The 288,358-nt window shown below is 38.5% G+C and overlaps 3 protein-coding genes, 1 long non-coding RNA gene, 1 other non-coding gene and 2 pseudogenes across 9 annotated transcripts; 3 read left to right on the forward strand and 4 right to left on the reverse strand.

Moving 5' to 3' along the window:
• The first annotated feature begins 73,656 nt into the window (after positions 1 to 73,656).
• LOC100911252 (peptidyl-prolyl cis-trans isomerase A-like) lies at positions 73,657 to 74,409 on the forward strand (annotated as a pseudogene). The gene has a single exon (XR_015686381.1). The product of XR_015686381.1 is annotated as a peptidyl-prolyl cis-trans isomerase A-like (transcript).
• A 1,001-nt stretch (positions 74,410 to 75,410) lies between these two features.
• Tmem168 (transmembrane protein 168) lies at positions 75,411 to 102,502 on the reverse strand. Its single transcript, NM_001014054.1, is given in 5 exon segments — positions 75,411 to 77,443; positions 85,276 to 85,550; positions 89,935 to 90,077; positions 96,845 to 98,097; positions 102,303 to 102,502. Coding segments are annotated over 4 exon segments (2,094 nt in total). The 5' UTR covers positions 97,973 to 98,097; positions 102,303 to 102,502; the 3' UTR covers positions 75,411 to 76,895.
• Positions 102,503 to 113,266: 10,764 nt separating this feature from the next.
• LOC120102634 (small nucleolar RNA SNORA44) lies at positions 113,267 to 113,393 on the reverse strand. The gene has a single exon (XR_015687332.1). It is a non-coding gene; the product is annotated as a small nucleolar RNA SNORA44 (small nucleolar RNA).
• A 789-nt stretch (positions 113,394 to 114,182) lies between these two features.
• Positions 114,183 to 114,619, reverse strand: LOC147994751 (LYR motif-containing protein 4 pseudogene; annotated as a pseudogene).
• Positions 114,620 to 125,449: 10,830 nt separating this feature from the next.
• Samtor (S-adenosylmethionine sensor upstream of mTORC1) lies at positions 125,450 to 189,289 on the reverse strand. 2 transcript variants are annotated; one of them, NM_001109221.3, is given in 5 exon segments: positions 125,450 to 126,079; positions 127,662 to 127,776; positions 143,958 to 144,128; positions 175,011 to 175,152; positions 189,013 to 189,289. In NM_001109221.3, coding segments are annotated over 5 exon segments (1,212 nt in total). In that variant the 5' UTR covers positions 189,167 to 189,289.
• A 21,584-nt stretch (positions 189,290 to 210,873) lies between these two features.
• Positions 210,874 to 243,603, forward strand: LOC120102155 (uncharacterized). Of its 3 annotated transcripts, XR_015685950.1 has the most exons (6): positions 210,948 to 211,234; positions 224,087 to 224,191; positions 233,560 to 233,750; positions 236,804 to 237,045; positions 237,841 to 237,905; positions 238,287 to 243,603. It is a non-coding gene; the product is annotated as an uncharacterized LOC120102155 (long non-coding RNA). The 3 variants fall into 3 exon arrangements; XR_015685949.1 differs by having other exon boundaries at positions 210,874 to 211,234; positions 236,804 to 237,905; XR_015685951.1 differs by lacking the exon at positions 224,087 to 224,191 and having other exon boundaries at positions 210,874 to 211,234; positions 236,804 to 237,905.
• Positions 213,854 to 222,161, forward strand: LOC147994752 (uncharacterized). Its single transcript, XM_087659572.1, has 5 exons — positions 213,854 to 214,017; positions 218,376 to 218,393; positions 219,653 to 219,781; positions 220,343 to 220,678; positions 222,100 to 222,161. Exons 1-5 carry the CDS (start codon positions 213,891 to 213,893, stop codon positions 222,159 to 222,161), a joined length of 672 nt encoding a protein of 223 aa, XP_087515698.1. The 5' UTR covers positions 213,854 to 213,890.
• Positions 243,604 to 288,358: the final 44,755 nt, after the last annotated feature.

Here is a 288,358-nt window from a genome sequence, read left to right on the forward strand (position 1 = left end):
TAGTAGCACTGAGGAAATGATTGAAAAGTATAAATAAAAGATTAGCCATTACTGCTGATGCCACAGTGATGACTAATGTACGTATTATGAGCAAGAAAGTATAGAAACCTAAATCTTAAGAGTTTACAACTGCCAGGCGTGAGTCATTTAAAAAATCAAACATATATAGGGAATAAATTAAAAAACAAGAATACATTCATAACTCAATCTCCTAAGAAAAGTCTAAGACTTGGTGGCATCACTGTGGAATCTCCTGTCCACTTAAAAAAAAATAAATACCAATTCTTCTCAAGTTCCAAAAAATTGAACAGAATATTTTTGAAACATATTTTTATAAAGCAGTATTTGTCCTTGAATTTAGGACACACATAGATACAAAAGAAAAGAAAATTACAGGTCAGTGTCTCTGATCAACAGAAACAGTCTGCAAACTCCCAGCATCTTATCTACATCAGTGCCACAAAACTCCACAGCCTAGGAGGTGTATAAATATTTCAATATATACAAATCAAAACAACTCATGTATCATTACATATCAAGATATGTAATCATCTCAAACAAAAGACGCAACTGAGAAAAGTATCCTTTTGTGATAAAAATAAAACTTCTACTGCATTAGATAGTGGAGGAATATACCAGAGAACACCATCGTCAATGGGGGCAAGCTATCAGGAAGGAGATTGTCTCCACTCTCAGCACTTCTAAACATAGCTATGAAGTTCCATTGTAATAGGCAAGAATGAAAGTAAAATACCTGCACATGTTAATAAAAAAAATAAAATGAGAAACGTTTTGATTACAAGTGGAACGGTCTTTTAAATAAAAAAAATCTAAATGTGCCATTTTTAAAGTATCAGAATGCTTAGTCAGCATTCCAGATTACATTTCCATTCACTGATGGTGATGTTGGTTGAAATCTCTATACTACCCAGAGCTGTCTATAGTTAATAAGTTTTCTGGTAATATTTTCACATAAATCGAAAAATTAATCCTCAGACTCCTACAAAGCTAGAAAAGGCCCTGAACAGATATAACAGATTTGAACATGAAGCAAAGCATCCTATTTCCTAATTTTAAATTATATTATAAAACTATTGTAGTGAAAGTAGTATGCTCCTGCCTTAAAGCCAGACCATAGACTAACAGAACAGAATGGAGAGCACTTTATCCAGGGAAGCAGGTAGACTAACTGCAGATCTGCACCTCTTCCTCCTCTCCTCCAAATACATTGCCCCATTATAGTCCCCATTATTGTAACAGCCCACCTATTCCAGCCTTCCCTCCCCTTTTGCTCCATCTCCAGTGGATCACGTAGATCCTCTCCTCCAACCTTCCTTGACACTCATCCTGTTTTGCCAGCCCCCAACTTCAGCAGCCATTCCCTGTGAACCCTCCAGTGAAGCTTGCCAGAAAAGCAAGTAGGCCAGTGAAGTAGGTGGGCAAGATTCAGATTTTCAGTATCTCTCCTCTCATCCACATCCCAGCCCCCAATCTCAGCCCCATCTCTGCAGCAAAACTTCTGCTGTGACCTCACCTTCTTCTCTGCCCCTTTTCTCAGGGGAAAAGCAGATCCTGGTAGATCACACTGTTTTCCTCCCTCCTGTGAACACCCTCAATCTCTGAAGCCCATGTGCAAGGAAGCCATATTATTGTCGAGATTAAAGGCTTTCTGCAAACTGACAGCACAGCCCCATTGCTGAAATCAACACATATATAAGTCATTAATCAATAAGTTGAACTGTTGCCTACATAGAGCCTTCACCCTTACATGCTACCATCTTTGGTACATGAAGGTGCTCTGAAAGCTAAAAAAAAAAAAAAAACAGAGGGAGGGAAGGAGGAAGAAAGGAAGAAAGGAAGAAAGGGAAAGGAAAGGAAAAGAAAAAATGTAAACACCAATCCAACCAGAAATGTGATCGATAAAGATGTCCTGCCTTCAAGATATGCTATGCTAGTGCAATGCTGGCACAACGCTCATGGGAGTAACCAATAACATCCGACATATCCTAAGGCCAAGTCCACAAGATGGAACCCATAACCTCCACTGCTTGAGTGGCCAAATCCCTGAGACTAGATATCCAGGGACTTAGGGCAAAACCAAATACTACTAAAATAAAATAAAATAAAATACATAACAACAAAATGAGTCCTAATGACATTTTGCTGTACTCATAGACAAGATGCTGTACCTTGGTCAGCCATCATCAAAGAAGCTTCTTCCTGCAGAAGACAGGAACAAATTCAGAGACCCGAAGCAATACATTGTCCAGCAAATAGGAGACTTAGAAACACTCAGCCCTAATTATACCTCCATCAAATCCCTCTGGGAACCCTGCAGAATAGGAAATAGTAAGAGTGCAAGGGGATGTAGGGCACCAAGAAGACAAGGACCTCTCTGTCAAGAGGATCATGCACACATAATTCCACAGAGACTGAGGTAGCATGCACGGGGCCTATAGGTCTATGCCAGAGAGATAGATATATTTTCCCATCCCTAACCCAGAAACAATCTCCAATTGATAACTGTTTTCAAACAAAAGTTTAATTTTTTCCCAAGGGATTCTAACTGTGAGAACAAGCTACTCTTAAGGGTAGACTGCATCCCAGGTGTATATGTCTAAGGAAAACCAAACTCAACTAAATCATTATAAGTTCCTTATGTCCTAATGTCTGTAAGAACTCTTTATTAAACTTAATACTGACTTCATATTTTTCTCTCTTTAATCCTCCAGGTTATATATATAATGGCTTTCAGCTTACCATTTTTATAGAAGTACTGGTTATGCAAAAGAGTGGATTTCTTCATCTACATTTGTTTCTTGTGCCTTTTGGGGGATCTTTTCTTTCTTTTGTTGCTTTTTCTTATTTCAATATATTAATTTTTGTTTTATCATATTATATAACATTTTAGTTAATCACTAGCCCTTAGAACCCTAATTATTTTTGAATGAGAGACAGGAAAGGGGTAGAGATGGAGAGAAAGGGAGATGGGGAGAAACTGGAGGGATGAAAAGAAGGGAAACTGTAGTCAGAAAAAACTGAATATAAACCAATAAAAGAAAAATTTAATTTAAAATCAGAAACAGAATAGAGGATAATGACCAAACAACTGGTGTTTTTATGAAGGAGACAATAGTATATAATGGAAGAAGAACATACTTCAATAAGTGGTGTTGGAGAAGCTATACTTTCATGCAAATAAATGTGATTTGAAACTACAAAAACTAAATTGAAATTATTAAATACTTTTAAATTAAAGTCTTGTAAGTCTAAAAACATTCTAGGAGCATATATCTTGGGAAACTCCGTAACATTTTTCTTGGTAGTGACTATCTTGCATTTGACCATCAAATCTAAGACAACAAATGCATAAATAAGCAAGGTGGGTTGCAAAGAAATATCAGAAACATGAAAAGAAAACTTACTGGGAGGGAGAAAATATTTGTAAACCACACATCTAATAAATGACCAACATCCAGCCACAGAAAAATACTCACTTAAAAGCTATAATATACTCCATTGTGTAGATTACCACATTTGAGGATGGGGAGGGAAACACATATAGAAGGGGAGAGGGAGGGGCTAGGAGGCTGATGGTCAGGAAACCTGGAAAGGGAATAACATTTGAAATGTAAATAAGAAATACCCAATTTAATAAAATGGAATAAGAAAAGGGGGAAAGCTATAAAATAGATGCTAAAGACATGGTGCAGACCTTCATAGGCCCCCTGAGCTTGCCCCTTCAGTCCCTGTGAGATCATATGAGCTTGGGTCGGTTAGAGGGCCTTGTTCTCCTGGTCCTCCATCCCCTCTGCCTCTTACACTCTTTCTGCCTCTTCCCAAGAGTTTCCCAAGCAAACTCATGGCTGGTAATAGACTACCTGTAGCTAATGAAGAACCACAGACTAACAAAGTCCCCAGCAAGAAGCATGAGAAATCTTGTCTTAAATGCTTAGCCAGGGTAGTGAGTCCCAAAATAATATAGATTATTGATGTACCTTTGGATGCCTCTCAGGAGGTGATGGTGATCCCTATTGCCGAAGATACCACAGACAGAGGACTCAGATGACTCTAACTAGATCTGACCTAAAGGCCTCTTTCCTGTGGTCTGACTTCCAACGTACCAGAAACTATTCAAGCTGCCAAGGAATGGGAGCAATTAATTACCAGTCCTGCCAATTGCTACATCTATGAAGCATTCCTTTCCATTTCTTTCTCAATATTTGATTCTTCAAGTTATCAATTCTCTCAAACTCCACCCTTCTACTTTCGCAGACCACATGTTTTAAACTTATCATTGCATTAGACAAGGAAATGAAATGAAAGAGGGAATATATTCAGAGAACTGCTCTTCACACAGATTGATGGTGTGGGAAAAAATATATTTGAATGTGTCTCTTTGGTGGTTATCTTTAAAGGGTCCCTTGAATGAGACAAAGAAAAATAAGAAGAAAAAAACCAAACTTCAGGTCAAGACTAACATAAAACAAACCAGACTCATGAGTCTTGGCCTTCTTAATTGGTCTTTTATCTTAAATAGAATTTGAACTGTGGGAACATTACAGTTGAGACTGATAAAGTTGCAGAAGGATCCATAGAGTTCAGGTCATATTCACAAATGTTTACTGTGCTTGATTCATGCACTCTGGTAGCAGCTGGTCTTCCTAGAAGGGAACAAAGTACAGTCAAATGAAGATCTGAGAGAGTCCTACAAGGGATTTAAGTATCATGGCTGCAGAGCCCCAAATCTAGTGAAATGTCCTAGGCTCCTGAGTTTCTGGTAGATAGAAGGAGTGCATTGTCCTCAAGATCATACAAAGAGTTAAGGGATATACAGAGCTCAAATGTCCTTTTAGCTGAGGTCTAGATCATGCAGTTTGAGAGACTGGGATCAATCTAGATTGATCAAACTTTGAGAGAACTCCTTTAAAAGGAAACAAAACCAATTATTGCTTTCCTTCATCATTCTCAGCATCTCTACAAAGCATTTGAAGTGTCTGACTTCAGAGACACTGATATTTATTAACAGACAAAAGTTCCTGATTCTTGGACAGATGAACTCCAATGGACTAAGCTGTGGAAATGTGCATAGGCAGCTTAGCATTAGGAGAAACTAGGTGTTAGTCCAACTGAAGTAATGGCATGTAGAATCATAAGGACCTTGCATGTGCACTGCTACCTTGTATTTTTCAACCTGGCAAACTGGTTATTTTATTTCTCCTGCCTCTGGAAATTGTGGACAAAAGGCAAGGCATAATTATATTGACAAGAGCAAGCCATTATTTGACTGATGGGTGTGGGACTCATTTCCTGGAGCGATGGTAGGCAGTAAAAACTAATAGTAAAACTTACTGAGAGACTTGCTAATATGGCAAGGACAACTGTACTTTACATTTTACACATCTACCCTTGCTGAAGGGAGAAAAGCAGAGTTCCAGAGGAGCCCAAACAGGGAGGAGGGCTAGTGCTCCACATGAAGTTGCCTGCTGAGCCTCCCCAAATCTGTCTATGCCTCCCTTTCATTCCTACTCTTTCCTGAACTATCCCCAGATCCATAACCATCTTTGCATGCAGTTCTGTGTGTGTAGGTCAGAAGACAACTAATGGGAATTATTTTTTCTCTACCATGTCAGGGAATGGGATCAGATTTACATCATCAAATAAGCAGTAAGTATCTTTACCTGCTGTTGGTCCAACGTTTCGTTTTTAAAAGAAAATCAATAAATGAGAAGAAAATCCAACTACATCTTCTGTGGAATGAACTATCCTCTTATTAGTAAAGGGCTATTTAATAGAATAATAAGATATTTCAATAACAGCATGGGTATCTTGAAAAACTGTGTTTTTAAAAGATCATGTGTACCGGTCACTAAATCAAAACCATTAGATCTCATTTAAAACAGCAGTATTCTTAAGAGGCTGCTTAATTTACATAGAGCTAATCTTTCAAGTTAAAGACACAATACTTAGTTATAAAACAGAATGCTTATTAAACAGATGCTCAAATAAATATCCTCATATGCTCTATCTATTCTCTCTCTAGATGCTCTATCCTCCCCTTTCACCCTAGAATAAAGATTTGAGTTTGGTATTCTCTTTAATACAAGTGGGACTGTGGCATTTACTGCTAAACATTCAAGTACACTTATCTACTAGATTTTGAGGGGTTTTTTTCTACTTGAAAATTTAAAATGAAAACAGTTTTGTCCTGTGAGTATGTCCAAAAACATGGTTAAGACCCAAAATGGGGACATATTATAAAGTGTTCCTTCTTATGGTTGGGAAAAAAGACACCTGAAGAGTAGAACAGACTCCCAGGCAAAGACTACAGAAGATTCTTGAAAGACCTTGACCCCAGAGAATTAAAGACAGACCCTATTGTTCACCCCAGCATACGTACACCATTTCTTACTCTGAAGAAGGCAGACAAGAAGTGCTGCCTCGTTCCTGTTACTATAAGGAAGACAGAGGAAGTCCAAGTTGCAGAAGCAAATGTCTTAGGTATTTGTCTCTGCCCCAAAGGCATCACCCTCAGCTGTTCATACTTTGACTGTCCCCTTGTAGAATTGCTGGCCCTGAGGAAGTCCAAAACCAGATCTGAGCTAGAGCTAATCAATTAAGGAACATAATAACAGGTCACTGTCATGAATGAGGATACAGAATTATCGCTTTTCCTACCCAGTAACAGAAATCACTGAGAGAAAGGATCATCATGTCACCATCATGTGGCCTTACTGCACCTGAGTTCAAGTAGACAAGAGAATTATCATCTTACAAGAGGGGAGGGAATGGTGACACTTGTGCTCTGAAGATCACCATAGCTCTCATGCCCAAATGTCATTTGTCTTAGATCTATGTGAAATATTCTTGTTCCATTTTCCCATCTCCAAGTCTAACATAATGTAAATGAGATAGGATTTATATGGACTGCTAATCTTAGAAAATCCTCAGCCATTAATCCTGATCTTGCTTTGAGCCTCTGTAAGCCTCTAGGTCTGATAGCGCAGGGCTGCAGAAATTCAAATCTGAACAGGTTTCTTAGCATCAGAACATAAAGTTCAAAAAGAAAGAGCAGTAAGCCTTCTACACCTGTGTGAGTGACATCATTAAGGTGTGAGTACAGCTGTGTGAATAGGTGTGCACATGTATACCTATAATTCACAATTAAAAATTTGCATTGTGCATTGGAAAAATTCTCACTGGTCTGCTTATAAGGCATTCTATAATATGGCTTTTTAATTTAATAAGAGCTAATTGTATTTAGTGATTGTTAGTTACTTTTGTTACATGGACTCTATGTCTCATTGAATTAAGAGGCAGGGATAGCGTAAAATGTAACAGAAATACCAATAATAAATATTTGGATATTTACATTCACTCTTGCTATTCGTTTAGTTAAAAGTTTATTCCTAAAGTGGGAGGTAAATTTACACAAGTCAAAAATTATTAGTTTGTGAGAAAAGTATTCTTTTTTTTTTTTTTTCTGAGCTGGGGACCGAACCCAGGGCCTTGCGCTTGCTAGGCAAGCGCTCTACCACTGAGCCAAATCCCCAACCCCAGAGAAAAGTGTTCTTAATTAGTTGCTTAGCACAACAAAAAGGCAAATATTGAATAATTATTTCAGTAATTAAAGCAAAATCATTCTGTTTGAAATTGCTCATCTCAATGTTTGCTCATCTCAAACAATGATACACACACACACACACACACACACACACACACACACACACACATTGCTTTCCCAGAAATCAAGTCTTCAACAACAAACAATAGCTCAGAGAGTGGACTCGATGTAAAAAAAGAGTTATGACTCAGCAGCCACAAAGTATCTGCTACCATTTTCAGATGTTAATAACATTAATAAATAAAATGCTTCTTTGATTGACACAAAACAAACATAGATGCCGTTGTCATCAATGCAATTATATATCTACATCACTCTACAGCAGTAAGAGCTGAAAAACTCAAAGCATTTTTCAACTTAACTTTGTTCCTTCTCTTTCCACTCGGTATTAGGGTAGAACTGATCGTCCACACTCCTGCAAGTTCGGATCTTATGGAAAGCTTGCAATCTTAAGGGTGTCTGTCCACTGTCTAGTCTTCATTCCTTTCAGTCCAAGTAAGAATTTCTCTAAACATGACAGCTTGCTGCTTACTACCTTTTTCTTTTGCTCCTTTTTTTTTAACATTTTATAACTTTTAATGTTTTGTGAGCTTGTTTATAAGCACCCCCCTGCAGGACATTAATGTTATCTCCCTTGTTCCCTCCTCTAGACTCTATATTCAGTCTTTAGCTTTCTCTGATTACTACTCCGTTTCTTTATAATGCTCAGATTATAATGAAGGTTTCAGCATAGAAGTGTGTTTAGGGTCCTCCAAGTAATTATTTAACTGATACCAAGTTGTATAAGGTAAATGATAATCAAATTTTCAAAAGATAAGGGAACCATAATTTTAAAACTTACCTAACTGAAATGAAATAGATATTTTCATCAATCAGACATTTGTTATTTTGCTTATGATTATAAGGTAAATACCTGATCATCTTTAAAACATGAAAAGTGTAGAGTAAAGACTATATAACTCACTGTAACTTTTCTACTACAATATAATAGAGTGAAATTCTTATTATTCTTTGGTTCATAATACATTATCTTCTGAAATTTTTGAACAAGGCCATAAAAATAAATTAATCTCATTTTTCTATTTTTAGAAGATTCCAAAAAGTAATTCCAGTAAAGATACTAAGGAGTAGATGGAGAAAAGGAAGGGCTGTTGTGGAGGTGGCAGGGAAAATCTCATTTTTTACTAATTTATGTATTTATTCACTTTACATCCCAGTCTTTCCCTCACATAGCCCCTCACTTCGACTCCTTCTCCTCTCCTCTGAGAAGAGGAAAGCCCCCTCTGGGCACCACCTCACCTAAGTCACTGCACTACTGGGTGCATCCCCTCCCACTGAGGCCTAACAAGGCAGCCCAGTGAGGGGAATGGGCTCCATAGACAGGCAACAGCTTAATTGACAGCACACACTCCAACTGTTGTGAAACCCACTTGAAGATCACGTTGCACAGCTGCTATGTATGTGCGGGGGACCTAGGTCCAGCTCATGCTTGCTCTTTGATTAGTGGTTGAGTCTCTGGGATCCCCCATGGGTTGAGATTAGTATATGTTGACAAGGATGTGGAGCATGGGGGCCACTTCTGCATTGCTGGTGGGAGTGAAAACTTGTACATCCACTTTGGAAATCAATTTGGTGATTTCTCAGAAAATTGAAAATAGTTCTACCTCAAAACCCAGCTATGCCACTCTTGGGCATATACCCAGAAGATGTTCCACCCTCCCAAAAGGACACTTGCTCAAATTTATTTATTTGAAGCTTTATTCATAATAATCAGAAACTGGAAACAACCCAGATGTCTTTCAACTGAAAAATAGATTAAAAATATTTATGGTACATTTACACAATGGAATGCTACTCAGCTATTAAAAATAAGGACATCATGAAATTTGCAGGCCAAAGGATGGAACTAGTCAATATCATCCCTGAGTGAGGTAATTTAGACCCAAAAAGACATTGATGATATGTTTCACTTATAAGTGGGTACAGCCATAAAGAACAAAGAATGATCTTAGCCATTCTGATGGGTATAAGTGGAATTTCAGAGTTGTTTTGAAATTTGTTCTTATAATTTGCATTTATAGTATCAATATTACAATGCTTTCTTGGCAAATAGTTGAGCTCAGGTGCTCTTACCATTTGGCAACCCTGTTATAATGATGGTATCAATATTTGTTCTATTTGTTTGACATTATTGGTATAAGAAGTGAAGCTAGGGTGGTCTGCATATTCCTGACACATGAACTGTTTGCTCATACCACACTTTTCTGTTCTATCTCAACCTACCCAAGATTCCAGGTCCTTTAGATAAGCCCATTCTCACTATGCATCCAAAATATGTCAAGCAAGACTGTAACAATTAACATAGTAAGTTATAGCTATGGGGCTGTAAACACATCAGGTCTCTGAGCTGAGCTTCTCTGGGGGCTATTATCTAACACATTTGCATATTTGAAAGATGGTTAAATATTCAACTCTCTCATTTCCAGCTTATCATCACCCTTCATAGAGCCTTATTTAAAATAATACAGCTTTAATAAATAAATAATTTTGGTTGTCTCTTTCAAGACCAGCCTCTACTGCACTCTCTGTCTTGCCTTTTTAAATATTTAACTGAAAACAAAAATATATCCATAGAGGAAACGTGTTTTCCCTTTAAGTCCATCACTACATGGTCCCTAAAACATTATGGTAATGTAATCAGAGACTGCTATAGTGATATCATGTGTTGGCTCTTCTGCCTTGGTTTCTTCTCTAGTTTTCTATTTAAAATTGTTTTCTTAGTGTTATGTCTTCCCTTATATATGCTTTCTTCATTATACATATTTTGTCACCCTATGTATTAATATAGACTATTGAATACAACTGAACTTCTGAATACTTGTTTTACACTCTTTATAGTATCACATTTCATCCTTTAGTGACATATACATATATATACATATATATATGTGTATATATATATATTCACTTTAAGAAAACCTGACTAGATAAGTAACATTTTCAATGTAAAAGACAAGGTAGATTTTATTCATTGAGGAAGAAAATCAGATGCTTAAGGAATGGTGCAGATATTTGACATTAACTGTATTGAAAATAAATATAGCATTGGAAATCCCACAACTACTACTTCCTATTATGCAAATAATTATCTATATGATAAATGTTTTCATAAAAAATCCAATATGTAAGTCTCAGCTAAGTATGCATTAAAATATAAATAAATGCATAGATGTAAAGATGTAAGAACAAGATTGGTGGAAGGATTCTTCTTAAAAGTCACTTTTTACAATATCATTAATCAATTTGTTATATGGTAACAATAAATCTATACTAATAAAATAAGTGATCCCATGATTGATTATAGTGCCTAACAATGCATCTCTGAGGTACAGAGAAAATATTATAACCAATTTAAATATTGAAGAACAAGTTATTAAAAGGTGTGAAGTACTGTGAAAATAGTGGTAAGAAGGAATTTTTTTGCACTGAATACACGTTGTAGACAAATGGGCAAACCCATAATCAATAATCTAAAATTCAGCCAGGAAACTAGGGAAAGAAAAGCAATAAAAGCCTAAAACAAATTGGAAAACAAGAAAGGCAAGAAAAAAAATCAATTCATCAACCTCAGGATATCAATTCATCAACTGCAGAAAATCAACAAAATCAAAAACGGGTTATTTGAATCAATAAAATTGGTAAGCCTCTATCAAGAAAAAAACAAAGAAAATGAAATTACTAATAACAGATGAAAATGAGACTATCACTTCTGGTCACATGAACACTAAAGGATTCTGGTTCTTTGCTAAACTGCGCAAAACATAGATATATGTATATCAGTGCATACAGTAGAGTGAAGCATGAATCAGAAGAGTAATCATGAAAATCAGTACAATGGTGGCCTTTTGAGGAAGTCTGTGATAGAATTTGAACTCCAAAGAAGAGTTTACATATACAAACTTCTTTTGTAACCCAGAGAAAATTTTATATGTTTAATACAATTAAAACATTTTTGGTAGCCAAGCATGATGGTACACACCTGTGTTGACAGAACTTGTGAGGTAGAGATAGCAAGATCGGTTAAGTCACAGCAACACAGCTAGTTTGAGGGTAGCCTGGGCTCTATGGGATCCTGACCCACTTAGGAAGGAAGGAAGGAAGGAAGGAAGGAAGGAAGGAAGGAAGGAAGAAAGAAAGAAAGAAAGAAAGAAAGAAAGAAAGAAAGAAAGAAAGAAAGAAAGAAAGAAAGAGAAACAAAGAAACAAAGAGAAACAAAGAAAGAAGCAAAGAAAGGAGTAGTAAGGGAAGGAGGGAGAGAAGAGAGAAAGAAACAAAGAACAAAAGAAAGAAACGACCGAAAAGACAAAGAAAAAAAACAAAGACAGAGACAGAGAGGGATGGAGGGAGGGGGAGAGAGGAAGGGAGGGAGGAAGGAAGCAAAGAAGCAAGAACAGTTAAAGGCCTAGATAATTATCCAAGAAGCATTGTCCAGGGCCAAGGTACGTATAGTTATTCCCATAGTGCATACAACAAAGAGAGTTGCCTGGCACTTATCACTGCTACAGTTAATACTATATTAATGAAATTTCATTTGCCACAACCTTACCACCGACTCATAACCAGGGAAATAATCCTAGAACCTGAAGACAGTACAATGTCCTTTCTCATTACACAAAATATCTGGTAGCAAATAAGAAACAAAAACCCACACTGACCTCCTGTTGATGAAAGCATCAGTACCCATGGATAACCAAGAACCTGCTCTTCTCCTCGGCAGTCAAGATTCATTAAGAAGTAGCTGTCCCAAAGCTATTCTTTGTGTTTTATAGCATCACTTCTATACTTTGTCATCCTAGCAGCTGCATGCATGTGCACAGTTCCTACTACTCCTGTTCTGAAGACAAAGGGCCTTGTCTGTGATGTGCTTATGTGTTGCTCAGCTGAAAGGCGAGGTCCAAACTCACCATGCTTGCTGTCAGTATTGCTTTTATTCCCTCATTTCACTCCAAAACTTGATGGGGCCACATAGATGATGTAACACTGGCTCCTCTTCATAAGGCTGTGGAAGTAAATAAGGATGCAGACATAATTTTAAGCTGTAGTGTATAGTCAGTTTGATACAAGCTTCATTATTGATGCTGAATACCCATTTTACAGACAGCTGCACATAATTAATGGCCCCAACTGGGTGAGGTAGTCACATACATAACACTTACATGATAACCATAAGTCAGTTAAGATGCTTCTGTCACTTTCTAAGCTTTCTGTTTCTTTCTTGCTTGCTCTTTCTTTCTTTCTTTCTTTCTTTCTTTCTTTCTTATCTTTTTCTTTCTATTTAGTTTTAGTTCTATTTTGTCATCCATTTTCTCATTGAAAATGAATTTCTTTTCATATAATACATTGTGATCACCATTTCTCCTCCCAGATTTGCCCCACCTCCCTACCCATCCAACTCCATGCTCTGTCTCTAAGAAAAAAAAAACAGTGGCTTGTTATCATTCTACAGCAAAAATGTTTGACAAAGATTGATTCTCTTAACAAAAATCCCAAGTACATATTACCTTGTTGTTAACTCTAAACACAACATTGTATAGCTTATTAATTACTTAGAACTAGTGAAAGGATCAGAGATCACTCTTGAGCTTACTTACTTTCCTTCCAACTCTTTATTTTTCTAGCTTTTCTTATTTATTTTTATGGATTTCCTCTTTCTCTATGCCTTTCTAAATTGTACCTTTTCTAAATATTAATATAAACTTCTAAAAAACAAATTTGGAAAGGTTAGGGAGATGATTTGATGGAAAATGCTGGCTGGGTTCAAAACCATAGCACTCTGTAAAACACCAAGCATAGTTAGACATATCTGTAATTCCAGTAGAAAGACAGAGTTTGGTCAATTGATTTGTGGACAAACAATCCAGCTGAAATGGCAATCTCTAGGTTCAGTAGGACACTGTCCCAAAAAGCAAGATGAGTTAGCAAGTAAAGGTGCTTGCCACTGAGCCTGTTGACCTAATTCCTGTTGCTAGGGCTCATATAGTAGAGGAGAACCAACAATTCTTCACATTGTTGACAGTCATGCAATATGGCACATGTGTGCACACACATATACAATGTTCAAAATTCAGTAAATGTCAATAAAACTAAGGTAGAACATAATCGAGGAAGACATTTCTAGCCTCCACGTGCACCCACAGGTATATATTAGTTCTCTCTCTCTCTCTCTTTCTCTCTCTCTCTCTCTCTCATCACACACACATACACACACACACACACACACACACACACACACACACACACATTTTGCCACAGTCCTCATCTTAAAGGGAAGGCAGAAGCGGAAGCACTGGTTCCCTTGACTAAACCCGGGATATGCACTGTTGATACTTATTTTCTCAAAGTTCATCTAGTTTCCTTATTCGTGTTCAAAATTACCGTGTTTGCAGCACCGTTTTTGCGTGTGTGCATACATGTATTTCTCTTTAAGATATGTACAAATGTTGATGGAGTGTTGCCTTTATCTGTAAAGCCTTGCCAGCTGGTGCCTGGGTGCTTAGAATGCCTATTACTCCTGAATAGAGTGCTGAAAACTTCGTAATGAAACCCGAAAATCACAGAAGCATAAACACAGCTGCTTATGCCCATAAAGTAAGTGGTTTACAAGGGGAAGCATAATCAGTCGAATCGAGTGTTTAGTCAATTACATTAACAGCAGACAAATAGAAATCATATGAACTTGACAGGAGGCCATTTTCAGGAACTTTCCATTTGCATGCCGCAAGTGAAAGGAGACGTGAAAAGAAGAGTCATCCATTATTCATGATGAATAAAATACAAAAGAATCTTTTTAAAATATCAAAAAAATTATCTTTAAAACATAAGGGCTGGGATTTTAGTAACTCATTTTATTTTTTAAATTGGTTCAGGGTTGCTTTTTCTAGAAGTGTCTTGTATGTTATTATAACCAAAGAAATTGTAGGTATTTTAAACATGTAAGAAATTGTTTCAGAAAGCCATGGCTATGTGTGGATTTACAAAGCTTCAGGAAATATGGTCAGACTACACAGAATGTGACAGTTGATGATGAAACTCACTTGTTGGATCACCTTCAGGTCAAGCAGTGAACCTTACGGGAATCACATAAAACACCAGAAGTCCAGAAGTCAGACCAAGACACTCAAAAGACCTTATGCTGAATCACTAATAGATTGATAGAGTCCCAGAGAACCTGGAAAGACTGCCTGTTCTGAGACTAGCAGATCCTGTTCCTGAGACTATGGCCCAAGCACTCAAGCATTCCCAGGCCCTCCACCCAAGCAGCTCAGTGCAAAGCCGTTGTCCCCTTCACTTTTACTGACGGACATCTGCTTTATGAGTTTCAATTGGACTGTCTTCAGGTTCTAGGAATATTGCCCTGGTTCTGAGTCTGTGGTAAGGGAAGAAAAGGTTGTTGCAAATGAAATTTCACTAATATAGTACTAACTGTAGCAGTGATAAGTCAATAAAATGATATAAATATGAACTGAAAAGTTTCAAAATCATTTTTGGTACCATTTCTCAATCCCAGCAGTTATGGTTTGGAAGTCCTTAGTGGGTCTGATTTAATAAATATAAGTGGGTCATGGGTTATGCGATAAGCCATAATCTTGTAACAACTAGGTAATCTGCCCCTATTGTATGTGACACCCACTGTTATCATTCCTACTAAACCAAAGTCAACCTTGTGTGGCAGAAATGGGAACAGCACAATTGATGGGAACAGCATCAATCCCCAAGTGGAGAAGGCCTCTGTCTTGGTAGATACTGCCTAGAATGCACTCAAAGACATAGGTTGTGAAGGAGATCATATCTTACTATGTCTTCTGCCACCAAAGTCCTGGGGAGGTCTCTCCTAGCTTGGTACTAAGGGTGGGTTCTGAGTGTGATTATAAATTCTATCAGTTGCTATATATTCTCCTCATAATAGGAGAGGAATGAGAAGAATTTTCATTTCACATCAAAGATTAGCCAGTTTGAATCCTGGAGCAAGTGACCTCACATTCTTGGGTTTTGTTTTCTTCAGTAATGATAAGACCAAGAGTTTGAATCTTTTCTTCCTACAGTTGATGTAATTTAGGGGGAATTATGTCTAATGTTTTCATCTCATTTCTAAAGAAGTGAAAAAGATAATCATCTCAGAGAGTTGTTGGATAACATGTTAATATAACATCTGAGATACTTAATACAGTGTCTTGATCAAAGTTACCTTTTGCTATTTAATAAATTTTTAGAGAAGTTCTCAAGATACAGTCTAGGCTATCCTTAAACATTTAATCCTCCTGCCTCAGACTGCCAAGTTCTGACATTATAGGCTAATATGAGTTTTCTATCTATATTAGATACTATTATATATAGGTAGAAGTGGAATTGTAGATGTGCAAAATACACTGAAATGATGAAAAAGATGTACCTATGAAATGAGAAAACTATTATCTACTTAATGCCATGTAACAAATCATCCCAATTGAGCAGCTGAAATACACAATGTTTACTGTCTGACACAGTGTCTGGAAATAAGTGATTTAGACTTGTGTTTCACAAGAATATCAGGCATTTGCCAAAGCTTAAGAGTGGGAGCATTCAGAGTATCTAATTAAAGCAACATGCCAAACAGAAGCCACAGATCCTCTCTCTCTACTGGGATAGTGTAAGCATGGGGCTTGGGTGAGAGGAAGTTTCCAGTACCTACTGCACCCTTCCTGCCGTGTCACAGGTGCCAGTCAGGATCCAATATATCTCTGTTGAGGGATGACAGAACAAAAGTCTCTTTAACCTTAAGGAGCTAAATAAATATAGGAGGGAATAGAAAACTCCAGTCAAGTTTTAGTGTTTAGTAAAGTTTCTCCAATTTCCACAAAGAGATCTTGGCCCACCATGCTTAAGAGCAACCTTAACTAAAGAGTGCTATAAATATAGGTATGCATAAAATCAAGGCTGGCTGGGGCCTAAGTCCTTCACTGAGTCACCTCTAAGAGAAGGCCATGTACTGGCAGCAGTATACTTCATCTGTTGCAGGAAGAACAGTATTCCCTTGTGTGGTTTGTGTGGGAAAGTCTCAGAAATCACATCCGACCTAGAAAATGATATCTAGACTTTTGTATGGGAACATAACTCTTCAATACCATAAATGTGGTCTTCTGCATGGTGGCTTGAGGTAGAAGAGAGTAGCTAAAGCTGTGTTCTCTGTCTGGATAGCAAAAGCCTAGAAGGTGAATGAAATGTAGGACCACAAAGACCAACTTGAACAGACACACACACATAGGATCTGGTAAACAAAGGGAGCAAAAAGAGGGGGCCAAGGACCAGTGGGATGTCAAAGCTAGCCAGAATCTGGGGGCTAGACATCTTTCTCAAACTGATCGGTTTCTAGGTGAGGAATTTGCTACTCCCCAGGCTTTCTTGTTTGTTTTTAATTGGCATCAAGACATTAAAAACTATTAATAGTATTAGAAATAAGACAGGATACATGATGTGGGTGAGTCCATATGCCGCAACGCTTGTGTGAGGATCAGAGTGGTGGAGTAAGTTCACTCTTTCCATCTTTGCATATATTCTAGGGAACAAACATGGGCCTCTCGCTTGGAAGGAAAGCCTGGCTCACTGGATCAGTCAGTAAAATGCTTGCAATACAAACATGACAATCCAGGGTCAGACTTCAGCATCCATGTAAACACTCGGCCACAACAGCACATGCCTCTGATTTCAGCACTAGGGAGGCAGAGACACTAGATACCTGAAACTCATCAGCAATCTCTCCAAACTAGGGAACTCCAGGTTCAGAGAGAGACCTTATCTCCAAAAGTAAAGGTTATAGTAATCGAGGAAAGAGCCTTAACATTGACTTCATGCCTGTGTTGCAGTGAGGCTGAGACTGCTAAACCCAATGTGCACTTTTAGGTGTTCACTTGATGGATGTGTTGCAAGATTTCACTATACAAGTTATACTTCTTCTCTTTAATACACGAGAAACATTAAATCTGAGGTGTGTGTGTGTGTGTGCATATGCATGCATCTGTGTGAAAAAGAACATAATTTGAAATGACTTACAGTTACTTATAGCAAACTGCTCAGTATCATGCCCAGAATTCCTTGGATTACTTATAAAATGTTCTGTTAGGGACTGGTTAATTGTATTGGTGATTAAGAGTGCTTGTTGCTCCTGGGAAAGACATGATTGATTCACAACATCCACTTGATGGCTCAAAACAGTCTGTAACTGCGGTCTTGGGAAATCCAGTATCCTCTTCTGAATGCTGCATTATCAGGCATGCACATGGCACACATACATACACAAAGGCAAAATATTCATACATGTAAAGTAATGAGAACATCTCACTGATAAAAAAAATACCCAGGCACAAGAAGATAAAGAGATGGGAGGCAAGAGAAGAATTCTGGACTCATAATCCTCATAGATGAGGAAACCCCTATGTGCACAGCTGTTTACTTAACTATCGGTTATTGTAGAGTGTAGCTAGCAACAGACAAGTTTGACAGAAGGACAAGAAGCCAAGACTTCAGCTTGACTAAAAAGAAGAATTAAGAAGAGTGACAGGAGGACAAGAGAGGTCATACAAACATATCACTCCAGCAATCAGAAGCTGAGGTAGGAACATAAGAAGTTCAAGGGCTACAAAGGAGACATCCAAGCAAGGAGAGATTACAACAGTGGAGATGGAGTCCAGTGGTCAGTCCTATCTGGTAGTCCAGGACATATTAGGAAGAACCAAGAGGAGTGGACTGGTCTGGGAACCTTGCAAGAGTGGAAGAGGAGACAGAGAGCTGGCTGTAACCATTTAAAAAGGTAAGAATGAGTGTTAATGGATCACGTAAGTTATTTTCAGACTTGGGAGTGCTGGAATCAAAAGTCATTTGCCATCTCACCCCTTGCAAATATTCCCTTCCAACTCAAACCATTGCAATGGATTCCAAAGCCTGCTGTCACACAGGCGATCTGGACAGCTGCCTGGAGAATGTGGTAACTTATGGAAGGGAAATTTGCTTTTCTTATGAGCCTCTTTGATGTTCCTGAAAAAGCAATTGTGTGCTTAAAACACTTTTGACAGGGGACTATTCTGGTATCCAAGAAACTGATTTCTACCCAGAGCTCTTGCTTAGTAGGCAATGCAACATATTTTTTAATTGCATTTTTATTTGCATTTTAAATGTTATCCCATTTCCCAGTTTCCCCTCTGGAAACCTACTATCTCATCCCACCCAGAATCTATGAGGGTGCTCCCTCACCAGCCCACCCACTCCCTTTTACCTCCTCAACCTGACATTCCCCTACACTCGGGCATTGAGCCTTGGCAGGACCAAGGGCCTCTCCTCCCATTGATGTCCTCTGGTACATATGTGGATAGAGCCATATGTCCATCACTGTGTTCTCTTGAGATGGTGGTTTAGTCCCTGGGAACTCTGGCAGTCTGGTTGGCTGATACTGTGTTCTTCTTATGCGGTTGCAAACCTCTTCAACTACTTCAGTCCTCCCTCCATTGGAGGTCCTGTTCTCAGTCCAATGGTTGGCTGTGAGCATCCACCTCTATATTTGTAAGGCTCTGGCAGAGCCTCTCAGCAGACAGCTTTATCAAGCTCCTGTCAGCATGCACTTCTTGGCATCCACAATATTGTCTGGGTTTGGTAGCTGTATATGAGATGCATCCCCACTGTGGGGCAATCTCTGGATGGCATTTCCTTCAGTCTCTGCTCCACATGATGTCCCCATATTTCCTTCTGTGACTATTTTTGTTCCCCCTTGTAAGAAGGACTGAGGCATCCACACTTTGGTCTTCCTTCTTCTTGAGCTTCATGTGGTTATGAATTGTATAATGGGTAATCCGAGCTTTTGAGCTAATATTCAATTATCAGTGAGTGCATACCATGTGTTCTTTTGTGATTGGGTTACCTCACACAGGATGGTATGTTCAAATTCCATCCACCTGCCTAAGAATTTCATGAAGTGATTGTTTTTGATAGCTGAATAGTACACCATTGTGTAAATGTACCACATTTTCTGTATCCATTCCTATGTTGAAGGACTTCTGAGTTCTTTCCAGCTTCTGGCTATTATAAATAAGACTGTTGTGAACATAGTGGAGCGTGTGTCCTTCTTATATGTTGGGGCATCTTTTGGATACATGCCCAGAAGTGGCATAGCTGGGTCCTCAGGTAGTTCAATGTCCAATTTTCTGAGGAACCTCCAGACTGATTTCCAGAATGGTTGTACCAGTCTGCAATCCCACCAACAATGGAGGAGTGTTCCTCTTTCTCCACATCCTCTCCAGCATCTGCTGTCACCTGAGTTTTTGATCATAGCCATTCTAACTAGTATGAGTGGGAATCTCATAGTTATTTTGTAAAAATCTTAAGCATTTCGTTACCTGCTTCTCAGCCATTCAATATTCCTCAGTTAAGAAGTCTCTGTTTAGCTCTGTAGCCCATTTTTTAAAATGGTTATTTGATTCTCTGGAGTCTAACTTCTTGAGTTATTTGTGTGTGTGTGTGTGTGTGTGTGTGTGTGTGTGTGTGTGTGTGTGTGGATATTAACTCTCTATCAGATGGAGAATTGGTAAAGATCTTTTCCCAATCTGTTGGTTGCCACTTTGTCCTAATGACAGTGCCCTTTGCCTTACAAAAGTTTTGCAATTTTATGAGCTTCTATTTGTCGATTCTGGATCTTAGAGCATAAGCCACTGGTGTTTTGTTCAGGAAACTTCCCCATGCCCATGTGTTCAAGGCTTTTGCCCACTTCCTCTTCTATTAGTTTCCATGTGTCTGGTTTTATGTGGAGGTCTTTGATCCACTTGGATTTGAGCTTTTACAAGCCAATAAGAATGGATCGATTTGCATTCTTCTACATGCTGACCTCCAGTTGAACCAGCACCAATTGTTGAAAATGCTATCTTTTTTTCCACTGGATGGTTTTAGCTCCTTGTCAAAGATCAAGTGGCCATGGGTATGTGAATTCATTTCTGGGTTTTCAGTTCTATTCCATTATTCTACCTGCCTGTCTCTGTACCAATACCATATAGTTTTTATCACTATTGCTCTATAATACAGCTGGAGGTTAGGGATGGGGATTCCCCCAGAAGTTCTTTTATTGTTGAGGACAATTTTGGCTATTCCAAATGAATTTGCAAATTGCTCTTTCTAACTCTGTGAAGAATTGGGATTTTGGTGGGGATTGTATTGAATCTGTAGGTTGCTTTTGGCAAGGTGGCCATTTTTAGTCTATTAATCCTGACAATCCATGAGCATGGGAGGTCTTTCCATTCTCTGAGATCTTCTTCAATTTCTTTCTTCAGAGACTTGAAGTTCTTGTCATACAGATATTTCACTTGCTTCATTAGAGTCACACCAAGTTATTTTATGTTATTTGTGACTACTATGAAGGGTGTCATTTCCCTAATTTTTTTTCTCAGCCTGTTTATCCTTTGAGTAGAGGAAAGCTACTGATTTGTTTGAGTTAATTTTATATCCAGCCACTTTGCTAAAGTTGTTTATTAGCTGTAAGAGTTCTTTGGTGGAATTTTTGGGGTCACTTAAGTATACTACCATATCATCTGCAAATAGTGATATTTTGTCTTCTTCTTTTCTAATTTGTATCTCTTTGACATCTTTTTGTTGTCTGATTGATCTGGCTAGGACTTCAAGTACTATAATGAATAAGTAGGGAGAGAGCAGACAGCCTTGTTGAGTCCCTGATTTTGGTGATATTGCTTCAAATTTATCTCCATTTTGTTTGATGTTGGCTACTAGTTTACTGTATATTGCTTTTACTATGTTTATTAAGATTCTTTTTTTAATTTATTTATTCATTTTGTATATGATTACACTTCAGACACACCAGAGGAGGGCATCAGATCCCATTACAGATGGTTGTGAGCCACCATGTGGTTGCTGGGATTTGAACTCAGGACCTCTGGAAGAGCAGTTGGTGCTCTTAACCACTGAGCCATCTCTCCAGCCCTTTTACTATGTTTAGATATGGGCCTTGAATTCCTGATCTTTCCCAGACTTTTGTCATTAAGGGGTGCTGAATTTTGTCGAATGCTTTCTCAGCATCTAATGAGATGATCATGTTGTTTTTTCTTTAAGTGTGTTTAAATAGTGGATTACGTTTAGTGTTTAAATTGTGGTTATAATTTCAACATAGCTGTGATGCCTGAGCTGGTGATAATCTCTGATGCAGATTAAACAGAATCTGAAGTGTGAGTAGCAGTTACTCCAATAACAGCTAAAGTAAATTTGCTTTGCCATGTGTTAGAACCCACTCTTAATCCTTTCAAATATTGTTTCTATTAGTTCTCACAACAATCTTCCACAACAGTCATCAGGGTTCTCATTCACTGTCCTGTTTCATTTCACTGCCCCTGACTGGTGTGACCAGTTCAACCACAACAACCCACATTACAGCATCATGTTGCATTTTATCCTGTAGATAGATGAACAGGTTTTATGTAAGTCCTGCAGTGAATATATTAGTAGTTCTTATGGAAAAAGTAAATCCAACTCATCAACATATGTTATTTCAGTAATGGCAACATGTCCATATATTCAATGAGCTTTATTAGTTAGAATTGGGGAAGGTCATGTGCTGACAAGAGGATCTTAGAATGTTTCTGTAAGGTCTTTTAGTGATTGGAAAATAAACCATGTGATTTTGGAATGATAATCCTTAATTACTTTAGACATACAAAGCATAGTTCTGTTATATTTATTTTAAAATTATTTTTAATATGTTTAAAAATGAAATGGGATGATTTATGGTGTCTTCATCCAGATTACAATTTGCCTTGGTCGCCTAGCAAGTTTAGACTCTTGTTTGCTCTTTTTCATCTTCTCCTAGAAAATAAAATTGAATCCTGGGTAAATAACTACATTTGGAATTAATTCTGACTCAAGGATGGCAATTTGGTTTCATGACCATGCTTCCCAACTTTAGCAGCCCTCATGCTATGAAAAGATCTCTTTATTCAATTCTCTTTATTACAGACATATTATGTATAAAATGGGTACATTTAAAACTTAGAAATATAGGGGCTGGAGAGATGGCTCAGTGGTTAAGAGCTCCGACTGTTCTTCCAGAGGTCCTGAGTTCAATTCCCAGCAACCACATGGTGGCTCACAACCATCTGTAATGGGATCCAAAACCTTCTTCTGGTGTGTCTGAAGACAGCTACAGTGTACTCACATACGTAAAATAAATAAAAATCTTTTTTAAAAAAAGAAAAAACTTAGATATATAATTATTAAGGATGCTTGTGACATCCATATCCATGGAAAAATAATAAGATAAAGTGTATCACATCAGTGATATCTCTTTTCACAATAAATTAATTTGGTAACAGGCAGATTTTGCACAAGAGGTAAATTTCCTCCTGCCCGGGTCCACTAACAATTATGAGAAGCAGGTGTGGGAGGAAGGAAGCTTTGCTGGAGAAGTGGCTGTGCTGTACACAACACAGACATTTCTGATAAAATGCCTATTCCCATCTGACCTGGCCTTGACTGGTGCGACCTGTTGAAAAACAAAACTGTGTCTTTAACCCACATTTCAGCATCATGTTGCATTTTGTACTGTACTTCTGTCTCCCACTTGCCTGACATCCATTTAGCTTCCAAAAAGGAGCAAGATAAAAAGAGTTGTAACATAATGATGAAGGAATTAATATTATTGTGGCCAAGTCCAGTTGAATGCTATAATGCAGACAGTAGGACTAGAGCATGATCAAGGCCCACAGAGGTAGACCACAGAGGTAGATTCTGTCCTGCAGAATCTGATGGGGAAATGTCATCAAATGCTTTGGCCAACAAACTGGGTATTATGGAGAGTTGCAACCACCAGGCCTAGAACTTGTCTGCTCCCGCCCAGCTTTTTTTCTGCTCACCTGAGGAACTCACCACTCTCATAATTTCTGACAGAATCTGAAGAGAGCAGACTTGCCCAGTTTTTAGCCCAAATCCTCTCCCAGTCTACAGATTGGCTCACTTGATGTCACTACTGAGTTGTCTCCCAAAGCACTGGAATGTAGCCATGAACAAAACAGCAAAACATGTCCTTTGAAAAATCCACATTCTTATCCATACTCAGGCTATTCCAACTTGAATGTGTACACCCTGTCTGCTCTAACCACTTGGTTGCTATGTATACAAACCACATCTTCTTAGCTTTATCCCTGAGGCTCATTTCTCATTCTTTCACCCCAACGTGATAATCTACAAAATCAATCAGCACTCTTCTGAACTGCCCCACAAAGCTTCTGCTTGGCTTCCATTCAGGTTCTCCTATAAGCTAAGCCAGGAGAATGACTTCATTTTTCAGAAGTGATTCTTTTAATATACAGATATGAAAATGGCAATGCCCTGCTTAAAAAAATCATTCCAGTGCAATGTGAATCAAATGCTGTGGTGCTTTACTGGTCACACTTTCCTCTTTCCCAGCCCTCATCTCTTTCCCTGAGCTCTGAGGGCTAGACCCAGCACCATTCACTAGGCTCTTACCTAAGAAATATTCTTCACTCTGACAGACTTCTTCAACATGGCTATGCTTAGTGCAAATCACTTTTAGAGCTATTGAAATATGACCTTTTCACCCTACAATCCTTGACACATTATATTGATAACTTCGTGTGTGTGTGTGTATGTGTGTGTGTGTGTAACTTCTAGTGTGATTGTTAATTGTGTAATGATCATTTCCATGCCTGTCTCTACCACTACAGCAGAAACTATATTTATCTTTTCACCACAGGGATATCCAGACTAGTAGGCATTCAGTGACTATATACCACATTTGTTGAATATTTTAGAAGGCTATAAACCAGTAATACGAAATTAAAATTCATCTAGTAAACAATTACAATAAAAGGGGAAATACTCATGAGATAATTAGATGAAATCATTTAAGTAAAACTTTTATTGTCCAGATGACAATAATGAGTTAATGAAACTATGGCAAGTGGAGCTGGATATTGAAAATAAATAAGAATAATAAAAATATATTGCAGCAGCTCTAATCTGCAAAGAGTGGTGATGAAAATGTCATTAAGGATGAGAAATGGCCGTTGTCTGTGCAACAGGAACCAGGAAACTACACAAGAATTTCAAGTATGACTTCTAGGGACCTGTCTAGCACAAGTCTTTGGATTTACCGTTCCATTGCATTCAGAAAAATCAGGGATAAGTGGAGTTGTATATAAAGCAACATGAAATGTCAATGGGCAATATTGCAGTCTGCTTTTGTTTCTCTAATGAAACACCTAGCATACAATGCCCTTATATAAATCTATTTGGTCCTTACATTTAAAGACTGGAAATCCAAACAGCATGGTTTAGGCTTTAATAACAACCTCCATGGTAAATAACAAAATTACTAGCCAATTTGTAAAGCTCCAAGCAAGAAGCTAGAAAAGACTGGGGTCCACAATACCCTCTGTTGATGCACCTTCCCAATAGACCCCTATCTACGTCACCTCATATAGTGCCTACCACCACATCTAGGACTGAATTGCCATCGCGGGAGCCTTTGGAAGACAAGCAATCATCAAACCACAGTAGCAGCAAGGAAGTAAAAGAAAATCCTAATCTTCAGGCTGGAGACTTGCAGCAGCCTCAACTTCTGGCTTAAGGTGCACACATCTTTGGTAAACTGAGCTGATTTGTGACTGAGAGAGGCCCATTAGTGAACAGATTGTGAATGTCTGCTCCATATACTTCCTCTTGATATCCTATTTCAAGAGAATGCTAGTCCCAAAATGCCTTGATGGTGTAAGAATAATTTCATGATGGGAATATAATGCCTCAAGGCTTAAAATATTCTCAATTATTTTTAAAAATTCACCTGCAACTTATATTTTTCAATCTTTTGCCTCCTGTGCCATACATCGATTTCCATTCTCTCTCCCAGCCCTCTCTTACCATCAACATCTGGTTTCTTATTACTGTAAGAGAAAATGAGTTGTAAACATTTTCTTTCTTTAGTCAGTATTAGGAATAAATAGTTTCATGTTTTGAAAGTTAACTCTCAGAGACTCTAGAAAACAGTATTGTGATTTCTTAAGCTAAACTTGGACACAGCATCTCACTCTTGGACATAAATCCAAGAGGACTGAACCTTGTCCTCACACATCCAACCCTAGTGTCTATCATGTCTTTATTCACAATAGGAAAACCCTGAAAAGCACCCTAAAGCTTTCCAGTGAGTGTAGAGTTTTCCCACAATAAAATGAAGTGAATTACTAGGACATGTAAAATTTGGAAGAATATCTGGAGGATCCTGTTCAGGATTATAATGTTTTGCAATTAGAAATCACAGGAACAACAATTGCTGGATTGGGGGAGTGGCAGGTGGTAAAGAGAGAAGCAGAGTACAAAAGAGAAACTCAGACATCTCATGGTAAAGATATTCTGTACTATTTGTTGTCTATCCATTTACCAAATGATAGAAATTTGAATTCTCCCAGAGGGGTGTATGTGTGTGCGTGTGTGTGTGTGTGTGTGTGTGTGTGTGTGTGTGTGTGTGTATGTGTGTGTGTGTTGTCTTGCTATTATGAATAATGCTACTATGAAAATTAAGTTCAAGTCTTTACATGGACATTTGTTTTAATTTTATTTGGGAGATGCCTGGGAGAAAAAATGCTGATCTACGGTAAATTTATATAATTTATTTATGGTATGCTAATGATTAACTTTATAATAATTACCAAAGTGGATTCCAAGGTTCCAAAGCATTTTAGATCCCCATCAGAGAATAAGCTTGAGATTGTCATTTTTATTACAATTATTTTATTTATTTTTACTTTGTTCTGAACATAATTTTTTTTCATACAATACATTCTAACTGAGGTTTCCCTCCCTCAACTCCTGCTCACAGATCCTCCACACCTGACCTGCCATCCAAACCCACACTATTTTCTTCTTTTTCTCCTTAGAGAAAAACAAGCATCTAAAAAGATATAATGAAATAAGATAATAAGTAAACGTATTATTTATTTCATTAATTCAGGTTATCAGGCTTCGACGTAAGTAGCCCGACCTGCTGAGCTAATCACTGTCCTTACCATTATTTTTGCAGTCATTTTAATACTAGAATGGGTGTATCGCTAATGGCTTTTTCCCCCTTATTTAGTTTTCCAAATTGTTTATTTAGTTGCCTTCACGAAGGCTCAGCAAGAACTCTATTCCTGACATGCTTCCCTGGCCTTCAATTGCCTTAGCTTATTTTTCATTAATAATACTGAACATCTTTTTATCAGCCAATTAGCCATTCATATTTTGTTTCTTCTCAAACTGTAGCCTACACATAAATGGAAAATTGTTTTCACTAATAGGGCACTGTCTTTGTTACTTTTCTATTGCTGTATAAAGACACCATGTAGTAAAGAGGACATTGAGCCTACAGATCAGTTTAGGCAGAATTGCCACGTTAGGAACACTTAGTCTTCCAGTATACAAAGATGTTCTGTCTCCTCACTTGCCACAGGCTCACTGGTTTCTTCTTGCAATGTTCTGGGGAAGAGGTCTTTTGTTAGAAATTGATTCTCTCAGAAATTTATTCCTGTAAAGTTTATGATTCACAATGCTTAAGAGGCATCTAATTTCCTAAGAGAAAGGATTTAATATTGTAGTCTTTTTTCAGATTGCTCATTGCTAGAATATAGAAATAAGATTAGTTTTGTGTGTGAATATTGCTTTTAAATATTGTGAATATTTAAGGATTATTAGTTTTAGTAACTTTATATAGAGTTACTAGGATTTTTCCAACTACTACCAAATTATCTGCAGATAAAACAGTTTTGATTCTTCTCCTCTACTCTGCACATTAATTTCTTCTCTTGCCTTGATGTGCTGGCTAAAGCCCGGTACAATGTAGAATAGAAGTAGTGTGGGTGGCAATCCAGGAAGCACTCACTCTTTCAGCAATATCACAGCGGCTATGGACTACATTTGTTTGTTTGGGTGACTGGTATAAGACCTACACTCAAGGCAGAACTATCATTGATGACTGCCAAAACTCAAGAGCCTTCAAATGCCATAACCACAATTTCCCCCTCTCTATTCTTGGTCCATGAGTAAGTAAATCCCCGCGGCCAATTAATGTTCATCAAACAGCAGGTGCTATTCCTAATTGCCTTCAAAGCATTGCGTTCCAGCTCTTCAACCCAGTAGAATTAATCAATAAATAAAATGCCATCATCCTAACAGTACTGGGGACTCCCTGTCATCTGGATATTTCAAAGCCTGCCTCTGCTGTGAAAGTTCAGCAGTGACCCAACCATTAAGCTAGTTATGGCATATTAATAAATAATAAAGAAAGAAAGAAAGAAAGAAAGAAAGAAAGAAAGAAAGAAAGAAAGGAAGGAAGGAAGGAAGGAAGAAAGAAAGAAAGAAAGAAAGAAAGAAAGAAAGAAAGGAAGGAAGGAAGAAAGAAAGAAAGCTGCTCTACTTTCATTCAGGGACTCTGGAGTATTGGAACAAGTGGAATTGCACCTCCCTAGTCAGAAAGTAAAGTGTGGATTAACTGTTTACTGACGAAGGTGGCATTCCAACCTAGGACAAGAACTCACTTTTAGAAATTAATTTGGAGATTTCGGAATGGAATACACACACACTGTGATATAAGATTAGGAGTTGGAGAGAACTGACTTCTTAGCAGGCCTCAGACTTTGCAGCAGTTCAGAAATAGTACAACGTGTGAGCTCAGAGGCACTGGAAACCCCTGTTATGCAAAGAAACAGGCTATTTGAAAGACGGAGGCAGATGGTGGAAGCTGCCTGACTCTCGCAACCAGATAAAGAATAGAGATGAATGAAATTTGATTTAATTATTTTTAAGAATAGGAACGAGTATAATGATAATTGTTTAAGTGTTTTAAGTATACATGGAATAAAAAAATCAAATGTAGAAATCAAAGGCACAGAGATAGAATAGAATGAATGAGAAAAATGCATCAAATGAAAATTGAAACAGTCTTGCTAGGCCAATACTTGGGATCTTTGAACATGGCCTACACAGAATTTCTAGGATTGCTAAGCTTGGTATGACAAATTTAGAGCCTGGAAATAGGCTTATATCGTAATTAGAAGAAAATTTAATTGAAGTTAAATACATAGATGAATAAATAGATAGGCTTTTGATCGAATGGTAGGTCAGGAGCAGGAGGTAAGGACAAGGACCATATTTCAGACAGATAAAAGAAACTTAGGCCTTGCTCTCATATAGGCCTGGGAAGGAGGTGATAAAGAAGCATTGTCTTGATGGATAGAAATAATTGCTTAGATTGCTTTAATTTGTTTTAATTATCAAAATGCAGATAATTGTAAGTTTGGGGGCATTTATGATATTAAAAAATCTCTGGGAGAGCGGTCAAGCTACTAAATTAAATCAATCTTACCTTTAATGATTTGGAGTTGCTGGACCAAGTACATGCTATTTGGGGAGAGAGGCTCTGTATTTGTGTTAACAGGAAAGGAGAAGAGGCTTTGGACCCCTTCCAGAGTGATATGGATCAGATATGCCAGGTAAAGACCCCCTGAAGATCTGGGCTGCAGAAAAGAAAAATTTGAGAAAATCAAACAGGACAGGTAACTTGATCTGCTGATTCCTTGACATGGGAACCGCCCTATAACAGGCTGGGACATGAAAAACTATTCTAGCTAAAACTTCAGCTAAAATTAGACAACAATTCTTGTTGGCTGTGGAATCCTGAAGATTCCTTGTGCCATCTTTCATATGGCAAGAATGAAAACTTGTTACAGTTGGTTGTTGATAAAATTAACTCATAAAAGAATAGTTGTTTGCCATCTGCTCAAATGAGGAGCACACATTCATCCTTAACTGATCTGCCACCTTGCACAATCCACACAAATATCTTTATAGTGCTAAAATTTTGGTTGTGAGATTCATATATTGCAAAATGTTCCTCTGGCCAGATTCATCCTCCAGGACCCTGATATGACATTTGGATCCAGGGCCTACCTCCTGAAGCTGTTTTCAGAGAATTGCTTCCAAAACAGCTTTAGGAATAGCTGGTGATTCCAGATGACTTCGCTTCATCCAGCCATTCAGATGGATCCAGTCAAACCTTCAATCAAGCCCTGAGTCTTCTAAGCATACAGAGCCTGGAAAACAGATCCTAAAGCTAGCTTTGTTAAGTCTAACCAGTTTTTCTAATTTTCCTACCCCTCCCCACACCTTTAAGAATTTTTTTTGTTGCCCCTGTTCAGCAGGAAGAAGTTGTAGGGAGTTGTCATCCTGATCCCTTGGGTTTGGGTGTCTGGTTGCTTAAGGTTATTTTATAAACTATAGATAGTTACCATTCTGAGGGATAATTTAGAAATGGTCATAATTGTGAACAAGGATGAAATAGATGGGATGGATTAGTAAATTTACTTCTGAATAAAACATTGTATAACTATAATCTTACATTGGTAGAAATCTTTATAAATGATGCAAAATTAATGTTATAATTCCTTTCATTGGTGCAGAATTTATATAATGATACAGATTGAGTTTTTCCTTGGTATAAACTTTGAATATTGATATAAAATTTGAAATTAATTTTGTTACTCTTAGGTAGGCATTGTGCCTATGAAGCTTATTTAAGAATACAGGCTGTGGGTTTGGGGATTTAGCTCAGTGGTAGAGCGCTTGCTTAGCAAGCGCAAGGCCCTGGGTTCGGTCCCCAGCTCCGGAAAAAAAAAAAAAGAATACAAGGCTGTGACCCAATCCTTCTATAGTCGCTATTACAAACTGTTTAGGACAACTAAGTAACACAGGTTAAGGACCAGATAGTAAACTCTTGGTTATATTAGATTAATATAAAAATCCTACCCTGAGAGCAGACTAATACTGCAATTAGGCTCCCAAGTCCTTTTTGTGGTCCTAGACATCCAGTATTATGATATGAGTTCAATAAACTATTCTTCCTTAACTGAGATTGGTACACATATATGCAGTTAGTGTGGAAATTTCCAGACTCCCAACAGTGACCGTGAGGCAGACTGAGAAAGTACACCTCTATTTCTATCTTGAAAGATTTAGTTGTGAATCGACATTAGATTATTTTTAATTATTTGTCTGGATTTATTGAGATAATCCGTTGGATTTTTTTCTGCATGCATCCTGTAAATACAGTAGAATAAACTAATTGGTTTTCATTGATTAACCAACTTTGTACTGCGTGACTAAATCGCGTGACCAGTGTCATTATAATTCCTTTTATTTGTTGCTGAATTATATTTCTAGTATATTATTCAGTATGCTTTGTAAATATGCTGTTAAAATCATACCATCATCCTTTCGGTAGGACTGATGAATTTTTCCTGCTCAGTGCTTATTTCTTCTTCTTCTTCTTTTTTTTTTTTATTAACTTGAGTATTTCTTATATACATTTCGAGTGTTATTCCCTTTCCCGGTTTCCGGGCAAACATCCCCCTCCCCCCTTCGCTTCCTTATGGGTGTTCCCCTCCCAACCCTCCCCCCATTGCCGCCCTCCCCCCAACAGTCTAGTTCACTGGGGGTTCAGTCTTAGCAGGACCCAGGGCTTCCCCTTCCACTCGTGCTCTTACTAGGATATTCATTGCTACCTATGAGGTCAGAGTCCAGGGTCAGTCCATGTATAGTCTTTAGGTAGTGGCTTAGTCCCTGGAAGCTCTGGTTGCTTGGCATTGTTGTACTTTTGGGGTCTCGAGCCCCTTCAAGCTCTTCCAGTTGTTTCTCTGATTCCTTCAACGGGGGACCTATTCTCAGTTCAGTGGTTTGCTGCTGGCATTCGCCTCTGTATTTGCTGTATTCTGGCTGTGTCTCTCAGGAGCGATCTACATCCGGCTCCTGTCCGTCTGCACTTCTTTGCTTCATCCATCTTGTCTAATGGGTGGCTGTATATGTATGGGCCACATGTGGGGCAGGCTCTGAATGGGTGTTCCTTCTGTCTCTGTTTTAATCTTTGCCTCTCTCTTCCCTGCCAAGGGTATTCTTGTTCCCCTTTTAAAGAAGGAGTGAAGCATTCACATTTTGATCATCCGTCTTGAGTTTCATTTGTTCTAGGCATCTAGGGTAATTCAAGCATTTGGGCTGATAGCCACTTATCAATGAGTGCATACCATGTATGTCTTTCTGTGATTGGGTTAGCTCACTCAGGATGATATTTTCCAGTTCCAACCATTTGCCTACGAATTTCATAAAGTCATTGTTTTTGATAGCTGAGTAATATTCCATTGTGTAGATGTACCACATTTTCTGTATCCATTCCTCTGTTGAAGGGCATCTGGGTTCTTTCCAGCTTCTGGCTATTATAAATAAGGCTGCAATGAACATAGTGGAGCACGTGTCTTTTTTATATGTTGGGGCATCTTTTGGGTATATGCCCAAGAGAGGTATAGCTGGATCCTCAGGCAGTTCAATGTCCAATTTTCTGAGGAACCTCCAGACTGATTTCCAGAATGGTTTTACCAGTCTGCAACCCCACCAACAATGGAGGAGTGTTCCTCTTTCTCCGCATCCTCGCCAGCATTTGCTGTCACCTGAATTTTTGATCTTAGCCATTCTCACTGGTGTGAGGTGAAATCTCAGGGTTGTTTTGATTTGCATTTCCCTTATGACTAAAGATGTTGAACATTTCTTTAGGTGTTTCTCAGCCATTCGGCATTCCTCAGCTGTGAATTCTTTGTTTAGCTCTGAACCCCGTTTTTAATAGGGTTATTTGTCTCCCTGTGGTCTAACTTCTTGAGTTCGTTGTATATTTTGGATATAAGGCCTCTATCTGTTGTAGGATTGGTAAAGATCTTTTCCCAATCTGTTGGTTGCCGTTTTGTCCTAACCACAGTGTCCTTTGCCTTACAGAAGCTTTGCAGTTTTATGAGATCCCATTTGTCGATTCTTGATCTTAGAGCATAAGCCATTGGTATTTTGTTCAGGAAATTTTTTCCAGTGCCCATGTGTTCCAGATGCTTCCCTAGTTTTTCTTCTATTAGTTTGAGTGTGTCTGGTTTGATGTGGAGGTCCTTGATCCACTTGGACTTAAGCTTTGTACAGGGTGATAAGCATGGATCGATCTGCATTATTTCTTCTTTTTAAGTTTTATTTTTATTTTATTTTTTGAGTACAGGTGTTTTGCTGCAGATCTACCCGGTTGCCATGTGTGTACCTGGCACTGGTGGGCGTGAGAGAAAGTGTGAGCTCTCTGGAGTTACAGATGATTCCTGGAGTTATAAATGGCTGTAGACTTCTGTGTGGGTGCTGAGAATCAAATCTATTTTTAGATTACTATATTTTTATTACTTATATATAATTTTTCACCTTCCACATCAGGTTAATGCCCAGAAGGTTATTTCAGCAAGATAGAAATGGTTTTCCTATGTAGGACCTTTTCTTTCTCCTTTTTTGTTATCATTGCCACACATATACCTTACAATTGACAGAAGTCTCCAAGCAGAACTCCATCATAGCAACTGCATCAGACAACTGTGTGCATATCACTTAAAACTGTTCAAACAACAAATACCTTTTATTTATACATTTTCAAACAATTACATATTTACTACATCACTGCATTTTATGGATTCAAGTTATCATCCTGCATTATTTTCTATTAATCCAAGGGATTCCATTAGTATTTCTTGTAAGGCAGATCTAAATTATTTCAGTTTTTCTAGACTTTTTTTTTCCTTCCAGTACTTTGAATATTGTAGTTTACACTCTGTCCTTAAGGTAATCCTTGAACAGGTCTGATTTATGCCTTCTTAAGATCAAAATTCAGGTATTATCTGCCTCGTAATCCCAGTCTTTGTATTTCGCTGTGGTTGGTTCTCCTGGCCTGGCATTTCTGACTAACCTTAGACACCCCTGGGTCTTGGTGATTGCAGGTTCCCTTTATTATAGGACTGATATGTGGAAGAAAAGGTCAACTTTATTTTACTTGTTCACAAAAGCACTGATTACTGCTTTGCTCCAGAGAGCCAACAGCTAAGTCTAATTTGAAAATAGAATCATTGGCTCCCAAAGTAACCATTGTTCTCTTTATAGAACTAGCCATCTTCTCACCATCCTTCTGAACCCCTTTTAACCTTTCTAACAGCAAATTATCAGAAACAAATCCTTCCTGTTTAGGTTTTTTTAAAAGCTGTGAGCATGACCATCTTCATCTAATTTATCAAGATAACAAATAAAGAAAGTAGGCCTGAAGTCTGGGGATTTTCTAACTGACACATGATTCATGCAGTAATGAGTCTGACTAACTGTTCATCTTTACCATTAAAGAAAGCAAATTACAAGCTTTATAACAAATATATTTATCCCCCCTCCAAAAAAGTATAAAATTTTATTCCCCATTCTTGTTGTTAAAAGAAACTTCAGGTCTAACAAAAAAAATTGTGATGGGAAAATGTTGAGTAGGTCAGAAAAAGTTTGACTGACGGTCTTAGGAGGCATAGGGAACATAATAAGAGACTTGGTCTGTATCCATTGTCTCCAGTAAGGACCTGTCAGGATACAGCTGTTATAAACTAGGTATTTAACAGTGAAAATATAATGGAAGGAATTGTTAACTAGGTGACTGAAAAGGCAAAAATGGAACATGGAATAGCAGCCACAAGAACCAGCTGCCTCCCTTGGGCGGGGGAACAATGCAAAGAGGCTGGCCATAGTAAAACTTAGAAGCTTGGAGAAGAAACCCCACAGAGCTGAAACTCCCATCTCTGCAGAGAGGTCTCCAGACAGCTGGTCCTGGCTTCTCTGAAAAGGCACAAACAAACAGGTCATGCCCATGATGGGATGGGAGGACACTGCTGTCAGAGAGCAGCAGAAGGCAAGACTTGTGCTCCCAGGAATAGGAAGCAGACAGGAAGCTTCATGTAGTTCCTTCCTACTCCCCACGATTTGTCCTTACCTCTAATCACCATGCTGCCCTGCTACCATTACCCCCACCACAATTGATAGAGCTTCATAGTAAATCAGCTGGTAACCCATAAACGTGCTTTGTGAAGCACCAGTTCCTGGATCGTGTAGCTGATGAAAGGAGACACTGGGTGCTGGGATACAAAACTTAGTAACTGGCAAATTCATTTAATTCTAAATAAAAGTCTTCCCTCATGAACCCAGTCTCTTTGTTTCCCATGCACACATGAGTACTCCAAAATGATGGTAGAATGAAATAATCAAATATCACAGTGACGGTTGGGGATTTAGCTCAGTGGTAGAGTGCTTGCCTAGCAAGCGCAAAGCCCTGGGTTCGGTCCTCAGCTCCAAAAAAAAGAAAAAAAAATGTCACAGTGACTTGTAGTTTCCTACCATTGCAATCAATCCATTGTTCAGCTGAGGGACATCTAGGACATTTCCAGTTTCTGGCTATTACAAACAAAGCTGCTATGAACATGGTTGAGCAAGTGTCTTTGTGGGATGGTAGAGAATCTTTTGGGTATTTGCTCAGGAATTGTATAGATGAGTCTTGAGGTAGAACTATTCCAAATTTTCTGAGATCCTGCCAAATTGATTTCCAAAGTGATTGTACAAGTTTGCACTCTCACCAGCAATGGAGGAGTGTTCACTTTGCTCCCATTCTTGTCAGCATGTGCTCTGTCTTGAGTTTTTGATCCTAGCCATTCTGATGGGTGCGAGATGGAATCTCAGAGTTATTTTGACTGCATTGCCTTGATGACTAAGAACTTTGATCATTTCTGTAAGTGCTTCTCAACCATTCAATATTCCTGTGTTGAGAATTCTCTGTTTAGATATATATTCCATTTTTAAACTGAGTTATTTGCGTTACTGGTGTCTTGCTTCCTGAGTTCTTTATAAATTTTGGATATAAGCTCTCTGTCAGATGTAGGGTGAGTGACAGTCTGACCCTACAGTCTGTAGGCTGCTGTTTTGTCCTATTGACAGTGTCCATTCCCTTACAGAAGTTTTCAGTTTCATGAGGTACCATTTATCAATTATTGATCTTAGAGCCTGAGCCATTAGTGTTCTGTTCGGGAAATTGTCTCCTGTGCCAATGCTTTCAAGGCTATTTCCCATTTTCTCTTCTATGAGATTTAGTGTGTCCAGTTTTATGTTGAGGTTATTGATCTAGTTGTACTTGCAGGGTAATAAACGTGTATCTATTTGCATCCTTCTACAAGCAGACATCCAGTTAGACTGCACCATTGTACAGGATGTGCTTCCTTTTCTATTGTATAGTTTTAGCTTCTTTGTTAAAACTCAAGTATTCATAGTAGGTGTGTGGATTTATTTCTGAGTCTTTGATGTGGTTCCAGTGATCCACCTGTCTGTTTCTACACCAATTCTATGCAGTTTTTTTTATTACTATTGCTCTGTAATACAGTTTAAAGTCAAGGATAGTGATACCTGTAGAAGTTCTTTTATTGTTCAGGATCATTTTGTCTATCATGGGTTTTTGTTTTTCTATATGAAGTTGAGAATTGTGCTTTCAGGGTCTATAAAAATTTGTGTTGGAATTTTAATAGCGATTGCAATGAATCTGTAGATTGCTTATGGTAAGATGGCCATTTGCCTATGGTAATCATACCTATCCACAACATTAACCTACCTTTCCATCTTCTGATATCTTTTTTAATTTATTTCTTTAGGAATTCGAAGTTTGTGTCATACAGATCTTTTACTTGTTTGGTTCCAGCTACACCAAGATATTTTATATTGTATGTGGCTATTGGAAAGGCTGTTTTTTTTTTATCTAATTCTTTCTCAGTCAGTTCATCATTTACATAAGAGAGGGCTACTGACTTCTTTGAATTAAAATTTGTGTCCAGCCACTTTGCTGAAGGGTGTTTATCAGCTGTAGGAGTTCTCTTGGAGAAATTTTGGAGTCACTTATGTATACTATGATATCATCTACAAATTGTGGTACTTTGCCTTCCTCCTTTCCAATTTGTATCCCCTTTATCTCCTTTAGTTGTCTTATTGCTCTGGCTTCAACTATTATATTGAATAGACAGAGAGTTGGAAGCCTTGTCTAATTCCTGATTTTGGTGGATTTTAAGTTTTTCTCCATTTGGTTTGATCTTGGCTATTGGCTTGCTATATGTTAGTTTATGTTTAGGTATGTGCTTTGTATCACTGGTCTAACACTTTTAGAATGAAGGGGTGTTGAATTTTATCAAAGGCTTTTTCTGGGCCTAATGAGAAGACTGTGTAATTTCTTTCCTTTCAGTTTGTTTATATGGTGAATTATGTTGATGGATTTCTGTATATTGAACCATCACTGACATAAAGCCTACATGATCATGGTGGATGCTGTTTATGATGTTTTTCTGGATTCAGATTGTTAATATTTTATTGAGTACTTTTGTGTCAATATTCATAAGAAAAAATAGTATGAGATTCTTTCTCTTTTTTGAGTCTTTTTGTGATTTAGATATCAAGGGGACTAGGGCTTCATAGAATGAGTTATACGATGTCTGTTCTCTTCCTGTTTTGTGAAGTAGTTTGAGGAGCATTGGTATTAGCTCTTCTTTGAAATTCTGGTAGAATTCTGCACTAAAACCATTTGGCCTGGGCTTGTTTTGTTTTATTTTATTTTATTTGTTGGAAGACTTTTCATTACTGTTTCTATTTCTTTAGGGATTATAGGGCTATTAAAATAGTTTACCAGATCTTGATTTAACTTTGGTAAGTGGTACCTGTCTAGAAAATCAACCATTTCATAAGAATTTTTCCAATTTGGTGGAGTACAGGCTTCAGAAGTAAGGCCTAATGATTCTTTGTATTTCCTCAGTGTCTACTGTTATGTCTCCCTTTTCATTTATGATTTTGTTTATTTGGATATTGTCTGTCTTTTTGTTACTTTGTCTAAGTATTTCTATATCTTGTTGATTTTCTCAAAGAATCAGTACTTGGGTTCATTGATTTTTTTTTTTGTTTTGATCGATGTCTGCCCTGATTTTGATTATTTCCTAATTTCAACACCTCTTTGGTGTGCTTGCTTCTTTTTTTAAATAAAGTTTTCAGGTGTCTTTTGAAATTGCTGGTATGAGACCTTTCCAATTTATTTATGGCAGTACTTAGTGCTACTAACTTTCTTTCCTGTTAACACTACTTTCCTTAGGTCTCATAAGTTTGGGTATGTTGTGCCTTCATTTTCACTGAATTCTAGATAGTCTTTAATTTTCTTTCTTTCTTTTTTCCATGATCCAGAGATTATTGAGGAAAGAGCTGTTCAATTCCCATGAGTGTGTGGGTTTTCTTGTGTTTCTGCTGTTGTTGAAGTCCAACTTTAATCCATGGTGGTCTGATAAGGTACAAGGCATTATTTCAATTTTGTGTATCTATTGAGGCTTGCTTTGTGACTGACTATATGGTTAATTTTGGAAAAGGCTTTATGAAGTGCTAAGAAAAAGGGTTTTTGTGGGTGTCTTTAGGTGAAATATTCTGTAGATGTCTGTTATGTACATTTGGTTCACAATGTCTGTTAGTTTCCTTTTTTTCTATGTTTGGTTTTTGTCTGGATGACCTGTTAATTGGTGTCATGTGAGCTTTGATGTGCAATTTAAGCTTTAGCAATATTTTTTACAAATATGTGTGCCCTTGTGTTTGGGTCATAGATGTTCACAATATCTTGCTGAATTTTTACTTTGATGAGTATGAAGTATCTTTCCCTATCTCTTTTGATTAATTTTGGTTGAAAGTCTATTTTATTAGATATTAAAATGGCTACTCCAGATTGCCTTTTGTGTTTATTCACTTGCAAAACTTTGTTTGCACCCTTTACTCTGAGGTAATGTCTACCTTTACTGCTGAGGTGTGTTGTTTTGTATGTAGCAGATGATTCATCGTGTTTTCACATTCATTCTGTTAGCCTGGGTCTTTTTAGTGAGTAATAGAGCCCATAGTGAGTAATAGAGCCCATTGATGTTGAGAAATATTAATGAACAGTGCTTGTTAATTCCTGTTATTTTGATATTGGTGGTGGTGGTGGTGGTGGTGGTGGTGGTGGTGGTGGTGGTGGTGGTGGTGGTGGTGGTGGTGGTGGTAGTGGTGGTGGTGGTGGTTGTGTGTGTGTATGTGTGCTTTTCTTTTTTTACTGGTATGGAATTACTTATTTCCTGTGTTTTCTTAGGCATAGGTATCCTTCCTGGGTTGAAGTTGTAGCATTTTCTATAGGGTTAGAGTTCTGGATATATATTGCTCGAATTTGTATTTGTCTTGCAATATATTGTGTTCTCCTTCTACGGTAAGTAAGAGTTTTGCTAGGTATAATAGTACTAACTAGTTTTGTGTGTCAACTTGACACAAGCTGGAGTTATCACAGAGAAAGGTGTTTCAATTAAGAAAATGCCTCCATGAGACCCAGATGTTAGGCATTTTCTCAACTAGTGTTCAAGGGGGGAGGATCCTGCCAATTGTGGGTGGAATCTTTCCTGTGCTGATAGTCTTGGGTTCTATAAGAAAGCAAGCTGAGCAAGCCATGGGAAGCAAGCCAGTAAGAAACATCCCTCCATGGCCTCTGCATCAGCTCCTGCTTGCTGACCTGCTTGAGTTCCAGTCCTGACTTCTTTTGATGATGAACAGCAACATGAAAGTGTAAGCTGAATAAATCCTTTCCTCCCCAACTTGCTTCTTAATCATTATGTTTGTGTAGGAATAGAAACCCTGACTAAGACAGTAGTCTAGGTTGGTATGGTGGTTTTAATATGGTTGGCCCAGGAAGTGGCACTATTAGGAGGTGTGACCTTGTTAGAGTAGCGTAACCTTGTTCTAGGAAGTATGTCACTGTGCGTGTGGGTCTTAAGACCCTGGTCCTAGCTGCCTAGAAACCATCTTCTCCTAGCTGCCTTCAGAACAAGAGGTGAAACTCTCAGCTCCTCCAGCCCCACATCTGCCTGGACACTGCCATGCTCTCACGTTGATAATATTGGGCTGGACCTCTAAACACTTATAAGTGTTGTCCTTATAAGAGTTACCTTGGTTATCATGTTTGTTCACAGAAGTGAAAGTCTAAGACAGCATCTGTGGTTGTTTAGAGGTTGAAATATATCTGTCACTCACTTTTAGAATCTTTCTTGAAAAATGAGGTATAATTCTGATAGGTCAGCCTTTGTGTGTTGCCTTGCCTTTTTTCCTTCACCACTTTTAACACTCCTTTCTTTTGCATATTTTCTGTTTTAATTATTATGTGGTGGGGGGATTTTCTTTTGTGGTCGAATCTAATTGGTGTTTATAGGCATCTCCTTCTTTAAGTCAGAGGAGTTTTCTTCTATGAAAATACTTTCTGGGCCTTGGAGCTGGGAATCTTCACCTTCTTCTATTCCTAGTATTCTTTTTTAATACTATTTTATTAGATATATTTCTTTACTTATATTTCAAAGGTTATTCCCCTTCCTAGTGTCCTGTCAATAAGCCCCAATCCCCTCCCCTCCCTCTCCCCCATATAGGTATTCCCCCTACATCCCCCTTATTGCCCCACTATATTCGCCTGCACTGGGGGTCTAAACTTGGCAGGACGGGCTTCCCCTTTCCCTGATGCCCCAACAAGTCTATTCTCTGCTACATATGCAGTTGGAGCACTGGGTAAGTCCATGTATAGTCTTTCAGTAGTGTTTTAGTCCTTGGGAGTTTTGGTTGGTTGGCATTGTTGTTTTTATGGGGTTGCAAGCTCCTTCAACTCTTTCAATCCTACCTATAATTTCCCCCATGGGGAACCTATTCTCAGTTCAGTGGTTTGCTGCTAGCATTGACCTGCTAGGAATGCTCTGGATGTGTCTCTCAGGAGAGATCTATATCCACTCCCTTTCAGCATACATTTTATAGGTTCATCAATCTTATCTAGTTTTGGTGGCTGTATACATATGGGCCACGTGTAGGTAAGGCTCTGAATGGCCATTCCTTGAGTCACTGCTCTAAACTTTGCTTCCATATCCCTTCCTAAGGATATTTTTCCCCTTTTAAGAAGGATGACCAAAATGCAGATATTCCCAAGGAATGGGAGTTGAGTTTTCTGTGGTCTGTGGGATTGCATCTTGGGTAATTTGACCTTTTGGCTAATATCCACCTATCAATGAGTGCATACCAAGTATGTTTTCCTGTGATTGAGTAACCTCACTCAGAATGATATTTTCTAGTTCATTCCATTTACCTCTGAAGTTTATGAAATCACTGTTTTTGATAGCTGAGTAGTATGCCATTGTGTAGATGTACCACATTTTTCGAATCCATTCCTCTGTTGAAGGGCATTTGGGTTCTTTCCAGCTTCTGACTATTATAAAGAAGGCTGCTATGAACATAGTGGAGCATATGTCTTTGGTGTATGTTGGAACATCTTTTGAGTATATGCCCAAGAGAGGTATAGCTGGGTTCTCAGGCAGTGGAATGTCCAATTTTCTGAGGACCCTCCAGACTGATTTCCAGAGTGGTTGTACCAGCTTGCAATCCCACCAACAATGGAGGAGTGTTTCTCTTTCTCCACATCCTCGCCAGCATCTGCTGTCACCTGAGTTTTTATCTTATCCATTCTGACTGGTGTGAGGTGGAATCTCAGGGTTGTTTTGATTTGCATTCCCCTGATGAATAAGGAAATTGAACATTTCTTTAGGTGCCTTTTGGACATTCGATAATCCTCTGCTGAGAATGTTTTGTTTAGCTCTGTACCCCACTTTTAATAGGGTTATTTGGCCCTCTGGAGTTTAACTTCTTGAATTCTTTGCATATTTTGGATATTAACCCTCTATCAGATATAGGATTGGTAAAGATCTTCTCCCAATCTGTTGGTTGCTATTTTGTCCTAATGACAGTGTCTTTTGCTTTATAAAAGCTTTGCAATTTTATGAGGTCCCATTTGTTGACTCTTAATCTTAAAGCATAAGTCATTGGTGTTTTGTTCAGAAAATTTTCCCCAGTGCCCATGTGTTTGAGACTCTCCCCACTATTTCTTCTACTAGTTTGAGTGTATCTGGTTTGATGTAGAGGTCCTTGATCTACTTGGACTTAAGGTTTGTACAGGGTGATAAGAATGGATCGATTTGCATTCTTCTACATGCTGACCTCTAGTTGAACCAGCACCATTTGTTGAAAATGCTGTTTTTCTTCCATTGGATGGTTTTAACTCCCCTGTCAAAGATGAAGTGACCATAGGTGTGTGGGTTCATTTCTGGGTCTTCAATTCTGTTCCACTGATGTATCTGCCTGTCTCTGTACCAATACCATACAGATTTTATGACTATTGCTCTATAATACTGCTTGAAGTCAAGGATGGTGATTACCCCAGAAGTCCTTTTATTGTTGAGGATAGTTTTATCTATCCTGGGTTTTTTTGTTATTCCAAATGAATTTGCAAATTGCTCTTTCTATCACTATAAAGAATTAAGTAGGAATTTGATGGGGATTGCATTGAATTTGTAGATTGCTTTTGGCAAAATGGTTATCTTTACTATATTAATCCTGCCAATCCATGAGCATGGAAGATCTTTCCATCTTCAGAGATCTTCCTCAATTTCTTTCTTCAGAGATTTGAAGTTCTTGTCATACAGATCTTTCACTTGCTTGGTTAAAGTCACACGAAGATATTTTATATTATTTGGGACTAGTGTGAAGGGTGTCATTTCCTTAATTTCTTTTTCAACCTATTTATCCTTTGAGTAGAGGAAGGCAACTGATTTGTTTGATTTAATTTTTTTTTTTTGTTCTTTTTTTTCAGAGCTGGGGACCGAACCCAGGGCCTTGTGCTTCCTAGGCAAATGCTCTACCACTGAGCTAAATCCCCAACCCCTTGAGTTAATTTTATACCCCAACACTTTGCTGAAGTTGTTTATCAGGTGAAGTAGTTCTCTGGTGGAACTTTTGGGGTCGCTTAAGTACACTATCATATCATAGGCAAATAGTGATATTTTGATTTCTTCCCTTCCAATTTGTATCCCTTTGACCTCCTTTTGCTGTCTGATTGCTCTGGCTAGGACTTCGAGTACTATATTGAATAAGTAGGGAGAGAGTGGGCAGCCTTGTCTAGTCCATGATTTTAGTGGGATTACTTCAAGTTTCTTTCCATTTAGTTTGATGTTAGATACTGGTTTGCTATATATTGCTTTTACTCTGTTTAGATATGGGCCTTGAATTCCTGATCTTTCCAGGGCTTTTATTATAACGGGGTGTTGAATTTTGTCAAATGATTTCTCAGCATCTAATGAAATGACCATATGGTTCTTATCTTTGAGTTTGTTTATATAATGGATTACATTGATAGATTTTCCTATATTAAACCATCCCTGCATCCCTGGGATGAAGCCTACTTGATCATGATGGATGATTGGTTTGATGTGTTCTTGGATTTAGTTTGCAAGAATTTTATTGAATATTTTTGCATCAATATTCGTAAGGGAAATTGATCTAAAGTTCTCTTTCTTTGTTGGGTCTTTGTATGGTTTAGGTATAAGAGTAATTGTGGCTTCATAGAAGGAATGCTCCATCTGTTTCAATTTTGTGGAATAGTTTGGATAATATTGGTATGAGGTCTTCTATGAAGGTCTGATAGAATTCTGCACTGAACCCATCTGGACATGGGCTCTTTTTGGATGGGAGACTTTTAATAACTGCTTCTATTTCTTTAAGAGGTATGGGGTTGTTTAGATGATTTATTTGTTCTTATTTAACTTTGGTACCTGGTATCTCTCTAAAAAATTGTTCATTTCCTCCAGATTTTCCAGTTTTGTTGAATGTAGGCTTTTGTAGCAGGATCTGATGATTATTTTAATTTCTTCAAATTTTGTTGTTATCTATCCCTTTTCATTTCTGATTTTGTTAATTTGGATACACTCTCTGGATCTCTGATTAGTCTGGCTAAGGTTTTATCCATCTTGTTGATTTTCTCAAGGAACCAGCTCCTGGTTTAATTGATTCTTTGTATAGTCCTTTTTGTTTCTACTTGATTGATTTCAGCTCTGAGTTTGAATATTTCCTGCCTTCTACTCCTCTTGGGTTTACTTATTTATTTCTTTTTGTTATAGAGCTTTTAGGTGTGCTGTCAAGTTGCTGACATATGCTCTCTCCTGTTTCTTTTTGCAGGCACTCAAAGCTATGAGATTTCCTCTTAGTACCACTTTCATTGTGTCCCATAAGTTTGGCAATGTTGTATCTGCATTTTCATTAAATTCTAAGAAGTCTTTAATTTCTTTCTTTATTTCTCCTTGACCAAGTTGGCATTGAGTAGAGCACTGCTCAACTTCCATGTATATGTGGGCTTTCTGTCATTATTGTTGTTACTAAAGACCAGTTTTAGTGTGTGGTGATCTGATAGAATGCATGGGATTATTTCTGTCTTCCTGTATCTGTTGAGGCCTGTTTTGTGACTGATTATATGGTCAATTTTGGAGAAGGTTCCATAAGGTGCTGAGAAGAAAGTATATCCTTTTGTTCTAGGATGGAATGTTCTTTAAATGTCTGTTAAATCCATTTGGTTTATAACTTCTGTAGTTTCTCTACTTCTCTGTTTAATTTCTATTTCCATGATCTGTCCAGTGATGAGAGTTGGATATTGAAATCTCCTACTATTATCATGTGAGCTACAATATGTGCTTTGAACTTTAGTAAGGTTTCTTTTATAAATGTAGGTGTCCTTGCATTTGGAGCATAGATATTTAGGATTGAGAGTTTATCTTGGTGGATTTTTCCTTTGATGAATATGAAGTGTCCTTCTTTATCCTTTTTTAATGATTTTTGGTTGAAAGTCAATTTTATTTGATATTAGAATGGCAACTCCAGCTTGTTTCTTCAGGCCATTTACTTGGAAAGTTGTTTTCCAGCCATTCACTCTGAGGTACTTTCTGTCATTATCTCTGAGGTGTGTTTCCCGCATGCAGCAAAATGCCGGGTCCTCTTTATGTATCCAGTCTGTTAGTCTATGTCTTTTTATTGGGGAATTGAGTCTGTTGATGTTAAGAGATATTAAGGAATAGTGATTGTCGCTTTCTGTTATTTTTGTTCTTAGAGGTGGAATTATATTTGTCTCTCTTTTGGTTCCATTGCAAGGAAATTATATTCTTGCTTTCTTCATGGTGTAGTTTCTCTCCTTGTGTTGGAGTTTTCTATCTATTATCCTTTGTAGGGCTAGATTTGTAGAAAGATATTGTGTAAATTTGGTTTTGTCATGGAATATCTTGGTTTCTCCATCTGTGTTAATTGAAACTTTTGCTGGATACAGTAACTTGGGCTGTCATTTGTGTTTTCTTAGGGCCTGTATAACATCTGTTCAGGATCTTTTGACTTTCATACTCTCTGTTAAGAAGTCTAGTGTAATTCTTATAGGTCTGCCTTTATTTGTCACTTGACCTTTTTCCCTTACTGCTTTTAATATTCTTTCTTTGTTTTGTGCATTTGGTGTTTTAACTGTTATGTGATGGGAGGAATTTCTCTTCTGGTCCAATCTATTTGTAGTTCTGTAGGCTTTTTGTATGTTTATGGGCATCTCTTTCTTTAGGTTAGGGAAGTTTTCTTCTATAATTTTGTTGAATATATTTACTGGCCCTTTAAATTGGGAGTCTTCAATTTCTTCTATACCTATTATCCTTAGGTTTCTCATTGTGTCCTGGATTTCCTTTGTTTTGGGCTAGGAGCTTTTTGCCTTTTACATTATCTTTGATGGTTGTGTCAGTGTTTTCTATAGTATCTTCTGCCCCTGAGATTCTCTCTTCTATCTCTTGTATTCTGTTGGTGATGTTTGTGTCTATGACTCCTTATCTCTTCCTTTGGTTTTCTATATCCTGGGTTGTCTCCCTTTGTGCTTTTTTAATGTTTCTTTTTCCATTTTCACTTCATTCACCTGTTTGGTTGTGTTTTCCTGTAATTCTTTCAGGGATTTTTGTGTTTCGTCTCTAAGGGGCACTTGTTTTCTTGTGTTTTCCTGCTTTTCTCTAAGGGAGTTCTTTATGTCCTTCTTAAAGTCCTCCACCATTATCAAAAAATGTGATTTTAAATCTAAATCTTGCCTTTCTGGTGTGTTTGGATATCCATTGTTTTCTTTGGTGGGAGTACTGGGCTCTGATGATACCAAGTAGTCTTGGTTTCTGTTGCTTAGGTTCCTGCTCTTGCCTCTAGTCATTGTGTTGTCTCTGGTGTTCACTTGCTCTTTCTGAGAGTGACTTGACCCTGCTGTAGGCCTCTGTGTCAGCACTCCTGTAGAACTGTTTTCCTGTTTTCTTTCAGCTTTTCCTGAGAACAGGTGCTCTGATTTCAGGTGTGTCAGTGCTCCTGGAGACTGTCTTCCAGCTCTAGTTACTGGCAGTAATCAAAGGGTCCTGCCCCTGATTGTTCGTGTAAGTCCTTGCCCCCCGCAGGCACAGTTGGCACTATGCAATTCTCTCTTGGGTCTGGACTGTGGGCAAAGGGTATTCTCCTCTGACTTCTCAGGAGTATTCACACTTCTGAGGGTCCAGCTCTCTCCCCCATGGGATTTGGGTGCAGAGAGCTGTTTGGCCAGATCAGTTTGGTCCTGGGCACAGACCAGAACCATAGGTACTGGTACCTGTCTGTTCCTATATCCCTGTGTCCAGAGGCACTGTGCAGTTTCCCCTTGGACCAGGGATGTGGGTCAAGTTGTGCAGAGGTGGCAATCTGTCCTGCGGCCTTATGATATCTCTATTCCTAGTATTCTTAGGTTAGGTCTTTTTATAGTATCCCATATTTCCTGGATGTCTTATGCCAAAAATTTTTTAGATTAGCATTTTCTCTGACTGGTATCAATTTCTTCTATTGTATCTTCTCTGCCTATGGCTATCTCTTCTGTCTCCTGTATTCTGTTGGTGATGCTTACATCTCTTGTTCTTGCACCTTTATCTTCTACCCCGAGGTGCTCTTTTCTATCTCCTCTACTCTGTCATTGATGTTTGCATCTGTCCTTGTTTTCTTCCCTAGGTTTCCCATCTCTAGGGTTCCCTCAGTTTGTGTTTTCTTTATTGCATCTATTTCCACTTTCAGGTCTTGCACAGATTTATTTATTTCCTTTACCTGTTTAATTGCATTCTCCTGTATATCATTGAGGGATTTATTTGTTTCCTCTTTAAAGACCTCTATGTGTTTGATTGTATTTTCCTGTATTTCTTTAAGGGATGTATTCATTTCCTCTTAGAAGGCCTCTATCACATTTATAAGATTGGGTTTAAGGTCATTTTCTTATGCTTTGGTTATGTCAGGATATCCAGGGCTTGCTATAGTAGGGTAGTTATCCTCTGAGGATCTCATATTGCCCTAGCTTTTGTTGATTGTGTGCTTTCAAGGGCCTTTAGACATCTGGAAGTCTTTGGTCCCTGGATATACACGTTCTAATAGGTATTGGGAAGGAGGTTAACACTGGTGGCCCTGATGTAGCAGGCCTCTAATGGGTATTCTTGGGCTGTATGGTTCTGGATCAACATGTCTTTATGGTTGGAATCTACATGTCTGTATGATTCAGGATTCCTAGGTGTGATGAAGATGGGTATAGAGGTGGTGGGAGAATGGAGGTCTACCAGAGATAGCAGGCTGCTCAAGGCATCTCAGAATTTCTGAGAGTACTCAGCAAACAGGGAAGATGGGTGGTGGATATAAGCTAACCTGTATGGTTGTTGCTTCACAGGTCAGATAAAGATGGACAGAGAGGTTGCAGGGGGGAATGGGAGTCCAATAGGGATAGCAGAAAGTTCAGAGCAGCTTGGGGTGCCTGAGAGGACTGGACTCCTTATTTTTATTTTGGTTACTTCAAATAAGCTACAGATACACAGAATTCCGATCATAAATAAACAAAATTCATCTATGCCAATGAGTAAAACAGCCCCTCAACTGTCTAACTTGAGAGAGCACTAAGTTTAAATGGTGGACACTTTAAGGTAGAAGCAGGAGACAGTAAAAGAGAGACAAAGCAGACAGGAATATAAATTTTCCAGTCTCAAGTGTGTTGCTTATTCAACACACTAGCCACATGGCAGTACGTTTCTGGATGAAAACCTCCTTGGGAAGCAGAGGAACAGAAAAAGTAGTATATGTTTAAGGTAAAACCAGTAACTAAAAGTGTGTGTGTGCGTGTGTGTGTGTGTGTGTGTGCGTGTTTCTATGAGTGTGTGTATGTTGCCTTTTCTATGTATGTTTGTGATCTTTTCTATGACTAGAGAAGGCATAGTTCAGAGTGGGAAAGCTGCTGACACTATTCTAAAAGAACATGATATATTGTCAAATTGCCTGAGAAACAGTTGTATTTATGCTCATAGAATACATCTATCTATCTATCTATCTATCTATCTATCTATCTATCTATCTATCAGATGTGGTCAGGGAAGTTTTACTTTACAGTGGTTAGTGGAGACTGCAGAGACTCACAGCTTACCAAACTGGTGAGAATAAATGACTGCAGGACAATAGGCCATAAGGAACATCTGTATCACCCACCTACAAGGCTCAGGGAACATCTGGCAAGAAGCTGAATAATTGAACTTCTGAAGCCAGGGCATGGCAGGGCTGTTATACCATTGAGTTTAAAGCAGATGTAATTATGTGCACAAGATGGGAGCGATGATATGGAACTGGGGAGGGGCCAGTGGGGCTTCAGTCTTCCCCGAAGGTTTGTGTGCAGTTAACAGTTGTTTGGGGAGAGACATTTTTGTCAGTGGTGTAGCCACTGGTGAGGCCTTCATAATCCTGTGTTTAACTCTCACCTGTGCTTCTGTACATAGCCTTAATGAAACTCATTAGGCCACAAGGTCAAAAGAAAAGATATTTGGAAATAGAAAGAGAGCTGGTTGGGAAGAAGGGCATTAACAGGAGCACAAAGGGGATAGGAGAGGTTAATAGATATGAATATAATTAAAATACACCTATAATGGAACGTGATAACAAGGAACAGTTAAAAAAACACAATGATCTTCTATACTTAAATATAGTTAAGATTGTTTCCTTTGTGATGATGTTACTAAATGATGATAAGTACCAGTAATAACAACAAGAAAAAGAACTATTTGTATCTGAGTATTCCAATGACACATGAAGGCAAATTGCTTGCTGTGAGTGAGATCTTTCAGCAGGAGCAGAACTTACACACACTGATGGACTAGGCACACTGACTTGGTCGGGGCTGAGACAAGGCCAGTAGATATGCACCAGAGGGCATAAGACTTCAAGATAGGCAAGGCAGAGAATGACTCTGATAGGAATAAACGGCTGGGACACTTTCTTTTGGGGGAAAAAAAAACCTGGCACTGGATCTTATTTCTGATTTTCCTAAAATGCAGCTAAAAGGTTAATGCTACCAGGTCATCCACCCAGGCATTTTCTCCTTTCTGCTACAAAATGTAATCCTATTTCTATCAGATGCTGTTGATAAGGAGAAGCAGTTTATAACCCAAGCCATTATCCACATTATCTGGATATCATCCCTATAAATCTTTTATATTAACTTATCTGTGCTAGAAAATGCTAGAGAACAGACTATCAACATAACTTTGACTTAGAACTTGTGTTCTTAACTTCTTAAGACAAAGCTTTCACTTTAAAAAAAGCCCATGAAAGGGATATAAAAATGATATTAAGCTCTTAGCTTTATTAAAATTAACATTTGTGGTGACCCTGTCTTCATCTGATAGAATTCTGTGTGTTTGTCAGCTTCCTAGAACAGTAAAAAATAAAAATATAAATTAAATAAATAAGTAAATAAATAAATAAATAAATAAATAAATAAATAAATAAATAAGAGAGATGATCACCCTAAGAAGAGGAAAGGTTTATTTTGGACCTACAGATTTGGAGATTCCAAACTGTCTTATTTACAAGCAAATCTTCTTAGAAGAGGTAGGTAGCCTCGGGTGAGAAAATGTTTCCATGAGATCTAGCTGTAGGCAAGCCTATATGTGTGGCAGTCATTTTCTTAATCTGTGATAGATGGGGACATCCCAGCCATTGTGGGTGGTACCACTTTAGGCTGGTGGTTCTGGGTTCTATTTAAAAAAAAAAAAAGAAGGCTAAATGAGCCATGATGAGTCAGCCAGTAAGCAGCACTTCTCCAAGGCCTCTCTGTCAGCTCCTCCCTTCAGGTTCCTGCTCTGTTTCAGTTCCTGAGCTGGCTTCCTTGGGTAATAAAAGTGACGTAATGGTATAAGCCAAATCAATCTTTTCCTCCCCAAGTTGCTTTGATCATGGGGTTTTAACATGGCTATAGTAACTCTAACTAAGACACAGCCCATGATTACAAGGATACCAGAACCCATTGCTTTCAACTCTAGTGGGAAAGGGAAATTGTATGTCTTGTTGGAAACATTTACCAGAGCAGAGCCATTCACCTCATAACTGGAGAGGGAAAGGCAGAAAGAAGACACAAGGGCTCCATAATTCCTTGGAAACCATACTTTCTGTGATTAAAGACTATAGGCTCCTCTTCCTCGAGGTTCTACCACCTCCCATGACAAAAAAAAGGGGGAAGGGGAGACCAAGTGTTTAACACTTGCACTTTTGTGGATTATTTAAAATTCAAACCACAGCATCATTTCATGTGTTGACTTAAATGGGTATGATGAAATTCACTGTAACCTACAAACCTCCTATCAGGATTATATGAGATAGAACAGAAAGAGCAAAAATTTAAATGTTGGGGGGCAGGAAGTCGGCAGGTGCAGGGACTTTTTAGAGAATTGAGTGAAAGTTCAATAACCTAATGGTTTCAGCTAGAGCTTCTACTGCTTTAAAACACTATGGCAAAAGCAATTTAAGAAGGAAGGGGTTTTATTTGGCTTGCCCATTCATATAATAATCAGGACAAGAACTCAAGGCAGGAATTTGGAGGCAAGAACTGAAGCAAAAACACCGGAAGCGTACTACTTTCTGTCTTGTTCTACATACTTTGTTCACTCTTTTTATACAGCTTAGGACTGCCTGTGAGAGATAGCCCAGTTACACCAATCATCGATCAAGAAGATAAACTACAGACTTACCTGAGTGCTATCTAGTGGAGGAGACATTTTCTCAACTGAGGTTCCCCTTGCAAGATATCTCTAGCCTTTGGTCAAGTTGGCCAAAACTCTGTACAGGACACCAACTAGTGATTAACTGTATAATAAAGCTGCTAAGTCTTCCTGCACTCACTAGGATTCCACCAGATATTCTTGAATGAATGAAATGAAAAGCATATTGAATGAAAGAAACCACATTACTCAATGAAAGCACAGAGACTTGATGAAAATTTGATTAAGAGAGATATCTTAGCACAGAGTTAGGTTAGGATCTTGACTCATTGCCCAAACACACAGGTTGAGTCCTTCCTGTCCCTATACCTTCCCTTCCAAATAGTCTTAATCTGATATATTGCTTCACTTTACCTCTCTGCCTCATTTCTCACCCATAAAGTAGATGTGATAATAATAATAATAACTTTTATTATATATTATATTAATAAGTTATATACCTTAACTCAATAAAAATATTGAGCTAAACTATATGCTGGGTGTGTAGTAGCAGCATAAGTATGGCTTGCAGGTGCACGCTTGTCATCCCAGCACTAAGGATTGTGGGCTGGGAGGATCATTATAATAATCACAAAAATAAAGTGAAAAAAGTGGAATATTTTTAAAAAGGCAACCTGTTCTATGTACTGAGTTCCAAGCCAACCTGAGTCCCATAGGAAGACTGTATCTCAAAAACTAAATAACATGAAAGCCTTCCAGATCAACTTATGTTATTTTTAACATAGTTCTGGAAAAACAGTAGCTTTAATCTTTTACTCCACTGATGCTGAGCAGATTTAGAAACTGTCGTTGAAAACCCTTACTTTTGCACTGGTGAGATAGATGGTGCAGCAGTTAAAGAACCTGCTGCCAAGCCTGAAGACCCAAGTTCAACTCCATGACCTCCATGATGGAAGGTGAGCACCCGCTCCTGCAAATTGTCCTCTGACCATCAAATGTGTGTCACAGTACATGCGCACCTAGAAACATGCACATACATTCCAAATACACAAAATGTATTAAATACATTAAATTATTTGCTTTACATGGTATTTTTAAAAATTGTTTCCTCCATGTTGTCTGTGGCTGAGACCACGGGCATGTCTGCAGTTTGTGCTGCCACCTGATGCCCACACCACCTGTGTCAGTCAAGGTGATATAGTCACAGAACTTATGGAATGTCTGTCTATATTAGGGCATGTATTTTGATGACTTACAGTCTGTAGTTTAACTAATCCAACAATGTCCGCTTGCGAATGGGAAGTCCAAGAATCTAGTAGTTTCTCAGTCCCACAGGGCTAGCTGTTTCAGCTGGTCTTCTGTAGAAGTGGGTTCCAACAGATGTGCTAGCAAGTGAATGCAAACAGGCAAAGAAGAGTGAATCTTCTTTCTTCCAATGTCCTTATATAGGTATCTAGCAAAAGGTGTGGCCCAGAATAGAGGTGTGTACCATCACGTCTGGATCTGGGATTTGCTTTGTCCCAGGCTGACCTTGAACGCTGAGATCTCCTTGCCTCAGCCTCCTGAGCTGAAAGGAATGTACTACTTTGCCAGGGCCTAAGCTTTTCTTGGCCACTGTGCCTCAAGATATCCATGCCAAGATATCCAGGTTGGAAACTTGTGTCTTCCTTACAGCTTCAAGATCTGGATCACAGATTAGTCCTCCAATTCTGGATTGTAGTTCATTCCAGATATAGCCAAGTTGACAAGCAGAAATAGTCATTATACCACCCCTACCTCTTCCTCCAAAAAGAGTCACACCCTAGACGGAAAGCCATTGAGGAGAACTCTTAAAAATTGCGATAAGGATACTAAAGTGTGGATCTCTACAACTGATGACTTCAGGCCAGGATTCAGGTAGGGAAGGACTCAGTTTTCTTTAAGGGAATGGCCATTGGGAGTTTAACTATGCTCCAGTGATTATATGGGCCACACAAGTTGAACTTTTTTTCTTTTTCTCTTGGGGGAGAGTCACAGGGTGAGAGAGTGGCCAGGGAGGACAGTGGAGTAAGTGTGCTTGGGGTGCATAATGAGAAATTTCCAAATAATAAATGAAATATTAAGTTGGAAATAAAATTGCTTCCTACCAAAAAGAATTAATTATTCTCAACTATTCTATAAAACCCAATGGGTTGTTTAATGTGCTACTGAATTGCTGTTTCTAGAACCACCTTTGAAAACTAATGTATTTTGCCCATTTCAATCTGCTTTGCTTTGACATGCAGAAACATCTAAATGGGTGTCATACTATTAGTAATAAATAGGCTGTGATTCACATAATATATCTATATATTGGTAGGAGCCCAAGCAGAAAGATATTACGGAACAACAATAAAAGAAAACCATGTTAACTTGCTGCTCCAAAAAGTATACTTCACAGTATGTTGGCAGTTTTTAGGTCACTTCAAATGAAGTGGCAATTACAGCTGCCACATTTGATATTTAATAATTAGTAATTTGCATCACAAAACAACATGGGCCCATCAGCTTTCTCTTTCTCCTCTGTGGATTGTTCTTTGAGATGCTTTAAATAGATGACACAGTAAGCAATATGATGTAACAAGTTTATGTTATTAAGCTTAACTTAAAATGGATATGAAGAGTTCTGGGGACCATAAATAACAAGTAAAAGCATTAAAAATCAATTGCTGATGGAATGGATGCATAAAGTTAATGACTTGATTCATGTTGTCTAGCAACTCTTCATCTTTTATATGGGATTTTCCACTAGAAGCAGGATTTCAGAACCACTCCTCTATCCATTTATCTTTTCTTGTGATCATTTTTCTTTGTTCAACACCTTCTCTTTGAATGGTCCTCAGAGAAGCTCCGGTCACATCAGCTTTAAGTTGTATATTAAAATACAGTTAAGCTAGAAACTATGTTTACTAGAAACTCTCAGAACCTGAGTATTAATTCATTCATTAAAGAGAATTTAAATGAACACACCTGAATATACACGGCCAAAGGAAAACAACAAACATTTTCCCTTTCGGTAGGTCAGGCTCCAAAGACCTCATTTTGTGGTAAATAGATAATACAATTTTCCCTCCCAAAAGAGCATAAAAATAGATTGAATACTTTTAAAAAGCAATATGGCTGGAAGATTCTGTAAGGAATCATAGCCAACACTAGTTTCTTCCCAGGAATTCATTAAAAGAGAATTGATTAGCAGGTTTGATATTCTTTAAAATAAATTGGATTTTATTTTGCATAAATTTTAGCTGGAAATGAAATTGTAAATTAAAATGTCTCCTAATGTAATTACATTGTCGTCTATTATAAATCATTTTAGAAATAAAAGCTCTACTTCTTAATCAAGAAATGAATGCCTGTTTTAAGCAGAATTAAATGGAGACCTAGACAGAACCTGAAATTCATGAGCATTGTGGACCACACAGGAGAAAATAGGATATGCAACCCGGCCATGAATACCTAATATGAAAATGAGTGGCTATATATGGGATATAGGTTAAGTTTAGTATAATCATTTTGAAGATGTATTTTTATAACTTGAAAAATCTCAAACATTTTGCATTTAAAATAAGGTAGGTTTGTGGGCAAAAGGTTTGTCCATCTGTTTCTTCTGGATAATTAAGAACGTGGGATATATTTGGGAATGACTAAACCAAATGGTAATAAATGCATAATTGTTTCAACAGTGGGATGTGTTATGTTTTTGGGTGCCTTAGATTTGGTTTGAATACTGTTCTTTCTCTTCTGTTTTTCTTGTATTCTTTTTCATTTACTGCCAGAACAATGTCAGGCAAACCCTCACCCCTAAAGGAGGCCTCAAAATCTATCAGCATAGTTCACTAACGGACAGGATGGATGCAGAATGCCTTTCTGGGCACTTAGTAACTAAAGTACCTACAAAGCAGACAACTTTGAAATGCTAGTTAGGAAAACTTAGTGCAAAGGACTCCATAATGCAAAGCAAAATGGACTGCACCTTTCCCACCGCCTCCCTGTATTAGTCTCACTGAGTTCGAGTTTGTATCTGCTTTGCTGCTAAGCTCTCTGCATACCCCACCTCTTCTGCTGCCCCTCTCTTCTCCTGCTTTCTTACACCAGATAACTTCATTTCACTCATTTCCTCTCTGTTCTTGGTCTGAAAGGTTTACATGTATCCTAGAAATGACATAGTATTACTTCAATGTCATCACACGAAGACATAACTAATATTCAATTGTTTAATGTGCTAACTTTCTACATATTTGCAATGAAGCTTTTTATACTATTTTTGAAAACTGATGTTCATTTAGGTGTGCCCTCTTATGACTGTAAGTTATAAATAATGACTTGCTTTGTTGTTATTCTTTCCTGACTGCATAGATAACCTTTAATCTAATCTTATTTTTCCAATATTACTTGTCCAAAGAGCATGCTTATTCCCTTCCAGCAAGTCTGTTAGCAGAAAAATTATGAATGAGGTAATTCATACCCAAAAAAATATGCATGGTGTGTATTCACTAATAAGTGGATATTAGCCAAAAAGTACAAAATTCCCAGGATACAATCTACAAAATTCAAAAAGGGTAACAAGCGAAGGGCCCAAGTGAGGATGCCTCAATCCCAGGTGGGAAGGAGACTTAAGCAATGGGGGGTGGGGGGCTGTGAGGGAGGGACCTAATGGAAAAAGCAACAAGGAGGGGAAGAGGGGAACATGATAAGGTATTGGGGAGGAGCAGGACTGAAGCACTGAGGGCCAGCAGAAAGAATAGAAACAGGCAACCTCAGGAAGTAGAAAGTGGGAGGACCCTCTAGAATGTACCAGAGAACTGGGAGGTGAGCGACTCTCAGGACTCAAAGGGAGAGACCTTAGATAAAATGTCCAACAGTGGGGAGAGGGAACGTGAAGAACCCACCCCCAGTAGAAAGACAGGGAATCCAGTGAAGGGATAGGGTTACCATCCTATAGTCAAAAACTCTGACCCAGAACTCTTCCTGTCTGAAAGAACTGCAGAAACAAAAATGTAACAGAGCTTGAGGAAAAGGAGGTCCAGTGACAGGCCCATATTGAGATCCAGCTCAGGGGGAGGCCCCATGGTCTGTCACTATTACTGATGCTATAGTGTGCTTACAGACAGGGGCCTATCAATTGTGCTGTTCTCTTGAGAGTTGGGTGTATCCTATCTCTGACTCATCTTGTCAAATACTTCTCTGATACATCACTTTGTCTACCCCTTAATTAGACTTCATTGCTTGGGATTAAAGGTATATACTAAAAGCATGTCTCTATTTCAGCCAGATCACAAAGACCTAGGTCTTTTGACCCTTGCCAGAGTAACTGGATCCTGAGTTGCTGGATTAAAATACCTCTACATTATCTCCTAAATAATAAATGTTATTTACTTTAATTTTCCATTCCTTCAAATATAAAGAAAAATGAAAACTCCCCAAACATTCTAAAATATCAGCTAGATGATTTAACAAACCTCTTCTTTTTGACTACCCAAAACATGCTAGAGCTGAGAAAAGATTTGTTTGGGTCCTCTATGGCATATTTGACCAAGAAAATAGTAAGAAATTATGATCCTAGGGTTAGATAATTGAAAATGCCTGCTTAAGAATCTGAACACTAGTTTGTATGGACCAGATAAAAATAACTGAAATAAGTCTATAAGAACTTCATGGCACTCATAGGCTATCATGAATTTTGGTGAAGTTTTATAATGAAGGCATTTGGCCTACCCAAGGCAAAGATGCAATTCATATCTAAGGTTGAAATATCAGAGGACGCTATGCTACAACTCTGTGGCCAACAGTCCTGTTAGGACAAGGGACATTAGTAACTGTTATCAGCTGTAAGCAGCATCTTGGAATCATTTCAAACACTTTTCTGAAACATTACCCTTCTTCTATACTAGTCAGAATGCTTCTATGTGAATAGGGTCTGTGTTCTTTCACAAAATAGAGATTTTATATTTCAAAATTCTACAGTTCTCCACAAGGGGGACCCCAGAGCCTCTGGATTTGAAAAATAATTTGGTTATTATTAAAAACATGGCTTTTTTTTAATTAACTTGAGTATTTCTTATATACATTTCAAGTGTTATTCCCTTTCCCGGTTTCCGGGCAAACATCCCCCTCCCCCCTCCCCTTCCTTATGGGTGTTCTCCTCCCAACCCTCCCCCCATTGCCGCCCTCCCCCCATAGTCTAGTTCACTGGGGGTTCAGTCTTAGCAGGACCCAGGGCTTCCCCTTCCACTGGTGCTCTTACTAGGATATTCATTGCTACCTATGAGGTCAGAGTCCAGGGTCAGTCCATGTATAGTCTTTAGGTAGTGGCTTAGTCCCTGGAAGCTCTGGTTGCTTGGCATTGTTGTACTTTTGGGGTCTCGAGCCCCTTCAAGCTCTTCCAGTTCTTTCTCTGATTCCTTCAACGGGGGACCTATTCTCAGTTCAGTGGTTTGCTGCTGGCATTCGCCTCTGTATTTGCTGTATTCTGGCTGTGTCTCTCAGGAGCGATCTACATCCGGCTCCTGTCGGTCTGCACTTCTTTGCTTCATCCATCTTGTCTAATTGGGTGGCTGTATATGTATGGGCCACATGTGGGGCAGTCTCTGAGTGGGTGTTCCTTCAGTCTCTGTTTTAATCTTTGCCTCTCCCTTCCCTGCCAAGGGTATTCTTTTTCCTCATTTAAAGAAGGAGTGAAGCATTCACATTTTGATCATCCGTCTTGAGTTTCGTTTGTTCTAGGGATCTAGGGTAATTCAAGCATTTGGGCTAATAGCCACTTATCAATGAGTGCATACCATGTATGTCTTTCTGTGATTGGGTTAGCTCACTCAGGATGATATTTTCCAGTTCCAACCATTTGCCTACGAATTTCATAAAGCCGTTGTTTTTGATAGCTGAGTAATATTCCATTGTGTAGATGTACCACATTTTCTGTATCCATTCCTCTGTTGAAGGGCATCTGGGTTCTTTCTAGCTTCTAGCTATTATAAATAAGGCTGCGATGAACATAGTGGAGCACGTGTCCCTTTTATATGTTGAGGCATCTTTTGGGTATATGCCCAAGAGAGGTATAGCTGGATCCTCAGGCAGTTCAATGTCCAATTTTCTGAGGAACCTCCAGACTGATTTCCAGAATGGTTTTACCAGTCTGCAATCCCACCAACAATGGAGGAGTGTTCCTCTTTCTCCACATCCTCGCCAGCATCTGCTGTCACCTGAGTTTTTGATCTTAGCCATTCTCACTGGTGTGAGGTGAAATCTCAGGGTTGTTTTGATTTGCATTTCCCTTATGACTAAAGATGTTGAACATTTCTTTAGGTGTTTCTCAGCCATTCGGCATTCCTCAGCTGTGAATTCTTTGTTTAGCTCTGAACCCCATTTTTTAATAGGGTTATTTGTTTCCCTGCGGTCTAACTTCTTGAGTTCTTTGTATATTTTGGATATAAGGCCTCTATCTGTTGTAGGATTGGTAAAGATCTTTTCCCAATCTGTTGGTTGCCGTTTTGTCCTAACCACAGTGTCCTTTGAAAACATGGCTTTTTTTAATTACCAAATACTTCCATAATTATTGCTGCTATTATTATATGCATAATGGGCAGAACTTATTTTTTGAAGGTCTAGAGCTAAAATTTATTTCAATAAAATTTAGAAAAACTATAAACATCTTTTTTTTCCTCCATCTTTATTAACTTGGGTATTTCTTACTTACATTTCAATTGTTATTCCCCTTCCCAGTTTCCAGGCAAACATCCCCCTAACCCCTCCTCCTCCTCCCCTTCTCTATGGGTGTTCCCCTCCCCATCCTACCCAGATTACCGCCCTCCACCCAACAATCACGTTCACTGGGGGTTCAGTCTTGGCAAGACCAAGGGCTTCCCCTTCCACTGGTGCCCTTACTAGGCTATTCATTGCTACCTATGAGGTCAGAGTCCAGGGTCAGTCCATGTATAGTCTTTGGGTAGTGGCTTAGTCCCTGGAAGCTCTGGTTGGTTGGCATTTTTGTTCATATGGGGTCTCAAGCCCCTTCAAGCTCTTGCAGTCCTTACTCTGAATCCTTCAACGGGGGCCCCGTTCTCAGTTCAGGGGTTTGCTGCTGGCATTCGCCTATGTATTTTCCATATTCTGGTTCTATCTCTCAAGAGAGATCTACATCCGGTTCCTGTCAGCCAGCACTTCTTTGCTTCATCCATCTTATCTAGTTTGGTGACTATATTGGGTCACATGTGGGACAGTCTCTGAATGGGCGTTCCTTTAGTCTCTGTTCTAAACTTTGCCTCCCTATACCCTCCCAAGGATATTCTTCTTCCCCTTTTAAAGAAGGAGTGAAGCATTTGCATTTTGGTCATCCTTCTTGAGTTTCATGTGTTCTGTGCCTCTAGGGTAATTCAAGCATTTGGGCTAATATCCACTTATCAATGAGTGCATACCATGTGTGTTTTTCTGTGATAGGGTTACCTCACTCAGGATGATATTTTCCAGTTCCATCCATTTGCCTATGAATTTCATAAAGGCATTGTTTTTGATAGCTGAGTAATATTCCATTGTGTAGATGTACACATTTTCTGTATCCATTCCTCTGTTGAAGGGCATCTGGGTTCTTTCCAGCTTCTGGCTATTATAAATAAGGCTGCTATGAACATAGTGGAGCATGTGTCTTTGTTATTTGTTGGAGCATCTTTGGGTATATGCCCAAGAGAGGTATAGCTGGGGTCCTCAGATAGTTCAATGTCCAGTTTTCTAAGGATCCTCCAGACTGATTTCCAGAATGGTTGTACCAGTCTGCAATCCCACCAACAATGGAGGAGTGTTCCTCTTTCTCCACAGCATCTGCTGTCGCCAGAGTTTTTGATTTTAGCCTTTCTCACTGGTGTGAGGTGAAATCTCAGGGTTGTTTTGATTTGCATTTCCCTTATGACTAAAGATGTTGAACATTTCTTTAGGTGCTTCTCAGCCATTCAGCATTCCTCAGCTGTGAATTCTTTGTTTAGCTCTGAACCCCAGTTTTTAATAGGGTTATTTGTCTTCCTGCAATCTAACTTCGTGAGTTCTTTGGATATTTTGGATATAAACTCTCTATCAGTTTTAGGATTGGTAAAGAGCTTTTCCCAATCTGTTGGTTGCCGTTTTGTCCTAACCATAGTGTCCTTTGCCTTACAGAAGCTTTGCAGTTTTATGAGATCCCATTTGTCGATTCTTGATCTTAGAGCAGAAGCCATTGGTGTTTTGTTCAAGAAATTTTGTCCAGTTAGGCAGAACTTATAAGCAGCCTAGATACCTATCAACTGATAAATGGATAATGAAAATGTACTGTATTATCACGTTGGGAGGAAGAGGGAAGATTTGGTTGGGGGGAAGGAATGTGGGAAGAGACGGCTAGAATTGAAAGCATTTAGGGAGTGGTATGGAAAACTAATGCAGTGGAAACGTCCTAAAATGGGAAGGCAATCCTAATAAAGTGTCCAGATAATGAGGGTGACAGATTCCTCACTAGCTATTTCTTGTTACCAGAACCAGGACTAGTTACATTCAATTGCGTTGTGGGCCAAAGGGGCCCCATGGAAATCTCCAAACAACCCAATCTGTTACCAAGGCAACAGGTTGCTCTCTACAGACTGACAATAAGGCCCCAAGGTGAAGCCAATATTCACAGAACTGGTTATACATGGAGAAGTCAAGCTGGTGCCTACACAGGACCTTCACCCTTACTTTGTAGTATCTTTGACATTGGAATGCACTCTAAGCACTAAGAAAAGAGAAACATAAACACTACCCCATCCACAAAACCTTTAATCTACAATGCTTTCCTTCCTGCAAAATATGTTATGACATTGGTGACACAAAGTTTGTGGAAGTAACCGACCAATGCCTGATTTAAGGTCTATCCCAAAAGATGGATCCCATACCTGATACTGCTTCAGTCACCAAGAACTAACAAGACACTAAATATCCCAGCAACCTTAGGTAAAACTAAACATTACTGTTTTTTTAAGATATCAATAAAATGACTCCTACTGTTATTCTGCTATACTCATAGATCACTCATCATCAGAGAACCTTCCCACTGCAACAGATAGGAACAAATACAGAGATCCACAGCCAGATGTTATGCAGAGAGACTTGAAACATAGAGCACCAAAGCCCTCCCCTACAGCTCAGGGAACCCCAAAGAAGAGGAAGCAGAAAGAGTGGAAGAGTCAGAGGTGATAGGAGACACCAGGAGAACAAAGATACCTAAATCATCTGAGCAAAACTTATACGAACTCACGAAGAGTGAGCGACAACCATTATGTCTGCATGGATCTGCACCAGGTACTCTCTGTATATGCTGTAGCTTTTGATTGAGGATTTTTATGGGATTCCTAGTCTGATTCTTGTGCCTTCTCTTGAGGCTCTTTTCCTTCTGCTGGTTTGCTTTGTCCAGTTTCTATGTAAGGTTTTTTTATTTTATCTTACTACGTTTTATTTTGTTATGTTTTGTTGTTATCTCTTAGAAGCCTGTACCTTTCTAATAAGAGACAGAGAAGATCCAGATGGGAAGGGAGGTGGGAGGAACTGGGAGGAGTACAGGAGAAGAAGCTGTAGTCAGTATATATTGTATGAGAAAATAATCCATCTTTAACAAAACAGAAATAAAGAAAATGTAGTACATTTATACCATGGAATATTGCTCAGCTGTTCAGAGCAATTACATTCTTATCCAGGTATAGTGCACATACCTTAACTCCCAGGCCTCAGGAGGCAGAGGTAGGCAGATCTCTGTGAGTACGAAGCCAGCCTGATCTACAAATTTAGTCCAGGACAGCCAGGGCTGGTTACACTGATAATCCCTTTCTGAAAAAACAAACAATAAAAGAAAAGAATAAAATTAAATATTTTATGAAATTTAATATTTAATGGATGGAGTTAGAAAAAAAATCCTAAGTGAGACTGGCCAGAACCCAAAAGGTAAATATTGTATGTTTTATATGTGATTGTTAGCTTTTAAGCTTTAGGCATGTATGTTTCAGTCAGAATAACTACAGAAGTTAGGCAGCTAGTAAAGAGAAGGGAATCTTCCAGGGAAGGGGAAACAGCATACAATATGGTAAAAGGATAAAGGGGGAAAATGGATAGAAATGTTAAAAGGAGGAGGATGAAAAGGCAGGGCAAAGGAGGGGTTATGGTGAGGGACACTAAAAGTCTTTTGAAAAGCCATATGGAAATCCACTAGGAGAACTTCCTAAAGTATACAGAGATAGATAGACAGACAGACACAGAGAGAGAGAGAGAGAGAGAGAGAGAGAGAGAGAGACAGAGACAGAGACAGAGACAGAGACAGAGACAGAGAGACAGAGAGAGAGGCAGAGAGAGAGAGAGAGAGAGAGAGAGAGAGAGAGAGAGAGAGAGAGAGAGAAGCAATGCCTTAACTAAACTTCTTTTTCTACCAAGTAAAAACACACAAGGAATGGGTTACATATTGTTGCATCATTGGTTCAACAGGTCCCACAGAGCCCTTCCCCACACAAAACACAGGCCATCTCTAAGGCTATTGGTTACTTAATATTTAACAGTAAGGTCCTATTTCTGAAGATACCACTTGACTTGGGTCAACAAATATGGAGAAGGCAAGTTGGTGATCAACTAAAAGCCTCACCCCTACTGACTAGTATCATGGTGCCAGAGGCTCCATGCTACACATGTACTACACATGGTACCTGCTAGAGGAGAAAGGTAACCATTAACATTAACCAGCTACAAACCCTGAGACCTATAACATGATCTGCCTGCAAGATACACTGGTTCAATAGTAGCACAAATCTTCAGGGAATAGTCAACAACTTTTTGATTGGTATTAAGGACCACTCCATGGGATGAAACACAAAGCTGACAGTTAATAAAGCCAAGAACCCAAGACTCACCAGGTCATGAGTCCTAGGAGAAAAACCTACTACTACTATTCTGTTAAATGAACTTAGCAATAAAATGACTCCTAATGACACATTGCTAAACCCATAAATTAACACATAACAAGCCTGATCCAAGCTTTTCTTTTTGCAGTAAACGATAATGAATAGAGACCTACAACTGGACGATATAGAGAGAGAGCGAGGTACTTCAGAGTCCTCAGCCCTAAAATGGGATACCTTCATGAAATTTCCCACCCCTCAAACTTCTCTCTGATCTAGTCTAACAGCCTCTGATATTTTAAATGAAAATTATTAATCTGTAAATGAAAGTTGATTTTAAATCTATCACCCTGCTATTTGGTATTTGCTATAGCAGGGGTGTGTGTGTGTGTGTGTGTGTGTGTGTGTGTGTGTGTGTATTCCACATATATCCCTGAGGTAGATAGAGGGTAGGTCTAGGTAGGTAACAGAGTTAGAAAGATTCTAAGAGCCAAAGGTGGAAGATGACTCTAAGGAACTACATGTTCCAAACACAATTGGACTGCTACACATATGAACTCACAAAGTGTGCAACAGTGAAAAGTTCAAACTAACAAAAGCCAAGCACTGAGAAGGGGAGTGGACTCAAAGTCCTCCCCAACAAAGAAGCCATCTACAATTGATAGATGATGGGAAAGGAAAAGTGAGACTCTCCAATGGAGTCTCGCTTTGTACATCAATGGCATTTCAGGGCAGTCCCTGTGTCCAAGACTAGGCCGGCACAAAATGGACTCCATATGTTTTGTGACCTTTTTGATTTGGTTTGATATTTTCTGTCTTATTGGTTTTTGTCTTTTTGTTTTTGTTTGTTTTTTAACTTTAGCAATAAGGAGGAAGTACATGAATTTGTGTAGGTAGAAAGGTTGAGAGGATCTGGGAGGAACTGAAGGAGAAAAGAACATATATAATCGGAATATCAAAACATTTAAAATTTTTTAAGAGTAAAAATGCTCTCTGATCTAATTTAACAATCCCTTATGTTATAAATCAAAAGCATCAATCCATAAATTAATAAAGTTGATTTAAATCTATCATCTTGCTATTTGTTATTTGCTGTGCCTATTAAAACTACTTATTCATTCTTGATTTCTGCTAAATCAACCCAATAATTTTGAAGTTTCCTATTTCTCCTATTGATTTTTAATGCCTTTGTTTTAATATGAATATTGTTTTCAATAATGTTCATATTTATTTATAGCAATATGATCAAAGAGTTTTTGGCTTTCTGATACATTTCTATCATTTTTTGTCCCAATTCTCCCACCTCTGACTTTTGTAGTTGTTGCAAACTGGTCTCCATATCATTTTGACTCCTTCATATCATTCCTTGAGGAAGATTTTGCCTTCTGGAATTAAAATATCCCAAATTCATTTTGTACTTCTGACATTCACCAAAAGTATGCAGAAATAATTATATCTCCAAAGAGCCCTGTCACTAAAAGATAATATTAAAGAGCCAGGATCTGAGATCCAATTATAGTCCTTACAAATGTATTGTGATCTTCTCTATTCCAGGTTCAGCATTAAATATTCAAACAGCTGTAGGTTGAAAAATTTGCTAAAAAACCAAACAGTACCACCAACAACAAATAGGAGTCTGCCCAAACATGGCATTATTCCCTAGACAATGTAACACAATAACTTTTATCACAGGTAATACAAAATGACTTAAAAGGATAAACAAGTATTCATAAAGCAGAGACAAATACTACATTTATATCAGAAGCTTGAGACAGATTGGAGTATCCAAAGGTCTAGACCAGGGGACAAATACATTTGCATTTCTCTCAGCACTCCAGGGATCTTATAGCTCTATCCCTATATTCTCTTATCATTTTCAATAGAATTTACTCTTATTATCTTCATTGTAATCTGAGCTAGACTCCCTGTCATGTAGATCTCCCATCATTCCACTCTGCTGTTTGGTATTCATATCCTCCTCACCCTATGCCAAATCACTCCTCTTTGTGGAATACTGTTTCATCCCTTAAAACCCCATACTAGATACATTCACTCTGTTTACTCTTAAACTATTTAAAAATATATAAATACAAGTATAACTATAAAATTTTGAACTAATTATTAGTTTTACATTTTCATTTGGTTCTGACATTTTATATATCTTTTCTTTCCTATAAATTTCTGAAATAATTTTTAATTCATTTTTACCTCCTGATTACAAGTTTATTATCTCCTTAATCCTTTTCCCTCAAAATTTAATTTACATATACTTTAATGAACTTTCACAAATTAAAAGTACAATTAAAAAGATATGAGACAGTTGACACTGAAAATTAAAATAAAAAATCTAAAATGCTAATGACCAGAAGAGAAATACACATATGCCACATGACAAATGGTATAGTTCTAATAAAGAGCTCTTAATATTTGGAAAATAGTTCAGAGCAAAAATAATAATAATAAGTGGTCAAGGACTTGTGTTTAGCTCAGTAATGGAGCATTGGCTGGCATGTATTCTTATTAGATTGAGGGGACTGTGATCTTTTTTTTTTATCTTTATTAACTTGAGTATTTCTTATTTACATTTCGATTGTTATTCCCCTTCCCAGTTTCTGGGCCAACATCCCCCTTAACCTCTCCCCCTCCCCTTCTATGTGGGCTTACCTTGTAAAATACCAGATGGGGAAAGATGTTCAAAGTACTACTACCATTAACCCTATACTCTTGATAATGGATCTGATATCATTCCTTATTAGGTGCATTCTTCATGACTGTCGAAGAACATTGCAAAGTAGCATCTAGTATGTACATGCATGTACACATGTGCGAAGGGCCAGCCTCAGCTTACAGAGGAGTTCCTGTGAGAAGGGTGTTTGAGAGTGTCCAAAAAATGCTTCAATGTAGATCATGGGGTACAAGCTGATGTCCTGTGGTCTGCTCAATACAGCTTTCTCTGGAGAGCTCCAGGAAGCTCATCCAGATACCTCAGCTCTCACAGAACAAGGCCCAATCTTTTATTTACCTAGCAATCAGTCATTTACTTCAGGTTCCCTTTTGATTATCCCACAAAGTGATTTCAGCCCTGGGAGTCTTAGAAAAAGACAGCAAGTACTTTTTTATAAATATAACATTGCAAATGAATTCAGAGATCTGCCAGCCTTTGTAAACATAACCAATGAATTTAGCTGGGTGGATCCCTTATTGAGATTACTGTTTGGACCATGCCTGTGTCTAAAGTTCCTCTGTTCCAGGCTGATCTTGAACTCAGGAATTTGCCTGCCTTTATATCTGGCTGTTTTTGTATCTTTCTGACAAGCTGGTTTATAGTGCAACTGTTACTGTTCTTTTAGGTCTGTGAAGCCCTTCATATAATTCATATTGCATCCTTATATTTTGCATAGTTGAGAAATTATATATTCTTGAACTCATGTTTTCAGAATTCTTCCCCACAGCCTTAAGGGCTATCCTGAATATTCTGGCATCTATCATTTTAGCTAAGGACATAGATACACCCTCAACTCCTAGACTTGCTATCTTTGATTATCATGGAGTCATTAACCTTGGCAGGGAGAATATTTCCTGAAGGGACATGAAGATATATCATATTAATACACAAACACACACACACACATACACACACACAATACAAACAAGACTCCCAGTTCAACACTCAATGGAGGCCCACACTTTGCTGGCTTTGTCCCAGAGATGAGAACTATGTCACACCATCCCTTCTATGACCATGTAGGACTCAGCACATGTGTCTGTACAGAACCACATATTTTTCAGTTGAGGTGCTTAGAATGAGGAATTTACCCTTTAGAATACCCTGAAAGTTGAAATAAACCAGAGGTAGGCTGCAGATTTAATTAGATTGAGTTCTATTTCAGTTAGCCAAGTCCCTAACCTTCCATGCTTTAGCTGCTGAGAGACTGAGCAGTTTATTCTTTTCACTGTTGGAACTGGAAGAGTGAGTACCCAATTTTAGGTAATTTAGCTTCCTCCAGCAATGCAAACACTAGAATCCAAGCAACAGGAGAGTGTACAGAGCTGCATGGAATCTCTGCATACTAGGCTCTCCTCCACTGTGATTATCTTGCCAGTGTTCCAGAGAAAACCAAATACAGCTGGTGGTTCAAGCAGACATTTAGAAACCCATTTAACCATTTCAATTCTCAGAAATACTGGCAGTTACATTCTTCACACACACACACACACACACACACACACACACACACACACAGAGAGAGAGAGAGAGAGTGAGAGAGAGAGAGAGAGACAGAGAGACAGAGAGACAGAGAGACAGAGAGAGAGAAAGACAGAGAGAGACAGAGAGAGAAAGACAGAGACAGAGAGACAGAGAGACAGAGAGAGAGAGAGAGAGAGACAGAGAGAAATTATTTACACCTATGTTTGTTCGTTGCTATATGCCCCTGCTTACTGACAGAAATTCAACTCTCTGTCATTTACTTCACCCAAACTTGCTTGTACAAACTTCTCTGTAGTCAGTCCACTAAAGAGCGCACAGTAACGTCATCTGGAATTTCCCTTGCATTGATACTGGATTAAAGCCCTTCAGCAGCTCACATTCTGACTAGGAGTACAGGTCTATTTCACCATATTTTGTGAAAATTGACAATGTCATCAACTTATATTTCAATATAGTACACCCAATGACTCTTTTTCCCCTCCAGTTCACATCAAATTAACAAGGAAATAAAAACTGACTATACCATCAAGATGTAGGGAATGGGATGATCTATCATTAGACCTGAGGTTTATACATATCTAGACAATAAAAACAGAGGAGCATGAAGGGATATTTGAGAGAGAAGCAAACTGTAGTAGCTGAACAGCCGCCAAGAAATTTGAGAAAAATCAGTGACATTCAGCATAACTCTAGAAAGGCTCTAACACAGGGGTTCTCAACCTTTCTAATGCCGTGCTATAACCTTTAACACAGTTCCCCATGTTGTGGTGGCCCCCAACCATAAAACTATTGTGTGGCTACTTTATAGCTATAATTTTGCTATGCTTATGAATAGTCTGATGGTCTAAAGAGATCAATGAAGGGGTCTTCACCACCCCAAAGGGGTTGAGAACCACTGCCTAGTATCAGTGACTATTGATAAATTGAGGGAGGAATTAAGAAACGGGGTAAATAATTCAAGAGCAAGCTTAGGAAAGGGGATTCATAATTCTGTAGTTAATAAAGGTGTTTGTTTATATTAACCAATCACCTATCTCCTCTGTTCTCATAGCATTTTAAGCAAAATAACTACAGTAGTTCTAAGAAAGGTATTCATATTCACCTAACGGTTAAATCTTTTTTTTTCTTACCATGGGAGGGATCACCAAAACATACGAACTGAATTCCCATAATTTTACTTAAATTTAAAGCTCAGAGGCTATCACTTCTTATCATGGACCAGGAAACTGAAGCCATCGTTTTATATTCTTCTTTCTTAAATACCAACAGGCAGCCGTTGGTGTTCAGATGTTTGAAGAAGCTGGAACTGCAAATGGGAAAGGAATGACACCAATTCCAGGAGAAACACTGGAGAAATCCAATGAGACTTGCTTTTGTTGTTGTTGTTGTTGTTTTGAAATCTCAATTACCATTTAGAAAAGTCGAAGACACTAAATTCATACTGTAAAAAAGAAGTTGAAAGAGATCGTGGAAGTTAAAAATGGAGTTGGTAAGGAGAAAGTACCATGAGAAGTACTAGAAGATACTAGAAGATAAAGCCAAGGAAATCCTTCAAACTAAAGAACAACATCCAAAAGAACAGCTACCCTAAGCTCCACAGACCACTCCAGCAGCAGGGCATTAACCAAGTGAGTAGCCTGAAAATAAGTGAGAGAAAACATTACAATCGTCAGCTCTAAGAAGATACAGGTCTTCAAATGAAAAGGGCTTACTATGGGTTTCTCATAAAAACTGCTGAACTAGGTTAGATGAGGTGGATCCAAGCCTTAATCCCAGCACTCAGGAACTATAGGCCAGTGAATCTTTGGATCTCTAGGAATGTGACACCAGCACAGTGTCCTAGGGAGTTGCAGAAGTTAGGTTGAAGGAACCCTAGGGGATTTCGCCAGCCTCACACCCACCTGCCTCTGGTCAAGGCTAGACCCGATTCCAGCTTCCCACCTAGGCCAAGTTCCATTCGCAACCTGCGGTTCTTGGGAGGAGGAGGAACATTCTTGAAAAACCGCAGAATGTACTGACTGACAGTCACCTGACCCTCTGGTCCCAGAGAGTTCAAATGCATGTCATAATCTGCCCATGTTTGCTAGCCAATATATTCAAAGGTCAATATGCTTAGTCAATAAGTTTAAACTGTAACCTTGCTGGTGCAACCTGTACCCCTAAAGGGTATAAAAACTGCTTGTTACAGCCATTCACCACAAGGGGCTGGTTGAAGGTTGACCCCAACTCACTGAAAATATACCTCTTGTATTTGTATCTAACTCTATTCTCATGTCTCACTTGGGGAGGTCTCCCTGTTCTTAAGACTCATTTCCAGTCTCGCAAGGTAGGGCTATACAGTGAGACCCTGTATAAATAAATAAATAAATAAATAAATAAATAAATAAATAAATAAATACCCACAAAAAGAATGACTAAATTACCTTTATCCTATAATGGTTGTTTCAGCAAGGGCTCAGAGACAATGAAACCAGTCCATAATGGACTGAAACCTTTTCATTCCGCCATTTAAATTTTGTGATATTTTGTTGCAATGATGGCAAAGTGACTAAACAAAAATTGGGCTTTACAAATACATAGGTTCCTGGCTGATCACAGAACAGTTGCTTTACATCTGAGAAATCTGAAGCAAACAGGACTGAGAAGGTGCTGGAGAAGGTGCTGAAAAGTAGCTTTAGATCTGTATGCAGGCCCAGACTTGTCAGGGCAAGGTTGTGACGGGTTTTCCCTTGACTAAAGAAGGCCCTAAATACAGGATCAGCCCACATACACATGGAAGCTGAACAACCTCTCCTCAGTGATAATTTGGTCAAGAAAGAAATTAAAGACTTTTTAGAATTCAATGAAAATGAAGGCATAGAATGCCCAAACATGGGACACAATGAAAGCAGTGCTCAGAGGAAAACTCATAGCTCTGACTATCTCCAAAGAGAAACTGAAGAGAGTATACACTAGCAGACTGACAGCACACCTGAAAGCTCTAGAACAAAAAAAAAAAAAGTAAATAAACCAAGAGGAGTACACAGCAGGAAATAATCAAACTCAGAGCTGAAATCAATCAAGTAGAAAAAGAAAAGAAAAGAAACAAACAAACAAAAACTATACAGAGAATCAACAAAACCAGGAGCTGGTTATTTGAGAAAATCAACAAGATAGATAAACCCTTAGCCAGACTAATCAGAGGGCATAGAAAGAGTATCCAAGTTAACAAAATCACAAATGAAAAAGGGAGACATAATAACAGAGTCTGAGGAAATTCAAAAAATCATCAGATCCTACACCAAAAGCCTATACTCAACAAAACTGAAAAATCTAAATGAACAATTTTCTAGACAGATATCAAGTACCAATGTTAAATCACTGTCAGATAAATCATCTAAAATGTCCCATAGCCCCTAAAGAAATAGAAGCAGTCCTTAAAAGTCTCCCAACCAAAAAAAGCCCAGGCCCAGATGGGTTTATTGAAGAATTCTATCAGACCTTCAAAGAAGACCTAATGTCAATACTCTTCAAATTATTCCACAAAATAGAAACAGAAGGAACACTACCCAATTCGTTCTATGAACTAACAATTATACTAATACATAAACCACAGAAAGACTCAACAAAGAAAGAAAACTTCAGACAAATTTCCCTAATAAATATTGATGCAAAAATACTCAATAGATTCTCATGGACCAAATCTAAGAACACTTCAAACAGATCAACCACTATGACCAAGTAGGTTTCATTCCAGGGATGCAGGAATGGTTCAACATATAGAAATCCATCAAAATAATCCACTATATAAACAAACTCAAAGAAAAAAAAACACATGATCATCTCATTAGATGATGTGAAAGGATTAAACAAAATTCAACACCCCTTCATGGTAAAAATCTTGGAAAAATCAGAAACTCAAGGCCCATACCTAAACATAGTAAAAGCAATATAGAGCAAACCAGTAGTAAAAATAAACTAAATGGAGAGAAACTTGCAGTAATCCCACCAAAATCAGGGACTAGACAAGGCTACCCACTCTCTCCCTACTTATTCAATATAGCACTCAAAGTCTTCGAGCAATCAAACAACAAAAGGAGGTAAAGGGGATACAAATTGGAAAGGAAGAAGTCAAAATATCACTATTTGCAGATGATATGACAGTATATTAAGTGACCCCAAAATTCCACCAGAGAACTAACTGCTAAGCCTGATAAACAATTTCAGCAAAGTGGCCGGGTATAAAATTTACTCAAACAAATCAGTAGCCTTCCTCTATTCAAAGGATAAACAGGTTGAGAAATAAATTAGGGAAATGACACCCTTCACAATAGTACCAAATAATATAAAATATCTTGGTGTGACTCTAACCAAGCAAGTGAAAGATCTGTATGACAAGAACTTCAAGTTTCTGAAAAAAGAAATTGAAGAAGATCTCAGAAGAGGGAAAGATTTCCCATGCTCATGGATTGGCAGGATTAATATAGTAAATATGGCCATTTTGCCAAAAGCAACCTACAGATTCAATGCAATCCCCATCAAAACTCCTACTCAATTCTTTATAGAGATAGAAATAGCAATTTGAAAATTCATTTGGAATAACATAAAACCCAGGATAGCAAAAACTATACTCAACAATAAAAGAACTTCTGGGGGAATCAGCATCCCTGACTTCAAGCAGTATTACAGAGCAATAGTCATAAAAACTGTATGGTATTGGTATTGGTACAGGGACAGGCAGATAGATCAGTGGAACAAAACTGAAGACCCAGAAATGAACCTATACACCTATAGTCACTTTATCTTTGACAAAGGAGCTAAAACCATCCAGTGGAAAAAAAATAGCATTTTCAACAAATGGTGCTGGTTCAACTGGAGTTCAGCATGTAGAAGAATGTGGATCCATCCATGCTTATCACCATGCACAAAGCTCAAGTCCAAGTGGATCAAGGACCACCACATCAAACCAGATACACTCAAACTAATAGAAGAGAAAGTGGGAAAGAGCTTTGAACGCATGGGCAAAGGGGGAAATTTCCTGAAGAGAACACCAATGGCTTATGCTTTAAGATCAAGAATGGACAAATGGGACTTCATAAAATTCCAAAGCTTCTGTAATGCAAAGGACACTGTCAAAAGGACAAAACAGCAACCAACAGATTGGGAAAAGATCTTTACCAATCCTACATCCAATAAAGGGCTAATATCTAATATATAGAAAGGAATATATATTATTATATTATTAAATTATATACTATATATATATATCAAGAAGTTAGACTCCAGAAAAACAAATAACCCTACTAAAAAATGGGGAACAGAGCTAAACAAAGAATTCTCAACTGAGGAATATCCAATGGCCAAGAAGCATCTAAAGAAATGTTCAACATCCTTAGTTATCAGGGAAATGCAAATCAAAAACAACACCGAGATTCCACCTCACACCAGTCAGAATGGCTAAGATCAAAAACTCAGGTTACAGCAGATGCTGGAGAGGATGTGGAGAAAGAAGAACACTCCTCCATTGTTGGTGGGATTACAAACTGGTACAACCATTCTGGAAATCAGTCTGGAGGATCCTCAGAAAATTGGACATTGAACTACCTGAGGACCCAGCTATACCTCTCTTGGGGATATACCCAAAAGATGCCCCAACATATAAAAAAGACACGTGCTCCACTATGTTCATCGCAGCCTTATTTATAATAGCCAGAAGCTGGAAAGAACCCAGATGCCCTTCAACAGAGGAATGAATACAGAAAATGTGGTACATCTACACAAGGGAGTACTACTCAGCTATCAAAAACAATGACTTTATGAAATTCATAGGCAAATGGATGGAACTAAAAAATATCATCCTGAGTGAGCTAACCCAGTCACAAAAGAACATGATATGCACTCACTAATAAGTGGATATTGGGGGGTTGGGGATTTAGCTCAGTGGTAGAGGGCTTGCCTAGCAAGCGCAAGGCCCTGGGTTCGTTCCCCAACTCCGAAAAAAGGAAAAAAAAAGTGGATATTAGCCCAAAAGCTCAGAATACCCAAGATACAATTCACAGATGCCATGAAGATCAAAAAGATGGATGACCAAAGTATGGATGCTTCAGTCCTTCTTAGAAGAGGAAACAAAATTCTCAAGAGAGGAAATATAGATACAAAGAATGGAGCAGAGACTGAAGGAAAGGTAATTCAGAGACTGCCCCACCTGGGGCTCCATGCAATATACAGCCACCAAACCCAGACACTATTGTGGATGCCAAGCAGTGCTTGCTGACAGGAGCCTGATATAGCTGTCTCCTGAGAGGTTCTGCCAGAGTCTGACAAATACAGAGGTGGATGCTCACAGCCAACCATTGAACTGAGAGTGGGGTCCCCAATGAAGGAGTTAGAAAAAGGCCTCAAGAAGCTGAAGGGGTTTTCAACCTCATAAGAACAACAATACCAATCAACTAGACCTCCAGAGCTCCCAGGGACTAGACCACCAACCAAAAAGTATACATGGAGGTATTCATGGCTCCAGCTACATATGTAGCAGAAGATGGTCTTGTCAGACATCAGTGGGAGGAGAGGCCCTTGGTCCTATGAAGGCTTGATGCCCCAGTGTAGGGAATGCCAGGGCATGGAGGTGGGAGCTTGTGGGAGGGTGGTTGAGCACCCTCATATTAGCAGGCAGAGGAGTGATGGGATAGGGGGTTTCTGGAGAAGAAACTGGAAAAGGGGATAACATTTCAAATGTAAATAAATAAAATATCCAATTAAAGGAAATAAAATGTGTAAAATATATAAGAAAAAAAAAAGGGAAGGATTTCCCAAGCAATAAAGCTTGAATCTCACTTAGAAGAGAGAATAATATGGTAGTAAGGCAGAAGGCATGAGGAAACTGGGAGAAAAGGCCATGGGGAGGGTAATGGGGTTTTAAGATCAAGTGTGGGGAAGGACAGTAGAGATGGCTTAGATGAAAAAGGAATGGAAAATGCATTCTGCAACTGTTGGAGTTGAGATGTGTGTATATGGTGGGGCATCCCCAGGACAAGACAGAGACCTGGGATAAGAATCAATGGGGGCGGCTTTGCAGACGACGCTGTCTCTTTTCGCCGCTTGCTGCAGACATGGTCAACCCCACCGTGTTCTTCGACATCACGGCTGATGGCGAGCCCTTGGGTCGCGTCTGCTTCGAGCTGTTTGCAGACGAAGTTCCAAAGACAGCAGAAAACTTTCGTGCTCTGAGCACTGGGGAGAAAGGGTTTGGCTATAAGGGCTCCTCCTTTCACAGAATTATTCCAGGATTCATGTGTCAGGGTGGTGACTTCACATGCCATAATGGCACTGGTGGCAAGTCCATCTACGGAGAGAAATTTGAGGATGAGAACTTCATCCTGAAGCATACAGGTCCTGGCATCTTGTCCATGGCAAATGCTGGACCAAACACAAATGGTTCCCAGTTTTTTATCTGCACTGCCAAGACTGAGTGGCTGGATGGCAAGCATGTGGTCTTTGGGAAGGTGAAAGAAGGCATGAGCATTGTGGAAGCCATGGAGCGTTTTGGGTCCAGGAATGGCAAGACCAGCAAGAAGATCACCATCTCCGACTGTGGACAACTCTAATTTCTTTGACTTGCGGGCATTTTACCCATCAAACCATTCCTTCTGTAGCTCAGGAGAGCACCCCCACCCCATCTGCTCGCAATACCCTGTAATCTCTGCTCTCACTGAAGTTCTTTGGGTTCCATATTTTCCTCATTCCCCTTCAAGTCTAGCAGGATTGCAAAGTTAAGTTTATGATTATGAATAAAAACTAAATGAGAAAAAAAAAAAAGAATCAATGGGGGCGACCTTGGCTATGATTCACAACCCTGGGGATTTGGAATGTGAAAAAGCCACCTCCTGTGGTCCCATAGTGATCCCGATGGAGCAACAGGAACACCAACCCATCCACCACTTTCACCCCAAAATTTATCCTATCTACAAGAAATGCAGGCATGGGGATGGAGCAGAGACCGAGGGAAAGGCCAACCAATATCCAGCCCAATTGAGACCCATCCCATGAGCAAGTGCCAATCCCTAACATTATTAATGATGCTCTGTTATGCTTGCAGACAGGAGCATGTTGTCCACTGGGAGGCTCCATCCAGCAACTGACTCAGACAGATACAGATACCCACAGCCAAAGAGTGGATGGAGCTTGGAGACTCTTATGGAAGAATGGGAGGAAGGATTGTGGACCCCGAAGGGGATAGGAACTTCACAGGAAAACAGTCAACTAACCTTGGGGCTCTTAGAGTCTGAATCTCCAACCAAAGAACATATACAGGCTGGACCTAGGCCTCCCTGGACATATGTAGCAGATATGCAGCTTGGTCTTCATGTGGGTCCCGAACAACTGGACTGGGGTCTATCTATCTCAAAAGCTGCTTCATACTGAAAGGAAGAAAGGAATTCAAAGACTAGAGTTTGAGAGAGCAATGTCTTTCCACTTAGGTAAGGAAGAATAGCTACTGATATACATGGACATGCACAACAAATTAACATCTCAACCCTATTTTCCGTATTTAGTTGTGGATCCAAGAAACCTAGAAATTACACAAAACTGATTTGAAACAGCACCCGTCTGAAATTCTAGATGCATACAAATGAATGATTTATTCAGTGAAATTTACTATTTGTATTTCAAGCTGTTAAACAAGATCCATTTTTTAAAAAAATATTGTGTAGAGGATGCCACTCACTTCCAATATTGTATCAATTCTTCAGTATTCTGAAATAAGGAAATATTTTCAAATCAACCTGCCACCAAATATAAACTCTCCAACAAAGGCATTTTGTATAACTTCCACTTTTAATACAGCAAAATATTCAGGAACTCTTCATTTCACATTCAATGAAAAATTGATCTTTAACAAAATATTATTCAAAGTATTAAGAGTACAGTATTCAAAACATAGGAATAGGCTGCTGCAATGCTGCATAGATAGCGGTATACATGTTCCCTGACGGAGTGACTTCTTTCTAAAGAAAACGTCAGTTTTCAAGTCATCGGTAGAAATGGTAGATGCGTTACCTTCTCTCTCTGGGCCTGGAAAAATGGCTTCAATGGTGAGAAGTCACCATGTTAGCAAAGTCTAATCTCCAATTTAATTATACCTCCCTCTTGCCAAGATGAAAATCTAAAAATGTAAGGATTATTGGAAGGGAACAGGAAGAGAATTACCTCTTAAGGAAATATCCTGATCAGTGCCTACTTTACTCCAACAAAACACTGAATTAAAGTTTAAAAATTACAACCTCACCATTATGCTTACCTAAAATTGCCAAAATGAATACTTTTTTACATAATACAATACAGGTATATAACAACAACAACAACAACAAAATGATCTGTTCCCATCCTTTGACCTTCAGCAGAAAAGAGTTATTACAATAGGATCTGAAAAGTAATTTTCATGGCAGAGCACTACTTCTCAGAATACTTAAGACAGGGTGAATTGGTCAATGAGAAACTGCTACATTTATTTTCTAAGTGTACTTTTTGAAAAGAATGGCAATTTACTTGAAAGGAATCTGTAGCTGGAAATATTACTCATTAAGAAAACTAAATTACCCTGAGAAGGACTCTTCAAATTACCAGTATTTTCAAAGTCCCTCACTAATCATGAAGGAAGGCTTTGTTGCCTCTAAGCTCTTATTGTAACCTACATTAATAATGCTTTCATCTCAAAGGCAGTTGTGGCTTCTCTGCTGTACTGGTAAAGGTCATAGCCAAGACTTTTGGGTGTGATGGAGAAAGGGCATTCTGCAGTCATTATGAGCAGGTCTCTTCCTGCTCCAAGAGTTTATACTTCTGCAAACAGTCTTGGGGTCAAACCTACATGAATCACACACATGGAAGAATCTTCTATGAAGTAAATTGGTAGTTCTCTTAAAACACACTTGTCTGGTCTACATTCTCTAATGTATGCCTAGAAAATAAGGCATTAGAAATTGTCAATTGGCCACTTCAGAGCACAGACAACTTTCTTTTCATTGGAGACAAATGGAAAGTTATCTGAAAGTGCACTGTTACTTTTAACATCTCTTACACATTTACATTCAGCATATTTATGACCCTCTGTATACTTTTAGTATAAAATCATGCATATTCCCAATATCTTACACATCCCATAATTACTTAAGAAAAGACAAAGTGAGAGCAGCTACAAATGTAGCAAAATACTTCCCACAAATAAAAATACAGCATACAAAAAATGGCAAGTTACTGATAAATGGTAACATGAACTCTCATACTATCCTTCCTTGATGTCCAAATTAAGACTTGACAAGTTTAAAGCCTTGTCCTGTGTCCAGCACTGTAGGAAGAAACCAACTCATTTTTAATCTTTTCAAGCACCTAAAACAGGCTTTGCACATCCAAAAGAGGTTCAGGCCACATAACCAGTTTGCCAAATGCACTAATGGATATGTAATACGAGGAAAGTGTAGCATCCAGTGCTTGGCCACATCACTTCCTGTCGGCAAGTGTAGAGTGTAGTCACTCCAACGCTTTGACACACCATACATAGCCTTCACTGTGCGCCCCTTCTCAGTCCAGCAGATGTTGTTTGTGGAGTTGCAGTTGTACTCGACCCAGTCTCTAGTAAAGTCGCCCAGCTGTGGTGGGTCGGCTTCTTCAATATCCACTGTCTTCGCCAGCTCAGCCCCCTGAACTGCAACATACTGGTCATTAATCTTTCTCACTTCTTTCACCCAGGGGGTTGAATTCTCGCTGTCTAATATGATGATAAGCCGGGAACAGAAGGAACCATTCTTTTCTCTCCACCATTCTAAAAGTGTATCAAGGCGAAGTATGTCTCCACCTGTGGACAAGAAAAAAGTTGGTACAGTGATGATTTCTGAAGTCTGTTTCTTTTAATTTTTAGAATACTTAACAACACCACCAAAGAGAGAGAAAGAGAGAGAGAGAGAGAGAGAGAGAGAGAGAGAGAGAGAGATACCTTTAACAAAGTGTCTTTTCTGTCCCACCATGCCACAGAGACATGCGTTTCACTATGTTCATAGCCACCTTATCTGTGATAGCCAGAAGCTGGAAATAACCCAGATGTTTCACAATGGAAAAATGGATACAGAAAATGTGGTTCATTACACAATGGAATACTACTCAGCTATTAAGAATGAGGACATAATGAGTTATGCAGGCAAATGAATGGAACTAGAAAATTATCATACTGAGTGAGGAAACTCAGACCCAAAGGACATGCACAGTATGTTCTCACTAATAAATGGATACCAGCCAAAAAGTACAGAATAACTAGGATACAAACCAGAATCAAGAAATTAACAAGCAGAAGGGCCCAAGTGAGGGGGAGAGCAGAGAGGGAGGGGAAAAGGAGAACATGATCAGGTATGGGGGGGAAGGAAGACAAGAGAAAAGCCCTGAGGGCCAGCAGAATGAATGGAAATATGCAACGCTCAGGAGTGGGAGGTGGGGGACCCTCTAGAAAGTACCAGAGACCTGAGAAGTGAGGGCTCAAAGGGAGGAACCTTAGATGAAATGCCCTACAGTGGGGAGAGGGAACTTTTAGAATCCACCTCCAGTAAAAAGACAGGCCATCAAATGGAGAGATAAGGTTGTCATCCCACAGTCAAAAACTCTGACCCAGAATTGTTCCTGTCTAAAAGAACTGCAGGGACAAAAATGGAGAAGAGACTGAGAGAAAGGAGGTCCAGTGAAAGGCCCAAATTGGGATCCATCCTAAGAGGAGGTTCCAAGGCCTGACACTATTACGGATGCTATCTATGGTGTACTTACATTCAGGAGACTAGCATGGCTGCCCTTCATGAGGTTGAACAAGAAGCTGACTAAGACAGACTCAGATATTTACACCAAACTGTTGGACTGAAGCCAGGGAACCCTGTGGTTGAATTAGGGAAAGGCTGAAATATGAGGAGGAGGATGAACCCACAGGAAGACCAGCAGGCTCAACTAACCTGGACCCCTGAGATCTCCCAGACACTAAGCTACCAACCAGACAGCATACATGAGCTGATCCAAGGCACCGGACACATATACAGCAGCATATATACTGCCTGCCCTGGCCTCAGTGGGAGAAGAAGTGCCTAATCCTTGAGAGACTTGAGGCAACAGGAGTAGGGAGGCCTGATTGGGGTGGGGGTGGGGAGGTGTGGGGGAAGGGGCAGGGATACAGGGGGAGGAGGAATGGGATGAGGGACTGGGAGGAGGTAGCCAGGAGGGGGGAACAAATGGATGGTAAAAAAATAAGAATAATTTTAAAAAGTATCTTTTTAAGAAGATACTTTTAAAACACGATTTTAACTCTATAACTACATAAAATGAGTATGCTGCTTGATTTGCAATGGGGTAAAACACAGATAAAAATCTTACTAAACTGAAAACATCCAAAGTTGAAATTGTACTCAACACAAACCCCAAAGCCAAAGGACACAATACATTCTAACATTAGCTGTCTACATTGTTACTATGACTGGTGGGGTCTGAGGGAACTGATATCCAGAAGACCTGCACTAGTATCATGCTGCCGGTCTGGTCAAGCAGCAAAACAAAACAAATGTGCTCACTGGCTGCACCCAGCTTTTGTACCACTGTACAATCATTAAGCTGAACTGCTGTAAGTTAGAGACTGTCTGTAGATTAATTTAGTAAAAGAAAAGTGAAATTATACAGAAAAGCAAACATTCTAAATTTGGGTAGAAACGAGAGCTCTTAATTCCAAATGCAAGCTGTCACCTTGCTTTAATGACCTGGGAATTGACAATTACATTTTTACATAGGAAAAAGATCAAGAGAAGGCTTTATGAAATATTAAATATATAGAAAAATTCAATTTTCATAATTATTCCCACAAAGAACAGTGGAGCAGAATACAACCACACCTTTTTCATTTCTTTTTCCTATTGCTTTTCATAGCTACTACGGTTACAGCTCAAGATGTAAAAGTCTCAAAATAATTGGCTCCATACAGAATCATTTGATAATCCAATCCTTCTTTGCCTTCAAAAGCAAGCACCTCCCGGGTGAGGGCAAGGGCCACTCCTCAGAAATCCTTAGCATTTCCTAAGCCTGGAGAAGAACTTATGGGTGTGCTTACATTTAAAGCAGAGCTATACCTGAAAAACCTTCAAGTAACACAGAACCCCCACTCCTACCCCCCCCCCCCCATACAACACTCTAAAGTAAATGTGAGTCTATCTGGCTCACTGTGAATTTTTTGGCATTGATTTTCTTTTTAAAAATACAGCATTAAAACATTATATTTATTATTATGAATACATTTCCCCCAGTATTTAGAAAAGACTTCATTAGTTTATTTTTATGAATAAGTTTTTCCCCAGTATTTAAAAAACACTTCATTAGTTTCTATGATCATATCCACATAGATAAAACCTTGCATATTTAATAGAGGACATGACTCATACAAACTAGGAAAAAATGAAATTTAAACTAACTAATGTAGATGTTAATTTCTAGACAATGCCAACTCAACATAGTAAACTGACTCTATACCGACATAGCCTATTAATCCCTATTGTATATTACTGAAAAAAACAAAACAAAACAAAAAACAAGTTTTCTTTACCTTCATAAAGTAGGCACCTACTAAATGAAGGGAACTTCTCCCCAAATTGATAACACAGCTTAATAATCCCAAGATTCAACATAACAACCCTTCCAGGTTCTGAAGTTACCTGAACAAAAATCACAGAGACACTGGAATATTCCATTAAGAATAAGGAATGGGTGTACCAGTTTGCAATCCCACCAACAATGGAGGAGTGTTCCTCTTTCTCCACATCCTCGCCAGCATCTGTTGTCCCCTGAGTTTTTGATCTTAGCCATTCTCACTGGTGTGAGGTGAAATCTCAGGGTTGTTTTGATTTGCATTTCCCTGATGACTAAGGATGTTGAACATTTCTTTAGGTGTTTCTCCGCAGGGAGACAAATAACCCTATTAAAAAATGGGGTTCAGAGCTAAACAAAGAATTCACAGCTGAGGAATGCCGAATGGCTGAGAAACACCTAAAGAAATGTTCAACATCTTTAGTCATAAGGGAAATGCAAATCAAAACAACCCTGAGATTTCACCTCACACCAGTGCGATTGGCTAAGATCAAAAACTCAGGTGACAGCAGATGCTGGCGAGGATGTGGAGAAAGAGGAACACTCCTCCATTGTTGGTGGGATTGCAGACTGGTAAAACCATTCTGGAAATCAGTCTGGAGGTTCCTCAGAAAATTGGACATTGAACTGCCTGAGGATCCAGCTATACCTCTCTTGGGCATATACCCAAAAGATGCCCCAACATATAAAAAAGACACGTGCTCCACTATGTTCATTGCAGCCTTATTTATAATAGCCAGAAGCTGGAAAGAACCCAGATGCCCTTCAACAGAGGAATGGATACAGAAAATGTGGTATATCTACACAATGGAATATTACTCAGCTATCAAAAACAACGACTATATGATATTCGTAGGCAAATGGTTGGAACTGGAAAACATCATCCTGAGTGAGCTAACCCAATCACAGAAAGACATACATGGTATGCACTCATTGATAAGTGGCTATTAGCCCAAATGCTTGAATTACCCTAGATGCCTAGAACAAATGAAACTCAAGACGGATGATCAAAATGTGAATGCTTCACTCTGTCTTTAAAAGGGGAACAAGAATACCCTTGGCAGGGAAGAGAGAGGCAAAGATTAAAACAGAGACTGAAGGAACACCCATTCAGAGCCTGCCCCACATGTGGCCCATACATATACAGCCACCCAATTAGACAAGATGGATGAAGTAAAGAAGTGCAGACCGACAGGAGCCGGATGTAGATCGCTCCTGAGAGACACAGCCAGAATACAGCAAATACAGAGGCGAATGCCAGCAGCAAACCACTGAACTGAGAATAGGACCCCCGTTGAAGGAATCAGAGAAAGAACTGGAAGAGCTTGAAGGGGCTCGAGACCCCATATGTACAACAATGCCTAGCAACCAGAGCTTCCAGGGACTAAGCCACTACCCAAAGACTATACATGGACTGACCCTGGACTCTGACCTCATAGGTAGCAATGAATATCCTAGTAAGAGCACCAGTGTAAGGGGAAGCCCTTGGTCCTGCTAAGACTGAACCCCCAGTGAACTAGACTGGTGGGGGGAGGGCGGCAATGGGGGGAGGGTTGGGAGGGGAACACCCATAAGGAAGGGGAGGGGGGAGGGGGATGTTTGCCCGGATACCGGGAAAGGGAATAACACTCGAAATGTATATAAGAAATACTCAAGTTAATTAAAAAAAAAAAAAGAATAAGGAATGGGGAATGGAAGAAAAAAAAGAGGATGTGGACAGATGCGGAGGGAAGAGAAGAGAGGGGTGAAAAGGAGAGACACTGGGGTGCTAGAAGACACCAAGACAGAGCAAGTAAGCTCTGTTAACTGCTGTGTGCTGGGCTTCTCAGTCACTAGAAGGAAATTCCATGGGGACTCAGCACTCAAACCCACTCTGGTAAGGAAGAGTCACTGCTGCACATACAAAGCAAAACAGCATAGTAATGCTTCCAGCGCCTATACTATAGACCACAGGCACCTCACTGTTTGCTTAGCCTGCTTGGTTACTCAAAGTATTTGCGTTTTCCTATGAATTTTTGTTTGGTCCAAAGCAGGCCCAACGAGGGCAGGCACTGCTGCTGATGTCCTGAATGAGTCAGTGCTTATTCGCTGGCTGGATTTTTGACCCAGTAAACAGAAGAATTACTAGCAGACAAACAAAACTTAAATGCAGCACTGTCAGAAACCTTGTAAAGTGAGTTTCTGTTTGTCAGAAAAGCCATGGTTTCCCTCATCCTTTGCCCTTTCCCCCACCCCCAAACCCCAGCCAACTACCTCTAGCAACGGTGTCTAGTACCTGATTAACGCAAAGGAGCCTGTAACAGACCAAAGTTCCCACACTAGCTCCCGGGCTGTTCGGGCCCCCACCCCACTACCAGCTACTCGAATTGCCAGACTTCTCTGACTCTCAGGCACCACCCCACTGCTGTCTGATCCCCATAAAACTGGCAGGACTGTTTCTGTATGTATTGTTCTCTCCGGCCACCTGGCAACAGCCCTGCAGTTTGAGCTCCTCAGTATACCCTTCCTTCTACCCACAGAAAGTCTACGTCCCGTGGTTTCACTGGGCCCCCGCTTACAAATCTTAGGATTTAGATTTTATTATTACTTATAAGGGATTTCATTAGTCCTTGAATGGGAACTGCATTAATCTGTGGATTGCTTTTGCAGTATGGTGCTATTCTCTCAGTCTATGGACATGGGAGAATTTTCCATCTTCTACTGCTTTCTTCAATTGATTTCATAGTCGTTTTGCAATTTTCGCTACAGTGGTCTTTGTCCTCCTTGGGTAGGATTATTCCTACAGTTTTGGTTTGTTCTTTTTTGTTCTCTGAGTCTATTGTCAGTGAGAATACTTTCCTGACTGAGTTCACGACTATAAACACAGAGGAAACTTTTTGTGTGTTAGTTTGTATCCTGCTGGTATGTTCAATTTTTGTCATTTCTATGGGTCTTTTGGTAGTCTTCAGTCTTTCTAAGTATAGGAAATGAGAGAATGGCACACTTCTCTCTTCCATTTTGTGCCTGAGGCAACTACCCTCACCTCATTCTATCCCTGGCTGTCTCAATGACAAAAGGATACAATCATTTGAACTCTAGTAATCTATCCCAAAAAAAAAAAGAACAGAAGTAGAGGCAAACTTACAAGCACTTCTTACCACTGTTGTCTAAGGTAATATAAACTCTAAAACAAGGGGAACAGAAAAAAAGTTTACAAAAATCTTAAGAAAATTTCATAATAAAATGAAACTTACAATTTTATGAGGAACAACACATAAGCTTATCTGCAGATATTATAGCAGGAGGTATTACTGGGTATTTGGAAATCTGTTGCCTTTCCCAAAACCAAAACACTTTTTTCTGTTTTCCAAAAAATTTAGATGGAGTAAAAAGTACTTGTGCATGCATATGAGAACTGGAGAAGCCAGAAACGTTAAACTGCTTTCATTTATGATATAACCTCAGTCACAAATCAGACATGAAACTAGTGGGCACAGCTGGCTTAAAGTCATCTGCTACGGGCTGGAGAGATGGCTCAGCGGTTAAGAGCACTGACTGCTCTTCCAGAGGTCATGAGTTCAATTCCCAGCAACCACATGGTGGCTCACAACCATCTGTAATGAGATCTGGTGCCCTCTTCTGGCCTGAAGTCACATATGCAGGCAGAAGGCTATATATAAAAAAAAAAAAATGCTTAAAAAAAGTCATCTGCTACGTGAGTATGTTTCCTCTGAGGTTCTTACTGCAGCTCTGTCTTTGTCTGATGTGGTGTCTCCTACTGAGTGTAGGTGTGATCATCTTTGTATTTGTGACAGAAACAATGTACAGAAGTCACTTGGCTCCCAGGTTCAGAGGTTTCGGTGACAATACTACTTAATGCAGCAGTGCAGAGCAGATCATGCATGACAGCCCAGAAACAGAGCAAGCTACCTGGGCGGGCTGGCTGGCTCTCTTCCCCTTTTTATTTCACTCAGCCCTCCAGACCATCATGCTACATTCAGGGACATTTCTTGGGCCTAGGGATCCTTGTCTCTGGAAATGCTGCAAAGCACACCCAGAGGTGCTTTCCTAGTCTCCTGCTCACTACTAAATCAAGACGGTTGGCAATGAAGTTCAGACATCACAACACTTACACTTACATTTTACAACTATCATTGTTTTGATCTCAATTTAAAACTAGGGTGGATCTAAATCTAATGATCTATTTTCAATCTAAAATGTAAAAAAGTCTTACTTTTTCATGATATATCTCATGAATTTTCATACCTAGGCATTACTTAAGGGTGCCCCTACTGCATTCCAAGTTCTCTTAGGTTCTGGGCATGTAATAATTCATAAAACAAAGTCTACAACTAATGAAATCTTTACTATAATTAGGAAGACTGGCAAACTCATGTAATGTTTCTCTGGAACCTGGTTGACAATAAAGTGTTTTCTTTTTCTATATACAGGTAAACCAAAGGTTTTCCCCCTCAAGACTCTAAAAAAATATAAATACATCAAAAATCAAAAATAACCTTAAAGAATTTTATAGCTTTCAACGAAACAGTGATCATCCTATCTTCCCTCATTTTATGGAGGTGGAAAAATGGAGGCAGTAGGACTGCGTGAAACAGCACTTCTGTCTGTGGTGAAGAACAGAGCCAGGGCTTCTTACCTAGCGGTGCTCCTACCACACAGCCTGACACCAAGTCCGGCAATTCTGCACATGTGACAGCACTACTGAAATCTGAACTTAGAGCATTGAAAGACTAAGAAGGACTAGTCACCAGTTCATCAGTGTCTAAAAGGTATTACTATGTGGGAAACACTTTTAAAGGCAGAGAGATTCTAAGTCTCAAATCAATCACTTTATTTTCCTCTCTAAATACTAGAAAGGAAACTAACCTCAATTCCTAGTTACAGCTTACTAAAATAAAGTAGGTATTCTTGGCAAAATTAAATGTAATCATATAACCTTGGTCATGTGTGAAGCAGCGAGTTGAGAACTTTAATGACTCTATGTGAATAATCCATGAATATATGTACTTCACAAAACAAAAGTGAACTTACCTGCTAGAGCCCACTCTCCTGAGCCATGGGTGTGTCCACTATAATATAAAACATATGTATCATGTCTAGGTCCATCCACCGTCCGGAGTTCAAGGAAAGCTTTCAGTTTGGAATGTAGAGTATCAAAAGACAGTCCACTTGTGGAATAGTCACATCCATAGGTCTCAATCATATGATATGCAAAAAATCTTTGGATGGCATTGAGCATGCCAGTAGACCTCAAATTTAACTCCTGAACATGTTCTGGAGGAAGCAGTGTTGGCTGGCCATCAGGACTGCAAAAGGAGGAAAAAAGAAAATTCTGGCTTTTAAAAAATATTATTCTGGAATTGACTGGGACATATACATGTCTCCAGCCAGAACTTCATCTTGCATGGCCAATAAGTCTTATTGGCTACAAAATTCTAAGATGTAGTATTTCAGACCATCCCTTCATAAGGCATGAATGGAGATTTACATTGCAGTTTGATTATATGATCAAACTAACTTCTAAAGAAAGACAATTGTTTTTCACCTCCTCAAACAAAGAGCAGGAAATCATACTTAATTGTCCTGAGCAACTGTCTTTATAGAGCTATGTATTCCTTGTAAAGTATGTATATTGCAGAATAGAAGACAAGGAGGAGAGCCCTAATAGGATTCAGCCTTGAGGATGCTGAGATGTGAGACTTGTTGTTCCAGCTCCCTGCCTGATCCTACCTCAACTATATCAAAGCTGTTTCCTCTAGCGACTTGCTTCAGGGACATTTTCAGCTAGCTCAGGTAGTCCCGTTTTCAGACTGTTCCTGTCAGGGCTACATTTACACATGCATTTTCTCACCTTACAGAGACAGGACAACAAATGCCTTGCTATATATAGTCTTAACTCTAACATTTTTTTCTAATTTTCTTGGGTGCCCCCACAAAAGGAATTCTTTGCCACAAATCAGTAGGAAGCATTATAAGAAGACTGTTATCCCAGTCCCTTAAGTTAGGGTGGATGGTTTTGGTTATTTTATGAATTATAGATATATTGTCATTTTAAGGGATATTATAAATAATTATGGTTTCGGATAGGGATAAAACAAAATAGGGAGCTTAGACTCAGGGATTTCTCTCTTTCTTTCCTAGGTAAGGGAAAGGGAGTTGAAAAGAGAAGGGGGAATATGTAATTATTATACAAAATTAGACAAATATAGGTCTTAAGGCAAAAGCATTTTATAGCCATAATCTTACATTGGTACAAAATTTTGTATGATACAAAAAGGTTATATTTTGTTGTACTGGTACAGAATTTTGTATATTGACAAGGTTTAAGGGTTTCATTGGTATAAATCTTTGTATACTGAGACAAATTTAAGATTAATTCTGTTAACCATAATATATGTATGTTTCAACTCTTAGGTAGGCATTGTGCCTAAGCAACTCATTTAAAAGGACCAGGTTTAATCCCAGTCCTTTTAATAGCTGCTGTTACAAACTGTTCAGGATAATTTAGCAATGCAAATTACTAGCCAGTCAATCAAACTCAAGTCATGTTAAACTCTAGTTTGTATTATTACAGATATACATTCTGGGTTATACAGGTAATAGGAAGCTGGAGGCAAGCAATGTTTGCTTGTTCAGATGGTCTTCAAAACCCAGAGACTCCAGAATATGCCATTTACGATGTTTCTGACTAATGTAAGGCCTTTTGACATTGGGACATAGCCGTCCTGGCAACAGCCCCACTCAACCTAGAAACAGATGATGAGCGTCAAAAGGCCTCCATATGGAGTTGCTTCGATTGTGGCAAGCTAGCCACTGGGAAAGAAAATGCTCTAACTTTATCTGCAGATACACTCCTGGAAGTTGATTTCCAAGCTCTGCCAAAAGAGAGTAAGCAAGTCCTTCATAATTCCTGCTTCACAAAAGCTCTTTCGGATATTCTGGGTCAGAAGGCTGAAGATAGATATTCCAACGTTATAGAGAATACTGGAGATTATCCAAGTGGTCGCTGTCTCTTTAATTTTATTTTATTTTTTTTTTGGAAGCTATATCCTTGTGCTTCCTGCATACAAGTAGTATTTATTTTCTTCTGAGGCCTCTGATGGGGCTGAAGACAAAATAGTCATAGTCTTACTATAATCTTAAGGTGTTTAGGACTTAAAAAGATATTTTAGGTCTAAGATGGTAATTCTGTAGTGTAATACAGGTTAGGATAGAATTGATTTAGATACAGAACTCTGAATTCACCAGGACAGGACGATAATAGAATACTTTTTCCTGAGTTACTAAATATAAATAGACTGATTTTTTTAATGCAACTTTTACTAAATAATCGTAATAATAATTTCATAATTGTTCTTAAGGTATATTGTTTATTTTAAAAGAAAGAGTCTTTTTTTATTTAGACAAAACAAGAGAATTACTGAGGTCGGGTCTATTGCTATGTATTGTAATGCTAAATTCTATACCCTAAGGTCTAGGCCTACCAGAGACTTCTCAGGTTTATAAGCATTTGTTGTGCAAACCTTGTTCCTTAATTTAGAACTATTGGTTAAATGAAATTGGCTATAGCCAGTTACTGGGGGGTTTAGAGGTAAGGTAGGTGGCTTCAGAGTGACCTGCTTGAAGGAGGAGAGATTGGAAGAAAAGAAGTAGGAAAGGAGCCCTGAGCACATGGCCAGGAGAACAGCAAGGTGCACTGGTGGGGAGGTAGCCAGACCTGCAGTTAGAAGAGTAAATTAGGGTGACCCCAGTCATTGTCAAAGTAAAATGAAATAACCATAGTCTGAGTCTCATTTATTTGTAAGCTAGTCAGTGATAAGCTTAAATTGCTGGTAGTACAGGGCTAAAGAGATGGCTCAGTGGTTAAGAGCACTCACTGCTCTCCAAAAGGCCCTAAGTTCAATGGTCAGCACCCACATGGCAGCTCACAACAGTTTCATGATGTCTTCTGATGTTCAAATGTACATGCAAAGTAGCCACATACATAAAATACATACATTTTTAAAAAAGAATTATTCTAGTACATTCTCATCCATTATCTAGAATGACTATCCATCATCAACCGTGCTAATAACTGGCAGGTTTCTCTTCTATAGCTCCTTTCATTTCAACAATTAAATTTAGAAAAATCAAAACAAAGTTTTGAAAACTTGTATTTCTTATCAGTAAAACAGTAAGGCTGGAACAATGTCTCATGAAATACATAGCACAATTCTTTGTCCGTATTTGTATTTTCTTACTGAATGACGGTTACTGAATAAGAATTTTTAAAATCAAGATTGTACTAACTGTTTCAAGACCAAAGAAAAGGACATTTTCTTCCTGAGAAAACTAAATTGACACATAAAACATAAAAAGCAATAGTGTGACTATATATTTAATTTCTGTAGTGAAAAACACAAGATCTTTGTAATGCATTTAAAATTTACTAACTCAAGATACAGTCTAAAGCAGAAGATGTTATCTATTTAAAAAGATAACTCTAAGACAGTTATTATAGCATAGGTCATTATAGTACTGAACACTAACTGAAGACGTGGGCCTGATCCTGAAGCAAATGAAACCCTGGGAAACATTGACCTCTGCCTGACAACTCACAGAAATAAAAAGCTTTTAATGCTGGGAAAGAAAATCAGCACCATTCTCTTTCCAAAACAAAATTTCAGAAATTTTGAAACCCTAAGTTTTACTTCATGAACCATCAATCCTATTCTAATAATGTGTCAGTGTTACTAAAATAAAAGCACATATTTCTGACATTTAATGGTAACCAAAAAATCAACTCACTTAAACTGAAATTATAATGGGGCAAAAATTATGTTGTATTATTCTTTCCACAAATTCTTTCACATATTTGCCATGTCTTACTTGATGAGACGTTTCCTAAAATTCTCCATTTCTCATGAGACCCCTCTACTTCTAGTAAGCCTTCAACACAGAACAATTACAGATTTATTTGGGGGTTCCTATGAAATATTTGAAACCAGATTTAAAAAAAAAATGTTTCAAGATAACTCCCCAACCAAAGGAACTATAAGGAAAGTTTAGTCAGAATTCATTTATGAAAGAAACTATTTTTTTTTACTGTAAATATAGTTATCTGTTAAAGGATTTAAAGGTAGTAGTATTAGTAATTTCAAATTTCCCCTATGTTTGAGGGAAAAAATTATAAGAATGAAGCTACAATAAAATTAAATTTTAATAAACTTAATTACCAATCTGTCATGTTTGTGCAGAATTTTTCATAGAACAGAATATTTCTAAATCCTAAATCTTGCCCGCTCTCTAGGAAGTTCCTCTAATAATAATACCATTATTATTTTAGATAAGGATACTGAGGTACAGAGGTATTACAATTTGTCCATGGGAGAGACAATTGGGACTGCAGGTTCTCAGTCCATTAGACATTCTATTGTGACCCTGGTTCACAGGAAGTGTCAGACACTCCGTTTAAGGAAGGACCTTTCCTTGAAAAATTCCTACAGTTTCTAAGGCCTAGTCAAAATACGAACTAAACATATATATCGAGATATTTATATTTAATCAAAATCACATTATCAGTTACAGACAAGCTTTCTACACAAGGATGACGTGCAAGGGCACTATATTCTACAGCAATAAAGTTGTGGTAAAACAATCTATCATAATCATTGAGAGAACGCCAATGTCAAGCCCCCCAGACCGCAGTACCTGCAGAAGTTGGTAGGGATCACAATAGCATATCCAACAGACGTTCCTCCTAAGCAGTTACCTAATTCATGGAAGAGCCCATGAGCCATGGACTCCAGTGGCAAAACAATAAGAAACATGCTCAAGAAGATTCCATTTGTGGGCTAAAAGAAATTAAAAACAAAAGGTTTATATAATTTGTGGATACTTATATATGTGTTTATTAACTCAGTTTTTATTTTCACAAAGTAAAAGAATACAACTGATAATCTAAAAATAATCTTAAGTAATTGCACACATCTGTAGACACACATGAACTACCACAACAGTGACCCTTAAACAGAACGCTAAGGTTTCTGGAAGTTGTAGCTAGACACAGCACATATTTTTTAAAAAATTGTTAAATAACCTTCCATCCAAACTGAAAACAAAAATAAACCAACTCTGATATGAAAGAGAAAAAGAAAAACCATTTCTCCCACATATGCATCATTTTTCCACATACCCATGACTATTACTTTATCAAGGAGGCTGCTGCACGGAGGACTCACTGTCCTATCGCATGAAAAGTTCAGAGCATACAGAAATATGAGAACAAAACCTTAAGGAAAGTCAAGGCCATAAGGCTTAAAAATTAATTTCATTTTTAAAAGGCCCAAACTCAATTTGTCTAAGTTGTAGCTCATAACAACAACAACAAATATTATGCATATTTAAATACCTTTAAAGCAGCAGGAAAACAGAAAAATTAAAATGACAAAATTAAATATTAAAAAGCTGGGTGGGGGGAGTAGCCATTTACTGTATTTTTTAATACTGGCCAATTCCAGATTCTTACATTGCTGGTGCATAAATAGATAGGCCTATATGCAGGAACAAATGTCAACACTAAAAAGTGGCTCATTGTCTCAAAAGGAGAAAACGTATTCATAATGAAAAACAGACACACTGACCAATATGGTTAGTTTATCAATTGTATAATATAGATTAGAGTAAATTATAATCATTCAGTGTAAAATAATCAATTCTGAACATTGAAAGTATGAAATGTATAAATGATTAAATCACTTCAAATAGCCTATTAGACTATTTCCCTACTTCATAATATATATAATATTCATAAATAATATATATTATATATGTACATATAGTCACACACATAGACACTGGAGAGAAGAACACTTGTTCTTACACAGGACTAAAGTTTGATTCCCAGCATCCACAAAATAGTTCGCAATGGGTTGTAACTCCAGCTTCATGGGATCTAATACCTTCCTCTGACCTGTGCAGGTACCAGATACATACACAGTACACAAACATGTATGCAAACAAAACACACATACAATTTTTTATAAATATTTTAATAACAAACATATATTTATATGTACATATATACGGGTCTATTTTTTACTAAAAAGGGCTAATATATAACATTTCTGGAAAGTCATTAATCTGTATATATTTACATTCCCATTTGTCAGCTTAATGGTATCAAAACCCCTTTCAGTGTTAATATACTATGCTTTACATTATTGTTGTATAATTTATACATATTTCTTATGTAATATACATCACATAATTTCAAAAGACATTGTTCATATTAAAGTGCTCATGTTTGTTGAATTAAAAATAACTACACAGAAGATTTATCTCTTTAATATTTTTTTTTTTGGTTCTTTTTTTCAGAGCTGGGGACCGAATCCAGGGCCTTGCGCTTCCTAGGCAAGTGCTCTACCACTGAGCTAAATCCCCAACCCCCTCTTTAATATTTTTAGCTTATAAATACCTGTATTCACGTGTGTGTACATGTGTGTGCAATTACATGCACCCATGTGTTCAAAGGCCAGAAGAGAAAGTCAGGTCCCTTGAAGCTGGAGGCATAGGTGTTTGAGAGACACTGTATTTGTTATGTTGGGATCAGAACTTTCCATTTTCATAGATCACTTTTTAATAGTAAAGCCATACCTCTCTAGGCCTCAACAAAATACAGAGGTCATTAGAAGCAAAATAATAAAAATCTAGAGAACTACTTTTTATGTAAATATCTAATTATTACATAGGTGACTTGATGTACAATCATCAAAGTCCCAATAGAAGCATTAGAAATCTATTCCGTGACTGAATGTTCTCAAGAGACAATACCACAAAAATATTTAAAACCACAACCTATATAAAAGTGAAAACTCAGTTGTGGAATTGATCTCAGGCAAATCTACTTGCTTATGCTTCCCTATAGCCAACCAAAGCAGTTAGATGCAGTAATTCTATGGTCTTCCAAGTGTGAAAGCACATGAAACTAAGCAATGACCCGCTACAGAGTCAAGCCTGGGAGGGGAGGCTTCCGAGATTCAACCAGGTACAACCGTCAAGATCCCTCATCTCTCAAGAGCATCTCTGCCTAGAAGGAGAACAGTACGGATAGCTACATCCAACAGTTTCAAGAATTCAGTCCACTTAGACATACACAGTACAGAGAATGGAGGTAGCGCACACGGCACTTTATAAATGGCAGGTCTTATTAAAATGGAGAAGATGGGCTAATAGTTTTTTCTCATTGATTGGTGGGTTGTTTGGAATTTTTGTTTGGTGAAACAGGGTCTCAGGCTGTAGTTTTAGCTTGACTGTAACTTGTTATAGAAAGAAGGTCCACCCACCTGTACCTTGATTAACAGCATGCACTATCACACAGGGTCCTCATTTAAAGGATGGAAAAATTAGGTGAAGAGGAAACAATAGTTATGCACAATGTAACAATACTTCCTCCCAATTATGGACCATATACACCAATTCTGTACTTGTAAACAAGTTATCTATTCGTGTCCCACAGATCATAATGGAACTGAAAACTTCCTCCTGTCTTGTAGCGTAGTGTAAAGCATTGTTGTGTTGTATGTAAAGAAACCCGCACTGTTGGTCATATAATTACACACAGCACACAGTCAACAGTAAATGAGTGTTAGTGGTCCATGTTTTTATTACCTGTACTTCCTACATAGTAAAAGTTTACTGCATCATACTCAGGACTGTCCCTCTCTCACCTACAGTGGTAGGCCACATTTACCAGCATCAGTCCCCACTTTGTGTTTGCTGACTGCATCAACAGGCCAGACAGGGTGACTGACATATAATTTAGATCTATGAAAGCATACACCATGATGTTCCCAATTCACTGCTTAGAAGTTATCTGTTGGGAACTGTATCCACTCATACTGTATGGAGAAAACACTATTCGGACCATTGCTGGGGAGGGGATTTAGTGGGAAAAGAACATCTACTCTTTTGAAATGGTTTCAACATGTTCCCTCAAAGCATACTCTGGAAACTGAATTCTCAATAGAGCAATCTTAGGAAATGAAGTCTAATTGGAAGTGTATGGATACAGAACTTAAAACAGACTTTTAAAAATGAATTAATGATTCTTATGTAAGGATTCAAAGCTGTGAAAGATGCTTCTAAACCCTTCCCTTTCACACACACCTCCCCAACTTCTACTATTGAAATAGGGCTTCCCAGTATTAACACTGCAAAAGTAAATGTCATTTCTTTATAAATGTCCTACTGTGTGTCACTGTCACAGCAATGCATAAGATTCCATTTTACAATGTTCTAGAAAAAGTGAAAAAAATTTGGCATTAAACAAAAATAACATCCCCTTTATAACCTAGACTAAACTGAGGCAAATAAGTGAAACAAAAAAATGAAAGTACTGTGCACTTCTAATTCAGCAGCAAACTGGAGAGCTCCCTGTTGCCCATGCCAAGTGATGACAGAGCAGTCCTTCCAGTGTGCTACAAATGAAGTCATGCGACACTGACAGACTTCACCTTTGAATGTGAGGCATACACTAAGATTCCATCATATTCAGGACTGGTCATTCTCTCACCTACAGTGAAATTAACCGTATTACGGCTTTTCTAGTTGGTGTGAAAAGGGCTTCTACAAAAAGCTGTGTCAAATCCCCATGGAATCTTCAAATGAAGTGGTCAGCAAGGAAAAGAATATGAAAGCTTAAGTGAAATATTTCAGCAAGCATGTCTAAATATGTCTAACAATGGGGTGGGTTTCTAAGTGAGCTACAGTCTCCCTTACACCCTTTTTGAACTATCAGTTACCATAAAAGCAATACTAGCTATGCTATGTTACTGTGTCTTTCTAATTGACTTAAAGGAAAAGTGTAAGACACAAGCAAACGGCAGGAAGTGAACGTAAAACAAACTGTGAGAAACGGCAGCTGTAATGATGGTGCGTTTGAAAGTCAGAGATTATGAACTACAACAGTAGCTAATAGGAAATTCCAACGCTTTAATGAAAGTAACTTGGAATGAAACTTTTGCCTCATTCTGGTAATATCAGAGTGGAAAAACTAACAAAAAGCAAACCTACTTAAACAGAGTTTGTGACGATTTCTTAGTTACAATAAAAAAAAAAGTCATGAAAGAAAAATAACTGAGGAGTTGCTTATGCCATCTCAATTTTTATGTGCCCTGACAGAAGCTGGCAAACTGATCTGCTGAAAAGTTTCTTTAACGTCTTGTATTTCCTTGTAGTATTAGGTCTGTGCCCACCCAATCAGGGGAAAACCTTTCCAGTATAAATCCTCTGAAAGATGAATTAATGAGACATAAGAAATCACACTTCAGTATTAATCTTACAGAAATGTGGTGTGTGTCTGTGTGTATGTGTGTGTGTGTGTGTGTGTGTGTGTGTGTGTGAGAGAGAGAGAGAGAGAGAGAGAGAGAGAGAGAATGAATGAGAATATTTGGAACAATATTTAGAAACATTTAGTAAAAAACAGTTCAATATAAAAATCTGTTAAAACTCAATTTAATTTGTAATAGCCAACAATGTAATTGAATTAGCAATGTCACTCTCTCCAAAAATAGTTTTATATCATTGAAGACCTTAATTGTTTCCCTTTCACTATGTAATTTTCTGATTCAAAATCATTTGAAATAACTGGAAGTTGTATAGACCCAGTGGGTGTTTCCCAAATTATGTTTCATATGAATGTTACATTTGCTCTTCAGCAGAAGTTCAAGGAGAGCTCACACATAGAGGTGTGTGAGCTTTAGAGACAACGGTTTCATGGACAGATTTGTAGAAATGATGATCTTTCATCCGCCCCCCTTGGTGTAGTTACCTTTCACAGAATACTGGGCAGAGTAAAAGTTTGGAATCTTTCTATAATCAATTAAGTGAAAACTATGCTGAAAAGTCTATTTTTCTGTAAGGCACAATGCCAGCATCACAGACAACAGTGATCAAGTAGCAGCCAATTGGGAAATGTAAATCTATTCAGGGGGATTTACATTAGTTTTGAAGAGCTAAATTAACAAGCATTTAACAGGTGTATTGCTGAAGAGACCTGCCCACTTCATCCCTTGAGACTTTTAGCAAAGCATAATCCTAAACTCTTCCCCAAATCACTGAATCCCAGACTTCAGAACTTAAACATCACATGACTCAAATGCACAGATCCCGAGAACAAGGCTTGGTACACTCTTTCTATAGTTAATATTTTAAGCTTTGCAGGAGGTAATGGGTTTTTATTGAAAGTATTAAATTATGCCATCTATCATGATAAAATCAAGTGACAAGGAGTTCTAAAACCGACATCAGGTGATTCACAAATCCAGCTCTAAGGAATCTGACAGCCATCTGATCTCTGCAGCATGTACATCTAAACCTATACCTAACACAGACATACACACACACACACACACACACACACACACACACACACACACACACATACACATTTCTTAAATGAGAAAATACATATTTTAATATCTCTCAATATTGACAGAATTAGATAGAAAATCATCAAGGATACTGATATAAGAACAACATCACTATCCAGCTTGACTTGGCTGATATTTATAGTATGCTCTGCCCAATAGCACTGTAGTCTTTTTTTTATATCATAAACAAGTCTTTGTTAAAAAGCTAAATCCATACAAATTGTATCATCCAATTAAAAGAAAAACCAAAAATCAACAAGATGGATGTAGGAAAATCCACAAATATTAGGATTTCCCACAATAAAAATAAAAATAACCCAGGGGTCAAAGAAGAAATTGGAAGGGATATTAGAAAATATGTTGAAAGTGTAATAATATACAAAATGATACAACTTGCACTAGGCACCTATAAATTAAAACCCAAATGAGATACCACTTAAGGGTCAACTTTAGGAAACACTACCACTGACAGCTACAACCTTGAGATTGACCGTCCTAACATTATCTTTGCTGAGAGATTCCATAGAAAGTTTGGGTGTACTCCCATTGATACATATATTGAAATCCACTGATACATGCAGAGCAGAAAAATCTACTGACCAAGAAAGTACTTGGTTAACAGAATTTCATGACCTGGAAAGAACCCTCATGAATGAGGCTGACTTGGCAAAGAATAAGTAGTTATGACTGGGAAAGTGGCCAACTCAGAAAGAGGAGGAAGAGGGGGAAGTTCTTGTTAGCGTTCTGACATCATCTAATTCTGAAAGTCCCTGGCTACTGCAAGCTGGCAGGAGGAAGCTGCCCTGGGGCAACCACTGGGTTGACTCCCACACAGGCTCCTAGAGGCACCCACACTGAATAGAAGCACCATGCCCCAGCAAGTCTCTATATCTCCCTTTAACACTCACGTCTATAATACACGCAGCAGCAACAAATTGGGGCAAAGCAAAGCAGTGCACCAAGAAGAGTTGCTCTTATATGCCCACATCCCAGCCTGAAGAACTCCAACTAGACAGTCTGTCACGATAGAAACAGTTTATGATTAAATTCTTTCCATCTTAGTCTCTTCCTCTCTTTACAAAATAATTGCTTTTAAGGGCAAACATCTCCTGAGATCTTCAGCACCTCTAGCTAGGATCTTATTTAGCACTGACATAAGAAACTAAACAAACGAAAACCCATGCGCTTACCTGCCAGGAGACGGCTCCCAAAATTGCTGTTGCAAGAAGACTAAAAAAAACTAACTGTTCTGAAATTAAGCAAAAATGCCGCATCCCTTTGGATGCCATGATTCTGTCAAGGCTGTTGTTATCTGCCCTGTGGTTGATATACACTTTATGGCAGTCATTTAATTTGGTGTGAAATCCCCAAAGAGTTAAAAGAAAAATAATATGGCAAATCATCCAGAAAATTCCAAAAATGGAAAAGCCTGGTATCACGAAATACCAGAGATGAGTGTCTCTAAGTTTAAATGCTGAAAGAGTGAAGAATGTAAGCTCGATCATTCCTGTGAAAACCACCGAAAGTCTCCTGCAAATTCTGCCACGGTACAGAAAGGGCTTCCACCTTTCGGTTACTGAGAGTCCACTAAAATAAATGTCAAGAAAAGGATCAGTTATCAGGCAAATAAAAAAACATGCGAAAGCAATTGGATTTTGGGGAGTTTCCAATGAGGAGAAAAATAGCAATACTGAAAAAATGATTAAGTTTGGAATAGCTAGAAAGGACTTCATTCTCAGGTCGATGATGAGCATGGCCAAAGCCATGACAAGCAAGATCACACTCAGAGATCTCTCCACCAACATGGTTGTGCTGGCGATGGCAAACCCAACAAGTTCCAGAAACTCTACTGTGGTTAGTAAAGTAGGCCGATGTCGGACATAACCAGAAAGTCTCTCCACCAACGCACACAGTATCCTCAATACTATAGACGTCAGAAGCAAGTATTTGGTTGTTTCTTCTTTCACGTCACTTTTAAAGGATGAATTATCAAGAAAACACAGGAGGCCAAGCAGAAATCCAAACCAGAGATTGGAGAGACTTAAACTTGCCGCTTCCATTGAAAAGTAATAGTAGAGAATGCTGGCGATCCCAAGGACAAAGAGGCCGAGAATAAAAATCACCAAAATTAAAGAATTTGCTGTTTTCTCCCATCTCACATAAAGGCCTAAACAAATGGCCACCAGTAAGTTGAACCTGGCTAGATAGCCGAGATAGCGCACAGAGGAATGCATGTTCACTTCTCTGTTGACTTCTTCCAGCCTCGTCATTGCTAGGTAGAGACAATGACTAAAGCAGTAACGCAGTGATTTACACATGTACTCTGGCGCTCGGGGGGCTTCCCACACGTCACAAAAACTAACTTTCTGTATTTCATTCAATGCATCCAATGTGTTGGTAACGCCTATTCCAACATTTTCTCAGAAGTTTTCTTTATAGTGACCTATAGAAAAAAAAAGATATTTCACAGTTAGTTGTATATAATATTTTGTACCATCTTCTTTATACTAAATAAATGAATCAGAGAAAACTATAGGTTCTTCTGAAATCCAGTTCAAAGACCAACTGTATATATCTTAATAATAATTTTTCTGGCTTATAAACTCTGCAAGTTACACAAAGGAAAATGCCCATGATTTCTGTTCATATTGATAAACTGAATCACAAAGTATCGGTAGTCTCTGTGTCAGTATTAATGCTGAACTTATCTAATCTATTCCTGTTTGAATATTCAGTTTGGCGTACATCATAAGCCCTTAGCTTTGACACTCTGAAATGTCACTCGACTTTTAAATGGAATGAAGACTTCATTATTACTTCTAATTGGAAAGCACTAGTACACGGAGCTGGTGGCCATTATTACTACTGTGATCCTCCACATCTTTTTATAAGACCATTTTAAAAAGGCTATAAAATTTCAGTCGTCACATTGTTTAGCTAATAAACTTAACTAGAAGTAAAATTTAACTCTATACGGTTATTCGGTCCCAAAAGTTGAGCCATAGTTCTTGTACTTTCACTCCTACCAAAATGAATTACTTGCATAATCACTTACTTTTCACATCTAAATACTATCTATTTAGTAAATCCCTTACTGAACGTCTTTCTAAAAACCCAAATACTGAAACACTTACCAGGTCAGAGTAAAGTTAAGAAGAACTTCAAAAAGTCACTAAAACAATTATTTTTCTAGGACCCAAATAATTAAGTCAACATAAGTGCTCTCATAACTTTGACTTAAAATACAATAATGGTTAAAATATATATATACTGTGGGAGTCACTGAGATAGCTCACCTGTGAAGCCTGACTACAAATCCAACCACTGAGACTCATATGGTGCTATGCTGGAAAAAGAGGACCAACTCCTGCAAATTGTCCTCTGACCTCTCCAAGCATGTCACTGCACACGCACACATATTGAGAGTGCACACACACACAAAGAAGAACTGATCCACCCAGTAGGTAGTTCTTCAATGTTTTCCAGTATACCGTAAGAACAGATCTATCGCAATAGCTTATAACCTTACAATACTCAAAAACTCATATATTAACTCAGACAACAAATACTTTGTGGTCTAGGGCTACATGTTAGTACTAGGGTACTTCCTTAAGATGCACAAGGCATTAGATTTGAATCACATCAACAAATACACACACAGGAGATCAGTTTATTTAAACTTTTCCTAATACAGGTATCATAAAGACACTCAACAGAAACACGAGATAACTTAGAATTAACCCCTACTTAGCATTTGGCTGTGGAGGAATGTTTCTCAAACAACTGTAGGATTTCAAGCATATTTCAAGTGCTATTCCTATTTCTAATTTCAAAGGTTCCAAAAATTATTTTTATTTCTAAATCTACTCATTAAGCATTTAAAGTAACTTTCCTCTATTACATTTCCATGTAAGCACCTCTTGCCATGTGGAATTAATGAAAATATCTAGTATTCTGTTGTTGTTCTTGTTGTTGTTGTTGTTTATAGTGGATTTTTTAAAATAAGTGTAACAAACTGATTAAAATCTGGACTACAAAAAAGTTTCATAAAATATTACTCCTATACCACACAAAGGGAGAGAGAAAATGAGAGATCTTTAAAATACTAACAGTAGAATATAGGCTCAGAATAAGTGCTACTAAAGGGAGAAAGAATTCCCACACTCTGCTAAAAGGTACTACTCCACACTCATCAAACAACCTTTCAGTGTGTCCTGGTCAACACTTTTTCCTGATCTGAGACTGTGCTAATCCCTTTCTCTCAACTCTCTTGACACCCACATTTCAGTGCATCTTAACCACATGACTGCTTCCTACAGGGTCATAGAAAAGAAGCTTCCTTAGGTTTCCAATAGCACAAATCCACCTCTCTCTGCATCTCTTCATTCCAGTCAAAAAGATCCATTCCCCTTTCCTGTATAAATCCTCCCGGTTCCAGAATCCCATTCTCTCTCCAAGCTCTCATATCTCTTTCACTCATTAGTACTTAAGCATTTGTGGGTCAGCTTTTAAAACTACAGAAGGGTAAAGAAACAACGACACAAAAAGTCTGTTCTCCCCATCTTGTCTTCCACGCTCAATTTTTTTCCCCTCTTGACAGCTAATGTTTAAGTTCTCATACACTCACTTCAAGACGCTGAAAGGTGTGATTCCCTCAGTGTAACTGCTCAGACAACTTCTGGAATGATCTGCAAGCTCCTGAATATGATTAGACTGATGAATACTATCACCTTCTGAAATTTCCCTTGGCTTCTAAAGTCTAAGAATCCATATTTTTTCAAGAAATCCATGATTCTCTTGAAAGTTATTCATTTTCAAATCATGCCTTAGACACTCAATCCCAACCCTAGGCTTTGAGCAATCTCAATTGCGTCCACATATTATGTAATTTTGAAAAAGACAATACAGCTGTGTTGTTGAAATAGTTTGCAGCCACGTTCTTAAAGGACTTAGTTTTCAAAGTTTTTTTTTTAATCCATTCGAACCTTTAAAAATAGCCTCAACAAGAATTGAAAACAAATTTAAAAAGCATTGTGATTGTTTTTACTTGAGCTGCCTTCCCTAAAGATTTGATGGAAAACTCCAGAGGCAAATAAAAACAGATCACAACAGAGTCAATCAGCAAGTCATTGCTAAAGTCCATTAAAAAAAAAAAAACTCAGGCTGTGGCTGTAACTCAGAAATCATGCTTAGTATTTGGTAGGCACTGGGTTTGACCCCAGTAGTACCCCAACCTTCAATCCTATCTACTTCTTTAACCTTCTTCCACATTTCTTCACCCGTGACTTAATCCTCACCAGTTCTTGGTTTTTCTTTTTTTTTTAAGCATCTCTTTCACATTTTTTTTCTACTTTGTATCCCCAAAATCACCACCTAAATTTTGGTGACAATAACCTCATTCTTGAATGTCTTCCCCCCCCCCTTTTTTTTTAATTTCCCCACCAACTTCTGCCATTCTTACATAAAGTGTGCTTTAAGAGCAAATTTTACCTTGCTATTCTCCACTATGCAAATTCTCTAATGGCTTTCCACCGCCATGGAATTACAGTCTAAACTCTTTCAGTGCCTTATAGGGCACTTCAAACTGGGCAGGAATAACTGCCCCAACTGTTACTGCTCTTCTTCTCACTTTTTATTCCAAGCACACTGACACTTCAATTATGAACTACATAAATGCCATGCCCTCTCTGGACACACTCCTTTTCCTCCCATCTGCCCTTTATCTGTCAAACTCTTCAGGTCTGGGCTTAAAAGTATTTTCTTAGGAGAATCGCCTCTTGACCATTCCCTCTGAAATGGAAAAGTAAAACTACTCTTTTTTCTTCACCATTTGTTTAACGTCTGCATTCTTCACTAGGTCACAAAATCTCGGGGGAGATCTGTCTTCCACAATGAGTGCTCAGTATCAAGTTAACATTCAATTTGTTAAGATTGGGGGATGGGGGAAGGACTAATAATAGAAACAACTACTTAAGAAATGCAGATAAAATAAACAGCTTTCTAATATGCCATAGCTAGTACTAGTAGTTAAGGGAGATTCCAGAAATTTTTGGTTTGTTTGTTCCTAGCTTTACTCCAACCTTTACTGAATTCACCAAATTTCTTCCAAAACAGAAAAGTGTCCTCCCCGTGTCCTAAGACAATGGACTTTAAAACATAGTGTGTTGCTTTCATAATCTTTCAGAAATAGTCTATTTCTGTTCCAGCTAGGGGAAGTGTCAAAACCTTAAAGAACAACACTAAGCAGTCAAGAGTTGGAGAACTGCATTTGTTTCTCTGAGTTCCTGCTAGTAACTCTTTCAGGCCACCTCTTAACTATAAGAATGGCAACTCGGACTCTTTAAGTGCCTCCCGTTTGAACAGCTATAGTAACTTTTCTCCCGTTAGGCCTCTATCTAGGGAGAGATGGAGAAGTGGGGCTGGGACCTGGCTGTTCGCTACCCCTTAACCCTGGGACAAGGCGACACAACGAGACACCCGGGTCGGGGCAACGAGGGACACCGAGGAACGCCCTCCCTTCGCGGTCGCCGGTCCCAGGCTGGCATCTTGCCCACCGGGAGGCCGACGGGGCGGGGCCTGGTCGGGTCAGCCGGACCCTGGGCGGCGCCCCAGACCTCAGCCGCCCCGCGGCTCTCTGATGCCCCTTACCTGAATCAGTGGTCGCCACCGAGCCTCTCTCCGTCCGTTGCGAAGCTTACAAAACAAAAGGGCGCGAAGCCTCCAAGTCAGAACCTGGAGGTGGTGTGGGGACCTGAGCCTGAGGCCTCCCGCACTAGCACCACAGGGCCTCGATAGAAACTTTCTCTAATACGGACACTGCCGCCATATTTCCGCCACTGACTGCTGGCGCTACGGATCGCCGTCAGGGTCAACGCGCGATGCGCGCTTCCTTCCCTGGCCCGGCCTCCCAGTGGCTCTCCACGCCCAGCAGCGAGCCTAGAGGAGGCAAGTGCTACAAACGCTATGGGGAAAGCCAGCAGCCCCACCCTGGGCCTGGATTAACTCCTACCCATTATTAGCAGCAAGAGCAGGGAACCGGAAGACCACCACCGAAGATCAGGCCTCAAAAGCAGCAAGGTCACAGTTTAGGAATGGACTGAAACTGGGGTAGCAAGAGTGGGATAATTGCAAGTGGACTATAAATATATGTAGAAGGCGTGCGGCTCTTTCATATAGGTGGTATAATATATGGCTTTGCATATGCTCATCAAATCTTCAAAGCCTGTCTCTTCTTGCCTCAGCCTGCTTTTCTAATTAAGTTCGCCATTAATCCCCATCCTGAACATTTTTATTCTACAGCCCTAGCTGTCCCTGGTCCTAAGCGACCTTCAAACACCACAGATGACTTAAATTTGCACTCTGATGGCACTTGAGTTAACATAGTGATACTGCTGAGAACCGCATTTCACTGTGGAGTAGCAGCCTTATGGGTTGAAATTGGTATCTCCATCTATGAAATGGTAACAAAACCTTTCTCTTGTATTGGGAGTATACAAGGGAACAGTGTGCCCCTCCACTTAACAAATGAGTTTTAAAAATATTCAATACCTGTAAGAACATGTCGTTAAGGAGGTCTTTATTTAAGACAGTCTCCATAAGTGTAGGGACCGCTATAAATCCATCTTGCCACGGAGAGGAGATAATGGCTTCAATTCAAAAGAGAGCTTGTAGAAGTGGGAAATTAAAGACTGGGATCAGGGGATAGGGAAGCTTGAGCAATAGAGAATCACAATAGCATTAAGGGAGATAAGAGGCATAACATCATTGTTGCTAACACAGCAAAGGTTACTACTTGTTACCTAGAAAACAGGGAGATAAGAAAGAAAGCTAAACTGACTTAATAGCATTCTTCGCATTCTTCGTTAAAAACTAGATTTTACTAGGGAATACAGAGTTGAGCCCGAAAAACAGGTTCTGAGTGAAGCCTGAATAGAATATGGCCAGGCAAAAAGCATGAAGACCCCTTTCCTCTCCTACAAACCCTTTCTTTCTAAAAAGTTTCTGCCTGCCTTCTGATTCTGTTTCCAGTTGCTTGCAGCCCTCATATAGGTCAAAGCATTTCAAAGGCCTAGTCCTCATGTGTAAACAAAGACTGATAGCATCTATCCAACAAGGTTCTTCTATGGATTTAGGGAGGATGTGTGTTTTAAAAATACCTTACGACCTTTAAAATGCCTTATCCTTTCAGATAAAGCTCAAAATCCTCAAATAGGGCATGTGGGTGTTATCTCAGTGGTAGAGTTCTTACCTAGCTTGCCTGACGTTCTGGCTTAGAGCAAGTACGACCAGGAAGGGGGAAGGGGAGAGAGAGAGAGAGAGAGAGAGAGAGAGAGAGAGAGAGAGAGAGAGAGAGAGAGAGAGAATGTTTTATATAAAGACAAACTCCAGTTCAAACTCCCCCACACTCCCCAGCTCTGTACTGCAGCCTGTTTTCACTTCCTCAAAAGTAGCCCCCCCACCCCATCCACTTTTTCTCACAATTACATTAACATAGTTCCTGATAGTCAGCATTTTAATGTTTTTGAAAGGGGGGATCAAATATTACTGACCCTCACTAGCTCTCAACACTAGATAGATAGATAGATAGATAGATAGTTATATATATATATATATATTAGCGTTATCTGAAGGGTTTTGTTTTCCATGCCTCTTAATGGTATAGTCACCCTGGAGACCACTGAGGACACCAGAGCTCTGTTGAAACCCGTGAAGCGAGAGCTGTTTCCTCCTGGTCAAGAGAATGGAAGGTGCACCTGACCCTGGCTGGAGACCTGACTTTTGACCTGCTCCTAAGGTTGGAACGTCCATCCCATGCTCCTAAGGTTGGAATGTTCCATCCCACTGTCTCCTCCCTTAGGAGTCAGTGAAGCAAGCCCTGCCTATTATCTGGTCAAAGGACCATCCCTCGGGACAACAGCATGCCAAGGCGATGGGAGGAATAATTACCCTCTTAGTGAGATAAAGTGCTTTTCCTCCCCAGAAATCTCAGCTCCTGCAGAGCCCTGCCATGGGATTTAGCTGCTTTTCTGAGTTAGGAGGTTTTCCTTCTTCTTACTTTTCACACAGTGCCAAAAGCCTAAGCATGCATTCTCTCAATTTGGGGTTTTTCCCTGTTTCTCTGAAACTCTCATCATTTTTTTTCCTGTAGCTCAGTTCTGCCATGGGCTGTTGCTGACCTCCATTCCTGAATAGGTCCCCCTAACTTTAGTGGCATGGCTTTCTCTGTCTGTCTCCTCTATATCTTTCCTCCTAGAAGCTACCAACCCCGCCTGCCCTACTTTCTCTCTGACTTTAAGATAATTGTCCTTGGACTCCAGAATTCACTTTGAAACCTTTTTATTAAAACTGAGAACTCAAAGAAAGAATCCCAATTTCCCTGGTACCAAATGGGGCACAACATGGAGTTCTCCAAATTTTCTGGTAGCACCAATAAAGTGAGAATCTCACCATTTTCATTTAATAAATGCAATGTATTAAAGCGGTTGAGACAACTGCTACATCTATAAGATTGAACCAGTCTCTTGGATTCAGATTTCACGTATGAACTGAAATGATTGCCTGTAGGCTTAATCCTGCTTCCAAACCAGACTACCAAATCTATCATTTTGGGCTTTCCTAACTCAACGATACTGTATTCACTTCCAATTCAACTTGCCTTGGACATATTAAACATTTTTCTTTTATTTGCTTTATGCCACCATCTGAACCCACTTTGGAGAAGCTCCTACCATAGGAGTGCAGTGGCTGAAGCTGAAATGACAAAAACTATTCAGTTGCCTGGCTTTCACACTTGACAGGGTGGTCAGTGAATAAAGAAAGGACAGACACAAAGACACACTTAGAGAAAAGCCGGGATCAGGGAGGGCACGTGCTCTGATGGAAATGCACGGCATCCTGGAGAGCTGGGGCATTTATTATCTACCTCTGAACAAGGAGCAGGCTTACTGTATACTGATTCTGTACTGGAGGAGTCCAGGCAGTTAATCTAAGTAGATGGCCTCTGTTGGTGAATAGTTTAAGGTTGTAGTCATCCAAGAAGGGGAAGCTGTGGTTGGTAATTTCTGTAAACACTAATTTTAGTTAAAGGTCAATTGCTCTTAGCCATCTGTACTAGAACCAGAGGATTTCCAAGCATCTAAGCCTGACTTGCTGAAGGCCTGGCTACTCCCCTGGGTCTGAAGCATGGAGGTTCTTGACATGGCCATGACCATTTTAACAGTACACATCCTCTCAGGACTTCCTTCGCTCTCCACAGATTTGTTCACTTAATCATGAGTACCACCAGAGAGATGATGACTTAGAAAAGCTTCAGGTGCAGGAATGGAGTGGATGGAGCTAAGCTCTTTGGATGGTAGTGAGGGGCATGGGTGTTGTGGCATCTGACTTTCATTATTAGATCTGAGGTGCCCATGCTTGACAAGTATAGCCCCACTATTCCCTTTTGATCACTTCTATAGGCTATTAAACAGTCTGTGAATAGCATCGTGGCCAGTTATAGACCTCCTGTACTAATTATCCAACTGTAGTATCTGTCTATGGATTTCTAGACCTAGATCCCCAGAAGTCCTTTGAGCTACCAAATATCCTCTAGCAAATTTATTTTCTACTTGAATCAGCTATTTCTACTTAAATAGCAATGGCTGTTTTGTGTCACTCAGTACTAAAGCTCTTTGAAACAGACTTCTTCCTTCTCAAAAATGAACTTATGACTTGTCACCTTGTTTCCCGATGTTAGTTATCATTTCTGTATATTTTAAAAATATTTTGCATTTGATGGTTCATAAATCTTTAATCTGTACAATCGAGGGTGGTTAATTTGGATAGTTGGGTGCACAAATACTGAATCAATGTCATGATGTAAAAATCTGACTACAGATTTTATATTAATTAACATAAAGGTTTCGAAGGCATGTTTTTCTGTGGAAGTGGGAAGTGTTTAAGATAAGTACCTCACTATCACATCACAAAAGCAGCTCTTCCTTCCCAAGAATCAAGGCTTGGGAGTCTATGAAAAAGAGGAGGTGGAAAGATTATAAAGCAAAGATAATAAAGTGTCTTCCAGATGTAGCGATACTGATGTACTGATAAACTGACAGAAACTGTGGCAGCACTCACAAGACCCACACAGGTACAAGCCAGACAGGGTCTCAGCACAGAGATGGGGAAATGGACATCAAGTCCCACCCCTAACCAAGAAGCTATTTGCTTCTGGTACCTACTGGCAGAAGGAAGATCAGTGTATCAGTGTTTGGCAGTGGAGCGTCACTGCAAACACATTCCCAATAGCAGGCCAACACCAAACAAACTCATGGAGGTTTTTTTTTCTTTCTTATTTATTAGTGTTTTGCCTGTTTGCTTTGATTTTGTTTGGAGGTTATTATAGTGTATGTAGAGGAATGTTCTTTGATTTGCTGTTATTTTGTTGAGAGGTGAGATAAAGAACCAACATTGGATTGGGTAGATAGGGAGACTCTAGAATGACTTGAAGGGGGGGGGGGATGTGATTGAAATATACTGAATAAAAAATATTTTTAAAAACCATAAAATAAACATTTACATATCAAGCAAATTCATTTCTTAAAAACTGTTTGTAAATCTTCTGCCAGCACCATGACTGTTTTCAGAATAATTCCATGCATCTAGACAACTTTTAGGACTTCCACAAAGTCCTATTTGAGCAATGTTTCATGTCTCCTTTCGGATAAGAATTTGTGTATAGCCTCTGCCTGAGGCTTGCTCTCATTACAAGGTACCACATACCAGTGAGGGAAGTGACAGCATACATTTATTTTTATTTTTTAAGTGAGTATCAAAGGTTTTGGATTTCATACGGCTCACTTGGTGTTTCTTAATCATCTCCCTGTTTTCTTTTGAAGATCATCTATATTGATCTTATTAAAAGTTACCAGAATATCTAGTAATTATGAAGGACTACATAAAATTTATTTCTCTTTAAAAAAAAAAGGCAGAGGGCAATGAGGTACCTGTATCTAAGGTGTCTGTTTCCAAACATGACTTCAGTCCATCCCCAAAACCCACAAGTGGAGGGAGAAGATTATATCCTGCAATTTCTCCCCCAACCTCCAAGCATATGCCAGTACCCAAGCCCCTGACATCTGACACTTCTACAGCCAAACACCTGGACACGAGACAGTCACTTGGGAATCTTTTCAGTGTCATGAGATTTTGTGAGATGGATATTGATGACAGTGTAATGATCCTAACAGCTGGAACAGATGTTCTCTGACACATGCTTCTTTGCAGGCACAGTCTATGTGCTCCATGCCAAGAAGTTCACCCAGAGGAGTTAATTCAGATAAACAACACCTGTTAAATATAGAACCATGTTAATAAAAAAATAAGAAAGGGCAGAGCGAACAGCCCCTGTGTCACAGGAAGAATGGCTGTTTCCCTCGTATATTCCAATCCTGTGTGGCAGGACACCAGCAATGGATCCTATATCAATCCTTCCTTGCAGTCTCTGTTGTTTTTCTTCCTTTTAGTTCTTCAGTCTGGACCTAAGGCTAAAGTCTGGGTTTCCAAAAGGTAGTAGCACCATCCCATTTCCATTACAAAGTGCTTTCATCTATATTAAGTAACCTTTATAAAAATCCAGTGCTATAAATAGCTTCACTGGTTTACAAATAAAGTATCCGAGATCCAGTGGAACTACATGGCTTCAGATCCTTATAATTAACCATCACAGAGCAGGGATTTAATGCTGTTTCATGGTTTTTGTTTTGTGTCCCCACTGTGGAGCAATCTTATCAACAGTGTTCACAGTAAGTAGGAAAGGAGTGCTACTCTGGAAAACACTTTAGAACCATCAGGAAGAATCTAAACTACATATCCACCCCAGCTGTCCTCTCTGTAGCAAGTCCTAGGTGCTCTAAAATGATCCTAGTAAGCAAAGTCTCGGAACCCAGATTTAAAGATTACATTCAGATGTTCGAGGCTCATTTTACTAGATATTTTTTACTTCAGTTTTTAAATTTTATCTCAGTGTACTCCATGTACTAGAAAGTCCATCTCCTAAGACTTTATCTGTCTGCACAATAAAAATACTGACAATGTTAGTACCACAGGGTCCTACAAAGCGATATCAAGTAATGCACGTGAGGACTGGAGGACAGTGCCCGAAGGTCCCCACCAACCATCACTTCCTGTTATGTGGTTTAAGAAGGAAAGATAGGCTTTCTTAAGTAAAGTCTGTAGATGTATAAAGAAAAAGTTACTTCCTGCTTCCATTTAGGCATGAATATCAGACAGAGGGAGAAATGGGTAAGAGTGAAAGAGGAAGGACAGCTGTCTTGAGAAAATGTCTGTTGTAGTTGTTTTGGATTTGTTTGGGGTTTTGAGACAGGGTCTAAGGTACAAGAGGCTGGGCTTAAACTCTGTAAGGGGCTAAGGATGGCATTGAACTTCTGATTCTTCTGCCTCTGCCCTCAGGGCTAGGATTCCAGGTTTTCTACAGTCATACTGAGTTTATGCAGGACAGCGGAACAAACCCAGGGCTTTTATGCATGTTAGGCAAGCACTCTACCAAGAGCTAACTCTTCAAGCTCTCCATTTTGTTTTCTATAGAAATAAATTGCTCAGCTTTAATTTCTATCACTTCTCATACTTTGAAGATCAGCCCCTTAACACCCAGAATTCAGCAAAGGAAGGGAAGGTGACTATAATTACTAACAATATCCTGGATTATTTAGGTCCTCTCTCTATCTCTGTCTCTGTCTGTCTCTGTTTCTCTCTCTCTCTCTCTCTCTCTCTCTCTCTCTCTCTCTCTCTCTCTCAGACTGAACTATTTCAAAAGGAGTATTTCATCAAGTTCAGAAATCCTTTATTCTTACAGTATGTTGCTCTAGATCTTAACAGTATTTAAATTTGGCTTGTTAAATTTTTCATTTCAATGATTTCTACTGAGGTTTTTTTTTTTTCTCCAAAAACCTCACTCCAGTCATTCAAAGCCTGTATGAATTGTCTTCCTTATTTTTTGTGAGTGTATACTGTTTTGGCCTGCATGCATGTCTATGCACCACCTCAGTGCCTGGTGGCTGTGGATGGCAGAAGAGAGCAGTGGATCACACGGAAGTGGAGTTGCAGACCACTGTGGTCCACTGAGAATTGAACTTGGGTCCTGTGGTTCAATTCCCCCTGAGCCATCTTCCCAGCTTTATTTTCCTAGTTTTGTCTGTTTGTGTTTATAACTGCTTATTTGCTTAGATCTCATTGAGATCTCAGTTGGGCTCTTTATTTGGTCATTGTTGGTTTATTAACTTATCGTGTGAGTGCAGGTGTGTGAGGTCAGAGGACAGCTGGTGGAGTTAGTATTCTCTCTCCACCACGTGAGCTTCAGGGGTCAAACTAAGGTCATCAGCCCTGGTGTCAAGTCCCTTTACTCACTGACACATCTCACTCAGCCTTGATTTAGTTACTTAATCAATATCTTGCTTTGTCACCAAGGATGGTTTCAAACTCACTTTGTATCACAGTCTGGCCTTGCCAGCCTGCCACTGCAGCCTGCTAGTCTGACAGGTGTGCCCCATGGCGTCCACCAGGTACATTCTTCACTAGTCAGTCCATCCATTCATTTCAGCGTCTTTGTAATACATCACTAGAGAATTACGTTATTTTGAAGGCATCATTTTTAAAAACTGTTTTTCTCGAGACATGCTGAGATTTGTTCAATGCCTTACCACTTACGGTGTAGCCTGCTTAGTAAGCAGCTTTGTCTTGAAGATAGGACTTCGTCAGTATGTCATGCAATGTTGGTTTTAATTTGTTCTGGACACTACAGCGTAGTCTCTTAATAGCATGTTTGGCTGTGATTAATGATCCTGGGCATGGCACTTACTATGACAGGGTCAGAAAGACCCCTCATCCTTGGTGTCTTTAGCAATTTCAACAGATGTGCTGCAAATGGCAATGGATGGGTTTGTTCTCTGTGTAGCCCATTCCTAACGTAGCAGTGGTAGACCGACAGAATTCACTCGAATATTATGTATATGTCTACTTATACGTCTGTGAATGTGTGTGAACTAGAATGTACACTAGAAGACGGCATTGGATTCCCAAGAACTGGAGTTGTATAGGCAGTTGTGAGCTACCCAGCTTGAGTGCTAAACTGATCCTCTGTGAGAGCAAGGCATGAACTTAGGCTGAGCACTCCAGCCACTTCACAGGCATGCTTGATGCTCCCAGCAGGGTCTCTGGCATAGGCAGAACTGGTCACCTGAAGGGCTCCAAGAAGGCATGACATAGGCCAGTAGGTACGGGGAAAAAAAGGTGGCAGAAACTTCAGGGCCCCTTTCTGTGTCCCATGCCCAGGCAAGGCAGCCATGTATTGTCAGACAAAGTGTAAACAGAGCTGGCATGGGAAGTATATATGGATAGCTGCAAGAACTGTGGTTTTCTTTTTTTTTTTTTTTTTTTTTTTTTTGAGCTGGGGACCGAACCCAGGGCTTTGCGCTTCCTAGGTAAGCGCTCTACCACTGAGCTAAATCCCCAGCCCCAGAACTGTGGTTTTCTAAGGGAACACAATGTGCTCATAACTTTAAGTGGCAAGCCAAACATCCCAGCTAGCATAGAAGAGTGAAGAGGCACGGCATTAGCTGCAGGCAGTAGAGTGCAACTTCCAAAAATAGGATGCTCTCCCCAACAGAGAAAAGCTGAGGGCTTTGGTAGGAATTCCTATAGGAGAGGGGCCTTCGGGCTGGTAAGTTCCTGCACATGCTCGGTTTCAGATACATGTGTGTGAGCATGAATTCTGAGGGTCATAATTCAAGAAGATGTGGCAGAAAGGTACACTCCCATAGTCATTAGAGCAATTAGTACTTGCTGGCCACCTCTGGCTTCTGCCATCAGTTGTGGCCAACTGCAATGGGCAAGAGGAGAGACAGCAAAACATGAGGCAACCAGCATTTTGGACAACAGGAAACAGGTCCCAGCAGATTAACCCTTTTCCCGAACCTCGCCCTGAGCAGTGCTAGCAAGCTTAGTCATGACCAAGCAAAAAGGCACCCTTGACACACTCGACCAGAACCTCTGTGCTTTTATGGCCAATAACAAGTTTCATTGCTGTTTGTCAGGGCCTGCTCAGGAGTGGAATTGATGCCAGACCTGTGTAAAGTTCCTTTAGGCCATAAGTGGTTCTCCACCTTCCTAATGTTCCAACTCTTTATTCCTCATGTTGTGGTGACAACCACCATGAAATTATTCCGTTGCTACTTCATAACTGTAATTTTGCTACTGTTATGAATTGCAATGTAAATATCTAATTTTTGATCTGTTTGAAAGGTTGAGAACCACTGTCCTAGGGGGTTCCCTTTGCTGTAAACAGGATGGTTGAGGAAAGGCTGGAGTTTCAGAATTGTCAAGTCCCATTTAGCAGGGCAGCTGGAGTCATGCTGTGCCTTGATTACCCTCTCAGTAATTGGTTCATGAGTGCAGCACAGGAAGGAGGGTGGTGATATTAACTCTAGGGATGGCAACCTTTGGACCTGGTATTTGCAAGAATCTCCATTGAAACTGCTCGCACCACTGGTCTATGAAGGCACCCTCCCTGACGTCTTGGACCTTGAGTGTGACACCGGTTCTCTCCTAGTTGCTATGACTACCCTCTTTATTGCAGGGCACCCATGGGGATTGAGTCATAGTTATTCGTCTGTACCATGTCATGTTGCCTTCATAAGTTTGTTTCCCCCGGTTCAGTGCAGTAGAATAATTGTGAGTCCCAAAGATGAAAATAGACAGCACTTTCTGACCCTGAGAACATCTTGGTGGTGACAATGGCTGTTTCCAGAGTAAGTGCTTGGTTATGACACCTTGGCAGGTCACTGAGAGAGGATGTGAGAACCTATTTCAAAGCAAGGCTCTTGTGCAGATTTTCAGTTACTTACCATGGTGGGCTGCAAATCTGTGAGGACCGAGAAACCAACACCTAGGATCTGCCCAGGCTATGGAGACACTGCTGCAACCCCTGGGCCTTTGTCTTCCAGTTACCTCAGGTTTCTGAATCCTACAAGATTCCTGCCTCTCTTGGACATTTCTGGTATTTTCCTACTGCCACGCCCTTCAAAATGCTTCTTCTTTTTTTTAATGGGAGAGGTAAGTGGTAGGCACCTCCATTCAATTGTCTTGTACCTATAACCTTAGAAGACAGGTAGTCCAGAGTTAAATCTGGGTGTAACAACTCTTCCATATCTAAATTTAGATCATAGGCCATTGGCTTTCTAATATTTTTTTTTTCAGAGAAAGAAATTTGAAGTCTTTATTGAACCAATTGCATGTTAGGTTACAAAGGTATTTCACTTTTCCAAAATGCTGTTTCTCTTTGTAGACCAATCTGGCCACAAAAGGCTACCTGGCTAAGTATTAGCCAGAAACTTCTAAATCCCAGTGTGATCTTCCTGTGGCATTTTTCCAACAAATAATGCAGACCAAATCACAAGATGGCCACCTCACTGGTCACATGGTCCTTAGGTTAATGAGCAGAGGCTGACAGGCTGTCTCCTCACTCTTCCAAGAACCGCCCAAGTGCACACTGCAGAAGGAAAGTTTGTTGTGAATACCACAGGACAGAAGGACAGGCAGCTCATAACTCCAGTGGAAAAACATATAGGAGAGCTGAGTGGCAACAGCAGGCACTGTGATAACCTGGGCTGTCAAAGTCTCTCCGTTACTCTGGCATGCAGTTGGAGATTCTAATATTTTTTAAAGTAAATATTTATAAGCCTGATTTCCTGTATGTGTATCACATGTGTTCAGTGTCCACGATGTTGAACCTGGGACCTTTGTAAGAGCAGCAAGAACTGAATATTTGATTGATTTCTCCAGTTCAGCTTTTTAATCCTTTACTGAAGGATTAAGTACAGACTGTCACACTTACAGACTGGGGCAGGAAGGGTAATGATAAAATGATAAAGGGAAGAAGATAAAATGATTACTGGAAATCAATTCTTAGGTTTTAAGAAATGTTACCTAACAATGTGAAATGATATGACAGGCCTGTACAGGGTCGGTTTCAACACTCACTTTGGATTAGAAATGAAGTGAATCCATGATATTATCATTATCCACCCAACTTTAACACCAGCATTCACCAGTGGTATTAATTGTATACTACCAGCATCACCAGTGATGCAAAATGCTTTTTTCTTTTTCCCTCCCTCCCTCCCTCCCTCCCTCCCTCCCTCCCTCCCTCCCTTCCTTCCTTCCTTCCTTTCTTCCTTCTTTCCTTTCTATTTTCATTTTAATAGGTTTATTTAGTACAAAAGGACAAAGAGATAATTGTGTTTACCGTTTTTAAGGACCAAGACAGAAAGTCTGCAAAAGCTCTATACAAATGTGGGTGAGATGGCAAGGAGATAGATAGCACATGGCATTATTGTGAGTGACCTCCAGCTCTTCCTTCTGACACTGGAACTGAGGACGCACAGACATCTCTTCACATAACGGCTCTGACAGAAAGCAAATGTGACTCAGTTTATCAGCTCCTACAAGGTAGGCAGAGCAAGAGGCGATTTCACCCAGTACTGGGAGGTTCCCCCATATAGAATGGATGTTGACAGTGGTCAGTTCTGCGGCAGAGGCTGTTTCCTAGCGCTGGGTTCCTATGTCCTGGGCTTCTCTTGATTCTCAATGATAAGCTTGTCAGTTGAGTATGGTTGGCCAATATGAACCTGTCTGCGGTTTGGTTCAAGGTCTCTTTCGGCTTTATTCATCAAGGGCTTGTATTTCTATGGGGCCTTTTACATTCTGATTTTCTCAGAAGGGATCTCTTATTCTCCTGACAGCATACATTCTGTAATTGTAGGCGCTGAAATGCTTGCTCTCTCTCATCATTGCCCGGTACAATTCTAAAACTTTTGCACAGCTGGAGGCTGCCATGTTGGAAACAAACAAACAAACAAACAAACAAACAAAAAACTAATAACAAAACCAACAAACAGGTCCTTCTTCGTAGAGGTCCCGAGTTTAACCAAACCCAAACGTCAAACTTTGCAAAAAGCACACTAGAAGGTTGGAGCAGTGGCTCGCGGTCTGGCTTGCTCCTTCGTGGGAGGTGTAGCACCAGGCAGGGAAACAGGCAGCTAAGGAGAGGCACCCTGTCCTGGAGGCTCTGCATTCCTCACAGCCTGCCCCAGCAGCAGGAGGCCAAGCTGTCCAGCCCCAGGCTAGCTCCTTGGGAGGACAGTCACTGGCGCATACTGCACTCACAACCTCCTCAGCCTTCGGAACCACCTGGGGGCAGTTTCTTAAATTGAAGAATCTGAGGGAGGAAAACATTTGTTGTTTTATGTTAAAGTATTTGACGTTTCAGGTAACCCATTTCTGCCTCAGGTATGTCTCATAAGCATCCTTTTAAACAGATATAATTCTTACTAAATTTGTTGATGATTTCATATATGCATAGGATACATCCTGGTTATCCATACCCCACTATCTCCTATCTCCTTCCCACTCATCAAACCTCCCCTTCTTTTTTCACATTTGTGTCTTTTCCAGTTTGCTTTCTGACACACTCAGATTTACTGTTGTATAATTGTGGGTTTAGACCTGATCGTAGCAGCCTGCTAGGGCTACCCAAAATCAGCAGGATACAACCAAACACAATGACTACCTTGCCTCCAGAACCCACAAGCAGCCAATAAATAGTTCAGCAGAGAGGAACAGGGTCTATATATATGTTTTTAGTTTTATTTTAGCTTTGTCATCTTCAGGCCTTTGGCCTCTTCTCTTCTTTCCAGTAATCATTCATCTCCAAGCCATGGGAACAGTACTTCTGTTTTCTAGTGAAAGGTTGTTGCAATTTCAAAAATATGACTTTTTTTTGATGACTTGATCATCCCATCTTATTTTCTCTCATAAAGTCATCCAAGCAGACTTATCTTACTCGGGGTTTCCATTCCTGGGGAGAGACACCATGACCAAGGCAACTCTTATAAAGGACAACACTTAATTGAGGCTGGCTTTCAGTTTCAGAAGTTCAGTCTCTTATGATCAAGGTAGAAGCAGGACAGACTCCAGGCACTCGTGGCATGGGAAGAACAAGAGTTCTGCATCTTGATCGGAGTGCAGCCAGGAAAACAATGACTTTTCAGCACTTGGCTCCAAAGCCCATTCCCACAGTAATACATTTCCTCCAACAAGACCATATCTTCTAACAGTACCACTTCCTATGAGCCAACCATATTCAAACCACCACATCAATTATTAGAGTAATGGGAAAACTAAAGTGATAATGGTCACCATCATGTCTATATTCTTTTTTTCTTGAAAAGGAGATCAAGAATTAACTGGAAAAGCTATTTGGAGGTCTAGGGATGGATGTAAATCCTATAACAACTTCATATAGAATAGTGCCATACCCTCCAATCTTTTTTTTCTTGATAGTTTATCTCTCAACTCAGCTTCAAGAGCTAAAGAAAAAATTACTGCCATTAGGACAGGAACAAATGAGGCATTTGCTTGTGACCATCTTCAAGAGTGCTGGGTAAATGTGGAGATTTCAGCATTTTTCGTTTTGGGGAGATTTTCCTCCCCCTCACCATCTATGTTAACCAAAACAAGAATCTTTACTGTCCTGTTGCATTTCTTGGTACACCAACCACCCAATTCTCTCTCTGTGAGCTCACTGTTAGTATATAATATACATGTTATTGAGTTTTGTATATTGAAATTACCCTACAATTTTACTGAAAGTGTTAATAAGATCTAAGACATTTTATGATAGAGACTATAGGACATTTCAAGTACAGATTCCTGTTGTCTGCAAATAAGGATAGCTTGACTTTTATCCTTTTTATGTCTGTCTAGTCCTATGTCGGTAGCAAGACTCTGTGAATATAGAGGAAAAGAGGTAAGTGGGAATCCTTGTCTCTTCCTGAGATTAAAGAAAATGGTGCTTTACTCATTTAGTGTAGCAATGGCTATAAGTTTGTCATATACAGCATTATTATTTTGAGGTACACTTCATCTCTTCCTAATGTGTTCAGGACTTATCATGAAGGCATGTTGAACTTTGTCAAATACCTTCTGTGAATCTACTGAGATATTTATATCATTTATTACTTTACATTTACTTCTAAGGTATATTTATTGATTTGTATATGATGCTAATCTTTTATCTCTGTTATGAAGCCTGATTGTTTGACATATGATCTTCCTAATGTGTTCCTGAATTTTCTTTGCAAGTCCTTCTGAATTTTCATTTTAGTGTGTGTGTGTGTGTGTGTGTGTGTGTGTGTGTGTGCACGCGTGCGTGCATGTGAGTGCCTAGGGAGTTGAGAAGGAGAGTGTTGGGTACCCTGTAGATTTCTGGGAACCAAATTATGTCCCCTAGAAGAGCAAGAGGCATGTCTAACCACCACTGAAACATCTCTCTATGCCCTTATTGGCAATTTTTGCACCAGTGTTTATAAGAAAATTGGTTGGTCGATTTCTTAATGTATAGTATCTTTATCCAGTTTTGCCATCAGGATAATATTCGTTTATAGAAAGCCTTTGGTAGATTCTCTCCATTCAGTTTTATGGAACAAATTGATTCGTGTATTAGATCTTGCTTAAAAGTTTGATAGAAGCCATGTGTACGGCAAATACTTTTAGTCTTAGCACTCAGAAGACAAAAACAGGTGTGGCTATTGGTATTTGGGGCCAGCCTGGTTTACATAGAAAATCAAGTTTAGGCTAGCCAGGGCTACATAGTGATATTCTGTCTCAAAAAACAAAAACAACAAACAACCGAGTTTGATAGAATTAAACAGAGAAATCTGGTTCTAGGCTTTTCTTTTTCTTTGCACAGAGGTTTAATTATAGCCTCTATCTTTATATTGTCCTAATAGGCCAGCTTATTTATATCATCTGGGTTTAACTGTGGTAGGCCTAGTGTATTTAGAAATTCATATACTTTTCATGGGGTTTTCTAGCTTTTTGATGTGTAAGGTTTGAAACAATAATCCTAGGATGTCCTGGATTTCATTGAAGTCTGTTTTAATGACACTCTTCACCTGGAATTTCCTCTTCACTTCCTCCTCTTTCTTTTTGCCAGTTTGGCTAATTTTCTCAACTTTTTCAAAAAACCACCTCTTTGGTTCACCTTGTATATTGACTTGTCTATTTCAATAACTTCTTCCCAAATTTGCATTATCATCATTATTATTATTATTTTCTGGACATCTCCAGTGTTTGGAGATTAGCTTCTTCTTGCTTTCCAGAGCCTTGATGTGCATCATTAGGGTGATTGAAATGGCTTTTCTGGTATGAATGCTTATAATTTTAAACTGTCCTCTTAACACTCCCCTGGCTATGTCCTGGAGGTTCTGGTAAGTTGTATTTTCCTTTTTGTTTGACAATATGAATCTTTACATTTCTTCAGATTTCTTTAATGACATACTATTGCTTCAAAATTATTCATTAAGCTTTGATTTATGGCCCATGCCATGGACAGTTTAGGAAAGGTACCATGTGCCACTTAGAAGAATGTGTATATTATTTGTTGGGTAGAATATCCTGTATGTATATTTTAAGTTCAGGTGACTGATGATGTAGCTTAGCCTTTCTTTAATTTTTAAAATTATAATACAATTACATTATCTCCTCTATCTCTTTCCTTCCACCAAACCCTCCCATGTAACTCCCCGAGACACACACACACACACACACACACACACACACACACACACACACACACACACACCTTGTTCTCTTTCAAAGCATGGCCTTTTTTTCCTTTAATTGTTGCCATATATACATGTGTATACACTGAAAAACCTACAACTGCCATTTACTAGACCAGCATAATCCCTAACTATTTTCTAAATATTTGCCTTATATTCACAGATAAATCATAGATAATGCTCAGTCCCTCATCAAGGAACTATTTCTTTGAAACAGATGTGAGACCTCTACAGAAAGTAACTGAAGAGCTCTGATAGGCCTGAACATGACAAACATTGCCCTGGCAAGTCTTGCCCTTTCCCATTCCCCCTGCCTTGCTAAACCATAGATTGCGTTCCTAAAGCTGGCCATGAAGTTCTACTCCCGTATTAGCCACTTCTTCCTCTTGAGGCTGATTACCAAGGTCCAGCTATCAAAGTATTGAAGTCCAGCAATCAAAAGCTCCTTTTTGATTACTCTAATTAACATGCTCAGCAAAGCCAACTAACTCATACTAACACATGGTTTTCCTTTTCCCTTTATAAACTGCCATTTGCCTATGTCTGTCTCCTCTCTATCCAGAAGCAGTCCTTTGTTCCTCTGGGGCAAATATTCCTTCCCCTTTTCTGTTTATTTCTTTTCTCTTCCTTTTCCTCTGTCTCCCATCTTTACCTCTTGTTCCCTGCCCTTTGTCCTTCTGGGGTAAATAAATCTTTGTGCCGAGAACTTAGTTTTTTTGTGTCTTAAGCTGATTGCTGTCCTTTCAATCAAATCAAAATGCAGAGTTGAGGAGCTTAAGTTTCCAAATGCCTCTGTGGGCACTGCATACATATGTTACACAAACATACACGGAGGGATCCCCCCATCCCAACACACACACCACACACACACACACACACACACACACACACACACACAAACATGCACACGCACAATTTATTTGCTTGTTTTTTTGTTTATTTATTTAGTGAGCTAAAGCATGTCTATTGGTTGCGGTTTTGTTTGGGACCTGTTTAGGATGTCCTTTTGGTGAGGCCTTATAGATTTATTTTTGGTGCATAAATGTTTAAAAGTGTTATATTTTCTTGTTCTTGTTTTTTCTTTATAAATAGTTAGTGCCTGTCTTTGTCTCTGGATTACTTGTGGTTGGAAGTGTACTTTGTCTGCTTGTTTATGGTTCCTGTTTGCTTGGCCATTTGATTCTATCTTCTGACACTGTGTCTTTGCTAGTGTGCTTCATCAAGGTAACAAATAGGTGGTTCTTTTAATCCAGAGAGCTCTGCATCTCTTTTAATGGTTAGATGAGGACACTTGAAGATTATTATTGAAAGGAGCTTGCTATTGTCTCAAGATCTGTGAGGTGATGTTCTAGTTTTCTGGATTATTGGTACTTCTTTTCTTTCTCCCATAGTTTTGATTGCTGTGTTAGACATAATTGATTCATTCCTGGTACTTTTTCATTTGTTCATTTTCTTCCCTAGAGTGATCCTCTGATGTGTTCTTGTAGAAGCTGTATTTCTTCCTCCTATCAACAGAGAATACCTTTCAGAATTTTGGCAGTGTTGGTTTGGTTGGTTATTATGAATTATCTGATGTAGTGTTTGTCATGAAACTTCCTTATCTGTACATCTGTTTTTAAAGAGAAGTTCGCTGGGCATAGCATTCTTGCTTTATACTTTCAGAGCTTCAAAGATCCTGCTGTGTTTTTCTAGCTTTTAAGATCGCTGATGAAATTTCTGAAATTATGATTCCTAGCTTTATGTGTTAGTTGGTTTTTGTCCTATTACTACATTTACTATTTCATTTTCTGACATCCTGATTGTGATGTGTCAGTTTCTTCTCTTGGAATATGGATTTGGGATTACAAATGCCTCTAGGGGTTGGATGTCTATTTTATTCTCTAGGTTCAGGAATATTTTTGCTGTAATTTAACAGCGTGTTCATTTTGATTTTAATCTCTACTTTTCTGTGACATTAGACAGTCTGACTCTTGAATGCATCCTAAATGTTCTAGAAATACTAATCAGGTTCTTTTAACTTTTTCCCTATGCATACCTGTTTCCTATCCCTAAAACTCATTCTCCTGCATGTCTGTTGATATTTTCTGATGCTTTTATTGATCATTTATTTCCATTAACTTTGTTTGGTTCTTGTTCAATAATGTTCCCTCCATATTTTAGACTTTATTCTCCAGTTACTGTTTAAAGTTCACTTTGGAGACTATCCTGTGAAAGGTCTTGGACAGATTTCCTCAGTTTGGGCAAGTGTTTGATTCTTCTGTATGCTCTTAATTCTTTTACAAAGCTCCTGAATTCTGCATCAGACATTTCAGCTATTTCTGTGATTTTGGATTCCATTATAGGGGAGTTTGGAGTTTGAAAATGTTGGTAGCTGATAGCTCTATATTGTATTTCTTTATTGTGTTTTATGAATCTGTTAAGCTGGGAGTGTCTTCCAATTCTAACATCCCATTCTCCCAAATCTATTCAGTTGTATTCTGGGCATCTTAGTGAGACAGTTATGTTCATGAAGTTCAGAGATGGAGACTGGTGAAGAGTGGAACTGATTCCTAGACGGGATAGCTGAGATTATATGGTCTTGTCTAGGTGATGGAAACATGCTGATCACCAGGGAATGTAGATGGAGTCAAAACTCCAGCAGAGCCATGGATTCTGGAATTTCAAGAGCTAAAACCCTGCTGTGAACGCTAAGCACCACAGGAGACAAAGCTCTGCTCCCTCTAATGAACTAAAGTTAAACTGATTTCTACGATGATCTCTAGACTCACACACATAAAAACATAAATCCTTTGAAAAATAATACTCAGTTGGACATTATTTCTATTAAATAGAAATTATTAGAGTTACAAATAACAGGAATATTATCTTAACAAAGGAGCCAGGTGTGGTGACCCTGGCTTCTAAGAGTTCTGAGGCTGAGGCCAGAGAATTCCTGGGAGCCTGGGGTCATCTTAGTATACAGTTAAGGTCTCAAAACAGACACAACCCACCAAATCCAATCTCAAAACACAGTGAGCTACTGAAACTGTGAACCTACTTTAGGACAAGGCATTCTATTTTAGGATACTACATTCAAATGAAAGCTAAAGGTAAATAAATTACTTTATGATTGTTGAAATTTGCATATTCTGTATTGTTTAGGAAACCTTGCAGTACTCTACTTCACTTCATCTATAGGGCCTAAAAGTTACTGCAATTGTTGGCTGTGGTAAAATGCCTATTCTCTGAGCATTGCACAATGCAGACTACTGCTAATACTGTAGGATATTACTGTTCACAGTGGAACATATGACTTTTCTCCATTATTACAGATGATACTGTAAAGGTGAAATGGTTAAGAATAAATTATCATTTTTACCCTTGTTATCAACAGTTTGAAACACTGACAAGAATTGGCTTTTCATTTTCTAATGAAGTGCAGGAGATTGAAGGTAGAGCCTTGTACGTACTACACACATTTTCTGTCTCTGAGCAATTTCCCTGTTCCAGACCTTAAATCTATACTCCACTGACTGCTTACTGCTGCACTCATCTCAGACCAGTGCAGGAAGTAGAGAAGCGCTCCAGTGCATTCTTAGTCCTCTTAGAATCAGAGAATCTGTTTAGTCTGTGCTTTTCTGGAGCAGCAAGCAATGAAATTTGCTGAAGAGTGGTGCATGCGTGTGTATGCACATGCATACATGCATGCGTGAGTACGCATGTGGTCAGTGTTTAACACTTCTGCCCTGCAACTCCTATTCTGCCCTTCGAAATAAATGAAGGATTTTAAGCAGAGCAGAAAACCTACAGCATCAATTAATCATTCTTCCCTACATACAAAGATGATAGCTTTCATTCATTCACACACACACACACACACACACACACACACACACACACATATATGTATGATACATATATTCTATTATGATATATATCATAAGCTCCAAGAAAGCTAGGAACTATGATCACTCCTGCTTCCTAGCATATGGTATATGGTAAAATACAGAAAACTATTCGATTAAAAGTCTTTCATGAGAAAGATGAATACTACCACGAATGGACAAGATATTCTTAACTATAACAATTGTTAACACATTTCATTTTCTTTGTGAACCAGTTATATATGGTGGACATACTTAATGAGAATGCTGTCATTTTTCATAAAGAAGATGGCAATATTTGTTAATGGGAAGTTATCTGCACTTTCTGGACTGTGAGAATGAACTTATGAAATGAAGGGACATGACCAGGTGAGAAGAAAAATTCTAAAAGTCAAATTCTAAATTAATTCCAAGACTTTCAAGTTTTTTAGTGAAGCATATCAAAGATCAAAAGCTCATCATTTACAAGTAACAGACAAATAATATTAGAAAATTTAAATTTTTTAATAAATGTGCTTTGTTCACAAAATGTGAAAAAATACATCAAACACAAACGTACATTTTCAGGTACGCGACCTCCCCACTTTGCACCTGCGATGAAACCACATGATCTGTTCACGATCACGAAGAGTCCCACCAACCACATGATTATCTTCTGGCTTCTTTCTTTCTTTCTTTTTCTTTTTTTTTTTTTCTTTTTGGTTTTTTGAGTCAGGGTTTCTTTGGGTAGCCTTGACTGTCCCAGAACTTGCTTTGAAGACCAGGCTAGCCTCGAAGTCATAGAGATCCACCTGCTTCTGCCTCCCAAGTGCTGGGATTAAAAAGGTTAAGCTACCACCACTCAGCCCAATTACCAAGTTTTTGAAATACCAAGTTATTTTGGAGAAATGGTGTGAATATGAAAGGAAGTCCCTTAAATTGTCGATATCCAGATGAAATAATTTTAGCGTACCTATACAATATTTGAAGGACCTATTAACTTCACTGGTTATTACTTATATTATCTGACCTCAACCCACAATGACTGCTTATATTTCGATACTTACACATTGAACTGGCCTTGTGGAATATGTATTGGTGTAAGTTCTAATTTGAGTAAGCTGAGTTTACAGTAAAAATAACATCAAATCAAATCAACTTATACTAAGTAGTAGTTTTTATAAAGAGATATTTTTAAGTACTACTTAACATATATCATGCATACCTTGGACCAAAAGCAGACTCAATATCAGTAAACAATCAGAAGAATTTATAGCACCAACATTTTTGCTGTGACATAAAAGTTGTCTCAAAGGTGATACCTAGACCAACCTTCCAAAGTACTGTTTCATTCTCTTCCAAAGCAATTTCATTTGGTGTATTGTTTCCTTTGCTCTTAGGATTTTAAGCATTAACAAAACAAACAAGAAAACAGTATGGTAAAAGAGATGTTACTAGAACATAGTTTTGTTTTATCCTGAACACAGTGTCTCTTCAGTCTTTTGTCCTTTTTTTTTTTTTTTTTTTTCCCTTTTGAGGGAGTTTTAAACCATTATCCTGTAGTGCCTAAATGAAAAGAAACTCTAATAATGATGGGACTGTGCGCTACTAAAAATAAATGAAAATTTTCAAGTTACTTATGGCATATTTGAACAACTAATGTTTATTGCATTTAGACAACTGACTTTTCTAATGTTAGTTATAATCAAGTTACTGTCATTAATTTAGCATGTGAAACTGAACATGAAATATTGGATACATACAATGAACACATAAAGTGTAAGCTTATGTATTTCTAAATAAAATTTGACATTCAAAGTTAACTATAGCAATTCACAATAAGCACAAAACAGCCATTTTACCAGAGTAAAGAAGTACAGTTTATGAAATTTAGGATCAACTATTGAAAATGCAAGTTTCTTTTAAAAATACATAGGCACACACACATACACACCCACTCATACAACATTAACCATGAAATCTGAAACTGTGATATTTCAGTGCAAAAACCTCAGTATGAGGTAATTTTAATGTAATAACCACTTGAAAAAAATCCACACAGTGGCACTCTTTAAAATGATAGTTTACATGACACATGACAATTGCTGGAATAGACAAGACAATGTGGACTAAATGTTCTTAACTGTTTAAACTTGTCTTGTTTGGACATATATTTCTAGTTAATCATTTGCTTCTGATTCAGAAACACAGAAAGGCATTTATCAATGTGGAAAGGGAAATTTCCCACAGCCAACTAATTGTTTATATAGTCAAAGAAAATTTTCTGCTAGGGCTTAGAAAGAATTAGGATAACAAAAGGTCAAGACCATCTTATGAGATTATCAGTAGAGGGTTAATTTCAAAATGTTAATGTAATTCCAAACTTGTAGTGCAGCACCGCCTTAAAGGACAGGTGAGGACCCTATCAGAGTTGGTCACAGCAGAATATAAACTTGTACAAGTGCAAACCTTTCACAAAGGTGTCCCAGGTCAGTACTGAGTATCATACTCTGCTTCTGGCTTAAACAGAACACTCTGTCAATGCAGTCTAAGCTTTAAAAAAATAAAAATTAGCTTTCACAGGTAAATATACTGAACACCAAAGCCTAAATTAGTAAGAACGTCATAGAAATACTACTTTGGCAATGGTGTTTGCTATGTTAATTAGAATACATTCTTTGGGAAATATCTCTTCTGATGTCTAATGTTTCCGAATGAGCTTAATATAAAAATTTGTCACCAATTTCAAAAAGTTCGGGAGTAAAACTTTAGATTGTTAGATGAAACTGAGTGGAGACTGTATTCTGTAAAGGTAACAATTTAAGGAAAAGACAGGTGCACCACAAACAACTACACCAACCTATGTGTGAAATATTCACCTTGTGAGTCATCAAAGTGCAATCTACGGCTTTCTACACATCTTAAGGTTTCTCAGGACAGGACGTAAAGTCAACACTAAACTGAATAGGGAAACACATAGTAAATTAGGCTTTACACCAGCACTAAAGAGAAAAAGGTACCTTTTTAATCTTAATGCAAAATGCTAAAGTAACAGTGGTTTCTGCTAAGACAGAAGTCACTCTGCATCAAACTTTAAGCTTCCTATAAGAATAAATTTTGAAATCCAGAAGTAGAAAAAATAGCAAACTCTGTAAACGTTTGCATTTGCATTTCTTCTATGCAAACCAGGCTTTAAATACTGAGTTCATGTTAGTATTCTGATTAGTGTAAGCATTTAGTTTAGGAATCTGGAATGGAAGGACCTTTTGCTTTTACATTAGCTTAAAAGTAAGATGGGATCCTCTAGCTCATAGAATGGGATAGAGCTGGCTTGACTTTCTCCAGAATCTGAATCATAAGGAGCATCAGGGAGCTCTGTGAAACCGTACGCTAGTTGTTCATCTTCTATATCTGATCGGACATAGCAGGAAGGGTTAGAATACTCCTCATCTTCTACACTGTTGAAATCTTGAGGAATATATAACATCCCTGGATAGTTCCTACTAACCAAGTCACTCGTGGTTTTAAGGGAGGTTTTTCTAAAAGCCATGAGATGCATATGAGAAAATTTTGAATACTTGAAGCGCTTAAAGCCCAGGGATTCTATAGCAATCTTCCAGCTCTTCATCATCATAGCGTGCCGGTTCTGATGGGAGGAGTCGGGGGTGATGATGAGCAGTAAGCCATTCAGCACTAACAGCTCATGGGCTTTCTTACAGCAAATCCATCGCTGGTAGGGTGATGGAAAATAGGAAAGGAGGAGAGAGAAAACAACCACATGAAAAAGTTCTCCTGGAAGAGAATCAATAGGATTTTTCAGTTGCTTCAGAAAAGCGTCTATAGCGTCTTGTGCAAGTTGGAGCGGCTGCTGCAGCTGCAAGTTCAGGAAGTCACACTTATACACACTCTGTAGAAATAAAAACAACAAGGAAGTCACACTTATACACACTCTGTAGAGATAAAAACAACAAGGAAGTCACACTTATACACACTCTGCAGAAATAAAAACAACAAGGAAGGCAGAGTAAGAACTACACAGTGTGACACGTAGGCTGTCATTCCAGGACTCAGGAACCTGAGCTAAGGACTGTATGCTGGAAGCCTGTCTGGGTGACATAGTGAGACCCTGCCTTAGAAAATTAAAAATAAATAAATAAATAAATAAATAAATAAATAAATAAATAAATAAATACGATGTTGAGAATATGTGCACCTTAATATATAAGCTTCACACTATGATATTTAACATCTCACAGTTTCTGTATAGAATTCAGCATTGATTAATTATTATTTATTACTAACTCTACACAGATTTTCATTTCTTTCTACTTACTAATTTTTTTAATTTACTTGAGATGGGGTCAGGTCTCCAGTGGTTCAGGGTAGCCTCAAATCTTGAAGTCAAGGCTAACACTGGGCTTCTAAACCCAAGTGTTCTTTCAAGTGTTGGGATTGCATATGTGTACCCCCATACCCTGTTCTCTACTAACTTAAAAAACCTTGAGTAATTAAGTCTCCCAAGTTTCTAACCATCATTCTATATATGCAAACAAACACACACAAACTCTCTTACATATTAGTAAACTAGGGATAATTTAAAGCATCTATTAAAACTGATGCTTATTTGGAATTTAATTTGGATAAGAACATACAAGAGTGATTCCTTTCTAAGTTGTTTACATTTGTATTCAGTTTATTATCAATAGTTGGCCTAATAAGCAAATGGATCTATTGTCACGTGCTCTGTCACAGTGATAGAAGTGTAAGTGATGGACAGACTTTGTATATGCAGAATGGTGCCAGCACTCTTTAAAGGTCAGTAAAATGCTTTTTACTGTACTAAATCCAAGCATTTAAAAATGATAACAATACCACTTATACTCTTTAAAAATTAATTTCTGCCTTGAAGCACACTGCACATTAAATTTAATTAATGCCATCAAATGATGAAAGAAAATGATACAAAGAAATAAATATTTCATAATTGGCTAGACACTAAACTATAGAAAAATGGAGTAAGAAAGTATATAGGGTTTAGGGGATGGCTCCATGGGTAAAATCACTCACCATGATATCCTGAAGACATGAGCTTTAGGCCCTAGAGTTCACATAAAAAGCTAATGCACACAACCTAGAGCCTTAAGTAAGGTGGAAGGCTAAGACAGGAGAACCATGCTTATGGAGTACAAAGGCAGTCACCGGTGAACCCTGAGCAGTACAGCTACACAGACATCTTTATAACCTACACATTTTAAATTACAATGATTTCTACAACAGCATACTTCCAAGTCCTGGCTTTTTAGATATACAGAAGGCACAAAACAAAGAAAATAAAATATGTTAATATTGGTTGGCTAAATGCTAAAAATTTTCAGAAATAATTTGCTAATTGACAGTAAGAATATCTTTGCTACTTTAAGAATGTAAAGATAGTGCTTTTCCTTTTTAAGGATACAAGTTAAAAACAGTCTGTAAATGAAACCACATACCTCTACAGCAGGTACAATATCTATGCCAACAGTTAGAAATTCTTCAAACTTCAAAAACGGATTAAAGCAGCTGCCAACGTCAAGTAATCTTATCTTTCCTGAGGCCTGAAGCAACCTGAAACAGGGACATGGTTAAAACACACTGAAGTAACCCATGCAAAACTCTCGTGCCAAACAACAATTCTCCTGAAGACTGCGAGCTCTGAAAGGCTTGTCTTAGGCGGGCCTGAGGACATTTGTTGATGTTGGTGTCTATGCATTCCACGGTATAGGAGAAACGCCAGGACCTTTCACATACCGCTGCATATTCTATCTTTAAGTAAACAGTACTTTTAAGAACAGCAGTAAAAAGTGAGGCCATGTTTTCTCTTTCTTGGACTGTTTTAATGTCTGGTATATAGTGGAGTCTAACAGCTGCTGCTTTATTTAAGCTTCTGTAGAATACCCTGGCATGCAGCCTCTGAGAGCACTCTACACTCACAGAAAAAAGTAAAGAATAAAAAAGAATGAAAAGTAAAAAATAAAAGCACAAATACAACTTAGTGTGAAAATAATTTTTCATAGCCAAGAACCACACCTTAGATTTTGAGACCATTATGTATAGGAAAGAATTAACTCAATTGATTAGTCAATATAATTTGAATTTCACCTTAATTTGTCTCAATGACTCAAATGAACAAAAGGAAAACAATTAATAAATAATAAAATAGAATTCTTTAAAACACTGAATTTACTTAGTATTTGCATGTATTCTTCATTTCCAAAAAAAAAAAAAAAAAAAAAAAAAACCAACAGAAAATGCGGTAGCAAATTTAATCATAAGTTCAGTATGACTCTATGGGGTAGGCAGTCGCCTTGTTGTTCCCAAATTCAGGCTGAATAAGTACAATAAAATAGTATGACTGTTTTAACTTTGAACATCTGCCATTTTAATACAATAATTTTCTCTACAAAATTTATGACTATACCATGAAAAATAAAGGAAAGAGAATATAAATAATTATGTAAAGACAGAGTTTTTTTAAGGCTAGAGTGTAGAGATTTGTCTAACTTTGTTCTGTGCCTTGGCTAGTATTTGCTTTATAATGACTTTAAAACTACAAATCTAAAAGTGATTTTTTTTTAAAAAGGAAGAAATATAATATGTGGGCTATATATTCAGACCTTGATGTATTAAGACTTTATAGAAATAAAGTCATCTATTTCAAATCATACATGATAATTTCTTTACTACAGTACATAAGATAGTATCAAAAATATGAATCAAATAAACAGATTTTTATAAATGAAATGCAATTATAAAAACTCATCTGAATAAGGTTATAGGAATATAGGGGATTAGCAATTTCTCCAAGTGAATTCTCTTTCTCTCTGTGTGTGTCTGTGTGCATGCATGCGTGCACATCTGTGTAAATAAAACAGCTTGTTCTGACTAGAAAATCAAGATAAATGCCAGCTTCTGTATGAAATAGCCAGAAACTTTCTCAGTGACAAGAACTGCTCTAGAAACTTGAGAGGTAACCTTTTGTACCATAGCCAATCTAAGCTGAATTCTGTCACATGTAAACTGGATTACGCCTGTAATAATCACTTGTCAAGTGAATTAACTTGTCACTGTTTGAAATATGACAATATGCTAGTTGAAGGAAGATAGAAGCCAGCAAATTCTTGTGGCATAAGTTACACAATGCTCAGTCAGACCAAAGTCTAGCCAACAGCCAGAAAACTGCCTAGCATACATTTGTGCAAATCTGAATATTCATATGACAGCAGTCAGAAAAAATGAGAATCTATAACGTATGCACTGTATACGATTCCATCACCATTTTAACCCTTATTGAGGATACAGTTAAGAATAAACAACTTCAGTAAAGTGTTGGCGTTAAAAATTAACTCAAACAAATCAGCAGCTTTCCTCTACTCAAAGAATAAACAGGCTAAGAAAGAAATTAAGGAAATAGTCACAATAGTCCCAAAGAATATAAAATATCTTGGTGTGACTTTAACTAAAAAAGTGAAAAATCTGTATGACAAGAACTTCAAGTCTCTGAAGAAAGAAACTGAGGAAGATTTTAGAAGATGGAAAGATCTCCCATGCTCATGGATTGGTAGGATTAATATAGTAAAGATGGCCGTTTTGCCAAAAGCAATCTACAGATTCAATGCAATCCCCATTAAAATTCCTACTCAATTCTTTATAGATAGAGAAAGAGCAATTTGCAAATTCATTTGGAATAACAAAAAACCCAGGACAGCAAAAACTATACTCAATAATAAAAGAACTTCTAGGGGAATCACCATCCCTGACTTCAAGTAGTATTACAGAGCAATAGTGATAAAAACTGCATGGTATTGGTACAGAGACAGACAGATAGACCAATGGAACAGAATTGAAGACCCAGAAATGAACCCACACACCTATGGTCACTTCATCTTTGACAAAGGAGCCAAAACCACCCAATGGAAAAAACATAGCATTTTCAGCAAATGATGCTGGTTCAACTGGAGGTCAGCATGTAGAAGAGAAGGCAAATCAATCCATTCTTATCACCAGGTACAAAGCTTAAATTCTAGTGGATCAAGGACCTCCACATCAAACCAGATACACTCAAACTAATAGAAGAAAAAGTGGGAAAGAGTCTTGAACACATGGGCACTGGGGAAAATTTCCTGAACAAAACACCAACGGCTCATGTTCTAAGATCAAGAATCCATAAATGGGATCTCATAAAACTGCAAAGCTTCTGTAAGGCAAAGGACACTGTGGTTAGGACAAAATGGCAACCAACAGATTGGGAAAGGATCTTTACCAATCCTACATCTGATAGAGGGTTAATATCCAAAATATACAAGGAACTCAAGAAGTTAGACTCCAGAGAGCCAAATAACGCTATTAAAAATGGGGTACAGAGCTAAACAGAACATTCTCTGCTGAGGAACATCGAATGGCCAAAAGGCACCGAAACAAATGTTCAACATCTTTTTCATAAGGGAAATGCAAATCAAAACAACCCTGAGATTCCACCAGTCAGACCAGTCAGAATGGCTAGGACAAAAACTCAGGTGATAGCAGATGCTGGCAAGGATGTGGAGAAAGAGTAACATTCCTCCATTGTTGGTGGGATTGCAAACTGGTACAACCACTCTGGAAATCAGTCTGGAGTTCCTCAGATAATTGGACATTCCACTACCTGAGGACCCAGATATACCTCTCTTGGGCATATACCCAAAAGATGCTCCAACATACAACAAAGACACATGCTCCACTATGTTCATAGCAGCCTTCTTTATAATAGCCAGAAGCTGGAAAGAACCCAGATGTCCTTCAACAGAGGAATGGATTCAAATAATGTGGTACATCTACACAATGGAGAACTACTCAGCTATCAAAAACAATGACTTCATGAAATTCACAGGCAAATGGAATGAACTAGAAAATATCATCCTGAGTGAGGTTACTCAATCATGGAAATACACAGTTGATATGTACTCATTAATAAGTGGATATTAGCCAAAAAGCTCGAATTACCCAAGATGCAATCCACAGACCACAGGAAGCTCAAGAAGAAGGATGACCAAAATGGGGATGCTCCCACTCCTTCTTAAAAGGGGAAAAAAAAATCCATCGGAGGGGATATGGAAACAACGTTTAGAGCAGCAACTCAAGGAATGGCCATGCAGATCCTGCCTCACATGTGGCCCATATATATACAGCCACCAAAATGAGATAAGATTGATGAAGCTAAAAAATGCATGTTGAAAGGGGCCAGATATAGATCTCTCCTGAGAGACACTTCCAGAGCATGTCCAATACAGAGGTCAATGCTAGCAGCAAACCACCGAACTGAGAATAGGACCCCCTTGGGGGGAATTAGAGGAAGGATTGAAAGAGTTGAAGGAGCTTGCAGCCCCATAAAAACAACAATGCCAACCAACCAGAGCTTCCAGGGACTAAACCACTACTCAAAGACTATACACAGACAGACCCAGGGCTCCAACTGCATATGTAGCAGAGAATAGCCTTGTTGGGGTACCAGTGGAAGGGGAAATCCTTGGTTCTGCCAAGGTTGGACCCCAGTGCAGAGGAATATGGTGGGGCAGTAAGGGGGATGTATGGGGAGAATACCTATATGGGGGAGGAGGGGATGGGGGCTTATGAACAGGAAACCAGGAAGGGGAATAACATTTGAAATGTAAGTAAAGAAATATATCTAATAAAAAAATTTTAAGAAAAGAAAAGAAATATATCTAATAAAAAAGATATGATACAGTAAAAAAAAATGACTTCTGAAATTAGACCAATCCAATTTAATAAACCTGATTGGTCTCTTAACAGGTACTATGGGGATAAGCAGGACAAAATAAGATATTTGTTCAATGCTTGACCAATGTCTGGTAAACATACATTTAAAAAAGTACACATACTACTTTTTTTTCTTCTAAAGGCAAGGTCTGACCTAGAATTTGTTCTACAGCTCAGGCAGCTTCTAGCCCAGGATTACCTTCAACTCATGATCCCACCTTAGCCCCCAAGTGTGGCAACTACAAGTATGTGCTAGTAGGCCATTTTTTTCTGACATTCAAAATTATTAAAAGGTCAAGCAATAAAAAAAAGTCATTCTCTATTTAAAACGAAGGAACAACTGAATTTTTAAGCATGAGTTACCCTATGTTAATATTAAGATAATGAAAATATTTGGAAAAATTCATTCTAAAAATGAATTAACATGTGAAGAGGTGGATGAATTAGGGAACAAGGACTGCACATTAGATAGGTGGCTACAACACTCAAACTATTTTCTATTTTCAGCATATTTGATTAATTTTTTTAGAACTATTTATTTTGTGTGCATGAGTACACACCATACACACTGTCTTCAGACACACCAGAATATGGCATCAGATTCCATTACAGATTGTTGTAAGGTACTATGTGGTTGCTGGGAATTGAACTCAGGACCTCTGGAACAGCAGTCAGTGCTGCTAACCTCTGAGCCATCTCTTGAGCCCATATTTAATGATTCTTTTTGTGGAGTTGCTGGTGATCACAAATCTCAAATTGATAAAATATCACTACGTTGATAAGATACTTATGAAAGCTATACACTTGATACATGCATAAGACTTTTCTTTATATATAAATAAGACTATTATAAAGGTTATTCAAAAAAATTCCCCCAATAGTAGAAACAATAAAGGATATTCTTGAAATTAAGTATGTATTTATCCTTCCATACAGTTACACTCCTGAGGAATTGGCCATTATTTGTATAAGAATAAATTGAAGAAAGACGACATTATAAAACTTGGTGTAGGGATTCACTTCACAGTTCTGTGAACCCCTATGGCTCAAGATGACTGCTTTGATTTTGGCAAATTTGCAATTAGGTAGTGAGTCTTCATTGGCTATGTGATGCACAGGGCAACAACCAGGGAAGAAAAGGAAGGCCCTCCAATAGCCAGAGGAACAAACAAGGGCAAAGGGATGACTGAAAACATCAAAGGGGTATGAACAGTATGTAGTTTCAGATCCTGTGATGGCACTTTAAATAGCAGTAGCTATCCCATAAGTTTCATGGTAGAAGGTTTAGACCCCAAAATATATGAGCCACTGATGAACCCCCACCTCCCCCAATGTGGAGAGGTTTAATGAAAGGACAAGACAAGGGAGAGGGATGAGAGAGAGAGAGGAGTGAAATTGGGCTTTATACTACAAACCTATAGATCCTGTTAGAGCCTGTATAGACCTGAATTCTAGATATCACAAGTGCTTAAACATTCACAGGCTCAAGTGATCTTTTTCCAACACACAACACACAACGAACGCACGCACGCACGCACGCAGACACAAAGTGAATTAGTAGAAATTTTCATATGTATGTATGTATGAATGTATGCATGCTTTCCTTGATTTTCCCCTCCTTTCAACACTCTTCCAAATAATGTTAACATTTTAATCAAAACAGCAAGGTTACAAACAAAGCAGGGATCTTACAGTATTTGAAATTTAGAGTTCATAAATACAAAGATCCACAACTTGACAAACTGTAGAGAATAAGAGACCTTAGAAATCTCAGTCCTAAATGAGATGTCTCCATCTAATTCTTCCCCTCACAGCTCAGGGAACTCTGCTGAAAAGGAGGCAGAAAGACTGTAGGAACCAGAAAGGATGAAGCATACCAAGGAACCGAGGACTTCTAGCTATAACTGGACCAATGCACGTATAAACTGACAGATTGTTGAACCAGACACAGGGCCTGCACAGATTTAAGCTAGATGAGGTCCCAGTGCTAGGATGGGAGAGAAGTAGACACAAGTGTCATGCTTAGCGAGAAGCTATCTCCAATTGATAAGAACTTTCAAAAGAATATTAGTCGTTTCCAATGGGGTCTCACTGGGTATACAAAACTCCCTTAAAGGAAGGCCAATGCCTAGCAATAGATAACCAAGACAAAACAAATTCAATAGTATTTTGGAGGTGTGTGTGTGTGTGCCAAGCTTCATTTGGCTGCATTTTAAAAATGCTACAGATCTTTTTACTTGTGTATTATAGCTTCTGGTTTTGTGTTTTTATGGGATTTCCATGTTTGAATATATATATATATCTCCATGTCTATATATGTTTCCTATGTTCTTTTTTCTGTTCACTTATTCATTCTATATTATTCGTTTGTTCTACTACTACTACTACTACTACTACTACTACTACTATTACTACTACTGCTGCTGCTGCTGCTGCTATAGATGCCTATCTATTTTCTAATAAGAGACAAAAAAAAGGGTCTAGATTTGACTGGGTAGGGAGATATGGGAGGAGCTGGAAGAGGAAAAAACATATTAAGATGTATTGTATAAAAATCTATTTTTAATAACAAAAATAAGAGTTTATATTTTTCCTCTATACTTCTGCATATTATATTTTTTTCAGGGTCTTAAAAATTAAAACAATGCCAATGATAATGCCTTATTTGCCATATTTCTGAAAACTGCAACACTTACAGTGCTATTCAAAGCAATGTACTGTTCAACTCAGTATCATTTTCAGATTGCATAAATGAAAGTTAAAGTCAATTATGTCATGAACTTTATTGACTACAAAATGTGCACAACCTATCCAAATACATTGTTTATAATTGTTTAAGGCTTGAAAGATAATTATTTTTCTTCTGTTGAAAAATTTTCTTATAGCCATCTCACTTTCCTATGATTTCCTAACCCTGATAAAACCATTTTTTTTTAGGGTATTTTTGAGACTGGATCTCACTGCACAGCTCAAGCACTGAACTCAAAACTGTAGAGTGCCAGGGTTGCAGCTCATAGCTCCATGTTTGGCTTTCAGAACACTGTGTGAAAAATTACAGGAGCACAGAGGGGCTAGTCCCTTTGTCTAAGAAAAACCAGTCTGCTCCGCGTTTCCCCCCTCATTATGAAGAACAAATGAATTTATTTCTAGTCCAAAACAGAACTTGAAATGCTCTAAAAACTAAGACTTAATGAGCTCTGGACAAGATAACTTAGATGGAAAATTCCACACCTGTCCTCACAGGGTGAGTCACAGTCAAAAGCACAATCTTTTCACACATATGGTAACAAATTCTAGGCTGTGTGTTGCATGAAACAATGAAGTGATGTCTCACCTGGTTTCCATCTCTAAGCTACCTCCTTGCATGCGTATATGATCCCTCCAAAGAAGAAAAAACCCTGAAATCTAAAGCACAGCTGTTCCCACTTAGATATACAACCTGTAATACACTGTGTGTATTATGTCTTCTGAAAATAGCATTCTAGAATGGGTAGAATGGAAACCATGAAATATCATATGAAACTTTCATTTTTCTCTTCAGTCAGCAGAAAAGAACTACACACTTTAAATAAAGTTAAAATAACAAATTAGTTTTTCTACCAAACAACCATTGTTACTATTTAGAACAAACCATGTATCCTTGTCTTTTTCAGTAAGTAGCATTGGTTTTCTGTTTCTTGTTGGGTTAGTCTTGGGCACTGAATTCAGTGCCTCCTGGCTGGACAGTTGTTTAACCCCTGAGTTGTGCTCTCCACAATTTATGAATACTTTATATTTGCAAACTACAATGTATATTATTAAGCAACCAAAAATCGTAATACAAAAATATACAGTTGAAAAATTAAAACATATCTATAACTCCACATATATCTCTTTTAATATTACATTTTCCTTTTAAAGGTCTTAACACCTGTTTTCCGCAAATTCCCTGTTAGCTAGCAAAGAATAAGAGAACAGTAGCACTTAGCAAATATTGCTGCTTGAATGACTAGAAAAATTCCATTCTGATGTCAAGTGGCTGAGGCTACTTGATATTTCACTCTGGAATTTCTACTCTTCATCTGGTAGCTTTTGCAGACTTAGTATCTTTTCAAATACTTTCTATTATTTTTGTGCCTGCTTCTTTCACACACACACACACACACACACACACACACACACACACACTCATTCTCTCTCTCCCTCCCACCCTCCCTCCCTCCAGTTTTGCTGTCTTAGAAAGAGTAAAGCCATCTATCAGTCACAATGTCCATTCACCTATATTCTTCTATCTACCAAATCCTTGTCCTTAGTGTCCTTTATACCTGTTAGGTTATGGCACTATGCATTTTATAGATATGGTTATCAAAATATGTGTGCAGTCCAATCTGGGACACTTCTGAAAATAAAGGAAAACTAGCAAATATTCAAGAAGACTGTACAAAAATAAAGCATATGATCATTCCAATTTTAGGCAAATGAAATTATAGTACCAAAAATGGGTAAATACTCAGCCAGCTAAAATGTCTTAATTGACTTTCCCTATTAATAGCTGAGTATGATTTTTTTTTCACTGCTTTTGGGTTACGAACATGCAATCATGTTCAGTATACTCTAGCATGAACCATACTTGTATGAATTTTCTGAAAATTAGTGTTAGGTGTATGGCATAAATTTTAATTTATAATATTAATAATTATAATAATTATAATATTACTGTTATCTATGATAGTTTTCCAACATTTTTCTTATGACTTAATATCAAGCCCCTCTGATGAAAATGAATTGTATTTATTGAAATACAAATGATTTATGAACAAAATTTTAAAAAGCATAAGTATGTTCTATGTCAGTCTATAAAAATAACTAGTGTTTACTGAGGTTTAATACTAATAACAATATATACTTTAAAGGCAAGATAGCACTCCCTAGTGATAATTCATTCTTGGGCATATCACCTGACTATAATAACCTTGTAAGTAACATCATACAGCTAGATGAAGGGAGCCACTCAAGCAAACACTTTCTCAGTCCCAAAGTCTGTTCCTCTAGGGAATGTTGAGAGAGGCTATTCTGAAGGCACAGAGCTTCGCTTAAGGTTTTATGTTTTCACTATCAATTACATTTTTATCAACTAGTACAACAACAACAACAACAACAACAACACACACACACACACACACACACACACACACACACACACACACACGCCAAAACAAACAAACGAAAACTATACCTTAATTGAGACTAGAAAAACAACTAGCTTTGTATTATTATTACACAATTCCTGTCCTTATGCCTGAATTTCATTCTTTCTTGTTGCCTGATTACCCTTTCCCGGTTTCTTTTCTAAATGTTATATAGACTAGGATCTACATGAGGGAAAAGTGGACTTTTTCCTTTGAGGTTGGCTGACCTAGATTAGTGTTATATATTCTCAGTCCATCCATAGTTCTGTAAATGTCATGATTTCATTTTTCTTTATTGCTGAGCAGTATGCCATTTTGTATGTACAACATTTTCATTATTGGTTCTTCTATTAAGGGACATCTCAATAGTTCTATTTCCTTGTATAGTAAATAGAAGGACGACTAACATATATGTGCAAATATCTCAGCGGTAGGGTATGGAGTGTTTTGAATATATGTCTAGGAGGGAAGGAGTTAGGTTATGTGAAATTAAATGATATTTTTTGTGGCAGTTAATTTAATCACATTGTTTGGTGATAGTTATTCTATCTAGGATGAATTAGAACCTCAAAGTTCATTTACTTATCATTTCTGATAACTAGGGAGTTGTTTTGAATGGATAAAACTCATCTGTACATTCAGGGCCAGACCTAAGAGGCTTCAAAACATAGTTCCAACGCCAAGTCTACACAGGTGACTTTGGTCAACACAAAGGGACAACAAAGAAAAGAAAAAACAGGAGAGACTTAAATGTAGATAACAGAGTAGTATGAAGGGTTGGGTGAACAGGAAGGAGGGAGAAGAGAGAGCTATCAAAATGTATCATACATATGTGTGAAAGAACAAATTCAATAAATAAATAATAATTCATGAAAGTGGTCTTCATGGGGAAATAAGTAGGCAATGATTAAAACTGTAATCCTACACTTTATTCTTCCTTCAACCCAATTCTGTAACCTATATTTACATCTGGATAGGAGCCTGAGAGCTAACCTGTTTTAGTGTTCTGTTAATGTGATTATGTTAACATTAAAGAATTTATTTAGGTGATTCAAGATAATGAAAAAATAAATCAGTACATACACAGCACACAAGTGTGCTTAGCCAGCTGTGTAAAACTCCTAATCTGTACTTCCTAGAGAGTTTTTCCTGACTTTTCTAGTTACTGTCACTTGTAAGATTGCCATTAACCTACTATAACCCCCACGCTACCCCCCAGTTGAATTCCAAATCACTGAAATGTAGCTCTTCCCCTTAAAATTCTATGAATACTTCATGGTTGATGACCTCTTTGTTGTTAGAGCCAAGAACTTGTATCTTACTAGTGAAAACAGCCATTTATTTCAAAATAAAACACTAAAGAATCCATTTCCTAAATTTTCTTTTTATATTTTGTGTAAAGTATCACTAGATTTATGTTTACATTAGATCAAATTAAATTAAATTTCATTTACCAAAGGAATAATAACTTGTTTTAAGTAGTAAATCTAAATAGTGATAAGAACATAGTTCACAGAATTATATTAAAAATCTTATAACCTGAGATTAACAAGGTGTTTAAATAATTTAAAACTCTTACTAAAAAGGTACATTTATTTTATATGTTCCTCCAAACAGTATTTATTTCAGTAGAAAATACTTTGTAGTTGTGATTTTCTTTAAATATATTATAGATATTTGGATCATGGTTCTGGTCTCATGACTATTTTCCAGCTGAGCTGTTATCCAAATGGTATTTGAATTTGTACTCTCATTACGTTTATTCTAAATAACCAATACTTTGAGTCATTATCAGAAAGGTCAGAGTTTTGAAACTTTATTTCTTCCCATTTTTAAAAAAAGTAGCTTAAAAAGTAAACAGTATTAGTCTTTAAACTTATCTGTTCTTTGATTTTTCATGTACATTCATGCAATATATTTTTAGCTTACAACCCATTGGGTTCAGTTATTGTTGCCAGTATGTTCACGGGTTAAGACAGGCCATGCCTCTCAAGAAAACTAACTGTCCTTCCACAAGCAGTCATCTACTATAAATAGCTCTCGGGTAGGAGTTGAGTCCCTTTCCCCATCCACGCTGGAATGCTGATTGGCTTGATCTTGTACAGATCTTAGAGGGCAGCCACAGATGCTCTGAGTTCATGAGTACAATGATCCTGTCACATCAAACAAACAAACAAACAAACAAAAAAACAAAAACCAAACAAAACAACCCCCAAAATCAAAAACAAAAAAATCCAAAAGCAATTCATAACAGTCCTTGACCTCTAGTTCTTATAATCTTCTATGGTGTTCCCAAAAACTCGTGGGTAGGGAGTGATCTAATAGAAGTCTCATTTAGAGCTCAGCACTCCATAGTTACTTTTTATCTGTATTTCGTTCAGTTGCAAATCTCTGTCAGCCACTACCCTCTTAGGAAGGGTAACTGTCAGTACAAATGGCAGTCATATGGCAAGAATCTCAATTGAGAAAATCCTTCCATCAAATTTTTCTGTAGAAAAGCCTGGGGACATTTTCTTGTAACAATATTAACATTCAAGAGAGAGAGAGCATGTGCTTGCTCTCCCCCCCACCCCCCTTGTCCTCCTCCTCTCACTCTGTTTCTTTGAGATAGAATTTCTCTGTGTAGTCCTGGAACTTGCACTGAAGAACATGCAAATCTCACACCCAGAGCTGTGCCTGCTCTGCTACCCAAATGCAGGAATGAAAGGCTTGTACGATCACCATCTGGCAATCACAATGAATATATTGATAATGAGTTTCTTCTCTTAGACTAAGGATTAACTTAAAATGGCTTCTTTGAAAAGAGTTCTAAGACCAAACCCAAGTTCTAGTTACTGTTTTTAGTGTGTATTTTGGAAAGTAAAGTAGTCTCATACATGCCTTGTTTCTGCCATAAGAAGCACTTACCCGCAGAACATATTTACTTCCCTAATTCTGTATCGCGCCCCTTGTTCTCTATTTAATAAATTTACTTCTTATGTGTGTGTGCGTGTGTGTGTGTGTGTGTGTGTGTGTGTGTGTGTACACATTACTACAAAATCTGTCAATTTATTCCAGTGTCAATAAGGAGGAAAAAAAACCCCCAAATATGAAAATGCTCAATGCTGATAAGTTTATGTAATGAGTACTTACTGAACTCAATTCAGCAGTCATGTGCAAGGGCCTAGAACTACTTATAGTGATTCCATGTAGGCAATCATACCCTGTCTTCTCTCACATATACTCTACTTAGTAATAGATAATCATATAAGAATAGTTTTCCTGAATATCTAACAGATTTGGGTCATCATAGTGAGGTACAACATTGGTGGTATTTTTCTGAAGAACATTGTGCAAAAGTGAGTGTTTTATTGGCATAGAAAGTTTACAAATTCTGTATGGGACAGTCTTTATAAAAACTAATGTCCACAGAAAGCTTGGAAAGAAATATACTTAAAATGTAACCAGGAATGAAGGACTATTTCCCTTTTATTTATGATCCTTATATATAACATTTTTGTATCTTCATTCTATTGGTAGTCAGGAAAATCTATAATAGTGATTTTTAATGTAAGTACTATAATAAAGATAGAAGAAAAGTTAAACAATATTGCTGTGGTGGTTTAAATGATGATGGTCTCCACAGGTTCATATATTTGAATATTTAGTCCCAGTTTGTACAATTTTTTAGATGAAAAATACCTAGGCAGAATCACCTTAGGCAAAGTCACTCTGAATGCTTAAAATTATATAATGTAAATTCTTACCTTTAACGATCATAGTTAGATACTTTCCTATAAATACTATAAAAATATATTTTCACCTTAACAATGAAATCAGAAGACATCTAACTATGGTAAAAGCTGATTGTAATGGTTAATGTTGACTGCCATTGGGGGGTCTAGACTCTCCTAGGAACAAGCCCCTGTATGAACCTAAAGGTTAGACTCTGGGAATGCCTAAGATGGATTACCTTGATTAGATTAACCGAGGCGGGAAGGCCCATCTTAGCTGTGGGCATTACCATCCTGAGTTGTGTTCTGGACTGAATGAAAACAAGAAAGCTTGCTAAGCACACTAGCATTCATCTCTCTCTGCATCCTTATGTAGATACAGCTAGGCCAGCTTCCTTGAACCCCTACTGCTGTCTTCCCTAATCAAGATAGATTGTATCCTTGAATTGGGAGCCAAAATAAGTAAGTCCTTCCTTAAGTTACTTTTGTCATGTATTTTAACACAGCAATGAGATATGTAACTAAATATATCAACAAATCGATTCTTCAAGAAGGAACTATAAAGTTAGAAAAAAATCATGAAAAATAGCTGTTCCAAGGAATTCAAAGGAGAGGCCAATAGGCTGAAGGACGTCTGTCGTGAATGTACACAAAGAGCGCTGAGGATCTGGGTTGTGCTTCCTGGAGCTGCTTTCCTTCCTGCCATACCTGCTTCATCAAGAGAAAACCTCAGATTCTTCCAGGTCAAAGCTGGCTATGAAACTGCAGCAAGTTCCCTGCCTGACGGGGCCGGGTTGGTTTGGGGTGTAGGGTGGAAAAGTTTACAGAGTATTCTCAGTAACTTAGCCTGGAACAAACAGGGACAATCAGCAGGTAGGCCAGACTAAGGTTGCTATGATAGTCTTAGTCAGGCTGAGCTTCAGACTAGAAGATAAACCAGAAATTTTGGAACTAAAATAGATACAGAGGAAGTAGACATGCCCCCCACAAGACCATGGCTGAAGAGGGACTGGCAAAAAGTGAAGGGTGAGGCTGTTTTGCAAACTGTTTACATTTCATATATCCTCCTTATTCAACTCTTACATGGACAGGCAGAAGATAGAGGGCATCCTGGCCCAAGCTCTATTAGAGCTCTATCAGTGTTTGGCAGTACTGGGGATTGAACTGTAACAGGGCCTTAGACCTGAGCAGGCCCCAACATCTTAGCACAACTGACTCCATGATAGAAGTGACATTCAGGATGTAAGACTCAGCATGTAGACAGCACAACCTGCCACAACTAAAACAAACAACTACCTATCACAGATCCTAATTCTGGGAAAATCTCTAAATATACTAACCTTGCCATTTGGCTTCTGTAATTCCACTTTGCCTAACTGTTCTTGTATGTAAACCCAGAACACGGTTTTTATGTTTGAAAACTCATCCAAAGAAAGGCTGAGAAAGGATTGTGAGCACCCAATGTAGTCCCCAGCTGGCTAACAAAGACCATATCAGCTTAAACTCATGCCCAACAGCACCTATGGCCTTACAGATACAGGCAAGTGCTCTGTCACTAACTACCGACGTTGAAATATTTATGATATTTCATGACACCTAAGGAACAAGATGTCTGACAAGTCATTAAAAGCTTTGCAATAATCTCAAAGATGACTTACTTTTTCCTAGTGAACTAATCAATGATGTACTAATTTTATTTAGATGAAATTACTTATAACTAGTTGGCACAGTACAAGGTCAGAGTAACCAAAGATAGTGCTATGCTGGTATCAAAAGTTTGGCTTACTCAAATATACTTACTCAAAATTGAGTTTGATTTTGCAATTTCAGCATTTTTTTCCAATATATAAGTCTTTTATTGTTCCCAAAGAGCCCAAATTGTACTTGTGATCAGGATCTTGTTTCTGGAGCTAGGAAACTGAGGTCTCACTCATCAGACTGCTATACGGTTCCCTTCTCAGACACACAGATGCCATTCAAAAACTTTGTTACCTTGTTTTTAACTGTGTGGTTTGCTGAAGCAGAGCTGCTGTATTTGAAACAAGTCATTTCCTTCAAGGACTAACTCATCCTTTTGGGCTTGAGAGACAGAACAAACAACACCTGTCCTCATCCTCTGGATTATTTTTCACCCAAGAGATTTCGGATTTCAACCAAAGACCCATTCTCCTGAATAACAACGTTGATAGGGAAGTGAGCATCCACAGACCTCCTCTTGTAACAGAAGCCCAGTGTCACACCCTTGACCATGTTCTGAACATGATTGCAGATGGTTCTGGCAGTGGCCAGTTCCTTCCTGTTACCCCACCACTTGTTAACACGGAGCCTTTTCTTTTTCTTTGCAAGAAGACTCAGCTCTACACTGATGTGATTGAAGTCCCTCCTCAGAGTTCCCTGGGGCCCTTCACAATGGCTGTGCGCCCTTCAGAGTGATGGCGACATTTTCTGGAATGTCGACAGTCTGCTGAGAATGGTCTTCATTCTCACAGTAGATAGGGCAGAGAGAGAATGTTTCATTTTCAGCATTTATTAAGAATATCTCTATAACTTTCAAACAATTAGTAAAACATTACATGACACAAAAATTTATTGGCACTATGACTAAACATAACTTTAATATCAATGGTTAACTGGATTATAATATTCATGAACTGGCAAGTTTTATATCTACATGCATAAAGGTGTGTGTGCATGTACATTTTTGATTCAACAATAACTGAGATGATTGGTTAGTATTAATATTATTTATTATTTATAATTTCTTCGTGGCTAACTACTTTAAGCAGTTTAATTGACTTTCATGATTTTGATTCTGTATATATTCATAACAATTATAACATTTAATAAACCATTTTTTTAATTTTTAGTAAGGACAACATATGCTACAGAAACACTAAGTTTTCATAAACTTCTTGAACTCGTATGATAGACTTATACTTAAAGCTTATAAATTTGGCTGTCTCAACCTTTCATACAGCAGAGGAGAAAGCAGACTGTCTGCTACTAAGTATTACCCGTCATAGCATTTTACACTACGTTCTGTTTTACTACACTACTCGCATTAGCACAGCTCCCGGGGAAATGTGGACTGAAACAGATGAGATATACTTACTCAGTTATAAACTCAGGGCTTGTAAAGCTGAGGTTTGTTAAAGGACCTTCAAGTTTAGAAGACTCGTGAACGTTTAAGGCTGGAGTGGTCTTAGTGGCGAGGACAGCTCGTTTTTCATCTTTCTCAAGTGCTTTTCTCTTCCCACCATTTTGGAAATACTCTCTGCATACACTAAAAATCAAAATATTTTAAAACATTAGATGTGATGAATTAAAATGAAAAAAATCACCACTCATTATTCAAAGTGTGAAACTTTCAAATTAAAAGGTCCTATTTTTAATAGCTAAATATTACAGTGACAGCTTTCTTGGTTGTTAAATTGATGCCATCTGGAATTAACTAAAGCCCAAGTGACTGACCAGGTATACTTGTGAGAGATTTTTCTTCACTAGATCATTTGAGTTAAGAAGACCTACCCTAAATCCAGATCTTCTGGGGTAGGAACCACCTCAAATCTGGACCACAACCTCTGCTGGCAGCCTACATAAAGGGCATGGAAGACGGAAGCACTTGCTCTTTGCCTGTTTGCCCTTGCTTTCCCTGGTTCATTCCTTAATTGGTACTCGAGCCTATTTCTTCAGGAATAAAATGCTGAGGTCTAGATGAGACACCTAGCCTCATGGATTGAACAACGCTGGATTCTTGTACTTTCTTTTGGCAGGCTGCCATTTTTTAATTAGGCGGAACACAGTCTGTAAGCCACTCTAATAAATCCCATTTATTTACTTATTTACTTACTTTATTGTTTGCTTGCTTATTTGTATATTGGTAGATGATCAATATTAGACAGAAATAGATAGGTATTAGACAGATAGATTCATCCTATCAGCTCTGTTCCTGTAGAGAATGCTAATATAATTACATTATATTTTCAAATACATTATTATAAAAATGTTAAATACTTAAAAGTTCCTTCTACTTTTACTATCTCTTCCCCCACCCATTTGCCAGCTATAAGCCTAGCTCCAGATATGCAACTTATGACCCCTGACCAATCAAGAAACTAATACAATACTAAACATAGATATACCAAACTCTGTTGTACCCAGTTTTATATGAAAAAGCAAACAAATGGAATTAAAGCCACAAAATTAACACAAACCCAGTAATAGCAGGTGACTTCAAAACCTCCCTTTCTCCAATAAATAGGACATCTGGACAAAAAAACAAACAAAGAAACCTCAGAATTAAAGGACATTATATCAAAAGGCCCTAGGAGACACCTATAGAATATTCCACTTAAACATCAAAGAATATTTATGACTCAGAAAGCTTCTCTAAAATAGACCACATGCTGGGACACAAAATAACCTAAAAAAAAATACAGAAAAACTGATATAATTCCACACATCCTATCTGGCCATTATGCAATAAAACTTAAAATTGATAGTGAATAAAACTCTAGGAAGTGTACAAACTCATAGAAATTAAACTAACCATTACTGAATGATGAGTGGAGCAAGGGAAAAAAGATCCCGAAAGAAATCAAAACATCCTGAAACTAAATGGGGCAATAAAACCCATGGGGGCAGAGCAAAAATAAATGACTTAATGGCACAATGCAAACATTTGGGAAAAACAAGAAAAAGTGAAACTCAGACACAGTAGACAATAAGCAATAACAAAAATTAAAGTATAAATTAATGAAATAGAAATAAACAATACAAGGAATCAGTGAATGTAAGAGCTAATTCTCTGAAAACATAGGTAGACTCTTGGCCCAACTAACCAAAAGAAACAGAAGACCCATATTAGCAGAACCAGAAATGAACAGGAAAGATTACAATAGACTGCAGAGGAATTCAGAATGTTACAGTCAAATACTTAAAAAGTCCTGTACTTCATTAACTTGGAAAGTCTAAAGGAGATGGATAAATTTCCAAGCTATCACACTTAGACTGAGGAGAGATCTAAAGCCTAAACAGACCCAGAACAATTCAGGAGACTGAAATTCTCCTGATTAGCCTATTGACTACAAAAAACCCAAGCACAGATACAGTCATAAGAGAATTCTACCAAACTTTTAAAGGACTACAACTAATACTTCTACTCTTTTGTAAAACAGGAGGAACACTCCCAAATTTTTCTATGAAGCCTGTGTTACCTGACTGCCCACACCAGGTAAAACACAACAGCAATGAAACCAAACCAAATATACCCAATATACCCAATGAACATAGATGCAAGCATCCTCAGAAAAATGCCCTTCAATTCAGTATAGGGACATGGGCCCAGGAGTAGTTGGTCAACATAAAACAGTCTCTACTGCTTCCCTTTTGCGAGCTTTAGTTTCATTTTGTTATTTTTTGATCTTATTAGCTTTTTTATTTGTTTTTCTTCTTTGTTGTTGTTTATTTCTTAGTTGCTTAGTTTTGAAGAAAGAAAACAAAGAAGTTGGGAGGGTAAGGAGGGTAGAGGGGAAATAATATAGTCAAAATACAAAAAAGATTTTGAAGGGTGATGGGCTTTATTGAATTCAATTTTTTTTATTACAGCTGAGCTCACATCTATATACTATTTGGGGAAAGGGAAAGAATATGATCAAAATATACTGTATGAAAATAAATTTTAAATGACAAAGATCACTCACCAAGATCAAGTTGGCTTTATCAAGACAATGCAGGATAGTTCAACATATTTAAGCTAATAAATATAATAAACTGTATAAATGTCTTTAAAGACAAAAACCTCATGATCACCTCAATAGATACAGAAAAAGTCTTGATGGAATACAAAATATATTTTTTGGCAATGTTATTTTGCTTTTTTAATACAATACCACTTGGTATTTATAGTTATAAACCAATCAAAAGACCATCACCCATGGTGCTTTTTAAAGCATTATTATAATGTACTCAATCCACTGATAAACTTATTGTAACACAATAAGTAACTCACAGCTTGTCAGCCAATATCCATGACAACAGTTCGTTTCATAAAACTGGATGTAAGTAGAAAGAAGTACAAGAAAGTATAAAAAAAGTTTCAGAAAAAAATTTCCGTATCTAGTCATAATTTTCCTAGTTTTCTCTGTCATCAATAGTTGATCATCTTGTGACAGGCATCGTAGCATTTACACTTGTCTGGGATGTACAGTGAGTCAAAGGGTATAAACCTGAGGCATAGCCAGAAGAGCTGAGCAGCATGCTGCTCCCCAAGATTGATTATCAGACTCCAGAGGAGTCTTCTTAGCAGCATGAACATCTAGTCAACACTAGAAAAAACCAGATCTCTACAGGATAGCAGAAGAACACAATCAACAAGAGCAAGGGCAATATGGCACCACCAGTGTCCAGCTAGCCTGCCATAGCAAGCCCTGGATATCCTAACACAGTCAATGCACAAGGAGATGACCTTAAATCCAGCAAACCAAAATGAAGGGAAACAACCCCGGACACACAAACACACACACTCGCATGTGCACACGTGCACGCACACACACACACACACACACACACACACACACACACACACACACACACACGACAACCAACAGGAATTAACAATCACTACTCACTAATATTTCTCTATAACAAAGGACCCAATTCCCTAATAAAAAGACACAGGCTAACAGAATAGCTATAAAAACAGGATGTATCATTCTGCTGCATACAAGCCTCAGCAATGAAGATAGAAATTACCTCAGAGTAAAGGGCTGGAAAAAGGTCTTCCAAGCAACGGACCAAAGAAGCAAACTAGAGTAGCCATTCTAATATCTAACAGAACAAACTTTCAACCAGAAATAATCAAAAGAGATGGAGAAGGGCACTTCATGCTCAAAGGAAAAATACACCAAGATGACATCTCAATTCTTAACATCTATGCCCCCAAAGCACCCACATTTGTAAATCACACATTGAAGCCCACAAATTAATAGTGGGAGACTTCAACACCACACTCTCACCAATGGATGGATCATAGAAACAGCAACTAAACAATAATAAAATAACACGGGTTATGAATCAAATGAGCCTATCAGAGATCTACGGAACATTTTACTGAAATAGAAAAGAATATACCATCTCAGCACCTCATGGAACCTACTACAGACCTGACCATATAGCAAGTCACAAAGGAAACATCAACAGATACAACAAAATTGATAACTCCTTGTATCTCATCAGACAACCATGGATTAAAGCTGGAATTCAACAACAGAAAACAAAGAAGGCTTATAATCAAGAAATTAGACTCTAACAAACAAAACAACCCAGGTAAAAATAGGGTACAGAGCTCAACACAATACTCAACAGAAGAATCTCTAATTGTCAAGAAGAAATGTTCAATGTCCTTAGACATTGGGGAAATGCAAAGCAAAATGACTCTGAGAGTCTACTTTACATCCATCAGAATGGCTAAGATCAAAAACTCAAGGGACAGCACATACTGGCAAGGATGTGGATAAAGGGGAACACTCCTCCAATGTTGCTTAGAGTGCAAATGTTTACAACCACTTTGGAAATCAATTTGGCAATTTCTTAAAAAAATGGGAATAGTTCTATGTTAAGACTCAGCTACGGAGAGAAACTTGAAGCAATCCCAGTAAAATGAGGGAGTAGACAAGGCTGCCCACTCTCTCCCTACTTATTCAATATAGTTCTTGAAGTTCTAGCCAGAGCAATCAGACAACAAAAGGAGATCAAAGGGATACAGATTGGAAAAGAAGAAGTCAAAATATCACTATTTGCAGATGATATGATAGTATATTTAAGTGATCCCAAAAGTTCTACCAGAGAACTACTAAAGCTGATAAACACCTTTAGCAAAGTGGCTGGGAATAAAATTAACTCAAATAAATCAGTAGCCTTCCTCTACACAAAAGAGAAACAAGCCGAGAAAGAAATTAGGGAAACGGCATCCTTCATAAGAGTCCAAATAATATAAAATACCTCAGTGTGACTTTAACCAAGCAAGTAAAAGATCTATACAATGAGAATTCAAGCCTATGAAGAAAGAAATTGAAGAAGATCTCTCAAGAAGGGAATATCTCACATGCTCATGGATTGGCAGGATTAATATAGTAAAAATGGCCATTTTACCAAAAGCGATCTACAGATTCAATGCAATCCCCATCAAAATACCAATCCAATTCTTCAGAGAGTTAAACAGAACAATTTGCAAATTCATCTGGAATAACAAATAACCCAGGACAGCGAAAACAATCCTCAACAATAAAAGGACTTCTGGGGGAATCACTATCTCTGAACTCAAGAGGTATTACAGAGCAATAGTGATAAAAACAGCATGGCATTGGTACAGAGACAGACAGATAGACCAGTGGAATAGAATTGAAGACACAGAAATGAACCCAAATACCTATGTCACTTAATTTTTGACAAAGGAGCCAAAACCATCCAATGGAAAAAAGATAGCATTTTCAGCAAATGGTGCTGGTTCAACTGGAGGTCAACATGTAGAAGAATGCAGATCGATCCATGCTTATCACCCTGTACAAAGCTTAAGTCCAAGTGGATCAAGGACCTCCACATCAAACCAGACACACTCAAACTAATAGAAGAAAAACTAGGGAAGCATCTGGAACACATGGGCACTGGAGAAAATTTCCTGAACTAAACACCAATGGCTTATGCTCTAAGATCAAGAATTGACGAATGGGATCTCATAAAACTGCAAAGCTTCTGTAAGGCAAAGGACACTGTTGTTAGGACAAAATGGCAACCAACAGATTGGGAAAAGATCTTTGCCAATCCTACAGCAGATAGAGGGCTTATCTCGAAAAGGAGACAAATAACCCTATTAAAAAATGGGCTTCACTGGAAAAGCTGTTGCTGCTGTTTATGCATAACACACTGCTATTATTGGTCTTTTTATATAAATATAAATATATGTATACAGATATATAATTTGAATTTTTTGAAACTTTACCTGTGCTGTCAACTTTCGAAAAAAGTATCCCCGTTTACTGTGTTGAGTTGGCACTGTACAGAAATTAACAGCCATATTGGTCTAGAAATGTTGAACTTAAGTTTTTTCCATTTGTACAGGGGTAACACACTGTATTAAATATGTAAGGTCTTATATACGTGGGTTTGATTACAAAAACTAATAAAGTATTCTCTAAATTAAAAAAAATGGGGTTCAGAGCTAAACAAAGAATTCACAGCTGAGGAATGCTGAATGGCTGAGAAACACCTAAAGAAATGTTCAACATCTTTAGTCATAAGGGAAATGCAAATCAAAACAACCCTGAGATTTCACCTCACACCAGTGAGAATGGCTAAGATCAAAAACTCAGGTGACAGCAGATGCTGGTGAGGATGTGGAGAAAGAGGAACACTCCCCCATTGTTGGTGGGATTGCAGACTGGTACAACCATTTTGGAAATCAGTCTGGAGATTCCTCAGAAAATTGGACACTGAACTCCCTGAGGACCCAGCTATACCTCTCTTGGGCATATACCCAAAAGATGCTCCAACATACAACAAAGACACATACATGCTCCACTATGTTCATAGCAGCCTTATTTATAATAGCCAGAAGCTGGAAAGAACCCAGATGCCCTTCAACAGAGGAATGGATACAGAAAATGTGGTACATCTACACAATGGAATATTACTCAGCTATCAAAAACAATGACTTTATGAAATTCATAAGCAAATGGAGGGAACTGGAAAATATCATCCTGATGAGGTAACCCAATCACAGAAAAACACACATGGTATGCACTCATTGATAAGTGGATATTAGCCCAAATGCTTGAATTACCCTAGATGCACAGAACACATGAAACTCAAGAAGGATGACCAAAATGTGAATGCTTCACTCCTTCTTTAGAAGGGGAACAAGAATACCCTTGACAGAGAATAGGGAGGCAAAGTTTAGAACAGAGGCAGAAGGAACACCCATTCAGAGCCTGCCCCACATGTAGCCCATACATATTCAGTCACCAAACTAGATAAGATGGATGAAAGTGCAGGGTGACAGAAACCGGATGTAGATCTCTCCCGAGAGACACAGCCAGAATATAGCAAATACAAAGGTGAATACCATCAGTAAACCACTGGACTGAAAACAGGACCCTCGTTGAAGGAATCTTAGAAAGGACTGAAAGAGCTTGAAGGGGCCTGAGACACCATATGAACAATAATACCAACCAACCAGAGCTTCCAGGGACTAAGCCACTACCTAAAGACTATACAGGGACTGACCCTGGGCTCCAACCTCATAGGTATCAATGAATAGCCTAGTAAGAGCACCAGTGGAAGGGGAAGTCCTTGGTCCTGCTAAGACTGATCCCCCAGTGAACATGATTGTTGTGGGGGGGGCAGTAATGGGGGGAGCATGGGGAGGGGAACACCCATAGAGAAAGGGAGGGGGAGGTGTTAGGGGGATGTTTGCCTGGAAACCGGGCAAGGGAATAACAATTGAAATGTAAATAAGAAATACCCAAGTTAATAAAGATGAAAAAAAAAAAGATTCAGCTATAAGACTCCTAATCATATACCAAAAGGTGTTCTACCACACCTGCTCAACTATGTTCATTGCAGCTTTATTCATAATAGTGAGAAACTAGAAACCTAGATATACCTCAACCGAACAATGGATAAAGAAAATGTTGTATATTTACACAATGAAAATACTATCCAGCTATCAAAAACAATGACGTCATGAAATTTGTAGGCAAATGGATGGAACTAAAAAATAACACGCAGAGTGAGGTTGAGGTAACCCAGATCCAGACATCCATGGTACGTACTCACTTGTAAGTGGATAATAGCCATAAAGTACAGGATAACCTTGCTATAATCTACAGATCCACAGGAGGTACATAACAAAGAGGGTCCAAGGAATGATGCTCGAACCTCACACAGAAGAGGAAATAAAACAGGCATTGGAGGTGGATGGATAGTGGGAACTGGATGGGAGAGGATGTGATAAGGGGATTAGGGGTGAGGATCAGGTGTGGGAAGGGGAGTGAGAGGGCTGGGAAAGAGAATGGAAATCAGTGGGGGTGGGCATCTCGGGATCAACTTTGAGACCTGGGATGAGGGAAGCTCCTAGGAAATCTTTAAGGGTGACTTTAACTGAGACTCCTTGCAGCTGGTATGGAGACTGAAGTATACCACTTCTTGTAGTATGACTTCCAGTGGAGGGAAGGGTACATCAACCCACCCATGTTGGACCCAAAATTTGTCCTACCTACAAGTTTCACAGGGATAAAGATGTAGTAGAAAATAATAGAATGGCCAACCAATGACTCATGCATCCCACAGGAAAGCGCCAACCCCTAACACTATTAATGATACTCTGCTATGCTTGCAGACAGCAGCCTAGCATAACTGTCTTCTGGGAGTCTTCATCTAGCAGCTGATGGACAGGTGCAGAGACCCACAGCCAAACATTTTGTGGCACTCAGGGGTATAGTAGAAGAGTGGGGGATAGGACTAAGGGAGATGGAGAGGTCAAGGATACCAGAAAAAGATCTACAAAGTCAACCAACTTAGAGTCATGGGGGCTCAGAGACTGAACCACCAACTAACAAGCATGAATGGGGGCTCAGAGACTGAACCACCAACCAACAAGCATGAATGGGCTGGATGTAGGCCCCTTACACATTTGTAGCAGATGTGCAGTTTGGTCTTCACGTGGCTTCTCTAGCAGTTAGAGTGGGGGCTATCTCTGACTCTGCTGCCTGTCTTTGGATTTCTTTCTTCTACCTGGGATGCCTGGTCTGGCCTGAGGGGGAAGAGGATGTGCATAGTCCAGCTGTGATTTGACTTGCCAAGGCTGGTTGGTACCCCTATGGGCCTCCCCTTCTCTGATGAGAAGGGAAGGAGGATTACGGGGAGGTTTTTGTGTGTCTGTAGGGGGGGATAGAAGGGGAAGGAGGGAGGGGGGCTTCAATCAGGATGTAACATGACTAAATTAATGAAGAAAATAAATAAAATGGCTCAAGAATGTGAGGCAACAAGGTCTCATGACCTTTGTGCACATTTAAGTATATGATCATGTGCATATGTATGTATGCATGTATAAATATATATACAAGTTTAACTATATATTTGTTTATATGAAAGGTTGTATTTGTGTGTGCATATATATATGTTTATATACACATATATGTAACTATATATATTCAATTGTTACTCATATGTTTTTGTACCAATAATAATAAAAAAAAGCTATCAACTTGAGAGTGGAGGGTATGGAAGGGGTTGGAAGAATGGGATGGGAGAAGCTGGAGGCAGGAAAAAGAGGTGATATATTTAGTTAAAATTGGAAACAAAATACAGTTAAAAAATGTCAAATAGAGATAAGTTTGAGAACTCTGTAAATTTTTTTATAAGTGGTAAAATTACTACATAATATAGAAAATTAATTGATTGTGTTTAATGCAGGAGAATGTTTTTCAGTATAGATGCATGTGGTATGTGTGTGTGACATAGATGTCAGTCATATCCTTCAGGCTACATTGCTGATGTAACCTAACGAATAATTATGAATTCTCTCCTCTGGTTTGATTAACACCCTTGAGTGGCTCAAATACTCAGGGAGACACTAATTTTACTGTTTTATAGAAGGTTTTTTACAAGGGATACAATTTAAGAAAGAGATACAAAGGAAGATGTGTGTGGGAGGTATGATAAAGCTTCCTGTCTTCTTCAGGAAACCCACAAGAAGAAACATTGTAGAAGTTCTCTGTACCCAGTCCTATGAGTTTTTATAAAGATTTCCTTGCACGCTCATGATTGAGCCCTATAAAAATGTGGTTAGACAAAAGGGGCATGATCTAATGCTAACACTGTGCTGAAACAGAGCAAGACCTGTATTCTTTTTGGTCTCATGAAACAGTCTTCCCTCCAGAGCAAAGAATACAATCCTTCCAGAGTGAGGAGGGTCTTCACGCACACTACAAGATGGTAGCAGGTTTTCATGGGCAACTTGAAGACAGAGGGTGGGGGAAATTAAGAGTGTCCAGGAAAGTTTTAATTTTTTTTCCATGCGTTTTCATTAAGAGTAGTACCTGACTAAACATACATTATCTGTTATTAGCTCCAGAAGTTCATTAAACATTGAAAATACTACTTCTTATTGCATAAATTAGCATGTTCTTTTAAATTGGATATTTTATGTATTTACATTTCAAATGCTATCCCCTTTCCCGGATCGCCCTTCTCCCATCCTCCTTCTCCCTGCTTCTATGAGGATGCTCCCGCTCCCAACCTCCCACCCACCCACTCCGACCTCACCACTCTGGCATTCCTTACACTGGGGAAACGAGCCTTCACAGGACCAAGGGCTTCTCCTCCTATTGATGCCAGACAATGCCATCCTCTGCTACATGTGGGGCTGGAGCCATGGGTCACTCCTTGTGTACTTTTTGGTTGGCGGTTTAGTCCCTGGGAGCTCTGGGGCGGTGTACTTGTGTTTATCAGTTATTATAAGTAGATGAGATGACCCGCGGATCCCGGCCCGCAGCAGCTCTCTGCTCCCAAACCCCGTGGGAGAGAGACCTCACCGCCTGGTCAGGTGGGCACTCCTGAGGCTGCAGAGCAGAGGAGACCACCAACACTGCCCACCCCTGCCCACATCCCTGGCCCAAAAAGCAACTGTATAAGGCCTCTGGGTTCCCGTAGGGGAGGGCCCCGGAGCGGCAGGACCCCTGCGCCTGAGACACCGCCGGAACCTGAAGGAAACAGACCGGATAAACAGTTCTCTGCACCCAAATCCCGTGGGAGGGAGAGCTAAACCTTCAGAGAGACAGACACGCCTGGGAAACCAGAAGAGACTGCACTCTGTGCACATCCAGACGCCAGAGGAAAACACCAAACGTCATCTGGAACCCTGGTGCACGGAGGCTCCCGGAAAGAGCGGCGCAGATCTTCCCGGTTGCTGCCGCTGCGGAGAGGACTTAGGCAGTACCCCAGGAGCAAACTTGAGCCTTGGAACCACAGGTAGGACCAACTTTTCCCCTGCAAGAAACCTGCCTGGTGAACTCAAGACACAGGCCCACAGGAACAGCTGAAGACCTGTAGAGAAGAAAAACTACATGCCCGAAAGCAGAACACTCTGTCCCCATAACTGGCTGAAAGAAAACAGGAAAACAGGTCTACAGCACTCCTGACACACAGGCTTATAGGACAGTCTAGCCACGGTCAGAAATAGCAGAACAAAGTAACACTAGAGATAATCTGATGGCGAGAGGCAAGCGCAGGAACCCAAGCAACAGAAACCAAGACTACATGGCATCATTGGAGCCCAATTCTCCCACCAAAGCAAACACGGAATATCCAAACACACCAGAAAAGCAAGATCTAGTTTCAAAATCATATTTGATCATGATGCTGGAGGACTTCAAGAAAGCCATAAAGAACTCCCTTAGAGAACAAGTAGAAGCCTACAGAGAGGAATCGCAAAAATCCCTGAAAGAATTCCAGGAAAACACAATCAAACAGTTGAAGGAATTAAAAATGGAAATAGAAGCAATCAAGAAAGAACACATGGAAACAACCCTGGACATAGAAAATCAAAAGAAAAGACAAGGAGCTGTAGATACAATCTTCACCAACAGAATACAAGAGATGGAAGAGAGAATCTCGGGAGCAGAAGATTCCATAGAAATCATTGACTCAACTGTCAAAGATAATGTAAAGCAGAAAAAGCTACTGGTCCAAAACATACAGGAAATCCAGGACTCAATGAAAAGATCAAACCTAAGGACAATAGGTATAGAAGAGAGTGAAGACTCCCAGCTCAAAGGACCAGTAAATATCTTCAACAAAATCATAGAAGAAAACTTCCCTAACCTAAAAAAAGAGATACCCATAGGCATACAAGAAGCCTACAGAACTCCAAATAGATTGGACCAGAAAAGAAACACCTCCCGTCACATAATTGTCAAAACACCAAACGCACAAAATAAAGAAAGAATATTAAAAGCAGTAAGGGAAAAAGGTCAAGTAACATATAAAGGCAGACCTATCAGAATCACACCAGACTTTTCGCCAGAAACTATGAAGGCCAGAAGATCCTGGACAGATGTCATACAGACCCTAAGAGAACACAAATGCCAGCCCAGGTTACTGTATCCTGCAAAACTCTCAATTAACATAGATGGAGAAACCAAGATATTCCATGACAAAACCAAATTTACACAATATCTTTCTACAAATCCAGCACTACAAAGGATAATAAATGGTAAAGCCCAACATAAGGAGGCAAGCTATACCCTAGAAGAAGCAAGAAACTAATCATCTTGGCAACAAAACAAAGAGAAGAAAAGCACACAAACATAACCTCACATCCAAATATGAATATAACAGGAAGCAATAATCACTATTCCTTAATATCTCTCAACATCAATGGCCTCAACTCCCCAATAAAAAGACATAGATTAACAAACTGGATACGCAATGAGGACCCTGCATTCTGCTGCCTACAGGAAACACACCTCAGAGACAAAGACAGACACTACCTCAGAGTGAAAGGCTGGAAAACAACTTTCCAAGCAAATGGTCAGAAGAAGCAAGCTGGAGTAGCCATTCTAATATCAAATAAAATCAATTTTCAATTAAAAGTCATCAAAAAAGATAAGGAAGGACACTTCATATTCATCAAAGGAAAAATCCACCAAGATGAACTCTCAATCCTCATCTTCGATTGGTTTATATACAAGTGTGCAATTTCTAGGCTTGAAAGTAAAATGATGCTATCTGGTGCTGGATAGAGGAGCCTTATTTTTTATTATGGCAGCTTGCTATTTTTGTAACATGGTGATTTGGTTGAACACAATAAAGTACAGTAGTAACTGAAAAAAAAATAAGTAGATGAGATATGAACAATTTTCCTTTAAGATTATAAAACCTATTATTATTATTACTACTACTATTATTATTATATTTCCTACCATGAAATGAAAATAAACTATTTTTCTCTATAGACTGCTTGATATTTAAAAAATACATGATAAAACGAACTAAAGAAATAATTTGTTATAAGTGATACTGTTCCTGATTTAAGGAACATCATCAACCTGACAAATTTTAGTATCATTTGAAAGATGGCCCCTTAGGGTATTATTATAATGACCACTGAAGAAGGAAGGCACACCTTGCCAGTGGGCAGGACTATTCCCTCAGGCAGGAGATTTTGGACTATACAAGTAGAGGAACCAAGCTGAACACTAAAGAAAGCATTCATTATCATCTTTTTTTTTTAAACTGTGAGTGAACTACAACCAGCTGCTTCCAGCTCCTGCTGCTCTGACTTCCACACTGTGATAGACTATACCTAGAACTGTGTGAGCCATAAAAACCCTTTCCCCTTTAAGTTGCTCTAGTCAGAGAATTTTATCAAAGCAACCAGAAGAGAAACTAAGGTAGGAATTGGTCCAGAAGTGGGCCTGTGGCTTTTATAAATCTATTCAGTCCTTAGACCACAGGAACTGTTTTGTAGCCAGAAGGTGGAAGAGTTTGGAACTCTAGATTAGAAAAGCCAATATATTATCTATGAGACTCCATATAAGGTATGTACTTAATAAATATGCAATTAATTATGGCTCCTTTCCATAATTCTAAACAGAATTAGAATTAAAGACCAAAGCTGTGTAATGGATCAGCAAGATAACTTAAAAGTGCTGGGGTCCAAGCTTAATCTCTGGATCCTTGGGTGCAAGGAGAGAAACATCTCCCAGCTGTTATCTTCTGATGTCTCCATTCCACAACTAAAAACTGTGGGTGAGGGAAGCAAGCCAGAGTAAGTTAGTGAAATCATACCTAAGAGGAACTAAGAAACACTGAAGCAGAACTAGCAGCAGCCTGACAGAAGTGAGCGTTGTTCTTTTCCTGCTTCTGTGATAAAATACTCTTGACAAAAGCAATTTAAGGAAGAAAGGGTTTATTCTGTGTCATAGTTCGTCACAGCTGTGAAGTCAAGGCAACAGCAGCCTGACACAGCTGTTCACATTGCATTCATACTCAAGAAACAGACAGCATAGCTGGCAAGATGGCTCAGGGAATTAAGAGAAATAGACCAGATCAGATGACTGGAAAGGAAGAAACCACAGCATATTCAGAAGATACTGTGAATATCTATCTGGACAGCCAAATACACAGTCATGGACTAACAAGAATAGTAATAAAATTATGTTAACTGGTGATATATATGCTATATATGTTATATATACATGTATATCTCACAAAAATGATAAGTATCCATAAACATTTTATACAAATATATACACTAGTCCTTCAGAATATATAAGGAAAGTTTATATTTATAATAGCAACAAAATGACAAAATGCCTAAAAGCAAAACAAGAGATGTGCATAACCACTATCTAGAAATCCTTGAAGTATTGAGTATGAGTAAAAAGTAGAGGAAACCAAAAAAAAAAAAAATCCTACTTTATTTCATGGGCAAGATGATTCAATATGGTGAAGGCATCAGCTTTTTACAATTTATAATTTCATCTTAAGAAATTAAGAAAATAAGTAAAGCAGTTGATTCTAAAATATACAGGGAAAACCATCAAGAAAACTCTGAAAAAGGCTTATAAAAGAGTGGACAGGATAGAGACACAGAACAATATTTTGTAAGTCTGTGATTACAACACTGGCACCCATCAGAGACCTGTAATATACATAACATGAGAGAACTTACAGAACAAAATCAACTGTGAGGTAAATAGTAAAACATGCAGGCATCAGGTTAAAACACTATGATCTAGTTTTTTGTGTAAGTGATGTTGGGGAAATGGGAAATCACATGGGGAAAGTTATTTAGGCAGAAAAAAAAGAGTGGTGGTTCACAATAAACATCAGGTAAACTCCAAATAGGTGAAATATATAAGTATAAAAATAATTAAAATTATAAAAGTACTAGAAAATGAGTAAATAATAAATAGAAATTCCTCGTCTGCAATTTAGGGAATCTTTTTAAATATATTTTAATTGGTACAGCAAAAAAGAACTTTTATAATATATAGTTTAACATTTCAATACACTGTCAATACACACAGTTCTACTTTATGATATTTAACAGTGACAGGTATCAAACAATGATTGTGTTGTACTATCCAAAACCCCAATGATCTCAAAACCCAGGAAAAGTCAGTTTAATATGATCCTGAAGGCAGGAAAAAGCTGATCCTCTTTGACATTAGGTAGGAGAAATGTTATAGTAATTTAAGGGAATTATTTCATTCCGACTGGGTAGGTGAGACCAAAGGCAATCTGTTTTACTCATCTAACAGTTAAAATCAAGATCTTAGAATATACCAGACTTTAATAATGCAACAGTCAGTTCTTTATAACCAATCTATTACTATGCACTCACACAGAAGTGTAGGCATGTATTGTGCACACATACACACATACTGCTTCTATTTCTCTGCAAACATCTAATATAATACTGAAGAACATATCTTACAATTAAGTAAAAGGGCAGGGAACAATGTCTGACATGCTACCATCTACAGGTAAGAAAGTGTAGATTTTGGAAGGCAAATTAATATATACGCTATGGAAATCATTATGGTGGTTCCTCAAAAAATTAATAATCGATTACCATATAAAATGACTGTATTTCCCACTACATGTTCACTGCTGCTCTATTTACACTAGCAAGGATGTGAAAGCACCTAGATGGCTAACAACCAACGACTAAAACATGTGATACCTATATACAACACATGTTTACTCAGCTATAAAGAAAATGAAATGATGAACATTTCAAGCAAATAGATGAAGGTGAAAACGTTTCGCAAAGAACAATAACCCAGATCCAGAGCAAAAATGTTCTATGTTCTGATATGTGGATATTTGCATCAAATTTTTTATGTTTGTATGTTTAACCTGGAGTCCCTGCAGAATCCAGAAAACCCAAAGGAGTTCATGGCTGGGGAGATAACAGACACATCTTAGGCAGAAGGCACAACATGGGTGACATGACAGGAAAACTGAATGGGAAGGGAAGTTTACATAGGGGGAGAGAGGACTAGAAGGTAGAGAGGGCTGAGGTGTGAGTGAGGAATGAAATAGCTAACATTAAGAATGTTTGAAAATTCATTTGCAAACTAGTATTTTATGAGCAATATATCTACATTTTTTTCCATGTAAGACTTTGATAGAGTTACTCTCCACAGGAGATTCCTCCCAGAAACCAGAGTGCCAAATAAAAAGTCTAGTGATTTGTGTGCCATAACTCCTTGGAAGTGTTGGATAGTGGTATTCCAAAGACCCCACAAACAACAGAGGCTATAGTTTGCTCTTGACCGCTCACTAGAACTTGAGGGTAAGATCCTACTGCAGAAGATACCACACTTCAGTCACAGACAGGTGAATCAAATTGTAACTGACAAGAGGATTGCTCCACTCTAGTTGACTTTCATAGCACTGGACGCTGCTCTGAGGCTGCTGGGGTGAGTCATCGACACTGTGCACCGCAACAGTAAGTGTCGTGGCAGGATCTATCCATGGGCGCTAGAGTGGCGCAAAGCTTGTGAGGGTAATTGGCTACTCTCCGATTCAAGGATTTAAGACTGTTCCACAAGGAAGAAATACAGGCCTGGGACCGCCAATCTAACCAAGAATCCATACTTGGGGAGCACCAAGCCAGACATATGAACTTACGATTATAATTCTGCTAAGTGGACATAATATCAAACTACTGATAGAATCATAATTTGCTATCTATTGCTTTGTTAAACACAATGACCCAAAGTAACGTGGGGAGGAATGATTTATTTCTGCTTACTTGTCCCAATCACAGTCAGAAACAATATTAACTAAAGGCAGGATTCTAGAAGAAGAAACTGAAGCAAAGGACATCGAGGCCTGGTATTTAATGGCTTGCTCTCCATAGCTGGCTCAGTCTGCTCTCTTCTATAACCCAGAACCATCTGCCTAAGGGTGGTAATGCCCACTGCTCTGGGCTTTCCCAAATCAATCACCCATAAGGAAAATGCTCCCGCAGGCTTCCCTTCAGGCCAAGCTGATGGAGGCATTTTCTGTTAATGTTCCCTCTTCCCAGATGACCCTGGTTGTGTTCAGCTAACAAAAATATCTAACCAGCATGTCTAGATACATAGTTATTTCACAGAGTACTTTAATTTTAAACTTAAAGTTAGTTGGTAAACTACTTCTAGGCACAGGACCCTGCCCTGGACTCCAGGTATATACCACTGGAATAAACTGATGTCCCTTTTCTAGCAGCTATAAACTACAAACAGGTTCTTGGTTAGGGGCAGGACACTGGATCCACTTCCCTCTCTTAGTGCTAGGACCCCACCTGGCTTGAACCTGTGCAGATCTAGTATGTCTGGCTGAGGTCTCCGTGATTTATTTGATAGCATATTGTTTCTAGCTAGGGTATTTTGTCTGTTCCTCCCACCCAACCCCTGCTATCAGGTAACTCCTTTGGAACTCTTTTTTACATTGTGTATATATTCCAATGGTCCTTACCAGTTACCTAACCTCTGTGGGTATTCCAAAATAAAACATAAATGTGAAAAGTTTAAAAGCTCTAATCCACATGTAAGTCAAAACCCGCAGTGTTTGTCCTTCTGGATTAACCATTCTGTTAGGGTTACTTCCTTTACCACAATTGTCTTCAGTTCCATCCACTCACCTGTAAATTTCCTTTTTCCTTAACCACTGAATAATGAATGTTCTATGAAGTATGCATACCACACTTTCCTTATCCATTTTTCAGCTTATGTTTTTAGTTTATGGGTAGAGGGCCTTTCTCTCTGACTACTGAGAACACATGAGCAAAGAACACGGATGAGCATCTCTGGATCAGACAGAGCCTGTACCATATGCTCCAGAGGTCTCCTGGCAGAGCCACTTTCAGCGTCTTAAGCAGTCTGCACACTGACTTCCACAGTGGCTGTTACGAGTGAGCACCCGCACCAACAGTGAGCAAATGCTGCCTTTCTCTACAGCCTCTAAGCCATCCACTGCATTCGGATCATTTTTGTTGTTTTATTTTATATCTTAGCCATTCTGACTATGTAAGATATCAAAATAGCTAGGTCTGACTAGGCCTAGATAAGACATCAAATAATCCAGTTTAAAAACGAGTCATGAAACTAGGAGGGTTCTCAAAAGTCCCCAAACACACATGGATGAGAACATTTAAAGGAGGCTCAACATCCACATGACAGGCTCCCACATCAGGGAAATGCCAATTAACACTTTGAGATTTCATCTATTAATTTTTTAAGATTATGCCTGAGTACTCTATTTACATCATATCTACCCCTCACTCTTCCCACTCCAATCCCTCTCATGTCCTCTCCTCTCTCTCAATTTCATGACCTTTTTTAATTAGTAGTATCGTGTGTGAGTATGTGTGTGTGTGTGTGTAATTTAGAACAAAATGTATATGTATAAGAGACTGTGCTGTCTTTATATATACTTTTATCTTAATTTGTGAATTTACTTCCCTGTTAATAATGTTAAGAGTCATATATTTTACACACACACACACACACACACACACACATGCACACATATATGAGGTGGGTGAGAGTGGCAGGAAAATGAGAATGGTAGATCCACCATTTTTCTTAAGTGGACTTTGGTGTGGGGTATTCTCACAGGAGTATTTGTACCATTCACTGTGTAATGAATCTGTCTTGTATTCTCCCTCCCTCCCTCCCTCCCTCCCTCCCTCCCTCCCTCCCTCCCTCCTTCCCTCCCTCCCTTCCTTTCTTCTTTTTTTGAACTAGTTTTTTTCCCCAAGAGATTCTATATCTTCATGTGATCAGAAAGTTCATTTTAGGTCAAAAACCTTTTAAAAAGTTGATATGGATTTAAGTACAAGTTGTGGATTTAACAAACAAACAAACAAACACAAAATTAACCTTACCATGATAACGCATGCCTTTAAAAACTACCCTTAATAGAAAGGTGTGAGAGAGTTGTGAGTTTGAGACCCACAACTGGGTTATACAGTAAACTCTTAACCAAGAACAAAATATGTGTGTAAGAATCATCTCTATTTAAACCTAAAGCCTTTGAAAAATACTAAAATTTCAATTTTATGCAATTTTAATTTAAATTACATTTAATTTCTTTTTCTCTTGATAAATATAAGAAATCAGTATTACTTTCAAAGTTAATAAGGACTTCAAACACTACTGGACAAATCTTTGCTTTCATTTAGATATACTTAAAATTTTACACAAATGTGTGAAATAAGACTGACTTATTTACTCTGCTACGATTTTATTAGTCATTTAGTTGGAATAACTTAGTAGATTTCTTTTATAAGAATAATTACATTTCAAATATAATATGAAATAATCAAACACAGAAAAATATACAATGTAAAGGTACAGGTATAATTTCAGTAAAGCATTTTTATGTATATACCCTAAGATATAAAAACTTTCCTTCCTGAACAATTTGAAAGCAGTTTACAAATAGCATGTCATTTTTCTCCCTGGATTCATAGTTCCTAGGGAGAAAATTCTTCTGTATAACCACAACATGATTATCATTAGGATAATTATCAGTAATCTTCTAATTTACTAAAAATGTCTAGTTTATAAATCCAATTTTTTTCTTACTGCCTCCAGAATGAATGTTAAATTTTTGTCATGGAGGTCATTAGAACAGCCCCCAGAGGCTCATACATTTAAATGCTCCACAACTGCTCCACAGTTGGTGGAACCCTCTGGGAAGGATTAGGAGGTGTGGCCTTCTTGGAGGAAGTGTGTCAGTGTGGGGTGGGTAGGGATTGGAAGTCATTTCCCATTAGCATGCTCATGCCCAAGTTTGCTCTCATTCCCCTGCTTTCTGCCTCATAGTTGTCTTGCGTGTAAGCTCTGACCCATTGCTCTGTGCCATGCCTGCCTGCTGTTGTCATGTTCTCGGCCATGATAGTCAGGGACTAACATTCTGGTACCATAATCCCCAATTAAATGCTTCCTTTTAAATCCTTAGGTTGTGGTGTTTTGTCACAGCAGGAGAAAAGAAAACTCAGACAAGACTATAAATTTGTTATAATGCATCTAGACCTTGGTAGTTATGTCTCTTTACATTCTTATTTTGATGTTTATATAATTGGATTTTTGCTTAAATTTTTGTAGAACACCTCACATAGTTTATTTTTGATTGCTATTTAAAAATGGCTACTTTGCATTGTTGAAATACTCTAGATATTTCACTGATTTTTCTTTTTCTTTCTTTTTTTGGGTATCTTGTTTTATCAATTACTGAGAATTGCTCTAAGACTATTTTCTCAAATTTCCTTTATAATTTTCTCTATTTTTGCTCATATATGTTTAGATTAGTTATGCTAAGGCTTTTTCTGCTTGCTTTAGCATATAATTTTGATTTGCAGGTCTGCTCCTTGAGTCCAACCCATTTATTCTGCTTCATTCTGTATGTGGTAGTTTGTTAAACATTGCCACTATGCTTATAAAACACGGCTATAAATATTTCCCCAGAAAGGACATATGCTTTTCCTCTCTCTAATACAAGGAGGCTAGGTGAAAGAAGGAACACTTGGATCCATCAGCAGTAATTGGTCTGGAATGGATCTAAATTACCTCTTTAGTGAGCATCAGTTTACATTTGGTTTCAGATGTTTTGAGAGTGAGTGAGTGCTCTATGTATGTGGAGAGACAGCTCTCAGAGCAAAGAGCAGAGATCCTTCTCTGCATTTTCATTCCATTCCAAGCCCCTCATGCTGCTGCTGAATAGAAACCAGGAAGAAAATATGAGGAATTATACCTGAGGTTTGGTTCTTTAAAGATTCCAACCTGTCCATGTGGTAATGGTTGTTTAAATGAAAACTGCCACCTCAGGGTCCCACTCCTCCGTCAGGCTAGACTTGCTGTGTTCCCCTACTTAGGTGTAGCTTATTAATTCTACCTTCTTCATTCCTTTAAGCCACTGTGCATCCTTTCTCCTTCAGACTTTGAAATAAATTTAGATTTTAATAGCACTACTACTCGCCTTATAATAAGGTAAGTTGAATACTGTTGTAATTATGTGTATGCTAATCTTAAAGCAACTTTGCTATTTGGTGTATTCAGGATTCAGATTCATGTAATTGCTCCTGTTAGTCCTTGTATTTTTCGGGGGTTTTGTTGTTGTTGTTTGCTAGGTTTTGCTTTGTTTTCAAGACAGGATGTTTCTGTGTAGCTCTGGCTGTCCTGGAACTCACTTTGTATATGAGGCTGGCCTGAAACTCAGATCTGCTTGCCTCTCCCTCCCATGTGCTGAGATTAAAGGTGTGTATCATCATGCCCACCTACCTCTTGGTACCTTTTAATCATGTTTTCATTATTTATTTCCTATTTATTTCTTTTAAACTGAAAACTAGGTCTAAATGATTGTTATAAGTCAAATTTTTTTTTTACAAAAAATCTTATTAGATGAAGCTGCACCTGCATATTACGCACAAGCTCCTGAACGTTTATAGTAAACGCTACCAACTGGTTGAAGTGGTGCCTGTAGATCCTGAAAATATGTATTTACAGTTTTTCTTTGTAGTTAGTAATAATATACAGAATGACATTTTGGCTTGACGATCAATGTGGTCTTTAATAGCATTTCAACTAAACTTACTTCCGTTTATTAATTGTCACATTCGCAGGTGCAAAGTTAAGATATTTTAAAGATATATCATTCTTTAATACTTATATCCTGTCATCGTTTTATAAATCAGTATTTTCCTTTATAAACAGATCTTAATTATATATTTTCCAAAACTCCTGAGGTGTGTTTATTTAAAATTCTTTTGTTGAGCAATTTTTACAGTAAACAGTGTGTATGAGGGTTTGAGATGCTATGCAGTATCACTGTGCTCTCCTGTGTGCCCTGACTCCATAACTTATTCTGCTGTGGCTGTTGCTGCTTTGTTTCCTTGGGGAGGGTGGGGCTCATATAATTCCATCTTGCCAACGAGAATCAACCAAAGCTTGCCTTAAAGTTCTCATTCCTTTTGAGCAATTTACTTCAATCCAGTACAAAATAAGTATTACTTTCCTTGCCTAAGGCATATGATCTACCTTTTCAGAGTCCTGTTTTCTTTTAATGAAAGTTAGAATGAAAGTAACATAAGATGGGCAGCTGGGTGTCCTTTATGTTACATCAACATTGTTTTTGTGTATGTGAAGAGAACTAGAAACACATGAGAGAAGGAGGCAGAGAAGAAGAGCGATCAAACATACTTAATGCCAAATGCTCCAAATCCAATATTTACTGAGCACTGATGTCAAAATGGAAAATTTTCCATGTTCATAATCAAAATTTTAAAAAGACTGTACACATTAGAAGCAAGACAAGGGAATAACGGTTTGGTAAATTGTGTATCAAATGGATAAATCAGCATGAAAGTATTTTTAAAAAGCTAAACTAAACTAGAAATGGAACTGTCACATGACCCAGCTATACCATTCTTTCATGTATATCTGAAGTCACAAAATACAAAGATGGTTGTGATTCATATTTGTTGCTGTATGATTCACAGTATAGCCAAGAAACAGAATCTGTTGGGATGCCTACCAATAGGAAAATAGAAAAAGAAAATATTGTGTACATGCACAAAAATAATGGTATTTTGCAGGAAAATGAATGCAATTAGAAAATTATTATTATAAGTGAAATAAGCAAGACAGAAAGACAAATATTAAATGTTTTCTCTCAAATGCACAAAATAGATTTAAAATTATAGGTAATTGTATGTGTGAGTGTGTGAGTGTGTGTGTGTGTGTGTGTGTGTGTATAACTATGTTTTTTGAGGTTGTTGTTGGGGTACGTTTCTTTGTTTCATTTCATGTTTTGGTATTTTTTTGTGTGTCCTATTGGTTTTGTTTGTTTATTTTGATTTTCAATGTGTGTTTGAGAGAAACAGACAGACAGAACAAAATATATGCAGGGTAAAGACATGGGAAAGATCTGGAAGTAGATGGGTAAAGAAAAAAAAAACATGAAGGGACCGACCGGATAAACAGTTCTCTGCACCCAAATCCCGTGGGAGGGAGAGTTAAACCTTCACAGAGGCAGACACACCTGGGAAACAAGAAGAGACTGCACTCTGCACACATTACTGATTACAGAGGAAAACACCAAACGCCATCTGGAACCCTGGTGCATGGACGCTCCCGGAAAGGACTGCGCAGATCTTCCTGGTGGCTGCCGCCACGGAGAGCTCATAAGCAACACCCCACGAGCAAACTTGAGCCTTGGGACCACAGGTAAGACCAACTTTTCTGCTGCAAGCGACCTACCTGGTGAACTCAGGACACACAGAGGCAAAATTCCTTTAGGACCAGGCACTTCCGGTATTTAGCAGGAGTCCCAAACCAGCGGATCCCTGCCCACAGCAGCTCTCTGCTGCCACAACCCGTGGGAGAGAGCCCTCACCGCCTGGTCAGGTGGGCACTCCTGAGGCTGCAGAGAGGAAGAGACCACCAACACTGCCCACCCCTGCCCACACCCCTGGCCTAAGAGGAAACTGTATAAGGCCTCTGGGTTCCCGAAGAGGAGGGCCCAGGAGCAGGACGACCCCTGTGCCTGAGACACCGCCGGAAACTGAAGGGACCAACCAGATAAACAGTTCTCTGCACCCAAATCCCATGGGAGGGAGAGCTAAACCTTCAGAGAGGCAGACACGCCTAGGAAACCAGAAGAGACTGCACTCTGCACACATCTCAGACGCCAGAGGAAAACACCAAACGCCATCTGGAACCCTGTTGGACGGAAGCTCCCGGAAAGGGCGGCGCAGATCTTCCTGGTGGCTGCTGCCTAGGAGAGCTCATAAAAAACACCCCACGAGCAAACTTGAGCCTCAGGACCACAGGTAAGACCAACTTTTCTGCTGCAAGCAACCTGCCTGGTGAACTCAAGACACAGGCCCACAGGAACCGCTGAAGACCTGTAGAGAGGAAAAACTACACGCCCGAAAGCAGAATACTCTGTCCCCATAACTGGCTAAAAGAAAACAGGAAAACAGGTCTACAGCACTCCTGACACACAGGCTTATAGGACAGTCTAGCCACTGTCAGAAATAGCAGAACAAAGTAACACTAGAGATAATCTGATGGCGAGAGGCAAGCGCAGGAACCCAAGCAATAGAAACCAAGACTACATGGCATCATCAGAGCCCAATTCTCCCACCAAAGCAAACACGGAATATCCAAACACACCAGAAAAGCAAGATCTAGTTTCAAAATCATATCTGATCATGATGCTGGAGGACTTCAAGAAAGACGTGAAGAACTCCCTTAGAGAACAAGTAGAAGTCTACAGAGAGGAATCGCAAAAATCCCTAAAAGAATTCCAGGAAAACATAAATAAACAAGTAGAAGCCCATAGAGAGGAGTCACAAAAATCCCTGAAAGAATTCCAGGAAAACACAATCAAACAGTTGAAGGAAATAAAAATGGAAATAGAAGCAATCAAGAAAGAACATATGGAAACAACCCTGGATATAGAAAACCAAAAGAAGAGACAAGGAGCTGTAGATACCAGCTTCACCAAAAGAATACAAGAGATGGAAGAGAGAATCTCAGGAGCAGAAGATTCCATAGAAATCATCGACTCAACTGTCAAAGATAATGTAAAGCAGAAAAAGCTACTGGTCCAAAACATACAGGAAATCCAGGACTCAATGAGAAGATCAAACCTAAGGACAATAGGTATAGAAGAGAGTGAAGACTCCCAGCTCAAAGGACCAGTAAATATCTTCAACAAAATCATAGAAGAAAACTTCCCTAACCTAAAGAAAGAGATACCCATAAGCATACAAGAAGCCTACAGAACTCCAAATAGATTGGACCAGAAAAGAAACACCTCCCGTCACATAATAGTCAAAACACCAAACGCACAAAATAAAGAAAGAATATTAAAAGCAGTAAGGGAAAAAGGTCAAGTAACATATAAAGGCAGACCTATCAGAATCACACTAGACTTTTAGCCAGAAACTATGAAAGCCAGAAGATCCTGGACTGATGTCATACATACCCTAAGAGAACACAAATGCCAACCCAGGTTACTGTATCCTGCAAAACTCTCAATTAACATAGATGGAGAAACCAAGATACTCCATGACAAAACCAAATTTACACAATATCTTTCTACAAATCCAGCACTACAAAGGAAAATAAATGGTAAAGCCCAACATAAGGAGGCAAGCTATACCCTAGAAGAAGCAAGAAACTAATCGTCTTGGCAACAAAACAAAGAGAAGAAAAGCACACAAACATAACCTCATATCCAAATATGAATATAACAGGAAGCAATAATCACTATTCCTTAATATCTCTCAATATCAATGGCCTCAACTCCCCAATAAAAAGACATAGATTAAGAAACTGGATACGCAACGAGGACCCTGCATTCTGCTGCCTACAGGAAACACACCTCAGAGACAAAGACAGACACTACCTCAGAGTGAAAGGCTGGAAAACAACTTTCCAAGCAAATGGTCGGAAGAAGCAAGCTGGAGTAGCCATTCTAATATCAAATAAACTCAATTTTCAACTAAAAGTCATCAAAAAAGATAAGGAAGGACACTTCATATTCATCAAAGGAAAAATCCACCAAGATGAACTCTCAATCCTAAATATCTATGCCCCAAAAACAAGGGCACCTACATACATAAAAGAAACCTTACTAAAGCTCAAAATACACATTGCACCTCACACAATAATAGTAGGAGATTTCAACACCCCACTCTCAGATCATGGAAACAGAAATTAAACAGAGACGTAGACAGACTAAGAGAAGTCATGAGCCAAATGGACTTAACAGATATGTATAGAACATTCTATCCTTAAACAAAAGGATACACCTTCTTCTCACCACCATATGGTTCTTTCTCCAAAATTGGCCATATACTTGGTCATAAAACAGGCCTCAACAGACACAGAAAGATAGAAATAATCCAATGCGTGCTGTCAGACCACCACAGCCTAAAGCTGGTCTTCAATAACAATAAGTGAAGAATGCGCACATATATGTGGAAATTGAACAATGCTCTACTCAATGATAACCTGGTCAAGGAAGAAATAAAGAAAGAAATTAAAGACTTTTTAGAATTTAATGAAAATGAAGGTACAACATACCCAAACTTTTGGGACACAATGAAAGCTGTGCTAAGAGGAAAACTCATAGCGCTGAGTGCCTGCAGAAAGAAACAGGAAAGAGCATATTTCACCACCTTGACAACACACCTAAAAGCTCTAGAACAAAAAGAAGCAAAAACACCCAGGAGGAGTAGAAGGCAGGAAATAATCAAACTCAGAGCTGAAATCAACCAAGTAGAAACAAAAAGGACCATAGAAAGAATCAACAGAACCAAAAGTTGGTTCTTTGAAAAAATCAACAAGATAGATAAACCCTTAGCCAGACTAACCAGAGGACACAGAGAGTGTGTCCAAATTAACAAAATCAGAAATGAAAAGGGAGACATAACTACAGATTCAGAGGAAATTCAAAAAATCATCAGATCTTACTATAAAAGCCTATATTCAACAAAACTTGAAATTCTGTAGGAAATGGACAATTTCCTACACAGATACCAGGTACCAAAGTTAAATCAGGAACAGATGAACCAGTTAAACAACCCCATAACTCCAAAGGAAATAGAAGCAGTCATTAAAGGTCTCCCAACCAAAAAGAGCCCAGGTCCAGACGGGTTTAGTGCAGAATTCTATCAGACCTTCATAGAAGATTCATACCAATATTATCCAAACTATTCCACAAAATTGAAACAGATGGAGCACTACCGAATTCCTTCTATGAAGCCACAATTACTCTTATACCTAAACCACACAAAGACACAACAAAGAAAGAGAACTTCAGACCAATTTCCCTTATGAATATCGATGCAAAAATACTCAATAAAATTCTGGCAAACCGAATCCAAGAGCACATCAAAACAATCATCCACCATGATCAAGTAGGCTTCATCCCAGGCATGCAGGTATGGTTTAATATACGGAAAACCATCAATGTGATCCATTATATAAACAAACTGAAAGAACAAAACCACATGATCATTTCATTAGATGCTGAGAAAGCATTTGACAAAATTCAACACCCCTTCATGATAAAAGTCCTGGAAAGAATAGGAATTCAAGGCCCATACCTAAACATAGTAAAAGCCATATACAGCAAACCAGTGGCTAACATTAAACTAAATGGAGAGAAACCTGAAGCAATCCCACTAAAATCAGGGACTAGACAAGGCTGCCCACTCTCTCCCTACTTATTCAATACAGTTCTTGAAGTTCTAGCCAGAGCAATCAGACAACAAAAGGAGGTCAAGGGGATACAGATCGGAAAAGAAGAGGTCAAAATATCACTTTTTACAGATGATATGATAGTGTATTTAAGTGATCCCAAAAGTTCCACCAGAGAACTACTAAAGCTGATAAACAACTTCAGCAAAGTGGCTGGGTATAAAATTAACTCAAATAATTCAGTAGCCTTCCTCTACACAAAAGAGAAACAAGCCGAGAAAGAAATTAGGGAAACGACACCCTTCATAATAGACCCAAATAATATAAAATACCTTGGTGTGACTTTAACCAAGCAAGTAAAAGATTTGTAAAATAACTACTTCAAGACTCTGAAGAAAGAAATTGAAGAAGGCCTCAGAAGATGGAAAGATCTCCCATGCTCATGGATTGGCAGGATTAATATAGTAAAAATGGCCATTTTACCAAAAGCGATCTACAGATTCAATGCAATGCCCATCAAAATACCAATCCAATTCTTCAAAGAGTTAGACAGAACAACTTGCAAATTCATCTGGAATAACAAAAAACCCAGGATAGCTAAAACTATCCTCAACAATAAAAGGACTTCAGGGGGAATCACTATCCCTGAACTCAAGCAGTATTACAGAGCAATAGTGATAAAAACTGCATGGTATTGGTACAGAGACAGACAGATAGACCAAGGGAACAGAAATGAAGATCCAGAAATGAACCCACACACCTATGGGAACTTGATTTTTGACAAAGGAGCCAAAACCATCCAATGGAAAAAAGATAGCATTTTCAGCAAATGGTGCTGGTTCAACTGGAGGTCAACATGTAGAAAAATGCAGATCGATCCATGCTTATCACCCTGTACAAAGCCTAAGTCCAAGTGGATCAAGGACCTCCACATCAAACCAGATACACTCAAACTAATAGAAGAAAAACTAGGGAAGCATCTGGAACACATGGGCACTGGAAAAGATTTCCTGAACAAAACACCAATGGCTTATGCTCTAAGATCAAGAATCGACAAATGGGATCTCATAAAACTGCAAAGCTTCTGTAAGGCAAAGGACACTGTGGTTAGGACAAAACGGCAACCAACAGATTGGGAAAAGATCTTTACCAATCCTACAACAGATAGAGGCCTTATATCCAAAATATACAACGAACTCAAGAAGTTAGACTGCAGGGAGACAAATAACCCTATTAAAAAATGGGGTTCAGAGCTAAGCAAACAATTCACAGCTGAGGAATGCCGAATGGCTGAGAAACACCTAAAGAAATGTTCAACATCTTTTTCATAAGGGAAATGCAAATCAAAACAACCCTGAGATTTCACCTCACACCAGTGAGAATGGCTAAGATCAAAAACTCAGGTGACAGCAGATGCTGGTGAGGATGTGGAGAAAGAGGAACACTCCTCCATTGTTGGTGGGATTGCAGACTGGTACAACCATTCTGGAAATCAGTCTGGAGGTTCCTCAGAAAATAGGACTTTGCACTACCTGAGGACCCAGCTATACCTCTCTTGGGCATATACCCAAAAAATGCCCCAACATATAAAAAAGACACGTGCTCTACTATGTTCATCGCAGCCTTATTTATAATAGCCAGAAACTGGAAAGAACCCAGATGCCCTTCAACAGAGGAATGGATAGAGAAAACGTGGTACATCTACACAATGGAATATTACTCAGCTATCAAAAACAATGACTTTATGAAATTCGTAGGCAAATGGTTGGAACTGGAAAATATCATCCTGAGTGAGGTAACCCAATCACAGAAAAACACACATGGTATGGACTCATTGATAAGTGGCTATTAGCCCAAATGCTTGAATTACCCTAGATGCCTAGAACAAAAGAAACTCAAGATGGATGATCAAAATGTGAATGCTTCACTCCTTCTTTAAAAGGGGAACAACAATAACCTTGGCAGGGAATAGAGAGGCAAAGATTAAAACAGACACAGAAGGAACACCCATTCAGAGCCTGCCCCACATGTGGCCCATACATATACAGCCATCTAATTGGACAAGATGGATGAAGCAAAGAAGTGCAGGCCGACAGGAGCCAGATGTAGATCGCTCCTGAGTGACACAGCCAGAATACAGCAAATACAGAGGCGAATGCCAGCAGCAAACCACTGAACTGAGAATAGGACCCCCGTTGAAGGAATCAGAGAAAGAACTGGAAGAGCTTGAAGGGGCTTGAGACCCCATATGTACAACAATGCCAAGCAACCAGAGCTTCCAGGGACGAAGCCACTACCTAAAGACTATACATGGACTGACCCTGGACTCTGACCTCATAGGTAGCAATGAATATCCCAGTAAGAGCACCAGTGGAAGGGGAAGCCCTGGGTCCTGCTAAGACTGAACCCCCAGTGAACTAGATTGTTGAGGGGAGGGCGGCAATGGAGGGAGGATGTGGAGGGGAATACCCATAAAGAAGGGGAGAGGGAGGGATTAGGGGGATGTTTGCCCGGAAACCAGGAAACTGAATAACACTCGAAATGTTTATAAGAAATACTCAAGTTAATAAAAGAAAAAAAAAGAAAAAAAAAGAAAGAAACATTATCTAAATATACTATATAAAATTTTTTAACAAAAAAGAAAGAAACAAAATAATACAAAATAAAGAAATGTAACACTGTTAAACTTATACAAAGGATTAAAACAGCAGAATTCATATTTGTTGTGGTTAAATTGATTAAAATGTTTCAATACAATGAATCACACTGTTCTTAATAAAAATATATGTTTTATGACTTCAAAAAATATCATGAAAGCAAAATTTGAATTGAATGAACTTGATTTGGATGGGTAAAGAGCTGGAAGAGTTGGGATAAGAGAAACTATAATTAGAATAGATTGTATAAAAAAAATACCTCGTTTCAACAAATACATAAATTGTAAAGGGATTAGGTTCAGAGAGATGTTAAGTCCCCTGGCTGTTTGTCCAGAGGACCTGAGTTCAGTTCCACTACCCATGTCAGGACACTCACAACTCCTTCAAACTGTAGCCTCAAGAGACCTAACATCCGCTTCTGGGTTCTTCAGGCCTGAACAGAGATGGTAACCACACACACACTCACACACACACTCTCACACACATACACACACACACACACACACACTCACACACACACTCTCACACACATGCACACACACACACACACACACACACACACACACACACTCTTAAGAAAAGTAAGTATAAAGAGGGGAAATTTGAACGAAAGCCACTGTAAGATTGAAACTACAGTTTCCCAGACAAAACAGTTTTCCTTCTGAAATTCACTTTACAATTCAGTCACCATATAGAAATCTTCTGATTTCACCACACTGACGACATCAGTCGCAATAGTGTTCTACTTTCTGACTTCGACATTATAAAGTGTACTAAGAGAAAATAAATATCCACAGTCAACACAAATGCTGACATACCCCAAAATCACATATCAAAAATTCGGGGTTTTGAAACTAGTAACACATTTTCAAGTTTAATTTATTGAATTTTTTACTTCAATCCAAATGTATTATGTAAAGAAGTTTTTATATTATGGGTGAGTCCGCCATCATTTTATCTTGTGTAAGTTAATACTTAAAGTATTTAAAATCATATTTTATAAAATGTTTAGACAAAATTAAACATGTGAAAAGGTGTTTTCATTAAGAAAGGTAACTGAAATAAACCTAGACCAAATGAGACACAAAGAAGAAGAGGATCTGAAGAGTGACCTACATATCACTTGGAGCCCGTATACTTCCCACTGTGGTATAATAAACTACATGCCATTTTACATTTAAACGTTAGAATACATTGGAAACCAAAAGTACCAGGTTTTAAAACACTCACCTACAACACCATTCAATGCGACCTTCACCCTCGCAAGTTTTTGCCCAGTGATTATCTGCCAAATTTTTCATTGCAACAGCATATTCACAAAGTGTTTCTGCATCTTCACAGTGTTCTCGCCAAATCTTATCAAAGTCTCCCACTGTATACAAAAAGAAGATGAACTAGATTAAATTTATTTAAAATGTGTGAGCTAATTTTAAAAAAATAAAATTTATAAACGAAGTATACAAAAGTCATCAATTAAAACTTAGTAAAGTTTTAAATATTGTTTTACGACTGATGATCTGAACAATCAAAATTGGCTGTTTTAAACAGATTTACATAATTGAACACACACAGAAAGAGAGGGGTAAGTATATGAGCTACCTATTCCTAAAGCAAATCTATGTTGGCAGGGTACAACCATGTCTGGAAATTCAAGCATTCATTTTCACAGTATCTTTGCATTCTACAGTCTTGAAAAGAACACCAGAAGCACCTGTGTTTTCCCTGCCCCACCCATTGTTCACGGATCAATGCATGTTACAAGCGTCTCTAAAATTTCAAGCTTTTGTTAATGCTCTAAATAAAACCTATTAAGCAAGTGGCTAGAGGGGACATGTTTCATTTGGTAAAATGTTTGCTTTGCAAGCAGAAAGACTTGAGGTTCCATTGCCAGAAGCCACAGAAACAACCCTGGTGTAATAGTTAAAGCTTGTAATCTAAGGGATGGGCAGGGAGAGACAGGTGACCTTTCTGGCTTACTGACCATAGCTGGCCAGCCAACATGGTCCAGTTGGCCAGTTCCTGTGTGGCGATATACCTCCATTCCAAAGACAATAAAAATATAAGGTGTATGGTAGCTGAGGAATGACACTTAAAATTGTCTTCTGTGTTTCAACATGCACATATACAAACACACACACAGGTTGCTCTCCAACTATTACTTTTTAGTCTTTAAATCAGTCATCATCACATTTAAGATAAAATTCGAGACATCACTGTGAAGACTGATAATGACTGAAGAATTATTTGGCCAAATGAAGCAGAACAGGGTAAAGAATTAAAATTATCTGAGTACCTTGGTTCACCATCTTTAAACAAAGAAATTGAGTTCTATCATACAATATTTAAATCTAGGTATTTATGTAGTAACAAAATATACATGTACAAGAAATAGACAACTGTGTAGTTAATTATATTTAAAACTCTTGCTCAAAGCAAGATTGTTTCTTTTTTTCTATAACAGAAAATAAATAAAAATAGTTTAAATTTAACAATCAACACATTTATTCAAATTTGAAAAACAGCCAAACAATTTTATTTGCTGGCTATTTAGTTTCACAGATTTGTAAGTACTGAATTGAAAACCCATTTATTACCTCTCCAGCCTGACTATCTCCATAAAAACAAGTAAGGGCACAGACATATTCATATACATTGTTCAGTAAAAAGGATGAAGGTATCAATAAATTATAAACTGAAGACTGATTTTAATACTAAAGTATTATGCCCTTAATAGATTAATATTTTTAAAAGTCACTAATATTTGTGAAGGTACTGGGCTCTTAATTTGTTACACATCAAGTTAGCATTATTTGTCTCCTTAAAAAGCATATGAAATTTTTCTGAATTCTCAACAATTTCTTTTTTAGCAACATCTGTCAGATGTAGTGGTTTAAGACTATAAACAGAGTAAGAGGTCTTCAAGCAGCACTCTGGTTAGCGCTCCTTCTATACTCCTATGAGCACTCATAACATTACTCTTCCTGAATTTACCCATCAAATGTGATACTAAATGATTTAATACGGTATAGTGCAGTTTTAAAAATGGTTTATTATTTGAGTTCTACATCTTAAACTTTAAAAGACTCTTTGAAGTTGTTTCACTACCCTATATAACACAACATTATACAGAAACACTTCAATGAATCACGTGTGTTTGCAAATGTGAGTCATTTGAATAACAATTCATTATCAAATGTATTTCAAAGAACTTGTATGTGCTGAAAATAGATTTAATTCTTGCAAGACTTGATTTACATTCTACATGGTAAATAAAATTTAAAGATTTGGATACTTGTACTCTATTTGGAAGAGTCCTAAACTATAGCAGTAAGGGAATGGGGGGAGAGAGGAGAGAGGAGAGTGGAGAAGGGAGGGAAGGGGAGGAGAGGAACAACAATCAACAAAGCAGGAGAAAAAGCTAACCGCAGTATAGGGGTGTTCTGGAGACACTGCTGGTGAGGTCACCACATCCACAATGCTACTACATCTAAAGGGCATCTAAAGGGCAGGAAGCTTGAGCACTAACAAACTATCCTGTTCCCAGTTAACTGGGAAATGAGAATGCATTGAATTCTGATATGCACTTACTGTAGAGGGACATAACCACTGAGGGTGACAACAGTTCTGGAGAAAGGTAACAGAAAAATAGCACACACTCAAAGCACAACTCTTGTCACGGATGGTGACTCTGAGCTAAGTTTGTCCATTACACCTGAGAACTAAGGGTTGTGATATGAGACACTACTGCCCTCTATTAAAGCGTCTTAGTGTCCTTACCATGTCATTTTAGACTCTGAAACTTGATTTACTCTATAATTAACTACTACCTAGAAGATGCAAAGGCGATTGTAACTACAGAGAAACCTATTTCCCTATAGCTTTTTAGAAGGCCTCTGTATTCCCCATATTAAACAAAATTAACTTTAAGTAGTGCTTTTCATGTAGTTTTGAAGTTTATTATCGGCTTATCTGAAATGTGAAATGTCATTCTCAGGCTCATTAAAATGTTTTTGTCTCTTTGCTCACTGCAGGTGGAGGAGAAGTCCCAGCTATTAATTCTTTGGTAGTTGTTCACAGGCTTTTTAAGAAAATCTTTATACTTAAGGAAATAATCTGAGTAAAACCAAGAAATTATAAGAAGTTTCTTATAGGTGAGGAAAATGAATCTGCATTTTTACATGTTGGGATCATCTCTTTATAAATTATATTCTTCTCAGTTATTATCTTTATTCTCATTCTTAAAGGTTATAAATATAAAGCAAAAATCTGAAATTGAATGAGTATAACTGTATGACTAATTTATGACAAAACTATATCAATCTTACTATGGTAAGGAATATGTAAGGACTCATAAAACTCAATACCAAAATTATACCAGTCTTTTTAAAAAGTGGGTAAAGGAAATAAAGTCACATTGTTTTCCTAACCAGACATATAAAAGGATTACCAGGCAAATGCAAAGATGGTCATCATCACTAGAAATTAAGCAAATGCTAATTAAAACTACATGTGATGGCTAGCATTAAAAAAGAAGAAACTACATGTGGGGACAAGGGAGTCTATATTCTATGTGCTGAGAGTATAGTTCAGCCATATAGAGGTTCCTCAAAACATCCCAAAGTTTCTACCCCTTCCTTTCTCCTCTCTGTATATATGAGAAACAAACCCCATACGTAAAAGAGATTTTCCATTCTCATGTTCACTGTGGTATTAAATCGCGAGATACAGAAAAAAACCTGTGTTTATCAATGGGTAACAAACTAAAGAATTATATAACGAAGCATCATTCTACCTAAAAAAGGAAATCCTGGCACTAGGTCATTACCCTCCATGAGATATACAATCGCAGAAAGGCATACATCACAGATCACTTATATGTGGAACCTGAAGCAGATAGCTTAAAGATATACAGAGTAGTGTGTGCTCGTCAGAGGTTTAAGGAGGAAAAGATGAGGACACAGACATTGGTCAAAGAATAAAACTACGTTACGAAAGAATAAGCTTTAGAGATCTAATATACAATAAGGTAAATAATTAAAATGTACACATTAGTAAAGTAGTAAATTTTTATGGTCATATACAACCAAATTACTATCTTGTGATGGATGGTAGATTGACTAAGGAATCATTATATAAGGTACATTTTTATCAAAATAGCAATCAATTTCTTACCATGACCTCTTTTTAAATTATTTTATATATAATAAGTATATCTGTGATACACACACACACACACACACACACACACACACACACGTGCACTATTCAATCCACTTAGTGTTGCTCATATGTATGCATTTAGTGCTGACAAGTTGGGATTATATAACATATCATGGGGTTATTTCCCAGATGATAACTCTTGGCAGCTTAGCCTGTAATCGATGATATATTACTGATTTTTAAATGATCATATATTATTCTAAGTATATAAAACTCCAAAAGATAACTATAACAACAGATCCTAAATGGAGCAACGAGTAGAGAGAGAAGGAAGAAAAGGGAATTCTGGGAGTGATGGAAATATTTTTGTATTTGATGGCAATGATTTCACAAATGCGTACAACTTTTAACATTCATGGAGTTCTTCTGCACATTAAATGGAAGGAGTCAACTGTGTATAAACTACATGAGTTTCAAACTGATGTACAATGACCATTACAAATGCTACAAAATTAAAATAGTATCATGAATTAGTCTACGGATTAAAAATATAGTTCCTTAGCTTCAAGGCCAAATTCTCAAAAAGAAATCCGCCAGAGACCTAATACTTATGTCAGTCTTCAACTTTTAGGAATTCAGAGTGATCCTGATATGACAGGCATACTACCAAATACGGCCACAGGTGCATTATCTCTAGAAGATCAGATTTCAAATGACTTTTAAATGCTATTGCTTCAAACATGAAGAAATAAAACTGATGACTGAATGGGGAAAAGTTAGGTTCTAATCACCATATCACACTTCATCATTTGCTGTTTTGAGTTGATAAGCATTCATGAATAGGAACAAAGAGCTGAGCCAGCCAGACTACAAGGACTGTACTGACCACAGACAGATGGGCTTTTGTCAGTCAGATGCTGTCATGTAGTCTCTGCAACTGCATTATCCCTTAGGTTTTTGGTAGTCGTTCTCATCTCTGTTGGCCAATTCTCAATGCACATTTCATTTAATGGATCTAGATTGTGAACCCTAACACTTTACAAATAAATCCACTGTATATTCACGGCTCAAAACCACGAGCCTATATATAATAGCAAGGATGTAGAGTCAAACTCCTCTGAAACAATATAAAACATCGTGAAACTTGGGGCAAAGTGGAGTCCAATTAAATTTAAAGAGCAAAATGATACATGAATTAACCCTGATAGCTACAAGTACAATTTTACTCAGTATATCTTTATGAAGCAGCCTTTTGTAAGAAGCATTTATGATTAAGAAACTTTATTCAAAAAAAAGAGAGAGAGAAAGAAAGAAAGAAAGAAAGAGAGAGAGAGAGAGAAAGAAAGAAAGAAAGAAAGAAAGAAAGAAAGAAAGAAAGAAAGAAAGGAAGGAAGGAAGGAAGGAAGAAACTTCATTCAAGGTGCTGGAGAGATGGCTCAGTGGTTAAGAGCACTGACTGCACTTCCAGAGGTCCTGAGTTCAATTCCCAGCAACCACATTGTGGCTCACAACCATCTGTAATGGGATCTGATGCCCTCTTCTGGTGTGTCTGAACACAGAGACAGTGTGCTCATGTACCTAAAATAAAGAAATAAATCTTTTTAGAGAGAGAGAGAGAGAGAGAGAGAGAGAGAGAGAGAGAGAGAAAGACTTCATCCAAACTACAAAAGTCTGACTATTTTCTGTAAGGAAGACAGTGTAAGAAATCAAGACCTTGTTACTTGTTTCTTCTTTGTGAAAAATAATTTTTGTACATGTATATGTACAAAGATCACTTGGTTGGTGTAATATCAAACTTGAAAATAAAAAGACTTATGAAAATCTTTCCAAAAGTTAATTTATATAAGTAGGAAACTGCTACATAAGTGGGAACCAGCGGTGCTCAGACACATCTTTACAGGTATGAGAGTAACAATTTATTCTAAACAACCCCTGTGATGGACATGAATAAAGCTGCATTTGAGGTACCAGAAGGCAGTATACCGGTGTTTCTCACAAATTACATTTTTAATTACCATAAACTTGGCCTCCAAAATTTAACAGAATGATAAAGGGCCATAAAATTTCTATCTGTGAACTCAGGGTATACAAATATAAGTGAATATATAAACAACTACCATACTTCAATATAAACATAGATATTATTATACCCATTAAAATATTCCTGATTTTTGTAGGCTAAAAACATTTTTAAAAAATTGGAATAATGACATAAAGGAATCAACGTGTAAGCAGGGCAGAGTACCAAGAGGAAGAACAGAAGTTACTACATACAATAAAGCAAACGTATTGTTCAAATGTATTTCAGTGTAACTTGTCAACTGTCACCGTACCTGTGTCTCCAGTATTTGTAATTTTAAGTACATAAAAAGGGGAATGTTCAGAATAGCTTGGATCACTAAGCGGAGATAAAGTCATCAATCTACTCAACAAGAGAGCATGTCTACTAGCTGCTCCTATATATGGATCTTCAATCTATGTGAGGAACGATGTTAGACAAAAGGTAGAAGTCTACTGAAAGAACTAAGCTAAGTGGGAACGAGATGAGAAATCCTCATGCCAACTGTGGTGTGCACAAACACAGGCACTTATTTATATGGAATCTGTGCTAAACATTCTAAGAAGCTAGCCTAAATGACTACTGTAGAATTTAAAGAGATTTCTAATATTAAACCAAAGTATTTCAAGATGAGGTGAGGCAGATTGCTTGATTTATCTATTTAGGAACCATTATAGTAATAATAATAATGATAATAATAACCATTATTATTATCATTATTATTATTATTACTACTATCTCTATAGTTATGTTATATAGCCAGGCTGACTTCTAACTCTTCAACTTCAAGCTTCAAACTGTTAAGTGCTGGGACTAGAGACATGTTCCACCGCGTTTGGCTAATAGCTAGAATTTTCAATGTCAAGAAAACAATACATGGTTAAACTTCCTGGGCATCAGTACTCCTAGTTTCAAGATGAATATTTTAGTAGTGATACAGGAATGGGAATGGAATAGGGCAAAGGATAATACCGAGGAGCAAACCAATTCTTTTTTTTTTATCTTATTTTTCTTGCATATTTCATGTATTTACATTTCAAATGTTCTCTCTTTTTTCCCCTCTCCCATACTCCCTTTCCATTCCCCCTGCTTCTCTGAGTAGTATGCTCCCACTTCTACCCACCCACTCCAACCTCAATGCCCTAGCCCTGGCATTCCCCTACACTGTGGAAATGCACCTTCACGGGACCAAGAGCTTTTCCTCCTGTTGATGCTGGACAATGCCATCCTCTGCTACATATGTGGCTGCAGTCTGGGTCCCTCCATGTGTACTCATTGGTTGGGTACCTTCAGCTCCTTCAGTCTTTTTTCTTACTCTGGAAATCAGCCTGACAGTTCCTCAGAAAATTGGACATTGAACTACCTGAGGACCCAGCTATACCTCTCTTGGGCATATACCCAAAAGATGCCCCAACACATAAAAAAGACACGTGCTCCACTATGTTCATAGCAGCCTTATTTATAATAGCCAGAAGCTGGAAAGAACCCAGATGCCCTTCAACAGAGGAATGGATACAGAAAATGTGGTACATCTATACAATGGAATATTACTCAGCTATCAAAAACAATGACTTTATGAAATTCATAGGCAAATGGATAGAACTAGAAAATATTCTGAGTGAAGTAACCCAGGCACAAAAGAACATACACAGTATGCACTCACTGATAAGTGGATGTTAGCTCAAAAGCTTAAAATACCTAAGAAAAAATTCACAGATCATATGAAGTCCAAGAATCAGGAAGACCAAAGTGTGGATGCTTCATTCCTTCTTAGAAGGGAGAACAAAATACTCATGGAAGGAAATACAGGGACAAAGAGTAGAGCAGGGACTGAAGAAAAAGAAATCCAGAAACTGCCCCACCTGGGCATCCATCCCATATGCAGCCACCAAACCCAGTCACTATTGGAGATGCCAAGAAGTGCTTGCTGACAGAAGCAAACAGATTTTTAATGCTGTCTTTCAGGCAGGCCAGCTACAAATACCACCTTTGATATTCATGTAACTTGAGGATGGTTAGGACCCTGCTAATTTTAGAAATTGGAAAGAACTAATAAAAATGGGAGCTCCAGAGGTTTTTCACCATAAAACAGAAACTTCTTAATGTCACTGTCAATGATTAAAGTCTTAAATGTGAGATTGTTCTTTGAACAGCACAGTATGATTTTAGGTTAATTTGTTATATGTGACAAACATATCTTATTATATCTATGTTATATAACATATCTATGACAGAAAGGGCATTTCCAAGCACTGAATTGTTCTAAATTAATATAAATGCTCTAAGAGATGGATGTGACAGGGGCTGTGTGAAACATTTGCCTGTATTATTTAGAAATTAATATAGGTGCTTACTTTAACTACAGAAATACCAAGAAACAACCAAACGAATTCTAAAAAGTAAGGAAAAAAGAAATTAATATCTGAAATTAAATTATGCATTAAATCTATTAAAGGGGCATTTAAAGACTACTGGTATGGATATTGTCCTTAAAAATAAATAACTCTTTACATAGCAGTGTAGCAAAAGTACTGAGTGTAAAAAAATCCCTAGTCTACTTAGCTTTCTCAACTGACCTGTCCCTCCTTCATACTAGGGTTTTATCCTAGAAGTGAAGCATTGTATAGGTACACAAGAATGAGTTTAAAACACAATCAGAGCTCCAGACATGGGTTCATTCTTTTACATCAAACTGTCTAGTTTATAACAAAATAGCCTTGGTTCAGTGTCCCACCCCACAAAGGGGTAAAACAGTTGCCTGCATCAGAAGCAGACAAGAAACAGTTAAACATGTTCTCATATCCAACTTACAGAATTGCTTTCTGGGGGGCCTAAGAATTGGCATTTTAAAGTTAACATAATAGTGATGCTCACTAATGCATAAGAAACCTGACATTAGGGCTGGAGAGAAGGCTCAGCAGTTAAGGACACTGACTGTTCTTCCAGAGGTCTGGCGTTCAATTCCCTGCAACCACATGGTGTCTGATACAGGCAATCTGATGCCCTCTTCTGGTGTGTCTGAAGACAGCTACAGTGTACTCACATACATAAAATAAATAAGTAATTATTTAAAGAATAAGAAAACATCATATTAGATAGAGGAAGCCACAAACAGGATATACACAAAACACTGCACTTAGTCCAATGTTGAGAATCAAAGCCAATCATAATTTCTTAAAGAAAGTAATAATCATGATTGGCTCTTTTCTTGAAGACTTTACGTTATCACTTTGAGTACTTAAATAGTAGGTATAGTTGTGCAGTGCTACAACCTAGCCCTGAGGAAACTCTGCTCCCTGTGTTCTGGAACAGCTCCACTCTTTCCTCTCACCCTTACCTACTCCTGGCTTCAAGCACCACTGAGCACATCAGGCACTCCTCCACTTGGCAGTGCATTTGTTTGTTTATGTACTGCCCTCCATATAGAAGGCTTCCAGGCTTCCACTTCCAAAGAATACATCCATTCTCAAGCACTGTCCCCATCCTTACTCTAAGCCAATCTGCCTGTCTGCCCTGTTCTCACAGCACTCTGACTCAACCATATATAATACATTTCTAAACTGGAGGCTTAATAGCTGCCTACACTTTCCCAGTCACAAACTCCTTACATTATTGCTGTCTTTTCCTCTTTCCTTTATGAAAACTTCTTAGTCTACCCTTCAAAATATTCTTAGATTTTTTTTCTCACAATCATGACAGTTTCTTATGTCTTTATCAACTTTAAATCAGACGACCATCCAGAGCCACCTACCCCGCCTCCTCTAGATTACTTCCTACTGTGCTTCCACTTCAGCACCGACTTTTTTGTCTACTGCACACTTCATGGAATGCTGTGTTTTGAAGTGTCATAGAAATATCCTACAGAGTTCCAAAGATGTCACTTAAAATGGACCCAAGGCTGAGACCACAGCATTTGGGTTTTTGCTTGGTTTTTTGCTTTAGCTTGTTAAATAACCAAAGGACTTATATTTATGCTTTTGTATTAATTTTTTAAACTATAACCCCCTTCCTTGCAGAGATACATCAGACACACAATGACAAAATCAAATAGGTAATATACACTGCACACCTACTGTGTGCTCTTCACTTAATCAACAGCATCAGTGTTCCTGTTAGTGATGATCATTATATAGTGTTACAGATATTAAATGAATTATCCTTTCACTTCCCCTCTGCAAAACATGTCTAGGGCTAAGTTAACCAGACTTTTGATGGAGAATCTGCATATTTTAGTGAACAAGCAAAGATTCTCATATGCCTGTGTGCATACATACACACTTTTCTGATTCTGTATCATAATGAGTAGTAACTAGGAGGAAAGCATAAAAATGAAAACTGTGAAAACTCACTTGAAAATAAAGTAGACAAAAAGAAGTGGTTCAAACTGTATTTTGGGTCATAGACTTGGTCAATTTATTAAAACAGCTATGGAGAGAATACTGAAAGAAAAGGAAAGTTAAAACAATCCATGATCCTAATTTTTAAAACAATTCAAATATTGTACTTCATGCAAAACATCAGTATTATAATTCTATTAATTTTAAGGCTGTTTTGGTTTTAGTTTTAAATTATCTCTAATTTAAAGTTACCATTTCCCCCACAATTTTCTCATCTCAATAGTTGGCCACAAAAGATGTGAGAACTGGAGAAACATCTCCATCAATGTGTTCAGATTCCAAACATCATATACAAGAGCAACTACAATCTTACCAATCTCAAGACAGCCTGTCTACCCTAATTAGTGAGCTCTAGGTTCAGAAAGAGACCCCTGACTCAAAAAACAAAATGGGTAAAACTGATGTTGACTTCTTGCCAACACAGGTACATGCACAGTCAGAAACACACACACACACACACACACACACACACACACACACACACACACACACACTCTCACACACACACACACCCCAAAACTACAGAGAAAACAAAAACAAAACTGAAAATCTACATGGCTCCTGTTTAGTTCTTAGTCAGATACACCGATCAAGTAAACCTGACTAATCAACAAAGTTCTTGCTTAGAAAACAAAATTAAACTAGGTATTTCTTATAAATAAACTGTCTATACACCTTCCAATCAAGTTAAAATAATTTAAGTTGCTGGAGAAGTCAAATTCCAAAATTCTATATAGCATATTTGTGTAAGCATATTTTCCTGCATATAAACTCAATCTGTAAATTTCTTACCCACAAATGGCTGGACATCAAAATATCCCCTCATTACCAATTCTAGGAACTGTCCTCACATTTTCTTTTAGTAACTTAGATATATAGTACCATCTCAAACACTGACCATTACACTTTGAGTGGTGACAGAAGGCAGGCAGTCAGACGGAGCAGGGTGAAAAAGTGGTCACAAGTGCCCTAGATATGCTTACTCACCTTCGTAGCGCAGTAGTTCCCTCTTCCTACCCACGCTGCCCATCACTGTCAACACTTACCAGCTGGACAGATTAGAGCAATGGAGGAAAAACCCATCATAGCAGAAAGGTCCTGTTTTCACTTTTCTTTCTGTGGCATTTCCAATCCACAATCAGAAACATAGACAAGGTAAACTCTATTCTACCCTATATTCTTTATCCTTACTTGTGTTCTTACTCTTCGGGAATTGCTGTTTCCCTTTTCATTCTACCCCAGTCTATTTTTCATTACCAGAATATCCCTGAAAAAATACTAAACTTCCATTCCTACTTCCATTGTTCCATTTCCATAGACAGCCCAGACCCATCAACTTAGATCCTTTTTCCTTGCTCAACTTTCAGTGTTACTTCCTGATCTTCGTTTCTTCTGTAGTCTAACATTATGTTACCAATACTAGGATGAGAGATGAGACGGACAGTCCATTTCCCATAAAATAATGATAAACTGCCTCAGTTTCACCAAGTTACTTTGATCTTTTTAGGACTGAGTTTACTAAACTATAAAACTGAAATTATGAAATTTGGGATATACACTAAATAAATCTCCCTAGTATGCGTCCTGTCCTTTATGGAGATGCAGAGACTATAGACCTGAGATAAAAATATAGACAATTTAAGATCAGCCATGTTTGAGAATCATTAATGAAAATTATGGTTTCCTATAGTCTGACATTCCAAGATTTTACATTGAGAAATTTTACTGTATTCCCTGGTAAGAAAACTGTTATGAGCTTATAGAATACATTTATGACTGGAGACCATCAGTACAATACTATGCCCGGAAAGTAAAACACCTAAGTCATTGATGGAATTCAGGGCATTAAAATGTCAAAAGATTTGCTTCATGCAAATGCTTAGACTGCCAGGACATCTCAGATCATTTGTTTCTGAACTCCATACATTGCTTCCCATTCTGGGTATTTCAAAGGATCAATCCTCATTGTGAACCAAGTGTCCTCCTAGCTAGAATTTAGGCTTAAAGACATGTTTAAACATGTGAGACTAAGCACGCATAAACAGCAGCTTAAAGAGATAATGACACATTAGCAGTGTGTTAAGTGGAGCCTATTCGTTTATGAATAAATGAATAATGAATAACAATGAAATTATTACAAAAAGGTTAAGAATAGAATCCGAATTATACACTAGCCATTCTCTTTTAAAAGATGTGCCATAAATTTGTACAAAATGACATGATAAATTGAAGAAAATTGGGTCCACTTATTTCCTCATTTCTTCAAACAACATAAAAACCAATAGAGAATGCCATTATGTAAGTGCATTTTGTGACTATCAAGAATGATGCAACTGTTGCTATGGTAACCACTCATTTTATTGAATTGCGGTTGGGAATTAAAGTATTTTCAATAAAAAAAATTCAATACCTTAATATGCTTGCCAAGGCTTTTCTACTGGTACCTATCAAACAATAGCTATTAGCCATCTTTGGGGATATCAAATGGTCTCTATTAAAAGCCAGCTAAGTTGTCAAGGAAAGAAACTTTGAATGGTGTTAAAAATAAAACACATCAACGACACTCAAAGGAAGATAGACTTGACTGAACTTTCAGAGTAATTGAAAAGTGTACGTAACTGAAAAGTGACATGATCTCACAAGTCTTTGTTCCTTCACTGTCATAATTTTTCTTTTAATCTAAATTATTAACTAGTTAAAAGACTGACATTAGAACCCTGCTGAGTTTTCATTTTGCAACTAAGCTAAAGAAAAATCCACTGAAAGTAGCCCATTTTAACACTCAGCAGAATTTTTTTCCCCTGAACATATGAAGAAAAATGCAAAGTATCACCTTCCAAGTCTTATAAAGTTGCTTTGTTTGTAAGCCCTTCTTCACAAAATGCCAGGATAACTCATAAAATTCAACTATAGACATTGTTCCGGCAAATGCGCAAGACAGAAAAGCTGCCTCCATGAAGGAGGGGGCTGTACCTATGGCCAGCTTCAATGGCATCCGTGTCTTTCAGAGTCACTGTGGTTAGAGATAATTCAAAACTGTACAGTATTTTAAGAACCTGTCCCCGATCTCTTCCTGGACTACCTCCATAAACTTGAAGATGGAGCTGCGGTGGAGGGAAGCTACCTGCCACCCTTTCTTCCCCGTAAAACACGGTGAAGCACCTTGAGATCTTCTGCTGGGCCTGCTGACTTCGCAGCCCTGGACGCCCAGGCAGGGGAGGCCTCAGCACGGCCTTGCCAGGGAGCGAAGAGGAAGAGGGGCTGTTGCCAAGCCGGCTGAACAACAGGCTGGTCCAGCGCAGAAGAGTGAGGGGCAGCTTCGCTCCTGCCAGTCTCTCTCCTTCGTGGATTTTTTCCCCTGTCTTCGGGTCTTACCTGAAAGCCCCTCCCTCCCTCTGAGTGTGTGCTCGATGACAGTGGTCTCAGCCCACCGCTGGGGACAGGGCCTAGGCGGGTGGCGACTGCCCATTAGGGCTCCGGGAGCCGATAGCCCGTGGCCGGCTGGTCGCGGCCTGGGCAGACGTGCCGCCCCCGTGTATGTCAATGGTGGCCTGTGAGGCTAGAAAGAGCTGACCCAGCCGGGGGACCCGCCTCCCCTCCCCCGCTGCCTGTTTACCTTCGCGGTATTTCTTGCGGAGCCGCCGGTGGACGCTCTTCACCACCCCGGACAGCTTCTCCTGCTCCAGCTTCCGCTCCTGCTCCCGGGGCTGCGCGGCGTTCGGGGGCCGCTGTCCGCGCGCTGCGCCTCGGCCACCCGGCCCCGGCTCCATAGCGCTGCCGCCGCTGCCGCCGCCCCTCGGGCCCCGCGGTCTCTCCCCGGACGGAGGAGGTGGGGAAGGAGGAGGCAGCAGCAGAGGCAGCAGCCGGAGGAGGCCGAGGAGCCACAGCTAAGGCCTCGGGGGCGGTGTCTTCTCAAGAGCGCAAGGTGATTGGTGAACTTCGGAGGGCTGGGTGGAAATGGAAAGGGACAACGACCAATGGGCAAAGGGCAGCGGCGGAGCGCCGGGTTGTTTGGGAAGGAGCAGCTGAAGGAGGCGGAGAAAGCACTGGGCTCCTTGCCAGGCCACGCCCCGGATGCTGTGCGGAGGAGCCCGGGCTGCCTAGGGGAGGAGGCCTATGGTGTGGGGTGCGCTTGCGCCCCAGAGTTTTTTTGCCTAGTTGAGCTTCATTGTACGGTCCAGCTTTGGCACGTCTCCCAACTTCCCAAGCCGCTGTGAGTTTTGGTATGATGCCGCCAGAAGACGCAATCTACCTGAGTTCCCGCTGCACCCTGTTGCACCTATGAAAATTCCCTTCTACTAGATACCCTTTGAAAACTTGACTGCTGCGCTGGGTTTTACTTTTCAAGGAGTCCAAACTTGCAAGCCTTCTTTGGGGTCAAGGAGAGGTCAAACTACCAAATCCAGATGTAATTCTCTTAGCTAACCGTGGTTAATGCCTGGCATACTGCTGCTGGACTAAAGACAACGAATTGGGGGAAAGAAAGATCCTAAAAAATAATAGGAGATGTGGGACAATCAAGTTATAAACACAGAAAGGCCATGTTGTCTTCCCGTAAAACTTCTGTATTCACCATAACAATGGGTTACTGGAAAACCTACACTGATTGTAGATCATCTCAGAACCCACAAAAAAGTCTGCTCAGGTGGCCTCTCATTGTTTTAGACAGTACACTGGTGGATGCAGAATTTAGTAAATGCCTCTCCTTTTCTACCTCCTTTCATATGTGCACAAAACTATTAAGGGGATGTGATTGCTGACTTCTTTAAGAAAAGTGGAAGCCCGTTCTCCAAAAAGAGACTGCTTCCGCTCTGTGCTGGTACCTAGGCTGCTGGAAATGCAGCAGGCAGAGCAGGTAATGAATTGTAGCTGATTGTGCACTACCTCCACTTTACAGCTGTTGGTTACATTACATAGTATAGACATTGTTGCATTTAAACTTTCAAACTTTGTAATATTAGTAACATTCTCTTTATGCTACTGTGAGGTCCAATGGAAACTCTGTTTCCCCAAATTCTGTTGGTTAGACAAAAAGACACAATCCTCAGGAACTGGTGAAGCTGATTCCCTTCTGCAAAACGAAACCATTTCTTTTACCCTCTGCAGATGTAAAATTGTTATCTGTGGTGTATCCCAAAGTGCATGTTGGCCTCCAGGCTTCATCAGCATCACAAATACCTGTTACACATTTTAGTGTCCATGGCTCTTCTCTGCTGTTCTCACCCCACCACCAAACTTTCTCCAGCTCAGGAGCTCAGCTCCTTATAACCCTGGTAGTTCATCAATGCTCTTGGTCTTCTCTTTTGCCTTCTCTTGGTTTTCCTTTCACCTCCTGCCCCACTTCTCTTACTCTCTACTCTGCTCCTGCTTCTCTCTTGGTCAGGTATAGTTTGCTGTTAATTCTTAATCTACTACTTTGTCTCTGCTCTGGATTCTTACAGAAGCCTCTGCCTGTTCTCTCCTTCATATCTACAATACAAACCTTCCTCTCAACCATGGAGTGGAGTGGTCATGAAGTGTTTATACAGTAACGATTTCATGTTACTTCCTAGGTTAAGATGATCCTGACCAACAAAGCATTATACATACTTTCCAGATCACAGGAGCAGAAATATTATATTGATGAAGTGGCTCAAACACAGACAGAAATAAACAAACTTCAGAAGAACAATTGCAATCATGAAGTGAAATTATGAGAAATAGCAAGGAACCAGGGAGGGGGAGTATTGTAGCCTCACATGGGGAAATTTAATTTAGGAAGAAAAGAGAACTTGGATTCTTTAGCTTTTCTTCTTTTTCCACATATTAAAAGCAAATTAAATTGAAAATATTTGAAAGCTACATGGCAATTTATAGTAAAGTTAGGTATATATGTGAGTTGTACTAATTAGGATTTATTTGTTTAATATGAATTTTTCCACTTCCACCTAGGAAAGTAAGTCTAATAGTGCACTTATTTATTTATTTGTTTGTCTGTTTATTTTTACTTATGAGTTTGTGTTTGTGTAAATGGGGGCAGAAGAATACATTGGGTTACTAGAGCTAAAGTTATGTATATGTAGTTGTGAGTCACAGTAGAAGTTGGGAATTCAATTTGGATTCTCTGTAAGAACAGCAAATACTGTTAACTGCTGAACTATCTCTTCAGTCCAGTGTTTGATTGTTTCTTTGTTTTGCCTTTTCAAACTTTGTTTCACACTAGTAGTAGATGAATTTTTTTTTGAGATAAATATTTTTATTATGATTTTGCAACCACAATTTGAGAGAACATAGCATTATTATATAACACTCCAGTGGACTGACCAAGTTTTACAAGACAGGTTTGGTTTGAGTGCACAGCACCACAGAATAGTTTTAATGGTCTCTGATTTAGACATATACAACTGTGATAGGGCAATTTTTAAGACCTTTGAAAACAGTGGTTCTTAACCTTCCTAATGCTGGGACCTAGTAACATAGTTTCTAGTGTTGTGGTGGCTTCTAACCATAAAACCATTTTCATTGCTTCTTCATAACTGTAATTTTGCTACTGTTATGAATTATAATGTAAATATCTGTGTCTTAGGTGACCCCTGTAAATATGTTATTAGGTCACAAAGAGTCACAACTTGCAACAAACACTATGTTAAAAGGTTAAAAACATTGAAGGAAATTTGAGCAAAAAGGATTAAACAAAACTACCAGTTTTACCAGTGAGATGAAACAACATTTTTTCCTTTGTGTCTATGGATTAATTTCAAATGGTTTGTTACTAAAATGGATAGTTGGTAATCTATTTTATGAATAGCCTACTATTTTATTAGTTAACCCCTAGTCACTTCACATTTATGTTGTCTCCACTTTTCTCCATTACAAATCATACTACATGTGTTTGGTTTTTAATTTGTGTGTGTGTGTGTGTGTGTGTGTGTGTGTGTGTGTGTGTGTGTGTTTTAAACAAACCCCATTAAAGTCAAATTTCTAATTCAAAAGTTCATACCTATCAAGCATCTTGATACCTGTTGTCATTTTGATACCTTTTACACATGGGTTAGGAGTTTATGTCACTTCTGGCAATGAAGGTGGATATTATTTTCCTGCACCCTTCCCAGATAAAAAGACTACTACTTGCTGATTATTCATAGTAGTCTTTTTAAACTCCCTATTTTAAAACTATAAGGAGACTTCTTGCTATTTCTTAAGTAATTATTCTGTTTGTCATAAAATTAACTTAACATTAATATAAGAGGAACATAGTTATAGTAAGCAATCATTTTTCAAGAAATTTGAAAAAAATTGTAATTTGTTTTTTGACTTCTGACTTTCTTAAAAAGAAGCTCAAGAACTGGAGGTTGAATAGTTACATTTTACTTAAAATTTGCATGAGTTTATATTGAGCCTTGACTTATATATCCTGGAAAAGACCAAAAGTGAGCGTTCTTAATAAGACATGGCAAATGGCATAGATCACACTATGAAGGAAGTTTATAACTACCGTTCTCCAGGCTAATTGGGTAACACTGGGTCAGGCTGTACATCTGCCATGGTAGAAAAGGAAGAGTAACAGGTTTTCCATCTAATTAAAATAATGGATGAAGAAAAGCATTTGCTGTACCATATAGGTTTAGTGTCTTAGTGAACAAGCATATCCTGTTACATAGGCACATGGAAGGGATGAGTCTGGGAGGTAAGTGTGTCTCTAATGCCCTTAGGGAAATGGTAAATACTGTGACCTTCAGGACAGCCCTTAGGGCTGTGGGAAAGAACTCTAAAAGCATTAGTTCAAAAATATATAAATAAGGTTTCTCAACTGTGCAAAAATATAAGGATACATATGAATTATATGAGGGGCATCACAGACCTAAAAGAAGAAAGGGAGCTGCAGAAAGATATGAGTTAGCTTGTCAGAAAGATATTAGAGAAGGAGATAAAGAGATTTTCGGAGTGGTGATGGCAGGGCAAGATTCCACCCAGCTAAGTTCATTGTTTGTGCTTACAAAGGCAGACAGATCTCTGAATACTTTTTGCCAGGTTAAAAAAAAAATGTGTACCTGTTGTCTTCTAAGAATCAAGAGGCTAAGCTCATAAAATGCTAATTCATAGGATAATCAACAGGGAACCTGGAGTAAATGATTGAAATGACTAGTAAATAGAAGACTGGGCTTTTGGTCTGCATGAGATGAACTAGCAGAGAGTAATAGTAGTTTGCTTTTGTTTTTCAGAATTTTTTCTAGCAGGTATCCAGAGAGAACTGCTTGGAAAGCAAACTCAGATATTTTAGAATATTTTCTAACAGGGTTTCTGATTCTGGTTGGAAAATTTATGGAAGCTGAACCAACTCTTTTACAATTTTTTTCTAGCAGTCACCTAGAAGAGAACTGCTTGAAGAATGAACACAGCTCTTTTAGAATTTTTTTTCTAGGAAATCCAAGAATTTTTAACAGCAGCTTTTTTGATTTTGGTCAAAAAACCCATGAGCTATCCAGAGAACTCTTTTTTTTTTTTTTTTTTTTCTAGCAAGAGAGAGCTGTCTTGAGCAGAATGCTATCACAAGCAGACTACGGAGCTAAGAGCTATCTACAGAGAGCTGTCTAGGAAGCCATCTTAAACAGACTACATGTTCCAGAAGCTCATAGATAGGACAGCTGTTGGAGTGGGCCAACGCAAAGCCCTGGATCTGGGTCCAGTGGTAGCTGAGTTGATCAGCCTGCCAGCTCTCCTGTACCTGCACCACAAGGGTGAGCTCTCTAACACCACCCCAGCTAGCTCACCCAGTGCTTCAGTTGGCAGGGAGCAGGGCATTCCTGCTTTCATGCCACCAGAGCCAGCTCCACTGTGCTGCCTAATAAAGGGGAGGGTCCCCTCTCCCAAGTGCTGTAGCCTTCCAAGGGCTGCACCAGCACTCCCACCCTCACACCCTTGGCACTGGCTCACTTGTGCCTCAGGACCAGCTCCACTGTGTTGCCCAGGTGAGGTACAGGGCTGCTCACCAGAGTGGGAAATAGGAAATATTTAAATGACCTAAAACATTTATATTCTATATTTTATTCATTCTGATGGTACTGTCCACTTCATTTTGGTCTTCTTTATTGACAGATTTTAAAAATACATTTTAATATTATATAAGAAAAATCCTTTTTTTAAATTTGTGGTATAGCTCATATAATACTATGCATCAATAGTTTAAAACAATTGGTCAAACTCCTCATTAGATAATGCGATTATTACATGCCAAGTCAGAAAAAAAATCAGCTCATGACTTTAGGAAATTCAGTTAAATGAAGACAAGACATATGGCAGTATTGTCAAACGATAAAGTCTTTCATCTTGGAAAAATTGGTTAAAACATAAGATATAAAATATAAGTAAAACAATGGGATATTTTCGGACAGGATGTTTACAAGAAGGTTTTCTAAGGGGAAATTAAACACTCCATCCTATAGAAAATCTCTTAAGACAGAAAAGAACTTAAAGTAGCTTCAGGAAGTCCCTGAAAATGACCAGATTCACTAGATCTCTCTGTTCATCACTTGAGAGTACATCAATAGCAAAACCTGCTAAGAGTCACTCTCGGACAAGCCCAGCCACCTGAAAGAAGCAGAGACCGGTGGAACTGCTTAGAAGAAACAAAGAAACTCAAGCTAACTATTTTTAATCCTGAGATTCACTATTGTTAATCCTAAAATTAGCAAGAAAAAAAGTTCCACCATTTCAAGCCAATTTAGGAGCAAGTTTTGTTAAATACTGACCAACTAGGACTTTGGTCAGGATACTTCCTGGAACTTCCGGTTGAGTGGTCCTGAGACACGGAGGCTTATAAAGAAAATCTGATAGGCCACCGTAGTTAACCATGATTGCTTTTTTTTTTTTTTTTTTTTTTTTTTTGAACTACCACTTTCAGCATCCCAGGGGTTATCCTCCTTGGGGAGGTGGAGCTTACAGGTTAATTTTAGTTATTGTACCGCGGTACCTGGAAAGGCACTCTTCAATTGGTTGAGCTGCCTATAGACAGCTGTGCTTTCTAGATTTCCTGCTTTTGTGAGCTTTCACAATTCAGAAGTGGGCTTTGGTGACGCAGTTGCCCCTTAGTCATTCCTGCTCCAGTAAGTAGCCCTCACCCCTATAGAATGAATAACCATAATAAAACTCATTACTTTACCAATTTGGACTTCGGTGGTTTCTCGGTCATAGTTTCTTTTGCTATTAGGAAACACCCTAACCAAAAGCCAGTTTAGAACCAGAAGGCAGAGGCCATGGAGAAATTCTGCTCACTGCCTTGCTCCTCATCCATTCCTTAGCCTTAAGCCTCTTAGAGAACCCATGGCCACAATGGGCTGGATCCTTCTTGAATCAATCACTAACTGAAAAGGCCCTACAGGCTTGGCTACAACCCTACCTTACGTTGCATTTTCTTAATTGAGGTTCCCTCCTCTCTAGCTTGTGTTATGTTGACATAAACCTAGCCATCATAGACAGTGTCAACATTTTACTCAGTCATCGTTCCCCTGTTTGGGGTAAGTCACATGTATGTTGTATCTTTCAAGAAAGAGTCTGTTACACAACACTAGAAAATGAAATGTGCATTGTTCTGGAAATAACTGCCTACTATTTGGAATTATTTTCTTACCCATCCATGCAAAAATGTGAATAAGTATAAATACTTTGTTTAGTTTTAAATTGTAGAAGAATCATTAGTTGGGTATATAAAAACTAAATTTAGTATAGAAAAACTAAGTTTTGTGGGGGGTTTGTTTTCTGTATTTTATTTCTACCTATAGAAACTAGAAAAATTACATTTTTCTTTTTTTTAAATTCATGAACATCTAGGCTATTTTTACTTCTGTTTTACATTTTTCTTAATATGTTGATAAAAACAAACAGAATAAAAACATACTCAGGCTAGGAAAATATTCAACTGATACGTTTGTATTCAGAAAGGCAGATTAGTTTTAAAGCTCTATTTATTGAAATATGATTATTTCCCTTAAATTTTGCTTGTAGTTTATTCACGTACCTCTTTGCAATTCTAAAGAAATTATTTTTATTTTTTTTTAATTTGGGACATCCTCATTTAATATGTGCATCCTCATGTGGATATGTATATGAGTGCATATGTTAGGTGCCCAAAGAGGCCAGAGGCCTTCAATCTCCTGGAGCTGGAGTTGCAAGCCACCTAACCTGACTGCTAGAAGCTGAACATGGGTCCTCTCTAAGAACAGTAAGTGCTCTTAACCACTGAGCCATCTCTCTAGACCTGCTTCTTCAGTTCTTAATATTTCTTCAAAATAACACAAACTACTGGTTTCTCCAGAGTTCACATGTAGAACAGTATTAAGACTAACTTTAACTACAATAAGTGACAGCTATTAATTACTACTTAAGTTTAAGTGCTACTATTAAGTTTATAATATTTTGTACCATACTAATTAAGTATATTCAATAATCATGAAGGAGATAATATAGAAATAGATCTACACAGAAAATGGCAATAACTTATGCCCATAAAATGAGGTATAAGGCTGAGAGATCGCTGCTAGGCTTGATGGTTCAGGTCTCAAATCACAGCTATGCAAGAGGTTGAAGCAGCAGGATCACAAATTTAAGACCTGCCTAAGCTACAGAGTGAGCTCAAGTGCATCCCAACTTAGCCAAAGTCAATCTCAAAGTAAAAAGATGATATGTTAAGAAAGGAAAGGTCCATAGTTCAGCAGTGAATATTTGTCTAATGTGAGGAAATAGCCTAGTTTCAAAGAATCCACAGCACCAGGGGCTGGTGAGACATACACTCATTTGTCTTTTGACCCCTTCTATTATTTACAACTAAGGACTTTCTTATTTTCCCTCTATTAAATATAAAGTGAAGAGGCTGTATTTGAGTAGTATTTCAATTTACATGTTTATTATTATTTCCATCATGATTCAAGAAATAAATGCATTTTATTTTGAGACTCAGCACACTTACCATCTCATATATATACATTAAACAAGGTATATATTTATATACACACAACCTTCATGAATAGGAAATGAAGACAAGCTTTCTATTAATTATTTCTACAATTCTGAACTTCACTAAGTGAAAGGCATCAGTGAATTTTCAATTTTATTGTTATTTTTAATGCTGTAACAAAGACTATATGAATTTTATATCCTCCTAATGAGTCATGAGCTAAATTTAAAGACATTGGCAATTTGAAAGCTCTTTTACAACTCCTGTTCTGTAATGATTTAGTGACTGACATTGACCTTGAGTATCTTTGAGAGATGTGTTCAGACTGCTCAGTTCCTTCTGTGTTGCATCTTTATTCTTGGGGAATTTCCAACATAAGTAAAATAATAAGAAACCTCCATTCTTTTAACCAAATACTCTTGAAAGAGGTATACATAGGTAGAAATGGAATACAAGAAAGCAGAAGGTTGAGGAGAGAGTTTGTTCTGTTAAGGAAGCCTATGAATGTGTAGGTCCTTTGGGTCACAGTGAAGTTCTATCTCTTGCTGATTGACATTTCGCTTGTAAGCTAGCTAAAGAGGCAGCCCGGCCTTCGTAGAGCACTTGCTGTGTCTTACTTAGATGCTCGTTGGAGGTAGGAGGCTGGGGAAAACTCCAGCTCTGCCTCTTTAGTTCCTCTGGAGATGTGGAGCTGCTTGCCATATTGAAATCGGTGTCTTTTTAAATTTTGAAATAGCTAGAATGAGTTCTACTTTTTGTACAGAAGGATCCCCTGAAGATCCATGGAAGAAAATCGAGTGAGCTAAATGGAGCTTTTCCTGTGACTCCAGGTGGATTATCATCTGCTGCTATTTTATCAGCTGCCTTGTTATCTTCTGACATTGGACATGTGCATGGTTAAAAAGTAACCCTTGGGGAAAAGAATAACCATTGTTTGTAACTGCTTTGAAAGTAAAAAATATTGTGATAGTTAATGGAAATGGGTAGATATGAATGTTCTAAGGAGCCCGAGAAACTAAAATTTCCTGTATGCAAATTCTTCACCACAAAGCCATACTCCCAATACGTTTAGTTTATTCAATTAACCAGAATCCAAAATCCAAAATGTTAACAATTCAATTATGTACAATTTATCTAAAGGTTCAGGAAATTTTAATATATATGTACATTATATATATGTATGTATGTGTGTGTGTGTGTGTGTGTGTGTGTGTGTGTGTGTATTTTTCAGCAGTTAAGGGCACTCGTTACTTTCACAGAGGACCTGGTTTTGAGTCACATGGTAGCTTAGAACTCAGCCACTCTGATTCCAGAGGGTCCAACACTCTCTGCTGGCCTCCAAGGCCACTGCATGCATACGGTGCCAGATACAAAAATAAACAAAAATAAATAAAGATTAAATATAACATAAGGACCTACCAAGTATTTTGTTGTTATTGAAGATGTTGACTAACTTATTCAAGGGATCAAATGCAAATACAAACAAAAATCAACAACCCAAACAAACAAAAGCAGAAGGTCCAAAACAATTGTGACAAAGTAGAATAAAGTAGGATGTGTTTAGTACACAGTCACATTAATTAAGGTGATGTGGTATTGGCAAAAATGTAAATAAATAGAACAGGAGAAAAAAATCAGGAGAATATATTCCTGGGTTTCCCATTAAAAGGCAAGAAGTACTTCTGTGGTGAATATCCATGCTAATTTTTAAAAAGCTAAGCCATCTGAAAAAGCACTTCACCTTCATGCCTTATTCTGTGAGAAAAAATATTCAAAACAAAGGGCAGGTTTGAGTATAAAACCTAAAATTACAAAACCTCAGAAGGAGAATTTTGGGAGCTTACTGTAATGTGAATAGTATTTTTAGATATAAAACAAGTACAACTCATGAAAGAAAAAAATATGTCTTAAACTCAACCAATATTTAAGGCTTGTGATATTTGGATGATGCACAAAGGCAGTAAATTGGTGAGCCTTCAAGTGAAAGAAAATTATGATGTCATATACCTTGTAATTATTTGTATCCAGATACAAATCCAATCATAAGAAAATAAACAATTCACATTAGCCAGAGAGGTTGGTTGTACATTGGTACATTTGGGTTTGTTTGTTCATTTAATGTATACATTGATTTGCTTTTCTGTTTTGGCCACTGCAAGATACTGTTACACACGCTTGGCTACCCTGCAACTTGCTATATAGAGTAGACTGGTCTTGAACTGGCAGTAATCCTCCTCCCTTTGCCCCGGAGTTCTGAGATTACAAGCATATGCCACCATGCCCAGCCTTAGTTCTTTTTTGATGTTTCTACTTGAAGTGGCATACATCTCAAACCTTAAAAAAGAATCTATTAGAGAAAATGTTTATCTGTCTTACCAAAAGAGAATTTAAATTAATCATTAAGCATAATGAGTTCAGATCACTTCTTTTATTACATCTTTAAGTTTTTCCCCCCAAAACTTTATGGTTCTTGGACTTTTTCACTTAAGAAAAGGAACTCTTAAGGGCGTTTAAAATCAGTGAGATCAGCCTATAAAATAGACAAAACGAGTCAGCATGCATAATGAGCAGAAATGTTTGTTAAGCTAATTGTCTTCTTTAGAAAAAGAACTCTAGACGTTTTGATGGTGTTCCTTTTCTAAAGCTCATTATCCCAGGTAGTGCTGTGACCAGCACATTCACTGACTTTTGTCCCCAATAACACCTACTTACCAAACACTCTTACGACTTGGGAAATAGGAAATGTGCCCCTGCAATAGGTCCAAAGGTCGAAGATCCAAATAGGAGCTAGATTAGCCTACGTTGGATTTGCACATCAACAAATCCAATTTAAAAAATAATTCTCAGCTTACAGATGTACTGGCATCTTCAAAAATGGTTTCTTTTCAGGGCGCTGCAGTGAATTCACTTTGAAAAAGTTTCGGAACTTTTAACTCAAGGTAATGAGCTAGTTAATGGAAGACTGAGCTTTGTGTGGGAAGCAATTACCTCGATTGATAGGGAACTTGAGAAAATGAGCCCAAGCTTTAATGAGATTGGCAAAAGGGTCGTGCGTCTGAGAGCTTAGATGGAGTAAGAAGGAATGGCGGTGGCAGAAACCGTTAGAGACAATGCCACACAAGCCAGCAGAACCAAAGGTGAGATAGAACACCATTGCAACTACTTTTCTGAAAGGCCACAAAATTAATTTGCCCAAATGTAAGGTGACCCTGGGAATCTGTGACTCGGGAGTCCATGGTTTAATTGTAGGTTTGCCAGTGTTCCGCTGTATCCCTACCAATGCAGTGGTAGAAATAGATTTGCAAAGAATAGATCATTACAAACAGATTGATAGGTAGTCTAGTTCCTGCACAGGTTTTGCAAACAGCACGCCCTAGGTATGACTTTTCTTTCTTCTTCTTCCAGGGACTTCCCCGTTCTCAGTGTGATCTGACTTCTAACCCCAGCACTCTACTTACACTGTTCTGTGAAAGGTCAGCCATGGTGTGCTTTCAAACTCGTCAGTCTCTTTGCAGCTTATATCCTCTTTTGCTCCCCAGAAAAATTAGGCACTGTTCACCAGTTTCTCTCTTATAAACTATGTTGCCTCCCCAGGCACAGCTCTCTGTAGTTACCGCTTTCTCATTTCTCTCTATCTCCTTTTTTACCCTTGTTATAGTTTTACTTATTTTTCTGCCAGGATTTTTCCTGAAACCACTATCCTTGCTGCTTCTGCAGGATACTTCTGAGTGGTCTCATGGGAGCACCAAGCTCCAACTATGGTCTATGTCACTCTCAAATACAGACTTGAACTTTCCTTAAATTTTGTATCTGGCATTGAGTTCTCCGTAGCCCAGAATACTGGAAAGTGTTCTCCCCAGACCTTGTATTTTCTTTACTCATTTTCCATACCCTAGTTATCAGCAACCCTGTGTGTTCTGTTCATCAAATAGGTGTCTTGAAACTATCATTTCTTATCCATCCTCTCTTGTCATGTGTACCCAGGCATGGTCCATGCAATCTCTGCAATGAGTTCGGTATCACTCTATGACTTCCCAACACTGCTACTATCTGTGTCCTAACATGGAAACTTCTTATGGTTTTTGCTTGGGATTTTACTTCATGGCTTCTTAATTGAACTTACCCCTCAAAATCTGGAAATCTCTCTTTTGGATTCTCTGTATTGCTACTAGGTTATTTTTTAATTGATGGACTTGATCATGCTAATTCCTTGAATATGAATTGAAATCGTGTCTATATGAAAGTTTTATGCTTACCTTCTGACACTATGATATTTTATATCTTCAGATACTAATGAATGAGAATTGGCCCGTAGAAGCATTAAGTTTTCAAATTTCAATTTTTCCACTGCTTTTTCCTGCCTCTATTATTCACTTCAGCTCCCAAAGACAACAAAACATTTCTTATGTCTATGTCTCTATTTTAGTCCGTTTTGTATGGTTTTAATAAGAGTATCATGGACTTGAAATTGATGTCATACAGGTGAAGGCAAGATAGAACGAGGCCTGCCATTGGACTAGAAGGAAGGATGGGCAGGAGAAAATTTTTAGAGAGAGGAGGAGACTTGAATGAGGCTGGGGAGAAGCAGCAGATAGTGCATGGAGGCTGATGTTAAGATTCCTGTCTGCACATTTACAGGTTGTTATGAATATTCTTAAGGGATAGATGTCTACAGGGCTTTATGGGGGCAATTATTTATTATCAATTAGGAAAAAAAGTGTGATATGGGATGGGTAAGATGCTATGCTGACTGAGATGAAGATATCTATCAGATATCTTGGGGCACTATGGGGCCTGACCTAGGGAGGGGTAAAGAAGAACATTTTTTAAAATAATTTTACAGCTTCAAATTTGAAGCTCAGCTTCAAACCACTGCTTCTGTCTTCACTATCTGTCCCCTAAACTGTGAAAACATCTTTACTAGACACCAAACCTCTGTTTGGTTCACTATCCAGTCTATTTTATACTGGGGAAATTGAATAACCACTCAAATATACCAAATGCATCTTTTTTTTTTAAAGGCGGTATCATTTAAAAGAAAATAAGTGAGCCAGGTGGAGTGGCCGATGCCTTTAATTGTAGCACTTGGGAAGTGAAGCAGGTAGATCTCTGGGAGTTTAAGGCAAGTCTGGTGTACCTAGTGAGTTCTTTTTTTCTTTTCTTTTTGAAATTGGATATTTTTTACTTACATTTCAAATGTTACTCCCTTTCCCGATTTCCCAGCTATAAGCCCCCTATCTCATCCTCCTCCCCTTTTCCTATGAAGGTGTTCCTCCTCCCCAACCACCCTCCTCCCACCCTCCTGACATTCCCCTGCACTGTGGGGTCCAGGTTTGGCAGGACCAAGGGCTTATCCTCCCATTGATGCCCAACAAGGCCATCCTCTGATACATATGCAGCTGGAGCCATGGGTCTCCTTATATGTAGTCTTTGGGCAGTGGTTCAGTCACTGGGAGCTCTGGTTGGTTGGTATTGTTGTTCTTATGGGGCTGCAACCCCCTTCAGCTCCTTCAATCCTTTCTCTAATTCCTCCAATGGGGACCCCATTCTCAGTTCAATGGTTTATTGCTAGCAATCGCCTCTGTATTTGACATGCTCTGGCTTGAGTGCTCAGGACACAGCTATATCAGGCTCTTGTCAGCATGCACTTCTTGGCTTCATCAATATTATCTAGTTTTGGTGGATGTAAACAAATGGAATGTATACCCAGGTGGGGCAGGCTCTGAATGGCCGTTCCTTCAGTCTCTCCTCCAAACTTTGTCTCTATCTACCCTCCTATGAATATTTTTGTTTCTCCTTTTCAGAAAGACTGAATCATCCATACTTTAGTCGTCCTTCTTCTTGAGCTTCTTGTGGTCTGTGGATTTTATCTTGAAATTCCAACTTTTGGGCTAAAATCCATTTGTCAGTGAGTGTATACCATGTGTGTTTTTTTGTGATTGGGTTATCTTACTCAGGATGATATTTTCTAGTTCATTCCATTTGCCTATGAATTTCATGAAGTCATTGTTTTTGATAGCTGAGTAGTACTCCATTGTGAAGATGTACCACATTTTTTGAATCCATTCCTCTGTTGAAGGGCATCTGGGTTTTTTTTCCAGCTTCTGGCTATTATAAATAAGGCTGCCATGAACATAGTGGAGCATGTGTCTTTGGTGTATGTTGGAGCATCTTTTGGGTATATGCCCAGAGGTGGTATAGCTGGGTCCTCAGATAGTACTATATCCATTTTCTGAGGAGCGTCCAGACTGATTTCCAGAATGGTTGTACCAGTCTGCAATCCCACCAACAATGTGTTCCTCTTTCTCCACATCCTCGCCAACATCTGCTGTCACCTGAGATTTTGATCTTAGCCAATCGCACTGGTGTGAGGTGAAATCTCAGGATTGTTTTGAATTGCATTTCTCTGATGACTAAGGATGGGGAAAATTCTTTCAATACTTCTTAGCCATTTGATATTCCTCAGTGAATAATTCTTTGTTTAGCTCTGTACCCCATTTTTAATAGGTTTATTTGACTCTCTGGAGTCTAACTTCGTTGAGTTCTTTGTATATTTCCGATATTAGCCTTCTATCGGATATAGTTTGGTAAAGATCTTTTTTTCAATCTGTTGGTTGCCATTTTGTCCTAATGTCAGTGTCCTTTGCCTTATAGAAGCTTGGCAGTTTTGTGAGCATAGTCTGTTGCTGTTCTGTTTTGGAAAATTTTCCCATTGCCCATGTGTTCGAGGCTCTTCCCCACCTTTTCTTCTATTAGTTTGAGTGTATCTGGTTTTAGAGGGATGTCCTTGATAAACTTGGACTTAAGCTTTGTACAGGGCAATAAAAATGGGTCAGTATGCATTGTTCTACATGTTGACCTCCAGTTGAACCAGCACCATTTGTTGAAAATGCTCTTTTCCACTGCATGATTTTAGCTCCTTTGTCAAAGATCAAGTGACTATAGGTGTGTGGGTTCATTTCTGGGTCTTTAACTCTATTCCACTGATCTACCTGCCAGTCTCTATGCGAATACCACCCAGTTTTGTTTGTTTTTTTTTTTTTAATCACTAGTGCTCTGTAATGTTGCTTGAGGTCAGGGATGGTGATTCTGCCAGAAGTTCTTTTATGGTTGAGGATAGTTTTTGATATCCTTTTTTTTTCTTTTTTCTTTTTCTTTTTCTTTTTTTTTGTTATTCCAAATACATTTGCAAATTGCTTTTTCTAACTCTATGAAGAATTGAGTTAGAATTTTGATGGGGATTGCATTGAATCTATAGATTGCTTTTGGCAAAATGGGCATTTTTCTATAGTCATCCTGCCAATCCATGGGCATAGGAGGCCTTTCCATCTTCTGAGATCTTCAATTTCTTTCTTCAGAGATTTGAAGCTCTTGTCATACAGATTTTTCACTTGCTTGGTTAGAGTCACACTGAGATTTTTTTTTTGTTTGTCTTTTGGGACTATTAGGAAGTGTGTCATTTTCCTAATTTCTTTCTCAGCCTGTTTATCTTTTGAATAGAGGAAGGCTACTGATTTGTTTGAGTTGATTTTTATACCCAGCCACTTTGCTGAAGTTGTTTATCAGGCTTAGTAGTTCTCTGGTGGAACTTTTGGAGTCACTTAAGTATACGATCATATCATCTGCAAATAGTGATATTTTGACTTCTTCCTTTCCTACTTGTAACCCTTTGACTTCCTTTTGTTGTCTGATTGCTCTGGCTAGGATTTCGAGTACTATATTGAATAAGTAGGGAAAGAGTGGTCAGCCTTATCTAGTCCCTGATTTTCATGGGATTGCTTTACATTTTTCTCCATTTAGTTTAATGTTGGGTATTGGTTTGCTGTATATTGCTTTTACTATATTTAGGTATAGGCCTTGAATTTCTGACCGTTCCAGGACTTTTATCATGAAGGGGTGTTGGATTTTGTCAAATGATTTTTCAGCATCTAATGAAATGATCATGTGGTTTTTATCTTTGATTTTGTTTACATAATGGATTACATTGATGGATTTTCATATATAAAACAATCCCTGCATACCTGGGATGAAGCCTACTTAATCATGATGAATGATCATTTTGATGTGTTCTTGGATTTGGTTTGCAAGAATTTATTGAGTATTTGTGTATTGATATTCATAAGGGAAATTAGTCTGAAGTTCTCTTTGTTTCTTGGGTCTTTGTATGGTTTAGGTATAAGTGTAATTATGGCTTCATAGAAGCAATTGGGTAGTGCTCCTTTTGTTTCTATTTTGTGCAATAGTTTGCAGAGTATTGGTATTAGGTTTTCTATGAAGGTCTGATAGAGCTCTGCATGAAACCCATCTGGTCCTGGGTTCTTTTTGGTTGGGAGACTTTTAATAACTGCTTCTATTTCTTTTGGAGTTATGGGATTGGTTAGATGGTTTATCTGACCCTGATTTAACTTTGATACCTGGTATCTGTCTAGAAAATTATCCACTTCATCCATATTTTCAAGTTTTGTTGAATATAGGTTTTTGTAGTAGGATCTGATGATTTTTTAAAAATTTCCTCAGATTCTGTTTTTATGTCTTCCTTTTCATTTCTGATTTTGTTAATATAGATACACTCTCTGTGCCCTTTGGTTAGTCTGGCTAAGGGTTTATCTATCTTGTTGATTTTCTCAAAGAACCAGCTCCCGCTTTTGTTGATTCTTTGTATAGTCCTTTTTGTTTTCTATTAGATTGATTTTAGCCCTGTGTTTGATAATTTCCTCCCTTCTACTACTCTTGGGTGTAGCTGTTTCTTTTTGTTCTAAAGCTTTTAGTTGGACTGTCAAGCTCCTAATGTATGCTCTTGACTGTGTATTTTTGGAGCCACTCAGAGCTATGAGTTTACCTCTTAGCACTGCTTACATTTTGTACCTTAAGTTTGGGTATGTTGTGACTTCATTTTCATTAAATTCTAAAAGTCTTTAATTTCTTTCTTTATTTCTTACTTGACCAAGTTATCACTGAGTGGAGCACTGTCCAACTTCCATGTACATGTGGGCTTTCTGTTGTTTTTGTTGTTATTGAAGACCAGCCTTAATCTATATTCTTTGGTTTTAGGATGTAATATTCTATAAATATCTGTTAAATCCATTTGGTCATAACTTCTGTTAGTTTCACTATGTCTATGTTTATTTTCTGTTTCCATGATCTGTCCATTGTTGAGAGTGTGGTATTGAAGTCTCCTACTATTATTGTGTGAGGTGCAATGTGATCTTCGAGCTTTATTAATGTTTCTTTTATGAATATAGGTGCCCTTGAATTTGGAGCATAGATATTTAGGATTGAGTGTTAATCTTGGTGGATTTTTCCTTTGAAAAATATGAAGTATCCTTCCTTATCTTTTTTGATAATTTTGATCGAAAGTCAATTTTATTCAATATTAGAATGGCTATCCCAGCTTGTTTCTTCAGACCATTTGTTTGGAAAGTTGTTTTCCAGCCTTTTACTCTGAGGTAATGTCCCTCTTTGTCTCTGAGGTTTGTTTCCTGTATGAAGCAAAATGCTGGGGGTCCTCTTTACATATCCAGTTTTTTAGTCTATGTCTTTTTATTGGGGGATTGAGTTCATTGATGTTAAGTGATATTAAGGAATAGTGATTGTTGTTTCCTGTTATTTTTGTTGTTAGAGGTGAAATTTTGTTTGTGTATCTCTCTTCTTTTGGTTTCATTGCAAGGAGATAACTTTCTTGCTTTTTCTAGGGTGTGTTTTTCCTCCTTGTGTTGGAGTTTTCCATCTACTATCCTTTGTAGGGCTGGATTTGTAGAAAGATATTGTGTAAATTTTGTTTTATCATGGAATATCTTGGTTTCTCCATCTATGTTAATTGAGAGTTTTGCTGGATATAGTAACCTGGGCTGGCATTTGTGTTCTCTTAGGGTCTGTATAACATCTGCCCAGGATCTTCTGGCTTTCATAGTCTCTGGTGAGAAGTCTGGTGTATTTCTGATAGGTCTGCCTTTATATGTTACTTGACCTTTTCCCCTTACTGCTTTTAAAATTCTTCCTTTGTTTTTTGCATTCGGTGCTTTGACTATCATGTGACTGGAGGAATTTCTTTTCTGGTCCAATCTATTTGCAGTTTTGAGCTTCTTGTATGTTTATGGGCATCTTTCCTTAATTTAGGGAAGTTTTCTTCTATAATTTTGCTGAAGATACTGACTGGCCCTTTAAGTTGAGAGTCTTCACTCTCTTCTATACCTATTATCCTTAGCATTGATCTTCTCATTGTGTCCTGGCTTTCCTGGATGTTGTGGGCTAGGAACTTTTTGTGTTTTATATTATCTTTGACGGTTGTGTCGATGTTTTCTATGGAATCTTCTGCTCCTGAGATTCTCTCTTTTACTTCTTGTATTCTGTTGGTGCATCTATGACTCATCATCTCTTCCCTAGGATTTTTATCTCCATGGTTGTCACCCTTTGTGCTTTCTGTATTGTTTCTATTTCCATTTTTAATTCCTGGACAGTTTTGTTCAATTCCTTCACCTTTTTGGTTGTGTTTTACTGTAATTCTTTAAGGGATTTCTGTGTTTCCTCTTTAAGGGCTTCTACTTGTTTACCTGTGTTGTCCTTTATTTCTTTAAGGGAGTTATTTATGTCCTGAAAGTCCTCTATCATCATCATGAGATATGATTTTAAATCCAAATCTTCCTTTCCAGTGTGTTTGAATATCCAGTATTTGGCTCTGATGATGCCATGTTTCTGCTGTTTTCTGTTGTTTAGGTTCCCGAGCTTGACTCTTGACATCAGGTTGTCTCTGGTGTTATCTTGTTTTGCTGCCTCTGACAGTGACTTGACCCTCCTGTAAACCTGAGTGTTAGCACTCCTATAGGTCTGATTTCTTTTAACCTGATCTGTGGGCTGAGAGCTGCTCCTGGGTTTGTGTGACCTGAAACCTCTAGGAGGGTCTCTTGGTGCAGAAGAGTTGGTCTTACCTCTGCTCTCGGGTGTGTAGGCACTACTGGTGACTAGCTTTCAACTCTTGGCACCTGCAGAAATCCAAAGGGTTCTGCCCCTGACTGCTCCTAGGTCCCTGTTCCCAGAAGGCATAGCGGGCACTAGGTGGGTTCCTCTTGGGTCAGGAATGTGAGCAAAAGTGGCAGTCTCCCCTGAGGTCTCAGGATTGTTCTTACTTCTGATGGTCCAGCTCTCTCCATCACAGGATTTACATGCAGGGAACTGTGGGACAGGTTCAATTCAGTTCTGGGTGCATGGAGAAACCAGCAGGTTCCTGCTGCTGACTGCTCCTGTATTCTTGTATCCAGAGGCCACTAGGCCAGTTCCTCTTGGGCCAGGAATGTGAGCAGAAGTGGTGTTCTCCCCTGAGGTCTCAGGATTTTCTGTGCTTCTGAGGGTCCAGCTCTCTCCCCCATGGGATTTGGATGCAGGGAGCTGTGTGACTGTTTCAGCTCTGGGCACAGCCAGAAACCAGAAGTCCAAATTCATTTTCTTGCTTAAAACCATTAAATGCATTAATATTCCATTTCAAATAATCTAAACTCTTTGATTTCAAATTATGAGTATAAGTGTGTATAAAATACTGTAATCTCTAGCAATACCTTCCAAGCTGTGGATTTTAAAATCCCACCTCTTATCTGCCTTCAATGTTTTCATTTTCTATTTGTGAACCAGCCATTGGATTCCACCCCGCCCCCCTCGGGTCCTTAAACATGCCAAGTTTGTTTCTTCTGCTAGGAGCTCTCCACAATTAGCATGTTGAATTTTAGGTTCTGCTCAGTGTTAATATCTCAGCACAAATCCTTCCTCCCTGTAGGGGGACTTCTGGTCATATAATAGAAAACAGGAGCCTCCAGCAAACTAAAAGTCCCTTTCACATGACAACCACTTCCTCATAGCAATTATTACAGATGGCTGTCTTCTCTAACCTTGTTATCTTTCTCCTTCACCAGAAAATAAAGACACGAGGATGTCTTGTTTATTAAGCTTTACGACAGTGTATCGGGGTATGTCTTTTCATGACAAATATTGAATGTTTACTAAATGTTAATAATGGAAATAATATTGGGCTTTTAATAGCCAAATACCCAATACCTGTGTCTAGGATGTATTTTAAAACCCCAACAATGTTTCAAATGCAGGGCCATTAGGGAGTCACATTTGTGTACCGTCTTCTGAGCACAAAATCAGAATCTTAGGAAATGTCAGTAAAGATAGAAAGACAATTGTTAGCTCAAATGAGTTAGCAAATTAACAAATAACTTTATAAAAATAAATGATTGGTACTGCTGTTTTCCATATCTACAGTAATTTTGTGGGGTTGGCAATGTAGATCAGTTGGTAAAGACATTTGCTGCCAATCCTGACAAGCTCAATTTGCTCCTCAGAAACCACATTCTGAAAAGAGAGAATAGACTTCTAAAAGTACTTCTCTGATCTGCCATACATGCCATGGTATGGATATGCATGCACACACAGTAAATACAGTATACTACAAGACTTATGCCCTTATATATAAAAGCAAAATGTTTTATTATGGTATAAAAGTTTATTCCATAATTATACATTTATTCATCAAATTATTAATAGTTTAATATATGTCAGGCATTAAGCTATAGAGATAAAACAATGAACAAAATAGGAAAAAAGTAAAACCATTTGCACCCCCCAAAATTCATAGTTCAATAAAATTAATGCCCTCTAGAACTATGATTTAATTAGTCAGGCTTAAACCTTGGTCTGTAATATTCAAGAGTCACTTTTGGTCATGCTAATATGTAGCTAGACCTAAGAACATCTTTTTTAATGCCTTAATTATATTTTAAATGTATAAATCTAGTGGCAAATTTTTCTCTATATGTGAGCTATTTATCAATATGTACACTTTAAAAATCACAATACAGTAGGTAGAACTGAATGTGAGATATGAAACCTGATGTTATAAAAAACTTTTTTGGTAAGAATCCACTCCTACTGAATCCATTTGAAGAAGTGGACCAGTTAGAATTCTCTTCCACTTAAAACACAAACTTGAAATTTGAAGGCAATAAGAAAATTAAGAAGGATCAGAAAGTATCTTCGTAGTTTCCCTTTTTCAAGTAACCACTATACTGCAAGTTTGGAAAATTCCTTGTTCCTTTTTGTGTTCTCTTTGCTCTCTATATTTAGCATTTGGTATTTATAGTATCTGATCGCATGGAGAACTATATATAGTGCTGACTTTCATACAGAAAAAAATCATATACAATAGGCAAGTTTATATTCTTTCATGGTGTTAGAGAATTTAAATTCTATGTGGGTATAATCTAGATTCATTCTTAGAACACCACATTTTACACACCATTATAAAGTATAAATAGAACTTTTTAACACCAATGGATGAATATAGACATTCGAGCACTAATTTAAATAAGATATGGAACATTTCATCCCTCCAGGAAGCTACATGGGCCCCCTTTTGTCAATCTTCATTCTTTACATAGCATACATTCTAATTGAGTTTGTATAGAAATAGCTTGCCTATTCTTGAGCTTGTTATTAGAGATTCACTGCTGCATGTGTGTCTGTTGTGTCTGGTTTCTTTCAAACAACATGCTTTCCTTAGTTACTCATGACGCGCAGTACTACATCCTCTTTTTCTACTTCTGAGTAGCATTGCATTGTATAAATAGATCACAACTGCTTAATGCCACATCGATGGACATTCAACTTGTTTTTACTATTGACATTTGTATGCAAGTATTAGCATGAACTTACATTTTCACTCTTTTTGAAAAAGAGTCACAGGAGTAGTAATCTTAGTCCTAGAACTGGGACATATTTTACTTGACAAAAAAAGTGTTTAAGCTTTTTATTCAAACTCTCTGCTTTACCATTTTACATGTCCTGGTAGCTTAGGAAATGTACCTGTTGGACTTCATCTCCTCCAACCTTCAACTTTGAAGTTTAAGGTATTTTAAGGGTATGTGATGGTTTTCCATTGTCTCTGTGCATTGCATTGCATTGCCTTACTAACGACTAAACTAGAAATTCTCTTTTACAATGGTCATAGTATTTTTTAGTTCTACAATTTCCATTTGGTTCATTGATATAATTCCACTTTTCTATCAAGGCTTGCACATTTATTCACTCTTTTTGATCATCTTTGATCATTAACATTTGTATCATTTCTTTTAAAGTCCTTGGCTGCTAATTTTAATATCTAGGTCAGCATAGGATAATTCATTGGCACCTTTATCTTCTGACTAGGGCACATATATTTTTGTTTCTTGGGATTTCTAGTGCTTTTAAATTGCATAGTAGATGTTTTCAATGATATATTATTGAGAATTTAAGTTTTTAAATATTTTTCTGAGAAGTGTTGGTTTGTATTTGGCCAGATAGTTAAATTACCAGTGGTTTCCTTAAATACATGAGGCTCAACTTATAAATAGTTTCAACTTATTATACATTGTTATGCAAAATTTGCGCACAATTTTAAAACTTAATTTTGACCTTCCTCTTAGACTACGGATGTATTCAAGAATCTTAGTTTAATATTAGCCAGTTTGTTGTCATTATTGAAAGACAAACTTCTTCTTTACATGAATTCTTTTTATGATCTTTTAAAAACACATCAAGCATTTTTAAAATGTCAGCATCATAATGGATAGAAATTCTTTTAAAAAATGAGAGTAGTAAGATTCTTGTTTCAACATAAATTTGCTGGCTGGATTGGGTAATAATCTTGGCATTTCTGTCTTGTGAGTAAGATATAAAACACTAGCAATATGAAACTACTGAGGCTTAGGAAATATGTTGGTTATTGTTAGTTTGACCTAATGTAAATGTTTGGACAGTAATTAATATATTTCTATAAATACTTAATTGTCTCCTGCCACATCATTAATAAAGTCATGTCCCCAATTTTCAGCTTGACTCTTTTGAGGACAGTCTTTAAGGAAATAGGTAAAATTAACTGAGGCCAAAAAAGTAGAGTCCTAGTACAACAGGTCTGAGGTTCTTTTGAAATGGAGAGGAGAGAAACAGCTTATTCAGTGTTCTCTGCCTCTTTTCTTCTTCTTCTGTACCCTTTCCATTTCTTCTTACAGTGTGCACAGAGGAAAGGCCGTGTGAATACATTGAGAAAATTGCCGTCTGCAGGCCAGAAAGGAGCCCTCTGAATTTACTAGCACTTCATCTTTTATTTTGTGTGTGTGTGTGTGTGTGTGAGAGAGAGAGAGAGAGAGAGAGAGAGAGAGACAGAGACAGAGACAGAGACAGAGACAGAGACACACAGAGAGACACAGAGAGAGAGACAGAGAGACAGAGAGAGGGGAAGAGTCTGCAAGTGTGGAGATCCGATAACAGTCTAGAGGTTCTCTGTTATATCATGTGGGTTTTGGGATTAAAGTTAGGATATCAGGCTCAGCAGCTTATTGCTTTACCATTGACCCATCCAGCCAACCCTGTTTCTAGTCGTCAAGCTATCTGAGTTTACCAGTACTGCCAGTGCAAAGTTGAGCAGTCCTCTGAGGGGGGAGTGAGGATGACTGTGAGAAAGAGCAAAAAGAACACTCAGAGTCGAAGGTCAGGAGGACTGCAGGTCTATACCACTATAGCCCGGAATGAATTTCTCATAGCTTTTAATATGCTTTACAGTATCGTGGGAAACAAAGTCACAAGCTAGTAGAGACAATGGCTGATGTATATTGGATATTTATTCCCATCTGGCAGTCTCCCTGTTCCTTCCTTCAAGATTAACAGAACAGTCAGTCCCCTACCTTGAGCTTCAAGTGCGTCCCCCCTTGATGTTCCATGAGTCAGCAGGGCAGGAAATCTGCCAATATACCCTGGGCTGCCTTTACTCTGCCTGACAGTCAGGTTTTCACAGAAGCAGACAAACTGGCTCCCAACACCTGGGCTATGGTAATTTTTATCTGGAATTCTCAGTTATTTAATACATTGCATTTAAACTTTATGATCCATTGTTAAATTTATTTTGTTAATAACTAAGATTGATAAATCATTGTTATCTTAGACTCTGATAAAAAAAATCTCACAAAACAGGGCTGGAGAGATGGCTCAGAGCATCGGCTGCTCTTCCGGAAGTCTTGAGTTCAATTCCCAGCAACCATACGGTTGCTGGGAACCATCTAAATATAACCATCTAAAATGAGATCCAGTGCCCTCTTTTGGCCTACAGACACACATGCAGGCAGAAAGCTGTATGTATAATAAATATAACTTACAAAAAACCTCACAAAACAACGAAAACATCTCTTTTTAACCCAATAATGCTGTTTTCACCCTTCGATTTTTCTCTTTCATTTTTTAACCAACTGTATTCACAAATTTAAACAAAGGTAGCTTTAGGATTATATCTGGAGGACCCAGTTCTCCAGATTTCTCAGTTTATTCAAAATTCTCTAGGAAAATGAAGTGCCTAATAATGACATGAAATATCCCCACGGTTAAATTTCAAAGGATGACATCACCTCACTCAGCTGCAGATAGTGTCAGATGTATCACTCAAGCTTAGCTCCTGGGGAGGGAGGGCACTAATGACATCACTCAAACTTGGCTCCTGGGGAGGGAGGGCACCAATGACATCACTCAAATTTAGTTCCTGAAGAGAGATGGCACCAGTGACATCTGACCCTACCTATATCTTAGGCAGGACCCAGGACTCTTTCATTATCACTGCTGATGTTGGCTTTTGTAAAAGGCAGCCGGTTCTAGGAATTGGACCGGGCAATGGTGTGGGTAAGTAAAAGAAACCTTATGACATGATTCTATAATCTACTTCTAAAATAGATTTTTACATACAATTTTTCTTTTATTTTGAGATTCTAATTACATCACTTTCCCCCTCTTTTTTCACTTCCAACCCCCCTTTGTATACCCCTTGCTCTCTTTCAATTTTATGACCCATTTTAATTGTTATTGCATGCATACATGGTATATGTTAATATTGGTGTGTGGTAGTCTGCTTATGTGGTGTTCAATTGCATGATGTAGTACAATACTGATTTAACCTTTGTTAGGAGTTTCTGTAGAGAGTGTAGTGGAAGGAAAGGAGCATTTTAATATGATGGACAGAAGTAACTTCAAAGAATGTCTCCCTTCTTTTTATCTCTCAAATCTTGAAAACTCACAGCAAGCTGATTGAACATATCAGAAAGCCTGTCGTATTGTTTGCAGTGATTTAGAATTAGGGGGATGTTGAAAGCCTGAGACACCCGCGGATTTACCATCAGTAGAAAAATTTCATTCTTAAACCATAATGGGTCTTTCAGAAATATATTCTCAGTCAAGACATGAATGTAGGCATGCATCATAAAGGACAGATGAATTTTTCAGGTGAAGTATTACAGGGTAATATTAATATGCTGCTATATTCCTATTAATAAATAAGCCCTATATAAATAAAGTAATATTATGAAAATATAGATCTATTTATTAATATAATTTATAGATAAATTCCTACCTAAATAATCTTGGATTTTGTATTTTTGAATTTTTATTTTATAGACAAGAAAGGAAGATTACCACAGAGTTAAGTCCTCAAAGAAATAGAAACATTTTGGAAATTGACTTTTTCATTACTCTCATGTCGAGCTGACTTTTAATCATGCTTCTCTGATAGTCGTTTCTCTAAGCATATCATGTCTCACACAGGTACAAAACTAAGTAGACCTCCCTGTTTGGAAATCTTACATTTTACTGAGACTTGAAAGAAAAGGGAACTCGCTTCTGAAAGTGAAAAGTGAGATGCGCCGAAAGAGAAATGAGAGTGCGTTGACCATGCAGATCAGATGCCAAAAGTATCTTGAGGTTTTTCAGAGACAGAACTAGCATGCTCAATAGAAAGCAGGCGGTCAGAGCTGGCAAGAAAAATGCCAAGGTAAAAATGTAAAAATTCAACTGGAAACATTCAACGATAAGGCATTTCTAAGTGTTTGTGTCTTCCTTGACTAAGTTGAGTTTTAGCAAAACCTCTTCCGATCTACTTTTAATGCTTCTAGCAGAGAGTAGGTTTTGTACATAATTTGCTAGATGTAAAATCCTTGGAATCTTGGGTAGCATGTAAGTCCCCAGATTGTTAACACTGTGCTTTGAAGTCAGCTGTTTATTTTGTTGCAGTACCATGTAAGTTCACTGCCAATTGCCAGGAAGCTTTCAGCATATATAGTCACATCACACAGCAACAGCATCTTGAATGTGATTTGGGGGAAAAATAGTCAACAGTGTGGAAATACAGATTTTGCTATATTTTATTTAATAAAATTCACACAGTATATCTTGTTCCCATTGTAATACCTGATTAACATTACTCAGATTTAAGGCATTCACACAATAGTAAAAGGAAATTTTTACTGTAGGTACCAAAGATCAAGAGGCAAAGGACATGAGTAATCCATAGAAATATTAAATGCAAATTATCGAAGAATCTATGGAGGCTTCAGTAGTAGTCAATACCTGAAATTTAAAAGCATTTATTTGATTGTTAATATAATTTTTATAAATAATTGCATAGTTAGAAAAGGCATTCAATATCATTCAGTTGAAATAAAAAGGTTTTAGGAAAAAATTGTAAATAAGGATCAAGAGCCTTTTCATGTGCTTATGAGTCTTTAATTAGGACATAATCCAAATGATATTCATTTTTAAGAATGTGATTTAGAGACTGTCATAAATACCTAAAATTTAGGAAATTAATCTGGCATGGTTACGTAGTTTAATATGCAACCTTTGAAATTACATTAACACAAATATTTATATGTTAAATCTTATCTATAATAAAATACTGGAAAATATATGGAATTAAAATTTAATATTATTAGGATCATAGAAGATTCATTTAAATAAAGGTCTGCATTATTTCTAATCAGGTGTGTGTGTGTGTGTGTGTGTGTGTGTGTGTGTGTGTGTGTGTACACCACATGAATCCAATTGCAGGAGGCCAGAGGACTGGGATTCTCCTGAAGCTGGTGACTGTGAGCTGTCAAAGATAGATACTGGGAACTATGCTTGAGTCCCAGCCAGAGCAGGAAGTTCTCTCAGCTCCTGAGCCAGTTCTCTAGCTTATGCAATACAATCTTATGAATACATTTGGTGCTTTACAAACTATCTTTCATAATACTAAAGAGGAGATTATTATGTGCACTTATGCCTACATGTCTATGCATCATATATTTGTATATTGTCTACACAATTTATTACAGTTATGCATTCATATATAGTCATTGTGTTGTTTGTACATATAAATAATATATAAAACTATGTAAATGGTAATAGTAACCTCAATTTGAGTTTAACTATATTGATTTTGCTATAGTAAATCCATTTAACACGGAGCTAGAGAGTTCATCGTAAATAGATATACTGATTAAAAGCCCTAAGAATTTCACGTGAGAGCATTTATTCGAACTCAAAAAGGCTTAAAAGCAGAAGAAAAACTGCATAGGACAAAAGTGTTCACTGAACACAGAGGAACTGAAGCTTTTCAGCTAAACAAATGGAAGATAGTTCTCTTGGTCCTCGTGGAGCATAAGATGCTCTCCAAACAATATGGTTAGAGTTAGGTTGTTTTAGCTTTACAATAGTAAGAAAGTACCTATAAAAATATTCTACTTTGCATTTTCAGTATAGTTTTCAATAAGGTACATGAGATAATCAATGTTTTCAGAAAATAAAACAGGCTTGTGTTAGATACTTTGGCAAATTGTTGCCCAATGTAAATATCTAGAACATAACTTAAGATAGGCTAAGCTAAACTGTGTCCAGTTGATTAAGTACGTTACATGTGGTTTTATTTAATGATACTTTTAAGTTACAAATAACTTTTAGGATTTAACTCCCCTATCTATCTATCTATCTATCTATCTATCTATCTATCTATCTATCTATCTGTCATGTTATATCTTTGATTTAGATAAACATCTTTCAGGATAAAAAGAATTTAAATTAATGAAATTTAAAAAAATAATCGCAGGATTTCTGAATGCCATCATTTGTTTTCAAGAAGAACTGAGTTATGGAAACATTATAGGCTAGAGTGAGAGTGCCCAACAGGTACAAACACCTGCTGTACAAACCGAAGTTCAGTCTCTGAATGTCACTGTGAAAGCTGACTCCTGAAAGTTCTCTGACACAGACACAGACTCAGACTCAGACTCAGACACAGACACAGACACAGACACACACACAGACACACACACACAGACACAGACACACACAGAGACACACACACACAGACACAAACACAGACACACACACAGACACACACACAGACACAGATTCAGACACAGACTCAGACACGGACACAGACACGGACACGGATACAGACACGGACACGGACTCGGACACAGACACAGACACACAGACAGACACACACACAAGACACAGACACAGACACACACACAGACACACACACAGACACAGATTCAGACACAGACTCAGACACGGACTTGGACACGGACACAAAGACAAGTGCTCACTCAGAGGTTAGAGGAAGTTAAAGTTTGTTCTCTTGAGACTGACTGGGTCTCTCAAGCTGGCAACCAAGCCTTAGTGATGCTCTTGCATCTGCCCTCCACAGGGCTTGTGTTAAAGTCACTAGTGGTCATGCTCAGTTTGTTTGTTTTTTAAAACCAATGCTGGGAAATGCAGGTATTCTCCATGGTATTTCTATACCTTTAAAACAACTTGAATTTACATTTCAAGCTATTATTACTATAATTGCGGTTAGTATTTACAGTAAACCATTTTTAACTGAAACATCTTAACTCATTCCTCCCTTTTTAACTCTTTTTATGAGGCCAATAAGCAGCCAGGGATGATATAGCATTGTGAGGACAAATGGGCATTAAGCAGAGCAGGGAAGCATTGACCTGATCCTTTCAGCACTTCGTGCAGCTTGGTTTTTTTTTTTTTTTTTTTTTTTTTTTGAGAGGACAGGAATTTTTTTCTTGGTGATTTTGACAGAAGTCTTATCTGTGAAATCTGACCAAGGGAGAGTTTAACACCAACCTCTATGTAATCAGGTTTACTTCTCAGGGTACTCAGAGATGGACAATAGGGTCCTCCCCTTGCAGTACCTCCTTTCCCACCCCTTGCAGGTACTCATGCCAATACAGGTAAGCATAAATCTGAGTTTTATGCTGCTCCTAAAGGAGGCAGATCATCATAGGGCTCAGTCAGGCCTCTGTCATCCAAATCAAGTCTCTGATAATGAATTTGTAGAGGTTTGGATGCCAGGGAGTCAATCTGTTGTCTAATGAAGCTCATAAGTTTGTAATGGCATCAATAGAAGGACTGGCTCTAAACCTTGCACCTTTAAACTTTTTAACTAATAAATTCTATACCAAAGCAAAGATATAATTTTAGCTTAGTTACCAAATGAGATTATGGCTGTACAACTCAATCTAGCTAATTCCTCCCTGTTAAATTACAACAAATTCTAAATTCCTCATAAAAACAACCTTAGAACAATTACTTTCAGCCCCCCAAAAGTCCAGGGAATTGGGGCAACGTCTCTTCCATAACTTCTTCAAGCTGTATATGGGTGTTGAGATATCTTTGGGGTTAGGGGGTAGGAAGAATGAAGCAAATGTTGTGGCCGGATATGTGTCTTGACTGGACAGCTCCAAGTCCTTGAGACCAGGAATCTAAGTAGGTACATTCTGCAAAATATGATTCTCAAGACAAAAATTTAGAATCGAGATATCTTTTTGTTTGATTCTCCTGAATCTGGTTTTTCAGGCAATTTTCCTCTCTCCAATCTGATCAGTATGACTCTGTGAGATTTCCAGAACCTAATCACACTTAAAAAACAAAAACAAAACACAAAAACAAAATCTTTCTCCCAGAATATTGTATTTCTTAGTCTGTAATCAGCAAAGCTTGTATCTTGCACTCTCTCCCAGAGTAATAATATAACTATAAAACTCAAAAGACACACCCATTACAAAGATTAAACAATTTTAAAAGAGGAAGTAGGCTAAACAATAGTGTTAAACAATTAGCCTGATAGGCCAATTAAACACATTTTATCAATTTCAATATCAATAAGAAACATCAAAATATTTGGACTTTAGCACAATATATATCAATTGATCAAGCTCTCTACCTAGAGTTCCCAAGGCAGGTTCCAGAAATATACATCCCAATTCCATGGTGGCTTAGTGTCTCTGGACACCACAGACAGTTATCCCTGTGGTAACTTTTCTGATACTTCCTGCTTAAAACCCAAAAGGTCAGAAGGATCGTAAGGCCCCACTTTCATGGTCTGTATTTGTACTGACAATCAAGATCAAGCAAGCTTTGCCCTTCCGCTCCACAGGAGGTTTCTGTCCTCCCTGAGCTTGCCTTTGGACACTGCGTTACTGTTTCACAGGTGTACCATCCCAGTCAAACTCCCCACCTGGCACTGTCCCCAGAGTGGGTCGCCTACGCATGGGCGAGTGCAGACAGGCACTTGGAGCCAGAAGTGAGAGCCCCTTTGGGCTCACCGCCCCCCAAGCGGGTCAGTGAAAAAATGATGAGAGTAGTGGTATTTCACCTGTGGCCCTAGAGGCCAGCGGACTCTGCCCTGACCCCTCACGGGGAACCGGGGAACACCAGGTCTGAAATGATGATGGAGACAGAATCACAGACAGAAGGAGTTCGAGAAAGGCACTGTAGGGCCTTTTCTCCCTCTGTAACTACCTCCTGAATATCTGGCCATGTCTTGTAAACCCTAAGTATTTCATTAATCAAGTTCCAGTAGGAGAAGGTTGGAACAGGGACTTTTTCTGGGCCAAATGTCTTATAAAAATCTTTCAGACAGTCTCCCAGTCTGGCCCACCTTTTTTCAATAGTTCCCTCTTGGGGAAACCAAGGACAAACATCCTCAGTGAATATAAAGAATTTAGCAAGATCCTCTTTAAGACCCTGTAAGAATAAGTCATGCTTAGTCAGTGCCTGGTCCATTTTGCATTGCTCAATTCCTTACCTTACTCAGATCTGATTCACAGTGGGTCGCCATGGTGATCGCGATTTGGATCTTCTCTCCTTCCTCAGGGAAATGTTGACTCTTGTCCTCCAGGAAACAGCGATCCTATATGGGGGGCATCCATGGGCAAAATCAATGTTCAATCAGATCCTGTACCCAGGCCCCACATTAGGCGCCAACTACCCCAGCTGGCCGGTGTTTCAGCGGAGACCTGGGAGTGGAGGAAAGAATGGGGGACAGGAGGCACAAAGAAGGAGAGCAAGTCTACATTCAGATCAAGCTCTCAAACTTTAATTAAAAAAAAAAAAAAAACCAACCCCCCTCCCCCCAAAAAAAACCAGCGGCTTATAAAGACAAACAGGCGGGAAGGTCACCCAGGACCCAGGATCAATTTCATTACCATCATGACCGTCCCTATAGCCCTAAACTGTAAGTTGCAGGTATAAACTGGTAAGAAGAGACGGCTGGAGGCAGAAGCTATAAAAGTGATAAGAACTGACAACTGGCTAGGTGTCCCAGAGGGTGTAAGTGGGCTTAACATTCCTGAAATGTTCTTGAGCCAGAGGGTGTGTAAGCAGGGTTGGCTCCTGGCAACTCATTCTTCACACTGCTAAAATTTCAGGCCAAATGGGTACCAAAAATATGTCAACAATTATACTTTATATTTACATTATATCAGATTTATTCTTCTGCTTAAAAATATTTGTCAATCATGCTTCAAGGTTGAATTTCAATTTTTAGTTTAATTTTTTTTTTTTCCCGGAGCTGGGGACCAAACCCAGGGCCTTGTGCTTGCTAGGCAAGCGCTCTACCACTGAGCTAAATCCCCAACCCGAATTTCAATTTTTAAATATCAAAGAAATAATCTCCATGAAACACTTTAGGGAACACACGAGATATCCTCTTTATGGACTAGTATGTGGCAGATATATTTCTCAAGTGTTAAGGTACACTGGAATCAGGATCGCTTTCCCATGTCAAGACAGACTTTTAGCATTTATAAGTGAAAGCCTGGTCTCTAGCAAGGAAAATCTGGATTCCAGGGTACACTGACTTAGGAAGAGGATTCATTTAACTTCCTATGACCAGCATTTGTTTGGCTCTGACATCTGGAAGACAGAAGGATTCACGTTTGTTTCATGAGTTGGCAGAAAATCTGCCCTTATTTTGACCTTTCTGTCTTTAGCTCCCAGGTTGAAGACAACATTACTCTTCTTTTTTTATTTTTTTTTCATCATATATTAACTTGGGTATTTCTTATTTACATTTCGATTGCTATTCCCTTTCCAGGTTTCCAGGCCAACATCCCCCAACCCCTCCCCCTCCCCTTCTTTATGGGTGTTCCCCTCCCCATCCTACCCCCATTACTGCCCTCCCTCCAACAATCACGTTCACTGGGAGTTCAGTCTTGGCAGGACCAAGGGCTTCCCCTTCCACTGGTGATCTTACTAGGCTATTCATTGCTACCTATGAGGTTGGAGCCCAAGGTCAGTCCATGTATAGTCTTTGGGTAGTGGCTTAGTCCCTGGAAGCTCTGGTTGGTTGGCATTGTTGTTCATATGAGGTCTCGAGCCCCTTCAAGCTCTTCCAGTCCTTTCTCTGATTCCTTCAACGGGGCTCCCGTTCTCAATTCGGTGGTTTGCTGCTGGCATTCACCTATGTATTTGCTGTATTCTGGCTGTGTCTCTCAGGAGAGATCTACATCCGGTTCCTGTCAGCCTGGACTTCTTTGCTTCATCCACCTGATCTAGTTTGGTGGCTGTATATGTATGGGCCACATGTGGTGCAGGCTCTGAATGGGTGTTCCTTCTGCCTCTGTTTTAAACTTTGCCTCCCTATTTCCTCCCAAGGGTATTCTTGTTCCCCTTTTAAAGAAGGAATGAGGCATTCACATTTTGATCATCCTTCTTGAGTTTCATGTGTTCTGTGGATCTAGGGTGATTTGAGCATTTGGGCTAATATCCACTTATCAATGAGTGCATACCATGTGTGTTTTTCTGTGATTGGGTTACCTCTCTCAGGATGATATTTTCCAGTTTGCCTATGAATTTCCAGTTTCCATATTTGCCTATGAATTTCATAAAGTCATTGTTTTTGATAGCTGAGTAATATTCCATTGTGTAGATTTACCGCATTTTTTGAATCCCCTCTGTTGAAGGGTTCTCTGTGTTCTTTCCAGCTTCTGGCTATTATAAATAAGGCTGCTATGAACATAGTGGAGCATGTGTCTTTGTTATATGTTGGGGCATCTTTTGGGTATATGCCCAAGAGAGGTATAGCTAGGTCCTCAGGTAGTTCAATGTCCAATTTTCTGAGGAACCTCCAGACTGATTTCCAGAATGTTTGTACCAGTCTGCAATCCCACCAACAATGGAGGAGTGTTCCTCTGACATTACTCTTGTTATTGGCTGAAGCCCAGGTAGTTAGGTTTAAAGAGCAGGTTGGGTTGAGGTTCACAATGTAGGTAAACTATTAATAGTTTGAGGTTTGCCTGCCTTGGCTGCTGAATTTCTTACAATAAGGAATAATTTATCAAGAATAAGTAGAGTTTTGTCAACTACAGCTGTCTCTTCCCTCTCTATTAAGCCTTTTTATTTGGGCTAGGGAGGTTTCTAATTGAAAAGAGTAAAAATTATGTCTTCTTACCACAGGAAGCACAGTATCTGTTCCATGCCTCCCAAAGAATTCAGGTGCAGGGACAATTTCTTTCCACACATACTGTCAATAAACTGAAAACATACACTTTTTCCATTATATTACCAAATAAATTAATGTCACAGAAAGAAAAAAAAAACCCTTAAGTTCTTTCCATATAGGAAGTGACTGAATTCTTTTATGTTTCTTAGTGAATAAAAAGTTATGATAAATGTTCAGATTCTGAGAGCAAAATGTTTATGTATGTTCCTATAATATGTGCTTCCTTTAGAATAGGTTTTCTAACATTATTTTTATTTCTTAAATTATTTTTTTTAATTTTTGAGATATATTCCAAAATACGACTTGTTTCAGCTTCTATAATGCGACCTCCATGTGTGATTTCAGGGCTGACCATTTGGTATTGAGTAGCCAAATGATGTGTTCTTCCATGAGGAGTACCACCTCTCCCACTCCCCAGTTTATCAGCTGAGTGCAGCTCTTTTTGCAGGGTTGAAACCTTGTGTCTTTCCCTGTCTACTTTGAGATGTCCATTGATGTCATCCCTACTCTGCTCCTGTTTAGTCAATCTGTAAGAGCCATTCCTCTGGCTCCCACAGTCCTTCTGGTCCCTCTTCCACAGTTTTTAAAATGGGGAAAACCCTACATTCTTTCTGCATTTTTACTATGATAAAGCCTTGCTAGGTAACCTCCACTCTCCTGGAACTTGTTATACATCTCAGCCTAGCCTAGAACCTTAGGGTAGGCCAGGCTGAGATTTTTCTTCCTTGATTTCCTGTATCTTGAGTGCTTGGATTATAGGTTTGTGCTATCCCATTCTGTAAACCTTTATGTTCGTTGCAGGCTATTAGGAAAAATGAAAAATTGAAATGTATTCAGAAGATGATCGCTGTATTAAACTGAGTTGGGGAAACTGCTATATTGTGCATGGAGGCAGAAGAAGATTTAAAAACAAACACCAACTTCGGGCCTCAGGAGCCCCAGGTTAAAGCGCACCTGTTTCTTTCATATAATGGGTTGCCAGGGCAACCTTGTTTAGTAATGCACCATGCAAAATATTGACCCAGGGTATAACTGTAACTTGAAATAAACCTGCCTAACACCAGAGTCTCACAGCTCTTAAGTACTCTATATGTGGCAGAATGGTTTATTAACTATTTGAAATACTGATTTGTTCCTCAGAACCACTGATGTTGGTTGAAATAACACTGGTTTTCAACCTAGACATAAAATTGGATGCATGAGGTGATTTTATTAAAATGAATACCAGAGTTAGAAGAAAGATTGGTAAGTACTTTGAATATTTTCTGTGTATTCAGTATTCAGGGCAATTTTTCTTTGAAATACATTGCTAAGGGATTCTGAAAACAGTTTATGAAGTTAATGTTAAATAATATTTTTGCTGATGTGTACCTCTGTCAGGTGTGTGTGTGTGAGTGTGTGTGTGTGTGTGTGTGTGTGTGTGTGTGTATACCGAAGCTAATTTCCAACCTAGGCTTTTAAGGGCTGTCTCCATAGTGATGACCAATGAAAAGCAAGCAATTCCCAGGTTTCTTTCTCAGAATATGTGGCACAGTCTTCTCTTTTTTATGCCTTTCTGTTTGTTCCCCATACACCATTATTGTCAGCCTCCATGGCAACAACCAATGGGCTCTTGAGCATACCACTCTGCACCCTCTGTGTGTGCTACTCTCTGTGTGCCCTCATGCACCCTGTGGAATCATAAAACATCTGAGATCCTACATGCCCAGGCAGTTGGCTTTATGCCTCTGGCAACCTTCTAGTCCTTCACTTCCTCAGAATAGCACTAATTGAAGTTGTCTTAAAAACACATTTACCTCCCTAACTTGTCGATCCCCATCAAATACACAAGAGTCTTCTTCCACATGCGTTCCACAGATATAGTTTAAAATGGAAGCTTCTTGGTGGCATAGCTGGTAATGAGCCAAGAGCCCTAACTGCTAAACTCCACATTTGAGTACAGATTAGCTCTTTAAGTCTCACAGAATGTTTTCACTAAAAAGATGAAATTTTATTTATTCATTTTGATATTGCATGCTATTTCTCACTATGATTTAGAATTTTACTGCTTCAGAAACAATAAGTATTTAAGTGATTTCTCTATGCCTGGTATTTAATTTCCCCCCTAAGGATAAAGAAAAGTATTAGATAAGAAATTCACTCTCGGGAGGGAGAGCTAAACCTTCAGAGAGGCAGACAAGCCTGGGAAACCAGAAATGACTGCTCCCTGCACACACATCTCGGACGCCAGAGGAAAAAGCCAAAGACCATCTGGAACCCTGGTGCACTGAAGCTCCCAGAAGGGGCGGCACAGGTCTTCCTGGTTGCTGCCGCTGCAGAGAGCCCGTGGGGAGCACCCCACGAGCGAACCTGAGCCTCGGGACCACAGGTAAGACCAAATTTTCTGCTGCAAGAAAGCTGCCTGGTGAACTCAAGACACAGGCCCACAGGAACAGCTGAAGACCTGTAGAGAGGAAAAACTACACGCCAGAAAGCAGAACACTCTGTCCCCATAACTGACTGAAAGAGAGGAAAACAGGTCTACAGCACTCCTGTCACACAGGCTTATAGGACAGTCTAGCCACTGTCAGAAATAGCAGAACAAAGTAACACTAGAGATAATCTGATGGCGAGAGGCAAGCGCAGGAACCCAAGCAACAGAAACCAAGACTACATGGCACCATCGGAGCCCAATTCTCCCATCAAAACAAACATGGAATATCCAAACACACCAGAAAAGCAAGATCTATTTTCAAAATCATATTTGATCATGACGCTGGAGGACTTCAAGAAAGACATGAAAAACTCCCTTAGAGAACAAGTAGAAGCCTACAGAGAGGAATCGCAAAAATCCCTGAAAGAATTCCAGGAAAACACAATCAAACAGTTGAAGGAATTAAAAATGGAAATAGAAGCAATCAAGAAAGAACACATGGAAACAACCCTGGATATAGAAAACCAAAAGAAGAGACAAGGAGCTGTAGATACAAGCCTCACCAACAGAATTCAAGAGATGGAAGAGAGAATCTCAGGAGCAGAAGATTCCATAGAAATCATTGACTCAACTGTCAAAGATAATGTAAAGCGGAAAAAGCTACTGGTCCAAAACATACAGGAAATCCAGGTCTCAATGAGAAGATCAAACCTAAGGATAATAGGTATAGAAGAGAGTGAAGACTCCCAGCTCAAAGGACCAGTAAATATCTTCAACAAAATCATAGAAGAAAACTTCCCTAACCTAAAAAAAGAGATACCCATAGGCATACAAGAAGCCTACAGAACTCCAAATAGATTGGACCAGAAAAGAAACACCTCCCGTCACATAATTGTCAAAACACCAAACGCACAAAATAAAGAAAGAATATTAAAAGCAGTAAGGGAAAAAGGTCAAGTAACATATAAAGGGAGACCTATCAGAATCACACCAGACTTCTCGCCAGAAACTATGAAGGCCAGAAGATCCTGGACTGATGTCATACAGACCCTAAGAGAACACAAATGCCAGCCCAGGTTACTGTATCCAGCAAAACTCTCAATTAATATTGATGGAGAAACCAAGATATTCCATGACAAAACCAAATTTACACAATATCTTTCTACAAATCCAGCACTACAAAGGATAATAAATGGTAAAGCCCAACATAAGGAGGCAAGCTATACCATAGAAGAAGCAAGAAACTAATCGTCTTGGCAACAAAACAAAGAGAATGAAAGCACACAAACATAACCTCACATCCAAATATGAATATAAAGGGAAGCAATAATCACTATTCCTTAATATCTCTCAATATCAATGGCCTCAACTCCCCAATAAAAAGACATAGATTAACAAACTGGATACGCAATGAGGACCCTGCATTCTGCTGCCTACAGGAAACACACCTCAGAGACAAAGACAGACACTACCTCAGAGTGAAAGGCTGGAAAACAACTTTCCAAGCAAATGGTCAGAAGAAGCAAGCTGGAGTAGCCATTCTAATATCAAATAAAATCAATTTCCAACTAAAAGTCATCAAAAAAGATAAGGAAGGACACTTCATATTCATCAAAGGAAAAATCCACCAAGATGAACTCTCAATCCTAAATATCTATGCCCCAAATACAAGGGCACCTACATACGTAAAAGAAACCTTACTAAAGCTCAAAACACACATTGCACCTCACACAATAATAGTGGGAGACTTCAACACCCCACTCTCATCAATGGACAGATCATGGAAACAGAAATTAAACAGTGATGTCGACAGACTAAGAGAAGTCATGAGCCAAATGGACTTAACGGATATTTATAGAACATTCTATCCTAAAGCAAAAGGATATACCTTCTTCTCAGCTCCTCATGGTACTTTCTCCAAAATTGACCATATAATTGGTCAAAAAACGGGCCTCAACAGGTACAGAAAGATAGAGATAATCCCATGCGTGCTATCGGACCACCACGGCCTAAAACTGGTCTTCAATAACAATAAGGGAAGAATGCCCACATATACGTGGAAATTGAACAATGCTCTACTCAATGATAACCTGGTCAAGGAAGAAATAAAGAAAGAAATTAAAAACTTTTTAGAATTTAATGAAAATGAAGATTCAACATACCCAAACTTATGGGACACAATGAAAGCTGTGCTAAGAGGAAAACTCATAGCGCTGAGTGCCTGCAGAAAGAAACAGGAAAGAGCATATGTCAGCAGCTTGACAGCACACCTAAAAGCTCTAGAACAAAAAGAAGCAAATACACCCAGGAGGAGTAGAAGGCAGGAAATAATCAAACTCAGAGCTGAAATCAACCAAGTAGAAACAAAAAGGACCATAGAAAGAATCAACAGAACCAAAAGTTGGTTCTTTGAGAAAATCAACAAGATAGATAAACCCTTAGCCAGACTAACGAGAGGACACAGAGAGTGTGTCCAAATTAACAAAATTAGAAATGAAAAGGGAGACATAACTACAGATTCAGAGGAAATTCAAAAAATCATCAGATCTTACTATAAAAACCTATATTCAACAAAATTTGAAAATCTTCAGGAAATGGACAATTTCCTAGACAGATACCAGGTATCGAAGTTAAATCAGAAACAGATAAACCAGTTAAACAGCCCCATAACTCCTAAGGAAATAGAAGCAGTCATTAAAGGTCTTCCAACCAAAAAGAGCCCAGGTCCAGACGGGTTTAGTGCAGAATTCTATCAAACCTTCGTAGAAGACCTCATACCTAATATACGGAAAACCATCAACGTGATCCATCATATAAACAAACTGAAAGAACAAAACCACATGATCATTTCATTAGATGCTGAGAAAGCATTTGACAAAATTCAACACCCCTTCATGATAAAAGTCCTGGAAAGAATAGGAATTCAAGGCCCATACCTAAACATAGTAAAAGCCATATACAGCAAACCAGTCGCTAACATTAAACTAAATGGAGAGAAACTTGAAGCAATCCCACTAAAATCAGGGACTAGACAAGGCTGCCCACTCTCTCCCTACTTATTCAATATAGTTCTTGAAGTTCTAGCCAGAGCAATCAGACAACAAAAGGAGATCAAGGGGATACAGATCGGAAAAGAAGAAGTCAAAATATCACTATTTGCAGATGACATGATAGTATATTTAAGTGATCCCAAAAGTTCCACCAGAGAACTACTAAAGCTGATAAACAACTTCAGCAAAGTGGCTGGGTATAAAATTAACTCAAATAAATCAGTTGCCTTCCTCTATACAAAAGAGAAACAAGCCGAGAAAGAAATTAGGGAAACAACACCCTTCATAATAGACCCAAATAATATAAAGTACCTCGGTGTGACTTTAACCAAGCAAGTAAAAGATCTGTACAATAGGAACTTCAAGACACTGAGGAAAGAAATTGAAGAAGACCTCAGAAGATGGAAAGATCTCCCATGCTCATGGATTGGCAGGATTAATATAGTAAAAATGGCCATTTTACCAAAAGCAATCTACAGATTCAATGCAATCCCCATCAAAATACCAATCCAATTCTTCAAAGAGTTAGACAGAACAATTTGCAAATTCATCTGGAATAACAAAAAACCCAGGATAGCTAAAGCTATCCTCAACAATAAAAGGACTTCATGGGGAATCACTATCCCTGAACTCAAGCAGTATTACAGAGCAATAGTGATAAAAACTGCATGGTATTGGTACAGAGACAGACAGATAGACCAATGGAATAGAATTGAAGACCCAGAAATGAACCCACACACCTATGGTCACTTGATTTTTGACAAAGGAGCCAAAACCATCCAATGGAAAAAAGATAGCATTTTCAGCAAATGGTGCTGGTTCAACTGGAGGGCAACATGTAGAAGAATGCAGATCGATCCATGCTTATCACCCTGTACAAAGCTTAAGTCCAAGTGGATCAAGGACCTCCACATCAAACCAGACACACTCAAACTAATAGAAGAAAAACTGGGGAAGCATCTGGAACACATGGGCACTGGAAAAGATTTCCTGAACAAAACACCAATGGCTTATCTTTAAGATCAAGAATCAACAAATGGGATCTCATAAAACTGCAAAGCTTCTGTAAGGCAAAGGACACGGTGGTTAGGACAAAACGGCAACCAACAGATTGGGAAAAGATCTTTACCAATCCTACAACAGATAGAGGCCTTATTTCCAAAATATACAAAGAACTCAAGAAGTTAGACCGCAGGGAAACAAATAACCCTATTAAAAAATGGGGTTCAGAGCTAAACAAAGAATTCACAGCTGAGGAATGCCGAATGGCTGCGAAACACCTAAAGAAATGTTCAACATCTTTAGTCATAAGGGAAATGCAAATCAAAACAACCCTGAGATTTCACCTCACACCAGTGAGAATGGCTAAGATCAAAAACTCAGGTGACAGCAGATGCTGGCGAGGATGTGGAGAAAGAGGAACACTCCTCCATTGTTTGTGGGATTGCAGACTCGTAAAACCATTCTGGAAATCAGTCTGGAGGTTCCTCAGAAAATTGGACATTGAACTGCCTGAGGATCCAGCTATACCTCTCTTGGGCATATACCCAAAAGATGCCTCAACATATAAAAGAGACACGTGCTCCACTATGTTCATCGCAGCCTTATTTATAATAGCCAGAAAATGGAAAGAACCGAGATGCCCTTCAACAGAGGAATGGATACAGAAAATGTGGTACATCTACACAAAGGAATATTACTCAGCTATCAAAAACAACGAGTTTATGAAATTCGTAGGCAAATGGTTGGAACTGGAAAGTATCATCCTGAGTGAGCTAACCCAATCACAGAAAGACATACATGGTATGCACTCATTGATAAGTGGCTATTAGCCCAAATGCTTGAATTACCCTAGATCCCTAGAACAAACGAAACTCAAGACGGATGATCAAAATGTGAATGCTTCACTCCTTCTTTAAATGAGGAAAAAGAATACCCTTGGCAGGGAAGGGAGAGGCAAAAATTAAAACAGAGACTGAAGGAACACCCAATCAGAGCCTGCCCCACATGTGGCCCATACATATACAGCCACCCAATTAGAGAAGATGGATGAAGCAAAGAAGTGCAGACCGACAGGAGCCGGATGTAGATCGCTCCTGAGAGACACAGCCAGAATACAGCAAATACAGAGGCGAATGCCAGTAGCAAACCACTGAACTGAGAATAGGTCCCCCGTTGAAGGAATCAGAGAAAGAACTGGAAGAGCTTGAAGTGGCTCGAGACCCCAAAAGTACAACAATGTCAAGCAACCAGAGCTTCCAGGGACTAAGCCACTACCTAAAGACTATATATGGACTGACCCTGGACTCTGACCCCATAGGTAGCAATGAATATCCTAGAAAGAGCACCAGTGGAAGGGGAAGCCCTGGGTCCTGCTAAGACTGAACCCCCAGTGAACTAGACTATGGGGGGAGGGCGGCAGTGGGGGGAGGGTTGGGAGGGGAGCACCCATAAGGAAGGGGAGGGGGGAAGGGGATTTTGCCCGGAAACCGGGAAAGGGAATAACACTTGAAATGTATATAAGAAATACTCAAGTTAATAAAAAAAAAAAAAGAAATTCACTCTCACGAAACTTATTATTTTGGCAAACAATCCTTGCTGCACCTACCTTGATGAGATAATTGCTAAATGAAAAGACATGGAAGGCAATCTAAAATATGCATGTACCCATCAATTCACAGGGCTATTTTTACACATTCTATCTATCAGGGCATGCAGCTAGAAATACATACTGAGCTCTTTTTTCATTTTGCTTAGGAAAGAGAAATAAAAATGAGTAACAATTACATCTGTTATATTTATGCAAGTATAAAATAATGTAATCAGAATGTTGGAAAATTACTACAATTCCTTAACAAATATATTCAAGAAATGTATAGTTTGGACATATGATTTTTGTACTTGTCTAAATTATTCATGCTTAAGGTTTAATTACTAAAATTTCTTATATTGCTATCTTAATCTGAACTGATTAATTTGATTTAGATAAAATGAGATCATAAATTTTTCTACATTCAAATATTTGACTCAGAATAAAGTTATGAAATAGTAATTAAGGAAGTCACACTGTCAGATCGTTCTCTGAACTCACTTTAACTAATTCTTTAGAAAAAAAATTTTGCCATTTTCTGTAACCTCCATAATGATCACAAGAGAAAGAAAATTTTTGGGACTTTCAGCCTTGAATTATTGTAAACGAAATTCTGATATTCCTTATAATTAAAGTCAATGACACAAAGTGAATTCTTTTCAGAAATCCAAACACAGATTAACAAAAAGTAGAAAATTTGGAGTGAAATCAATACATTTAATGTTTTTATTTGAAGTTAAAAGAAAAAAAATGGGGCTGGGGATTTAGCTCAGTGGTAGAGCGCTTACCTAGGAAGCACAAGGCCCTGGGTTTGGTCCCCAGCTCCGAAAAAAAGAACCAAAAAAAAATTTTTTTTTAAAGGGAAAATTTTGGTGAGTTGATCAAAAATATAAAAGTAACAACTCAGTATACACTTACAAGATGACTATGAGACTGAAGTGAGGTTAGACTACCCTAGTATTTAGATGTTTATTTTATCTTGATTTTTGACTCTTTAAAGCTTTAAAAATATTTATTAGCATATATTAATTATGTATAGTGTCTTTGACATTTTCATACTTGTATGTAATATATTCTGATATTTTGGTTATCTTTACACTTTACAGTTTCTTATGAGGACATTTTAACTAAAATTCATAATAATTTAATGCTGCATTTGAAATTCCTGGCTTAAAGTCTGGAAGTCTCATGTAATTCAGTTCAGTTTGAACTTTAGAGTATGGTTTAGAAAGACAATTTGAGCTTGTCTATATCCAATTATTTTCATAATGTGTTTTTATTGACAAATTTTGAAATATATATATATATACATACATAGACATATATATCCATTTTTAAAACTGACCATGGAACTCTTCTGAGGAAATGACTGAAAGAAAGCACTCTCATGGGACGTTAAGGAAACCATCCTATTATTGAGCTCCATCTCACCCATGGTGCATAAAAGAAAATACTTGGTCTTCATCAACTTTGCTCTTTTTAAATTTTATTTCTAAAATACTTTATTTTTGAGTTTGTAATCTGCTCATATCATTTCCTCCTCCCCTTTCCTCCCTCCAAACTTTTCCATATACCCTCTTTTTGTTTGCTTTCTAAAACACGGCCTTATTTTTAAATGTATGGCTGTCACAATCTCTTCTGTTTAGGCAAGAGACTTGAGCTGAAGATGGTAAGGAGGGGGAAGGGTGATGATCACTTATGAAGGAATAAATCTTAGAGAGCAGAAGACCTGTTATTCTAGGACCTACCAAGGAGTCAGCAACCCCCCATCAAGAAACATCATCACAATAAATGACACGATTACCTTAATTCATAGTTTCCCACACATTTTGGACTTGTGAGTATGTAAGTTGCGAGAGAGATCTAAGTTGTAAAACGTTGCTGTCCTCCTATAAATAACACTAAACGTAACACCGTTGTACTACCCAGGTGCTTTTGTGGTACTTCTAGACCCAGCTTGTTCGGGAAGTTTCTGAATTTCAAAAACTAACTTCAAACTCTTATGCCACAGCTTTCAATTTTCCTTACATGTCTTCCACCTTTTTTGTTTGTTTGTTTTAAATCTGATCTCCTGTCCCCTGCATTACAGTTTCAAATTACTAGCCATGGCACATCTGCATTCACTCTGGTTCTCTGTTTGCTGAGTGTCATTACATGTAACTGTCCAACATCCATCTCTCTTGATCCTGTCTTAGGAGTAGGGGCTGGATCTGTTGCCTTTTATGTAGGATATTAAGCTATCACATAAAGTGAGCGTCTTTTCTAGTGCCAGAATCGTGCTTTTCTCACAGAACAGTTTTTAATCATGTCACTGTGGTGTGTTTTTTTTTTTCTCTTTTTTTCTTTTTTAATCTGCAGTAACTCTAGTTCACCTTCGGACTGCACAAACTGCAGATCTTTTACATTTTAAGTGGTTTTGCCACAGTTGTAAAACAAGTGTGGATTCATATTTTGAATTAATATCCATGGGTCAGGTCATCTATTCTGTGACTTTACTACTGCTTCTGCATCCTGACCAGGTAGCCCTTAGCAACCAGATCTTTCCTGTAACCGTCTCTAGGGCTTATGGCAACTCTGCTACCAAGTTGGAAGTATGCCTGCCCGTTCCAGGACTCCATTCTGGAAAAAAAGAAATCACCGGCAGCCATCAAGGACTTCATTAATGAGACCAGTGGGAACATCAGCTCTCTTCACGGAATTGTCTCACATCTTCTTGGTGCAGCTTACCCTGCACTCCAAAGGCTTCGTCAGGTACTGCTATGACCACAACCTCACTATGATCGTGATGTCAGCACGACCAAAAAAAAAAAAATCTAAAGTATACTGATAACGAAGGGAGCGTTACATTTCGGATGAAGATACCTTAGCTGAAGTACCAAGTCTAGAGAATGTTTCAGCCTATGAAATGAGGAATAGGGAACATTAGGTTGTAAGGAACAAGAAATGTTGATAAAGAGCAGGAAGCAGTAACCATGGAGGTTCCGAGCCACTTCCTCTAACTTTTGCACTGAGTTCCTGACCTTTTTCACAAAAGCCATTCTACTGTTCCCTACAACAATACTCAGCATACTTCAGATGTACCCCTTGTTGCTGACACGGGACACTTCACCTATTATATGACTCCCAGGATGAAAGATGAAGGACGATTTTAGGCATTGAGAAAATCTGGGAAAACAACGCCTTTAGGACTGTTTCTGAGATACCAGAATGTTAATGGTGTCTTTGTGGTCACCAATTTTATACCTGAATCAAGATGTTTTTCTTCTCCATTCTTTCTTCATTGCTCACAATTTCTTTTTCCTTAGCTGCCAAAGTCAAACTAACTTTATTAACGTGAACATGTTTACCTTAAAATACTAGTGACATTTATATCGAGAGTCTTGAAACTAAATGCTGTTTCAAGAAGTGGTTTTTAATTTAAGTAAAGGAAGGTGAATTTTGAAAGTAAAAAAAAAGTTAATATTCACACCACAACTTATTTGATTAATGGGAAGGGAAGTTGATTTTTGCCCTCCTTTATCTAGTTTTCATGTTGATTTCCTGAACTTTGTTGACTCATGAATTTTTGTTCATTGTGTTCATAAAACTCTTCTATTAGAATACCTTGGGTTCCATTCACAAACTCATAAAAATGACACAAGGCCTTTCCAGCACTAACGGCAGATTCATTTCGAGCTTCCTTTATTCTAGACAGTATCCTAAGTATTTATACACACTTAACCCAGTTTCTCCAATCCTACAGGGCCTGTCACTGTCATTCCCCTTTTACAAATGAGAAGAACAAGATGTAGAAACTTTTTTTGTAATTTCCTAAGAGTTGTTTTTTTTTTTTTTTTTCTGAGATAAGGTTTCCTTGTGTAGTCTTGGCATTAGCTTTGTAGACCAGGCTTCCTCCCAACTCCTAGAAATCTGCCTGCCACTGCCTCCGGAATGCCAGCATTAAAGGCATGCGACGTCATGACTTGGCAAGGAGTGGATTTAAATCTCGACAGCCTGGCCCTGAGATAGCCTCTAGTGTATACATATCTGTGAATATCAGGTATGTGTTTTTATTAATCTTCCTTCACTGTAGGATGGAAAGCACGACCCCCCTTATTAGAATTTACCAGATGGAGGGTAACACTTCTGAGCAATAGCACTAATTAAACTATAAAAATTGGCAGATAAATAAAAAAAATCCTGCAAGGTAAATTAAGATGCTCTCAAAAGAAACTGAATAGCCTTTTCTCCCTTCTGAGGCATTTGAATTTGGGTTTGTTGAAGCTACTGCCTATGACAAAACTTGTTTGTTTGTTTAGGAGGGGTGACTATGTATCAATGCTTTGCATGAGGGCCGTTTTCTGTATATCAAATCTACACTCCAAAGAGGACACATCCATTGCTCACATGGCCTCTCACTTTGAGCATCACTCCTGGAAAGCAAGGGTGACTGGCATTCCTCAGTTGAGAAGCAACCCTGGCAAACGGAGATGACGCTCTAATAAATGCCACACTTTTATTTGTCATTTTAGGGCGTGGTTCTTTATCACACGCTTTCCTGTTAGAATTTCAGAGCCTTGGCGTTCCAGAGAAGTGATCACTCTGCTCCTCCCAATTTACTTTGTCTTTAAGACACTCAGAAGCTTATCTAAGAACCCACAGGTCTATTTCAAGAACTTCAACACTCTCTTACTGTCTAGCTCTGTTCTTTTTCTCTCTGCTCTCTTCCCCTTCTCTCTGTCTACCCTCTTAACAAGTCAAGTCCTTGACGTCAACCTCCTTTTCTTGGAAAATATAATATGTTTATAATTATAATTTATAATGTAATGTTTACGTAGTACTACATGAGAATAATAGTGAAAATCAAGCCTAGCTGAAATTATCAGTGTACAATGAGAACTAGTCTCTCCACGTCGTCATCAGCACAAACATTTTAGAATGTGAGAGACTCCAAAGGGAAGTCTTTGTTCTGCCCTAACTGTACCACCAATGAATCACTTCAGCTTCAAGCACATTGGAACAAATTGCAGGAAAGAAAGCATCAAATCTAAACTAAACAAACAAGTAAGCACATAAAAAATGATTATTTTCTAAGGATTTTTGTAAGGAATGGAGGGAGAGTTGTCAGATTGTATAGCACACACTGGAAACTACCACTTCCTGTTAGTCATTTTCACATTCTCCACTTTCTTCGATGTTCCTCATACTGGCCCAATTCTTTATACTCTCCTGGCCTCTCGTTCACCTTCTGCAGTATTCAGCCACAAGTCTTGGCAGTTCTTGCTTCCCACCCCTCCACCCCCCATTTTCCCAGCTTGCATTTTCCTCTTGTCTAAAGAGCCAGCCATCTGATGTTTGTCAGGGGTGACCCTGTGCAGCGTAATTTCATCCATTCTGATGTAGATTTGACAATTGACAAACTTCATTTCTGATTTACATGCTTCAGTGAGCTGTTTCTCCAAACTTCCTCTGGATTGGACTAATGCATATTATGTGTAGGTTACTAGAGGCAGTGAGAAATCTTAAGGGAAAGAAACTAGCTTTAAAAAGAGAACACTTAACCTATGTTTGCTTTGGTCATTATATATAACCATATGTATATAGTAGTGCCCCCTTATGCACGGTGGACACATGCCAAGATTTCCACAGAAGTTGAAAGTGCAGCTGTTAGCGAACTCTGAGTCTATGCTTATTCCTTTTACACTGCCCTGAAAACCTGGGCAGCAATGCTTCACCTTGGGCAAGATGAAGTATGGTGGTTCAAGATTTCATCACAACCTTTAGAATGATGGAAAACTTCTGAATTTTTTTTTTTTAATTTCTAGCACGCTTCATTTAGAAACCTGAGAAAGCAGTTGGCTGTGGGTGATTGAAATATAAGAAAGCAAACTGGGCAGACAAATATTTCAGAATTTGAAGTAAAGGAGAAGGAAGAAAAAAAGAAGAGGAAAATGAAGAAAAAGAAGAGGAGAGTATTTTCTCCACTGAATAATTCTTACACAGATCATGGAACTTTGGTATCTACACCCTCTGTTTACAGCTTTCTGTTACTCAAAGGATCTTTAAGGTAGGCCCTAGACTCAAAGCACTATTTCAGAATCAGAAGCAGTGCTAATTTAAGTTGGATCTTTCAGGACCCTGAGAAACTAACTCGTGCCTGTAAGGGAGAACATGTTAGTCTTTTGATTTTGAATTCTAGAGACAAATGTAAACTGCAAGACTTGGGTGTACATGTGGAATCTTAGGGAATGTAACAACTGATGTGCAAAATATGAAGTCAAATCAAATCATGGAATGTTTAATTTTTTTTGGCTTGTTTACTTTAAATCAGAGCCCAGTTTGGGAATTAACATCACATGTCTGCTTTGTTGGTCCACCCTACCTCTCCCTCATTCTCTTACTTAAATGTATAGATTGATTAAAATCTATTGTATCCACTGGGATTCATTCTTTTTTTTTTTACCCAACAGGTGACAAATCTGAGACTCTTCTGTAGGTATGAAGGTTACATGGAATAGCTACAGATATGAGTATAGAAATTTTATTGTAATAACGAATGAACACAACATGGTTTTTCTTTATGTCACAATTGCTGAACTGATTTGACGAGCTCGTTAGAAGTTTCAAAAACTTTTTTTCAGTTATAGAAACTACAGGTGGCCTTTGCAACTTATTTAAATCAAATCTTACTGATTCATTTTAATCAATGAATTTGTATTTTACAGTCTTGATATATCCCCCAATCTTATCTTCCTATATCAGCCTCCTAAGTGAGATCATTACTTGGGTTATGACACCTAGAAAAAACAGTACCAGTGAGGACAGAATTTTAATAAAAAAAAACCATATACACGATTTAAAGATAACAAATCTCTTCTTTTCCAGGTTCCACCTTATTCTGTTGCTTGCTGCTACTGGAAATTTGAGGTATACCATTTTCTATTTTTAATGCAGATGGTTAATTTTGGGCTGCACAGTCTTCACAGTTGACCTTTCTAGCAATCTCATGGGCTAGCTTGTACCAAACATAGGTAGATTTACATGTGAGCATGCACTATAATACTCAACAAAAGTAATGAGTACTGTGAAGTGGACCTTTCCTTTAAGATTACGATGAAGAAGACACGCCATGGAACCTTCTACAGTTTTAGATTTTATTTATTTATTTAGATTTAGTTTACCATCCTCAGACTGTCTTGTCTGAAAACATAATACTTATTAAAGAGTAAATTATATTTCCCATATTCATTTGTATTTCATGCAAAGCTTGAGGTCTATGTCATATCCTTTACCTTGTATTCTGTTTAGATGCAGAGACAATGGAAAGATGAAAAATTAGAAGAATGCTGAAAGCCCAAGGCTCAAACCAAATGAAAAAGCCTCAAAAGTTGGAAAGGTTTTCTATCCTTCTGAGTGCTGATGACTAACATCTGTCTCCTCATCTATGTCAGGGATGAGTTTTGTTCTTAGGAATATACATTATATCAATCCATTATATATCTTGAAACTATAATTGTCTCCTGCCAGTATTCTTTTTTCTAATAGGAATAATTCAGGTTATTTTAATGCCAGTTTTCTGCTATTCTGATAACCATTAAGATGTTTCAGATACATCCAGGTAAGCAGTTTTGTAATGTAGCATTTTCTAGCATTTTCTTTGGGGCAGACAACAGGTTATATTTTTGTTGTTGTTGTTGTTGTTGTTTTTGCACACTTTTGAGTGCTGTATTGATTAGTTGTTGAACACTTCAGATGGTTTTTTTTTACATTTTTCTTTTATTGGATTTTAATTTACATTTCAAATGCTATCCCCCTTTCCTGGTTTCCCCTCCAGAAATATCCTATCTCCCCCTGCTTCTATGAGTGTGCTCCCCCTACTCCCTCCCGCCTCCCTACCCTGGCATTCTCCTACACTGGGTCATTGAGACTTAACAGGACCAAGGATCTCTCCTCCCATTGATGCCTACCAAGGCCATCCTCTGCTACATATGCAGATGGAGCCATTGGTCCATCCTTGTGTACTCTTGGGGTGGTGGTTTAGTCCCTGGGAACGCTGGGGTGTCTGGTTGGTTGATATTGTTTTTATCCTTATGGTGTTGCAAACCCCTTCGGCTCCTTCAATCCTTTCTCTAACTCCTCCATTGGAGACCCTGTTCTCAGTTCAATGGTTAACCGTGAGCATCTGCCTGTGTATTTGTCAGGCTCTGGCAAAGCCTCTCAGGAGACAGCTATATTAGACTCTTGTCAGCATGCATTTTTGGCATCCACAATATTGTCTGGGTTTAGTGACTGTATAGGGGATGGATCCCCATGTGGGGCAGTCTCCGGATGGCCTTTCCTTCAGTCTCTGCTCCACATTTTGTCTCCATATTTCCTCCTGTGAGTATTTTTATTCCCCCTTCTAAGAAGGACTAAAGCATCCACACTTTGATCTTTCTTCTTCTTCAGCTTCATGTGGTCTCTGAATTATATCTTGGGCATTTTAAAAGGCAAGGGGTGAGGAAAAAAAGCAATGGAAGCCAGTAACTAGAAGAGTATTCAGTGGTTATGTTAGGAAAATATCTGTACACATTTTGGGGAGTGTTTGGAGTCTTTAATATAATGTATACACAAAATAGTATTATTTAAAAAAGAAAAATGCCTAAATCATGCAGTTAGGCAAATTTTATTATTGTTTTAAAGGGTTAAAAATGCAATAGTTTTACAATGGAGTATGGAAGTCTCCTCAATGACAACCCTGTATATTAATCTTAGAGATCTGTGAACTGTGTGGCAACTTGAAGGAGGCAGCCCTTAGAGAAAAATTTAACACACACACAAACACACACACACACACACACACACACACACACACACACACACACACTTTGTTCCATGAGTCCTGATTCGTATATAAAATTTGTACATCATCCTATAAGCTCTGTAGTTTGACCCCTCTGCCACGCTGTCCCACCTGATGCTCCTTTCAGAGCATGTCTTCCTTTTTACAGATTGAAGATGAAAAATGTTATGTAATTACCTCTGACGTGTCTCTCTCTGCTTTAGAACACACATCAACTTTTCTTCCATTTGTCCGGTAGGCTGGCTGCTATCTTCATCATTGGCCTTATGGTACATTGCTGGCCGGCCTCCTGCTGTAACTTAGTAGTGTTTTCATGATGGGCGAGGAAAGGCTGCATGGAAGACTGCTGAAGAAATGCCACAGTTATACTGTGTTCTGTGTGCTGCATAGCTTGGTCTGCTGTATACTGTGGACAGTACTTTGTGTACAGTACAGGTTTTGCAGGCGGTATTTATTTTGTTATTAGGGATCAAGCCAAGGGGCCTTATGCGCTGTGCATGAGAGGCATGCTGCTGATCACTGAGCTGCTAATCTCACATCCTCCCCTTGGATATCTTCTGCATGGATTCGTACTTTGAACATGATGTCCTCCTGACTCAGATCCCCGAATAGCTGGAATCTTACAAACCTGATCCATCAGCCTTGGCTGTTAAGTCCAGGACTGGGAACTGCATGAACAAGATTAAAGGACAAAACCAGCTCTCAGTGTAGCTGAGTGGACAGCTGGTTATTTGGTCTGATTGAGGAGTGCTGAGGAGACTGCTTCTTTCTTTAATGGCATGCACAAGGTACTTAGGATTCTTTCCTTAGGTTTATGCATATCTGGTGATTGAGTTTTAAATGCTGTTTTAAAATGGAAATTATTCAAGAATACATCCTGATTAGTCACTAGTCTGGAATGTAAACCAAAAGAGAAGAGAGGAGAAGAAAAACCAACTGAAATCATTATTTCCAAGTTAACTTTTCAAATAATCATAGCTTCTGTTGAGGGCTTGAGACGAAATGCTGCTTTTTTACCTGGCTTTTTGCATTCATTTCTCTTTTTGACTCTCATATCTCTGGGGAGAGATGACATAAGAGGCGCTTCTCACGCCTCCAGCTCACTGTTCACTTCACTGTTGTGGACTCTGAAGACTCAAAGACGAATAACAACAATAGTACTGAGCAAGAAAGCCCTGGTCTCTCATTCTTCAAATGGTCTCCCTTCACAGGAGTGCAGGATTCACTATAAATTCTCCTTTCCATTCACTCCCATCTCCAGTGCAGGATCTAAGGTCAATTTAAGTGGGAACATGTTAGTTACTTTTTAAAACTTGACTGTGCTATTTAAATATGAGAACAAGAGAGACTATGAAACAGTTGTGGAGTAATTGATGTTGTAAAGGCTTATTCATTTATTTTGTGTCAGAATTTTCTTCCTTTTAGATGTTGAATAATATTCTATCATATGCATATACATTCATTTACTGATTAATTTATCCATGGGCAGTTGGATTGCTTCCACCTGTTGATTATTGTAAGTTAGGTTGCTATGATTGTAGCTTATGAATGTATTATTTTGAGAAAAACAACTTAGGCATAGCTTGGAATTGTTGAATAGTACAGTAACTACAATAATTTTCTGAGCAACTGCCACACTGTTTTCCCTGCTGGATGCACCACTCTGACCAACAGTGTATAAAGGTTACAGGCTCCTGAGTCCTTGCTGTCAATTATATTCTCCCTTCCTTTCTGCCTTTCTTTGTTTCATTTCTTTCTTCTCATCTCCCTTTTGCTTTGTGATAGCATCTATGGTGTTTAAAGGGGCTATCTTTTCTTCACTCATGTGGATGCTGCAGTTCAAATGAATAGTGATTCACTACAGGTTCTTCAAGTCCCAAAATAAGGCACCATGTACTGTCACAGATTACTTATAGCATATTCGAAGAACTATTAGAAACAGCAATCAAAAGGATCTTAAAATAAAACAGACCAAGTTTTAGAAGCATTGATAGGGGAGGTTTTTATTCCTTAGTATTGTTTGGATACATAAGAATAAGACTCCGTTGATAATAATATTGTACAAAGCAGGAAATGAGTTTTTTCTTTAGATTACCTGTGGGAACAGTAAAGCTTGACCTTCATTAATATGCACACATTAGCATTATCTGATTTGCATAGGCACTAGCCCAGGTGTCTGAAAAAGCAGTCAAGAGAATAACCTCAGATCATTACAAAACTGTAGCTGTGTCTTCTCCTTCTCTCTGAGCATCTTCAGATGAACATTAATTATAACAGCACCAATTTAGACATGGCTGATTACATAATTTTGGCAAACCTGTCATTATCCATGAATATTTCATGAAAAACAGAAATGTGTACAGTGTTTCTCATATATTTATGGAGATACTTTTTTTCTTAGAGAAAAGGAAAGCCATGCTATGTTCCCAATTCTAGGGTCAAACAATCCATTTTTGGGGCATTACACCTATGGTTTCCGATACTGGGCCTAATATTGTTGGTTTTATATTTTGGCCATGATGCGGTACAGCCTCTTCGAATTAAAAGGGTATCTAATAGTCAACTTCCTGCCTTGCATTACTGAAAGGAACAAGATGCTGTGGTGACATTGCCTGAGGCAGAGCTCATCGGAGCCGGATGTCCTGCAGTTTCTTTGTACACTCTCCTTGTTTGCTCTGTGAGTTACTCATGTCACTCTGAGAAACCACTCACTGTGGAGAACTGGGCACTCTGAGACTATCCTGTGGAGAAGACAGTGACACAGCCCACTAAGAGTTGCATTTGGTCACATTTAGTGTTGCATCATGGTTTCATCTTAATTTTAATTTTATGGAAGGGTACATATACATCAGGGGTAAACAATGCTAAGCTAAGTTTAGAAATGAGTCACCATCCCAAGGAACCATACCTATTAGGTATGTCACAGGAGTCAGGCAAAGTGACCCTCAAGGATGCTAAACTATTATATCTATGACACAGTTGGCAGAGGCCATGCAGGAAAGGCTGTAGCAAGCTCGAGAGCCTCCTGGATTTGGCACACCACTTGATATGACTGTGATAGGTGTGCTCCGAAGAGGCTTGGACTCCGGGGACTTTGTGCCAGGATTGCTTCGTGCTGCTGCAATGCCTACTTCTGCTGCATCCTTCATATCTCTGACATAGCCTAGTGTTTCCTGGGTTCTAGCCCACTCTGTCGGGCAGCTCTCCTGCAGAGTCAATATGGAGAAGTATTTCCATGTAATAATGCTGTTTAGATGAATCGGTGATTTTATAGAGCGACTGATTTGGTTGAAATAATTTTAGGAAGTTAGAATAATTGATAGAAATTCTGAGGACATGGGTTTTGTTGCGTTGCCATAAAGATATAACAAAGTTACAATCAAGAATAGAGTGTGCCCTCTCCTTATTCCATTAAAAGGAGTTCACAATGAGGTTTCATATGCGACAAGCATGTAAACTGCACTTTGAAGATAACCAGGCTTGGGACAGATTTGTGATCAAGGAAAAACGTTCATTCCAGGTCACAGCCAAGGACGAGGCCACTGTTGTACAACATGATAAAGTCAGGTCATGAAATTATAAAATGATTACTTTAAACTTATAATGAGTTTATAGAATGTGATACACTCAAAAGGCTCCTTTGAACTTATTATCACCAGTCCTGTTGTAATTTCTGCTTGTGTAACATTTTATCTGTTTGGTAAGTTTTCTTATATTTAGAACATTTGTCTGAAAAGCTATAAAAAAAACTTAAAGCAAAAATAAAGGGTGTTTGGAGCCCTCTTTCACTCTTTCAATGGATGCATTGAGTGTGTGTGTGTGTGTGTGTGTGTGTGTGTGTGTGTGTGTGTGTGTGTGTCTTTTTTTCTTTTAGGTTCATGAAGAGTTAACGACCTCTGAGTCTCTTGCTGGCTGGCCACTCTACCCTGGCCCCTAAGTTAAAGAGCTCAGCGTTTTCTCCCTGGTTCACAGAAAGTACCAACCTGAGTAACTAAGTTTCTTTTAGGTCACAGAGAGGACCAGCCCAAGTGACTAAGTTTCTTTTTCCAGCCCCCTGCTGCCATCAGCTCTGGGACCGGAAGAGTAAAGAGATTTCAGAATTTCTCCACAGTTACAAGCAGTGCTTGTTTTGAACCCTCAGAGTGATCAGCTCTTACTCCCTACCCTGCTTTTCATTCTAGTCACCTGCTTGATCAACAAAGGCCCCAAATCGGCCAGGTGTCAAAGCTGGTCTTTGATGCATACTGGCTTTCAAACATTGATGGACATCAGTTCTGTATGGGGTGTGTGGAAGCATACACTGCTGCACAGGTCCATTCTCAAACCCACTGATTCAGAAGCTATAAGGATGGGAGCAAAAAGTATATTTAAAGCATTCCCAATGGCACCTTCTTGGATACAAACTCTGAAAATGGTTTACTGAGCTGACTGGCGACACAGTTCCCGCTCCTCATAAGGTTGAAGCAAGAGTATTAACTTGAACCTTGAGGCTTATTTAGGCTACAGAATAAGTTCCAGGCCAGTCTGAGCAACTTAGTGAAACTGTGTTGGAAATATAAATCAAAAGAGATCTGGAGATACCCTGTGTGCTTTGAATTCACAGTGCTCTAGGCTCAATCCTTAGAAACGCACACACACACACACACACACACACACACACACACACACACACACACTCACACACACACACATATACACACATACACACACACATACACACACAAAAAAACCCACACAAATGCACACATACAGAGACAAGAGACAGAGACACAGAGACAGACAGAGATAGAAAGAGAGGAAGGGAGGAAAAGAGAGAAGGAAGAAGGAAGACTAGATGAGACCATTTTTGAGATGATAGGGGCTATTTCCAGTACATTGATAAGGAAAATGTGATGGGAATGTAAAAATTAAGTAAATTATAAACAAAACACAACTAAAATATCTAGAGTACAAGAAGAGTATATACAACTTCTTGGTGACATTTTAAATAATGTAATAAAGGAAAATATTTAAAATAGCTTTTTCATAAAATAGTTCTTTTGATTTTTAAAAATGATAGTTCTCCATTATGGACTGCTTTATGGGATTTTTCTTAATAGTTTGACTGTGAAAGCGCTTTCATGTAAGAAGTGATAGCCTTGCTTCTGAATGTGTCTTTGCATTTCTGCAGGGAAGAGGAGAAGCAGTGACTTGCAGTAGTCAAGAAAAGATGATGAGGAGATGAAACATGCCAGCCCAGATATAGTAGGAATGGCTAGAAGGAAGCAGACAGTGGGCCAGGTTTGCTCATTAATTTCCTGATGGTCTCAGTAAATATTGACAATGGAAAGCCATTTACAAACACTGGTGCTATCATTGGAAGAGAGCAGCCATGCGTTATTATCTGTATGGTTATGTTGGTAATGGACACACGGAATGACAATGACGCCAGATCTTTCACAACAAAAGTCTTATGGCGAGGGTTCGGATCAGTAGCAATCAGTTCAGGTCAGTGGAACAGGGTTGATGGTCTGTGTGTTTTAAGTTTTGCTTAGTTTAAAACAGTGAGCCGCTTGCTTTACTGAGATAGCATCTCGCTGTGTCACTCAGGCTGGCCTCAGACTCTTGCTCTTCCTGCCTCGGCTTCCTATGTGCTGAGATTACAGATGTGGGCCACCACATTATTTTTCTTAAGTAAGATTTAATCACTTGAGATTTAAAGGAGTTTTAAGATCTTATTAATTAATGCAGTACTTATTAGCAACTACAATTTAGTAATCTGAAAACACATAAATAGAAAAAATTGATAAAACACTATCATATATTGTCTTAATGAATGTCTTAATAAATAGAAAATCCTTATTTGTACACAATCAATATTAACATTGTAGTTCATTACTTTTTCACCTTTATCAGATTTCCTACATTGCTTACGATGAATATTATTGTAAATCCTATTTAAATTGCTAAAAATAAAATAAAAAAGCCTGAATGTGAAATAGATGCATACATTTTTTTATAAAATAAAGGAATTTCATAGTTTATACTTGTTCATGTTTGCATGGATGAGTGAGTCCCGCCTTATGAATTAGGGGATGGCTACAGAACTGCTCTAGTATGATTCAGTTTTAACATACAATTGTCATTATTCAGTCTCACTCTTCACATACTAGAATATTGCCCATATCCTGTTCCTGCTGGATACCCCTTTACCTACCCTTTACCTACAGGGTGGCTTTGATGGGCTCTGAAATCAAGCTTTTGTAGTTCAAATCTCAGCTCTGCCTGTAATTAGGTTTTGTCTTTGAGGTAAAATTATTCTTTGTAAGCCTGAGTTCACTAACCTGTATAAGAGAGAATCCAGTAGCTGGACCTGGATTGATGGGAAGGTCTGAAACCCACGTAAATTAATTATGTATCCCGATCAATCTATAAAGTTCCAGAGAGGATGGCTCACCTTTGAAGAAGCAGCTGAAGTTTACGTTACAGAAGGGAGGTGTTGTATTTTATAAAAAAGAAAAGGAAACCAGGAATATGTTTGACATGATGTGGGGGAGAGAGAATGCCTCTGTGGGCCCATGCTAAGCCATCCCTTCCCCTGAGTTACTAACCATAGGACATTGTATGGAATAAAGTTTATTTAGGGTATGGGGAAGGGATTTGAGAAGGAAGTAGAGACAAGAGAAAGGCAGAGAGAGAGAGGAGAGAGAGAGAGTGAGAGAGAGAGGGGGGGGGAACATGCAGTGAAAGAGGGAGGAGGGAGCAAACAGCTCCTTTTATGATGTGTTAGCCATACCTGGCTGTTGCCAAGTAACTGTGGGGCAGAGCCCAGAAGGAATAGTAACAGGAGGTTCAAATATACACCAAGTTTGGGTTAGCTAAATCCTGAACACCCTTGGTTAGAAATTTGGTCTCGAACCATTTTGCCACTTTGAAATTTCTTTGAATTGAGGACCTCATTGTACTGAAAGCCCATTCATCCATTTAGGTAGCAATTGTCTCAAACTGGCATTGGTTCTGACCTAAGCTAACTGGACTTGGTTTTAGTTGGTGTTTTTAATTATCTGAGGTATTTTGAAGTCAGCTGAATGTTCTTCACTCAATGAACTATTGAAAACGATTGACATGGCCGGTATTTAGCCACCAAACAAACAAACAAAAAAGTTGTTCTAGTTTGGGTGGGTTTTGCATGTAAGACCATTAAAAAAAATCTGTCCATGGTAACTGTGATTGTAGTGTGACAGTGGGAGTTACAAGGGTATTTGAAGGAAAATTGTGATGGTCTGTTTGCTTTATAAATCATTTATTTTAATTTTATGTGTATACATGTTTTGTCTGGATATGTATGCACTCTATGGTGCCCACAGAGGCCAGAAAGGAGTGTCAGATGCCCGGGTCTGGAGTTACAGAAAGGTATGAGTTACTATTTGGGTGCTGGTAACTGAATCCAGGTCTTCTCCAAGGGCAGTGGCTGCTCTGAATTACTTAGCGTCGCTCTACCCCCTTGTTTATTTTTATATTGAAGAATAAAAACTAAAATGCAAGTCTAAATTATCAGAAGAAACTTAATTTATGTCCTAATTAAAAACATCTAGGTTAGAGTTTGCATATGATTGTGCTAATTCTTGGGATTTAGAATGCACAGAGAAATAAACCAAAGCTGTTGAAGGACTAACTTTACTATCATGATTTTAAATGAGAACAATAGAGCATCCATCCTTTCTCACTTGACTTTTGTATCATGCTCACAACGAAGGTTAACGTGACAAAATGATCAAGTGCCCCTTTAAACCCTATTTTTAAGGAATTTTTATTGGATATTTTTTATTTACATTTTAAATGGTATCCCCTTTCCTGTTTTCCCAGCCATAAAACCCCTATCCCACCCCTCCCCCTTCTTCTCTGAGGATGTTCTCCCAACCACCCACCAACCCTGACATTCCCCTACACTGGGACTTTGAGTATTGGCAGGAACAAAGGCTTCTTCCATTGGTGCCCAACAAGGCCATCCTCTGCTACATATGCAGCTGGAGCCATGGGTCAGTCCATGTATAGTCTTTGGGTAGTGGTTTAGACCCTGGGAGCTCTGATTTGTTGGAATTGTTCTTATGAGGTTGCAAACCCCTTCAGCTCCTTCAATCTTTCCCTAACTCCTCCAGTGGAGACTCCGTTCTCAGTTCAATGGTTGTCTGCGAGCATTCGCCTCTATATTTGTCATGCTCTGGCAGAGCCTCTCAGGAGACAGCTATATCAGGCTCCTGTCAGCAAGCACTTTTTGGCATCCGAAATATTGTCTAGTTTTGGTGGCTATATGTATATGGGCTGGATCCCCAGGTGGGACAGTCTCTGGATGGCCTTTCCTTCAGTTTCTGCTCCAAACTTTGTCTCCATATTTCCTCCTATGCATATTTTTCCCCTTCAGAAGGACTGAAGCATCCACACTTTGAATTTTTTTAAAAATGGCTTTAGCTGTTGTCAGGCTTCAGTTACATGATGTTTCAGAACATCATGGAAGCCTATAACTTAAAAATGATTTGTAATTTAACTGATAACCATACCATGTCATAGCTTCTTCTAAGAAAATGGTGAACACATTAAAATAATGTATAGGATAGGAGTTAATGAGTTGATGCCAAGTGAAAATGAGGGTGGTTTGTTTGTTTGTTTGTTTTTGTTTGCTTTTCAGTGCTAGGTTCGTTGTATGGGGACTCTAAAATCATACTTGTTCTGATCTGTTTTTCTGTTGGGATTATAAAAGAGTGATCAAGACATGTAGGGAAGAAAGAGTTTATTTCAGTTTATAAACTAGAGTCTATCATGAAGGGAAGCCAAGGCAGAAAGGAATTCAAGGCATGGGTTTGAGGCAGGAGCTGAAGTAGAGGCCAAAAAGGAATGGTGCTTACTGTCTTGCTCTCCATGGTTTTCTCAGCTTGCTTATTTATACAGAACAACTGAGCAGGGGTGGCCCCACCACAGAATACCAGGCTCTCCCACACCAATCATTCATCAAGGAAATGCCCCAGTAGACTGACCCACAAATCAATCTGATAAAGAAAACTCCCTCAATTGAAGTTTATTCTCCCAAAGTGACTCTAGTTTGTGTCAAACTGACAAAACCTAATTGGCACAATAATAAATATGTAAGTAACAAACATGCAATGTATGGATTTCACTGCATATTCAGATATGACAGAAGACCCATGTCTTTGGCCTACTTAATGTGATAGTTCATAAAATTACCCCCAGGGGTGGTAAAAAAAATAAAAATACCCCTATTACCTATGTCCTAGTTTCGCCCTTATAGTTTTGTCTTCCAAAATTAAGTTTCATCATCACATTCTCAAACCAAATGCTTCCAAAGTAAAAGGATGCCCGCCTGGGTAGAGCTCCTAGTTTTAATAGCCTGGCATATATCTAAAGCTTGATGTGTTTTCTGGAGTGAGAACACTGAAGTTCTCAATTGACACATTCTTACTCAATTCCATGATATTGCAAATAGTTCTATTGGTTGCCCTGCTATGACAACAGGATTTCCACTTTCCTTCTTATTTTCTCTTGTATTGTTCTCATACGAAGGACAACTGTTCTCATACAGAGGTATTTTCATGAATACAGTCTCTAGTGGCTGCTTTAGTAGATAGACACCTGGCATCTAACCCGAAGATTTTATTTTAGTTGCCTTCCCTGTGTATTCATTGGTAGGAAAAGCCACCTGTAAAGGGATTTATTCATTATTCTTTGAGTCGGCTTCCCTTTAACTTAGGCCTTGTGTCTACCAGCAAGATGTGTTTTGCTAGTTTTTTTTCTGTTCCTGTAGCCATTTGAGTAATAGTTTTAGCTTTGTGTCACAATTCTCCTAGTGGCTTTTTTACAATTTCCCCCTATAACTATAGGAGCATCACGTATGTAGATTTTCAACTTCAGAATGACATAATTTATGGAGATTGTCCTGTGTAATGCATGATGCTAGGCAGCAGACCTTGCCAGTAGCCACCATACCTATAGAATATTTCTATGGCTACCCAAAATGTCTCCAGATTTATTCCAATAACCCACTCAGGCAAAACAGCCCTTTGCTAGGATCCAGTCTTGGATCTGTAACAAGACTGAGAATTCCTGTCTGTGACATCAAAATATATTTAGATTCCATTCTCCATTCACTTTTCAACACTTCCATTTCCCATCTTTGTTCCTCCCACAATCACTTCTTACCTGTGTCCTATGATAAAGTCCTAACCAGGCTTCTGACATCTGTCCACTTTATACTTTTGTCTTTTAAGTTTTTCCCAATCTAGCATCCAGGATGATTCAGTCAAAACATGTAATTTTTCTGTTTACATCTTTCCCGTGACTCCTCATTTCCTTTGAAATAAAATGACCTTTGAGGTAAGGGCACAATAATAGTACATCAGAACCTATGTCATATATTTCTACCTCTGTTGGAAATGGGACCAGTAAAGGAGATACAAGCAGGAGGATCAACAAAATGCCTCTGAGAAAGCTCAGAACTTTCTAGAAATTGTTGTTAAAGTTATCTAGAGAACTAATTTTGCCATAGAGATAAATGGCACTGATTATACTTCTCTTAAATAGTCTTCCAGTCAAGTCATCAAACTGCTCATTAAATCTTACATAACCTTTACCTCTACCTGTAAATTAAGTCCTACCTTGTAAGGATGAGGATTTATTAACAGTTTATTTAAATCAAACCAGCAGGTTCTAGATGCAAATCCACGTGTTCTACATTTTTAAAAAAATTTTATTGGTTATTTTATTTATTTACATTTCAAATTTTATCCCTTTTCTTGGTTTCTCCTTCAAAAAGCCCCTATCCCACCCCCACTCCCACTCCCCCTGCTTCTATGAGGGTTCTCCCTCACCCACCCACCCACTCCTGCCTCATTGTCCTATCCCTATGCTGGAGCATCCAGCCTTCACAGGAACAAGGGCCTCCTCTCCCATTGATGCCAGAATAAGGCAGTCCTCTGCCACATATACAGCTGGAGCCATGGGTCCCTTCATGTGTAGTCTTTGGTTAGCGGTTTAGTCCCTGGGAGCTTTGGGGAGTCCAGTTGGTTGATATTGTTGTTCTTATGGGGTTGCAAACCCCTTCAGCTCCTTCAATCCTCTCTCTAACTCCTCCAATAGGGATGCCGTTCTCAGTTCAATGGTTGGCTGTGAGCATCTGCCTCTGTATTTGTCAGGCTCTGGCAGAGCCTCTCACGAGACAGCTATATCGGGCTCCTGTCAGCAAGTGCTTCTAGGCATCTGAAATATTGTCTGGGTTTGGTGGCTGTATATGAGATGGATCCCAAGGTGGGGCAATCTCTGGATAGTCTTTCCTTCCTAAAAATTGTTTTTAAACAACAATAATATCGGTAAAAGTAGAAACTTCAAGGGAAACTATGCTGAGATAATTTTTATTTAGATTTGTGTAGTATGAGGAGCCATTTCATACAAGCTTTTCTGTAATATTCAAGAGTATCTTCCAGGGTAGTTCAGTAACTTGGCACTTTAAAATAATGTAAGTTCATAATTTAAAAGCACACTCTGTGAATATTAGAAACAGGTTAAAAAGATAAAGCATTGGGGAAATCACTACCAGAACGAAGAAATTTCTTTTCCCAAGATCTCAAGGTAATAAGATCCTAAGGACAGAGGAAGCATAAAGGACAGCCAGAGGTGGCAACGGTACAAAAAGTTGTCACTTTTGAAAGAAAAAAAAAAGTTAGCAATCTGTTAGAATACAGAAATGGCAGTGGCCCCTCCCACAACTTGAAAGATCACATGTAGCTCTGCTAGTCTGCTTCTGTCTCTCCATATGGGAAAAAATATAAGTAACTGGATAATTTTCCGTCAGAAGAAGGCATAAATCCTAAAAGAATAAGTTATCAGAAGGCATAAAGATGCTGAATATGTTCTAAATGGGAGTGCAGATATGAAAATACGTAGCCAATTTCTTTTGGAGCTGTGTGTAATCGGGTGGAATTAAGCAAAAGCAAACTGGAAAGCAAAATATCCCAGAGAACATTTTGATGACAAATGGAAATAACTTATTGCATAGCAAGAGCCCTGGAACAGAGCAGAATATGAAACTGAACTAAGAATATCCAGTAAAGCTTCCCAAGGGTACAGCACTTCAACAAGAGATCGTTCCCAGGCTTCCTGGCACATCACGCACTGCTATTTTTGCAGGAGTTTGGTGAAAGCATTAATTTTTTTTTTACTTTGACTATCTGTTTCTTGGACATCACACTTCTCTTGGGAGAGGATACAGGATAAGCTGACAGAGCATGTTGGCACATTCACGCTTAATGTTAATCCCCCACTAGAAACTGGGCTTATTTTTTCCCCATGGTTTTGGCTTAGAATACTGTCTTTGCAGCCATAGAAAATAATGGCATGTTTCACAGACGGTTGCAAAGGTAAACTTCCTCCAATAACATTTTAGAAACTGGATTATTAAATTAAAAAAAATGTAATCTAATAAAAGGCATGGTCCAGGAAGACATTTGTTAAATGCATTCATTAATAAAAACACATTTTCCTCACCCCAGAGACCTCATAAATGGTGCTATGGTCTCCGTCTAGCCGGCCAAAGTTATTTAATTCGCAATGCAGTTGAAACTGAATGTCCTATAAATCAGATACATTATGGGTTAAGAGGGCCTTTGGGGAGACTGAGTTTGGAGGTACTGAGAGAAAGAACCTAGGAATCTGATTGCTACTATATAAATTGTTTTGGAGACAATTGAATTTCAAGTCAGGACTCAGGATGCCAAGACCTTAAGTACCATGTGTTCTAGGAAATGGAGGGACTAGGGTAGAAAAAAGGAAGGACTTGGATGAGAAAATTTTCTTACGGGACTGTAAGGGACAAGAGGAGTTCACAAACTCTTTTTTTTTTATCAGCCTGAGGGTGAAGAGGTTCTTTTCTCTCCCCTCCGGGAAGTCCCTAGGAGGGATTCTCACTCTTCTTCCAAGCTCTCTCAGAAATTGCTGCTTTATTCTAGGCCCATAGTCCTCTGCATAGCCTCTGCAATTCTGCATGTCATCCTGCGAGGCACAGACTGTGCTTTGTTCCTGGTTATCTTTTCCAGGAGGTTTGAAAGACAGGAGATTCGGAAGATACATTGTTTCTCTCGGGGTGCTGATAGCCCTGGAAAATAGAGACAGTGTCCACCAAAGCTGGGGGTGGGCGTGCATATTCAGCTACTCTCCTTAACAGCTCTATGGGAACTGGGACTCTGAGTTCAAATGCGAACCCTCTCCTGACTAGTGCTATGGTCCTGAACAGTACAGTCTTTGTCATCTACCTTCATCCACCAGAGTATGGCACACTAACTTGTTAACATGTATTAGCTTATTGCTTTTTAATAAAGTCCATCCATTTTTACTGTGCTTGTGATCTAGGCTTATTTTAAATGTAACACCTGTTTCTTACGGATAATAGTTTGTTCACTTACATCCTGAATTATTAACCTCTCCCCAGTTAGAACGGCTGTTAGCAACCAGACAAAAAAGTAAATGCTAGCAAGGAGGTTGAGATAAACCAGTGTAAATTACTCCAGGCCTGAGAAAGAGTTTGGAGGCTCCTCAAAGATTAAAAATAGATCTGCCTAATTTGATGTAGTACCAAACTGATAAAGATCCAGGGGAAATGGTGCCAGCATAGAACAAAGAAAACTACTCTGTTGCCTTTATTATGTCAGAAGTCACAGTAAATAATATATGAAATCTAACTAGATTTCTCTCAGTCAATGAATGCATGTGTAAAGAGACACAATAGTGTAGTAGTCAACCTTAAAGAATCTTGTCATTTGTACCAATATGGGCCATTATTGTAATAAGCCAGACACAGACGGTCATGCATCACACTTTCTCATATATAGAAGCTGGAATAAAAGCTAACAAGAGTGTTTGGTAGTGATTAGTAAATTTGTGGGAGGGTTACATTAAGGGGGTGGTAAGTTTTCTCAATACAGTTGTAGAGAAGGAATAAGTCCTGGTGTTTGGTAGCACAGTGAGAAGGCTATTGTTTGAAGTAACCTACCGTAGATTTTATGAAGATCAGGATGGGAAAAGCTCAAAGGCTCCAAATACAAGTGTAAATGAAATGCAAACCAAGGGGCAAGTGATTACTCCAATTCGATTAGTGATTGAAGTATATATTTACCACACTGAATCCCACTAATTGTATAGTTAGCGTGTGTGTGTGTGTGTGTGTATGTGTGTGTGTGTGTGTGTGACACATGTGTTGCGGGAAGTGGAGTCAGCTCAATAGACTATACTTAGAAAATAATAAATTAAAGGATGTTATGTGGAATTAGGTGTATGCCTTAGAAAAGTCCTTCAAATGAAGGTTAGGAATTAACTGAGAATGTTGATTTTTATGCCACGTGAAATTGTTTTTTGTATAATTTCTTCTAAGTTTCATACATGGGAGTCTGGTTTTTTTTTTTTTAATGTGGTTTACTGTTTTTCATTTCTGTATTTGAGGAAGTAAAAAGAAAAAAAAGTGAAACACCTCTGGGGCTGTGATTTAAAATTTGTGCAGTGACTGAAGAACAGTCCTCTTGATCCAGCAGATCCTTTGAACTTGCTGTGTTGTTGGGAGTGCATTGTTTCATAGCTTTCCTGATGGGTATCCCACAGGACAGAATGGCCTGTCCTGACTTAGTCCTGCCTACCTCAACTTAATAGTGTCAAATGCACAGGGCCCACATTTGATGCCTTTTAAACATTTTGTGATTCACTTTGCATATACATTTTAGTTTTTGTTGTGAGATGGCATGTGCCACACTCATTTTCTTTCCTACCTTACAGCTTATGTAGTAGGCCTGTAGAAATCTCTTGTTGTTGAAATGGCTTTCTCTGCAGCTGCTCCAGGTTTGGGATTAGACAAGCTGCCCAGGATGCCTAGCTGCATCTCTAGGTTCTGGAGACTAATCACGCAGCGTTAATGCCTTCCCCACAATGGCAATGGATTCGGCTTAAACCCTGGAGCTCCATACACATGCGTCCTTCCTAAAGTCTGTCCTAGCAGTGTGATCAGTATTTCATGCAGGTTACACCGATAACAGTGTATCATGTACTATTTTCTCACAAAAAATATAAACAAGTGTCTCACCAAGTGAGCATCCTTTAACCAATTACAACTCTTCTTTTTTTTTTTTAAAAAAATAAAAATCAAGATTACAATGAATAACACATTCAAATAAGTTCTTTAAAGGATTTGATAATTGAAGATGTCAAGATAATTATCACTTCATTTTATAGGATTGTCAGATAAATTAGAGTCATCTTTGACACCCAGAGATTACAGAAAACAACTTAGAAAAATCATTTTAAAAGTATGCTTTTACCCCTTTCCCTCAATTGGGCTGCCTTGTCTAGCTAGCTTCAAGAGATGTTTCTAGTCTCACTGCAATTTGATATGCCAAGGCTGGTTGATATCCACTGGAGGCCTCCTCTTTCCTGAGTAGAAGAAAAGGAGGAAGGAGAGGAGGTGAAGGGAGGGACTAGGAGGAGAGCAGGTCCTGGAAGCTTCAATCCAGATGTAAAGTAAACAAATGATTAATAAAAAAATTATATATATATATATATATATATATATATATATAAATGTATGCCTTTGCATAAGCTTAGGTGTTCAAGTCTGATCCTGTAAACTGAGCATTCACATTCAGGGCTGAGGTATTACCCGGTTTAGAGTGGCTGACAAGCATATGCAAGGCTGTGAATTTGATATCTAGCATCACCACAGGCAGGTAGAGACAGACAGACCAACATAGACTCAAACTGTATACACATAATTATTATAGAATGATGACAAATCGAGACTTACAATGTCTAACAACAGTAGAAAACATTTAATAATAATAAAAATAGATGGAATATTTTAACTATCAAACAAGTGGTAAATATTATACACATTGTATCTTAGTATTTACAATGATCATTTATCTGTTATTTACAAACAGAGCAATTGAGTAACTTGCTCAGGTTCACATAGTTAATATATAATAGGTTTTTAATCTATTACACTTGACCCTCACAATTAGAAAATGGTAACATTTGGCATCTCTCTGGTTTTCAGCAAAAATGGTGATTTCTCTGCTCTGGTCTTTGAAATTATCCCAGAAACCAAATCTAAAGGAGCAATTTGCATTTCCCCTATTTCATTCATTTAACCCGGCACTACTCATGGAAAAGAAAACAAATTATGCATATGCTGGGAACTGGCTTGTTAGGAACCCATTAACTTTTAATTTTTAGCTGTCAAGATTTTAAACACGGAGGTTATTAGGTTAAACCTATCACTTAAGAAAATTATAGCTGGCCCGCAGCAGCTCTCACCCAACCGCCAGGTCAGGTGGGCACTCCTGAGGCTGCAGAGCAGAAGAGACCACCAACACTGCTCACCCCTGCCCACATCCCTGGCCCAAGAGGAAACTGTATAAGGCCTCTGGGCTCCCGTGGGGGAGGGCCCAGGAGCAGCAGGACCCCTGCCTGAGACACCTCCAGAACCTGAGGGAAACAGACCAGATAAACAGTTCTCTGCACCCAAATCCCGTGGGAGGGAGAGCTAAACCTTCAGAGAGGCAGACAAGCCTGGGAAACCAGAAGAGACTGCTCCCTGCACACACATCTCGGACACCAGAGGAAAAAGCCAAAGACCATCTGGAACCCTGGTGCACTGAAGCTCCCGGAAGGGGCGGCACAGGTCTTCCTGGTTGCTGCCGCTGCAGAGAGCCCCTGGGCAGCACCCCACAAGCGAACTTGAGCCTCGGGACCACAGGTAAGACCAACTTTTTCTGCTGCAAGAAAGCTGCCTGGTGAACTCAAGACACAGGCCCACAGGAACAGCTGAAGACCTGTAGAGAGGAAAAACTACATGCCCGAAAGCAGAACACTCTGTCCCCATAACTGAGTGAAAGAGAGGAAAACAGGTCTACAGCACTCCTGACACACAGGCTTATAGGACAGTCTAGCCACTGTCAGAAATAGCAGAACAAAGTAACACTAGAGATAATCTGATGGCGAGAGGCAAGCGCAGGAACCCAAGCAACAGAAACCAAGACTACATGCCATCATCGGAGCCCAATTCTCCCACCAAAACAAACATGGAATATCCAAACACACCAGAAAAGCAAGATCTAGTTTCAAAATCATATTTGATCATGATGCTGGAGGACTTCAAGAAAGACATGAACACACTTAGGGAAACACAGGAAAACATTAATAAACAAGTAGAAGCCTACAGAGAGGAATCGCAAAAATCCCTGAAAGAATTCCAGGAAAACACAATCAAACAGTTGAAGGAATTAAAAATGGAAATAGAAGCAATCAAGAAAGAACACATGGAAACAACCCTGGATATAGAAAACCAAAAGAAGAGACAAGGAGCTGTAGATACAAGCTTCACCAACAGAATACAAGAGATGGAAGAGAGAATCTCAGGAGCAGAAGATTCCATAGAAATCATTGACTCAACTGTCAAAGATAATGTAAAGCGGAAAAAGCTACTGGTCCAAAACATACAGGAAATCCAGGACTCAATGAGAAGATCAAACCTAAGGATAATAGGTATAGAAGAGAGTGAAGACTCCCAGCTCAAAGGACCAGTAAATATCTTCAACAAAATCATATAAGAAAACTTCCCTAACCTAATAAAAGAGATACCCATAGACATACAAGAAGCCTACAGAACTCCAAATAGATTGGACCAGAAAAGAAACACCTCCCGTCACATAATTGTCAAAACACCAAACGCACAAAATAAAGAAAGAGTATTAAAAGCAGTAAGGGAAAAAGGTCAAGTAACATATAAAGGCAGGCCTATCAGAATCACACCAGATTTCTCGCCAGAAACTATGAAGGCCAGAAGATCCTGGACTGATGTCATACGGACCCTAAGAGAACACAAATGCCAGCACAGGTTACTGTATCCAGCAAAACTCTCAATTAACATTGACGGAGAAACCAAGATATTTCATGACAAAACCAAATTTACACAATATCTTTCTACAAATCCAGCACTACAAAGGATAATAAATGGTAAAGCCCAACATAAGGAGGCAAGCTATACCCTAGAAGAAGCAAGAAACTAATCGTCTTGGCAACGAAACAAAGAGAATGAAAGCACACAAACATAACTTCACATCCAAATATGAATATAACGGGAAGCAATAATCACTATTCCTTAATATCTCTCAATATCAATGGCCTCAACTCCCCAATAAAAAGACATAGATTAACAAACTGGATACGCAACGAGGACCCTGCCTACAGGAAACACACCTCAGAGACAAAGACAGACACTACCTCAGAGTGAAAGGCTGGAAAACAATTTTCCAAGCAAATGGTCAGAAGAGGCAAGCTGGAGTAGCCATTCTAATATCAAATAAAATCAATTTCCAACTAAAAGTCATCAAAAAAGATAAGGAAGGACACCTCATATTCATCAAAGGAAAAATCCACCAAGATGAACTCTCAATCCTAAATATATATGCCCCAAATACAAGAGCACCTACATTCGTAAAAGAAACCTTACTAAAGCTCAAAACACACATTGCACCTCACACAATAATAGTGGGAGATTTCAACACCCCACTCTCATCAATGGACAGATCATGGAAACAGAAATTAAACAGTGATGTCGACAGACTAAGAGAAGTCATGAGCCAAATGGACTTAACAGATATTTATAGAACATTCTATCCTAAAGCAAAAGGATATACCTTCTTCTCAGCTCCTCATGGTACTTTCTCCAAAATTGACCATATAATTGGTCAAAAAACGGGCCTCAACAGGTACAGAAAGATAGAAATAATCCCATGCGTGCTATCGGACCACCACAGCCTAAAACTGGTCTTCAATAACGATAAGGGAAGAATGCCCACATATACGTGGAAATTGAACAATGCTCTACTCAATGATAACCTGGTCAAGGAAGAAATAAAGAAAGAAATTAAAAACTTTTTAGAATTTAATGAAAATGAAGGTACAACATACCCAAACTTATGGGACACAATGAAAGCTGTGCTAAGAGGAAAACTCATAGCGCTGAGTGCCTGCAGAAAGAAACAGGAAAATGCATATGTCAGCAGCTTGACAGCACACCTAAAAGCTCTAGAACAAAAAGAAACAAATACACCCAGGAGGAGTAGAAGGCAGGAAATAATCAAACTCAGAGCTGATATCAACCAAGTAGAAACAAAAAGGACCATAGAAAGAATCAACAGAACCAAAAGTTGGTTCTTTGAGAAAATCAACAAGATAGATAAACCCTTAGCCAGACTAAGGAGAGGACACAGAGAGTGCGTCCAAATTAACAAAATCAGAAATGAAAAGGGAGACATAACTACAGATTCAGAGGAAATTCAAAAAATCATCAGATCTTACTATAAAAACCTATATTCAACAAAACTTGAAAATCTTCAGGAAATGGACAATTTCCTAGACAGATACCAGGTATCGAAGTTAAATCAGGAACAGATAAACTAGTTAAACAACCCCATAACTCCTAAGGAAATAGAAGCAGTCATTAAAGGTCCCCCAACCAAAAAGAGCCCAGGTCCAGACGGGTTTAGTGCAGAATTCTATCAAACCTTCATAGAAGACCTCATACCAATAATATCCAAACTATTCCACAAAACTGAAACAGATGGAGCCCTACCGAATTCCTTGTATGAAGCCACAATTACTCTTATACCTAAACCACACAAAGACACAAGAAAGAGAACTTCAGACCAATTTCCCTTATGAATATCGATGCAAAAATACTCAATAAAATTCTGGCAAACCGAATTCAAGAGCACATCAAAACAATCATCCACCATGATCAAGTAGGCTTCATCCCAGGCATGCAGGGATGGTATAATATACGGAAAACCATCAACGTGATCCATTATATAAACAAACTGAAAGAACAGAACCACATGATCATTTCATTAGATGCTGAGAAAGCATTTGACAAAATTCAACACCCCTTCATGATAAAAGTCCTGGAAAGAATAGGAATTCAAGGCCCATACCTAAACATAGTAAAAGCCATATACAGCAAACCAGTTGCTAACATTAAACTAAATGGAGAGAAACTTGAAGCAATCCCACTAAAATCAGGGACTAGACAAGGCTGCCCACTCTCTCCCTACTTATTCAATATAGTTCTTGAAGTTCTAGCCAGAGCAATCAGACAACAAAAGGAGATCAAGGGGATACAGATCGGAAAAGAAGAGGTCAAAATATCACTATTTGCAGATGACATGATAGTATATTTAAGTGATCCCAAAAGTTCCACCAGAGAACTACTAAAGCTGATAAACAACTTCAGCAAAGTGGCTGGGTATAAAATTAACTCAAATAAATCAGTTGCCTTCCTCTATACAAAAGAGAAACAAGCCGAGAAAGAAATTAGGGAAACGACACCCTTCATAATAGATCCAAATAATATAAAGTACCTCGGTGTGACTTTAACCAAGCAAGTAAAAGATCTGTACAATAAGAACTTCAAGATACTGAAGAAAGAAATTGAAGAAGACCTCAGAAGATGGAAAGATCTCCCATGCTCATGGATTGGCAGGATTAATATAGTAAAAATGGCCATTTTACCAAAAGCAATCTACAGATTCAATGCAATCCCCATCAAAATACCAATCCAATTCTTCAAAGAGTTAGACAGAACAATTTGCAAATTCATCTGGAATAACAAAAAACCCAGGATAGCTAAAGCTATCCTCAACAATAAAAGGACTTCAGGGGGAATCACTATCCCTGAACTCAAGCAGTATTACAGAGCAATAGTGATAAAAACTGCATGGTATTGGTACAGAGACAGACAGATAGACCAATGGAATAGAATTGAAGACCCAGAAATGAACCCACACACCTATGGGCACTTGATTTTTGACAAAGGAGCCAAAACCATCCAATGGAAAAAAGATAGCATTTTCAGCAAATGGTGCTGGTTCAACTGGAGGGCAACATGTAGAAGAATGCAGATCGATCCATCCTTATCACCCTGTACAAAGCTTAAGTCCAAGTGGATCAAGGACCTCCACATCAAACCAGACACACTCAAACTAATAGAAGAAAAACTAGGGAAGCATCTGGAACACATGGGCACTGGAAAAAATTTCCTGAACAAAACACCAATGGCTTATGCTCTAAGATCAAGAATCGACAAATGGGATCTCATAAAACTGCAAAGCTTCTGTAAGGCAAAGGACACTGTGGTTAGGACAAAACGGCAACCAACAGATTGGGAAAAGATCTTTACCAATCCTACAACAGATAGAGGCCTTATATCCAAAATATACAAAGAACTCAAGAAGTTAGACCACAGGGAAACAAATAACCCTATTAAAAATGGGGTTCAGAGCTAAACAAAGAATTCACAGCTGAGGAATGCCGAATGGCTGAGAAACACCTAAAGAAATGTTCAACATCTTTAGTCATAAGGGAAATGCAAATCAAAACAACCCTGAGATTTCACCTCACACCAGTGAGAATGGCTAAGATCAAAAACTCAGGTGACAGCAGATGCTGGCGAGGATGTGGAGAAAGAGGAACACTCCTCCATTGTTGGTGGGATTGCAGACTGGTAAAACCATTCTGGAAATCAGTCTGGAGGTTCCTCAGAAAATTGGACATTGAACTGCCTGAGGATCCAGCTATACCTCTCTTGGGCATATACCCAAAAGATGCCTCAACATATAAAAGAGACACGTGCTCCACTATGTTCATCGCAGCCTTATTTATAATAGCCAGAAAATGGAAAGAACCCAGATGCCCTTCAACAGAGGAATGGATACAGAAAATGTGGTACATCTACACAATGGAATATTACTCAGCTATCAAAAACAACGAGATTATGAAATTCGTAGGCAAATGGTTGGAACTGGAAAATATCATCCTGAGTGAGCTATCCCAATCACAGAAAGACATACATGGTATGCACTCATTTATAAGTGGCTATTAGCCCAAATGCTTGAATTACCCTAGATCCCTAGAACAAACGAAACTCAAGACGGATGATCAAAATGTGAATGCTTCACTCCTTCTTTAAATGAGGAAAAAGAATACCCTTGGCAGGGAAGGGAGAGGCAAAGATTAAAACAGAGACTGAAGGAACACCCATTCAGAGCCTGCCCCACATGTGGCCCATACATATACAGCCACCCAATTAGAGAAGATGGATGAAGCAAAGAAGTGCAGACCGACAGGAGCCGGATGTAGATCGCTCCTGAGAGACACAGCCAGAATACAGCAAATACAGAGGCGAATGCCAGCAGCAAACCACTGAACTGAGAATAGGTCCCCCGTTGAAGGAATCAGAGAAAGAACTGGAAGAGCTTGAAGGGGCTCGAGACCTCAAAAGTACAACAATGTCAAGCAACCAGAGCTTCCAGGGACTAAGCCACTACCTAAAGACTATACATGGACTGACCCTGAACTCTGACCTCATAGGTAGCAATGAATATCCTAGTAAGAGTACCAGTGGAAGGGGAATCCCTGGGTCCTGCTAAGACTGAACCCCCAGTGAACTAGACTATGGGGGGAGGGCGGCAATGGGGGGAGGGTTGTGAGGGGAACACCCATAAGGAAGGGGAGGGGGGAGGGGGATGTTTGCCCGGAAACTGGGAAAGGGAATAATACTTGAAATGTATATAAGAAATACTCAAGTTAATAAAAAAAAAAAGAAAATTATAAACACCTCCTTGGGGAAGAAATCAATTCTGTGAAGCTAAGACTACAAATTCAACTTGATGGCACACGACTTGACTGTAGCAGCACTAATCAACTAAAACATGCTCCTCTCGAAATGGGATGCTGGCCTTCTCAAGAAGTCATATCAGCAGACAACCGTGGCTCCCACTGAGACGTCCTTATGGTATTTAGCCTAGTCTAGAAGATGTTCCTGGTTCTTGTTAGTTACTGGACATGGGTCAATAGCAAGATTCTCGATTTTCAGGTGAGTGACCCAGCACGTATCAGTCAGAAGATAACGTGCTTGCTCTTGGGTCTGCCTCCTATGTTTCCTCCAGGACTTGTCCAAGATTGAAAAATGCTCCAAACTGTGATTAATGTATTTAGCTAATCTGAACTAGAGGTGGCCTTGCACATAGTAAAAAAAACTAATTTTTTATGTGATTTATAAGCTTTCATTTGAAGGACCCTGACAGAGTTTGCCCCATACACTGGCTCCTCATCAGCAATAAGCAAAATAAACAAATAAACAAACAAATAAACAAATAAATAAAATAGAGGACTGGGGACAAATGACTTGTATGAATTGACCCATCAAAACTGTTTACACAGACGTGCCTCATTTAAGCCATGATTAAATTTTAATGTTATGTTGCCAATTAATTCTATTCAACAAACGAAACACATTTCTACAGGGAGGTATATGAATAGCTTCCCTCTATTTCTCTTACTGTAAATCTAAGAAATTGTTTTGAATCTTTTCTATATTGGGAAATAAAGGCATTGTTTCCCAGAGATTCTACATCATTTCCTGATTCAGGAAAAGAATAGCACATAGTCTGGAGTCATGGAATACAGACAATGTATGAAATCTGTGGTTAGAAAACAGAAGGACACATAGTGCTCAAATCACAAATGACTTTCACCTAAGCCAGACTGGTTGAGCTCAGCCTAAAGTACTAGATATCAGATGTGTTTCCAATGTTGACGCTGTTAGACGCCTGTTAGAAGCCTGAACTCCACTTACTAGTTGAATACTTTAATGCATCTATTAAACTATTGGGAGAAATTAAGGCAGAAGTACTTTAGTAACTTTGTACAGCTCAAGCTCAGTATTATATGGCAAGCTGTATATTCCTACACCTCATTTGAAGCAGGAGATCTGAAAAGCTCAAATAAATATGAGTCAACATCTTAATTCTCTTTGGTTGAAATTTTGTATTTTATGAAACAGTATTTCTCATTTTTTACTGAGAAATAAAATTGTTTATATTTTCGGCAGGCAATTTTGATTCATAGCCATTGTAAAAATGGTTAAATCATTCTAACTTGATACATCCTCAGTCTTATACATTAGTGTTTTAAGATGAGTATTTTCCTGTATTGGTAAAAAGAAAAAGCAGCGTAGCCGGTTCCTGAGGTCTGGTTCCTTGATGGTTCTGTCTCCTGAGAGCCTTCTGAACTAGCTTATCTCAGCGGTTCCATGCTGCCCCCAAGTACTTTCTGACCTGCAGTCCTCGAGCAGTTCCAACTCTGCACCCAGTCAGACTGTCCTGCCCTCACTCACAGCTCTCTTGGCTGGTTTCCACCACGCCAGTCATACCTTCCCAATTCCATCGCTGGCCTGTGTCCTGCCACCATACACTCTCTTGAACTTAATTAAGTCGCCACATGAAAGAAGGCATTACACAATATCTTCTGGTACAATTGATAAGATATAATTTGCCCATGTAGAAAACACAAAATCCTGTACATACCCATCCCTTAAAAAGAGTCATAACAACCTCTAATATGCACAGAGAAGAATCTTAACATATGCTGCCATGTTCTCCCAGCTGCCTCCCCCTCGCTCCAGCCTCCTCTGCCTCTCTAAAACTTTTCTCCCTCCCATTCTATCGTCTTGTCCAATGACAGGCCTCAGTCTATCCTGTACCTACCTTCACCTGCCTAATGACATCAACCTACATTTTTCCAGTATATTCTCTTAGCAATTTGAAAATCTATATGCATTCTTAATTCCAGTTGCCACGACATTAGGTCTCCATAGCAAACTCTTTTCTGGGTCTTTCTGTGTGTATGTATCACAAGATTTCCCTTTTAGTGCATTTATCAGCAGAGTCTTAGGGTTAATTCCATACACTAGTTCTTGTGAAAACTGCTATAACAAGCCCGGGTGTGAAAAATCTATACTCGAAGTACTGATTTTATTTACTTAGATGTCTATTGCAAAGTGAGACTGCTAGATAATCTGAAAGGTCTATGGCTAATTTTTTTAGGATGTTCCATGATGACTTCTGCAATGACTGTACTAGTTTACAATTCTGCCAGCCATGCACAAGCGTTTGTTTTCCTCTGTACTGCTTTCACTCTGTCTTTGCTAATACACATTCTAGCTGATTGGAAATGGCATATTTTTTGTAGTTTTTGCTGTAATTTTCCTCAGGATAATGATATTGAACTTCCCTGCCCACATGCTGATTGGTCATTTCTATGTGTTTACAGGAAGGAATGTCTACTCAATTTCTGTCCTTTTTTCAGTTTGATTATACATGTTCTTGCCACTGAGTTATTGGGGTCTCCTCTCGGTTTTGTATATTAACCTCTTTCATGATATATGACCTGCAAACATTTCATGGGTATCTCTTCATAATGTTGATAATTCCCTTTGTTGTGCAATAGGGTTTTGGTTTGATGTAATCTCCTTTTGCCTGTTTTTTCTTTTGTCATCTGTGCCTTTGGAATCACATGAAAATCACTGACATACCTAATCTCTGTAGCTTCTTCTAGCGATTTTACAGGTTTGGATTTTATGTCTGATCTTTAATATGCTGTTCATACATAGAGTATCAGACAGGGTTTAATCTCTTTCACATACAGATGTACAGGTTTATGTTTGAAGAGACTGTCCTCTCTCTACCATGTGTTCTTGCCACCACTCTACAGTAAATTGAGAATAGTAAGTAGATTTATTTCTACATTTTTATTTGCTTCTTTAGACTATTTGTCTACTTTTAGAGAGTAAGGGCAAATTCATGATATTTTAATTGTAGTGATTTTGTATTGCTTTGGAAATTAGATAATGCAGCTTCCACTTTGTTCTATTTGTTCAAGCTTGCTTTGTTTGGGACCTCGTTTGATTTAAAATAATTTAAAGAGTTTTTTTTCTGTGTAATGTGCCATTGAAATTTTGGTAAAATTAACATTAAATCAGTACATGCTTTGGTTAATATGGACATTTTAACAATATTAAAAATTGTCCTACCCTTGAACATGTTATATTCTTCCATTTTGTGTGTCTCTTTTAACTTTCTACATCAGTGTTTTACAAAGTTTCAGCATGTGGATCTTCAGCTTCACTGATTAAACATATTCCTATTCACTTTTTATTGAAGCTATTGTAATTTTAAGTGTTTTTGTAGTTTATTAGCATATTACAAAACTATTGACTCCTGTGCATTAATTTTTATTGCACAACTTTATGGGAAAAACTGTTCTGTCAAAATATTTCTAAGTTTTAGAGAGTTTGGTAGACCCATACATTTAATCATACTTTTTATAATTTGAATGACTTTTATTTATTTTTCATGCCCAATTACTTTGGCTAAAATCCTCAATAGACTGTTTTATAAATGTGGCAAGGATGGACATCCTTGTCTTGTTTCTAATCTTAGAGAAAAACCTTTACTTTTTTTCTTTAAACCACAAATGCTTGCTATAGGCTTATCACTTTTTGCCTTTATTGTTTTAAGGAACACATTCTGTGCCTAAATTTTAAGAGTTTTTTTTTAAATCATGAATGATATGACTTATACCAAATTAATTCTCTAAATCTTCTGAAGTGGTTTCATATTTAGCTTTTATATATTTCATGTATTGACTGTTATTGTGCTGAACTATCATTATACCCGATAAATATTCACTTGATGATAGTATATAACATTTGATTGTGCTGTTGAGTTTAGTTTACAAGCAGTTGCTGAGAAGTTTTGCATCTATACCCATTGGGACAGTGACCTAAAAATTTCTTTTTTGTGCCTTTAGGATCCCTTATATGAAATGAGATTAGCAATATTTTTACCTCCCGATCTTCTTTTTTTTTTTGCAGGGGGAGACTTTTTTTTCTCTTTATTAAATTGGGTATTTCTTATTTACATTTCAATTGTTATTCCCTTTCCCGGTTTCCAGGCCAACATTCCCCCTAACCCCTCCCCCTCCCTTTCTCTATCGGTGTTCCCCTCCCCATGCTCCCCCCATTACAGCACTTCCTGCCAACAATCCTGTTCACTGGGGGTTCCCTCTTGGCAGGACCAAGGGCTTCTGCAGGGGGAGACTTTGAGCAGGCTTATTATTTCTTTAGTTTAATGCTTCTTTAGCATATTGATAGAATTTACAAGTAAAGCTATGACACTTGCTTCTGGGCTTTTCTTTTCGGAGAAGGTTCTGACTACAGTGCTTGCTTATTTTTAGTCTGTGCTATTTTCTCTCTTTTCCTGATGCAGTGTTTGTAGGTTGTACATCCATGTGAATGTATCCACTTCTAGATTATCTAGTTAGTACTTGTTACATTCCGTAGGTGCTTTTATGAACCTGTATATTTCAGTAGTAACAAATACAATGTTTCTACATGCAACATAGAGTCCTCTTCTTTATTCTGTTAGTTTGAATAAAAATTGCCATTTTTTTGGTTGAGAAATTCAGTTCATTTTAATGAGCTATTGCTTTCCTGATTTTTATTTCATTTGTTTCTGTCCTGTTTTTTATTAATTTTTTTCTGGCTTTGGACATTTGGACGTTATTCATTTTCTAGGTAGCTTAGCTGTAAAATTAGATTGTTTATTTGAGATCATTTTTCTTTCTTAATTTCACTACTTTTAATAAATTTTATGTACTGGATTTCCATCTTTAGTTATCAGAACATATTTCCTATTGCCTCTGTCATTTCCTTTACTGTACATTGGTTGTCAGGAGGGTTTTGCCCCTCCCCCCGTCTCTCATGATAATACTAAAGGCATACTCCACCATAGCCATCTCAACTTCTCTGTTGCTGTTGTTTTTTAAGTTCATACTACAGAGGCCTGAAAAAACACTTGGCTTGACATGATTTAAATTTTACTGTGATTTTTCAGAGTCGTTTTGTAGACTAACGTATAATCTGCCCAGAGAATGTCCCATGAATGCTTGAGAAGACTTCACATCTTTGGCATGTCTCTTGGGTCCATTTGGTGACATTTAAATCCTTTCTTTCCTTATTGATTTTTCTGATCATATGAGAGTTGGATAGTAAAACCCCTTAGTTTTAAAGTATTACTGTCCATCCCTTTTGTTTCATTATTAGTTACTTTATATTTTTAATTTTCTTCACTTTGGCATTCATAGAATTTTTACTGTAGTTATATACTCTTGATAAAGTGACACCTTTACCATGATGACATGATATTCTTTGTCTACTGTGTCTTAATCTTAAGGTCTGTTTTGTTGACATAACTAAAGATACTGCCCCTCTCTTTGGTGTTCATTTGTATGAAACAGATATTAAGAACCTAAAGTGGTTAGCTGTAATTGTCAACTTGATACAATCTAGAATCACCTTGGAAGAGAGTCTCAACAAGGTATTACAGTGTCTTGACCTGTGGACATGCCTTGGGAGGAAGGTTCTTAATCCATAGTGGATGTAGGAAGAGATAGCCCACTGTTTGTGGCACCATTCCCTAGGCAGGATATTCTGAACTTGATAAGAGTAGAAAAATTGAGCACAAGCATGCCAAAAAGTAAGTTTGAACACATTAATCTCTGCTTTTGACTGTGGATATGATGTGGTTCACTGTTTCTAGATCCTGCCACTGTAACTTCTCCACGATGAGGGACTATAACCTGGAATTGTAATTCCTCCCTTATGTTGCCTTTTGTCATTGTATTTTTTTTATCACAGTAACATAAATGAAATGACAATAGCTCATCTTATTTTCATCCCATGTGTAGCCTTAAACTTAAAAAGTCCTTTATAAGGAGCATTTAGCTAGATTTTTTTCTTTTATTGAAATTTTTGTTCTCATGTAATATATCCTGAATATGATTTTCTTTCTCTACAACTCCCAGTTCTTTCCTACTTCCCTCCCTTCCAGATCTGTCTCTCATTGGAAAACAAACTGGATAATACATGGATAATAATGAAATAAAGTGAAATAAAATAAAATGAAAAAGAAAAACAAACACGTTTGAATTGGACAAAATAAACAAATAGTAGGAAAAAAAACGAGAAAACTCGGGAACTAGAGACCTTTTCATTTGCATATTCAAGAGTCCCATAAAGACAATAAACTGGAAGCCATAATGTATACACAAGGGACCCGGTGCAGATCTGTGTAGGCCTTGTCCATGAAGTAGCACAGAGCTAGACTTTTAAAAGACACCTACCTATTGGTTTGTAAATTTAACGTATTTCTATGTAGTAACTAATAGATAAAGACTTGGTATTGCATTTTCTTAACTGTTTTATGACAGGCTTGTAGTTATTGTGTTCCAGTGCTCCTATTTTGGTGTCATCCTTTTAAAAATGTGATTTTTTATCACTATTTGCATATGATATGATAATATATTTAAGTGATCACAAAAGTTCCACCAGAGAACTACTAAAGCTGATAAACAACTTCAGCAAAGTGGCTGGGTATAAAATTAACTCAAATAAATCAGTTGCCTTCCTCTATACGAAAGAGAAACAAGCCGAAAAAGAAATTAGGGAAACAACACCCTTCATAATAGACCCAAATAATATAAAGTACCTCGGTGTGACTTTAACCAAGCAAGTGAAAGATCTGTACAATAAGAACTTCAAGACACTGAAGAAAGAAATTGAAGAAGACCTCAGAAGATGGAAATATCCCCCATGCTCATGGATTGGCAGGATTAATATAGTAAAAATGGCCATTTTACCAAAAGCGATCTACAGATTCAATGCAATCCCCATCAAAATACCAATCCAATTCTTCAAAGAGTTAGACAGAACAATTTACAAATTCATCTGGAATAACAAAAAACCCAGGATAGCTAAAACTATCCTCAACAAGAAAAGGATTTCAGGGGGAATCACTATCCCTGAACTCAAGCAGTATTACAGAGCAATAGTGATAAAAACTGCATGGTATTGGTACAGAGACAGACAGATAGACCAATGGAATAGAATTGAAGACCCAGAAATGAACCCACATATCTATGGTCACTTGATTTTTGACAAAGGAGCCAAAACCATCCAATGGAAAAAAGATAGCATTTTCAACAAATGGTGCTGGTTCAACTGGAGGGCAACATGTAGAAGAATGCAAATCGATCCATGCTTATCACCCTGTACAAAGCTTAAGTCCAAGTGGATCAAGGACCTCCACATCAAACCAGACACACTCAAACTAATAGAAGAAAAACTAGGGAAGCATCTGGAACACATGGGCACTGGAAAAAATTTCCTGAACAAAACACCAATGGCTTATGCTCTAAGATCAAGAATCGACAAATGGGATCTCATAAAACAGCAAAGCTTCTGTAAGGCAAAGGACATTGTGGTTAGGACAAAACGGCAACCAACAGATTGGGAAAAGATCTTTACCAATCATACAACAGATAGAGGGCTTATATCCAAAATATACAAAGAACTCAAGAAGTTAGACTGCAGGGAGACAAATTACCCTATTAAAAAATGGGGTTCAGAGCTAAACAAAGAATTCATAGCTGAGGAATGCCGAATGGCTGAGAAACACCTAAAGAAATGTTCAACATCTTTAGTCATAAGGGAAATGCAAATCAAAACAACCCTGAGATTTCACCTCACACCAGTGAGAATGGCTAAGATCAAAAACTCAGGTGACAGCAGATGCTGGCGAGGATGTGGAGAAAGAGGAACACTCCTCCATTGTTGGTGGGATTGCAGACTGGTACAACCATTCTGGAAATCAGTCTGGAGGTTCCTCAGAAAATTGGACATTGAACTGCCTGAGGATCCAGCTATACCTCTCTTGGGCATATACCCAAAAGATGCCCCAACATATAAAAAAGACACGTGCTCCACAATGTTCATAGCAGCCTTATTTATAATAGCCAGAAGCTGGAAAGAATCCAGATGCCCTTCAACAGAGGAATGGATACAGAAAATGTGGTACATCTACACAATGGAATATTACTCAGCTATCAAAAACAATGCCTTTATGAAATTCATAGGCAAATGGTCGGAACTGGAAAATATGATCCTGAGTGAGGTAACCCAATCACAGAAAAGCACACATGGTATGCACTCATTGATAAGTGGCTATTAGCCCAAATGCTTGAATTACCTTAGATGCCTAGAACAAATGAAACTCAAGACAGATGATCAAAATGTGAATGCTTCACTCCGTCTTTAAAAGGGGAATAAGAATACCCTTGGCAGGGAATAGAGAGGTAAAGATTAAAACAGAGACAGAAGGAACACACATTCAGAGCCTGCCCCACATGTGGCCCATACATATACAGCCACCCATTAGACAAGATGGATGAAACAAAGAAGTGCAGGCAGACAGGAGCTGGATGTAGATCTCTCCTGAGAGACACAGCCAGAATACAGCAAATACAGAGGCGAATGCCAGCAGCAAATGTCTGAACTGAGAATAGGACCCCCATTGAAGGAATAAGAGAAAGAAATGGAAGAGCTTGAAGGGGCTCGAGACCCCTTATGAACAACAATGCCAAGCAACCAGAGCTTCCAGGGCCTAAGCCACTACCTAAAGACTATACATGGACTGACCCTGGACTCTGACCTCATAGGTAGCAATGAATATTTTAGTAAGAGCACCAGTGGAAGGGGAAGCCCTGGGTCCTGCTAAGACTGAACCCCCAGTGAATGTGTCGTTGGGGGGAGGGCGGCAATGGGGGGAGGATGGGGAGGGGAACACCCAAAAAGAAGGGGAGGGGGAGGGATTAGGTGGATGTTGGCCTGGAAACCAGGAAAGGGAATAACACTCGAAATGTAAATAAGAAATACTTAAGTTAATAAAAAAATTAATTAAAAAATGTATTTTTTAAATAATATCCACTTTCTTTTCTTTTTCTTTTAGTTATCTACTTGAGATTTTCAAAGTTACTTTAAACTTGCATAAAGTATCTTGTCGTTGTAAGCCCATTTAGGCTGATAGCTTCTCTCATAAGCCGAAATTAAACATTTTCTTCTTACTTTTGTGCTATGTCATAAGCTAACTAATTTCTATATAATATACACATACTTTTTAAAATAATTTGTATCTTCTAATAATTTTTAATTCTATCCTTTAGAGTTAAATGATTCATTACTATCACTAAAATATTAGAGGATTCCGCATTTGTTTCTATTCTTACCTAAGCATTTTATGCTGTTATACATTTTCCTCTTTTCACAAAAGTGAGGTGAGTAGCAATGGTTTCCTTTTGGGTTCGTTTGTTTGACTGGTTTTCTTTTCTTTTGGTATGGGAGCATCCTGCATTTGTGAAAGCAATCTTGCCTGTAATTACTCTGGATATACCTTTTTCTGTGATGTTTTTGCTGAGAAATCTACTGATGGTCTGAGGTTCCTTTGCAAATAATAAGTGTCATTTCTCCTGGGCTCAAAAATCTTTCCTTTTTCACTTTTGAAATTTTAATTTTAATATGTGCCACTGAAGACCTATTCCTATATTCTGATTTGTGGTATTGTTATGTCTCCTGCACCTACATGTTTATTTATTTTTCACACTTTGTCATGCTTTCTGTCAACATTTCTTTAAATATGCTTTATGTTTTTTCTCTTTCTCTACTCCTTTTTGGACACTTATACTGTACATATTGTTTTGCTTAATCGTGTCTCACACATCCAGTAGAATTTTTTTTTAATTTCTTTTTCTTTTCTTTTGACGGGAAATTTTTAAAAAGTTCTCTTTAAATTTACTAATAATTCATTTTTCTCTTGTTTTTGAGTTTGTTGTTTAAACCCACCACAGGGTATATAATTTAACCGTAAGTTTTTTTTTCAGCTTTAAATTTTGATAACTTTTATCCCCTTGTTAAACATTTTTGTTTGATATTGTTTTCTCTATTACATTTATTTCTTGATCTGTGTTCTCTTGTACACCGTGCTTCTTTATGACAATTATTTGTATTCTTTGTTTGAAAGTTTATACATTTCTATGGCTTTGTAGTTTGTTGTTGATGCCTTATTTTGTGCTTTTTGTGATGTCCTATTTCTCTTATTGCTCATAATTATTTCAACCATGCATTTGGTATTTAAACATTTGAAAAATTATGTACCAATTGAATTTTCACAGACTTGTTTAGTGTGTCTTACCCTGAGGAGTTTCTAGGTAGGCTGTCTTGTGAGGTTGGTGGGCAGGTTTTTTGATAGAGACTCTAAACACACTGAAATGAAATTCAAAGTCCACAAAGGTAATTGAAGTCTTGAGTTCATCTGGGTGAACCTGAAACTTGCAATTGTAAAGTTGACCTAAATAATGGATCAGTGACTCCTGATCTGGCACTGGGATCCACTAGGATAATTCCACTTTTCAGGTATGTAGAGCCGGGGACTTGGCTCTGGAGGGTGGGTCTGAGTCCTGTGCTGACATATGCTATCTTAGAATTCAACTGGAAGCAGTCTAGTAAGACTTTAGACCCCAAGGGGGTTGAGTAAGGCTTTTTCTGGGGCAGAATAAATTTTGTGAATCTCTTTTCATTTAAATTGTTGATTGAAATAATATTCATGACAATAGACAATGTTCTTTTTTTTTGTAACATGACATTAGAGTTTAAATTGTCTTGTTTAATCTTTAGTGGTTTTCAAATTGTTTTTAAGACAAAATATTCACATTTCACAGAAGATAGGTAACCTGACTTAGGTTACTCTTCCACTAGGTGGCAGAGGGAGAATTTGCATTAATCTCTGAGTGACTCATTTGTATTAAACTTCCGGAAACTTTCTGAATGCTGATATAGGCCTTAGACAACCTTATATTTGATTATAAGTGGGCTTTGTAAAGAGGGCTTAAAATCAAGTTTGAGGAAATTATTTTCATTAATTAATTGCTTTAATTCTTGATTTACTATTAAAAGCATGTATAAACAGTTTGATGTTTTCCAGAATGATTTTTTGATGAGGGAATTTATTTTTGTCTGTATTGACTCCACTGATAGTTTGTGACAACTTCCAATGATTAGATTGTATTGTGAGTAGTTTTAAGTGAGAAGAGACAATCTCAAACAAAAAAGAAAAAGTCATTAGCTTTGCATCAATAGAGATGCACATACCTATAATTCTCTTTTTTTTTTTTTTTTTTTTTTTTTTAATTAACTTGAGTATTTCTTATATACATTTCGAGTGTTATTCCCTTTCCCGGTTTCCGGGCAAACATCCCCCTCCCCCCTCCCCTTCCTTATGGGTGTTCCCCTCCCAACCCTCCCACCATTGCCGCCCTCCCCCCATAGACTAGTTCACTGGGGGTTCAGTCTTAGCAGGACCCAGGGCTTCCCCTTCCTCTGGTGCTCTTACTAGGATATTCATTGCTACCTATGGGGTCAGAGTCCAGGGTCAGTCCATGTATAGTCTTTAGGTAGTGGCTTAGTCCCTGGAAGCTCTGGTTGCTTGGCATTGTTGTACTTTTGGGGTCTCGAGCCCCTTCAAGCTCTTCCAGTTCTTTCTCTGATTCCTTCAATAGGGGACCTATTCTCAGTTCAGTGGTTTGCTGCTGGCATTCGCCTCTGTATTTGCTGTATTCTGGCTGTGTCTCTCAGGAGCGATCTACATCCGGCTCCTGTCGGTCTGCACTTCTTTGCTTCATCCATCTTGTCTAATTGGGTGGCTGTATATGTATGGGCCAAATGTGGGACAGGCTCTGAATGGGTGTTCCTTCAGTCTCTGTTTTAATCTTTGCCTCTCCCTTCCCTGCCAAGGGTATTCTTTTTCCTCATTTAAAGAAGGAGTGAAGCATTCACATTTTGATCATCCGTCTTGAGTTTCGTTTGTTCTAGGGATCTAGGGTAATTCAAGCATTTGGGCTAATAGCCACTTATCAATGAGTGCATACCATGTATGTCTTTCTGTGATTGGGTTAGTTCACTCAGGATGATATTTTCCAGTTCCAACCATTTGCCTACGAATTTCATAAACTCGTTGTTTTTGATAGCTGAGTAGTATTCCATTGTGTAGATGTACCACATTTTCTGTATCCATTCATCTGTTGAAGGGCATCTGGGTTCTTTCCATTTTCTGGCTATTATAAATAAGGCTGCGATGAACATAGTGGAGCACGTGTCTCTTTTATATGTTGAGGCATCTTTTGGGTATATGCCCAAGAGAGGTATAGCTGGATCCTCAGGCAGTTCAATGTCCAATTTTCTGAGGAACCTCCAGACTGATTTCCAGAATGGTTTTACCAGTCTGCAATCCCACCAACAATGGAGGAGTGTTCCTCTTTCTCCACAACCTCGCCAGCATCTGCTGTCACCTGAGTTTTTGATCTTAGCCAATCGCACTGGTGTGAGGTGAAATCTCAGGGTTGTTTTGATTTGCATTTCCCTTATGACTAAAGATGTTGAACATTTCTTTAGGTGTTTCTCAGCCATTCGGCATTCCTCAGCTGTGAATTCTTTGTTTAGCTCTGAACCCCATTTTTTAATAGGGTTATTTGTTTCCCTGCGGTCTAACTTCTTGAGTTCTTTGTATATTTTGGATATAAGGCCTCTATCTGTTGTAGGGTTGGTAAAGATCTTTTCCCAATCTGTTGGTTGCCGTTTTGTCCTAACCACAGTGTCCTTTGCCTTACAGAAGCTTTGCAGTTTTATGAGATCCCATTTGTCAATTCTTGATCTTAGAGCATAAGCCATTGGTGTTTTGTTCAGGAAATTTTTTCCAGTGCCCATGTGTTCCAGATGCTTCCCTAGTTTTTCTTCTATTAGTTTGAGTGTGTCTGGTTTGATGTGGAGGTCCTTGATCCACTTCGACTTAAGCTTTGTACAGGGTGATAAGCATGGATCGATCTGCATTCTTCTACATGTTGCCCTCCAGTTGAACCAGCACCATTTGCTGAAAATGCTATCTTTTTTCCATTGGATGGTTTTGGCTCCTTTGTCAAAAATCAAGTGACCATAGGTGTGTGGGTTCATTTCTGGGTCTTCAATTCTATTCCATTGGTCTATCTGTCTGTCTCTGTACCAATACCATGCAGTTTTTATCACTATTGCTCTGTAATACTGCTTGAGTTCAGGGATAGTGATTCCCCCTGAAGTCCTTTTATTGTTGAGGATAGCTTTAGCTATCCTGGGTTTTTTGTTATTCCAGATGAATTTGCAAATTGTTCTGTCTAACTCTTTGAAGAATTGGATTGGTATTTTGATGGGGATTGCATTGAATCTGTAGATTGCTTTTGGTAAAATGGCCATTTTTACTATATTAATCCTGCCAATCCATGAGCATGGGAGATCTTTCCATCTTCTGAGGTCTTCTTCAATTTCTTTCTTCAGTGTCTTGAAGTTCTTATTGTACAGATCTTTTACTTGCTTGGTTAAAGTCACACCGAGGTACTTTATATTATTTGGGTCTATTATGAAGGGTGTCGTTTCCCTAATTTCTTTCTCGGCTTGTTTCTCTTTTGTATAGAGGAAGGCAACTGATTTATTTGAGTTAATTTTATACCCAGCCACTTTGCTGAAGTTGTTTATCAGCTTTAGTAGTTCTCTGGTGGAACTTTTGGGATCACTTAAATATACTATCATATCATCTGCAAATAGTGATATTTTGACCTCTTCTTTTCCGATCTGTATCCCTTTGATCTCCTTTTGTTGTCTGATTGCTCTGGCTAGAACTTCAAGAACTATATTGAATAAGTAGGGAGAGAGTGGGCAGCCTTGTCTAGTCCCTGATTTTAGTGGGATTGCTTCAAGTTTCTCTCCATTTAGTTTAATGTTAGCAACTGGTTTGCTGTATATGGCTTTTACTATGTTTAGGTATGGGCCTTGAATTCCTATTCTTTCCAGGACTTTTATCATGAAGGGGTGTTGAATTTTGTCAAATGCTTTCTCAGCATCTAATGAAATGATCATGTGGTTCTGTTCTTTCAGTTTGTTTATATAATGGATCACGTTGATGGTTTTCCGTATATTAAACCATCCCTGCATGCCTGGGATGAAGCCTACTTGATCATGGTGGATGATTGTTTTGATGTGCTCTTGAATTCGGTTTGCCAGAATTTTATTGAGTATTTTTGCGTCGATATTCATAAGGGAAATTGGTCTGAAGTTCTCTTTCTTTGTTGTGTCTTTGTGTGGTTTAGGTATAAGAGTAATTGTAGATTCGTAGAAGGAATTCGGTAGGGCTCCATCTGTTTCAATTTTGTGGAATAGTTTGGATAATATTGGTATGAGGTCTTCTATGAAGGTTTGATAGAATTCTGCACTAAACCCATCTGGACCTGGGCTCTTTTTGGTTGGGAGACCTTTAATGACTGCTTCTATTTCCTTAGGAGTTATGGGGTTGTTTAACTGGTTTATCTGTTCCTGATTTAACTTTGATACCTGATATCTGTCTAGGAAATTGTCCATTTCCTGAAGATTTTCAAATTTTGTTGAATATAGGTTTTTATAGTAAGATCTGATGATTTTTTGAATTTCCTCTGAATCTGTAGTTATGTCTCCCTTTTCATTTCTGATTTTGTTAATTTGGACGCACTCTCTGTGTCCTCTCGTTAGTCTGGCTAAGGGTTTATCTATCTTGTTGATTTTCTCAAAGAACCAACTTTTGGTCCTGTTGATTCTTTCTATGGTCCTTTTTGTTTCTACTTGGTTGATTTCAGCTCTGAGTTTGATTATTTCCTGCCTTCTACTCCTCCTGGGTGTATTTGCTTCTTTTTGTTCTAGAGCTTTTAGGTGTGCTGTCAAGCTGCTGACATATGCTCTTTCCTGTTTCTTTCTGCAGGCACTCAGCGCTATGAGTTTTCCTCTTAGCACAGCTTTCATTGTGTCCCATAAGTTTGAGTATGTTGTATCTTCATTTTCATTAAATTCTAAAAAGTTTTTAATTTCTTTCTTTATTTCTTCCTTGACCAGGTTATCATTGAGTAGAGCATTGTTCAATTTCCACGTATATGTGGGCATTCTTCCCTTATTGTTATTGAAGACCAGTTTTAGGCCGTGGTGGTCCGATAGCACGCATGGGATTATTTCCATCTTTCTGTACCTGTTGAGGCCCGTTTTTTGACCAATTATATGGTCAATTTTGGAGAAAGTACCATGAGGAGCTGAGAAGAAGGTATATCCTTTTGCTTTAGGATAGAATGTTCTATAAATATCCGTTAAGTCCATTTGGCTCATGACTTCTCTTAGTCTGTCGACATCACTGTTTAATTTCTGTTTCCATGATCTGTCCATTGATGAGAGTGGGGTGTTGAAATCTCCCACTATTATTGTGTGAGGTGCAATGTGTGTTTTGAGCTTTAGTAAGGTTTCTTTTACGTATGTAGGTGCCCTTGTATTTGGGGCATAGATATTTAGGATTGAGAGTTCATCTTGGTGGATTTTTCCTTTGATGAATATGAAGTGTCCTTCCTTATCTTTTTTGATGACTTTTAGTTGGAAATTGATTTTATTTGATATTAGAATGGCTACTCCAGCTTGCTTCTTCTGACCATTTGCTTGGAAAGTTGTTTTCCAGCCTTTCACTCTGAGGTAGTGTCTGTCTTTGTCTCTGAGGTGTGTTTCCTGTAGGCAGCAGAATGCAGGGTCCTCGTTGCGTATCCAGTTTGTTAATCTATGTCTTTTTATTGGGGAGTTGAGGCCATTGATATTGAGAGATATTAAGGAATAGTGATTATTGTTTCCCTTTATATTCATATTTGGATGTGAAGTTATGTTTGTGTGCTTTCATTCTCTTTGTTTTGTTGCCAAGACGATTAGTTTCTTGCTTCTTCTAGGGTATAGCTTGCCTCCTTATGTTGGGCTTTACCATTTATTATCCTTTGTAGTGCTGGATTTGTAGAAAGATATTGTGTAAATTTGGTTTTGTCATGGAATATCTTGGTTTCTCCATCAATGTTAATTGAGAGTTTTGCTGGATACAGTAACCTGGGCTGGCATTTGTGTTCTCTTAGGGTCTGTATGACATCAGTCCAGGATCTTCTGGCCTTCATAGTTTCTGGCGAGAAGTCTGGTGTGATTCTGATAGGTCTCCCTTTATATGTTACTTGACCTTTTTCCCTTACTGCTTTTAATATTCTTTCTTTATTTTGTGCGTTTGGTGTTTTGACAATTATGTGACGGGAGGTTTTTCTTTTCTGGTCCAATCTATTTGGAGTTCTGTAGGCTTCTTGTATGCCTATGGGTATCTCTTTTTTTAGGTTAGGGAAGTTTTCTTCTATGATTTTGTTGAAGATATTTACTGGTCCTTTGAGCTGGGAGTCTTCACTCTCTTCTATACCTATTATCCTTAGGTTTGATCTTCTCATTGAGTCCTGGATTTCCTGTATGTTTTGGACCAGTAGCTTTTTCCGCTTTACATTATCTTTGACAGTTGAGTCAATGATTTCTATGGAATCTTCTGCTCCTGAGATTCTCTCTTCCATCTCTTGTATTCTGTTGGTGAAGCTTGTATCTACAGCTCCTTGTCTCTTCTTTTGGTTTTCTATATCCAGGGTTGTTTCCATGTGTTCTTTCTTGATTGCTTCTATTTCCGTTTTTAATTCCTTCATCTGTTTGATTGTGTTTTCCTGGAATTCTTTCAGGGATTTTTGCCATTCCTCTCTGTAGGCTTCTACTTGTTTATTAATGATTTCCTGTGTTTCCCTAAGTGTGTTCATGTCTTTCTTGAAGTCCTCCAGCATCATGATCAAATATGATTTTGAAACTAGATCTTGCTTTTCTGGTGTGTTTGGATATTCCATGTTTGTTTTGGCGGGAGAATTGGGCTCCGATGATGGCATGCAGTCTTGGTTTCTGTTGCTTGGGTTCCTGCGCTTGCCTCTCGCCATCAGATTATCTCTAGTGTTACTTTGTTCTGCTATTTCTGACAGTGGCTAGACTGACCTATAAGCCTGTGTGTCAGGAGTGCTGTAGACCTGTTTTCCTCTCTTTCAGTCAGTTATGGGGACAGTGTGTTCTGCTTTCCGGCGTGTAGTTTTTCCTCTCTACAGGTCTTCAGCTGTTCCTGTGGGCCTGTGTCTTGAGTTCACCAGGCAGCTTTCTTGCAGCAGAAAATTTGGTCTTACCTGTGGTCCCGAGGCTCAGGTTCGCTCGTGGGGTGCTGCCCAGGGGCTCTCTGCAGCGGCAGCAACCAGGAAGACCTGTGCCGCCCCTTCCGGGAGCTTCAGTGCACCAGGGTTCCAGATGGTCTTTGGCTTTTTCCTCTGGCGTCCGAGATGTGTGTGCAGGGAGCAGTCTCTTCTGGTTTCCCAGGCTTGTCTGCCTCTCTGAAGGTTTAGCTCTCCCTCCCACGGGATTTGGGTGCAGAGAACTGTTTATCCGGTCTGTTTCTTTCAGGTTCCGGCGGTGTCTCAGGCGCAGAAGTCCTGCCGCTCCTGGGCCCTCCCCCACGGGAGCCCAGAGGCCTTATACAGTTTCCTCTTGGGCCAGGGATGTGGGCAGGGGTGAGCAGGGTTGGTGGTCTCTTCCGCTCTGCAGCCTCAGGAGTGCCCACCTGACCAGGCGGTTGGGTCTCTCTCTCACCGGGTCTGGGAGCAGAGAGCTGCTGCGGGCCGGGATCCGCGGGTGTGGGACTTCCGGTAAACACAGACCGTGCCTCCTAGAGAAATTCTGCTTCCGTGTCCCAAGCTCACCAGGCAGCTTTCTTGCAGCAGAAAATTTGGTCTTACCTGTGGTCCCGAGGCTCAGGTTCGCTCGTGGGGTGCTGCCCAGGGGCTCTCTGCAGCGGCAGCAACCAGGGAGACCTGTGCCGCCCCTTCCGGGAGCTTCAGTGCACCAGGGTTCCAGATGGTCCTTGGCTTTTTCCTCTGGCGTCCGAGATGTGTGTGCAGGGAGCAGTCTCTTCTGGTTTCCCAGGCTTGTCTGCCTCTCTGAAGGTTTAGCTCTCCCTCCCACGGGATTTGGGTGCAGAGAACTCCTATAATTCTCTTAAAAAGAAAAAAGGAATGCTACACTTACCACCAGAGGAAGTCATGTGAATTTTATAATGTATTGATGGAAGAAAGACTATTTTCCTTGACCTACTCAATTTTCAACTAGCCTTCAAAATTTGGTAAAGCTTGGAAATAATTCAATACCTCACTTTATTTCAGAAATTAATTACTTTGATTATATATGTTAGATGTAAAAACAGAAGGAACAAGTTTATAAGGCTAATAAATAATAATGACAATAATAATATGTAAATATGATTACACCAAAAGAGCCTTGGAAGAATGGTCCCCTTATGTTCATAACTTTGAATACTTGGTTCTGAGTTTATGGGTTTTTATTCCAGGGGAAGGATTAGGTGTGGCCTTTGAGGGTGTGTGCCACTGAAGGCAGGCATTGAGGCTTTAAAAGCTCATGCCACTCCTAGTTCACCATCTTTATCTTGTGGATCAAGATTTGAGCCCTCAGGTACAACTACAATACCAGGTTTGTCTGCCTAGGAGCATGTTCCCCACCAAAATGGTCATGGACTCTAATCCTATAAAATGGTGAGTCCCAAGTTAAAATTCTCTTCTATAAGTTTCCTTGATCATGATGTCTTCTCATGGGTTAGAAAAGCAACAAAGACACTGCACAAGCAGGAAGTCTTGTTCCAATCCAGAGAGTCTGTGAACAGCTGAATGTGTAGCAGATGTCTGCATTGCAGCATTCCTACTGAGGCAGTGGAGGTCGAGACAGGAGAATCTTGGGGAGCATACATGCTAGCTAGCAAAGAAGAAGAGATACTCTCAAACAAGGTGGAATAATGTGAGACCAATGTTGCCCTCCCACCTCGGCATATGTTCTATTGGCATGCATATGTCCTCACCATTTGCACATACTCATGTTCAAGCTATTTTGATAGGACCTGGGAAAGTATGATGAATCCTTAGAGCTTGAAAACCATCTAGAATGGTAGTCTCTTGAATCTGTGTCTGATGACTTATACAAATTACAGTGTGTGCCTTTGTTTTTTATACTTAATTATTCTCAATGAGCAAAATTTAAATTTTTTAAAGGTTGAATTGGTGATCATGAAAAAGTCATACATGAAATTTTACAAAATGCATCTTTAAGATTTTAACATGAGTTTAGTAATATTCTGAAACCAAAAATTAATCTTTGATCTGTTTATTACAAACATCATTATCTAATATTATCAAAGTAATACTTAAACATTTTGAAATCAAAATTACCTTGACGTTTCATTAAGTAAACTCTACCATGATATTACCAGGATGACTGTGATTATCTATAGTAAATATAATACCAAATCAAATCAAAATGAATTACAAAGAAAATTCATAGTAGCACTCTCCCTTAGCCAAAGCTACTTTTGGTTTTCTTCAGGAGCCAGTCTCAGACTGTTCTGAACTGTCAAATGAGGGGAAAATATATCTACTAAGTAAAAAACTTATAATGAAATTTGTCTTATTTACAATTTTAGAAATAAATGGGAAAAACATTTTCTGAAACTCACTGGGTACATAGCATTAAATTGCCTTTAAGCTCAAGATGTAATGTCTATCTTAAGATGAGTTTTGAAATGCCTCTTAGACTACTTCATAGAGATCTGTGTTTTTTTACAAGTGGTTGGCTGGCCAGCTTTACCATGGTTGCCTGGGAACTTGTTCCAAATATAAATGTGTAAACTGAACTCTGACACTACTGAACATTCGGAGATAAGGTTCAAGCTTCTCTATTTTGATAGGGTCTGGGAATGTATGATGAATCCTTAGAGTTTGAGAACTAGCTAGAATGGTAGTCTCTTGAAACTGTGTCTAATGACTTATACAAATTACAATGTGTGCCTTGGTTTTTTTATACTTAATTATTTTTAATGAGCAAAATTTAAATATATTTAAAGATTGAATAGGTGATCATGAAAAAAAATCATTCAAAAACTGTCAATTTGGGGCAACAGGGAGTGTAGTTCAGTCAGAGGGTATTCACTTATTAACATGCTCAAAACCCTGGATTCAATGCTCAGAAATTTGAAAGAAAATATTCTTTAAAAGGCAAGGTTTACAAAGGAAAAATAAGGATTCTTCAGGATACTACAAATGAGGTTAGCATTTGAGCTGCATAGTTTTAAGCCATCTAGGAGGGGGGAGGGAACCTTAAGAAAATGGCTCTATAAATCAGTCTGTATGTAAGTGTGTTGGGCATTTTTTTAAATCTTGATTGATAGTGGAGGGGCCCAGCCAATTATAGGTGGTGCCATTCCTAAACTGGTAGCTCTTGATTCTATATGAAACCAAAGGCTAAACAAATCATGATGAACAAGCCAGTAACCAGCACCTTCATGGCTCGTGCATCAGCTTTCTCTCCTGTTTGGGTTCCTGTCCTCACCATCCTTTGATGGTGAACTGGAAGTGTCATCCAAGTAAACCTTTGCTCTCCATCTAAGTAAACCTTTGCTCTCCAAGTTGATTTGGTCATAGTGTTTTATCTCAACAATAGTAACCCTAACTAAGACAATATTATAGAATGCTATTGACTTTATACTATGCATATCTTTTATTATCTGAGGTTTTACCTAGATGTATGCATTGCTTCACAAAGGAAGAACATGTGTGTGTGTGTGTGTCTGTGTGTGTGTGTGTGTGTGTGTGTGTTTGCACGTATAAGAGTATATGCATACATGTGTGTTCATGGTAGAGATGATGCATGACACTATTCCTGGGAAGGCATGAACCCCTCTAACATTCACCTAGTTACAGAATCAACAACAGAGCAATAAGACTGTCACTAAAGACTACTATGATAAAACAATTAATTTATTGTGTTTTCTTATAGCATATAGGTGAGAGGTTACTTATAGAAGTTGGACTAACTCAAAGATAGCTGGAACATCTAGAGTCCATCCTAATATCAGGGACAACTCATGAAAACTGGATTTCTAGACCTCAGTACTCAATTTTCAGGCAGATTAGTAGGTCATTGACTTTCTTCCCCAGGTAGTTCATCTGATCTGTCTCTTCCAGGCAGCTTAGGTGGTCTAAATGCATCTCTTATCAGTCCTTATTGCTTATGTAAGCTTTAGGAGAAAAGGGCCTAGTGTGTCTGTTCAGTTTCAGGGACTTTCTAGGAATTCTATGTTGTTTATTTCCTGAATCTTGAGGCACTTTCTGCAGGATGGAATGGATCATCTACCTTTAGAATTTTCTGAGGCTTAATGAGCATCCCTCCAGGATTGAATGTATCAACTTTGGAGAAAACTGGTATACAACATTGGGTGTGTGTCTACATGGAAGGCTTAGGGTAACCTCAGGTGTCACAATTGGGAGCATAATCCACTTCATTTTAGACAGGCTCTCTTATGGGTCTGGACCTCATCAAGTAGGCTAGACTTGCTGGTAGTGAGATCTATGGATCCATCCATATCTGTTGGTATACAATGCATGCACCATCATGCCTAGATTTTTGTGTAGCTCTGGTGTCTTCCTCTTGCAGTTGCATACATTTTGACAATTGAGATGTTGCCTCAGGTATTAAGTATTTTTTGAAGAAAAAATATCTTAAATTTATTATTATCTGTTCTTGGAAATTTTGTGCATGTGGACAATATCCACCCTCATTCCTTCCTTCCAGCTCCCCTTGGTACCTCCCCTAATACATATCTCTTCGAACTCTGATATCCTCCTTTTAAAACTCACTGGGTTCACTTTGTGCTGACTTTGCGTACTTGGGGGTAGATTTTAGGGCATGTTAACCACTGGTAGATTGATCACCAGTGGCAAGAAAATAACTCGCACATGACTTTAAATAAACCTGGTATTGTTTTGGTTTACTCAGTAAGTACTGAAATGCTGATATTCGTTTGTACAAAGTCGGTTATTTCAGATATTGTCAGGAGTAATGGAGCCAATTAGATTCTTAATGGATGTTTTAACATGTTCTTTGCAGTTGGCTTAAACATATGTAATAGATTTTACTCACGCGTTAAAAATGGCCTTAGAGATAGACTTGGATTTTAACAGTAAAGTACATAAAAGACACAGAATAATAACAAATTATTCTTGCAAAGTCAGGCTGGACAGATGGCTCACTGGTTAAGCATTTGCCACTCGAGTGTGAAAATCAGAGTTTAGATTCCCAGAACCTATGCAAATACTAGGTGAGAGTGATATGCATCTTGTAATTCTAGTTTCAGAAGGCAGAAAGGGGATTCCTCGGTGAATACTGGTCAGGAAGACTAACTAGCTATATCAGTGAGCTCTGCGTTTGATTGAGACACCCTTCCTCATTGAATAATGTATAAGAACAAAGGAAGATGATTGAAGGCATCAACCACAGGCCTCTACATGCCCTGTCAGAGGCACCCATACTTCAGCACACATATGATTCCCCACATAACATATGCACACATGCATATTACACAGACTCACATCTGACAATGAAAAATAGAATATGGCTAGAAAAATTTAGTAGATGATCTTTGATTAGATTGGCACATGAAACAAATAGCTCACTTGAATTAGTCTTCCTTTCTTTCTGCAGAAAAGAAACTGTTAAGATGATCCCTTTTCACTGTGAGTGAGGAAAACCAAATCTGCGTACTGCTTTCTGGAAGATAGAGTAGCTGGAAGAATTCTTGAGACTGCTGAAATTTTCTGTGGGAAGTAATGAGAGTTTTAATGTGTTCCGTTCTGCTTTTTGAAATTGCCAATTTCATGTGACAGAGAGCAACATATTGGGTGGTCAATTATGAGCTTGTAGAAATCTGTACTCTTCGTCTTCATGATTGTGCATGCTCTCTGGCTGGTTAAAAATGAGTGCATAGACCGATGTAGCAGATGTGCAGCTCAGTCTCCACTTGGGTCCCACAACAACAGGAGCAGTTTTATCCCTAAAACTGTTGCCTGGTGGTGGGATCTAATCTCCAAATTGGCTGCCTTGTCTGGCCTTAGCGGGACTTGATGTGGTAAGGTGTGGGGAAATGGGGTGGTGGCACCCACTCAAAAGAGAAGGGCATGGAGAAAGGGGAGGGACTCTGTGGGGGGGAGCAGTGAGAGGGCAGTATTGGGATGTAAAATAAAAAAATTAACAATAATAGAAGGAGGGGACGCTGTGAAGGATGTATACATTCCCAGAGAGAAGCCCTGCTTTTCAGTGTATGATTTTAATGTATGCATTGTTCTAGTCATGTTACTTTCAAAGAAGTTTAAAAATTAAAATCTAGAATCTCACTATGTTAGAAAGAAAGTGTGTAGATAACACACATGGAAATTGTCATTATTTGTAGACACTTAGGCTTATTTTTTTAAACATGAGCACTTATAAAAATTAAGGGAAACATTTCAAAACTCCTTAACAGCTTATGTGGATGCTGTGTATATGGGTAACGACACACGCAGTGTTCTGACCTATGTTTAGCTTGAAATCTTCACCACGGGTAACTCATTGGCACTGGACAATTGCTGTTTGATTTTCTTTGTTTTCCACTCAATCGCCTCATCCATGGAAATGGAAAGAGCGATGATTCGCTCCCCATATGGCAGGTGTAATGGCCATGCGAGAATGATGAGTTTGTGGTTTACTAAGTGGGCTGAGACTTCTTTTGTTATCACTCCAAATGAAAAACATAGACAAAGTTAAGTTAATCACTTATGAAAATAGAACTATGCCTAGGAGAGCAACTTTGTAACACAAAGGTTTTCTATTATAGTTTCATCTTAATTACTATTACTGCTTAGTGGCAAGTATCTTCTAATCTTGCATTGAAATTAACATGTTCCAACATTGAAGAAGTCAGGACTCTACTGACTATAATTATGATGATTTTCAAAAGATCTCAACAATGCTGTCATATTTGCCACTAATTTCGAAGATTTGTGATTCAATAATGGGTATACCAAGTAAACAGGGAGGGAATCATGCCTTCCTTTCTATTTTTACATTGATTGGAATTATGCCACGTTCTATACATCTTATTTTTAAGAAATATATGTTGGTAGCTAATAAATTATTATAGGCGAAGTTTATTTTGACCTAAACCTTATTTAATCTGAGGAATTAGAAAATGTAGAAGGGAGATATTTGCAGCAGAAACCTTTGTTTGCTAAGTTATACCCAACAATGATTAAGGGCTTCAGGTGTCAGATAATGAACAGCTTTCTTAAGAAAAGGATAACAATAAGAAGTTAGTGAGGACCATTGTGATGGCAGCCTTCTGCCCTGCCCCTTAATAGGAAGTGAAAGAAGAAAATTGAGAATAGGGAGGTTATCCCTTCATATATATTCTGAGTAGAGAACTGTAGCTTTCTAGTTACTAGAAGCAAATCCTTTGATATAATAAACTAGCACAAAATGAGAAGTGTTGATATGTTATATCTTAATTCCATATCTCATTATCTTACATCATGCCCTAGCTTCTTTTCTGCTGCTGTTATATTATACCTTGATAAAAAACAGCTTATGAAGAAGAAAAGAAGAATAATGGGAAGGGAGGCTTATGTAAAAAGAAGGATGAGGGACACAGCTGGGGAGGTAAGGTAATGGATAGTTAACATTAAGGATGTTTGAAAATATAGTAATAAAGTCATTTATAAGCCTCTCAAATATATGTGTATATATACATATATTCATACAAAATAGTTTAATTGGAGTTACCTGACACGTGGTGATATGGCTCCTCTCAGAAGTGATATGCTGGCGAACATAAAACTTAGTGGCAGGTATAGGATCCCTTCCCTATACTTGTCAGGCTGATATGTTCCCGAGAGACAAAACCAATATAGGCAACAAGCCCATTGCTTGAAGACATCTTTTGTTTTTGACAGGGAAAATAGAAGTTGGAACCAATTGGGAAGCTTCTATGGTACAGGAAAGTGCTCTGTAGGATGCTCTGGGAGATGCTGTCTTATGCATCTGTGAACCCTGTAAGATACATTATCAACTGACCTGGCAAGCCCTGAGGACAGGTGCAACAGTGAATGTTATAGGGGTAACCAAGACCTTTCTGTTTGGCCTTAAAGCCTGCTCCATAGGAGGGAATGCATGGATGCTATAGCAGGCCAAGACCCCATAGCTAAGGAGCTCTTAGGCTTCAATGGTGAATCTGTTAGTATTGTTTTGCTAAATTGATGTAGAATAATACTGAGTTGTAAACTCATATCTCTGTACTCTTAGGTTAGTGCAACTTTCAAACTCTCATCAGGAAACTTATGCAATGGATGAAATGTTTGTCTGTGTCTGTTTCCCTGCTTGGGAGCAGAACCCCCCTACCAGGGCAGGTGCCAAGCTGTAGGGAAGGGATGTAGGGAAGCAGAGGTACTGCTCCAGGCAGGAAGTGGTGGGACAGAGGACAAGGACTAGAATAGCATGGGAGGGGGTAGGAAAAAATGTCTTAGATGTGGGAAAGCCAGAACTGGTTCAGGGGTCCCTGGGCTGCCACAAGGCCTGAGTCATGGGGTTCACAGACTCTTGGACATCCAGGCACTGCTGGGAGTGTCAGAAGAATTGAGAATGGAATTGGGGGCCCATGGGCAGTGTCTAGCCTGCGGTGGTGGTGGTGGTGGGGGAAGAGGGGCACTCAGGTTTGTTCCAGCAGTGATTGGCCTTAGTTTGGGGAAGGCAGGCTTGGTGGCAGTTGTGGCTGGGAGCTCAGATAGGCCTTCTACAGGAGAATTAAGCTGCAGCTCTGTAGGCAAATGCCTTTTCCATGGCGCCCCACGGTGGATCTTGATAAAAGAGACAGTCCATGACTCTAAACAGTTTATT

This window comes from Rattus norvegicus, chromosome 4 (assembly GCF_021556685.1).
Source record: "Rattus norvegicus strain SHRSP/BbbUtx chromosome 4, alternate assembly SHRSP_T2T, whole genome shotgun sequence".
In the NCBI taxonomy this organism is placed as follows: Eukaryota; Metazoa; Chordata; class Mammalia; order Rodentia; family Muridae; genus Rattus; species Rattus norvegicus.

Excerpts from the sequence above, each read along its gene's own strand:
- Samtor (XM_087658612.1), bottom strand. The coding sequence starts at position 189,166 with ATGGAGCCGGGGCCGGGTGGCCGAGGCGCAGCGCGCGGACAGCGGCCC. Across the intron at positions 144,129-175,010 it reads CGCATTGAATGGTGTTGTAG|TGTATGCAGAGAGTATTTCC; the intron begins GTGAGTGTTTTA and ends TTTGATTTTTAG. Across the intron at positions 126,166-127,661 it reads ATATTGTACCTGCTGTAGAG|AGTGTGTATAAGTGTGACTT; the intron begins GTATGTGGTTTC and ends TTATTTCTGCAG.
- LOC147994752 (XM_087659572.1), top strand. The coding sequence starts at position 213,891 with ATGGCACCAGTGACATCTGACCCTACCTATATCTTAGGCAGGACCCAG. Across the intron at positions 219,782-220,342 it reads GCTCACCGCCCCCCAAGCGG|GAAACAGCGATCCTATATGG; the intron begins GTCAGTGAAAAA and ends CTTGTCCTCCAG. Across the intron at positions 220,679-222,099 it reads CGTCCCTATAGCCCTAAACT|GGTATTCTTGTTCCCCTTTT; the intron begins GTAAGTTGCAGG and ends TTTCCTCCCAAG.